Consider the following 271,042-nt stretch of genomic DNA (forward strand, 5'->3'; position numbering starts at 1 on the left):
ATGACGGACAGACGGACGGACGGACGGACGGACGGACGGACGGACAGGTTACTCTGTTACTTGTAGGAGATGACAAGTGAGGCGAGAATGTTTCGTTGGGTTCACTCACCGCCTCTTCTTGCTCGTCGAATCTAGAATAATCTGGCTTCCGACGTCTTCATATAATCCTCTACACGTTTGGTCTTCTTGCGGAGACCTCTCACTTACATCGGAAAATCACGCAACGGAGCCATGCAGCAAGACTCTATGCCGGAGAGTGCGGTTGGACTACGACAAACCCGCGCAAGGCTGGCGATGGCGTCGGCCCGCCTTCGTCTATTGGTAAGATGTAAAATACAGATTTCCTGGATGACAACCACTAACTCCGACAAAACGTGTGACCGACAGGCTAGCGAGTATTTTTCAATGAAACATGGCGAACTCTACGCCGTAATGGGTTGTCGTCTAAACCACCACCAAGACAGAGTTTGGATACCCGCTATCGTGTGGGGAATCCTACAGCCACACACACTTGCATCGCTCTGCGTATACATGATCAACATTCGGCGACGATGCAGCAATCGCCACCGACACTCAGAGGCGCACCTGATGCAGCAATCACGGGCGCTCACCAACACTCAGTGGCGACGCTGGTGGTGGTGAGCCTTCTTGCATTCAAGAGCCGCACTACATATAGAAGACGAGAATAAGAGGATTGTAGCAGCAACAGGCAATGATAAGGACAGAATTCAATTTGCCAGCAACGCCGCATTTGCCATATACCGATATGTCTGTCCCGGTGGAAATCCTGATGGAGAGGGGGGGGGGGGGGGGGGGGGGGGCTTCGTGACTTCTCAGTGAATCGAACTGTGGTGGTAGTGCTGAAGATGTTTCGTATGAACCAAGTATTTCTCCGCTTGGTACTACTACGCAATGTGTTGTTTGTAAGGTGGGGTGCTCTACCGAACGTACATGTATCGCTGCAGTGCGCATCTTCATCATTTATGTCGTGGGACCAAGCTTCGCTCGTTACGTGAACACGTGAAAGAAAACGCTACGTGGACAAGATCGCGGAGCGCTGTGCGGTCACTGGTGAGGTTCCAGAGCGCATCTGTGCCAGTGCGAAGTCCTGCTTCGACGTCGATGTTCTGGTCATTATAGCTCGCTACGTCCTGTGCAAGCCGGTGGCTGACGTGACAGACGCCGAGTTGGTGAATGAGGTGGCGGACAGGTGCAGCCACTTGAAGAACGCACATGTGCCCGACTTGGATCGTTTCTTTCGCGAAAAATTAAAGATGAACCTGCGCATTGACGATTGTGATGCCCGCATCTTGCATTACTTCGCAGCGTTTGACCGCATAATCGAGGACAACGGCCTGACAGCACAATTCGGAGCATGCCCCGAGTCAGACCCCTTCTTCAAACCCCGCATGAAGCAGCGGTGCAAGCCTCTGACTAACAGTTTGCAACTTGAGGAGCTGCGCGTGGAGATCCAGCGCATGGTGAAGCTGAAACACCGCGAAGCTACTATGAGCTGTGTCAAGCTCTACCCTGATCCTGCAACACGCCCGGCTGCAACAACAATACCACTTCCTCAGCAATAAGTTTGGTAAGGGAAGGGACGCGATGAACTCAGCTCCGGTGGCACCGAAGACAGCGCCTTATACGGGGAAGCCGACCCAACAGGGAGTCAGCAAACCAAGAGCTGAACACGCAAAGCAAGGAGCAGCAGCGACCACCACCTCGTACGGGATGTTGGGCGTGCAAAGACCCGCATTGGCTTGACGACTACCCGACCGCTAGCGATGAAGAAAAGGAAAGTGCCTGGCAGAAGATGGCGGAGATGCGCAGCAGTCGCCGGCAGGTGAAGCGCTGGCGTCTACGAGGCTACGCGGCAGCTGATGGTCATTCTGTCCGGTTGAACAACCTCATCGACGTTCGTTTCTGCCCGGATAGCGGAGCAGATGCCAATGCAATGCCGCGCCGTGTCTTAGATGCTTGGTGGAGCTACGTAGAGACGTGAGGCTGACACCGTTGGCTGTGGCGCAGGAGGTGGAAATGTATGACGGCCATGTGACTGTTTGTACTGAGGAAGCCCTCCTGGACCTGCGCATCAATACGGCGGCAGGGCCAGTGAACCTGTATCGGTGCCATGCATTGTGCTGGATGCTGACACAGATGCGTTCCTGCTAGGCAAGGTGACGCTACGCTCTCTTGGGATTGATATGAATCACATGATCGAGCGGTTGGCAGCGTCTCCAACACTTTCAACTCCATTGGGTTAACCCGCTTGAAGACGGAGTTGATTCAGACATAGAACCAGTTTCAGGCTGTTTGGAGCTGAATCTGACCTTCCAAATCTGGGGGGCCCATCTTAAAGCCTGACCGCATCCGCTCCGCGGAACACAGCCGAATTCCACATTTAACATGCGCAATGCACATAACCAGTACTCAAAACTTTCAGTAGCCAATCAAATATCAGCATATATCCCCGTCACTAGTCACCCATTGATTCCAATCGAGAAATCGCACTCAGTCTTGTAGTGAACTGCTGGAGACACTCCAAATTGGCTTCGAACACCACTCACATTGCCCGTCTGTGGTGTTGTGATTCACAAAAAACTTCGTTAGTGCGGCTTCCACGAAACAACACAAGAATTCGCCGAGTCAGGTCGGCGTTGTTGGGCTTGCGCAGGGTTCTGTTGGTTCCTTTGCGGTTCGGCCCAGCCGGGTCCAGTTGAGGCCCTGTTCTCGCTGAGTATCGATCCAAACTCCAGAAGCTCGCCTGAGCGGGGCAGCTTCCGTTCCTCAAACCCTGTGACCTCCACCAAAGGATGGACGTCGGCGCGCGAGCGCTTTTACAGGTCACCGAGCGCAGAGTACGCTCAGCTAGAAGATTGCGGTGTCCTGGGTTGTGCAGACCCACCGACTCGTCGATTCGACGAGGTTTGTCTTCGCTGGTAGCGAGAAGTGCCCACCCCGGGCCGACCTTGATCTCTTGGCGCTACCAGTCGATTCCCCTACAAGCTATGCCTCTCGGGGAACGACGGCAGACATAATCCAGCCCACGCAGGGACTTAACGGAAAGTATACGCTGTTCTTGGACTTAGAAGATTCTGCTCTGTTTTGTTATCTCTGTGTCTTCGGGGAGTCCCTTCGGCTCCCCCCTTTGGTCTCCTATCTTATCCTATACAAATACCTAATGAAATGAAGTCGTTATAGATCTCCCTGCGACTCTTCGCTCAGCTTCCTAGTTGATATTCGCCAAGTCGGGTCGCTATGGATATCGGCCGACCCTTCGCTCCGATTCCTGATTTATCCTCTCCCACTTGGAATAACTCCAATATGGAATACGCTCGCTGAGTCGCTGAGTCTTGGTGCTCGCCAAGTCCGACCGCTTCGCCGAGTCCGCCGCTTAGGTGCGAACTTTGATTAGGTACGACGTACTTAGCTGAGCCAGAATGGGTGGTCTACCCAAAATATGAGTTTCCCTACACCACACGTCCGTACCCAAGGGCTGTCCAGGTTGCAGAGAAGGAATCGGTGAAGCAGATTCAAGGCTGCATGCGCTTGCTAAAGCTCTCGTCGAAGATTTCAATTGACAGCTTGCTCTGCCCGGCTGATTAAAATGCAGTTCACTAAATATGACTACTGCGACGACACTGTTGTCGAGTTCTGGTGTGCTTCGACCACATGCCTAGATTCCGATTACTGCAGCAAACAAGATGAAGCGTCTCCGGTAGCAGCACCAACCGACCAGCAGTTTACTGAAGCTGCCACTTTGAGTCTGCGGTACTTTGCAGCGAATGAGAGCGACAATGATGACATGGTTCCCACTCGCTGCTTCCTGTCTCGTCGGCTTCTGGAGCTACGAGTGAAGTCGATCGCATCCAGGAAGCAACAAGCTATCACGCACCACTTTAAATCTGTCTAATATAGCCGATGTCTGCTTGCAGAATGCAACCACTTATCAGTACTGAGAGGGATTATCACGTGTCCTACTTTATTATCGAAAACTTCTACTACCGCAAACGGGAGATGCCAAAATTGAAAATCTGATCACTTATAATTTCATATCAATTGAGAAGGGTTCAATGTTGGGAGGGACGACTGTAGTCGTGATTGTGGCTGCACACCCGAAGGTCCACATTTCTCTTGCCACCGTGTGCAGATCTTCCCAATGGCCCAACTTCTGCGTCTCTCCCCATTGTGTTAATCATGGCGGGGTGTTCTGCAAGTAGCAGCTGAAATTGTCCGTGATGGTATTCGCATTCCGTCCGTCGTTGTCCCCCAGATTGGGGCATCTGGTACGAAGTTACATCTTCCATTCGGTGTACTCTTTTCCATGGCGGTTTCTGTAAAGCTCTTGCTACCCTCCCGTTGGCGTGATCCAGGGGGCCCTGTAGTTGTCGACTCACCATCTGTGCCACTGCCTCCTTCTTCTCCCTATTAGCCATTTGAATTGTTTGCCACCGTCTCCGCCCGACCCATAATGGCTGCATGTACGTTAGTTTTGGATGGGGAGCCACCCATACTGACCGTACAGGAACACCCAAAACCCTCGCCACAACCTGCTCTACTCCGTCATTCTCTTTGTCTCATGGAATGACCATCGTGTCCTTCCCCCATGTGTGGGTAATGTTGCTGCCCTCCAACCCGTGCACTTCGAAGATATGGTGTTTATCGTTTATGCCATGATGTGCGTGCATCATTTTTTCTTCTTTCCCTTTGCATATTAGTTCGTGGTAGTTGGCGATCAAATTGATGCAGAAGTCCCTAAACGTATGAGCCGTCCTCCTTGTGATCGGCATTTCAACATCCGTCAGCTTGCAGGTCAGGTGCTGCGTTCTATCTCGACTACAGTGGTGAACTCGAGGCAGAAGCTACTCCTTGATCAGCGTTTGCATGCAACCCTTTATAGAACACGCGGTGCTCAATGCGCAAAAGTGACTTCGTCTCCTCCAAAATACATTCGGTAGCTGTTTCCGAGGTATCCGGAATGCGTAGATAGTTTTTGGCAGCCGTCTTTGTCCGTGGGTCACGAAGCAAAGCCATGCCCATCGGCACAGACGGCAGTGGTTGCCGCTCGGCAATCTGATGTAGCGTGCGCTTAATATAGCGCTGGGCTAACTTTGATAAATCAGGCAACGTCACTGGAGCTCTCGGGAAGTTCATTTCATGGGTATCGGTGTCGCGAGCGCCGTTCAAACAGTAGGAAGAGAACTTGTATGAATTCATACGGGCAGAGCCACGCGCAGCAGCACGTACATAGTAGATTACAGCATGGTTGCCGATTGAGACTCCACCAGAGCTAGTTCCGCTATACGTTGCATCACTGCCTCCGTTTGGACCACTAACCCCCATTCAGCACAGGTAAAGACGTTCTTCTGGTCCTTGCTACGTTCGCGTTCTGGAGGAACGCCTGGAATGCAGGATAGTTAATAATTGAGCGCTGGAATTACTTGATTGTAGATGAAACTCGGACGTCGATGTCAATCAGAGCTGCTAACTGAGGCAGCTTGTGAATGTTTTGGACGTCACGGAGACTAGCAATACGCTCCGGTGATTTGCTCGACGCGAAGAAGTTGTTGAGATTGCGCAGCTTCTGAATAACTGCACCTCCCTCCGGGAATGCCCCACCCTGGGTCATGACTACGCGCTTCTTGACGAAGAGCTTTGTCCTTGTGTCTTTCATATACTCGTTGCGCACGTTTTCCTTCTGACCAATACCGTAGCCGATGCAGAGGTTGAGTGCGTTCATCGCACAATCGGTCAGCAAAGTTGAGTCGAACTGCCTTAAAACCTTTCGAGCTGTTGCCGCCATGTCCGAGATTGTGAAGCGGGCCATTTTGCGAACATTCAAACCATAGCGGGCCTTCAATTGCTCGTCTAACAAATCTGCTACCTCCTCAGAACTGTATCCGTCGGTTTTACCTCCGCGAGAAGGGCGAGTCGCCGAGGATGTCATCCATGGTCGATAAAGCTGCAGGAAGCGCCAACAATGCTATTCTTACAGCTATTTGTCCACAAGTCGTGCTCCACTGTCATGAATGGAGTTTCATCCAGCTCTTTGAATCCCTAGACAAACAACTCAGAGGTGTCGTTCGCGAACTTGTCGTAGTGATTGTCAAGTATCTCGTTGTACGTCTTGGCGGCTGGTACGGTGACGTTCGGGTCCCCAGTTACCCCGACGAGGAAATCGCGAAAGGCTGGAGTCGTCACGATGTTGTGCGGCAATCCTGGCAAAATAAAGACACAGAGTGAGATTTTGTAGGAAAGAAGCAATCGAAACACGCACCATCACGGATCAGCCGCTGCGCGATGTGACCTGAGATCTGCTCTTGGGTTACTGGAGCCTTCCGCCAGTTTTTTTACGCTTGATAGGCTGTTTTTCTTGTAAATTTGGTACGCTCGAGGCCTGGCGCTTCACATTCTTTCTAGTATTTACCTGCACCATGAGACGATCGGCGCGTTTTAGTCTACGTTGCTGCTCTTGGATAGCCATCTCATGATCTTTGTGACTGACCACCAGGTGCGTCTTCGCGTTTGTCGAATTGCTGGTTCGACAAAGAGAGTTTTTCCAGGTCTTCGGCTCCGTGCATAACAGACAAATGTGTGTGAACTTCTTGCCCTTGTACGTGAATGCCTCGTCGAGTTGATGCATCAAGTCCCAAATCGGGTCGGTCGAATTCATGGGGGGGGGGGGCTATGAGATTCGGGATTATGTCAGTGGTTTCTTGCTCCTGTTCCTGCTCCTGTTCCTGCTCCTGCTCCTCCTCGCGTTGTGCGAAATCTATTACAGTGGCCGTACTCGACTGTGATATGCCGGAGGTGCTGCTTGGTGTCAGCTCCTGGGAGTCGCTGTCACTACTGAAGAACCTGGCGACACAGGCACGACTGCAGAATCTGCAGGTAGAGCTTATTAGTACAAACAACAGAGACAAGATGAGGCCACGAACAGCATTACCATCTTTTAGATAGCTCTGCTTTTGTGCAGAGTTCGTTGCTGCACAAGTGGTGCACCATACGCCCGCACACGCTGCAAGGAGATGTCTCCGGCAAGTCTTCCCAACAGCAGTCAAGCTTCACGCACATCATTGTGTGTGTTACAGGGTGGAGAATCGAGAAATAAGCGACACCAAAAGAAGCGCGAAGGAGGGAGAGGGCGGAGAGCCACTCATTCGCGTGTCCTTTCAAGATCTTGGGCAACTTGAAGTTTGAAAATACTAGTAGTGCTATTAGCAATACTAGTGGCATTTTTTTCCTCTACTAGTCAACTATTAATAGCACTGCTAGGACCCAAACACGACTACTATAGTAGTAGTACTATTAGTAGTGAAAATAGTACTACTCTGCGGTCTACTACCAAACCCTAGCCTACAGAGTCCGAAAGGGCTAATGCCTGAGCCGGCTATCACCATGCAACCCCAGATAGGCACACGGCGACACTAGGAAACTTTTCTGCTACGTCTTGTCTTGAAGCAAACTTGGACGGTGCTCAGTCTCGTCATGCAGGTCGCGTGCCGTGACATCCGTTGAGCAGCTCTCGAGTCGACGCAGCATTCTCCTCGAGCCTTACGTCCGCGCTGGGAGGTCCGCCAAGAATAGCATTTTTTTTAGATGTGGCGGGTAGCTCTTCACCAGCGAACAACGGGCTGTCGGGACTCCTTTAGCAATCTTCTTCCTCTTCCTCCTCCGCATCCTCGCCTCCGCGGAGGACGGCGCTGGAGCTTCGAGACTGGACGAGTGCGCTTGACGGAGCGAAAGAAAAGTGAGAGCTTGCTGCAGCAGTGAAGCCTCGGGGTGTAGTCAACAACAACACCTTCGAGAACACCGTCGAATTGGATGCGGATGCTGCGTTCATGAGAGCAATGTTGAAGTGCGTGCATGCTGCAGGACATTGCGTGAGGCCAGCAATGGTCAGACTAGAGAGAGCTGCACCATGTCTGGACTGGGCAGCAGCTCTCACTTTTGATTTTGATCAGTACATTACGGCAAGAAATCCTCCGGAGCAACGACAGCTCCCCTCGCTAGTGTTTTACACTGTCTTACACTTTGTGAAAAACGAAAGTTCATCACATGCCGACGTATCGCCTCTGGCTTTGACTTGTCGTACCCTCTGCCATCGGTGAATAGGGGGGGGGGTAAATTAAAAATGGTACCAACCGTAGGACCAACTATTAATAATCGGTTTTCACAATATGAGCACAAGACAGGCAAAACGTTAAAACATGTTGAAGTTGCACTACTTGTACTTGCTTGGACACTCTCTTCATCGCTCGATACTACTTGATGGTTCATAGGAATTCGCTATCGCTATCTTCGTGGATGGTGCTCTGCGTCATCTTCTCGCTCGCTAGGAAGCTCAGGTGTTGCAACATGCCAATGTGCTCCTGGTCCGCCTCCCGCCGCGGCTTGGTGTCGAGCACGGCCACCGTGCCGAGCGCGTGCCCGTCGCGCGAGAAGATGGTCGCACCGGCGTAGTAGCGGATCTTCACCGCGCCCTTGTCGCCCTTGACCATCGGGTTCTCGCGGAAGCGCTCGTCGTTCTTGGTGTCCAGCACCACCAGCACGCTGGGCTGGCAGATCGTGTGCGCGCAGAACGACAGTTCGCGGGGCAGCGTCGTGTGCGCCATGCCGATGTTGGCCACCAAAATCTGCTCCTCGTCCTCGATGATACTCACGTACGCGATCGGGCACTTCATCGTCTTGGCCGCCACCTCGCAATACATGTTGAACTTGCCCGACAGCCCCAGCTCGCGGATGTTGAGCTCGCGCAGTACGCCCAAGCGCTCGTCCTCATCCACCGGGTAGGGCGGTTCAGGCCAGGGGTTTAGCCACACGCCGCTACTGAGCGTGCTGCTGCGATTCCGGTCCGCAGCCGAGCCATTCGACGTTTTGCGGCTCGAGTTGGACGAGTGCGCGCTGCCGCCGCCAGGACGCAGGAAACCCGTTGAGCCGGCGGATGTCGGGCTATCCAACGAATGGAACGCTACGCACGACACACAGACACGCATGGACCGGGACTGGATCCGATGGTACAGGGAGCAGCTGTTGCAGATAACCTCACCACAGGCTCTGCAGTGGTGCTTGCGCTTGAACACGCTGAAGCGCTTGTTACAGATATGGCAGCTGAAGCGGTCTTCGTCGTTGACCCACGACGTATGCTGAATGACATCGAGTCTCGGAAGCGCCACAGCGCGAGACGAGCGAGTGTTGCGGAAGGACGACTTGCGCGACGGCATCCGCGACCGCGATGAGCCTGGCGTGTGGGCCATGTGGCCATTGTGTCCTTGCATTCCGCCATGCCCATTGTGCAAATCGCCAACCACGTGCGAGGCTCGGAAGCCACCCAAGGGAGTGATCGAGTCGATAGATTGGGACTTGCGAATGGAGACACGGTGAGAGGCACGAGGCATCAGCTGGCTGCTCTGCTCGTCCACGGTGTTGAGGTTGTGTTTCGGGAAGTTGTCGTTGTAGGTAAATACATCATCGGAAGAGTAGTCCGACGACACGTCTGAAATGCCAGAGCCTTCGATGTCGTTCGAGTTGGACGTCATCGAGCGCGGCGACGATGAGTCCGACGAAGCCGTCGAGCTTTCTGTGTACTGAATCGCCGCTTGCATCTGCTGTGCACGCTGCATGTCCGCGAGCTTCCGTGCTCGATCGGCTTCCATGCGCTGCGAGCGCTGCCTTCGGCGGTACCTGAATCGGCACTGCAGCATCCGCACAACGCAGATAAAGAGCACGAACTTCTTGCGCTGCACCACCGTCCGAATAAAACTTTGCACTTTGCCGGCATTTTTCTTCCGAATCGCGATGATCTGGCGGCGGCGACGCAACTTCTGCTGCTTTTTGTGGCGGAATCGAAGCTGCAATGTTTGGACGGCGCGACGGTATCGAAGGTAGCGAACACGGGCGGTCACACACAGCACAGCATTGAAAATCTTGATCATGTGACGATGTAGTCGCTGCGAGCGCATTTCCTCGAGGAACTCGTACGTCGGCTTCTTCATAAACATTTTCGTGTATCCCATCTGAACGCCCACCGCGATGCATTTCGTGGCAAACTGGCCTTGATCCGGGCGTTCGCACGCGCCCTGAGGGTTCGCATCATTTTCCTTCGGAATCACGTCCAGAAGGCCCTTCAGCAGCTCCTTGGCCTCACTGCTGATGAGTGCCATACCTTCATCCGAGTCCGTGTCGGGCAGCCCGAACGAAGTCGTCTGCTTTTTAACCAGCAACGGGTTATTCGACCTCCTCAAACTGAAGTAGCGTGCAACGAATTCATCATGTGGTAGCCGGATCGGGTATCCAGCTCTTGCTACTCGAACAGCTTCCATCACACCGTTGCAACGCAATTGGTTCAGCACACGCTCGCGCTCGTAAATCCCTGCCTTGCACAGTTCGTTTGGCTTGAGGCATCGCACGTAGTGCGGGTTAGTCTGATGGAGCGTTTCCAGCAACGTCGTCAGCTGCTCCTTAAACTGAAGACCGACACTTGCACCTCGGTGCTTACTGGTTTGCGCCCGCTGACGCGGAGAGGATTTGGCGCGGTCACGGGAACCTCCAATGCCCTCGCATAGTGTCCGCGCAAAACTGCCTTCTCGAGTGGAATACACGAGCATATCCACAGCCTCCTGGTGGAGAACATCCTTATTCTTCTCTAGGAACCCGTCCGAAGAGTATTCTACGTGACCCGCATAGTGTACAATCGTAAATAGTCCACGCGCTCGCTGGATTCGGGATGCCTCGAAGCGCGCGTGGCTACCGCAAGCTCGGTAGAGCTTCGATGCCAGCGTCGTGTCACTTCCTTTCGGCATAACACACTCCTCATCGATTAGCGAAAGGATACCTGTCGGCCGCTGCGAAATTAGGTTCACGCAGTCCTGGTTATCGCAGAACTCGATGTACTTCCAGTCCACGCCCTGCGACTCATACTCGCGCTGCTCGGCCTTGAACACGTAGTCATTAAACTGCTGCTGCAACGTCTCGTTTGCAAAGTTGATGCACAGCTGCTCAAAAGAGTTCTTCGGGAACACTTCGAAGCCGAAGATATCCAAGATGCCGATAAAGTGCAGGCCGCCCTTCGCCTTCTGGCTGTCGTCCATCTTGAGAAAGTGGTTGATCTTCGTCACCATCCAGTCGAATAATCGGCCGTACAGCGCCTTCGCAAGAGCATCGCGAGCGTTGTTGGCCTGAGCTGCGGAGAGCTTCATGCTAACAAAGTCGGTACCAGCACGAATTCGGCGTACACTCAGCGCTCGCTCCAGCTTGGTCGCATCCACAGCCATGAGCGTGGCTGCCGCATCGCGTGACCAGATGCAGCTCGAAGCCAAGTCCGACTTGCCAGCACCGGGGCCCATCGACTGACCCAACCTGTCGCTGTTTTCATCGTGCTCAAAGGACAAATTGCCAATGTGCATGAGCGCCGCCAGGATGTCGAAAATACCTGCGCGCTCAGCCGGCGTAAAGCCCACGATGTCCATGGCGTCCATAACTCGTCGGAACATGTCCGAGTCTTTGACGCCGTCCCGGCGCTGGTAGCACTCGCTCTGGTTCAGGTAGCGGTAGTGCAGGAACTGCTGCGTGGCATCCGTGACTTCGCCGTGATCACCAGGAGGCATCGAGTGGCCACTGGGCGGGTCTAGGAACCAGCGCTTACGAGCCGCTGGGGCAGCTCCGATGGCCATTTCGTAGAAAATGTGGTAGTTCCGCTCGCCCTTGGACTGCGACACGAGACGCACCTTCTCGAGCAAATACGTCTGGATGCTGGCGCCGGTGAGTCTCCCGCCGCTGGTAAAATGCAGCTTGATAAACTTGCCGAAGCGACTGGAGTTGTCGTTGCGTAGTGTGCGCGCGTTGCCGAACGACTCGAGGAGGATGTTGGTCTGCAGCACTTTGGCCGCGATGCCCTCGGGGCTCTTGCCCGCCACGGACGCCGCCAGGTTGTTGGCGCCTACTTGGGCGAGATACTCCATGAGGAACTTGGTGCTCTCGGTCTTGCCGCTGCCGCTCTCTCCACTCACGAGGATGCTCTGGTCGCTCATGACTCCGTTGAGGCCGAGCATCATGGCCTTGTAGGCTTCTCCCGCGACTTGGTAGATGTGCGGGGGCATGGGCTCGCTGCCTTTGTTCCTGAGGGACGAGCTGCGCGCCTCGAAGGACAGCAGGTACTTGGCCATCGTGTCTTTACTGTAGATGTTGGGGATCTTCTGGAACGGGTTCACAGCCAGCAGGATGGCGCCCGTGTTGGTGTAGATCTTCTGCTGGGCGAAACGCGTGTCCAAGGCGCTGAGGATCGACGTCTCGTCCAGCTCGATGAGCGTTGTGAGGTCGTCCACGTCCACATCCTGACCCTGAGAGAGCAACCGCACGTCGGGCGCGTCCTGCGTCACGTCCCCGGAGACGCCGCGCTCGACCACACTGCCGTCCTCGAACTGGACGACGACTACGGCGCCCGTGAGGCTCGCGTAGCGTTCCACGACGCGGCCGCGCCGCCATTTCTGCGGCGCTAGCTGCACTTCCACGTCAGCGCCCACGTCCATCGCTGCGTCGATTGGCCTCTGCCTGCAGCTTCCGTCACCGCCGCCGTCGATGGGAAGGTGGGGGCGCTTTCTGCGAACGCTGGGCCGTTACCGCTCGGTCGCAGATGTGAACACCAAACTCCTCTCGGCGTTGCCCTGAGCACACACAACCCTGCGACCAGCTTTTGAGGCAGGGTATAGTGAAACCAAGTGAAAGATGACCCGGCCATATGCATGACCAGACGGATGTAGTCAGTACAAACCCCTCCTTTGTGATATGTGCAGGGAGCCAACATTTTATTCCTGGTCAAAGGTATTCCTATCGCAGGGTGTATTAAATACATGGCAAATACCTATGAAAGACCCGTATGATACACGTTTTGCATTGTATGTAAATGAGAACGTCTCAATAGTAATGTACGTCAGTTTCAGCGCTCTGATATCCCTGTTGAGAGAGTATTGTTATCCTGGGAATTACTATGGAGAGGGGTGCCTGTACATGTACTGTACGGTACCTGTCTGACTCTCATGCCACTCGCTTTTGCAGCGAAACCTGCCGCTTGGCCTGGATGAAGCCCCAGGCTCGTGTCAAACGCAGCGGAAACCACTCGCAAACCGCACCGCGCCCCTCGTTTGAGGCTGCCAGTGCACTGCACTCTGAAACGGCAGCAGCGAGTGGCGTCAATTGCCTGTCACCAGAAGGACGGACCGACAGGCTGTAGACGATAAGCAGTAAGGTGAAATTTTGCTACTACTGTACCTGGACCTGCGTTCGGTCGCCCAGAATCCAGGACTGCATTGCAATAGGCGACCGACAACGACGCCGTGACGTCTGTATGCGCGGTTGTGCACCGTAGTCGCGCCCCCATCGGATAGAAAGGTCAGACGACATGGCTACACGAACGAATTTGCGTCTCGAAGCCGATCGATCGGGCTCCGATCTCTAATCTGAGGAGACTGTGCTTCTTGGATCGGGACGTCGGGTGTCTGCTGCTGCTACTCAACACTGCTGGCAGGCTGCTGCAGCTTGAAGCCTGACGTCCTTACATCATGGTCTTTACATGGGCAGAGAGAGAGGATCGGTGCTCAACGACTTCCAAGTACATAATTGCTCGGGCGCTGCATTCCTATCCACAGTGCCTCTAATCCTATTGACGCGTCTCGGACGCAGCCTTCTTCCTGTCCTCCGCCCTAGTCTTCCCGCGGTTCAGAAGCTCTTTCTCGCGCGGTACCAGTCGCAGCTCGCGGACTGTCGTCAAGAAGCCAAAGAGCAGCGAGCCCAGTGCCTCGTGCGTGAGGACCCGAACGTCGCCGTCGCGTCGGTGGGGCTTCGATGGCGACCGCTCGACGCCGTTCGACCCGCTTGCTAGACATGATGAAGACGAGGTGTTCACTACCACTTGGCCGTCTGCGTGTACTACCTTAATCACCACGAGGACCATCGCGTGGTAGTTTACTCGGTACTGTGCTTTGCTGTGGCGCGTAACGGAACAAGCCATAGACGAATGAGATCCATAGTTCACATCGCAAACCAGAATATCGCTGCAGTATTGCACGTACACAATTTGGAGGAGCACTTGAACACTGTGTAGCTCCTGGGCCGTCATCGGGGCAGGCTGGAGTAACACGCTGGATAAATAAAGGGAGAACTGCGCGATGGAGTCTACGGGCGGCTCATCCGACTCAGTGGACCATGCTGTGCTCTTATTGCGCCTCTCGCGATGGTACTTTTGGATGAGCACGAAAAGGAACGTCGGGAACGGTCGATGTGTTTTCGCTTCAAACTCTGCTTCTACTGCGCAAGAAAATGGCCCAAACCAAGACATGGATGGCAAGACAGACACGACACAAGTGCACACACACAAATGAGCTCACCGCACAAAGTGTCGCGATGCACGAGAGCAGCAACAAACCTGCATCGTTAATGTCCGCTAGCGTCGGGGCTGATAACGCCCCGGATGCGGCCATGTCCTTCTGAACACGGTCGCAGATCTCGAGCATAGAAGACTTTAGCTGGGCAAAAGTAGCCACATACTGCCGAGCCAACCACTGGAAGTGGAAAGCTTGCCGCCTCACTTGGTCCTCGACGTTCAGCGACTCCATCCCCACCAGACTGTTCCGACGTCGATTGGAGAGGAACTCAAAGTGCGACGGATCGTCCTCCAGCTTTGTCACTCCAGGGAAGCGATATCTCATCACGTCGGTGGGCAACGTGCGGAACGTTTCGTCCACCGCTTGGTATCTAGCTTCCAGTCCTTCTGCAATTATCCGGAGGCGATTCACATCCAGCGAGCTGAAGCGCGCTCCTTTGCGGGCGCCACACATCATAAGAATCTGCACATTAGCAGCAAAAAGTCAGCTATTTATCCCCCACCAATACAACCGAAGCACACCGCGTACATCATTCAGCACGTGCAGATAAATTCTCTCCGTTGCGCTGCTGAGATTGAGCGCCTCGCTCTCTTCGGGCGTGGGCTTGTGGTACCGCAGTCCGTCGATGAAGCGCAGCATCTGCGTCGGGGGCTTCACGTTGTACGCCGCCTCGTCGAAGTTCTGCAGTGTAAACCCTGTCAATACCGATTACCACCGCCCAGTAGCAGCTCCACCCCAGTCGACGCACCTCGAAGATTGGTTTTTTTACAACTTTGCGCAGCGCCACGTCAGGCAGCACGAAGCGGCCGCCGGTCGTGGCTGCGCCTGCCAGCTGGAACACGGAGGCCGGCCGCGGTACTGGGAAGCTCACGTTGATGTCGACGGCCCCCACCGCCTCCGAGAGCTCAGCGTTCGGGCCGCTCATGGGCTTCATGGGAAGCAAGTCAAGTTCTCGCAGTCCAGTTTTGTATCAGGACGAGCAGTCCCTAGCCCCGTCGGCTATAAATAGAGACAGGTGTGCGTTGATTGGTCAGGTGCATTTGGTTTTGACCAATAAACAGCTAGATATTATGCAGCTTCAAGTGCGGCAGTCATTTCGGTACTATTAGTTGACTAGCAAAGTAGATGGTGGGCAGGACGCTCATCGTCGGCGGCGGCTTGACGGGCGCGGCGCTCGCGCGACTGCTGAAGGAGGCCAGGCAGGCCGCATCAGAGGTCGTGGTCTGGGACCGCAACAGCATCCTCGGCGGACGGGTCATGGCCAGGTGCGAAGCTCCGTCAATTGAGATTTTGTATGAGGGCTGACGGGGTTTGCACGAAGGTCGTTCCCGAAGCAGCGTGCGGTGCACGTGGACATGGGGGCGCAGTACTGGACCCCGCGGTCGGACTGGAACGACGATTTCCGCCAAAAGCTGATGGAAAGTGGGCACTTGGTGCCGTTCGCAGAGAACGAAATCGCTCAGGACCCGTACCGCGGATCCTACAAGACGCACTTGGTCAGTCCCGACGTGAAAGGGTTCAGAGCGATGGTGGAGCACCTGTTGGAAGGTGCGTGGGGCAGTGGAGATTGGTAGAGGTGGGGACGCTGAGCTTTTGTGCTAAGGAACGGGGAAGAAACTCTCGACCTCCTTGGAGAGTTTCAAAGTTCTGGATGATAAGCGCATCCAAGTGACGACGGACGAGGGCAAAGAGGAGATTGTGAACGAGCTGGTGCTCACGTGCCCCATTCCGAACGTAAGGCTATTCGTCATAGGTTGCAATGGTGGACTGATGCGATGGTGTGCGTTCGATTCCTAGGTGCTGTCGGTGCTCAGGGCGAGCAAGACGTTTGACGTTGCGCCTGAAATCGTGCACGCATTAGAGCGCGTGACGTACTCGCAGCGTTTTGCTGCAGCCTACGTCTTTGATGAAATGACAGCTGCGGCGGTGCGAGAGTTGGGGTGGACGGCCAGGTACGTCCCTCATGACGAGAGTGACATCATCCGCTTCGTGTGTTGGGACCACCTCAAGAAGCAGTCAGGTGGCGAGGCCCCGCCGGCGCTGATCGTACACACGTCGGTGGGGTTTGGATCCACGTTCATGGACGACACTCGCCACAACGACGAGATCTTGGCCATCATCACCAAGTCGCTGCGGCAGATTTTGCCCACGCTGCCTGTCCAACAGGACGCGCGTCTGCACCATTGGCGGTACGTCTGCTGTCTTTGCTACCAGTGCCCCCATCTGGTGCCGTCTAGCTAAATTGTGCTGTTTGTGCTCAGCATCTCGCAAGTGGCTGTGCCGTACCACGACCCGAGCATCGCCGAGGGAGAGGACGCGCTCGCTGCTCTCGTGCTGAGCGCCAACCCTCGCATCGTCGTGGCCGGCGACAGCTTCCTGGGCTCCAACTTTGACAACTGCCTGCTGTCCGCCAAAGCCGCCGCCGATATGCTGCACGGCAGCAGCGCACTCTGACAAGCGATCCACCGGATGGGAAAATGAAGCCATGTCCAAAGTCTCCACCGAATATTGGAGTTTCTCAAACAAGAACAAGAATGCATTTCCCCTTCCACCCGGTCGATTGCTGTCGCAGAGAGAATCCGCCGGGTTCACTCATCAATCACTCGGCTAAGGTCATCGGAGTCGACCCACACACATCGGTGGAAGAAGCACTGCCCACAGAGTTGTGTACCACTTGTGTACGCGTCGTCCAATAGTGAAACCCCGTTGAAAAATATCAGGCCACACTTATCCTCACACTCGAAGCTTGGCACTAGGCTTCCTCGCGGCGATGGACCTCCCGGAGCTCAAAGGTTGACCGCTGCTGTTGCTGCACCATATCCACCTACTGTAGACGCTGACGCTCCGTTCGCTGCAGGTTATTTGCGCAAGAAATCGCGCCACGATCGCTGGCAGCGCCGCTACTTCGAGGCCACCACGCATTACCTCACATACTACAAGGTAGGGCGCCGCACGTAGAGAGCGGTGCAGTATCCGCCACATCTCACTGTAATTGTGCATCACTCTGTCGTAGAACCGGGAGAGCGAGAAGCTGCTGGCGTGCATCGACCTGTGGCGCACGCAGACCATCGACTTTAACTCTGCAGACAGCGACAAGCTCGAGTTCTCCATCGCCATCGGCGAGCAGTCATATCTGCTCAAGGCCGACAGTCAGGACGAAGCCACGCGGTGGGTGCAGGGGCTGCAGGCGCGGCAGCACCGGCCCGAGGGCACACCCTCCGAGGTCTTCAGTCTGCGCAGCGAGCACATGGACGCCGAGAGCGACGCGTCCTCCAGCGAGTACGGCGGCCGGCGGCCTAGAAACGCGTCGTCGGACAACGGATCGATTTCGGGCAGTCGACGCTCGTCCTTGTCGCACGTCGAGCGCTCCTCTCTCTCCTACGTCGAGGAGCAGAACCCCGTGGTCCCCAATGCTGCTGCCATTGCGCGGCTGTCGCTGTCGCACGCAGACGCCCCGAATCCGGTGGTCCCGAACGCCAATTTGATCGCTCGCGCGTCGTTTTCACACGCAGAAGCTGCGAACCCGGCGGTCCCGAGTGCGAGCACAACTACCAAGTATCCGATGGTGAATACCAATCAGCAGGTGACGCGATCTGTGGTGGCGACCACGACTGGTGGGAAAAGCCTGGACGATGAAAAGCCTGCCGACGCGCCGTGCTGTGCGCCGTGCGTGGTCATGTAAACTGCGACGACGACGAGAGGCGATTGTAGTCCTCCTATCCTTTCGACGGCGATGCAGGCGTGGAAGATCAATTGAGACCTGCCGATCCTGCCTGCCAAGCTGTCCTTGTAGACCGTACGAACGCCACCACGCCGATGCCTCCTGACTGTGGGGACAATGCGGCTGATTATTAATATAATAGGACAACTTGACGCATGCACTGCAGTCACCGTCGTAGGTTAGGTAGGCATAGCGTCAATGTGGTTGCCTGCACTTCGATGTTGAATTTACGACATAAAGGTTATGTATCCTACACCACTCACGTTTTGTATCGCAGTCCAGCATCACAGCCCAGCCAGGAAGCCAGCCGCCATGGGGAGCTCCGACGGTAGGTTTCTGCGTCTCTAGTCGCTGCGTATTCGCCCCCACCGTCTCCCCACTGACCTCCTCCATGCTATCCCGCCCTTCTGCCCCTCTCTTTCCCATATTTGACAGAGGATGAGCGCAAGAAGCGCAGCATCAACGAGATGTTCGGCGACGAAGACTCGGACGACTCTGGCGACGAGCAGATCCCTATCAGTGCGTGTTTTCCCTCTCATAGGATACTACTCGCTTCTGTCTCCCAATACCCGCCGAGAGCTGACCAAAAGACCCATTCCTCCGTGTTTTACGCCATTTTCGACAGCCACGTCGACTACCACGGCTGATGCCTCTGGGTATGTTTATTTTTGACAGTCCATTTTTTACAATTTGTCAAAATAGGCGATTATAATGCTGTGCCATGTCATTATTACCGCAGCTTGTTCGGATCGGACTCGGAGAGTGACGAGGAAGAGGAGAAGCCGGCGAAACGTCCCGATTCGCCGCCCGTCAAGCGCGTCAAAAAGTCCCGCGACGACGACGCCGACTCTCACAAGCGCCGAGAAGATGAGTACGACTCTGGGGACGAGGCCGTGGCTACCAAGGACGACGACGACTTTATTGACGGAGAAGACGACCTGGCCGACGTGCTGGGCGAGTACGCCCAAGACCGCCAGCAGTTCGAGGACGAGCGTCCGCTGGACGAACCGGAGCCGACGCAGGAGCAGAAAGACGACTTTTTTGACAGAACGCTCAATTCGCTCAAGACGGGACGCGCCCGCACCAAGCTGAATCTGTCGCCGCAGGAGATGGAGCAGATCACGCAGGAGGTGCTCTACCGCATGGACAAGGCCTACGCGGACGACTTGGCGAGCATCGCCGAGCGCCGACCCGCGCTGGAGAAAATCAAGTTCGTCGACGGTGCGCTGCACGTGCTGCGCAAGATTCAGTTCCAGCCCATGCTGTTGGACTTCGACCTGCTCACGGTATGCTGAGAGTACTGACAGGTTGTCAAAATGGAGATATTGATCGGGTTAGTTGTGTGGAACAGATTGTCAAAAAGTGGATCCAACCTCTGGAAGATGGCACGCTGCCGAACGTCGGTCTGCGTACCAAGATGCTTGATATGGTCAGCAAAATGCCAGGTATGTCGAGGCAATTCGGGAAGTCTGGATAGGAGTGACTGCTGATGCAAACGCTTGTCTTGTGCAGTGTTCAAGGAGCACCTGAAGCGCAGTGGCCTCGGAAAAGTGGTGATGGTGCTCATGAAGCACCCCAGTGAGGTCCGCGAAGAGCAAAAGCGAATGGTTTATGGGTCTGTTCGGGGTTCTAATACGTGTTGTGTCTGTGCGATAGACGCCTGAGAACAAGGAGCTCTGCCGCTGTTTAGTGGAACGCTGGAGTCGTGCGGTCTTCAACAAGACCCTGGACTTCTCCAAGTTGGCCGAGCTGGAAGCCGAAAAGGCCGAGAACGAGGTTTATCGTCGTCGCGAGCGCATGTAAGATCTCGATGTGTTACTATCGTGATCAACGAAGCTGACGCGTTGGATGCGATACAGGCGTAGGCAAAAGAAGGCGAAAATCAAAGCTCGCTCCACCGACCGTGGAGGCAACGTGTTCAACGGTCGCAATGCCGACAATGATGTCAAGCAAGACGTATCAGAGCGCGCCGAGCTGCCGGAGCAGCTTCACATCGACTTCTTGCTCCGCCCTCAATCCAAGGTGGACATAAACTCGGTTCAGTCCAAGAAGGTGGACCCGGATTCGCGTAAGGCGCGTTTGGTCAAGCGCATGCAGGAGATTGCTAGGCCGGGCAAGAAGACCAAGCGAGCCTCAGGTGTCAGCATCGAAGGCAGATAAGCCAGCAAGCGCTGTGACGGGTGCGGACAGGAGCCGATCCTGTAACGTGTGTGCCTCCTGGTAGCCATCAATTCCTTTTGCATTTTGCATACACGCTCCCGTTTCTTGCTGTCTCCGTCATTTCATCGCGACTTCTTCAAGTACTAACGTGTTATTGCCACCAGTGCGCTTTGCGATGCTGCTGCAAGCGAAACACCCGGGGAGCTTCGAGCTGGACTGCAGAGATGCTTGAAACGACGTACGCGAGCAACGTCGTTGAAAATAGTTGCGTGGAACTCACAGAGTCGGCGAGCCGACATGGTGAGCAAGCAGACGCGCTGCCACCAGTCTGCGGGTGGCCAATCTACTGGAACAGAGAGCAATGCCAATGGTGGTCACGGAGCAGTACGAGACGAAGACTTTTCAGTACAGAAGACCAGGAAGGACCGTACAAGAAGGCGTGCAAGAACACCGAACGCAGTCGTTCTCAGCGAGAGCTCTGGGGAAGAGCAAGAGGACGGAGAAAACGAAAGCTCGCCACAGGTTTCCAATCGATTTGGCAATCAACTAGGAGAACTTGCAGATTCTGAGCGAGTTTTTCCTGCGCCGTCAAGTCAAGTCGCTTCGCTTAACCGCGAGTTAAAGGCCCTGGAGACTCGTTACTTCCGGACACGGCTGAGTCTGGAGAAAGCAACGGAGAAGGTGAGCAAGGCTCCTGTTTGCTTTTAGCAAGCAGTTTGTTCTAAGGAACTTAAATGTTGTGCAGAATGGCCAACTCCGCCGAGATATGAAGAAGGTGGCAGGACACAGCACGAAGCAGGAGCGTGAGATTTCCAAGCTCCGACACCTAGTACGTTTTACCATTCTTGGTTGCGCTTGCTTTCCATCGTGCTGACACCTTACCGTGCTTTTACGAACTATAGATCGACCGTATCCAGTCCGAGCGTAAACAGCTCGAGCAGCAAGCCATCAGCAACCGCGACTACGCCAAGAAAATCGAGCATCGCTTCTTTATGGGCACCAAGGGCCAGTCGCTGGCTCAGTGTAACCTAGAGCTTGGTTCTCGAGTGCGTCTGCTGGAGGAGACTTTGAAGAAAAAAGATAAAGCTCTGGATCAAAGCCAGCGAGATCGCGACGAAGCTCGTGATAAGCTTGCCATCGTGCAACGTGCCCTTGAAACGAGGCTCGAGTCGTACGCGCTGAATGGAAGTCTGCATACTGGTCTTCTGTTCGAAATTTCAAAGCTGCAGGACCACAGCGAGGCGTTAGCGTTGCAGCTCGCACAAGAGCGAAAGCAGTTTTCAGCGCTGGCGACTCAGCTCAAGGGTGCTCAAAAGCGAGAGGAAGCACTGGAGGACGCGCGAACGGAGCGTGAAACGTGGGTGGCGACACTAGAGAAGGAGCGTGCTGCACTTGACGAGCAGTTGGCGCAGCTTTCGGGTGAGGTGCAGACCGCAGCGTGCGAGAAAGCCGCGCTTCTTCGTTTTATTCATGAGCAAGCCGAAGCCAAGTTTCAGCTTGAGGCGAGATTGAAGGACGAACAAGCACAGCGGCGGCAGGAATTCGAGAGAGCGCAGCATGCATTGCAACTATGGGAGGAGGAGAGGCAACAGCTCAAGACTAGTCTGCAGACTGCGCGGCAGGAGATTGAGCGACAGCGAGACGAGAGCGAGCGAGCACTGGGGACAGTACGCGAGCAGCAGGAGGTCAATTCAGCGCAGCGAGCACGGGAGGCGGAAATGAAGCTGGAGCTGGAGCGACTCGAGCGAGCTCGCAAGAAGAGTGAAGAGGAGTTCTTGGCAGCTAAGGACGTATGTCGTGAGCTTCAAACCACGGTTGAGCAGCACGAGGAAGGAGGACGTCTTCTGCGCTCGGAGATCGACGCGCTGGAAACAACTCGACGTGAGCTGCTTGGACAACTTGAGACAAAGCAGTCTGACGAGCGAGCACTTCGTGAGGCTATGGAGGGTGCCCTGCAGGATTTGGCTGCTTTGTCAAAGCAACGCAACGACGCGGCGAAGGCGATGAGTGAGGCCGTGACCATTAGCGCTTCCTCGCTGGAAGAGCAGCAGGCTCTTGAGCAGCAGGTCGAAGTGCAGCGCACACAGATCGAGAAGCTGAAGAACGCTAAGAACCTGCTGCAAAACGCCATGCTGGAGCAGCTAGCCGCGCTACGCAAACAGCTCCACGTGGAACGTCGACTGCGGATCGAAGCTGAGGCTCGGCTCAAGCACTTGAAGCCCGTGGCAGCAGGAAATACACGCTGCGTTCCATCCGTACATCCAGCAGTTGGAGAGCGGCGTGAAAGCGTTGATGCACGAAGACCTCCAGAGGCAGCGGACTGGGAGGCTCCTCAGCCATTGCCCCCTCCATCGGCTCCTTCGCCTGCTCCTCTTCCTCCATACCTGTCGACAGGACCGATGAGCCACCAGTCTGAATCGGACTTGCCGTCAGCGTTGCCTTCCCCAACTTCATCTTCGACTTCGTCATCGTCTGACGAAGAATTCACTTGCGAAGCTTTGGATGAATTCAGCCCTGTCAAACCCGTGCCAACGTCCCGGAGGACGCAAGTTCCGATCAACGCAGTGCTAATGGACGACCACGAGGCTGAAATATCCTTACTGGAGCTAGCTGGAGATATCGAAGAGTAGCAGACAGCAAGACTGGTGTAACAACAGCATCAGCAGTGAAAATAAATAGCTTTTGATCACGGAGGGAGCGTGGAGTGCCGCCAGTCCTTCCTACATAGAGCACAAAACATCGCCGTGGAGATAGCCGACGTGCTTGCCTCCCCACGTGAGGGTTACATCGAATGGGATCGGCTCAGCCTCACTGAGCACGGGCGCTGCGTGCATCATCAAGTCCGATTCCTTGAGGCACAGCACGCCTTGGCCACCGTGGCCCTTCTCGGCTTCGATGCTGATTGCAATGTGTACACCGCCGTTTACCGCCTTGGTGATGGCTGTGTGCGTCACGCCGTTTGCCATCGCCTCCCTCCATGCTGCCGTGCGGAAGTTTGTGTACGCCAACTGCGATTCTTCATCGTCATCCACGCGAGCGCTAGACTGGAAACCGTTCTGCACCAAGTGCGCGACCTCGTACACCTTGCGTTGAAGAGCGTAAACGTCCTCTGACGGTAGAGGGAAGATGGTCGAGATGCTCACAGGCTCCACCGGTATCAACTCAAGCCGAGACGCTGCAAGAGCGGAGAGACGGTCGCTGGTCATGGTCAGAGGTTGCGTTCCCCCTGGTCCAACCGTGAAATCCGAATACTGATTGGGCGTCGTTGTTCTCGAGCTCGTATTGCTGCCGGAGCGTAGTCGGCTCTTTCGCAGCACTCGTCCAACCACCTGGGCTATCGAAGACTTTCTGCGACTCATGGATATCCGAACACTGTGTCGAGACGATTCACCGCTGCTGGTAGTGCTGTTAGAGTTGATAGCACCGCGGCTGCTTTGCCTACCAGTTGCTTGACTGCTAGAGTGATTCGATCCATGACCCCGCCAACGATATCCATTTGTCTGCAATGTAGAGCCACCCTCACGCTCTTCGTAGGTCCAAATATTCGCGTCAAGCTTCACCAATTTGATCTTGAACTCATGCACGTCCCTTTTGTCGCGGAGGGCATGATTGCCCTGTCGTAAGTCCGCGACTGCAGCTTCATCCATGTTGTAAGAAAAGAATCGATCAATCTCCAGCTCATAGATACTGCAGACCGGCTTGTGAGTGGACGTCACGATACTCTCGCACGACCAATAGTCCACATTCCTGATACGCTGCTTAGTGTCACTAAGGGAGTGCGACAAAATTCGGTCCTTATAGGCCGGCGGTGAGTCACCAACAAGCATCTCCTCATCCGCCTCACAGAAGAGCTCTCGGCAGGAGCGCTCACCAACCACAGAGAACGGCGCAGCAACGCCAATTTTGCGCGGGAAGGATGGCAGGAACCGGATGGGAGGCTCTTCAAACCCAGTGAAAATTTCCTTGGCTTCGATCGAGGCGCGCAGTTCATCATAGCGAAGAACTTCCTGCCATTTGCGAGCCGAGTTTCCTGTGACCAGGTCGGACTTTGCCAAGAGATCCCGGATTTTCTTGTGGTTTCCACGAGCAATCGGTACGAAATGGCCACTGGATGTCATTCGATCCAGTGCACGGTGCTTGCTAGCCGAAGAAGATAGCCCCTGACGACCATCTGGGGCGTGTATCGGGAGTTGGTCATCCAAGAAAGACACCCAGTTGTTGGGTTTGCTCAATTTTGCAGGCTCTTGTGCTTCTTCAACACCCTCATGGATAATAATCGCAAAACTGTCAGGATCCCGTTCATCCAAGAACGGTGTCGGAAGACTTGGTCGTCGCAGTGAGGGAGAAGGCGACTTCAACACCGTGAAAGGTAAGTCGTCATCGCAGGAAGTATATACCTCTTCATAAATACTGTCACCACTTGCTGCTGACGAGGCTTCAGCACTGCTTCGCTGGATATCCCAGTCTTGACCTTCCTCTAAAATAAGGTCTTCGTGCGGGGAATCGGAGTGCTTCCTGTTGGCTGCGGTGCCTCTTCTGCGTATTGCCTTGATCTGTGCCTCGATCGCGGTATCTGTTGCTCTCTTGAGGGACTCAGCTTTATAGGCCTGGTCGATCGATGCAGCCAGCGTAGACGTCGACATGTCGACATCATAATTCAAATTTCCAGAGATAATCGTGTGATGATATAGATTTGGGAAGTCGACAGCTGCGCGATCCGCATCCATGCCGAACGAGTGAATGAGGCTGGAAGCAACCGCGTGCTTCGCAACCATGTTGTTTTCCACTGGTCGATAGAGTCGCTGCGAGCTGTTGCTAAGTGAAGTGCTGAGGTTGCACGAGACAAAAGCGATGGACGCATCAAAGTAGCGGATAGGGATGCCCACGACCTCATTAAACGTTTTTCGCTGCGCCCAGATTCGGCCATCGGCTGCATGGAACTTCACATTGCCACTGGCGTCGTCGGCGTTATTTACAAAGACGATCTGACATACCGACGCCTGTCGAAAAATACAACACAAAGCACTCCCATCAGCGATCAACAAAAGGTTCCATCTCAAATTTTCCCAAGCAACTTACATCTTGGACGTGGCCCCGCACAGCCGTTCCAGCGATCGATGTGATGGATCGGTAGGCGGTGGGGTAATTCACCTGTAGAAGGTATCCTCGGATCACCTGCTCGATTGTCTGCACCTCGACACAGTGCTGGAGTGAAAAGACATACAAGTCCTTTCCAGCCGGGATCCAATCTTCCAGGTTGGTCGGACACGGAGTCCAGTTCATATCAAACGTGGTAACGAAGATGGTCGCCGTGCCCATGTGATGCCGCTCCTGTTCCCGCAATCGCACTGATTGCTGCAGCAAGTCCTCCGATAGCTTACTGTTCTTGGTGGACGACCCGCCATTGCTGACCCACGGCTCGCGGACGTGGCGCACCACCCAGATGTGGAACTTGCCGTAGATGACGGCGTTGATGAATCCCTGTAGCGGCACAATGGTTGCGTGCAGCAAGTCCAGCGTGAACGACGTGTTACCTGAGAAAGTCGCGTACCCACGGTCTACCACCGCCGGCAGCCAGCACAAGATGAAGCCTGAAATGTAGACCGTGAGGTTGTGCACCACGGCGTAGTAGGCGTCGTTGGCGTCTTCGTTCTCGTACGTCTTGAGACGCTTCTTCATGTTGATCTTGACCAGCACGAGGAAAACGGCCATGGCGGTGCCGCCGGCGATGACCCAGAAGTACAGCACGCCGAACATCCACCAGAGCTCCTCGGTGGAGTCGTCCTCGACCACGACCCAGCACCAGAGCCCTGCGTCCCCGAACTTGTTGAAAATGAGGCAGATGGACGGGATGCCTAGCGTGAAGAGCATGGTGCTGACGATGTACCACTTGATCTTCTTCATGAGCATCTGCTGGTCCTCACCCATGCACACCCAGCGGTACAAATTCAGCGCCATGATGAAGTTCCACGCGATCGGCGCGCCGTCTCCGAACGTGATAACTGCAAAAATCACAATAAGACAAAATGTCAATAAGAAAACCCATAAAAATAATATAAAGTGTGCCGTACTGAACGCTTGAAGCTTGCATATGGCCGTCACGGGTTCTCCTGCGTCCTGGTCAAACGTCTCGGTGGGGAGCACTCCGAACGCACGTCCAGTGGCGCCGAACAGGTCCTGCCGTATACACGTGTCAGAAACAGCTGTCGATAATGCGGAAGTGCTAGAATATTCATTTACCAGGTACGCGATAATGTGGATGAGCTCCTTAGTGACGTCCAAGTGATGGGCAGACGCCGCGTAGACCGAGAGCGACTTGGCCTTGAGGCGGCGCGCGTACCAGTAGCGGCCGATGATGTAGAAGGCGCCGATAATGGAGAGCACGGAGGACGTGGCCGACGCCACCGTCTGGTAGTGCTGGTGGCGCGCCTGCACCTCCGAGGACGGCGTGCCCATGGTGGGCCCAATAGAGTCGAATTGGCGAAGTGAATCGACTTCAGCCGGTTCCTTTTCATCGAGGGCACTGTGGATAGTCTACTAGGTACGAAATTACTGCGTTGCGATTGGGTTAAAAGGGCGTGACAAGCACTGTCTCGGCTCTGTCTGTCCCTAATGCAATCTGCTGTTTCGAGACCTTCACATGGTCTCCGCTACTGCACCAGAGTGCCTTGGGGCCTGCTGAGAGCTGCTGTGATACCAAGAGCTGTTGCTCGCGATCGCGGTTTGCTGGTGGCGAAATTTCGCGGCTTAACACGCGTCGGAGCTGACCATGTGCGCGCTGGAGCTTGAAGCTGGGGGTTGCAGACCCGTCTTCGTGCAGCGCTTTGCACCAAATCAAAGCAGCCTCAAGCCGGTGGTGCAGTCGATCGATCGGCTTTTCGGCTTGGCGTCGAGTACGTCGAAGAGTGCTGCTCGATGCAAGAGAGCTCGAGGACAGTTGGATCCAACGGTCCCGCATTACCACGCGCACTTTTGCAGCGGATGCTCCAAGTGTTGTTGCAAGGCACTGCCGGTCCGTCTCTCGATTCCCCATCTCAGCGAAGCAGTGAAGCCATGTACCGATGTAATGGTACACGCGACGAGAAGACGCGAAATGGATACCATTCCATCATCGGCGTATCAATCGGCAGCAGCTCCGCTCTTCTCTTTGCCTCCTCTCAGCCATGGACACGACGGACGCCCCGCAGCTCATCGAGCACGTGAACCAAAGCGTGATCTTCACGCCCAACGACACCAAGTGGATCCCCGGCTCTGCGCGCTTCGTGGCCATGGGCATCCACCCGAAGGCCACGGGCGCTCTCACCGTTTACGGCCTCAACCAGGGACAACTCAAGACGCTCGCGGTGCACGAGAAACCGCACGGTATCAAGTGCGGCACGTTTGGAGCCTCGGCACTGGAGGACCGACACCTGGCCACGGGCGACTATGGAGGCGTCATGAGCGTCTGGTAGGCAGACGTCCGAGCTTGACAGAAGGAGCGAAAAAGCTCTGGGATTGCGCTCACAATGGCTGAAAATGTGCTGCTGGTGTGTTTGACAGGGATCTGGAGAGAGCAGACGTGCCGGTGTACTCGGCTCAAGCGCACAAGTCCATTGTGAACGCTATCGACGGCTGTGGGGGGCAGAACATTGGCAGCGGAGCACCGGAGATCGTCACAGGCGGACGCGATGGTTGCATCCGAGTGTGGGATGTGCGAGTGCCCGAGCCTGTGGTCACCTTGGCCCCTAAGGAGCAGGACACGGCTCGAGATTGCTGGACAGTGTCCTTTGGCAACTCGTACAACGACGTCGAGCGCTGCGTCGTCGGGGGCTACGACAACGGCGACATCAAGATGTTTGATCTGCGCACGAACTCGCTGAGGTGGGAGACCAACTGCCAGAACGGCGTCGTCAACGTGCAGTTCGACCGCAAGGACATTGAGATGAACAAGCTGCTGGTGACTACGCTCGAGTCCAAGTTCCGCGTCTACGACCTGCGCACGTTCCACCCGGAGCAAGGCTTCGCCTGCATGACGGAGAAGGCGCACAAGTCCACCATTTGGCAAGGTCGCTTCCTACCGCAGAACCGCGACTTGTTCATGACTGGCGGAGGCAATGGCGGCTTCAACCTGTACAAATAGTACGTGGTGATATGCTGCGGCGGTCGGGTTTGATAGATCTAACGCTTGTTTTTCTTTGCATCTCCAGCCATTACCCGCTCTCAAGGACGGCCAAGGACGCTGACGGACGTCTCTACGGCGTTTGTGGCACGGTGGAGCTGCTTAACTCGCGAGTGCTTTCTACGCAGCCCATTGTCAGCATGGACTGGAGGTACGTAACATTTGCACAAACGATATGGACAAGCTGGCACTGACAATGCTGTTGTGTGATTCTGCTCGAAACAGCACGGATCGCGAGGGCCTTTGCGCGCTGGCGTGCTTGGACCAGACTGTTCGCGTCTACATCGTCACGAAGATGAACAAGTATTAGGAGAAATGCCTTGAGAGCTCGAGGAACGACGTGTACCAGTAGCCCAATCGCTCGTTCTGCGTGTATTTTCCTAAAGGGATGCTGCTTTACTCCACTGCTACAAGACCTGCTGGGTTTACGTTCGTGTTGGAGGTCAGCGGTTTGAAGCCGAGCACGCGGATCTCCTCCTCTGGGATGCCATACTGCGCCAGCTTCTCGGTGAAGGTGCGCAAGGTGTCGTTGTAGGCCTTGCTCTCCTTGGCCACGCCGTACTGCAGCTTGCGGATCTTGGTGTTCTTGGAGTCCAAGAGGGTGCCGAGCGTCTCCGTCACACGGCGCGCCTGCACAGGGTCCAAGTTCGCAGCCAGCAGGATTTCCTGCAGCTGTGCGCCTTTGCGCGCGTGTTGGTCGTCCATTGTGGAGAGACGCTGCTCCAGGATCAGGTTCTTGCACTCGCCCTTCTTGTGGATGGTCTGGACCGTGTGCTCGAAGGTGTCGTAGAGCGCGTTACGATCCGATTCCATCGTGCGGTACTTCATCGTGAGCTCGGCTTGATGCTGCTTGAGCTCATGGACCTGCTGTGCGAGGTAAAGCAGGCGAGCCTTGGCGTTTCTTAGAGAAAGTTTGTCCTTCTGCTCGTCCTTGAGTTCGTGTCGTAGGTGCTCCACCTCCTGAATAGCAGCCGCCAGTGGCTCTGACAGCCGCTTGTTCTCCTGTGAGACGTCGTGCATGAGCTTTGTGTTGGCTGCAGCCTTCTTCTTCATGGCAGCGATCTCGTTCTTGAGCGAGTCGATGAGCCGGAGGTTGTCTTTGGTGATATCGTTGTAGTAGTTCTTGATCTGCGTGAAGGCCTTCTCGTGGTTCTTCATCAGGTCGTTGATGTGCAAGTTTTTGCGCTCCTCGATCTCGTGGATGTCGACTTTGCGTCGAAGCTCCAGCGACTCTTGCAGGTCTCGCAGACGCTGCTGGCAGCGACCTTCCAGTGCCGCGTTGTTTTTCTCGAACTGCTCGCGCAGCTTCGTCAGGTTCTTCTCGTGCGCCTGCTTCATCTGCTCGATCTCGTCTTCGTTGGACAAGTCGCGCTCCTTGAGCTCGAGCTTGAGCGACTGCTTGGTGCTGCGTAGCACCGTCTCCCTGTGCTCGTGTAGATCTTGCTCCTCGTCCAGATGCCCCGTGCCGTCCGCCTGTACGCGCTTGACGTTGTTCTTGTGCTCGTAGTCCAAGTGCTTGACCTTCTGCACGTACACGCGCACTTCGACGCGGTGGTTGTCCTCCATGATCTCCATCTCGCGGTCCTTGGACATGATCTGGTTCTCGTGGTCCTGGATTTCCTGCTTGGTGATCTCGTAGAACGACTCGATCATGTCCTAGAGACGGCGAACTGTCAGTTGAGACCTCCAAGTTAAAGCTGTTGATGCATGTTACCCGTTCGTGCTGCACGTAGTTGCGATCCACTTGGGCCTTCTCCAACTGCTGCCTCAGCATCTGCATCACCTCCTTGAGCATCGGCACGTCCATCGTGTCGTACTCTGCAACAGCACAAAGCACCACAATTCAGGGCCGAGATATCGTCCTTTTTGGTCTTTGGCACCTACCCGAGGGCTCCTCCGGCGGAGGTTCCTCATCTTTCTTGCCCTTCTTGCCCTTCTTCCCTTTCTTCTTGGGCCCCATGGTTCCCGTAGCTTTAACGCAGCCAACTGCAGGAAGTTACGTGACCTTTGGTCCGGTCTCCGATTGGCAAGATCCCGTACGTCCCTTCATCTCGTGCATCATTCGGTCTTCACGTCGCCTACTGATGGGGAATGCAAGATCGGACACGAGGAGCTTGGCGAGCGTGCACTACTTGAGCGTCTCGGGCGACGAGAGCAAGTGCGTATCCACTCATTAGCGTGTGGATCCTAGTCAACTATTTGACACTGGTGGCTATTTGATGTGCTTTGGCAGCTCGACGATGTACGAGGAGCCGCTGCTGGGCAAGAGCAGAGATGCTACACGAGGCAAGGAGCGGCAATTGCAGCAAGAAGCACAAGAAGAGGAGATCGACCTTGGAGTGGTGATTCACCAACTCAACAGCTTCTTCGCAGTGCTGTGGCCAGTCTCCATTGCGATCATCAGCTCGAGGTATTCGTTCCTGCATTGTATTGACACTTGCAACACGGTTTCTCATCTGTTGGTGCACTTACTCCTGCAGTCTTGCTGCTACGTATATCTCGGACCCAGCCATGAAGCAAGCCATGACGTACGCGGGTCTCGCTCAGATTGTTCATTTTGGCATTTACTAACCCGTTCGTCGTGTAGGACGTACATGTACTACCAAGACATCGACTCGTCGGCCATGTCGACGGCTGAGAAGACGGAGGAGGCACTTTTCAACGCGCTGTTGGTGATCGTCTTCATCGCGTTCCTCACTTTCGGCATCGTGCTGCTCTACAAATGCAACGGCATGCATCTCTTCGCCGGCTATTGCATGTTGTACTCAGCCGCGCTGCTTGGACTCATGGGCTCCAAGCTCGTCGTGATCGTGCTGTGTCACAATCTGCACTGGGTCGTGGACGGAGTTTCGCTCACGGTCGTCATGTACAACTTCGCCATGGTCGGCGTGCTCAGCATTTTCTACCAAAAGGGGATTCCGGGCATCGTTGAACGCGGCTACCTCATTGTTTCGAGTGTAATTGTGGCTTGGCAGCTCGCGCAACTGCCAGAGGTAAGGCTGGGCGGGTGGTAGGCAAACTTCCTACTGTTAATTTTTGTTGACACTGCGTTGTAGTGGAGCGTATGGATGCTTTTGCTACTTCTAGGCTTCTGGGACCTGTTCGCTGTATTGTCACCCGTAGGCCCCCTGCGCTGCCTGGTTGACTTGGTGCAGGAGAAAGGCACGCCCATCCAAGGTCTCCTCTTCGAAGCAGACGTGGTAGACGCTCACGTCAGCAAGAATGCCGACGTCCAGCAAATTTCTAACGTCAAACGGAGAAGATTTGCGACTCGCGAAACCATACCAGAGGAAGCTTTCATGTACCGCCTGCTACGAGCAGCGCAAACTGAAAATGCAGTGCACGATCGCGCTGCAGTCGACTCTTCGCAGTTCCAGCACCAAGTTCAAGCTTTTCTCTACGACCAGAACTCCAAGTGCCAGGACCGCAGCGATGAACTCGCTCACAGCTTCGAGTACAACCAGCTCCGCCTATGGCGAAATCTCTACTCGTACTACGGCATCGACTACGTGTCAAAGCAGCAGCCATATCCGGGTGTGCAGGCCGTGTTCGCTGCTTCTCCCGACAAGAACCAAGATCAAACCCAACAGCACAGCGGTGACGACGACCGCGAGGACAAATCTATCAAGCTCGGGCTAGGCGACTTCATTTTCTACAGTGTGTTGGTTGCCCGCGCGTCGCTGCACGGTTTCGCAGTGTTCGCAGCCTGCTTCCTCAGTATCCTCGTCGTAAGTATCCACTGCGTTGACTTTGCGATGGATCCATACCTAACGGTTTTGTGCTAGGGCCTGGGCGTGACGCTCTACCTGCTTGCACGCTTCGACGCGTTGCCGGCGCTGCCGATCTCGCTGTTCCTGGGGATCACCGTCTACCTGCTCACGATCACCATTATCTCGCCGCTGGTGGACGAGCTCCAGGCGAGCAACATCTTCACCATCTAGAACGTAGTTCCCGTTTGCACACCGTGTCTCTGTTAGCGGATAGAAACATTCCCATCGCGATAGCACAGTGCCACTAGGGTAACGCGAACAAGTCTGTAGTGCCTCTTGGGAACGTTCTGGTGCGCAAATCGAGCTCTTCAGGATACGCCGCGACGAGTACCACGTTAGTCATCAGGTCGTCAACTTCAGTTCTTGATGCTCAAGCTAAGCACACGTGAATTTTTGCCCAGAACACGGCCTCCCAGCCAGATTTAGCCTGCTGGCAGAGCCGTTGGAGAGCGTCCTTCATCAGTTGTCTGAAAACAGACTGCCAAAAATGCCTCAAAATGACTCGGTGGGGGGCATTGCAGTGGGCCAATGATCACAAAGCACTGCTGCTTGGTGGGTGAAGCCAATAGATGTCCTTGCCCGAGTCACCGCCAGCATCTTACAAGAAATGCTGTGGGTCCTTTTGCCAGGACAATGCAGCGTACTGGGCCTTTGCCGCTTGTGCATTTTGTTCTGGTGGCATTGCATTTTGGTGAAACTTGAAACTTGAAACGGACAGGATACCTGTACCGGCTCTACAACCAACTTCAACATGAGCTCGGCATGATCAACCGCCCAAAAGGTGCTCGGCCTTCTTTCTCCCTGGGATCGATGCGTGCGATTTGGCTCTAAACGCAGCATGATGGCGCCGCCATGAAGAAGAGGCGGGGCTGAAGGTGGTGCGTGCTTGCTTGTCGAGCGAAAACAGATTATTCGGGGCACGCATATGCAAAGCGTTACAGCGTCTCATGTGTGCAGCCCTCTCCTGCCTAATGGCATCCTCAGCGACCTCCGATGGCCAGGCCAATGTCTGCTTCTGGAGCTGCAATTTCTCGAGTCGAAAGGTTTCGTGAAAAAATGCACAAGTCAAACGCTCGCCGCTGCAGCTCTGACCACACTTGCCGGCCTTTGTCTTGGGCTTGAGACAATTAGCACGCAGCAGCAGAGAAGCTCACCGCCGCCGGTTCTCGGTGCTTTTTCGGGGCGGCCTCTGGTAATGCTCTTATTTTCAGTGGCCTCGATCCAAACGCGTTAGGGGAGTTACTCCTGCCGTTGCTTAGGTTCACACCCGGCAAGACCCGCGTAGGCTTTCCCAGCATTCCAACACTCACAGCCACCCTCGGACGCACTCCACCCTTCGATCGCAGAAGGGAGACGAGCATGGACTCACCAGGCGCAACGGCAGAGTGGCCTTCACCCCTTGTGGCGCCCACAACCAATCTTGAGCCGGTCAAACCGTTTCTCGACAGCTCGGTCCCGCAGGCCACAACAGGCAAGCACCCAGGCTGCACGTGGCCGCCGGAGAAGGCTAGTCACCAACGAGCGCAGATGGTGGCGGCATGGCAGGGCGATGGTGATCTCGCCAGGATCCGGCAGATGCACGAGCCGCACGTCGGCGGCGTGCCACGCTCCGTGCTCTCGCGGCTTTTAGCCACGCCCTCTGAAACTGCACCGGGCACACCAATCCACAGCCCTCGTCGCCGTTGCTCCGCCGCATCGGCTGCTGTGGTTGCCATGGTGCACAGTCCGAGAGCCTTCGCCAACAGCGACCGAAGCCCAGTCGAAAAGCGGGACCCCATCGCCCAAACAGTGCCTTATCACTGTTGCTCTCCCATGTCCCCGACCCCGGAGTTCGGAAGTTACGAGAGTAGTAGCAACTGCAGCAGCCAATGCAGCAGTCCGATCCCCATCAGCCACTTCCCCGACCACCCGATTCCATCAGATGAAGAAGAAGACGAGAGGGAGGATGAGGTCGCCATGCTGCGTCAACAGGTAGCGCTGCTTATCAGGTGCCTCGAGGACGAGAAGAAGCGGCGCGCGTCCGAGCAGCATCTCATGCAGACGGTAAGCCACCACTCTCTGTGATTGTCCACCGCGAGGGACGTAGAGACTGACATCCGTGTGCTCCTTGCAGAAAATTATCGAGCTTCAGGGGCTGATCCGTGGCAATGAGCGCGAGGATGACGAGATGCATTCGAGCGCCGTTGGTGCAGCTTCGCCGTCAATTGACTCGGCGCGGGAGAGCGAGCGGTTGGAGCACAGCAAAGTCCGGCGTTGGTCGGTACTAGGAGATGGGGACGAGTCGTCGCCCTGTGGTTGCTCGCGGCAGCAGGCGGATACGAGTGTTGAAGCAGCTGCTAAGCTGCAGCTCACTCGACTTCGCGCACGGATGCACGCTATTGTCATCGACACCCAACGCGAGACTCAGTACGTCAACAACGCAGCTAGTTGCAGGTGTCACGCAGTGCACTTACCGTTGATTGTACCTTTGCCTGTAGAACACTTCGAGCCCAACTGGAAGGTGCGAAGCGAATCCACAACAAGCGGGAGAAGCAGCTCACGCTCGAGACCACAATCAAAGTCGCAGCACTTGAGCAGAAGCACGCGGTGGCCACGACTCGGCTCGCACGGCAGGCTATAAACAGTGGAGCACAAGTGGAGAAGCTGGAGGCCGAGAAGCAGGAACTCTTAGCGTCTATGCAGGCGCAGCGTGAGCGCCTGGAACATTTGGAACTCGCGCTCAGCGGCAAACGGATCGTGGAGGCCTCTCGATGAACGCAAGTCGAGAAGCGAAGCCCACACGAGCGCCCGTGACTTAGAATTTTTATAAATGGTGTATGTGCAGCCTCCGCATACTGCGAAGAAGCAGGAAATGCACAAGCTGGGGGCCAGGAAGGAGAATCTGCATGAACAGACAGGCATCAAAATGACACAATAGAACAGAGAGAGGAGAAGCATCAGTGAGCTACACGCAGACGAACGAAGGTCTACCTGTGTCCGCTGATCTGCTCTCCGCTCTCTCCTGGCATCCCTAACGCGCTTCACGGCAAACAGATTAGCCGAAGTGATTGGTAAGGGTCCACAAACTATAGAATAACGATATTAACAACAGAGACTTGCCACCTGGATACACGCCCCAGTCAGACCGCTCACTCCTTGCCCTGCACCGCGTGGACAAGCACACCCACCGTGGCACAAACGCATCCAGATGAACCAGAATCATCGCCCCCAGAGCCGCTGAACTGGTGGTCGAGGTGCGTGGTATATTACGAAGACGCGTTAAACTTCACCCGGATCTCCTCCTCGCCCAAAAGACCAGCACTGATCGAGTTGATGTTTCCCGTGAAAACGCGTCGTTCCCAGGTTGTAGTGTCAAAGTACAGGAACTGGGGCGCAAGCGAGCTGTTTGCTAATGAAGGCCCCATGCCTGAACCCATGGCACTACCAATGGAACCAATGCTGCCGTTACCAGATGCAGCAGCAGGTGCTCCATTATTTGAGCCCCCCACCGATGAGCTAGAGCTGCTGCTCAGAAGAGCGGAATCGGCCGGAGAAGCGCGCTTCAGCCAGGTCTTCAATTCGGCGTGGTAGCGCCACTCGCGGCTGTACAGTTCCTGGGCGGCGTAGGCCTGCAACACGTCCTTGGGCATCGAGTAGAAGATGAAGAACAGCGTCTCCAGGTGAAACTTGGACAGATGCGTTGTCTTGAGCACCGGCGGCTGGTTGTAGTAACACGTGGGCAATGAGAACTGCGGCTCCTTCGTCAACTGCTCTTCTGACCATGGGGAAGCGAACGTCGGGTACAGCGGTCTAAAGTGAGCATAGCACAATGTAAGAGCGCGAACACATAGTATGAGCAGCACGGGCTAAACACAGTAACCCCCAGCCTGTGCAGTAAACTTACTCTGCCGAGTTCAGGTTCAATCCGAGCGACGTAAGATCGCATCCCATCGCCAAGTTCTTCTTCGAGTCATTGCCTGGCCGGATGATCGTGTGCAGCATTCCCAGAAGTCCGTACTGGTTGCTAGGGTCCAATTCGCCATTGCTCGTCTCCTCAGCGGTCGATTGTTCGTCTGGCCGAGGTGCCCGAAAGTGGTCAAAAGCTTCGGTGCCTAGATTTACGCTGCCACTGATGCTTGCTCCCACTCCTGCAAGTGCGGCGCTGCCAGCACGACTGCCTATGGAGGTGCCTCCCTTCAGCTGTTCTGCCCGTGAGGACAACAAGCCGTCCGTTGCAGACGAAGTGAAGCTCGGGTGTCTCTTCAGCTCCGTGGGCCGCAGGGGGCTCTTCTCACTAACCCCGGGTCCGAACGTGGAGAGTGCAGGGAAGTCTTCCTTCTGAATCACAAACTCGGAAGGCTGCGCGCGCATCCTGTCGGCCGTCGTGCCGTCGAAGCTCGCGTCCAGCGACAAGGAGCCCAACCTGTTCACCACCGAGGCACTTAATCCCTTTTTTCTCACCACTCAGCCCAAAAGCCGCTTGCTTACCTGGAGCCCAGCGCAGGGAACTCGGACATGTCGGGGGCCTTGTTCTCCGTCGGCATCTGGAAACTCCGTCCTGCAGCACCAACACCCAGTTAAACTCCTCGTCTCTCCCTCGTTTCTGCTCTGCAACGCACCCGAATTGACGCGGTGCAGCTCGTGCGTGGGGGGCATCGCCGTGCCCACTTGCAGACGTCCGACGCCCGCTCCGCCCAGGAACTACCAGCAAAAATACAATAAAAACACGTCAATAAACCATAAAACAACGGCTTAACGTCGTGACGCACCGAACTGGCGCCTGCCTGCAGGAGGCCGCTGCTGTAGCTGGAGAACGAGCCGTGCATCGGCCCCAGCGTGGCGTCGGCCTCCGGGTCTATGGCCGCCCCAAGGCCGCTACCCATGGCGTGGAAGGACGAGAGACTCAAGTGCGGGAGGCCGCTACTGACGGCTGCTGGGCCCTTGGCGCTCGCGAACTCGTCTCGGTGGTAATAATACTGGCTGGCGTCGAACTCCTCCTGGAAGTAAGTGTTAGCGGGGGGGAGAGGGGGAGTAAAGGCTGGGAATTAAGGGAATGCACACCTTGTCCTCGGCCGTCTGGATGTTGTCCTTGAAGTAGGCGAACTTGTCCTTGGAGGGGTCGATCATCGGGCTGAGAGAGCTGCGCTAAGAGAGCTGCGGGGACGCGGGCGGAGGTGGCGGTGCTCCCGCTTATTTTGTGTAAGGGGTTCACACCAGATCACATCTCGAATTTCCCAAGTCAAATTTAACAGTTGAAAGGTGCAGTGATTGGATAAAACTTTCCTGTGATTTTTGATGAGGTCGACAAATTCAGAGCGATAGTTTGTCAAACCTGTGAAAATATATATTCAGTAGCATATTTTTTCACAGGTTTGGCAAACTTTTGCTCTCAAATTGTCGATTTTATCATATTTTATGCAAGTGATTCTGAAAACGAATTTTCAGTCCGCTCTGAATTTGTCCATGCCAGCTTGCACAGCCTCTGGCGCAGATCGTATTCAAAGTCGCGGGGGCGGAAACGCTTGCGGATTTCCGCTTTGAAAAGCTCCCAAGTGCGTGGAAGTCCATGCACTTGGCAGTGGTTGCAGAACGCGCGACACCAACGCATGGCCGAAGGCCCCAACCGTAGAAACGTAGCTTATATCTTGAGGGTCCGTAGGGTTCCCATAGTACTCCTCAGTTGCGAAAAGCCACAAGTCAAGGTCTTCATTCGCCTTGCCTTGGTAGATAGGTGGGTCGCGACGTTTAGGTCCTTGGCGCGTGTTTATCTCGTTCACACGCCCCATGACCGCAGTCATTTGCGCGGCAAAGCTCTCTTGCTGAGCCTGCATAGCTTGTTGCTCAATGGTCACCATGTTCGATGACATGGTCTTGATGCTTGATGGCTTGGTGATGCACGACGGTGGTGCACAACGGTGGTGTTATTGCGCGATGGCTTGGCCGGTGTTCGATGGCGGGAAGAGCTCGATGGCTTGGACGAAGCTCGGTTGAAATGTGACGCAAGTGTTACTAACGAATCTCGTAGATTCGTTACAGTGGTAAAGACCTACGAGTACGTCCAAGCCAAGAAAGCCGTCCCTTTGGAAGGGAGAAGTACGCAACCATGTACACGAGTACCTAGGCTTCGCAACGGGTACCTTTTCGGCAGTCTGGGGCCACTGGGTGAAGCACCATGACCCAAAGTTTGCCTCGGTGCGTCCTGTGTGCTGTTGTTATTGTTAAATATCAAACTTAACATTTCATTGGTCGCATTATGATTTATGCTAGATGACAGGAAACAAGCCATCTGGTTGACCACCAAAACATGGTGAGTCTTTACATCCCTTCGTGCGTGGGCTGGTATCCGAGATGAACAAGAGTGGAAAGCCTGTTGCCGCACCCAAGTTAGCCACACGATTAAAGGAAGAGTACTACATTTCGATTTCCGTGCGGTCGCTACGCCGCGCGCTTCGACATATGGGCATGCGCTTTATAAAAGGTAAATAGCGAAATATTTTGGCAGAATCTACGGCAAATGTTGCATTTCGGTCGCAACATTTGAAGAAAAAACTGGCCAACCTCAACAGAAGAGTTTTTCCGATGCGGCCTGAGTTGTTTCTTGACGAAACATGTTGCAACTTGCACCACGTTGCTAAACTGTCTTGGGTGGACCTGGACAAAATACGGTTCACCAAGAGTGGGCGAGGCCCAAGGTATTGTTTTTCTTCTGCTTATTTATTTTAATCTTAACGTTGCTGCAAAAGGTTTTGTATTATAGCCACTGGTGTAATTCGCAGAGAGAAAAACGAAATTGTAGGGGAGCTGATCAAGGACGCGAAGTTTGGCAATCCAACTTAAATGAAAGCATGACGATTACCACGGAAACTTCAACACTGAACAGTTTGAAAAGTGGTTCAAAAAGCTGAGTGCTATATTGGCGTCTAAGTATGGTCCTTGCAATATTCACATGGACGGTGCCAGTTGTCACAAGAACCAGACAAATGCCGCCCCACATTCCAAGACCATGAAAGCAGACATTCAGACTTGGCTCGAAGAAAAAGGCATTTACAATTTTATTATTTTGATATTATTGATGTGTTGATAATAACTGCAAATGCTAGAATCTGGTACGACACAAACTACACAAAAGCGGAGTTGTTGGTGCTGGTACGCGCTAACAAGCTCACAACTATCTATAGAGCAACAGAAATCGCTACATTCTGTCGGCATTTAGTGTACTACACTCCACCATACCACCCGGAGCTCCAACCCATCGAGCTTATTTGGGCCCGCATCAAGGGCCGGATTGCCGACGATCCGGTGTCTGCCATGCGAGTTTCGACGCAAAATCGACGCTGACTTCGCTTCATTAATCTCAGAAACCTGGACTAACGCGTATGAGTATGCACAAAAGTACGAAGCGGCTTATATGGAGGCGGCGGAGCTGTGTGAGCTCACGTCAGACGAAGATGAGAGCGAAAACAACTCTGGAGATGATAGCGACTGAGGGTAAGCAAGTGACTCTAAGGCTTTTCTTTACGCATAATATATTCTCTTTGAAAATAGATATCCCATCTTTTTAACGATCGCGATCTGCGGTAATCTACTGCGTATTATATGATCTGATTGTTCATCTTCAGCTGTTTTCTCGTTCTAGCCACAACAATGAACAACACCTACGTGGCAGGCTGCAATATTGCAAGATAAAGTTGCTCCCGTCAGTAGCCTAAATGAAGGGGAAGGACTCAAAACCCGTAAAAATAGATATCAAATTCGGAATCTGCATCCGATTTTACCCCTGATATCTAACTATCGTTGTGGACTTCACCCAGTGGGGTGACAAGGTTCCAAAACCACCACAACTGCCTGAAAAACACCATGCACGCTGACAAGCACAATACCACGTGTTTTCACCACATCAGAACATTCGCGGCCACCACAAAATCACAGGAGACCACAAGAATTTATAAGCAATCATCCCTTAGTGCGCACCAGCACAACTGATAGTATTCATCCAATTATATACCTCTATTATGAAGAGTTTACCCAATCACATCACGCGCTCCGTAGCCTAAAGTACAACTTGACTGGTCGCGCTCGTCCGAGACCTTGCTGCTTCAAAATCTCTCTACTTCCAAACAAGTTCCTTCTCGCCTAGATCCCCACTCGCTTCTCGACAATGCCCCGCCCGCACGCCTGGAACCTGCTCTGCAGCGGTGTTTCGTCCGAAGACACCGCTCTCCTTCTCCAAGGAATGAAACGTGGAAGACTGTCAAGAGCCAGCTGATGTCGTGCGCGGCTTGCAGCAGCGGCACTCCGCACTCTATGCGCTACAAGGTGTTGCGTTGCGCCTGTAAGCACTGCACGGACGCAGTTCCCTACCAGGTCTGCCCATGGCGGCTGAAGGTGCTGGTCTGCCAGGAGACCGACGCCGTCGACATGCACGAGCTGGGCGAGCACCATTCGCGCGCGCGAACGCCGTCCAAGTTGTGCATCACGCCGCAGCAGCGCGACATAATCAAGGAGCTGGCCCGCGAAAACCTGATGCCGCTACGCATCCGGCACGCATTGGGACGCAAGTTTGGTCTCCATCCTGCCGCGCTACCCAGCCTACGCTCGGTGCAAAACATTGTGCATCACTTTCGTCGAACGCGGCTGGGCGGCAACGACAAGCGCAAGGTGGTTGTGGAGGCGGTGCGGGCATCCGCATTTAGTGGACGTGAAGGCGACCACGACGCATTTACGTTCACTAGTGCGTACGATACCTCTGGCCTCCCAGAGATTGGAAACGGCTCAGCTCCTCGGCCGTTCTTGATCGGCATGACCACCAAGGCACTTCTGCGCAACGCCGCGCGGGACGCGAGCACCTTTGTGTTGCACCTCGACGCTACGTTCAAACTGAACAGCGTTGGTTACCTGCGGCATCACCGACGCCACCAGAGCCTTCTACCTGGTGGCGCTCTTCATCACGTCGCAGCTCCAGTACGAGCACTTTGAAGCCGCGCTCGTTGCGTTGCGCCGTGTGTATGCTCGGGTCAACGGCGCGGAGTGGCAGGTGAAATTCGTTCTTGGAGACGCAGACAAGGCACAACACAAAGCCTTCCGCAGTGTCTTCGCCGACTGCTCATTTACGTACCTCATGTGCTTCTACCACGTAGTGGCAAAGCTGCGCGAGAGGACTCGCGGATTGAGCTCGGAGCTCTCTACATTAGTGTACAAGGGCGTCTACGACTTGCACTTCGCTCAGAGCAAGAGCGAGTACGTGGACCAGAAGGCGGCCATGCTGAAGGAGTGGGCTGGGCACGCGGACCTCGCCGCCTTCGCCACGTACGTGAAGTCCCAGTGGCTCGAGGGCAACTTCGCGAACTGGCAGTGCTTTCTTACCCCGCCCGGGTACGCCACCAACAACAACCCGGTTGAGCAGTTCAACCGGGCGCTGAAGCGCGACTACACGCATCACCGCCAGCTGAAAATGGGGCTGCTGCTTACGCAGCTACTCGCATGTTGCGGCCACCGCTCCATGGCGTTGCCTAGATTCGCGCTCGCGCCTGCCTGCGCAACGACGCTCCAGACCCGCACACGTGGGCTTCGTCGCCGTGGCCTGCTAAGCGAAAACGTAGTCACAAGATCCAGCATCGACTTTCTCCTTGATGACGCCGACCCAGAACTGGTACACGTGCGTGCGCTGCCTCCCGTGAGGACGTTCGTCCCGGAGCTCAACCGTGCGAGAGAGGACATGGCGATTTCCGTCCAGTTCGGTGTCCACTACGCGCGCATGGAGGTCGAGGGCCAGCCTCGCATTGGCTGGCCGGTCGACCTTCGGGCTGCATACTGTCCCTGTAAATACCACTCCAAAATGGGGTACTGCTGTCACTTGCTGTTTGCCCAGCAGTCCCGCAGCGTAGTGGACGAGTCTGGCGAGGAAATCCTTGTAAACAGGAAGCGAGTTCGAAACGCTGGGTGCCCGCAAAGTATTGGCCACGCGCTTCAGCGTCTGTAGGTAGCAATGATAATAACACACGTTTGCAGCGCTCACATATCCATTATGCTTGCCACTATCTACACAGTAACAGACTAAGCCACACATACAGAACGCATCATGTTAACGACGAAGAGATAACACCCCGGAGTAAAGCGACCATAACACTTATTACCTTATTGCACTTACGAGATGGTGTCTCGATCCTGCAGCGACCAACATGACGCTCATCGCGTGGTGCACGCAATCCAGGCAGGCAGCAGAGTCGTCTGCGAGCAGCAGACAGCTGACGACCCACTCCAGTCCAGCACCAGGCGCTGGCCGCGCGCTGCCGACCACCGACGACACGCTCCAGATCAGCTCTATGCGCTGGTCGCGCCAGCCGAGCGCAACAGGCCACCGACGCCTGCTGTCCACGCGCTGCAGTCCACCGACGACGCGCTCCACCCACGCTGCTGGCCACCGACGATACTCCTGCACCCGCCCGCAGCGGGCCACAGACGACGCGCTCCACGCTCTGCTGAAGGCCGCGCTCAGTCCACTCAGTCTAGTTCTTGAATGGGGAGGGAGGGAGCTTTTGGGAGGTGAGACGTTTTAACCTAGACCTAACGACAAGTTGCAACTGACTGACAGGATGCGCCGACTGGCAGATGAGCCGTCTCTGTCATGGTGCTGGACTGGATCCCATTGTGTTTGTCAGGGATTGTATGGTGTTTATGATATTTTGTGAGTGGGGTGGAGGTCTTGATGTGACGCAGGAAGCGCCTGATAAACTCGTCCGCGAGCTCAGCAGTGAACGAGTCAAAGTGCGACTCTTGATTAGCTAGACCAGTACTCGAGATAGCGGCAATATTATGAATATTTTTACCCTTACTGGCAACACCAGTCTGTACTGCGCGCTGCCCCCCATTTGCTCCAGCCACGCCCACGAGAGCACCACAAGTTGAAGTTCGTTTCACCCAAATAAAACACCTTTTTGTCGTTAGCGAGCGCTGCGTAAAACTTGATCACGTACTCGTAGTGTTTCTGCTTGTTGTTTGAGCTGCAGCGGTTCACAACGTCGCAATGCAACTTCTTGAGGGTGAAACTGCGGGCGTCTAGAGCTCGTCGCACGATCTCCCGATTGATAGCCACGTCGAACTTCTGCTCAACGAGCTCCGCCATATGGACTAGCGTCAACTCTCGCGTCGTTTTGATCTCATTGAGCAGATAATCGACGTGAACAGCAAGTAGCTTGTTGTTATGACCCACCACGCTAGTGTTGATCACCACTTCGGCTTAAGCGTGTGAAGACTGCCTCAGAGCAAAGCGTCTCTCTGTTCAAAGATCCGCACGATCCCTTTACGTGTCCGGACCTTGCCCGCTGACATCTGAGTAAGAGAAATGTCCCAACCCGCTTTTTTATTGAGCGCTTATCGCATTTAAGCTTCTTGTTTACATAACGCTTCATGACCTTGGCAGCTGAGGGATTACCGTCTCTTGGTGTTTCAGGGTGTTGTCGCCGCCGCTGCTCCCGAGAAATTCATTCTCCTCAAGCACACACAGCGCGGTTTCACTGCAGCGAGAAAGCTGTTCACCTTTCAGGACTTGAATGCAGGCCATTTCACAGAGCGGGCAGCTGTCTGAGGTGCGAAGTACCCTCCCATCTCGGGATGCAGCTGTGCTAGGGAGTAAAAAAGGATGTGAACATCCCACAAAGTTAACCGTTCTCCGATTGGAGTTTCTTGGAGACATGCTCACACTGTTTCAGCTCCTTCATGGCCGAGGTCGGACGCACTTCCTCCAGTGGTGTCGGCATCAACACAGCCAGCTCAGCGTTGGTGGTGTCGATGAACGCCTTGATCTTGAAAAATCGCTTGGCCATCTCGTACGTGGACAACCATCTTGTTGCTTGGCGCAGGACGGGTCGTAGAATAGTACGACGCCTAAATTACAGATTGGGTTCATAATTAGCATAAACATTAATTTACACACAGAATTAACCCAAAGGTACAAAATTGCACACCCCAGCTTCGCGGCATTGTTGAGCTTCATCAGTGCCTTCACCAAACTCATGATGTGGCTCATCAGGTTGGAGGTTCCACACTTGACTTCTTGCTTGAGGTGAACCCCGCAACGACACTGGTAGAAGCCAGTGGGATCATTGATGTCGAGAATGGGCTTGAAGAAGACAGTGCATACCTGTTAGTTGGTGAAGCCGGTGGCCTTAGGCTTCTGAGGAGATAGAAGGCGGTCCATCCTGGCTGTGCCAAAGTGAAATGAAAGCAATGATGTATCTGTAGTCCGTCGGCAAGATGTATGGTAGCGCACTCGCGCGGGTGGCTGATTGTGCGAAGTTAAATGTGGTGGATGATTTCATTGATCAAAAATCACTTTTGGGTACTCATGATTGGATAAAAATCGTTACATACCATCTTTAATAAATTATGCAATGCGGTTGGTCTTGTACAGTTCAATATGGTAGGTATCACCTTGCTCAGGAAAATACATTATGCGCCGCAAAATGTGACTTATATTGTGAACACAATATATGTTTAGGAAGCACTGGTCATGGATACACCACGGTCGCTGGGTTTTTAAGCACTGAAGAAGCGATCATGCTGCGCGATGAGGTCACGCGAATGCACCCACGGAAGTTTCTAAGTGGAATAAGGGATCCAATGCGCCGCCAAGCGGTTTTTGACCTGGCTTCTGATTCTGAACCTTCAGTATTTCTTCAACGTCTAATCGAATTTGCGTCGAAAATGCACCCCTCGTAGAGTGGTATCGAGCGTCTTACTGTATTAGACACTCAACCAAGCGCCAAGGGTGAGCAATTACGCTGGAATTTTCAAGCGGCTGAGACAGCGATGGTCATGATTGGCACCGAGTCATCTGGAAGACGAGCCCAAAGTGCGCTTTAGCCACCAGAATGGGGGCGGGTCTCTGATTGTGTAAGGCGGCTTCTGGGCCAACTTGACTACGGCACTAGCCTTTTTAAATGGAACGCAAGACTCCCACGCGTATATTTATACGGTATCCGAGTACCTGCTCTCAGCGGCTCATCGACGCTTTGGTTCCGAGTACACGTTTCAGCATGGCATTGCAAGCATTCACTCTTCAAAAGCGACGAAGGCATTTCTGAAAGAGCATGTAGGCAACGTAATGGATTGGCCAGCGCTATCACCGGATCTGAATCCAATCAAAAACATTTGGGGCTACTTGGCTTGCAAGGTGTACGAAGGTGGCATGCATTATTTGACAAAGGCAAGTGATCAAGTTCCAATGGGAACACTTGCTGGTAGAGTATCTCGAGAAACTCGTTTTGTCGATGAAGAAGAGATGTGTTGAGGTAATTAAGGCTGAGGGTAAGACTTTTAACCGTTAAAGTTACCCTGTACATGTTCAACCTAGTCTTTAGTGAAACCAAGTCATTTCTCTGTCTTATCCTTTGACTAATGTCCAAATCAGACAGTTGTATTAAAAGTATCTCAATATTGCCCCAATCGCGACCAAAATCGGTTAGCTATATCAACGTAAAACCCACTCTAACTGGTCAGAGTTTAACTACACAACTCACACAAATAACCAAATTAGTCTCGGATTGATGGGATGCCTTATCCTTTTGGTCAGCACTGTAATGGGTGATTCCTGAAATCACAATTTTTAGTCGTAACAAAAGTGAAAGAAACGAGCATCGTAGCAAACATTTTTGACGTTCAATTTTTGACACATTGTGGTTGCCACAAGGGCGATGACTATTCCACCATATGTAATAAGGTCAAAAGACAAGAAGATATAAACTTCAAGAACTATGTAGAACTCGAATTCTGAGCCACGTGCATGATACTGTATAAGTAAAGCACCATCTTCCACTGGGAGCCTCCCACTCATCACGTCCTAGCGGCAAGTGCTCTTTTAACGTCTCGAGGAAGCTCTGCAGCTCGCCCATGTTAAAGTCTGCCTGCACCTCAGCCCCCAGTGGCTGGACCCTCTCAAGGGGGAGTACGGGCTTTTGTTGGCGAGGCTTGAGTGCTCCATTAGAGGGCGATTGTTTGTGTGGGCACACACGACATAAGAACGCGGAGTGTTTGAATGGATTTGCACTGAAATAATAATCCTAAATTATCAACTGAATGTGCTTTGGTCGGTACTATTTTTCTCCGTAGGGCCTGCAACGTCGAGTATAATTGTGGCACAAATGCACCATAAAATGGACAAATACGAGTCACAAGCCAAAATGTGATTTCAGGAATCACCTAATTCCCCATTCAGAAACGCTGTGGATACATCCCTTTGGTGGATGTGGAAATCCTGTATGGCCGCAATTGCGAGCACTATTCATATTGGGCTACCGGTGAGAATATCTCTCCGTAGTCAACACCAAATCACTGGGTATTCCCCAAAATCACTAGTCGCACTTTAAATCGCTCAACAGAGCCATCTGCACGATATTTTACATCCAAACCCCAGTGAGAGCCTAACTTGCGTCCTTTGGGTAGATCAATCGTTTTCCAAGTTTTATTTTCTAATAACGCCTGATACTCGACATCTAATGCATCGAGTCATGATTGTCGGTAAGGTCCTGCTGATGCCGCCTTTAGTGACTTTGGTATTGGGATACGAGCTCTGCTAACTTTGACCTCTAGTATTGGGTTGATCGTGACATCATACCCACTTTGTCTTGGGCTTCGTCGCCTCCTACGCAATGAGTGTGGCTTATTGTGGTGTTCCGCTCTCCGTTTACCATTCTGTGTGGCTGTAACCGTCTCGGTTGAAGTTGGCGGTCTTTCCACAACCTGAGAAGACGACTCATCATTATGACTAACCTTGGGATTTTGACTCTCGTCATGCTGAGTGACATCAGCTTCCACATCCCCCACAGCTTCCACACTTGGAGTTGGCGGACCTTTATGCTGGATATCTTTGTCACTTGTGTAGACCATTTATCGTCCTTCTGTTTAGCTGTTAGCATGGTTACGGGTTGAAACGGCCTGGTTATAACAGCCTACGGATCTACAGTATCAAACCTCCCTTTCAATTTATTTGTTAAATGGAATGTCCCGGATCTCTCAATTGGCCTCACAATACAAATAACGACGGAAAGAGACGTACGACACAAAAAGACAACTTCATTTAGTAATGTTTTTGTCGTCCATACATTAATTTTAGCCAATCAAAGAGATTGTGGATTTAAGAGGCGGGTCGCAGTCAAAAGATAAAGAGCATTCTCCAATCAAATCGAAGTCTTCACACTGCGATCTCTTTTTTTGCTGTACACTCCCAGCAAGACCTTGATGAGGTCTTTCTATCTCTTTTTGGTGCAGACACGTTGCGAAGTGAGGGGATTTTGCAAGCCCAACAAGACGGAGAAAGAATCTGAGCTGGTGAGCACTGCTGTGGTTTTGAACGTGCTCGCTGTGGTCGTCGCTGACAAACGGAACTGGCCCGAGGAGGAGCACAACCTTCTGACTGTGCGGACCAGCGCGTGGAGCATTATCCGGGCGCACGAAGCTTTCTCTGTCGGCTGGTTCGGCCGACATCTGCGATGTACTCGTACTGCTTTTGAAGAAATCTGCCGCCACGTGTCGAGAAGATGGACCACACTGTTGCCTCCACTTGGCACAAACGCTGAGGTAGATTTGACCACCCGCGTTGCGATTACTTTGAACTACTTAGCTCATGGTGGGGCGATGTATAACGCTGGCACTGTTTTCGGTGCGGGGAAGACTGTTTCGCAGACTTCCGTGCATCAGGTCGCTGCTATCCTCAATTCATTCGTGGATGAGAAAATTTCCCCTCCAGCAACTCAAGACGGGTGGGGGAAGGTTTGCGGCGAGTTCGAGAGAGTGGCAGGCATGCCTGGAGTGGTGGGGGCGATCGACGGATGCCTCATTCGTATTAAGCGCTTTGATGACTTTGATGGTTGGTACTGTAGACGCGGCTATCCAATATTTAATCTGATGGTTGTTGTTGACCACCGGCAGCGCTTCATGGCGTTCTCGCTGCGCAATGGGGCACAAAACGACAAGTCAGTCTTCGACCGCTCAATATTTGCCAGGGAAAATCTTCCAACGATACCTCCAGGGATGCATCTCGTCGGAGATGCGGGCTATCAATTGCTGAAAAATGTGTTAACTCCATATCCAATCCTCCCCGTCATGGAAGCATGTGATCGCTGGTATAATCTTGTGCACAGTCGCACTAGAATTGTTATTGAGAAATCATTTGGTAGACTCAAGGGTAAATTTCGTGTGTTCAAGTCTGACTTATCACAAGAAACGCCAACAGCTATGGCTGCTGTGATTAAGGCTTGCCTCGTTTTACACAACTGGATAATCGAGTTCGATACTACATCAGTACTAGATGATGTAGCGATCGAGGACTGGATGGAGATAGATCGCGTGTGGTGGGCGGCTGATGAAGCGACACATGAATCGTCAGCAAAGGAGAAGCGAGGCCGCATTAGGGCGTGTCTGTTTGCTGCTCGTGCTCAGCATTTTGTTCCGGCGTTACAATAGCATTTAGAAAAGCTAGAATGGCGGTGTTGACCTGGCGTGATCCTCCAATAGATGTCTGCAGCATATGCATGCTTTGTTCCTGGTTTGATAGGATGGCGGTCATGCGTTCCTCAACTCGGGCAAATTTTCTCTCAATTGAATGTTCAGCGCGGTCATCAGCAGCGGTCGGTTGACCCAGCCTCTTGCTGAGTGCTTCTGCCATCGAGGCAACAGCCTCTGCTAGGTCAAGTTTGCGCTTACGGGCAGCTCGCTTATTGGCAGCTCCTTCCGTGGCGGCAGCTGCACCGCCCGCAGCTTCAGTGTTCACCGTCGTCTGACCGAAGTCGCGATTACCCATCCCAGATAAGTCACCACAATACTGAATGAGCGTAGGCCAATTGCTGGGGTACACGATCGGATTCTCCGTCGAGTTTCCTGTTTGCGGCTCACTCGCTTTGATATTGTTGTAGGTAGTTTTGAGCGCCTGGAACTTGTTTTTCAGTTGATCGACCTTGCTACATCGATGATTCTCCGAATTAAACTCCCTCAAAATGCGATGCCAAGCTGCAGCGATTTGGGCTTTGCTCTTTGATCCCTTGAAGCAAGACCCGTACTTATGCATGCGCAAATACAGCAACGACTCCACCAATGCACCACTCCATGCACCCCGTTAGAGAGTCCACATCACTAGGTTGAGCTCCAGTTAAACCCAGGTCTAGCTGGGACGGCTGAGTCGAAGGCAGCGATACGGGCGGTGTTGCGACCTGCGTGGGCTGTGTCAGTGATGGCATCGGGGCCTGCGAGGGCTGGGAGGGCTGCGCCAACGGCAGTGACACTTGCATGGATGGCATCAGGTCCTGCGAGGGCTGCGTCAACGGCAGCGGCGTTAGCATGAACGGCATCGAGTGCTGGGTAGACTGCTGTGTGGACGACATCGTTGACTGCTGTAACACGAAAGTGTCGTGGACGACTGTAGAGCGAGTAGCCGAGTCGCGGATTCCTGAGGTGAGAGAGGTGTAAATGAGCGGTAGCAGCCGACGGCAATGGGCTGCGACCAACCACATCTTTTTGACGAAAAAAGGGGCAAATTTTTACCGTAGAAAGAGATACCGCAAAAAGAGCTGCGACCCGCCTCTAAATAAAATGACTGGGAGAAATGAACGCGTACCTAAAAGGGTCATAACCCTAACGGTTTGTCCTAACAAAATGCATATGAAAGATGTATGATACACTGTTTTAGGAGCCAGTTAGGACAAGATGGCTTAACTCTTTTAGGATTAGGACAAACGTTCCACTGGTACAACCATGAAAGTACAGTATGCAGATCTTTATTTATCATCTTTTCGTAAACACATCTCGTCTTCGATCACGCTCACAGAGGTGAGTTACCCTAATTCTCAAGAGGGTAATCGTTCGGAATCGTAGGATCTGCTACGACTTGGTGCGAAGGGGGCTCCCGGAGATTCTTGCGCACTTGGTCCAGCATTGTGCACACTCGGTGGGCCTCTACCTTTGTTACTTGCAACCAGACATACGGATTTGGAGATCCATTATCGAAGCAGCGCTGGTACTGATAGTTGTAGAATCCTACGGGGTTGCTCGTGCGATTGCGGATATCCTCACGTGTCAGCATCATCTCGCTAACATTCCACCATTCTGGTTGGTAGTTTTTCATCCATGTCTGCCCAAAAAATATTCCACGCTTTCTTGTGGCCCTTCTCGTCGATTTTAGAGCGAACGTACGGGATTCCATTGCTGACAAATTCATCAATCGGAATGACCGTCAACACATCAATGACACCATCTTGCATTGCCTTGTTCACCTCTGTCCGAGGGATGCGAAGGTCAATCAGTTTTCTGCGCAGAGCCTGCTTCCAATGAAATAGGCACCGGACCACAGTGGCCATGGGAAAAGCGTTGGTTACTGCAGAAATTAGTGTCCGTTCGAAATAACAGGTCACTTTAGCTGAAAGTCGATAGCGGACTGAAGCCAGTACAAGATGTTCTTGTATGTTTTCTCGCACTTCGCCGTTGCCAAAACGTAAATGATTGGGGTGTAAACATCAACAGATGCATCGTACGTCATGATTATGACCATGGAGCCGGACAAGTCTTGAATATCCCGTCAATGTAGAGAGCCAGCCCAGTTGCCGTAGGAGTTCGATTAGCTAAGGATGAGCAAAACCGCTTATGCGTTCCAACGTGTTCTTGGAGACGAATGTCAAGTTGAAGAGCAGAAAGAAGCGTTCGTCTTCCTCGGATAAAAAGCAGTGCGGCTCGGTCTCCATCGTGCAAAAGAAATCGCCACCGTTAACGACCTGACGGACGTATTGTATGTGTTGAATACCCTGCTGTCTACTCAGAACCTTGAAAGGGTGACCTTCGTATTTTTTCTGCAGCTCTTCGTACACGTCATCCCACACGCGACCGGGAACGGGAGCAAGGTTGACTTGATTATGACTCTCCAGTAACTTCTTCATCTCCTCAACGGCGTTGACTGCGGGTTTGAGTGGGGGGGCTGCATGAATGCTCGCCTTTGAAGACAACTTGGTTGCCCGGGGAGACAAATAGTCTCGCCTTGCATACGGAGCGGTGCTTGGAGCATGACAGGTACTGGGTCTTGTTTCCGTCGTTTCGAACAACGATCTGCTTGACGTGGAGCAGGTAGTCGTCGTAGATCATTTTGTAGAATGAGCTTTATGACCAAGTATACGATCAACTGAAGTGTTGTGCATTCTTCACCATGCATTTAATGGCTTACGCGGATTGTGGCTGTCATTGCAGAGCCAAGTAGTAGCTTTAACTGTATGAATAAATACCTGATCAAAGCAGGTACTTCTCTGTCCGGCCAATTTATACGAGTTTTTTTTTTTTGCTTGCCACACAAAATATTACATGAATTTTATTGGTCAAAATTTGACTCAGCTAAATGACTGGCAGCGACCAGTATTTTGGCGCCGCCTTCAGCTCATTTGAGCTTTCTGCATCCAGACTTCTCCCCTCCCGATCATCATGCCCAGGACCCCAACGAAGAAGGACCTCCCTCCGCACAAGCGCGTTGCTGTCGCTCTTTTCCTGTCTAACCTCTGTGTAAACGGCTGCCTCCCTTACGGCAGCAAAAAGCTAGCCATGCACACCATCACCATGAGCCGCAGCACCATCGACAACATCTGGAAACTCAGGAGTTGCCCCAAGGCGCTGACAGCACCACGGCAGCCTTAACCGAAACGTTCTCGCCGTTTTACTGTCGCTGAACTCGGTCAGATTGTCGCCGCAGTGCCCCTCTGCAAGCGGCAAACCATCCGAGCGTTGGCTGAAGCTACAAACATTTCGCGCTCGACTCTACACGACTACCTTAAGGTCAAGTCTTTCCGGCGGGCCATCTCACGTGTGAAGCCCACGCTGACAAGTGATCACAAGAACCAGAGGTTGTCGTTCGCTCTTAACCACGTGCGTCGACCCATCGGTACGTATTTCACTATGATTATAAGCTGTACTATCTTATAATTTAATTTTTTAATAACTTGTATTTGTATATGCTTCTGGTTGTAGGAGCACGTTCGTACCGGTTTGACTCTATGTATGCTGTTGTCCACATTGATGAAAAATGGTTCAACATGTACAAGGCGTCAAACCGCTACTACCTTGCGTCTGATGAGGATCTACCGTATCGCTCGTGCCCAAATAAGCGGTATATCGGTAAAGTAATGTTTTTGGCTGCGGTTGCTCGCCCACGCTACGATTTCGGTCGAAATCGTTATTTTGACGGTAAAATTGGCATCTGGCCAATTGTAGAGCACACAGTGGCACTCCGAAGCTCCGTCAACAGACCTGCTGGCACATCGATCACGAAGAGTATTTCAATGACGCGGCGCGTATATGTGGACTTGCTGAAGAACAAAGTGTTTCCTGCTATTCGCAGTCAATGGCCCGGTAAGATGAAACTGAAGTTTATTAATTAATTTTTAATCACTGCTGACTCACATACTTTGTTAATTGTATATAGGGAGGAAAACAAAGGTCATTCGTGTTCAGCAAGGCAATGCCGGACCGCACGTGAGTGAAGACCATGGAGAAGTCGTGGCGGCGGGAAGAGAACGGGGTTGGAACATTCAGATGGAGTGCCAGCCACCACGCTCTCCTGACTGTAACATCCTGGATCTGGGGTTCTTCAACGCTATACAGTCGCTGTAATACAAGAACCCGACCAACGACGTAGATAAGCTGATAGAAGCTGTGGAAACAGCGTTTTGCGAGATAAAGCATACTACATTAGACAAGTGCTTCCTGACACTACAAAGGTCATGGAATGCATTATCACCCACGAGGGAGGGAATGACTTCAAGCTTCCGCGTGTAGGTAAAAGTGCATACTGCAATGGTGCGTCGGTAACTTCACTGCCACTTGAAGTGGAGTCATACCATGCTGGAATTAGCGCGTTGACACAGCGAATTCTCAACCAATAATAAAATGCTTCATATAACCCAGGATAACTTGTACCTGATTATGATTGGATGAAAAAGCGCTTAGGTTAGGGCAGAATAGCTATCATGATCATAACATCGAATAAAACCTCGTTTGTAATACTGCAATTCTTCAGTCAGGCGGGAGGTTTCGTAGATTGAGCTATTACGAGGATAATCGCAAAACGTTGACGATGCTGTAGCATTTTTTTGGGCTAATATCGCTAATTTATAGCCGGATTACGAAAAAAAAGGTTATTATGTCCTTAAACCCAGCTCACATTTGCAACGTTATTTAGCATATCGATTGCGTTAACTAACAAACAAAAATATCAAAACAAAACTCGTGATCTGCTCGTTCGTTTAAGCTACTTCCTCGCGTTTAACTCCAAAAATTAACTGACTGAGGGGCGGAGAGTCCAAATTCGTATAAATTGGCTGGACAGAGAAGTATATCATTTTTGATAATTTAGTACTGTGCAATCTTTACAAATCGATAACCCTTTCAATAATCTCATGCTCGGTATCGGGATGGGCGAGCGTTTTAAATTTTTAGGCCGCGACATATTGTGTGCAATCTGGTTAAACCGACATGCCTTTTATTCCCTTCAATCACGTGTTTAGGACTTTAGGACAGTTGCCAGCTCATAACCAGACCCCCTTTTAGAAATTGGGTGTTAGGACAATTCGTTAGGCTTAGGACGCTTTTAGGTATGTACAAAACGAGTTCAAAATGACTGGTGCTAGACGAAAGCCTGGGTGTAGGAAGCTCGGCATGCTCTCATTTTCAAATGGGAAAGCAAGCTTCCTACACCCTCAAGCAGAAGAGAGACGCACTTGCATTAGTTCAGCGAGTGGGGGTCTACGCCACCGCCCGCCAACTCGGCTATCCCCGCTGTACCGTCAAAGACTGGTCGAAGCAGCGCGATAGCATCGCTGCCTTCAAAGGATCGGCGAAGACGAAGACATTGAAGGAACAGGGGAGAAAAGAGATGGTCCTTTTCTCCTCTGTCCTTGTCACATACATGAAGGATCAGCGCCGCCAAGAAAATGTACGTCAAAATGGTCTTATTTTTTATTTTGAGCACAACACTAATTTGTTTTAAAGTTTGTAACGACGTCGCTCGTCATGGTGTTGTTTTGAGACAATTTTGGAGCATAGCTAGACGACTACTACGCAACCAAGGAAAGCGAATTGAACGGCAACAGAGCTCTGGAAAGGCTGTGTCAAAGCTTTATGCATCGGTACCTACATTTATTTCAAAACTTTGTGTTTTATTGTGATTTAACAATCATTGTAATTAGGTTTAGTCCCAGGTTTTCGAGCCAGACCCCTCAGGAAGTTAAACTCCAAAAGTGAAGCGCTTGCTGCAACTCAAGTTGAGTTTTCACTGGACTTTTGGTCAAAATTCGGTTCCTACGGTGCTGATGCGTTCTATTACATGAACGAATCGGCGATTTACTACAAAATGTTCCTGCGGAAGACTTGGGCCAAAGTCGGACGCCACGGAAGTCCTCGAGTCATTGGCTTTACTAAAAATCCTGGGCGTATGACTGCTGTGCTGACGGTTCGTGCTGATGGTAAGTTTATTTTATATATATATATACCTGGTTTTATTATGCTCTTATTTACTAAAGAAAAAATATTGCAGGAAAAAAACTTCCCTTTTTTTCGTCATGCGGGGCAAGCCTGGTGGACGAATTGAGCAGAACCAGCTCAAGAAGTTCCCAAAAGGCCATTTCCACATTGTTCAAGAGCAAACCTAGATGGGTCGCCGCCTATGGAACTTCTACGCTACGGAACTTCTTAGGTACGAAATCGAAGGGCTCTCTGTCTTTGTTTTAGATAACTTTGATAGTCACGTTTCGGTAGAAGGGCAGAGAGTGATAGTAGAAGAGACCTGTGCTGCCGTGTGTCCATTGCCGCCCAACAGCACCTCGGTTTGTCAACCGTTAGATGTGGGGGTGATGGGCCCACTAAAAAACTCCCTGCGTGGCAAGTGGCGCTCCTACGCTTTGAAAAGGGTGCCGCTACACTCTGTTGCAAATTGCAGTATGGGAAGGCCTCAACACAGCAACGGTGGTGAAAAGATTTGAACAATTCATCCCCGCTTTCCTACCGTCATGGTTTAGTCAGAATTAACACAATAAGCATGCGTCTTTTTTATTACTCAGTCGTTTTTTTATGTGATATTTAAACTTAATAATAACCAATCCAAATGCATTAAATCTGACGTCGTCTTTTTCAGTCGCCCACGTTATCTTCACTCTACTATCAATGTTAACACCTGTCAAGGTCGTCTTTTTCCGTCGTTATTTGTATTGTGCTTTTCAACCTTTTTGCCGTCTGTTTTAGCTCCTCATCTCGGAGGGGCCCATTTTACAATTCGGGCCTTCAATAGGGATAGGTCACTATATCTTGGAGCAGTACAGCTCTGGCGTGTTGGTGGTGGGCTGAAGCAGGTACCCCACTCATTTATACCGTTCAAAAGCGGCAAAACAGAAGATTGTCTCTATTACACGGATGCAGTAGCAGAACAAACCTACCCCCTTGCTGCATTTCGGAATTGGTCGTTTGCTATCTCGGAGCTTATCTCTATCTCGGATCCCCTGTCTCGGGATAAGAGACCTCAAGTTTGCCAATATGGATGAAAATCTCAATACCTGTACCGCAAAAGTCATATACATGCAGCACCCGGATAAATGCAGCACTCGCAACGCTTCTCTATTGAAATTATTTGCCAATCACGGGGATCAAATACGTACCTTGTCCCAACACGCCCATCAACTATCTAGCTTAGTTACAAAAGTGGATGAGTTAAAATGACTAGAAATTTGTATTGCCAAATTTACTGTAATTTCCATACAAAGTGCGATTCTTCATCCTCGAAGAGCTGGACCGTACGGCACGAACGGCCCCGCCTTGTGGAACGCATTGCGCACGGTCATCTCCGAGACCAGGTTCATCGTCTCCATCACGCGCTCGTACATATGTCGTCGGCGCTCAGTGGGAGTATGTTTCTGGGGTCGCCCTGCTTAGCGATTAGCATTTCTATTGCGCATGTGCTGTTTGAGCGGAGACATGACTCCCACATCAAGTGGTTGAGCGACGCCCGTACAGCCCCTCAGGGACAAACAAACCCGCCGTCCCCGTGCACGCCAACGCGTCAAACACTTCCGGCATCTTGTGGACCCCTAGACTGTCTAGAATAAGCAGCGACGGCTCTGTCACAATGCCCTTCCGGACATTCTCGATCCAGTCTAGCATGACCTCCCGGTCGAACCATGCTTTTGCCTGGACTGAGAATGTAGCCACCGAGGAATCACAGTAGCCCCGGAACTCCTTCTCCACCTCATCACCCGGCTGCTCTTGAAAAACGAAGTGAGGAGGAAACTTGCGACCGTCTGCACCCACGGTAAGCGCCATCGTGCACCGGTAACCTTCGATGCCTTCAGTCGCCGCAGGAATGCATCTTGCACCAACAAAATCTACCGTAGAGCGACACCCCATATTGTAGTAAACGGACGTCTGGTCCATATTGAAAATGGCCTGCTTGGCGAGTCGGTGGTCGAATCAATCTTTCATAACGACTTTGAGGACGTCAGAAACTATCCCAAGGTGGGCTTCTTCCAGGTCGCTGCGTGTCTTTCTCCCCGAGTGGCTGATTCTTCGCATTGTTAGACCATTTCTACGCATAAAGCGCACGCACCATGACATCTGAGTGTCGTAGCTCATGTCCTCCATGAACTCCGGGAGCAAGTTCGCCGCCTTGCGAACAATCATGTCGCGCGTAACAACCTGCTCCTCGCGTCCAGCACCTTTAATGAAAGTCACTAAAGCGTCTTCAATAGGAACTGACGGCGAAGTCCGCCCACTACCTCCCATGGTGAGTCTAGACGCGCGGTAGGGACCCTGTGTTCCTTGGCGTGACGACGAGCTTCTTGATCTTGCGCACCCAAGTCTGCACTGTAGGGCGCTTAATGCCGCGCAGCTTACAGAACGCCATGCGGGTCATGCCCACTTTTGCAGCTTCTAAATAGTCGTGCGCCATTCGTAACTTGAACACGTTCGTGTAGACCAGGGGGATCCTTTCCTTGGGCATTGTTTGAGAGGAAGGAGGGGGGTCTCTTGGCAAAGGCGAGATTAAAAATGACGATCATCGATCAGCCACTGAATTTGCACCTGTTTGTGCCTTGTTGTTTTGCTGTTTCGTAATACTACCGTCTTTTGAAGTTCTTACCATCCTAAAGGAAAGTATCGCATCACTCGGAAAGATGCAGCACCCATACATTTCCATACAGAAAAACGTGCTGCATCTATCCGACTTTTGCGGTAATGTCCTTCTAGAGCATTACAGGCACCCTATTCGCACCAGAATAAAACCTACGCGTGCGTACAGAAACGATCTTTTGTTTGTTTTTTGGGAGGGGGGGGGGTGGGGGGGCACAAGTTGCACGTTCTGTATAGAATGAAATATATTTTATGGCAAATCAGAATTGATATTATCATATGACCTTGTGGCGCAATGGATAGCGCATCTGACTTCTAATCAGGGGGTTGTGGGTTCGAGTCCCATCAAGGTCGAGCATAGCATTTTATTTTATTTTATTTAGCTCTGGTGTTTATAGCTCCAACGTCCCGAATGCTAATGTGCCCTCACACATCCCCACCAGTAGGTGGTATTCTCTGTGTTTTTTTACTTTGTAGGGCTCTTGAGTCTGGTGCTTCGATCCTAAACTAAAACTGATGTAGTCGTCTGTACTATCGTTTCACTGGCAATCACGGGTAAAGGTCAAACATTAAGCGAGGCTAAGGGAACAATCTAGCTGTACCGATCACGGACCGGGTGCCCGAGAACACCATTCTACGTGCTGGACAGAAGAAGAAGAAGTTCATCAAGTGATTGTATGAACGCGTGAGTCACTCACTCACTTTCTCACTCACTCACTCACTTACGCACTCACTCATTCACTTACGCACTCACACACTAACTTTCGAACTCACTCACTCACTCACTCACACTTATACTGACTTCCGTGGCTTCTACATGTATCAGGCCTCCTTAATAGTCTACTTTACAGAGTGCACATCTTCGAAAGAGGGCAGGAGCTGAACGATCACAAATTGGGTTACGTAGCACTAATCAATATATCGTCTTCACTACTCGTGAGATATGAGAACGCATAGAGTTCCACACTAACGCCTTCAGTTTACAGGACTTTCGACGACGTCTATTCAGTTACAAGGTAGCTCGGAATCCACACAGACCTTCGCTTGGTACATTAGGTACATGTCTCCTACCTTCTCGATCATTCGGGATCCTTCTTGTTTGTGAGAGAGGGGAATTTTGCTCACGAGCATCCTCGAACTACACTTCTGTCTCCTCATGGATACAATATGACGAAAGTTGAAGTCACGGTTCTTCTCACCGATATAATACATGAGCGCAACAACACGTCCGACGAGCTGATCATGGCTTAATGTCGTCAAATTAGCACGTCAGCGAAGTGGCATATCGTTTCTTTTGGAAACCTAAACGGGCGACGCATAAAATTGACGGGTGGTGCCGTCATGAATTTCACTGCAGAACTGTAGCCTTTGGCTGGAGAACAATGTCCGAGTCACTTTCTCTTTCTTCAGACGGCGCAGTACGAGAGGAGGCCTTCCAATCTTCCCAGCGCTCATTCCCTCTGCCTCCAGAGACCCTCATCTATGTTATCCCCGTCTCGAAGATCTCTTCGCGTTGTCGTCGCCAGCGCCGAGTTACCACTGCGTTCAGATTCCACTTCTTTCACATCCTGACCAAGTTACGCATGCTTGCTGTGATTGGCATTTAAAACTGAGCATTGTATAGGTGGAGAAAACAGCTCTGTGATCAAAACAGAGGTCGTGGATGAATGAGGACGCGGGATTCCTTAATTCCTTCAAAACTACAAATATTCGACCGGTCTTTAATTTTGCGTAAAACATCATGCGCAACATGCATCGTGCACTCGACACCATATCGAAGAGTGTGTGATGACTACTTCAAGTGCGAATGCGCGCTCGAATACCACCGTGTATATTAACGAGTATACATACCGATCCAAATAAACAATAAACCAAGGCATTCCCTCCGGCGGCTGCGCTAGCAACCATAACGTTCGACGAAGGGTTGCTGCTATTTGTGCAGCACACCCCCGATACTTAATAAATGATTACGCTGTGGCGATGTATGCTGGGTGCTACACGCACTCAATACTAACGAACGTGGTGCGTGCATGTGGCGCATTGGTAGACATTACCCTAAGATTTGGGGTAAGGATGCAAGCCGCGTTGGTGCTCTTTTTCGTGTGAGTGCTGCACGCAAACGAGGTACTTGCATATAGCACCTTCGTAGGTATCACATTGCCCATAGATCACGACCCCAACCTCGTTATTCAATATACAGAAACGTCTCCTTCTATTGCAACTGATTTGGTCATTGAAACACGTGCATTTTAACGAAGCTTCTCACCACGAGGTATGACAAAAAGACCAATTCCTCTGAGATAAGTCACCGAATTTAATGGCACCTCGCCTAATAAACTTCACATACATAAAGATTAATCGTCAACAGAATAGGTGCCCACGTTAGGTTAAACCTCGTTTTGACCGCCTGCTTAATAAAACCCAAATTTCAAAATTTAAGGAAGACAATGATAAATGTCCAAATTATCACAGCCATTCCTTTGAGCTTCAAGACATTCCCTTGGGCTCTCGGTTTGTTCGTACTTCGATTGTCACTCCACATTTGAACAGTGGAAAAGTTACAGTATCACCGAGAAGCTTGTCGGTTACCAAAACCAAGAAAAAGACCCACAACCAGCGCAATTTGTTCGATGTATAGCACAAGGGCGTTATAAACGAATATAACACACGTGTAGCGTTGTATTCGTTTATGTCTAATAGAGAGTTTTCGCAACATTTCCATTCCCACATATGTGTATTAGGTTTTACATGATCACGCCAGGTATTGGCTTCAAATCTGTGGGAACAACACTTGATTCCCGTATAGTCCAAAGATATGTGGGCAACTTTTCCATTCCAACACACCGCAACCTCTAAAGGGCATTCGACGACCTCAGAAGCTTACGTGGGAATGGGACAGACTGCGAAAAATCTATATTACCGTATGCGGGGTAAGACGTTACTGGTAGTCAAATGACAAACTAGATACAGTCGTGCACCTTGATTTCAGCAGGGTGGGCCCATATCTTAGAAAACCACTATTGAAACATAATTTGTTAAGATTATCTAAAATCACGAAACCACAACTACTACACCTTTGCCATTCCAAAGTGGTGCCAGTCCAGATCAAAACGATTTTTTTGAAAATATGAAAATTGAAAATTGACATTACTAAATCACAAAGCAAACCGGTGATTCGTTGGCGGCGACATTGACACGTCGGGTTCAAGTGCTGTGCTGCATATCTTCCAAGCACTCAGCGGCCACCACGGCGGGTTGGCAATGCAGCACCATCATATTCTCTAGGCGGAGGTCCATGCGGCAGATGGTGCGCCTGGCAGTGCACTCCAAGATCTCCATTCGGCCTTCCGTGAGGCTGCGAGGCCACCAGCTTCTCCTGCGACAACGCGAGGTCGGCCTTGATTCTAGCCTTGAGGCGCAAGAAGGTTGCGCAGTCGCACCAAGATGATTAGCTTCGCAATCAAGAAGTGCGGATGCGCGTGCAACTCCTTGCAAACTCCGACGCCCTCGCCCGCCAACCTGTTCAACACAGAACGCATTTTTCCTTGATTCGTATCGACAATGATGAGGCTGATCAGGAACGGGAAGGAGCCACCCTTTACACCGTATGTAGTCATCAACTCCTGGTACAGGCGGTTGATTGAGGCTAACGATCCAGGAGGGACACCGCTTGCCATCAGCCGGTCGGCGTAGGCGTCGCGCTGCTCATTGATGACATCGAACTGACGCAGCTCCGACAACGGATCCTCGAGCTTCAGAACAGACTTGGCGCTCTCCAGATCTCGCTTAATGACCTCCGCCAAGTTTGGCTTGTTGCGGTCGGCAGACAACTTCTTGTTCCACTGTTGCGCTTGATGGAAGGCGATTGGATGCTCTTCAGAGCAGCAAGGCCAGCGGAGGTAACGGTGGCGAACATGTTTTTGTTTTGGCGCAGTGATCAATGTATATCTGGAGGAGCGGATCTGTGATTTTAAGCTAAATCAAATACTCAATGAGAAGCTCGTCTCGCTTTGTCGTTTTGCGCTGCTGACCGTGGCCAATACCTTTTGCGATTCTGCAGAGAACTCCTCAATGTCATTACGAAATCCAACGACCTCGAACGGACTTTCTTATCTTCTAACCGCATTCCCAGTCTTTCCATTGCCGCGACAGTAACATCGTGGCGCTTTCTCAGCTCGGCAACCTCGGCGTCCTTTGCATCGAGCTGCTTTCTCAGCTCTTCAATCTTTTTCGCATTGTGGCAATCTCTCAGCTCAGCAATCTCGGCGTCCTTCGTATCGAGCTGCTTTCTCAGCTCTTCAATATCTTCCTCATCAGAACTCTCCGACCCCTCCTCATTCGACTGCTCTACATAAGCGCTAAGGGTTGAATTTGCCTCGTCAACAGCGTTTGCCTTGATATTCCTGGTTTGAGCAATCGCGCGACTCTTTGTTTGCTGCTCGTTAGTGAGATCGCTGAGCGGGCAATCGCGTACGGTTGCTCTCTGATCAACAGTGCATTATCGTAAGCCGCTTGGGAAGGTAACAGAAATAAGGTTTTTCATAAAACCCTAACAAAATAATGCTACTTCACAAGGTTGTTCCGTCAAAACCTTATGCATACAGCTACTTCTGGGGTTTTATAAAAAAAAAACTTATTTTTTTCTGCCGCCCATTCAAGAATTCGCCTGGGATGGCGGAAGCGGCTCAAGATCAAGATGAAGACTTTGTCCAAGTCGAGTACACCTCTCAAGAGACAGTTGCCCTTCCGTCGTCCCAAGGCAGCACTCAGCCGCCTGAACTCCCAAACGATATTCCACTCGCTCAAGCTACACAAGATTATACACGCTGGCACGCGTACAATCTTCCTGAGTATCCACCTTCGCCGATGCGGAATCCTCCGTTCGCGGGGACTGTGACACAGCGCTCCATGTTCCAGACTTTGATACAATTGGCAGTCTATTTTTATCTGCACTGGATCAAGGCATGCGACGGAGATACGAATTCGACAGAGAGCTGTTCTTCATTGACCTGTTCTGTCGGTGGCGCTTCTTCAAGAAGCGTGTTGTTGTGAAGACTAGCATTCACCCAGATGATCTGGCCATGGCATGGAAGTCTTTTGTTGACCAGTTTAAGAGAGCGCCGGAGCTGTGGATCGATAAGTACTTTATCGAGGAACGCGATTTTATAACGAAGTCGCAGACGGGAGTCGTTATGAACGTACATCAAGAATCCGTCATGAATGGGTATCGCTGTATGGCGCCGAAAGATCTGAATTGCCCCTTTTGCTACAACGGCGTTGCCAGTCTTAGGCGCGAAGCCCTGGGAACAACTATTCCAAACTCACTAATTCTTGCTTTGTCTAATCTTGAGCGAGTGCAAGCATGAATAGCGAATCGGGATCGTAACGTAAACTAATAATAAAATTTTGTTTATTTCTGGCATCTTTCTAGCGCCTTGTCTACTTCCTCGGTGCGCAACAGCTTATCCACAAATGCTTTGGCTACATCTGGATTCAAGTTCTTATTGTATGACAGCTTTTTCCAGTCAATCCATTCTTTGTGTTTTTCCACGAATGGCAGCGACATCGACTGCGCTTAAGACTTTCCAATACAGATCATCACAATGCTGCTCCATGAAGCCCTCGCTTAGCTGGCACCACCGAGCGACCGATTCGACAATAAACATATACTGAGACGATCCGCGCTTGCTACTTTGCAAGGCAATCTCCGGGTCGATGCGATAGTAGCGTAGTACTCTGTCTCTGTAGTGGAGGAGAGACGAGTTTGCTAAAATCTTATTTACCACAAAGTCCATCGAGTGCAGGCGCCGCTCAAGGATTTTATCGTGGAACGGAAAATCGTCAAAGAATGCTTCGGCAACGTCAGCAGTCAGACGTGGATTATATCCGAGAGTCTGGAAGTTTATACGATAGCGAGTGACGAAGCTCTTGGATAAACACTGACTGTGACTCAGAGCATCCCAATCGAGCTCGTCCCGGTAGCGCTCAAGCTCCCACTCCAGATATTGATGTGCGCTCAAGATCCAATCCCAATTTACGCAGCCTTGTACTCGCTTACTCCGCTCAATGGATACGGCTAGCTTTGATTGAATCACTGGCTTATCTTCTTCCGTAGTGCTTTGACTTGATGCGCACGAACCCATAGTTCTATATACAAAAACTATTTAACTCGGGATTTAGGCGCCGTCGTCGGAGTTACGCGAAGGTGACGAGCACGGAGGCGTATTGCAAAACGACGGAGGTGTGTCAAGCTGACGTTCCAAGAACTCCACCTACTTGCGCTTGTCGGCAAGTGCTTCACGTAAAATGTCCAACTGCTCACGCCACTGGCGCTCCCTCTCGGTGAATCGCTCGCGCCACTTACGATCATTATCAGCGAGCCGATCCTCTGCCTTGAACTCTGTTTCGGCGAGATGCAGACGTGACTGTATTCGCAGCTCCTCCAGCTGGCGCTCCTTCTCGGCGAGCCTTTTGTCCTTCGCATCAAGCGAGACGATAAATCCTAAGCACGCGCAAGAGATCGCGATCATCTTCGCCGAGACGGCGGCGCTTCCGATCTTGGTCGTTTGACGCCATCGTGGCAAATTGAAGAATGAGGCTACCAGAAAGCGCACAAAACTCCCGTCATTAAATGATTGCAACAATATACCAAGTTATATTCACCGCATGTCTTGGAGAACGATGCTGCCGCTCTCGCAGCTCAACCTCGATACGCAGAGCTCATGAAACTTAGGATGACGCGTGCGTCGCAGAGTCTACACGACCGCTCAAGGATGATCGCTTCAACCGCGATTCTCCCGCGTTGTCCATAGTGACCTTGACCACGCAGGCGGAGATCGAGCAATATTTATATCCGCGCGTCGAAGAGTTCCACCGCAAGCGCTCCGACAAGTGCCAGCACAAACTGTCGCGCCACCATGGATGCTCTTCTGAAGTCGTACCAAGAGAACGTTAATCGCTGAAGCAACCATTAATAGGGTTGCGCATGGGCGAATACAGCGCTAGGCGGAGCAGAACGGGGTTATTGAGCTCGATATCGCGATTTTCAGTCTGGCTGTGGGCTGATGTGTTATTGAGCACAACAACGACCTTCTTGCCTTTGAAGTGCTCACAGTACGTTGGCGAGGTCTTGGCTTTGCCGTTAATCTTGTCAACAAATGCATCGTTGACATCGATTTTGATGTTGCCACGCTCCAGTCGATGGTGCACGGGTCTACCTCTGCCACGACAGCGCATTGGATTTGAAGATTGGCGCCCTTAGAAGGAGGCAGCACAACCGCTATCCTCTCACCCCTTTCACACGTCGTTGAGTGCGCTTGCAGTAACATGCATTTATTTAGCGAATCGGAGCTCGTACAAAATCAAGTGGATGGCGTTAAAGCCGCCGCCTGACCAACAAAAACTAAGGAGCACTTCCTCAATGGTGCCAAAGCAACGGCGCTATACAACCAAGGAGAAGTGTGAAGGCGCGTTACTTGCCACCCAAGTCGGCGTTGATGAGGCAGCGTGCCAGCTTCAGAGACCTCGTGACACGGTTTTCGGGTGGTGGCAGTAGACTGACCAGCTGCTCGCTTTTCGCGGCAATGCGAGGTCGCCAACGCTCAAAGGGCAGAGACGCAAGGAAATGCTTCCTAGCGTCCCAGCCCTTGTTACCTATATGAAGGACACACGCAGAGACGAAAAAGTAAATTTACAGCGACAACACGTCAGGAGGTGCTTATATTGAGTTTATACTGCTTTTTTGCGGGGCTCTGTGCTGTTTAGACTCCTTCAACGTGTTCAATGCTCGAATTCATGTGCCTACAGGAGCCGCAGTGGTGTGCACACTACATGGAAGGGCATAAGTGCCCTGAGCAGCCACTTGAGTGAATGTGTCAGCGCAAGTCCTTTTGTTTCTACAATATTAATTCTAATGTATTAATAGTTGTTTTTAATCACATGCCGCTTTATGTAGCTATCTCAACCCCCCCCCCCCCTCTCAGGAAGCCAATACACCAACTGAGGAGCTGTTACAAAAGAGTGCTCAGTTCTGTATTGAATTTTGGGACAAGTACTGCTCATGGTGTCCGACACAGATTTACAATATGGACGAAACGGGTATTAATTTCGACATGCCGCCGGCGCGCAAAACCCCTGCACGAACTGTCAAGATAACGAAGCACAACGGCAAGATGACCGTGTCGAAGCTGATATTTATTATTTTAACTGTAGTTTCATGGGAAAAACTTCCGATTCTCTTCATCATCAGAGAGAGGAGCTCGGTGGCGACATCGAGCGCGACGGTCTGCCACATTACCCGTCTGACCACTACTACACCGTGCAGGATAATGGGTGGATGGATGCAGTTGGCTGGAGATTTATGTAGGAAAATTGTTAAAATACGAAGTCGATGGACCTGCTGCCCCCCTCCTCGATAACTTTGACTCCCATGTTTCTGAGGAGGGTCAACGTGTAGTTGCCGAGGAGACAAATGCTACAGTGGTCCCTTTTCCGCCTAATTCGACGGCAGTTTGCCAACCGCTGGACGTCGGCGTGGTAGTGCCATTAAAAGCAAACAAAATGGTCAAAGTTTCGCGACATTACTGGGGGGGGGGGGGGGGGGGAACTGCCAAAGAGAAACGCCTCCGTGCAATTCAGTCTACCATTGCAGCTTGGGAAGGATTATCGGAAACAACTGTAATTCGTAGCTTTGAGATTGCTGGTTGCAGAGACATCGGCTAGCCTGGGCTAGATAAGATGGCGAGGAAGGCGTAGTTTCCCGATGTAGTGTGTATAAAGATAGAATCCACGGGAATCGGTGAGCGCACCAACCCGGTGCTCACTTTCGATCTCTCCTCCCGCAGCTAACCCGCCGCGCCACGCCCCTGGTGTGCGGGAAAATGAATAAGCATTTTACCCCAACTCAACATCGCTGGAAAAAGCAATTCCTAGGTATCCATTAGTAATGGTCTGGTCATAGTACTTTTTTTTACAAAACAAATGGATATTTTCTGGGTTTTTGCACAAACAGTCCAATCAAACGCTGCCGTGTTTTATTGTCGGTTTCGACAGTGAGGCGGTTTCTGTGGAAGATACCATTCAGTCATGCCGGCTTTATATATATGTCGATGTCTGTACTGTAATTGAGATCTCATACAGCAGAGCTTACTCTTATATCACACCTGTTCGTATCCAATCACAACCGGCACCGACGCCAGCCCAGTGGTTGAGATCTCTTAGATCATAGTGCCTGATGCGCCATAACCGAGACAATAAAGCCAACCATTTCGCAAAACACAAGCGGCATGCCGAGGACTCCTGGCCAGCGCCAAGGCCGGTTACGGACGACGGGCGCAGGGAAGCCTCTCAGGAAGTCCCAGCGCAATGCTGGTTTCTATCACTTTAAGCTCAAAGTCATCACCTTCTACAAGAAGCTAAATACGATGGATGTTACCGTAAAAGTTTTCCCCCTTGTTATCTGACGAAAAGCTTCGCATGAAAAAGTGCCAGGTGTACATGTGGATCAAGCAAGTGGAGTTGATTAGGAAGAAGTGTGAAGCCGGAGCAGGCAAACATTGCAATGATCGAAAGCTGGGAAAGTCGACGACGCTGCCGTGGGAAGTCGAGGAGCGTGTTGTTCTTTTGATAAACTTCCTTAGAAGCGAAGGTGCGCCGGTCACCGGGTGCATGGTGCGCGTGAAGTTCAGGAGAGCTATCGCGCGACTGATCTTCCTTCCGGCTGCTTTCAGGCCTCACAGACTTGGCTGTTGTCGTTTCTGCGGCGGCATCGACTCGCCGTTCGCTAGAAAACAGCGATGATAATGATGCGTAACTCCATCTAAATACATTCACTTTGATTTGGCATGTTGTTCGTGTACGGTAGCTTGGCTTTTAGAAAAGGACCAGATCATGTACATCTCGTGAACTAGCGCAATAGGACGACTTCAATGAACCTTGGGTATCCTGTATGAGATCTCAATTACGGTAAAGCAGTTCATTAGTTGTAATAAAGCAGTACATCAAATGGGGGCCACCATTTGACGTAGGTCAGCTTAGACGGGAGTTCAGTATGCAGATAGTTAACAGTATTGTACCCTTCAGAATTTGTGACACCGGTGATTTTAACCGGTCATGTTTTGCACTTTAGCGGCACGAATATTGCACGTATACAGACATGTAGAGCCACAATGGATGGCGGAGAGCCTCCTTAGTACAGCTCAACCTCTCTTCTCTTGCTATCCGCAGTTCATTACGCAAAAATGGAGAACACGCAGCACGAATTCAGCAGCGCAGAGAAGCAGATGATGGTGAAGAGCTATCATTTTTTCGCACTACAAAAAGAACAAGGCCTATTCGACGGAAAGCGCACGAGAGAACTTGTTGCCGAGTGTCTTGGCTGCTCTCCTAAGACGGTTGCACGCGTAATGGCGCACTACAACGCTGGCCAGGTCGCCAAGTTTGAGGTAAATGTTGCACCACTGGATATATATATCAATACCTGTGAGTTCTAATATTTCGGTGTTCGAACAGGCGGCTCCTAGCAACCGACGAAGACCGCGCCCGTACGATCTTGATGCAATTGCACCCGCTGTTCGAGGGTTTATGGTGGCAGAACATCTCGCTGGCCAGCCGATTACAGTGTGAAACGTCTGTGACGAGGTGACGGACGTTTGTGGTGTTTGCCTCAGCGTGCCCACCATGACACGGGCGCTTCATGAGCTCGGCCCCCATCATCTCAAGGGTGATAAGCGCCACATCTATGCAGGCAACGTCGCATTCCGGCGCTCCTACCTGGAGAAGAAGATGGCCAACCACCTCGCGGTTCGCGGGCCTATGCGGGAGTCCAAGCGGCTCGTCCAGCTTGGTGTGGACCACCCGGAGGTCTACCTTGACGAATCCTACTACAACATCAACCACGTCACGGGCAAAACGTGGCTGACGGTAGACAATATTCGTTACGGTAAGACTGCGCGGTAAGAAGCTTTTGTATTGATATTCTGTTAATTTTCAAACTGTGCTTTGATTTATGTGTTCGTATTGCATGTATTATAGCCCCCGGGATAATTAAAAGCAACGGTGCAGTCATGACGGTGGTTTCGTTGAAAATTCCACTAAAGCTTGGAATTCGACCCCTCAAGCGAAAGCAAGGGGACGACGATTACCATGGCAACTTCGATGCCGCCCAATTTGAGCGCTGGTTTGAGCAACTTTGCAGTACGCTGTGTAAGTTTGGTGGATGCACCATCCATTTAGATGGTGCATCTTACCACAAGCGTCAGATCAATTCAAGTCCACGAAAAGCAGGGTGGCGAAAGGCCGATATTCAAGAATGGCTCCACAAGAACGGTAAGATTTTTTAGTTTGATACGAGTTTGCTTTTTACTGACGAAAACAAAATATGTTCTTCTAGCTGGCATGGTGTTTAGTGCTACAGCTACAATTGCCACTTTGATTAAGCTGGTAGAGCTCTGCCCCCCCCCCCCCCCCCAGACGTTATCAAGTGACGAATATTACGATGAACTACGGCCATCTGGTGCTCTTCACACCGCTGTACCACCCCACCTTGCAGCCGATGGAGCTCATCTGGGGCATCGAGAAGTGCCGAATCGCGGGACCCACCCGAGAACGGCAAGGATGTCGTCGAGAAAGTGCTTAGGGGGCTAGAAGCTTTTGAAGACTAGTGGCTCAAGGTGTATCGTCATGTACAGGAGAACGAAAACGCCTTTGTTGAAGCTGACATGCTTTGTTGAGCCCTACATTAACTAATATAAACTTGCGATATGTCAACCGACTGTTATAATCCTAAGCTGCTATGCAAGATGACGATTGACAATTCCATATCGCCTGTCCCATATAAATCAGATGATTTGCTCTCTTGGCAAATAATATCTCTCGGTTCGGTAAAACAGGTCTATTCTTCCCGACGAGCATTATGACATGGTGGCATACTCTTTTTGACGGGCTTGTAGCTCAAAAACGGTTGCAAATCAGCAAAATCTGACCTCGTTTTCGGGCTCAGCGGCCGCAAAACCCCTGTATATCTAACTATCGATATAGGTTTTCGCAGTACAAGGCCCTTCTTTGAGAAACCAAAACTTAATGCCACGACTCCTGAAGAGTACAATAATGAGGACCACAACAATGTTCATAATATAAGTCAGTTTAACTTTACCCGGAAGTTCGCAAGTTGTTTGGTACTCGGTACCTGCGAAACAACATGAAGGCCAACTTACAGCAGAAACGCCAGGCATCTGTTGCGGTTAGCACGTTAACGCTTCCTCTAAGGCTAAGGTGCGTGTGACCCCCGTCACAATTGTCGTTTAAGTACTCGTCGAGAGCTGCCACAATCTCCGGGGTGCACTTGACGCAGGTGCTGCGCAAGCCCCGCGTGGCAATGGATCCTCGCGACCACTAGCCACGATTCACCGGGCTACCGATGGAGAGATGCCGTTGTGCTCGGCGACGAGCATCCAGTCCTCGCCCGCACGATACGCCTTGAGCACACGCCCTTGAAAAACTGCAGCATGGGGCGTATTCGGCATGGCGGGATGGGAGTGCGACGACGGGACATAGGGGGGGGGGGGGGTAATCTGCAAGTACGTCTTGCACACTCGTGCACAACCCCGCACGCGATTCAAGAACAACTGAGTGCACAAACTAGAATTGCGCTTCTTCGTCTTCACATTTCCACTTGGAACGTCCGTTCCGATGGAACACGTGTTACTACGGTTTCCAGTCGCTTTCTCGCAAGCTCGCTTAAATCCGGGTACACGTTCTTGTGAATCCACCACCACTCGAACGGGTTTATTTTGCTCACAACAGACTTTCTAACATCAGCCAAGTGCAAATTGAGCTCCTCATTGCAGTTCTGATCCAAATCTGAATGCTGTAGCTCAACTTCGTGTGGTCCGTATATATAGTCACTCAAGTTGAAGCCCTAATAGATATTTGGAGCAGGGACATGAGCTTGCTGGTCCTCTAAGCCCGCCAGCGGAACGAAATACGGCGCTCTTTATCAGCAAGCTCAAATGAGGGGCTCATCTAGCTACGCGGGAATCCAAAACAGATATCCAGGTGAGTTCACTCTTCTCCAGTTTTGTAAAGTGGTTGTTGAATAATTCTAACAGAATCTTGCGGTACGCATTCATCATGAAACGCGATTCTTCAACGTAGTTTTCGTCGCCAGCAGAAGCAATGTGTGCAACAAACAAGTCATCTCGGCTTAACTTCTTACGTATGCCAGAGATAGCCGGAAGGGCCAGCGGAATTTTAGGATCGTTTTGCCCCCCCCCCCCCCCCCCCCCTAGTTCATTTGTGGCCTTAACAAACGGGTTCAATAATGTACATAGGCACTGTATTGCCAGCCACTCAGCTGCTTTAGGCCTTTGTAGCTTGGCCTCCTTGTTGTTGAATTTCTTGCGACCCTCAGGAGACTTGATATGAGTAAAGAAACCAACAAGAAGAGACTCCAGATAGATCAAGCGTTGTAACATGAACCAACAGCTACTCCAACGCGTAGGGCAATCGATCTGCATGTTAGCAGCCCCGTTTGATTTAATGCGATAGTCCTTAACTTGTATGGCACCAAGTCGATGGTGACCTTTTGGAGATTTTCTGAAGTACACCGCGAGCGTTCGAAAATGCTGCACAATTACACGCACCGCATCAATTTCATTTCGCATTTTTATTTTCCGTCCATGTACGAGGTCTTCAGCAGCTGTATCCGTGTGTGTGTGTGTGAAGGAACGCTGCTGATGGTTTCGCCGCTTAGACCGAGGTGCAGAGGGAGGTTGATCGTGGCGGGTCCTGGGTCACTCAGAGGTCATGGGTCGCTCAGGTGGCAAGTGGCGGCTAAGCATCGCGTCGATAAATGGAGGGTCAGTACAATTACTTCATTTGTATTGTCCCTACTTTAAGATAGTTCTGGAGTATAGTGGGTGAGGAGGGAGCATGGAGAGAGTTCAAGACAAACTCAGGGAGCAGGCTACTGTTGGAATGCGTATCGGAGACCTGATCAACGTCAAGTTGAGAAAAGAGCTGAGAAACAGGAAGATCAGGTCGTTGTATGGGAACGGGTAGGATCCCGTGAGTGTTGGTAAGCTCTTTGCTAACGTTCAGATCAATTCAGTCTTCATCTTTTCTTTCTCGTGAGGCATCGAGTGTTTGTGTGGCCCGAAGTGCTTGGTACGTTCTAATATGTAGTTTAGGAACGTTCGAGGGACAAACGTTGACAGCCCTGTCTTGACATGGGCTAGTAGTCGGTATTGAGAGGATTCTTTTAAGTCCGAATTCGTACTTAGTACACATTCATAGCAGCCCAAAATCCAGTCTGAAAAGCTATCTCCCATTGGTTAAAATCCCTGCGTTGCAGTTTCCGCTCAATATCAGACTGGAAAGAGGCAAGTAGCGTCGTCGAGGACCATGGGCAACGCGTTGGGCACCAAGAAGACGCTGAAGGAGCAGCTGCGCGAGAACAAGCGCGAGATTAACCGCGCCGTGCGGCAGCTGGACCGCGAGCGCACGAACCTGCAGCTACAGGAGAAGAAGCTCATCATCGAGATCAAGAAGATGGCCAAGCAGGGCCAGATCGCCAGCGTCAAGATCATGGCCAAGGACCTCGTGCGCACACGCCAACACATCACCAAGTTCTACACCATGCGCTCGCAGCTGCAGGCGGTGTCGCTGCGCCTCGAGACGGCCAAGTCGGCCGAGGCCATGACGTCGGCGCTGCAGGGCACCACGACGGCCATGAAGGCCATGGCGTCCACCATGAACTTGCCACGACTCAACCAGATCATGATGGAGTACACCAAGGAGAGCGAGAAGATGGAGATGACGCAGGAGATGCTGGGCGACACCATTGACGATGTCATGGACGCCGACCAGGACGAGGAAGAGGAGGACAAGATCGTCGGACAGGTGCTGGACGAGATAGGTATCGACATGACGGGGGCCGTTCCCGAGGCCCCCACGACCCATGCGGCACCTGCTGCTGCAGCAGCAGCAAAAGCCGCTCCGGTTTTGCCGCCTGCTGCACCTGTGGCTGCCGGAGGTGGCGACGCGACGGATTCGGCCATGAGCGACCTCGAAGCGCGGCTGAACAACCTGCGGCGGTCGTGATTGCAGAGCTGTTGCTAATTCAAAGAGGCAGAGTTACATACACAGTCTGACTGAGAGTATATTGCGGTGCGTGCTGGAACCACGAGAGGAAGTTACAAGAACGTGCTCTCTTCAAAGGAGGATTGCGCTGGCTAGACATAAAGGACGATTAGTTGATGATGACCGAGAGAGAGCGCCATCTACGCTTCAACGCGCACTAACTAATTAACGACCTTGTATGCATGAAGTGGGGGGAGAAGAAATAGTCAACGTTCTCTTGGTGTGCCGCTGAGTCAGTCTCCCGGCTGCTTCAGCCAATGTCGGGGATGATCAGCAGACTCTTGGGGATGAGACAGAAGTGCAGCGCGAAGTAGACGAAGCGATGGCATAAATACGACTTGTCCTCGGCCTCTTTGAACACGTCCGGGTGGTGGAAGTACGTGTGCGAGAAGATGCGGTAGAGTCTGCGCGAGACCGACTGGAAGTACTGCGTGGCGTTGGAGCTGATGCTCACGCGCGACGGGAAGACGCGGCTGCTGGTGAGCAGCGTGTTGACGTTGTCCATCGTGTGCACGATGTACTCGAAGGCGCAGCACTCCTTGGGCGCCTTGTGCGCCGCGCACAGGAAAACCCAGTCGTCCGTGGCCTTCATGACGGGGCACGACTCGCGCGTGCAGCTGCCGTCCAGCCGCGCTACCAGTACGTTCAACTCCTTCATCACCTGGCGCAGGTGCTCGTACTGCCACAGATACGTGTCCTGGTCCTCCGGCACGTCGTAGATCTGTGCAAGCGCCGTCGGGTCGGCGCGGATCTGGCGCTGGATCAGCTGCTCCACCTCGAAGGCGCCGCCGGCGTCCGCACCCCGTCCGCCAGCAGCTTCTTCCCAGCCAAAGAACTCCTCGTTGCGGCTGCCCGGCAGGTTCTTCCCCACCACGAGCGTCGTCATCGTCACAGCAGCGGTCGCGTCCGTTTGTATTGAAACTTTCAATTTGAAAGCTGGGACATTCCCAGCATATATGGAACGTACCTAACCGGAGTCGGTGTGCTTCATGCTTTGGTCCCGAAAGATTGGTATTTTGTGTGCCACACTAACGCTAATTTCCACCCCCTTTTAGACGGGGAGAAGCTCGAATACCCGCCCCCGACTCCAGCGCTGGACGATGGAGCGGCGGCGCGCGGGCGACTCGGACGGCAGGCGCCGGCGCAGTCGCAGCTTCAGCCCCGTGTCCTCGCGCCTGCGCTACCAGCTGCGGCGGCGCCACCCGCGGCCGCCTCCGGTGCCGAGCTCTTCGCACCGGCGACGCCGACGCTTGACCAAAGACGCACCAGTGGACGGGAAACGCAGTCGCAGCCGCTCGCGCTCGCACCGCGGCAGTCGTTCCTCGCGGCGAAGAACAGGTGCGTCGAAATCGACGTTTCAACGCTTTTTCGCACTTTTACTTAACTTTATTATTTTTAACAGACTCGCGCGCGCCCAGGTCTAGATCTAGGTCCAGGTCGGGGTCCCGCAAGAGGAGACACTCGGGATCCAGCGGCAGCCACCGCCACCACCGACGGTACGCGCAATTGGGCTACAGCGGTCATGAATCATTACAGTGTTTAACGACTCGTTGATTTTATTATACTGCAGATACAGCGGACGCAAGACGCGGACGTCGAGGACCGACAGCCAGACGCGCGGACGCCGAAACAGCCCCGAGAACGACCGGGGCGGCCGTAGACGCGTATCGCGTGGCAAGAACAAGCAGCGGCACTCGCGGCGCCGCGACTCGCACCACGACCGCGAACCTCTGCCGCCCCCGCCGGCTGCTGCTCAGAAGGACGGAAGTGACGACAGCGCGTCGCACGACGACACGGTGGGCAGCTACGCCGGCAAGCCGGGAGAGTACATTGCGAACCGCTACAAGATCATCCGAGAGGCCGGTCTGGGCACGTTCGGCCGAGTGCTCGAGTGTCTGGACAAGCAACGCAACATTGTGGTGGCCATCAAGGTGGTGCGCAAGGTGGACAAGTACACGGAGTCGGCCAAGATCGAGGCCGCGATCCTCCAGGATGTGAACGACAAGGACAAGAACAACGAGTCGCTCTGCGTGCGCATGTTCAAGTGGTTTGAGTATAAGGGCCACGTGTGCATGGTGTTTGAGCGGCTCGGATGCTCCCTGTACGACTACCTGAAGAATCACGACTACAAGCCGTTCCCGCTGCACTGTATCCGCGCCTATGCGTGGCAGCTTTTGACGTCATTGGAGTTTATTCACAGCATCCGACTCATTCACACAGATCTCAAGCCCGAGAACATCCTACTGGTGGAGGACGAAGAGGAGAGGCCTGCGTGTGACTCCTCGTCGCCCTCATCAACGTCGTCGTACGGATCACCCGACGGATCTTCCGGACGCGAGCAGTGGTCCAACGGGCGGCAGTGGAAGAAGCGCGAGCGTGGCATGTCTGACGCCGATAGCGGAAGACTGTCGCTGCGCCCACCGGCAAACAACGCGGTAAAGCTCATTGATTTTGGCGGCGCCACGTACGAAGACGAGTCCAAGAGCTCCATTATCAATACGCGCCAGTACCGTTCGCCTGAAGTCATTCTGGGGCTCGGGTGGAGCTACCCGTCCGACATTTGGTCAGCCGGATGTATCATTGCAGAGCTGTACTTGGGCGAGTTGCTATTCGCGACTCACGAAAACCTGGAGCACCTCGCTCTAATAGAGCGCTGCATCGGGCCTCTCCCAGTGAAAATGGCGGCCCAGGCGTCCAAGCACTCAGCCTCGTCGAAGTTTTTTCACCGTGGGCGGCTGAACTGGCCTGATGGTTCATCGGGCGAAGAAAGTGTAGACCACGTTCGGAGGATGCGCTCGCTGGCAGACCTACTCTCCCCCGAGGACGCCCAAAGCGGTCTGCTTGAGCTGTTGCAGCTCATGCTGGTGCTGGACCCCGAGAATCGCGTGACAGCGAAGGAGGCGCTGAACACCCCCTTCTTCGACGGGTTCTCGTACCGCAACATCGTGCGAACAGGCCACAGCGATGGCTCATGCGGTGGTCGCTGAATCAACTAGTAGCAGGTAGAATCGAATCGAAGGAGAGAAAGGTTAGGCAAGAGAGCAGATCAGGAGAGACCGGGTGGGCCGAGCTGATAGAAATCAGCACGGTGCTGTTTCGCGATTTTCATTGTGAATTCAATCCAGCATTCACTTTCGTGTGAGAACGAGAATCATAGGAAAGTGTAGCCATCAGAAAGTAGGATAGTTTCAAGCGTGGACTAGGAGTGCTCCACGGTTTGGTGTATTGTGCTAAGGTTGCTACATTCTGTACGACAAAAAGAGTGTGGCGATCCGGCAAGCAACCAGAGGCAACAGCGACAACGCGTTATTTACATCTGAACTTGGGGCCCAGTATGAGAGGAATCGGTGCGGAGCTCTTCGATGGTCAACACCACGTTGCTGCCTCTGTTGTGGCGGGGAGCTGTATCCTGGAACTCCATATTGGTCTCGCTACTCGAGTGACCGTTCTGAACGGGAGAGCTGATGCGCACTTTGCAGTGCGCACTGCCGAATGGGGATGAAGAGGAAACAGACGAGTTGGTCCCCGTGAAATCGGCGATTGCTGCAGATGCTGACAAATCAGTACTGGAGTGGGTACTCAGCACCGGAACCCTGACTGCTACGGGTGGAGTGTCCTCCTGCACAGGGCTGAGCGCTCGGTTGTCCGGGGTGAAATCTGCACCGCTAGCGTATTCGCAGTCGGAGCTGAGACGGTTGTCTTCGTCCGCATAGTTCGCGTCACGCTTTTTCTTGTACGTCACAGCCATGACAATGGCACCGACGCAAGCGAGCGCTCCAAAGACGACCGGGAGAATCGTGCCCATGCTAGACGTGCCGTTGCCCGCACTTATCGTCCCGTTGCTGTCATTGAGCGTGTCGACGTTAGCGGTAGACGACTTAGAAGTCGACGACGAGTTCGCCGAGGTCTCGGATTGAGATTCCGGGCTGCTTCGGTCCGACTCGGAGCCTGGGCTAACTGTTGCGGAGGCACTTGACGGGGATTCGGTCGTCTCCTGCTCACCACTGCCAGACGTCGAAGTCGTGCCTGAATCACTGGACGGGGGCGCAGTTGTAACTGGAGCCTCAGTTGCTGGAGTCTCGGTCGCAGGTGATTTCGTGACCTTGTTGGTGTCCGACGCCGCGCTCCCAATGACCCCTTTGGAAGTGTCGGTCGATGTCGTTGTCGACGTGCCGGTTGAGTCATCACGCGTGGTGATGAGGGACCCGGCGTCAGGAGAGAGCGTCAGGGTTGACAGCTTCGCACTCGTGCGAGTATCTGCAACAATTGATCACAAATGTTGGAAACGTTCCCGAATTTTGAGCCGAAAAATACTGGGGCTTACCTGCCGCGATGGCGAACGCCAGAGCTGCGACTAGCAGCAACCTGCGAGCTGAGCCCATGCTCGGGATGATCCTGCTCCTGTCCCCAAGCAGGTTGCTTCCAGCCGTACTGTACTCGTCTGAGCCAAGTTGGAAAGTGATCGCCCGACGCTTCACCGACTACCCAATTGACGAAGGGCGATCGCCTCTGCCAGCCTGGGAAGCTGCCCACCTTAGTTTCACGCCGCAGAACCAGCTGCACCCATATACTAACCTGATGTTTCCACTTATCCACGTCGAGAACCATAACTCTTCCATGCCTGCAAGATAAGTCCGGACCAGCCTGCCCTCGCTTATGCCGACAAGATAGGGTACCGTTGTGGGGCGCGTGACTCGGCAATCCAGACTGCAGTCACGCAGCTGTAACTGTTTGTCGCTGTGCGTGTCCGCACCGCAAGGACTTACTGATATTATTTGCGTGAAAAGCGGCGGCCTCACGATACATGTAGCGTACTAGTAGTGCCGGAGACACGGCGTCAAGTTTATTGGAGCTCTTGCCCAACAATTGAGCCCAAGAGCTCGGATCGTGACCTTGCGGCCGAGCTCGCACAAGGCCACAGTGCGTGCGTGCTTTCCAGCTGCCGATATCGTAAGGTTATGAAGGACAGCGCTCGCAGATGCTTTGACGAGTCGATTGCAAGGGCGGACAGTGAGAGGCGCGATTTCTTTCGAGCGAATCCACCGCTGACGCATTGGCATACTGCGAGCACGCACTCTGGAAAGGCGGCGGTGGCGTGCTCCCAGCTGCAGGCGTCGCCATCACGAGTATGATTGGGGCTCAGGCCGCCTCCGCAGGTATACTAGCACGGCGCCAGCGTCGTCGTCGTTCATCGAGTCTCGATTCGAGAAGGACGTACGACGAGCACAAACCAACTCCGTTCCGTTTGACGGCTACGAATCGGACCCACTTTCCAAGGGGCTCGTCAACGCGGTGCCAAATGCCACGTTGGCTTCTGCACGGACAGCCGCGACTTTAAGTCGATGTTCGAGTCACGCTAGTCTGTATATCCAAGAGCCTATCCCACGAGCATGCTACGCTGGTCGGTCTCATCGAGGAAATCATCGCTACACGTGCATGTACCTGTATTATCTACATCGCTGGATTGACGCGCAGGTCTCATGAACCGTGAGCCAAAACGCTCGGAGCAGTCTACTTGAGCTGGCTCTGGCACTTGATCGATCCATGTGCCGGTTGCGACTGCATAAATCAAATGGCCGGCAAGTTGCCGGCAACACGAGTCAAAGTTGGTCATTTTACTTCAGCATGGATAAATTGGTGTGGCGTACACTGCGCGCGATTACCGAAAATCAGTAACCGCTGCGACCGAGACCCAAGCAGCAGGAGCAGATCATTGCCATGGCGGAGCTTTTGGAGGCGAGCGATGACGGCGGCCGCGTGCTGAGCATCCAGTCGCACGTGGTGCAGGGCTACGTGGGCAACAAGAGCGCTGTGTTCCCCCTCCAGCTACTGGGCATGGACGTGGACCCCATCAACAGCGTGCAGTTCTCCAACCACACAGGATACGAGACGTTCACAGGCCGCCGCCTCACGGGCGACGAGCTGCACGAGCTGCTGGACGGCATGGAGACCAACGACCTGCTACGGGACGCACATACGCACCTGCTCACGGGCTACATCGGGTCCATCTCGTTGCTGGATGCCATCGTGCGCGTGTACGAGCGACTGCGAGCCGCGCAGAGCAACCCGGAGCGCCTCCTGTACGTGTGCGACCCGGTGATGGGCGACCTGGGCAAGCTCTACGTGCCTCTCGAGCTAGGTATGTGACAGTATACAATAGGGGGGGGGGGGGGGGTGGAAAGGTGTTTACTAACGACGTCTTTCCTGCAGTGGACTTGTACCGCTCCAAGGTGCTGCCGATTTGCGACGTCTTGACACCCAACCAGTACGAATGCGAGCTGCTGGCCGAGATGGAGCTGCGGACGGTGAAGGATGCGATGCGTGCGTGCAAGAAGCTGCACACGCTGGGGCCGAAGGTGGTTGTGATCAGTAGCTTCCAGGAAGCTGCCGAGGGCGAGACGCCAAAGGAGCTCGTGGTCATCGGGAGCAAGGTCATCGCTGGTGGCATCAATGGAGGTGAACCGCAATGCGAGCAGTATCAAGTGCGCTTCCCGTTCATTGACAGCTACTACACAGGCACGGGAGACCTGTTCGCAGCGCTTCTGCTGGCTTGGCTGTACCGTTTCCCGAACGACTTCAAGCGTGCGCTGGAAAACGTCATTTCAACGATTCAGGACGTGCTTCGTATTACCCTCAAGCTTGGAGGCAAGGACTGCGACTTGAAGCTCATTCAGAGCCGACACGTCATTGCCAACCCCACTGTGCGATTCTTTGCGAACCCACTCTCGGTCCCTGTGCTATCTGTGCTGGTGGACTTGGACGTCTTGTTGGAGACAGTGAGCAACGGAGAGATGGTTGACATTCCAGCGGGTGCTGCCATCAAGCGAAGTGAGCTGCTCAATTCTTTGGTGCCTTTTGTGGGCGCTGAAAACATTAAGATCGTCACCAACTACTCGGTACCGTCGACGCAGACGTTGCTCGACCAGTTTGCGGCTACGTTTGAAGTGATCTCACTGGAGGACATTCGCGCGAAAGCGCTGCCTGCAGACAACCGGATTGACACGCGCAACTGCGAGACGCTAGTGGTGTCTAACTCGGCTCCTCTCGTTGGCCTGGCGTCTCGCGCTCTTTACCAAGTGGTATCATCGACTGCATCCGACGAGGCCGTGACGAGCTATATCACGGAGCACAACGCGCAATGCCTGCTTGCCTAGTGACTGCACGACGCGATGTTAGTTTGTCTCTACTGTAGACGAGCGATAGATAGAGCTTCTTTATTCCAGCTTTCATTTGCTTGTGGAAACTAACCGCACATCCAGTCACACACTTGCGACCGACGTGCTAACATGATAAGGCGCACCAGGTTCGCATCGCCACACACTGAAATCACGGGTGTGCAGTCACTCGAGCTGCAATCGTTGCATGCGTCGAAGCAAGTGCTCGAGTCCAGCGATCCAAAGCAGCGTACATCTTGCTTGCATCGCGAGCCCTGCAAATACAAGAGCAAAGACCAGCAAGGTGAGCAACAAAACCGGACCATGAATTCCAGTGGCCGTCGTACTTCTGTCGAGTCTGTAGCACGAGAAGCCCCCGACTCTGGTCGATCTTGGCGTCCAGCTCAAGATTCTGGATGAGTGCCACGGCAATATCTTCGACGTCCTCCGTCGCAATGTTCATGCTCTTGGAGAGGCTGTCGATGCGAATGGCTTGGTACGGACGGACCAGCTTCTTCATCACCTGGCAGCGAATGTTGCGCAGTAGCGGGTCCAGGTACCGTTTCATGATGGGGTCGCTCAGAAGCTTGTATTTCGGGTTCTTCAGGATCTTCTCGAACTGCACAATGTCGTTGGTCTCGTAGGCGCCACGGAGCAGCAGCATCGCGCCAATTTCCTCCACGTCCTGGTACACCTTCGCCTCTCGTGAATCGAACGGATTAATGTCGGAGCCTGCCAACATATTCGCCAAGACTACATATTTGAGACTCTGCGTCGCGCGCGAGTTGCCTGCCTCCTGGTAGTTGCGGAAGCTCTCGAAAAACTCGTTGTAGGCCAGCATCCACTCTTTTTCCTCCAGATACATCTTCCCACCTTCCTCACGGATGACTCTGCAACAAATAACAAGTTAGTGCTCGTATCTACGTGAAGATAAATGAGCAGACGCACCCCATGATTCGTGGGTCAGCGACGGCAGCATCCAGATCCAGCGTCTTTGGGTAGATGACGCGCATCTTGGCGCTGTTCTTGGTCGCGACACACAGCTGCACCATCAACATAATAAACCTTTTAAGCTCCCGTCTGTAGCCACTTGAACACAGTATCCCGTTACCTGGATCTCCAGCGCGTAGACGTCCAGCAGCGACGTGGCCTTGGAGTGGTCCTGCACTCCGTCAGGCGTCTGGCAGTAGTCATAAAGCTGCTGCAGAAGCCTCTGCAGTTGGTCGAACTCGTGCATGTCCAGATACAATTTGCCCAGCTTGACGTTCATGCTGAACCAGAGTCGGTCGTTGTTGACGTCTTTGAGCTTGTCCAGCGTCAACTCGTACATCTTGGACGTGTACTTGGCGCTGTCCTTTTCCTGCTCTTGTTCCAGGCCCGTGGCGGCCGAAACAACGTCCAGAATGGACGAGATCGAGTCTGTGCTCTCGTTCCGCGTGACGAACGCCAAGTGCTCGAGCATCTGCTCGTAGTGGCGCAGCATCTCTTCCCACTGGCGGCGGCTCACGCAGATCTTCACCACGTGCTCCAGCGCCTGGAAGCTCCACTTGCGCTGCTCCAGGGGCGTCTCCTCTCGCTCCAGTGCTACGACGCGCTGGAAGAACGCGAGCGCCTGCGTCAAGTCGCCGCGCTGGCGGAAGTCCTCAGCCTCATAGAATGTGTTCTCCAGCGCGATCTGTGCCTCGCGCGCGGCGCTACGCTGCTGGACGGCCTCGTCATCCTCTCCGTCGGCCGCCGGGCCCTGCTCGTCGCTATCAATCTGCTCGTCGCTGTCGTACTCGTACTCATACTCGTCCGAGTCCGACATGCTTGGCGATGGATACGGAGAAAATGCAACTGAAAGTGAGCTTTTCGGCTAGGATGTGTAATATTGAATAGTTCATGGTCGCTGACTGGTGAATAGTTTGAATATCGTATCTGATTGGTGGATATGTTTAGTGCGGTGTCAGTTGCAGTCAGGTCGCTAAACGTCAAAAATGCTCGAGCAGCTCAGGACCAAGTCGACCCAGGCGGCGCAGGCGGCGCTGGACACGGCGGGATCGCTCAAAGACGCGGCGCAGAAGGGGTCGGCGACACTGCAGGCGAAGGCGGGCGCGCTCAACATCAAGGTGCCGACGGTGGTGACGTCGGGCTCGAGCTCGTCACTCGCGGACACGGCCAATGAGAGCGACTTGGAGGCAGGCAAGTCGCCCTCGAACGGCAATCAGGAGAAGGAGGGACTGTTAAATGAGCTAGGCCAGGAGTGCGGACTCACCAAGCGCCAGCGACTGTACGGAGCCGTGGGCTGCTACGTGTTCGGTGCGCTGTGCGGCTTCCTGTCCACGATGATGATGTGGGGAGGGCCCAAGCACCTCAAGCAGTTCGCCTTCTTCTACACGCTGGGCAGTCTGTGCAGCATCGGCAGCTCGCTGTTCCTCATTGGGCCCATGAGACAGCTCAAGGTAATGTGCATGCCAGTACGACGAGTGGCCTGCATCATCTGGATGAGCGCCATGACGACGACGCTCATCATCGCCTTTGGCTTCCCGAAGGCCGGACCTCTCGTGCTGCTGCTGGTGATTGTGCAGTACGCAGCGATGCTCTGGTACGGTGCCTCATTCATCCCGTACGGACGCGCTATTCTGAGGAAGGGCTGCACCAAAGCGGCCAGCTACGTCAGTAGCTAAGAGGATCAGCGCGCAGAAGCTTATTTTATATAATGGCATCATTGCATGCATTTATTGACGCGTTTGTTGTGTGACGTGGAAGACCTCCCGATGACAGGCTTGTGTCGCTGACAAACGTTTTCTTTACACACAACACGCCGCTATCAAACAACACACGCACTAAGCGGATGCTTGGCTTTCTGCGTGCTTGGTGGCGAAGTTCGATGCCAAAAGGCTCGAGTGCTAAAGCGCATATTGCTTGCTTCTCAATGCCATTTTCTAACTACTGCTGTCTCTGCAACAGGTGATCTGAAGGCTATAAACAACTTCAGCGGCATGTACCTCAAATACACGGGCAAGGATACAACCATCTGAAATATCTCGGTGCGCCACCAAGTTTGGCGTGCTGATGGCCTTGAAATCAACCCCAGCCCGACCACACAGGCACGTGTTTCTCAATGCCATGAGCTCGTGCATTGCCATGTGCTGTATTCAAGCTTTTTTTGTCCTACCAGCCTGCTGGCGTTCAAATGGCTTCTCGACTTGTTTGAAAAAGGCGCGCAACCACTGAGGAATTCACCTGACCAACCAGCCGCAATGCGTAGCGGTGGAGACATGGTCACTCCGTTCGATCGACACCTCCTCGACGTGTACGAAGGCCGGACGCCGGACGGACTCGAGTTCTTTGAGGCGCACGGCTACTTCGACGTGAGCGATACTGCCAACACCGTGCAAATGTTCCGCGAGAACGTCGGCTTGGACGAGTTTTGGGATGACCGCGAGAGCCTCGACACGTTTGACCCGATTCTTCGATCAACCGTCTACCCTTTCGGCTCCAAGAGCAAAGTACCCAGCAGCCGAATGCGATGCGATATGCATCGCACCGACTCGGGACGCTTCACGCTATTAGACGACGACGGAAACCCCGTGACCGAGGACGACTTGCTGGAAATGGAACGCGAAGACCGTTTAAAAGTGAAAAGCCTGGAGCTGGACGACGAGGACGTCGCGGAACTGGAGAACGAGCTGGTCTGCATGAATGAGGCGATCGAGGTGATCCGTGTCGAGAAGTATCACTTCCAGCGAGTGCTCTTCCGAGCGCTCTACCAAGAGAACCCGGACGCAGCTCCTGATAGTCCAGGCGGTCGATGTGAGGTGCTCAAGTTCATCGACCTCCCACCTATTCCACCCCCAGTGGCGCTTTTGGACCTGCCGCCGTATAGTGGCAACCTGTTTGTGCTTCGAGAGTCCATTGCTCTACTTCGACGCAGCTGGAGCAAGCGTTGGTGCACTCTCGACTTCCAGGCCTTCGTCGTCAGAATGTACAAGCGCAGCTATTGGCGCAGGCCGCGTGGAGAGCTGGACCTGCGCTCCGCAACGAAAATCGAGATGATGGGCCACGGAGGCTTCCGTTTGGAGTTCAAGAGCGGCAACATGCTGCTCATGCGCTCGAGAAACGATCGAGAAGCAGCGAGTTGGGTGCAGCTGCTGCGCCTCGCAGTGCAAATGATGCGGGACAACGCGATTCGATGTCCAGAGGTTTCTCGCCTCACGAACAGCTACAACAAGTAGAGGAAGCTGCTAGGTATCCGTTCCGTAAGTCTGTCGCCTTGTTAGAACGCACAATTATACCTCATTTGAGACTCGTCTCCGTCGCCTTCCACAAGTGCCAATGACAGGTGTCGAGCCATCCGACTGCATAGAGAAACCCAGACCGAGTAGTTTCTGGGATAAGGCGCCTGCTGCTTCAGCCCATGCCGCACTTCAGCTCAACCAGTTCAACGTGTTGCACAGCCAGAATGATGGTCACATGATACGCGTACTTAGCACGAACTTGGAGCCATCGAAATAAATCAGCAAAGCTCACTTCGAGATTTGGCCCCAAGCAGCTCAAGCGGCCGAGAAGACAAGATCGCGGATATGATGGACCAACTGAAGGAGCAGAGTAAGAAGGCCAGCGACAAGCTGGAGGGCCTGGCCAAGAAGACGCAGCAGGAGCTGGAGAGGACGAGCAAAAAGGCGCAAGAGAGCATCGAGCGGGCTACCCAACAGACCAAGGAAAGCTTCGGTAAGGGCGGCAAGGACGCCACCGACAGCACGAGCAGCGGCAGCGGCCTGCTGAACTCGGCCAAGGAGGCCTTCCACATCGACATCAAGGAGGACAAGAAGAAGGCCAAATCGCGCCGCAAAGACTCGAGCGACTCGGACAGCGACGAGGAGGACGGACTGCTGGACGACATCGGCGACGAGCTCGACGAGCTCACGCTCAATCAGCGCGCGCTGGGTGCCGTGGGCTGCTACGTGCTCAGCGGCCTCTTCGCCTTCGCGGCCACCGTGATCCTGTTCACGGGGGTGCACCACGTGCGCTTTTACGCGCTCTTCTACTCGCTGAGCAACATCGCCACTTTCTGCAGCCTCATTTTCATCATGGGGCAGAACCGTCTCCAGAAGCGCATGCTCTCGCGCAAGCGCAGCCTCACTGGCCGCGCCTGGATGGGATCGCTGGCGCTCACGGTCATCGTGGCCTTCTTCTGGCCTTCACACTGGTTCATCGTCATCCTGCTGCTGCTCGTGCAGTTCGGCAGCATGATCTGGTACAGCGTGTCGTACATCCCGTTCGGACGCAAGTTCCTCCACAAGTACATGGCCAAGCGAGTTATCCTGGTGGACGCCATGGACGGCAAGATCGACGGCAAGTAAGCACGCAATCATGATCACGCGTTGCTCCTGCAGTTGCCTTTTTATTGTGAGTGATACCACCGCGTAGTGGCAGGAACTACTTTGCATCAGCCAATTCCAAACATTTACAAACAGAGTTTGTTCATTTCGTGTGCATGCATGTAAGCGCTCACGATGGAGTATTCATTCTAACCATACAAACGGATTACGGCTTGGAATGTTCTTCTAGCCAAGCCACAAAGTCGCGTACAACAGCATCTCGGATACGAGGCGGCTCGCTGGCCAGGTCGTGATGGCCCCCTTCGTACGTCTTGAAGGTTTTATCGCCGCTACGCGTCTTGAGGTGGACCTTCGCCGAGCCAGTGACACTGCACACTCTGTCTGCCGTGCCGTGCTGCAGCAAATACGGCGTCTCAATCAGCTCCAGCTTGTCCTGGATGCTCGTGATGCCTTCCAGCAGCGCCAAGCCAGTGCCAACGCGCATCTTGCCAGGATAGTACAGTGGATCGGCATGCTTCTCAGCATCGATGATCGCTGCCACTTCTGGCGAACTGTTCTTGCCGCTGTTCGCCTTCACCAACGGTAGCTTGGGCATGTACTCTTGCAGCAACCTGCCAATGACTTCCATCAGATGCGAAGGCCGCGACGCCTTGTGGATCTCCGTCGCTGGACACAAAATAACGGCGCCATCAACGAGCTTCGGCCCGCCCTTAACGAGCGCATGCAAGATCATCAACCCACCCAGCGACCTGCAACAATCACAACCTCTCTCAGCACTCAACAACCCACAACAACAAATAAGTCCACGTACGCGCCGAGCAGGAAGACCTTCTTGTCCGGATACTTGGTCTTCACCAAGGCCACGAACGCAATGGCGTCGTCCACCAGCATGTCCACACTCGAGAAGTATCCGTGTCGGCCGTCACTGCGCCCCATGCCCTCGTGGTCCAGCCCCGCCACCAGGAACCCCCGCTGCAGCACCTCCACCATGAACATGTTGTTGCGTGCACTGTGCGAGTTGACGCCGTGCAGCACGATAACGACGGCGCTCACGTCCTGGGCGCTGGCCACGTGACGGGGCAGCCACAAGCGGTAGAACAGCCGCACAACGTCCCCGTTCGGCCGGGGCCGTTCCATCAGGCCGCTTTCCTCGTTGCCGGCGTGCACATACGCAAGCAGGAATTCCTGGTGCGACGCCGCGTGCGGAGCCCCTCGCCGCGTATTCTGGCGGTCGATCCCAGGCCCGAAAAGTGCCAGGAGAGTGGCGATGCACGCCGACAAGAAGCCGATGAGCGCCAAGACGACCAACAGCGCAGCACTAGCGCTCCACATAACGAAACGATAGAGAAGGCCAAAGTTGACTGGAAGTTTGCATGAGGAAGACTGAAGTTGCGTATCTGCGTGCTGCGTGTGGACTACACCAAATAGTGTGTGGAACACATATTATAACGCGGGTTGTGGCGTACAAGTTGCCAGTGGAAATTAGAGGCAACGCTGTAGTTTGTCCGGTGACTCGCGCGCTGCAAACGGTCACTCGCCATTCAGCCTACTCGCAACGGGCGCGTGCTACCCATTACGTGCTCGCGCCAGTAACTCTGCAGCCTCGCATGCGGCGGACTTATTCCTGGTTGGGGGCGTTGCTGTGCCTTGTGCAAAAGTGTCCAGAGAATGAAGGCAACTCGTGTTTGAGACCACATCACTCTTGAATTTGCAGGCTGCTACCCCGATCGCTTCTCCTACAGCACCGCTAACGATGGGGAACAAGCAGTCGAGGACCATTCGTTACAGCACGCCAGACACTCGGACACGGCAGTCTCTTTGGCGACAGGGAGGGAGACTATCAGCTCCCTGCGAGCGGTCATTCAAGACCCCTGATGTTGTACGAGCACCGGAGCCGACTACCTCTACTCGACGACGACCGCTACGTGCTGTGAACACTGCGGCAAGTTCCCTACGAATCCGAGTGACGAATCTACAGCAGAACGAGAAGCTCGCGTTTCCATTGATCTTGATTGAGGGCAACGTTGAAAATCTCGGAGCGGCCAACCTTCCGGATAATGCGCTGTACATCCAAGCTGTTGCCCACGCTATTGAGCAGAGCAATAGCGAGCACAACTCATGGGTCGGCAGTGTGTGCTGGCCAGTGGTCCGAGAGTCAGGCCATTTCAAGGCGTACGTACATTTATCTCACCCTGCCGCATTCAACATTCGGCTGCGAATTGCCACTGCCACGCAGCAGTTGGCTGTTCGGTTTGCCCCAAGGAAAACGAAATGGGTCGTACGCTTCCACTACCAGAAGCCTCGCGATAGCTACCAAGGCTTCGATGCACCCAGTGGCGTTGACAATTCAGACTGTGATGCCTGTCAGCGACTGAAGTTTAATGCTATGATCCTTCAGACTACAGTGGCAGAACTTTTCCACCGCGCAGGGTTCTCCAGAAAAACATTTGCGGTGGAGCTTGATGTCGACGGCTTCCCTGCTGTAGATATGCTGCGGTCAAGACACTCTGTCAGCCAAGCCCGGCGAATGACTGATGTCCAGCTCCTAAAGCACCTGAATCAAGATGTTCAAGTTGCGGAAGAGCTAGCGCTAAAGGATTGCGGTGCACCAATTAAGCATCAACGCGTCAAACACGTTGTACTTCTCGGAGGCTCCCATTTTGACCCGCGGACGCAGAAGCTAGCCGACTATAGAGCGCTGGTGGGTGGAAACGTGGTTGCGAGTAGTGTGTGTGGAATTTTCACGTGGCCTCGCAACCTGAACGAGCTAACTGCCTGCTGCTTTAATAATGACTGTATCGCGCCCGAGTTGACGATGGCCCAGTGCTCAGTTCGTCGGAGTTACTGGACCAACTACAGTGGGGGGATCAGTATTTTGCTACACCTGTTGGGCCTATCGTTCGGACTCAATTATCGTGCAGATGGAGTTATGCAAAAGAGTTTTCGACAAGTCTCTCGCTTACTTGCCGTCATGGAGCCTCGATCAGGCAAGCAGCAGCTCGTCGCTTTGGGTCGACCGATCGGAGATGGCAGATTTGACAAGCTTCAGCACCAAGGTCTAAATCCTGTTGGCCTTGCTCGCGAGAAGGTGTATCTGGATGACGTATCAATTGGCGAGTTGGCCATCCATTGTCGGTGGATCAATCCCCGGTCGATGGAGTGCGCAAAGGCAACAGCGGCCACGGCGGCATGATACATTGGCCTACAGGGTTCAATCGTCCACGCTCACGGAAACGAGCGTCAGCCATGGGAAAAAGACGAAGAATTCATTATTTAGTTGGCCTGCATCACGCTGCGCGTATGATGATTAACAACCGAGGGCGATATAACTGCACTGCTTTTCACTGAACCCGTCAAGAAGTATCTGCGCCTTATTTGGCGGCGCTGTCTCCAATCATGTCGACGGCCAGGAGTTTCAGATTGAAGCGAGTATCTGCAGCTATCGGAGCTTATCGCTCGGGCGCGATTATCGCCGGGTAGAGATATGGCATCGTACTCAGTAATTTGGCTCGTTCTGGGTGCGTGTGATAGGACTGCATGGTGTACACCCTGGACTGGAGGAACTACTGAAATGGCTGGCGAGAGATTCAACAACAAAGGCCCGCCCGCCGTCAACTACGAAGTACGAGTTACGGAGCCGACGTCACGAGAGAATTGACTTTACACCTCTTGTGATCACATCAAGCTCTGAAAGTTTGGGCTAGCTCACGCGTTGCTTCAGCGCCTCCATTGACGGTGGTGCTTACAGCAATTTGTCGTGCCGGACGAGCCACCGCTCTTCACTATCACTGGCGGCCTGAAGCTTCGTGAGATTGAGTACGGCAAGCACATCGAAGTTGTGCTATAATAGTGGGCGACATGAAGGATCCGCACCGGCTTCACCTGCATACTACTTCCTCCGGGCGTAAATGATTGCCTCGATGGCCTTTCCGCAGGCTTCAGCAGGACGCCTGCCTCTCAGGCTGAGCGGCTCAGCCTAAGGGGCTCAATGAGCGGGGTCGTTTAGTCGGCGCCGGTGGTGGCACTAATTACATAAATAATTTGTTACCGAGTGGGCGAGTGACTGTGTAGTGTCATTAGCACCAGAACTTGGAGCGAACGCATTTTTGAACAGTATGGAGCTCGCCAACTCGCCAACTCGACAGCGAACTCTACGATTTCATACGATGACGATTCAAACGACGGCCTCTTCGCATTCTCAAATCGTATTAATATTTTGCTTCAGTCAAGGACTGGGGCAGAAACTGTGATCTTGTTTATAACTACCAGTATCGCTGAACAGCCTAACCTATTTTCAGCGACTGGGAGACCCAGGTTTATGTCGCTCGCTTGAGTCCATAGTCCATGATCGATTGAGCCTATGTGTACTAAACTTTAAATGTATTAAAATACATCCTGTGATATATGTCGCGCCAGTGTGCGCAGTGATCGATAGGCCAGGAGTACTTTGTGTTGAAGCAGGGCTGCGAACAGGGATTCCGCCAACACAATACCAATAATATTTAAGATACAAATTGGTTATTGTAATAGAACTTGTTCCTAGAAAGTATTCTGAAATCTCCGCAACGCACTTTGGGCCGGAGGAAACTTCGGGAGGTTCGACGGGGACCAACCAGCACCTGGACTCAATTATGGGCTCACTGGTTGGACGCGAGGTCAATTTGAAGCTGCAGTTAAGTCTGTTCCCGAGAACGAGTAGAGATCTTTTAAAATAGGACGCATATTACGTGATGCATTTATTTTAACGATGGATTAGCACTAAGACAATCGCTTGTAGTGATTTGCTACTATTAGTACGTCCTTCGAGGTTTTCGGGACGCTGTGGCTGTCAACCACTGGTGGAGGTGCGCTGAGACGCACCTCCAAGTAGAAGATGCGTCATTTCCCGCAATCAACTGTCCTCCTCTGTACACTTGTAGTTGTCTATCCGAGGCGTACCGGTACTGTACACACCATGGTAAACTCGTGCGAACGATGACGAGCACAACCGAATACTGTTGCTTGCATACAGTTGGAGCCAAAAATATCTACTGGAAAAGTTGGTAAAGCTCATTTCTTGAGGCTTCCGAATCCCCCATCACAGGTACGGACATGCATTGAGTAGGCCCGCTCAAGCTTGCTACTTTAATGATGCTTGAAATCCCGTCGTGGCTTTCAGTATCGAGAGGCCGGTCTGTTCATGACCCCGAGAGAGCCGCAACAGAACGACGTGGAAGCAACCTCCAACGGCAGTCTACCGTTGGTAGAGCGTGTGGAGCATCAGCCGTAGATGGACTCCGTGGTGCCTTCCAATCCGCGGAGTATAACCGTATCTTGCCAAATACATGTAAGCCATCGCTTCAACTTCCGGCAAGGAGTGGTGCCAGAGAGCTCTTCATGTTTGAGCTTCATTTTTCCTGATCCTCCCTCGTACGCATCAATGATCAATTTCTTGCTGCTTCTTACGATTCCTGTGTACATTGATTGTGCAGCTGTTGACGCCAAGCAGTTTGTCCGGCTCGTGGATCTTTGGAGCTGTTGTTTACGGTGAAAGTGAGCCAAACCTAGTCGTAATACCCACGATACTACGAAGTGTCTTCCTATAATACATCTACCGGTACATGTATTATAATGGATGTCCGTGCCTCTATTGGCTCCCTTCATGGCTGGGGCTGCACTGCAATTATTGCCGACGATACATGTAATATCTAGCAATCCAAACCAAGGCGAGAACTTACAGCCTGCAACCCCGGTGACAGTAAACCGTTGAACCAAGCGCATCTCACAGCACATCACAAGGATTAAAGCGTAGGGAGCATGTGGCACCTGGAAGGGCATTGCTGCTACCAGATGATCTCAGTTCCGGCTCAAATTCTGGTGGTATTGTACCGACGTTTCCCTCATGAATCATCGCAATGTGAGATTGCGTGCCACACAGCGCGAACGCGCTACGCTACTGTAAACTGAAGTGCACAGCGTTAACAAAAGTGCCTTTGGTAGTCTTCACCACTCAATCCACATTCTGCAATTTGCACTCCACCGACAACAACGGATACTCGACTCCACCCACACTAGGATTCAACGCAAGCCGTTCACACCATGAGAAGCGCTAGTTTCCCCGTCCTCATGGCGGGCCTTCTGGCACTCAGCCTCGGTCCCAGCGCAGCTGACCTCGTTACCTACGATTGGCGAGTCACGCACCTTACGTCCGAGTACGATGGCGTCTTCATCGACTCTCTCGGAATCAACAACAAGCACGCGGACCAAGCCGTCATCGACGTCGAGCTCGGTCAAGAGGTAGAAGTACGCGTCACCAACGAGATAAACGAACCCACGTGTCTCCACTGGCACGGGCTCAAGCAACTCGGAACTCAAGAGATGGATGGCACATCCGAAATTACTCAGTGCCACATCGACCCGAACAGCACGGCAGTGTATCGCTTCACGCCTGACAAGGCTGGCACGTTCTGGTGGCACAGCCATCACATGGCGCAGTACGCGTTCGGGCTTCGTGGCCCTCTGGTTGTTCACGCCCCTGCGAATGAACTACAAACGTGGGAAAACGACATTGATGGTGAGTATATCGTTCAAATGGCGGATCTCTACCACCGGCACCCGCTGCCCACTCGCATGTGGGATAACATTCTCATCAACAACCGCGGACGCTACAACTGCACGGCTGCAGCTCACCACAACTTCACCGCTTGTACCGAGGACCAGTCGTTCTCGAAATTCCACTTCGAGGCCGGCAAGAAGTATCTGCTGCGTCTGATCAACATGGCCGCGCTATCCCCGATCGTTTTCAGTATCGATGACCACGAGTTCCAGGTCATTGCTGCAGACGGTGACTACCTCCAGCCTTCGGAGATGATTACTTCGGTCACTCTCAACGCCGGGCAGCGCTACGATATCGTGGTGCAAGCAAAATCTTCGATCGACGACCAAGGCAGTTCATTTTGGATGCGGGCAAATGGCCAGCACGGCCTCCCGTGGACGAGAGGAACGGCTGCCATCGCTGGTGAAGGCTATACCTACGAAGGTCTCGCCGTTATCTCCTACAACCGGGACAACCAAACCGACCCAACTTCAGAAAAGCAGTCAAACCTCACGACTGTGCACGAGTTCGACTTCACGCCTTTGGTGCCCATCGCGCTTCCCGAGACCGCGTCGGATCGTGCCGTTCTCGAGTTCAAGATGCAGGACGGACTTGGCCACTTTGCCATTGATGGCAGTGACTACCACCACTTCACCGTCCCGGAGGAGCCCCCGCTTTTCACGATCGCCGGCGGTTTGAAGACCGAGGAGCTCCCCATCACCGCCAACGCCCGCAAGGTCGAGTTCGGCAAGCACATTGAGGTGGTGCTGGTCAACGTCAAGGACGAGCAGCACCCGTTTCACATGCACACGCACTCCCCGTGGGTGGTGGGCAGCGGCGTGGCGTCGATCGACCAGATCCGTAGCAACCAGCTGCCTCCGCTCAAGCTGCTCAACCCGATGACGCGCGATGTCTACACAGTGCCTCCGTGCACTTCGGATGGCAACGGAGGTTGCAAGGACGCCGGGTACCTGGTGCTCCGCTTCAACGCTGACAACCCGGGCGTGTGGATCTTCCATTGCCACATCGACTGGCACCTGGAGGCAGGTCTGTCCATGGTGTTGGTGGAAGGCGAGGAAGAGCTGCACAAGAAGGGCATTGGCGCTTTCTCCAACAGTATGCTAAGTGTCTGCGGCAGCAACAGCCGATTCTCCAACTCTACGATGAACTCCACCGCGATGGTGTAGATAGTAGTTAAGAGCCGCCACTCAGTAGTAAGGCAAGCAATAGATATTTTCCCCAACAAATGAGCTCCATAGAGTGGTCAGCGTGAGAGCTAAACCTTAGTCTGCATCGCGCTGTGAATACCGTAAGGCGTAGGATGCTATGAGCTCCTTCATCGCCTGGTGGCTTATACATGGAACCAGCGGAAGGCCGCACCGTCAAGGTCATCGGCGTCGAGCGTTCTCAACGCCCCCCGACGGCATCAGCTGCACATTTGCCAGGTTACCGTTATTGAAGCGGGAGGAGAAGCGCAACCCGCGGTCAGGAAATGCTCGCTCTTGCCCTGGCCTGTGGCCGCCACGCGATGCAGAACCGAAGCCTCGCCATGCTCGCGAGTGGGCATGTTGCTGGGGTTTCAATGTCTACTGTGATAGTTCGACTTGCTTTGCACTGGCGACAGGGTATTCCTCGAAAACAAACAGCAACGTCGTCAATTCGGTCATCTGGACAACGTAGTAGTGAAGATTCCCGCCCAAAAGTACTCCTTGAATTCACCGACGAGTTGGTAGAAACACTCTTGCACCAAGCCAAAATGGTTCGGATGCAACAGCACCAGCTCTTGGTAGAGCTTGACACTTTTCCGAAATGGAAACGAGAGCGCCTCGCGAGAAAGGTAAAACAGCAACCTATCCCCCGCGGGCTCGAGGGTGTGCTTAGGAGTAGAATCCTTGAACGGCATGTGGAATCTGTAAGCCACTTTGCCAAATTTCCCCAAGCCCCTGGATCTCAATTGAGTGTAGATATATCCGACGTAGAAGAAATAACGCTGTGGATTGCATCGCTGCACAGTTTGTTAGATAGCCTCAAATGGTGACGGCACTAAGCGCCCTCCGTGGCCTGCAACGAGGCGATCGACGAGCTACGAAGTCGACGCTCGGTGTCAGGATTAGACTTTATCAGCGCCAACGTGCGGTTGCTCGGCGAAATCCTCAATGCCAAAGGTGTCTGGCTTGAAGCGGCCGCATGCAGCGGAGTGGTCAACGAGGGCGATGGCAACGCCAACGCTGACGAAGGGATCTGCACGCCCAATAGAGATGGCCCTGGAGCACTCTTCTTCAGCGTAGCATTTTCAGGTGCGCCAGATACCGAGTCCACCGCGACAACGAGAGCGGACAAGTTCGCAGTGTTGCAATCGGTCGCGGTCAAGTTGTTCGTCGCGGACCGCAAACTACCATCGCTGTCCATAGGTATTGACATTGAGTCAGTAGTTTCGACCGTAACAGCCTTCGGAGCTGTGTACGTTTTCAGCCGTGTCAACTTGCCATTGGCATCCGGGTCTTCCATCACCGCGCGCTGTTGGTCCTTGAGCTCTTCGATCTGTGTCGCGTACTTGGCCCTCTCCTGCGGATTCGCCGCCGCCGACTTCACTTGCTCCAGCATCAGGATCGTGCGGCTCAGCGACCGGATCTGGCGGTGCGGCCATCGCTTGATGCCGCACCGGCGACAGATTTTTTTGAGGAACGTAGTGCAGATGCCGAACTCGCGCGCCACCTCGGCGATCGGCCGGCCGAAGTGTGGGCGCAGCTCCTCCAGCGTGAGCTCGCGCGAGAGCGCAGTGAGGCGCGTCCCACGCTTCTGGACCTTCTTGACGGCGGCGATGCGGGGCAGAGACAACTCGTCCGACGCCTGTTTGGCCACCACTTTCATGAGCGACTCGTGCAGCGCGTCTCTGTTCTCCGAAGCGGCGGCGGCGTCGCTCTCCGACGACTGCATCATGTGCAGCAGCGAGATGCTGGCCTCTATCTCCTTGTCCGACATGTCGGGCGTCACGATCGCGGGCAGGAACGTGCTGAGACGGCGAGGTGGCGCTTCGTGCGGCTCATTGATTTGACAAAACGTTTCTCGAAATTACGGAAGTATCCAAATAATTTGGAATCGGCAAATATTTGGAAGACGATGGCGGAGATGGCGACGGCGTTCAGCGCGGCGGAGGCAGCCGTGTACGACAGGCAGATGCGACTGTGGGGCGTGGAGGCGCAGAAGCGGCTGCAGAGCTCGCGCGTGTTGGTGAGCGGCCTCTCAGCGCTGGGCTCGGAGCTCGTGAAGAACCTCGTGTTGGCCGGCATGGGCGTCACGCTGCATGATACGCAGCCGGCGACGTCGACAGCGGTGGCCACGCAATTTTTCCTTTCCGAAGACGATATCGGCAAAAACGTCCGTAAAACGCTATTCCAACTGTTAATTCCCCCTTCTTCACATTAAATTGTTAAGTGCTAACGTTATTTTGTGTCTGGAATAGCGCGCCGAAGCATGTCTGGCACGAGTGCAGGAGCTCAACCCGCTGGTGCAGGTTTCAAGCGAGACGAAGCCGCTTGCCGATCTGCCCGACGAGTTCTTCAAGCAGTTCACGGTCGTGTGCCTTGTAGGGGCCGAACTGGACGCGGAGCTGAGACTGGACGCACTGTGCCGCTCTTTTGGCACGGCCTTCTTCGCTGCCAGGAGCTTCGGCTTCGATGGAGTCGTGTTCGCCGACCTGGGAGACCACACGTTCCGCCGCAATGCGGTGGGGGCCGACGCGGCGCCCAGTGACCCCGTGACAGTCCAGTTCCCGACGCTGGAAGAGGCCCAGAAGGTGCAGTGGAGCTCGCTGCAGAGCACTCGCAAACGCGCACCTCAACTGCCCCAAGTATTCGTCAAGAACCAACGTACGTTGGTTGGGTGAGGAGTGGTGTGGTGCCTTGGAGGACTGATGAGAGCATCTTTTGGCTGTGTGTAGTGTTGCAGGGGTTTAAGAGCAAGGAGGGAATTAAGGAGATCACGGACAACCACGTGGTGGACTTCATTCAGTATGCGAGGGAGCAGTTCCGTGCCAACGGGCTGGACGAAGACTACCTGTCGCCTGACGACCTGCAGTACGTCGCGACTGACTTGTCGTCATCGCTGTACTGGATGTACCTAATTGTTCATGCTGTTTTGCCATTTGCAGGACCCTGGTGCGTGTTGCGGATGCAGATTTGGTGCCGATCTGTGCTATTGTGGCAGGAATCATGGGCCAGGAGGCCATCAAGGCCATCTCGCAGAAGGACGAGCCGATCTGCAACTACTTTTGCTTCGACGGAACCACGGGCACTGTGCGACGAATTGGGTAGACGAGTGAGAGGGTGCTGAAAAATATATCGACACCCAGGAAGCAATGAGCTTCGCGTTGATGAGGTTGGTAAGTGTTTTGTTCTGGAGTCGTAACGGTATTCGGGCGTGCCCAGCAGACGCGAGGCGGCGCTTCATGCAGCGACTTCTATTCCTCGACAAGATGGACGGGCGGTAGGAGCTCAAACGGGGACGGTGAAGATTTGTTGTAGTTTGTGTGTGCCGTGTAGTGCACGGGTCCCACCTATTTGAACAAGAATGTCGACTGCTTTGGCTGCCGCGCGCGCGAAGACGAAAGGGAAGCGTATGCTCCGCAATGCACTCGACGCGTATGGCGATGAAGATACGTCTCTGTCCAAGTGGAATGCGAGGAAAAAGAGGGCGGCGGAGGAAGGAAAATGGGTGTGGAAAGAGAACGTGGCGAACGCAAATGCTGCAATCAAGTCCAGGTTTGACAAGGAGGGCGTGCAAACTACGTTGAAGGCGCGTTTTGTGGACGTTCAAGCGGCGATGGAGGAAGAAATGAGCAGCACTATCCATTTAGATCAGCACGGAGGACAAGTACGTGGACCAAACGATCATCTCGAGGACCAATGTTGCTGGAGGTACGCTGTTGTGCTTCTCATGTGTAGCTCGAATGTTTGAACTGATTAAAGTTGATCGATGACAGAGAACACATTGGAGGTAAAATGTACCATTGTATGAACTTGCTACCTGTAGGAAAGAAAAGGAGATTGGACCCGACGGTAGATCCGCCACCAGGCGCTGCAGTTGCGAGCAAGCGCTTTTGCCTGTGGCACGTCAAGGAATGCGCTCATGGTGACCATCCGATGGAGAAGTCATGCGTCATCGAGATTCCTAACGAGTACGGCATGTGCTTGCATTGTTATGAGATGACCGCTGAAACCCTGCGCGCTACACTCCAGAAGTTGCCTCCCAGGGTGGGAGCTATGAAGACTCCCGGTGTTTGTGAGACAAACGCTCGTAAGGAAGTGAAGCGTGACGTTATGCTAAAACTACGGGGTGCGAAGGCCCTGATTGGGGCGGAAACAGGCAGGAAACTGGACCCCACGAGTATGTGTTCCTGGCAGAAAGAGCACTCGGAGGTCAGCTACGTTTGGCGTTGCAGCAACCGGGTTTTAATGCATCCGGTGTTGCGCGGGTCGTACCTCCCATTTTGCGGCTTCCATGCTCCACGATGCATACAAGAGTACGGCAACAAAGGGAAGAAAGAGCAAGCGTGTCCACCGATGGACCGCAAAAGTCGATTTGGAATGTGTCGCAATCACCTGGAGGCACATTTGAGCAGTTTGTCGTTTGAAGAACGTGGCAGTGTCGTGCTGGTCGACTCGGACTTCGATGTGCCCGGCATCAAAGAGTGCAAGAAAGAAGAAGTGGTGACCCCCGTTGTGGGGCACCCACTTGCTCCAAAGGATCCCCCTCCCGCCTTGAAATTGAGCAATGGTCCCATCACTTCGATGGAGACTACCAACTCGGTGGTGGTATTACCGTCCCGTTCGGCGCGCACCCCGCTCGAGAAACTCATCAGGAGGGCACGAACGATTGCTCACGAGACCATTCGCGAGGTTCTCGACCACCCCAACCCAGTGTCTGTGGTCGTGAAGGAAGTCATTTGGCGAGTGCAGTTTTTGCGAAGAGCAGAGGTTGTGGTGACCCGCATCCAGCGCATTTTCAGAGGAAACCGCGCCCGTCGAAGAGTTCGGCTGCTACTTTATGAGCAGGCAGCGATGGATCGGATGAAGGCGTGCCGGGTGCTCCAGCGGTTTGTGCGTGGCTTCCTTGGACGTCGTCGATTTGAGCACGAGCACGAGAATGTGCACCAAGCTGTTCCACACATCCAGCGCCTCCTGCGTGGCGCATTGGCACGGAAACACTTCCGCGAACTTTGCGCAGCTATACGCCTGCAGCGCAATTACCGGCTGTATCGTCAACGCTTGCTTGCTCGGGCCTTCCGGGAAGAAATCGCGTACATGCAAACTCTCCAGCGGCAAGCAGACATCAATTTCTCCGAGATGGAGAAACAAATGAATACGTTTCGGTGGCTTCGCGCTCGCAGAGTGCTTCGCACGCACCTTGTGCGGTGGAAGCGGCGTCAAGAAATGCACGAGCAGGAAGTTGCAGAACGGCTTCGCAGTTTACTGGGAACAGTCAAGATCCAGCGCCAGTGGAGACGATATCACCGATACATGTTGATCAAAAAGCGCTACGGAAGTGCTCAAGCAATCCAGAAGCGTGTCCGGGGGTGGCTGACGCGGTGCATGTGGTGTGGAGACCCGGGCGTGCACTTTGTCAAAAGCTTTGTAAATGCACACAGCGGCTTTCAGTATGGTAAAGCCGTCATTGAATCGCTGCCATCGAAATCCTACTCGTACCCAAGTTGGAAAATACGGACCCGCTTTGGTGCCTTGACAATTCAACGCGTTTTCAGAGGACATCTCGGAAGATTGACGGCAAATACGCGCTGGGCTGAAATGCTGAAGCGATGGGAATGGCTAGGAATCACACCAACAGACTCAAGCGGGCAACTAAGCGACGCCATGACGGTGGGCCATCAGCGGTATGGGGTCGTCTTGCCCTTGTTCGCATATCACAAGGATAGAAGCCAGCACATGCGTCCGATTGCGAACGAGCCCGTGCCGAACCGAGGACACGCGTACAAGTATCAATATATTCTCGACCTGATTAAAGACCGAGATGGGAAGCGTGGATGGAGTCTTGCAAAGGAAGAAATGTATGCGAGGCAGCTGATAGAGGAGCAAGAGTGGTTGAGAGCCGAAGCAGCTCGTCGTGAAGCAAAAGAAGCTGAAATTGCTACGAGAGCTCTACGGAAGCATGTAGCGACAGTACGGAACCCGCTTGTGCAGGCGATGCCGATATCCAAAGCAGTTTTCCCGGTTGGTTCAATTGTGGACGTCGTTGGGAAAACGGAAGGCAGTAAACTTAAACGCAGAGCGAAAATCGTAGCGATTCACAAGGCGAAAGGGGAGAACGGGAAGCTACTTGCTAGCTTCGACATCGAGTACACAAAGGTATGTCATATCCTATTTGAAAATGTTGGTGTGCTCTAACAAAAATTGTGGCATTGCTGTAGGCTCTCCGGAATTCTTTTGGTCGGCTCGAAGCAAACAGTGAGCAGCACGTCGATGTCGCGCGCCTTCGTCACATTCCACTAGTTTACTCTGAGCTCAGCTCGAAGAGAAACGTAGGCGTTCTCATTCAGTCGGCGATCGATAATCTTCGACGTGAGATTGAATCGAGCCAGGCCCCAGAGGAGGTGTGCTCGTCAAACCCAGCCAAGGAGAGTAGTGGAAACGCGACCGAGGAAGCTCTGCCTACTGTGGATGCTATCGCAGATCGTTTGCGTGATTGCAGAGAGGGGCACAACCTCTTGCACGACCGCCGTGACTTCGTCAATTTTGTTTTCAGAAACTCTAGTCTCCTGAGGCTAAAGTGGCTCCAAGTCGTGAGTCATATTCGATATGGTACGCTCTCTAAACAGCCAAAGCCAGCGACGATAGACAAACCGCAGCCAAGCACGCCAATGATGGAGATGTTTTATCGTGAATTCGGCGTCAGTCGCGGTGAAAATACCCCAGCAGAAGCGATGATCCATCCGATGCCAGAGCGAGCACAAGCCATCGAAGAACAAATGACCCGCCTTGGATTTCAGTACGACACTAACGCTGGTGTACACGAAGATAGTGATACTTCCGAGCAAGCGGAGGCTGCAGAGGACTCAGCACGGCCGGAGACGACGCCAATACGCAGGGAGATAGCGATTCGGCCTGGTACAACTACAGCAGTGGACGATATGATGCTGTTTAGGGACGACCCGACACCACAGAACGCGCAGGATATGAATCGCCTGATCTACGAACTAAAGGTGCATGTGAAAAGGACGGTCCACGCTTTGTCATGGTTGCTAACATGCTACTGTACTGCACCAGACGCTTCCGAAAGAGGCAAGACGCGACCAAATTATCCACATCGCTTCTCGACGTGCTCACGCCTACGTGTGCGGTCATCCAGCTTGCGGTAAATGCTTTTCGTACGTCAATGAACTTGCTTGTTAATATTGTACCAGCGCGTTCGATTTAACGCGTTGGATGCACCAGGTCAAGGAAAGTGGCACGACTACACCAATCAACATCCCATGAGGGGCGAGAACGGCTCGCAAGTGCCAATCCGATGGCGGACCAGTATTTGCACTCATACTGGCCGCAAGGTTCTCCTTGGACTGAGGCGGATCATAAGCGAATGGTTGGATACTATGGGTGTGGTAGGCCAGGGTGCGAAAAGCTTCAGTTCCAAACACGGCGAGAGCTTCAGAGGTACGTACGCACGAACAAGTTATCTCTTCTCTCAGTTGATATGCGGTCCCTAACCTGCCTCTTTCGGATGCAGGCACCGCGAGTACGAACATGGTGCTAAGGACGATGACTATGGAAGTCCCTGTCCAAGCCGATCGCCGTCACCTGCCGTAATTGAAGAAGTGCCAAGCAAGCGATCTACCTTGACCCGACGAGCAATCTGGCTCGGACCTTACGTTGTTTGCCGCAATCTAGAAGCCAAACTGGGCATTGCTGCAGCTGTCTTCACCAGTCCAACGCAATGCTCCATTCACGACAAACCCGTTCAGCTCTGCACCGCGTGTTTTCTACAGCAGCGCCGACCAAGTTTCCCGTATCGGCTGTACTCAGCCATCGCGGTTCGAAAGACAGAACCAAGTACCGCACAGCATCGAATCGAAGCTGAAACATCGACAGAGGCGTCCCAAGAGGAGGAGTACTTGATCTTTCGCGACGACGACAACGAGTTTTGTCCTGCAGTGAATATTTGGGGCGTGTACTCGCTCACCGCACCGCCAAAGCGCACGGGGAAAGAACAGGTTTTCCTTCCTGATCCGCTTTCGTCCCTTCTGTACATCAAGGTCGCAACTATTTGCCGTGATGCTGTGGGAGAAGCATGGATTTTCGGTTATGCGCTGGCCCATCGCAGACAATTGGGGACCAGGGAAGCCACACTCGATGGAGCCGAGCACGAGCTGGTGCCCGACAAGACTCGAGGTCTAGTATTCGCGTTACTGAACCAAGTTGTGGGCGGTGCATCGATCCACTACTGCTCCAAGAGCCAATTCCTTCGAAAATACTACTCGAAAGTTGATGGAGAACAAGATGCTGCATCGGCTTCTCACAGCAAAAGAGGCAGCGTACTTGCGCGGAACCTGTTCTGCAGACCGAGCCAACCAGCGGAAGGAGATCCAGTGTAGCCCACAACAACATTTCGTTGAGAAGGTGTCCGCCGTATTGTCTTCTAGCTTGGTGATCAACCAGTCAAGCTGAGTGTCCGGAAACTCAACGTCACAATCTGATAACGAGACCGACAAAAGCCAAGGTACCAGTCCCTTAGAAACAACGCAGGTTGGCATACTAGCATTGTTGTCCACCAGACCTCCACGATACACCACTCGGCTCGCTTTCTTCTCGAATGGATTCGTCGCTCGGGACACGCCCTATCGACGCACTCCTGATGGGAGGCAAGTCTCGGTCCGAACTGCAGCCCACTTGCAAATTTGCGCACTTCCAGCAACACGCCTTCCTGCTTCCACCGCGCTACGATGAACATCGCTCTCCTGCTCGCGCTCGCTGCTCTTGCCGCCGCCACGCACGCTGCTGTTCCTACCGTCCCAACGGATCGCATGGCGCAGTTCCTCCAAGAGAAGGCGAGCCTCGAGTCCGATCTGAGCTCGTGGAAGCAAAGTGGCGCCGGTCAGTTCGCCAAGGAACATGGCTTCGTTCCCGCTTCGTCCGCGAAGGTCGCGGGGGGAGAAGAAGACGAGCAACTGCGCCGTTTTTTTCTGGCCAAGCTGCTGATTGAAGATGCACAAGCGACGAACCCCGAGGCTGTCTTCTCGACCGACACGCCATTCACCCTCATGACGGAGGATGAGTTCACCAAGTTCGTCGGTGCCTCATATCAGCGTGGCTCTGGTCTTCTCTCGGATACTTCGTCCTCTGTCGAAGCGTTCACTGGCACCACGGAGTCTGTGAGCGCTGAGAAGGACTGGACCGACTCGGGGTGTGTTGTCGCTGTCAAGAACCAAGGCCAATGTGGTTCTTGCTGGGCGTTTGCGGCCGTGGCTTCTCTCGAGAGCGCCGTCTGTCTGGCTGGTCGTCCTCTCACGCCTCTCTCAGAGCAGCAGCTGCTGGACTGCGACGAGGCTTCGTACGCCTGCCAGGGCGGCTTCCCTGGCGACGCCCTGAACTTCATCCAGCATACTGGTGGTGTTTGCACCGAGGAAGGGTACCCGTACGTGTCCGGAGACACTGGCGACCGTGCCACCTGCCAGACCTCGTCTTGTACCCCTGAAGCCGTGGCCATCCGCAAGGTAGTCTCTGTTCCTGAAAGCGAGACCGGCTTGCTTCAAGCCATCAGCGGCCGCCCCGTGACAGTGGGCGTCGCGGCTGGCAACCCCACCTGGAAGCAGTACAAGGGCGGCGTGGTGTCGTCCTGCACGTCGACGGACCTCGACCACGCCGTGCTGGCGGTGGGGTACGGGGGCGGCAACGGCACGTCGCCTTTCTTTAAAATCAAGAACTCGTGGGGCACCCAGTGGGGCGAGAGCGGCTACATCCGCCTCAAGCGCGGCGCTGGCACTGGCAGTAGCGGGACGTGCGGCATCATCGGCCCCAAGTCCGTCTACCCGCAACTGTAGCCATCGCCACAGGTTGAAGTGCTCGTGACCACACGTTTCGTAACGGCTAAAACCATCACTCTTGCTTTTGGATCTTTTGTCTTGCGTTTTGTATGCTCGATCTTGAAGAGGCGCGATCCTTGTCAACGGTCTCTCAAACGTCGCGCTTTGGATCTTGTGACTCATTCGACATTCGCCCACGATGACGAGCAGCTCGCGTCGATCCTGGCGGGTGGCGCTGCGGCTTTTGTGCTTCCTCGCGCTGTTGTCGGCTCTGGTGGTCGCCCAAGTAATTGAAAAATCGACTCCTGCGACGTCAGAACAGGGTCAGGAAGCTGCGGGGGCTAAAGACCATGAAGGGGGCGAAGAAGGGGGTGAAGGGGAACTACAGGGCGGACGGGTGACTGTCGTGGCGGCGGTGACCATTACGACGTTGGTGGCCATCTCCATTTTGTTCGAGATCTCGACGGAGCAGCTGAGAGAGCACACGGACGAGCTCAACATGCCGTTCGTCAACACTGTGTTTGGGGAGCTCACGACGCTGGGCTTCATCGGTTTGCTGCTCTTTGTGGTCACGAAGATCGAAGTCTTGCCGTGGCTATCCCGCTCTGTATTGGGGGGAAGCGCTGAACTGCAGGAGATCATTGAGAAGCTGCACATGGCGCTGTTCCTCTTCATCGTCATCTTCTTGGTGCTGTGTCTGGGTCTACTACGGCTCGGAATGCACGTGCAGAACGAGTGGAGAGAGTTTGAACGGAGCAGTGCTGACATCCCGTCTGTCCTCTCCGAGTACGCACTCGCTACAGAGCCCCCGAAGTCGTGGCTGGAGCGGCTCTCGTGGCATCGAGCTACAGCGGCAGGCAAAGCCGAGCGTGAAGTGGTGTATCTGGCCTTGCGTCGGCGTTTCATGGACTACCGCTCCAATCACCCGGATGAGGAAACCGCGCGCCAGTTGGCCAAGGAGTTCCAGCTTCAAGGCGACGACTCGCGGTTCCCGTTCAACGAATACCTCTCGATCATCTCGGGTGAAGTCATGGGTCGACTTATCCAGATTGATATGGCCACCTGGATGGCTCTGGATGTCGCTTTGGTGGTCTTACTTGGGTTGTGCTGGCATGCAGGACCGCGCGGCGAAGTGGCGATCCTTCTCGTTGCTGGGTTTTTGCTGATCGCGATGAATGATTTCGTGTATCGCCGGGTGAATTCCATGCGGTGCTTACTCACACCTCCACGACTACAGCGCGACGCTGAGCGATTGCGCCGCAAAAGCGCCTGGCGTGTTCAGCATGGGCTAGAGCCCCTAACTGAGAGCTACCCAGGTTCTAACGAGAAGACGTGGCTGTTGACTGAATCTGAGGAAGCGGGAAGAGATTATGACGATGCCCACGGCTGGACTCCACCGTACGTCGAGCTTCTTCCAAATGGCGGACGCGATCTTCCTGAAAAGGAGCTCAAAAGACGCCAGCGAAGTCTTATCGGTGGTGGATGGGGTAACGGAGTGATCCTCGCTCTGTTCTCCACTCGAATGGTGTTTCTGCTGACGGCGCTGCACTTGTCAACCTTTTTACTACGAGAGTCATACAAGATCTCTGAGCTTTTCGGTGACCACCCAGCTTTCACCGGCTTTCTGTGTGTTCTCTTCCTAATTCCAAGCATTGTGGTACCGAGCATGTCTACAAGAATCGCTCGCGACGGTCTGTTGGCTTTCAATGTAGAGCACATGAAGGTTTCGATGGTTATCGTGCAAGTGACCCGCCTCCTCCGCGCTCGACAGACACTACGAACTCTCCGCTTCGTCGCCGAAATGAAGATCCATCTTCGGGAAAATGTGGCTCGAACAAACCAGCAGCTCAAGCTCAACATTGAGCTGATGCCGGAAGTACCGATGCCACAACCAAGTCGACGACGTTCTAGTATCATGCCTATTGATGCCAGTGCCAGCTTCAAGGCTGCGCGTCGTCGGTCGTCAACACACCTCGATCCGACCGTCACGGCTGGAGTGTTGCGCTCCATTCAAACGACACCTCCACCACTGAAGCTGTCGCCTAAAGTGGCAACGGTTGTGAATCCGCCACCTCTATCGCCGTTAGCTGCGTACCTCAGTCCACGCGAGAAGCGCGGCGACGCCTACCGACGTGAGATGGAGCGACGTGAAATTCACACTATCTTCTGCCTGTTTGACGTTGACGGCTCGGGTTCTGTCTCGCGCGACGAGATGGCCAGCCTTCTGCTCGCGATCACTCATGATCTCGACGACATGCAGCTCAACCGCCTCATGACAGACTTGGTGGCCGAGGAACTGGACAGCGACGACGAAAACTTGGGGAAAAGCAACGCCATGGTTGAAGGCCCACAAGAAATCACCTTTGAGGCCTTTTACAAGTGGTGCAGCACAAAGATCCAAGAGAGTCGCCACTCTAAAGAGGACCTCGTTGAGGAGATTTTCCGCATGGTGGATGCCGATGGTAGCGGCACGATCTCAGTGGACGAGTTTGTATCGATTTTCAAGACGTTGGGTCAAGCGCTGGACCACGACGACGTACGCGAACTCGTGTACCAGATGGACCGCAACGGAGACGGCCAGATCGACCTCGAGGAGTTCAGCAAAATGCTACAGAAGCACGAGATTTAACATGGAGGCACGCGATTAATGCAATCAAACTTGGTCTGTTGCGAAACAATGCAACGAGTGAATTGTACATGGAGAAGTTGGAGTCAGGAGACGTGAAGAGGGGGTATATGATGGTAGGTGGCAGTCATGCGCAGAAATGTCTTATCGCAAGTAGTAGCGTACGCGATAGTGTTTTAGGGATTCTTGACGTACGTAAACTCATTCACAAATCAATCTCGACGTATTTCGTTGAATGCTGCAGAAGCATCAGAACTCGTAACGTGGGCTACATCTATCGCTCTATTACGCAGCTCGATCACATCATTCATGTGAACACACGACGACCTTCTCCCTCACTCACGTCTCCGGCTTCAATGTGTGCATTAGAAACGAGAAAAGCGTCACGACACTTTGCAATTTGCCTGCTTCCAAGGCTACTGCACCATGCAATGGCAATTCTCGCTACTGATAACGGCACTTTGCATCGTCAGTGCCGTGGCTCAAAGTTCGGGTCAGGAGGTGGCCATCCTTGTCGGCGCGGGCTGTAAGTTCTCAAACTACTCGGCATTGGCGAAGGGAGTCCCCACTAAGCCGTCGTATCGCCTGGAGCTGGATCCTGGACTCGGGAAGGGCATCTATGTGCTTCACTTCACGCAGTTCAATCTGCCGGATGCTGATGTGCTGGTGGTGCGGGCCTCGGATGCCCCGAAGACGGCATCTCCAACGACTGTACTGTCGGGCAAGAACGCCACCGGGAAGTTCTACTCCACTGCAATAACTGGAAGTGGCGTCGTCCTTGAACTCTACAAAGCAGAGGCTGGCAAGGACAAATCGACGTCGTGCCGGGGCTTCACAGTCAGTGGGTTGCTGTTCTCACCGAAGGAGCTGGCTGAGGAGGCTCAACACCTAAAACTCGCCGTCAAGGTGCCTTTGACTAAGGGCGTCGACTTGACCGACACGGATGACGACTACAACAATGAAAGCATCTGCGGCACGGACGAGTCTGTCGAGGCTGCTTGTGCCCCCAGTTCCACGAACAGTGAGGAGGGCACGGTCATGCTGGCGACGTCCCAGCCTGTGGCTCGGCTTTCCATTATCAAAGAGAACGGCATGGAAATCGCTTACTGTACGGGCTGGTTACTGGGCTGCGAAGGCCATTTGATCACAAACCAGCACTGCATTGGCGACAACCAAGACGCGCTCAACACCAAAGTGGAGTTTCTTGCCGAGTCTACAAGCTGCGGTGGCGGCGAGGCCTGTGACAAGCGAGGTGGATGTCCGGGTCCGGTTGGAACGACGACTACGACGCTGGTGGCTGTGTCGGAGGATTTGGACTATGCTCTCGTCCGTCTCGGAGCCAACAGCAGCAGCTCGAATTACTCTGCGTTGTACGAGAAGACGGGAGGGTATCTGCAATTCCGTGGCTCGGGACCAGTGTTGGAAGAAGGTATCTACATCCCGCAGCATCCGATGGGCTACGGCAAGCGTATCGCGTGGCTCTACAATGGCCAGCCTGGTCGTATCGAGTCACTGACCGTCACCGAATGCCGCAAAGATGACGTGGGCTACTACGTCGACACGCAGGAAGGCTCGTCCGGCTCGCCGATCATCGGCACGAGAGACAACAACGTTATTGCACTGCACCATTGTGGCGGATGTCTGAATGGAGGGATTCCGGCCCAGGCGATCATCGCTGATCTCACCAAGAAGGGCGTTCTGCCGAACTGCACCGTTGCGGGCAAGTGAGCAGTGCTTTCGGCAACTTGTAAGCAGAGGAAGCAGTAACGATAGCTGTCTGGAAGATGAACATACGTCGGAGAGCTTGTATCCTGGACACCGTGAGCAAAGCAGTTACCACCATTGCAAACACGAAATCATTTCGCTTTATTCACTTGTTTAGACTTGTCTTGAAAACATTTCGTCACTCCTTACAGCTTGGCTTGGAGCACAACGTCGTCGTGGTCCGTGGACGAGGCCAACGCAGCCCACTGGTCGAACTCAAGGCGGTTCTCCGTCAGCACCCCATCGCCAATCTTGACGGCGTCTTTGCCCAGCAGCATGCGACTGGGGATTGTCTTACCAGCGCATCGGCCGCTCTTCGTGAGAACCTCAACAATGACTTGAGCTCCCTTGGCCGGGTCCCCAGGCTGCTTCGCCTCGGTGGCCTCGGTGTTGACGCGAGTGATGCGGTTGTGCAGAGACTTCGTGATCGGGAGGTAGTCCGGGATGGAGTTCTTCATAGCGGAGAACCCCTTGCCTAGGATGGCAGTACGGAACGAACCCGGTTCGATGATCGTGACGTCGATACCGAACGGCTCGAGCTCAGCACGCAGCGCCAAGGTGAGACCCGCGAGAGCGAATTTCGTCGAGCCGTAGACACCCATCGTCTTGATACCGACCCAGCCGCTGGCCGACCCGATGTTGGCCACCACACCCGACCGCTTCGCTCGCATGTGCGGCAGCACCGCACGCAGCATTCTTAGCGTCCCGAACACGTTCGTGTTGAACTGCTTGTACGCTTCTTCGTCCGTGCACTCCTCGATAGCCCCTCCAAGCAGGAAGGCCGCGTTGTTGACCAGGACGTCGATGGAGCCGTAGAAACTCAGAGCCTCGGCGATCACCTTCTTGAGCTCAGCATCACTCGCCGTCACGTCCAGCGCCAGCGCTTTGGCTCCTTGTTCCACGAGGTCTTGGAGCTTGCTGGCATCGCGAGCCGTAGCGATCACGCGGTCTCCACGAGCGAGTGCTGCGAGGACGATCTCCTTCCCGAAACCGGAGGAGCACGCGGTCACAAGCCAGACCTTGGGGCCGTCGCCTTGCGAAACCTTGACCATGTTGAGACAGCGAGTAGTTCGTTTCCACTGAGAGGATCAAGACTGCGAGGCAGCGGAGACTTTGCCCTCATTGGTACCTTCTTTATCAGGCCACCACCAGCTCAGTCCAGCCAGGTCACCCGAGGCTTAGTGAGCTCGGGTGAAAATGTGACGATTCCACTGGAGGATCTGCCATTCGGTCCATACAGACAATCCTCTCGGTCGTGATATCCTGAGTAGTGATACCCTCCACGGAGAGATATGGGGAGGGCTCCCGATGACCGTCACCATACAAGCACGAGTCAAATATACCTCTACCCTCTAGTTACTGGTTTGTGATACAAAACACGTCATTATCACTATTCAAAGGTGCTTAACTATTGCTAAGGTCCATTTGGTGCAGGACGTCCGAAGAAGTCGAGCATCGACTTTTGCTGCTTGTGGCCTTGTCTACACGCAAGCTCCTCTCTAAATACTCGCTGCATCGTTCGAAGCCCGATAACGTCCCTTGAACGGACCCCCATCGCACCGGCGGTAACGAAAAGTTGTGCTATCCATTGAAGACGCTCCTTCAGCTCCTCTGTGGACAGGTTTTCGGGCGTTGGATAGGTTGAAGAAGTGCTTTCTTCTTCTTCGTCCTCGATACCGCCATCACCGACATCTTGACCGCACCCATTCTCGCGCTCTGAAGACTCGACCCGGCAGAAATCTTCGTCCGTTGGTTCATCCGCGAGGATGTTCTCGTCCGGTGGGTTCAGCAGCTCTTCAACCGACATCGGATTCGAGGGGTGGAGACGCGTCAGCATCTCTGCCAGCTCGTTCACGATGTCATCCTCCACGCCCGGCTCGGCGTACTCGCACGTGTAGTAGTCAAGCAAGCCAGTCTTCTTCCAGCAGTTACTGAAGACGCTGGGAAGCAGGGCGTTCCAGCTCTCGATGCTCCACAGTACTGCCTGCTGTACGTCGACGCTGTAGAGCTGTTAAGTTCAAATGTACCAATTTTACGGCACATTTCTGCCTTGTAATAACTCCAGCGAGTGATAATGTGGTGGTTCCCGACGCTATCACAAAGGAGAGGATTGTCTGTACTTACAGACGGAGGCAAGAACCACCAGTTGGGTAAAATTCACAAACATGTCTGCGGAGTACACAAATCTCGAGCGATTTGGCCGAGTGAGGACACATCACGCTGTCTTCAACGACGCCAAAGAGGACACATCCACGGCATTGTACTCTATTGAAAAATTCTACGGCTTGCCAGCGTTCTGGAAGTCTGTGGACCCCGAGAGCTCGGCCCACTCGCTTAGCTCACGATTGGTCTGCTCTAGTACGCCCTGTCCAAGTTTCACTGCGTCTGTGCCCAGAAGGAGTCGACTGGGCAGTGCCTTCCCGACGCAGCGACCGCTCTTGGTCAAGGCCTCCACCATGAGCTGCGCCGCCTTGGCCGGATCCCCTGGCTGCTTGCCACTGAAGTTCGCAACGTGCGACGTCAGAGGCTTCGTGAGCGACGCGAAATCTTCGATCGGATCCTTCGCAGGCACGAAGCCCTTGCCCAGGATCGACGTACGGAAGGCGCCGGGCTCCACCACAGTCACTTCAATGCCCAGTGGCGCCACCTCGTCCCGCAACGCCAGCGAGATGCCCGCGATGGCAAATTTAGTCGAACCGTAGAGCCCAATGCCCGGGATCCCCTTCCAGCCTCCAGCCGAGCCCACATTGGCCACAACTCCCGCTCGCTTGGCGCGCATGTGCGGCAGAACGGCACGCAGCACTCGCAGCATGCCAAACACGTTGGTGTTGTACTGGTCCAGCACCTCTTGCTCGCTACAGCATACAAAAGCCAAGAGATCGTGAGTCAGCCAATCGAGTCAGAAGCCATCACGAAAGTAGCCAAAGTCCCACCTGCACTCCTCAATGGCGCCTTGAAGCAGGTACGCCGCGTTGTTCACCAGCACGTCGACGGTGCCGTAGATCTCGAGCGCGCGGGCCGCCACCGCGTGCAGTTCTTCCTGGCTGGCCGTCACGTCCAGTGCCAATGTCCTGGCGCCTTTCTGCTCCAAGTCTGCGAGGCGCTCGGGGTTGCGAGCGGTGGCGATGACACAGTCGCCATGCGCCAGCGCAGCCAGCACCACCTCGTGGCCCAAGCCGGACGCGCAGCCCGTCACAAGCCACACCTTGGCACCGGGAGGAACAGACGTCACCATGCAGCTTCTAGCGCGACGGAGTCAATTGGGGAATGACCTCGCCTTGCGATTGGCTTCCCCTCGGCGACGCGGTCTGCTTGGTCTCCTTGGACGCGGACATCAAGTGCTGAGTCTCCGTGGTAATCTACGCGTTCGGCCAATCGTATGGCGCACAATCGCCTCCGCGCAATCCGACGTACGCGCACAAGTGTCGTGACAAGGCTGCTGATGGTCTTGCGCCGCGTCAATGAAAGCCAGGAAGGTCTGCATTAAGGCTCGTTACGTCGCCCTACGCTCCTAAATCTCTGGCGGGCTACGGCACAGTAACGGTGATGCTAGTATCGAACGACGCTCCCGTGAAGTTGCTGCCGCAGACGCTCAAGATGCTGTCGGCGAAGGCGTCGACGCCCGCGTCTTGCAGCTGCTGCTCTCCTTCCACGAAGAGCATGGCCAAGCCGCCGTCCAAGTGCCAGTCGATGTGGCAGTGCAGCATCCACACGCCCGGGTTATCGGCCTCGAGGCGCAGCACCACGTAGCCCACGCCCGTGCACACGTTGGCGTCGTCCGTGGGGCACGGCGGCACCGTGTACACGTCTCGGAACATGGCGCCGGACAGCTTGAGCGGCGACAAGCTGCTGCTCTGCACTTCCGCCAGCGTCGCCTGGCCGCTGCCGACGACCCAGGGCGAGTGGCCGTGCAGGTGGAACGGATGCTGCTCGTTCTGCTCGTTAACCAGCACGATCTCCACGTGGTCGCCATAGACGATCTCGCGGGCGTTGGCCGAGACCGGCAGCTCCTCCGTGGTCATGCCATCGGCGATCGTGAGCAGAGGCGCGAAGTCCGGCACGAAGAACTGGTTGAAGCTGCTGCCGTCGATGGCGATCTGGCCGATGCCAGGGAAGAAGAACTCGACGACCACGCGGTCGTCGGGCGTCTCCTGCAGAGTCGTGGCGTTCACAGGCGTGAAGTCGAACTCCCCGACCGTCGACGTCTCGTTCCAGCGCTGTGTGGTCGGCTCCGACTCGTCGTCGTCCTCGTAGTAGATGATGGCCAGTCCGTCGGCGTTGAACCCCTCTCCGGCATTGGCTCCACTCGCTGCAGTCCACGGGAGGCCATTGAGCCCCGTGGTTCGCATCCAGAAGGACCCAATTGGTGCATCTGAGGCGTTCTTGGCCTCCACTAGCAGGTCGTAGCGCTGTCCGACGTTGATCGTGATGTTGGTGATGAGCTCCGTCGGCTCGAGCGAGTCCCCGTCAGCTGCAATGACTCGAAACTCGTGCTCGTCGATGCTGAACTCGAAGGGGGCGAGTGCACTCATGCACATGACCCGAAGCAGGTACTTGTTGCCAGCTTGGAACCGGAAGCGACTGAGTGGCTGGTCCTCCGAGCAGTCGGTGAAGCCGTGCGCTGCTGCGGCGGTGCAGTTGTAGCGTCCAAGGTTGTTGATGAGGACCGAGTCCCAGATAGGGGGTGCTCCAGGCGCTCCGTGGTAGATATCGGCCAGTTGGACGTTGTACTCTGCGTCAATGTCCTTCTGCCAAGATTCCAGTTGGTCGGTACGAGGGTGGACCACCAGAGGTCCACGGAGACCGTACGAGTACTGGGTACGGTGGTGACTGTGCCACCAGAAGCTGCCAGCTTTGTCCGGCGTGAAATGGTACACCGCCGTGGCGTTGGGAGGGATGTAGCACTGGGTGATGCCGGACACGCCGTCCATCTCTTGGGTGCCCAGTTGCTTGAGTCCGTGCCAGTGGAGACACGTGGGCTCGACCAGCTCGTTGGTCACCGTCACTTGCACCTCCTGGCCGAGGGTCACTTCAATGAGAGCTTCGTGAGCCGGGCGGTCATTGATACCGAAGGAGGTGAGGGCGACGCCGTCGAAAGCTGACGCGATGTACGTCACGCGGAAGTCGTAGGAGACGACGGCGTCGTAGCATGCTGCGGCGTCCACTTGAGGAGCGAGAGCGTTGAGACTCAGAAGAGTGGAGAGGTAGATGAGAAGACCCATGCTGCTGGAGTACTGGCAAGGCGAGTTGAGACCGCGAGAAGGCGAATTGAAGAATGAAAGTGGTGACGCGTGGAGAGATGGCGGATCTTTAGGACAGAGGAAAGGAGGGGCGGTGGCTGCACCCAGACTGACGCCATCTCTGGCGCATTGACCCCGATGGAGCCATACCTGTCCAAGTCTCTTCAATTGAAGTGTCCTTGGGATCCTCTTGGCACGAATTTTTGCTGGTAATTTACCAGTGGTAAACAAGCCAGACCGTAATCAAGACTCGTTGTCTTTTTATCCGGAAGGCCACGTTTCAGAGCCTCTGAATCAGAGGAGGCTTCGAAAATGCTGCGCTAAGACAAGAAGAGCAACACTCGAGACGCTTCCAACCCAAAACTGGGGTTCTTTGACGACGCAATTGATGGTGGACGGATTCTATCTCGATCGCCACTGGCGATCGAGGTAACATCAGTGGCAAATTTCGCCATTAGTGCTGGCCCAGAAAGTCAGGTCAGGTTCGATTTTTGATGATGAGTTTGATTCCTGTCTCTTCGATCTTCAAGCTGATACGAACACCAAAATGCTAGTCGAGGGTGAGGCTCACCTCACATCAACGTTCTCTCTCGAGGTGCAAGTCTCTTTGATGTGGCTACCGCATCCAAACAAGGTGCGCGCCTCTGTCTCCTCTTGGGTTTCCGAAGCTTGGGGTTCACGCGCTTCCGCCGATTCCGCGCCGACATCTTCTGCTCATTTTGGAATTCGCTTCCTCCAGCTCAAGCCGCGCCTCCCTCCACTCCTCCGACTGCAGTATCAACGCTCCGATGCGTCTCCTCTCGTTCCTGGGTCTGCTGCTGCTCGGCGCCAACCAAGTCTCGGCCGCCGTCGTCCGCTTCGACTGGAACATCACGACGCTCAACACCACCATCTTCGACGGCGTCAGGGGCGCTCTCGGATACGGCATCAACAACGAGCCCTGCGACCAGCACCCCATCGAGGTCACGCTCGGCGACGAAGTTGAGGTGCACGTGACCAACAAGCTCACGGAGCAGACGTGCATCCACTGGCACGGGCTGCGGCAGTTCGGCACCCAAGAGATGGACGGTGTCTCCGGTATTACGCAGTGCCAGATCCAGCCCAACGTGACGGCCATCTACCGCTTCCAGCCGGACAAGTGCGGCAGCTTCTGGTTCCACGGCCACGAGGAGGTGCAGTACGCCTTCGGTCTCCGAGGCCCGCTCATCGTCCACTGCCCGGCCGACCAGAAGCAGAGCTGGGAGAAGGACGTGTACAAGGAGTACACGGTGCTGCTCGCCGACTGGTACCACGACCTGCCTGTGGGCGCTCCGATCTGGGACACTGTGCTCATCAACAACATCGGCCGCTACAACTGCACTGTGGCGGAGGCTGCAGGCTTGGAGTGTGGCGCTGGGCGGCCGCTGCCTCGCTTCCAGTTCGTGCCTGGCAAGAAGTACCTGCTCCGACTGATCAACACGTCGGCCATGGCGGCGTTCAAGGTCTCCCTCGACGGACACACGTTTCAAGTGGTCGCCAGTGATGGCGACTACCTCGAGCCTTCGACGCTCGTCAACTCGGTGACTATCAATGTGGCGCAGCGCTACGACATCCTGGTGCAGGCCAAGTCCTCGGCGTCTCAAAGCCAGGGCCAAATCAGCCAGAAGAAGACGTCGCTCGGCTCGTACTGGCTGCGTGTGGACTCGCAGTTCGGTCTCCCATGGACGGCCCGCGCCGCCGACCAAGTCCCGGCCGGATTCAACCCCAACGCGCTCGCTATCATCGACTACCAGAGCGGGGCGACTGCCAACCCCACCACGTCCAACTGGACGACGGAGGTGTCGATCGGCGAGTTCGAACACAACCCCGTGGCCCCAGTGGTGCTCCCGGCGACTCCGGACCAGCGCGTCGTGGTCGAGTTTACGCTGGCCGTGCTCGACCCGAACCCGACGGCTTTCCTCGGCTACATCTCTCTCGACGGAGGTAACTTCAGCTCGCTAGTGATTCCACCGAGCCCGCCACTCTTCACGATCGCTCAAGGTGCTGCAACCGAAGACCTGCCGACTACTGCCAACGCGTTCAAGTTGAAGCACAATGACCATGTCGAAGTGGTGGTGGTGAACGAGACGCCCGACCAGCATCCGTTCCACCTGCACGCCCACTCGCCCTGGATCTGCGGCAGCGGCCGCGCCTCTCGCGACGATATTCTCGCCGGTAACTTGCCGGCGTTGCGGCTGAACGGACCCATGCAGCACGACGTCTTCACGGTGCCCGAATGCACGACCGACGCCACTGGCGCCTGCACCGACTTGGGCTACGTCGTCTTCCGCATGAACGCCGACAACCCGGGCGTGTGGATCATGCACTGCCACATTGACTGGCACTTTGTGCTGGGCTTGGCCATGCTCTTTGTCGAGGCGGAGGAGGTTCTTCACGACCAAGGCCTGGCTGCATTCACGCCCAACATGCTGCTGAGTGTGTGCAACGGAAACTTTACCCTGTAAGGACACAGTGAGAGCACGCTGTGTGAGGACTGAGTACCTTTACTTGTATGAGGAAGACGCCAAGCGAGGTAGTGGGTCTCCTGTCTACCGTAGACAATAACGACGGATTTGCTTTCACAATTTGGTTTCCTTTTCCTCGTCCTGTATCGACTATCATATCTAACGTTTATCATGATTTTCTGCATTCCTTTCGCCAATGGTGAAACAGCTTAGCTACGTACGTGGTGCGGACACTTACTCGGCTTCGCACCTACTTACTCGTTGTGGAGCCCTGCTTGCACACGCTGAGTAAACTTTTCGAGAACGCGTTTGGTCCCTTTTCCCGAAGTTCCGGCTCCCCTTCGACGAAGATCATGCCCATGCCAATGCCCATGTGCCACTCGATGTGGCAGTGCATCATCCAGACTCCTGGGTTGTCCGCCTTGATCCGGAGTACGACGTACCCGACATTCACGCACACACCATTTTCATCGATTTCACAGGGTGGAACCGTGTACACATCGCGGACCATAGCTCCCTTCAGCTTGGGGGCAGGGAGGTTGTTCTGGTACACGTCCTCCGCTGATGCAAAGCCACTTCCAACCACCCACGCCACGTGCGAGTGGAGATGGAACGGGTGCTGCTCGATCACGTCGTTCATGAGAACGATTTCAATGTGCTTGCCAAGCTCAATGGCTCGGGCGTTGGCAGTGGCCGGTAGATCCGCGGTAGTCAGTCCACTGGCAATGCTCAGGAGTGGGGGGACGTCGGGGACCTTTTGGGTGTAAAACTCGCCCCCATCTATCGAGACAATACCCGTCCCGATCGTTGTATTGATGTTGGACCGCATCGTGGAGCGGTCGTCTGGAATTTCAGGGAGCAGTTCTGGTACGGCTGGCTTGAAGTCAAACTCACCGATCGTAACCGTGTGTCGACACTTTTGCGTCGTAGGTTCTGATCGACAGACGTTACCATAGTGCACAATGGCGAGGCCTTCGTCGTTGAAACCAGCAGTACCGGTGTCGGCCGTGCGAGCCGTCCACGGATAACCCGTCAAACTCTTCGCGCGCATCCAAAACGACGACACGCCACGTTTGGCCTTCTTCGCCTCCACGATGATGTCGTAGCGCTGGCCAACGTTGACGATGATCGAGTTGATCCGCTTCGTCCGCACTACCGGCTCCGCGTCCGCTGCAACGACCTGGAACTGGTGGCCGTCGATACTGAACTCGAAGGTCCCCATGGCCGCCATGTTGATCAGACGCAACAAGTACTTCTTGCCCGCCTTGAACTCGAAGCTTGACAGCGGTTGGTTGCGGTTACAGTTGCTGAAGCCGTGAGTGGCTGCGGCGGCACAGTCGTAGCGTCCACGGTTGTTGATGACGATGGTGTCCCAGAGAACGGGTCCCGGGGGAGGTGGCGCGTGATAGATGTCGGCGAGCTGGATCGTGTACTCCTTGTCCCACGACTTCGCTTTGCTCTTGGGAGCATGCACGATGAGCGGCCCGCGGAGACCGTATGCGTACTGCGTGCCGTGGTGACTGTGCCACCAGAACGTGCCGGCCTTGTCGGGCGTGTAGCGGTAGACGGCCGAGCTGTTGGGCTCGATGGCGCACTGCGTAAAGCCCGACATGCCGTCCATCTCCTGGGTACCGAGTTGCTTCATGCCGTGCCAGTGGAGGCACGTGGCTTCGCTGAGCTCGTTAGTCACGTGGACCTCGACTTCTTGACCGAGTTCAACCTCGATGACTGCTTCGTGGCTGGGTTTGTTGTTGACGCCCAGTGTCTGGAGGAGCACGCCGTCGAAAGCAGTCGTGATCGGGGTCAAACGCCAATTGTAAGAAACTACGCTCGCCGTGGTTTCACCGAAAGGTAGCGCGAGCAGCATGGCCAATGTTGTTGCGAGTCGAAGCATGATTCGGTGTGAAAGTTGGTTCCGTGCTTTGTTGCTCTCTGGGGTTGAGTACTTCAAAGGAAGTTGGCGAATGACCAATCCGATGAACTAAAGTGGCGGTGATTCAGAGGCGATACCGTGGTACCTCTGGGTTCTCCGTGCTGATGATGCTGTGCGTGATAACAGAAGTTGTGTAAGCTAGCGTGCGTCTTTCTTACGCGTCCGAGGACTAGTGGCTACGTGGCCAATCCAGCGAGGATGGTAAACAGCTAATACTGAATTAGTCTCCAGTGCTGTCCAGCGCTGGTGGTTATGAACCACCCAGCCGAACCCAGTGCTCACGAGGTGTACAGCAAGCGGATTAACTGAACCGGTGAAAGCCGCACAAGGCCAAGTTTCCTTTGCTAACACGAATCAGGGCATGTAACGCTGGTTAGCTTGGGCTCTTGTCGCTTTGCTCCACCTCTCCACAATCAATGCATACAAGTCGACCAAAAATTCAACGGGGGAGATTCAAACGCACAACAAATTTGGTTATTATTATGCAGAAATGGAAACATACTTTGCGGTTGTACCCGTTAGCAACCTTCAGCATTTCTGTGTGTTATTCTGAGTGACCCTTGCACACACTCAGCAAACTGCTGGAAAACACATCGGGGCCCTTCTCCTGCAGCTCCTTCTCGCCCTCGACGAAAATCATCGCCAGTCCAATGTCCATGTGCCAATCGATGTGGCAGTGCATCATCCAGACGCCGGGGTTGTCGGTCGTGAAGCGAAGCACTAGATACCCGACATTTACGCAGAACCCATTGTCATCGGTTGTGCACGGAGGTACCGAGTACACGTCCCTCTTCATGGCACCTTCGAGTTTCAAAGGCGGCAAATTGTTGTTGTAGATGTCCTCAGCTGATGCCTGTCCACTGCCGACCACCCACGGCGCGTGAGAGTGCAAGTGAAATGGGTGCTGCTCGTTCATGTCGTTCACGACCACCAGCTCAATGTGCTTTCCGTATTCAAGTGCTCGCGCGTTGGCGGTGGCTGGCAGGTCAGCAGTAGTCGATCCGTTGGAAATCGTCAGGAGCGGTGGTTCGTCAGGGATAACGAGGCTGTGGTACTCTCCGCCGTCGAGAGAGATAACGCCACCCGCAGCTGTGATGTTGAACTGAACGATGGAGCGATCAGACGGCGTCGGTGGGAGTACTGCCGGTGCAGCCGGTGTGAAGCCGAACTCGTTCACAGTCACTGTGTCCCCCCACTGCTGTGTTGTCGGCTCAGAGGTACCGGCAGAATTGTAGCGTACGATAGCTAGGCCTTCGTCGTTAAATCCAGGCAGACCCGAGGCAGCAGTGCGAGCCATCCACGGAAGACCCGTCAACCCCTTCGCTCGCATCCAGAACGAATCCACTCCTTGAGTGTCCTTCTTTGCCTCCACGAGGATGTCAACACGCTGTCCAGCGTTGATAAAGATCGAGTTGATGAGCTTGCTCGGAGCTACAGGTTCGCCATCAGTTGCAATAACCTGGAACTCGTGGTTGTCGATACTGAAATCGAAAGGAGCCATGGCTGCCACGTTGATTAGACGAAGCAAGTACGTCTTGCCTCCTTGAAAGTAAAAGCTTGATAATGGTTGATCAGAGTAGCACTCCGTGAGATTGTTGATCGCCGCTGCAGTGCAGTTGAATCGCCCACGGTTGTTGATCACGACGGTATCCCAAAGCGCCGGTCCAAACGTTGGCGCTGTGTGGTAGATGTCCGCGAGCTGGACAATGTACTCTTCATCAACGTCCTTCTCACACTCTCGTAGTTCACTTTCAGGAGCATGCACGATGAGAGGGCCCCGAAGACCGAAGGCGTACTGCGTCTTGTGGTGGCTGTGCCACCAGAACGTGCCAGCCTTGTCCGGCGTGAAGCGGTACACCGCAGTGGTGCTGGGCTCGATGAAGCACTGCGTAAAACCGGAGACGCCATCCATCTCTTGGGTGCCGAGCTGCTTCATGCCGTGCCAGTGGAGACAGGTGGGGTCATCCAGCTCGTTGGTGACGCGCACTTCAACTTCTTGTCCGAGCTCCACCTCGATGACAGCTTCGTTGGACGGTTTGCCATTCACGCCCAGCGTTTCGAGTAGCACGCCGTCAAAAGCCGTCTTGATTGGCGTTAAACGCCAGTCGTACGTGACGACATCCGCTCTGCTGAGCGAAAGCTGAAGCGTGATGAAGGTAGTAAGAATAGTGGCGAGGTAGCTGCGGCTCATGGTTTGGAAGACGCTGCGCGTAGTTGATAGTTGGTTGCCCGTTGGGGTGGGGTCCTGAGTACTTCAGGGGAAAATGAGAAATGAGTAGATTGTGGTCGCGTGCAATGGGAGACTTTGATCTCTCTGTCAGCAAAGCCGTGGAAGTGTTTAGCTGTTAGAACGCCAAATTCCAGTCGAACCTCAAATTCCAGTGAGCAGGCTCATCATTTGTCTAGGTTATGATTCCACAGTGTATATTGCTGTAGCCAACGCGCTACATGTAGCGACTTCCGACACAGAAGTGAACACCCTCGAGTGGCTCCACAGCTCCACGAAAGCCCATAGTGGGATGTGATACCAGGGCTCACAAAATTCAATCCAAGATCTTACGTACAGTACGGACAGCAAAATGAGAAGTGCTCTGGGCACTAACATTAATTTCAAAGATCGTCGAACAACATGCGTTCTAGGCCATTTAATTTGCAAACAATGTACAAACTGTTTGCAAATCCTCGAGTCCTTCTGCTGAAGTCTACGAACAAGTTGTCAGCCAGACGCGTGAACAAACTGATTTCGACATGAGTTTGTAGTAAACATCGAGGAGTGCACAAAGATCTTTAGACGCTGTGATTTCACCTCTCCCCCGACCTCCAGGATCGTTGGATAGTCGAAAGAGGTCTTCCTAAAGTGAGGATCAATTGAGCAGCTTATTTTGCCGAGGCTGCGTAGCAGTGCTGCGAGAGAGCGACCCTGACGGATGAGGCGAGCGGGTGCCGAGCTAACGTTGATCTACGTGTTGGTCGCTGTGCCGTTAACGCTGCCTGCACACAATTGTCCATCTCACTAAGAATGGTTGGGGCGGAGTGACAACAAGTATCAATCACCAATGCGTAAACGACGCTGCCGCTCGACCTATAACTTCTAACCCAGGACCCAGGTAAGCCATAAATCCAGGCTTATATCATGCGACGCATTGGAAATAAACAAATTTAGTGGTACAGCCCGGGTGTCTCAAAGCGTTTTGGCGGCCTTATGAGTGCCTGTCTAACGAACAGCGAGAAATACCAGGGAAGGTGGCAACCGCCGCGCAAAGTCTATGACAGGGAAGGCGAATGACTTCATCGCTGGTTCGAACGAACGTGTAAGGCGATGTGCTCCCACATTGCCTTCGTTGGAGCTCTGTTATTCCGGTTGTTTATGTACAGCAGCGAGGCAAAAGGATCTCTGATCCTGGAGTCTACAGCCTTGAGTACCACGTCGGGTTACAGCGTGCTCAGCCCCATGACACAGAACCGATTCACTTATTTTGGAGCATCGGTGGCGTGATCACTGCTTTTTCTATCCAATATCCGTACAAATCACTCTTATATAACCAATTCTCAGTACCTCAGGTCAGAAGTAGTCCTGAATTCAACGAAATACATCCGCTACAGTGAGTAGCAATCATAAGAGCCACGTCGCAATGCGACTCGCATCACCCGTGTGATACACGCCGTGTCACCGGGTGTCACCACCATCGACGCTCAGGGTCACAAGGAAGACCTTGCTTTGCATTGTGCTCTACAGCTTGCACAACGGAAAGTTGCTTTGCTAACAAACCCGGAGGGCGACCGGTCGTTGCCTCATCTCGCGTGTCGCTTCCACCTTTCAAAAGTCCAGCCATCGCCGTCGGTGGCAACTGCGGCAGGACTTCTGCCAGAAGATAATGCATGCACATGAAAATGATATTGTACCTATCGATTGCTTTGCCAACTCCTTCCGGCTTTGGCGTACATGTATTGACTCTTACACACATTCAGCTTGTTTGAAAACATATCGGGGCCCTTCGCCTGCTGCTCCTTATCGCCCTCGACGAAGATCATCACCAGACCAACGCCCACGGTTGCCGATCATGAAGCAAAGCTCCATTCCCGACATGTATGCAGGACCCATTGTCGTCGGTAGTGCAATTGTTGGTAGCTGCTGCAGTGCAGTTGAATCATCCGATGCGATGGCTCCCAACGCGCTGGTCCAAATGTTGGCGCTGTGTGGTACATGCCCGCGAGCTGGACAATGACTCTTCAGTAACCTCCTTCTGATACTTTCATGGGTCATTTTCCCGAGCATGCACGACGAGAGGACCCCGTAGACCGAAATTGAGTCTTGTGGTGGCTGTGGTTCCAATGACTCAAAGTCGTGGTCGTCGATGCGGTCCTTCTTGCCGTCGTGGAAGCGATAGTATTCCAGCGGCTGCAATCGGTGATGCTATTGATGTGCAAGTGTAGCGTGCAAAGTTGTTGATGACAACGGTATCCCAGATTGTTAGCATGACGTGGTAAACGCCATCCAGCTCGAGCATGTACTCCTCATCGATGCACTGCAAACGCTCACGCGGGCTTCGACCTCGTGGCCGAGCCCCACATCGATGATGGCTTTGTGAGAAAGTCGGTCGTTGATTCCTACGACGTGGTAGGGACGCCCTCAAAGGCAGGCCACCCGCCCGTCGTACGACACGACGTCGGTTGAGCACGGGGCGGTTTGGAATGCGGCACTGATTAATGCGATGAAGGCGGCGTTGAAAATAATTTGGGGGGCGGCATGGTGCTCTTGTGTATCTTGGTAAGCACCGTTGAAACTTGTATGATAGTAGTGGTGTTGGTAGTGCTGTGCGTCAAGGGTGTAGTAGGTTTTGGTCGGCTGGGAGAAGTGAATTTGAAAATGCAGACGGGTTGAAGTCGGGTATCTCTGTCGACTTCATATGACAATTTTCAGCACTGCTGGTGGCGAAGGCGCTAAGGTAACGTGCCCGAAGCGGCTCTGGAATGGCTCAGTGCTAAACAATATCCAGTTGATACATTTGCTGGGTACTGTGCGCAATCACTGCCAATGAAGATAGATCAAGCCGATGATACGGACACCATTGAAATTGTAGCTATTTCGCTTTGGTGAGGTCTTAGTCAAGTACAGTACTGTACCTGAGCATTTCAGGTGATGCCCCGTTCATGCTAGATGAATCCGGTCGCCTCGAACGGGAAAACCCAATTGCAAGATGAAGCACTCACGTAACACAAAGGAACGGGATGTATTCCTGCCTCAACTCAACTGAACGGTGCAGTTATACATGATCCTGCGGATCGTTGGCGCCATGGATTCATGGGTTTGCTGGTTGGTCTGGACTAGTTGATTGATACACAGCTCGCGCGGAGGAATCTGATCGAGAGTGAGGCGAGATTGTGCCCGCCTGTTGAAGTGCCAGTAGCCAGCAAGCAACAGGCACGACGCACAAGAGAAGCCTGTTCCAACGAGCTAAGTTTACTTGGAGCGCGCGAAAATCATCGACAATAATGTGGTGCCCGATACCTACGGGCCGGGAGCGGCCCGTGGGTGATGGACAGCATGGTGACTGGCGGCAGGTAGGACCCTAGCTAGAAATTTGTCGCGATGCAGGCAACTGTCCATAGCTGTGGCCTCCTGGACCGCATTCATTCAGCGACGAAGATGTTGCAACTCGTGTGCGAAGACGCACACACAGGAAAGTCGCCCTTTTTACGGGCTGCCCGGGGCGCCCGAGTGGTCGACTCTCGATGCAGTGCACTTGCATGCTGCTGTGATTAAGGGAAGACTGTTCAAAGCGCAGAAAGGATTCGTCAAAAGTCAACAGTCGACCTCAGTCGAGTCGACTGTCGACAGTCGACGCGTGGATGATCCCGGGTTGGCCACGGCGAGTGCAGCTGACCGTGCCAAAGCGCTGCTCGAAGTGCAGAACGTAGTGGCGACAGGATGAGGCGCCCCGAGCTCGTTATTCCAGCAGCGAACATGGCGGTAGCGCCTGTGAAAGCCTGCGCTGGGATACCTATACATTTAATGTGTCAAACCCAGCGTACACGAGCTCCAGTTCACGGCAATGGTGACTCGCCTCCTGTTGCAAACCTTATGTGTGGTGGCGAGGGTCACATCAAGGGTGGGTGATCATTGAAACGCCATTTGTATTGCCGACTTGCAGGCGCAGAGAGCGTGCGCTACCTCTCCAAAACCAGTACATTAACTCGTAATATAGCAAAATCTCAATATCTCAGGACAGAAGTGGGACGCACGTCATTCGGCCAGCTCACTTCAACCTGAAAGCCATCCGGCGGTGCGGGGATATCACAACTTGTGATTCACAAGCGGGCTATCCAATGTTTGTAATACAAGGCCTGTACAATATACGCTGTGGTCCATCAGCAACACTCAGCATTAGCGAATGAGGTCTGCCCAGCATCAGCTTTCACAACGGAGACTTGCCTCGCCAAGCTGAAGCTCCCATGAAAGGCCTCCGGATCGCACAGCAAAATTCGGAGGCCGTCATTGCAGTTGCAGCCTTGTTTACACCTCGTCGCTCAAAACATTGACGGTCTATCAGACCGCTCTCGACCGATCGTTGCCTCAGTGATATGCTCGCTTCAACCTTCGTTGTGCAGCCATCGCCATCGTCGTCAGCTGCAACTGAGACAGGAAATCTAGACGCCGGCGGCGCTAGCTTTACACCAAGGCAAGGGGTGTTGCTACCTTGCCTTATCTTCCTTGGACTTTGATGTCCGGCTGGAGGGCAATCTGTTCAGAGAATATACTCGTCTTCACCAGAAGGACCACACGGGACTTGCAAACTGCAACCAACCCAAAGGTAATGAATGCGACTGCAAAAAAAGCGACGTACAACACTCTTGAAGAATCATGGAATCGTTTAGATTGGAAACTACTTTTCGCTAATCCACACCCTGCGACCGGATTTCGATCGGTGAGAATGACTTGACTGTTGCTCGGTCTCCGAAATGTACCCGTCGCGGTTGTTGCCGACAGACAGTCTAGCTGATGCCTGAAGAGGTGGAAATTTTACTTGTATCATGAGGGGTGTAGCTTCAAAAACGTAGCCACTAGGCTAGCTTGCCGGCGGTCTGCGATCTTGTTGATAGCGGTCACATCGTGGAAGCCAGGGTCTCGCTAGTCATTCTGCAATTTGCACTCTTTCATCAACACTGCCATTCCCAGTACACACCCACCTTCGCCATGGGTATCGCCCACTTCTTCGTCTCTGCGTTGCTGAGTCTCTTGTTGCTCTCGAGTTGCGCTTCGGCCGACAACTCCACAGTCACGTACGACTGGCGTGTGACGCACATCTCCACGGCATGCGACGGCGTCTCCTTGACTTCCTACGGCATCAACGATGCTTCCGCCACACTCGCGCTCATTGAGGTCGAGCTGGGCCAAACCGTTCAAGTCACGGTTACCAACGAATTGGACGAGCCTACGTGTCTGCACTGGCACGGTCTGCAGCAACTCGGTACGCAAGAAATGGACGGCACCTCGGACATCACTCAGTGTGGCATCGCCGCGGGAGGCTCCGCTGTCTACACCTTCACCCCCGAAAGGGCTGGCACCTTTTGGTGGCACAGCCACCATGGTACTCAATACGCCTTCGATCTGCGAGGACCGTTGATTGTCCACGCTCCGGCGGATCAACAACAGTCTTGGGAGCAAGACGTAGCTGAGGAATATACCCTCCAGATTGCGGATCTGTACCACGCATCGCCCGGAGTGGTGCCCATGTGGGACAGCGTGGTGATTAATAGTCTTGGGCGCTACAACTGCACGGCCGCGGCCTCCCACGGCTACACGGAGTGCAACACGGACCAGCCTCTTTCTCGGTTCAAGTTCGAAGCCGGCAACAAGTATCGCCTGCGCCTTATCAACATGGGCGCGCTTGCCCCACTCGACTTCAGCATCGACGGCCACGAGTTCTCGGTCGTTGCAGCGGATGGCGAATACCTCGAGCCTTCGGACGAAATCACTACGATCCGAATCAACGCTGGACAGCGTTACGATATCATCGTGGAGGCCAAAGCCGCGTCGAGTAGCGCAATCGGGTCCTTCTGGATTCGCGCCACGGCCCTGTATGGACTCCCGTGGACTGCTGGTACTGCCGCCGTCGCCGGGGACGGCTTCAACTACGAGGGGTTGGCCGTCATCTACTACGAAGACGATGATGAAGCCGACCCGACCTCTGCCGACTGGACAGAGACGACCACTATCAACGAGTTTGAGTTCACCCCCCTCGAGCCTTCTGTGCTGCCCACGGTGCCTTCGGACAGACCCATTCTCGAGTTCGACTTCCGCTTCGGACTTGGATACTTTTCGATTGACGGGGCCGACTATCTTCACTTTGCTGCGCCTGAGGAGCCACCGCTTTTCACGATCGCTTCCGGCTTGAAAACGGAGGAGCTGCCAGCCACGGCCCTCGCACGCAAAATCGAGTACGGAAAGCACATTGAGGTGGTGCTGGTCAACGACATGAACGAGCAACACCCGTTCCACTTGCACACGCATTCACCTTGGGTCGTCGGAAGCGGCGCGGCGTCACTCTCCGATATCCAAGCCGGCAATTTGAACTTGAAGCTCTCCGGGGCCATGAAGCGTGACGTGTACACAGTTCCTCCGTGCGATACCGACGACAGCGGCGCGTGCACCAACCACGGATATGTTGTGCTGCGCTTCACCGCTGACAACCCTGGTGTCTGGATCTTCCACTGCCACATTGATTGGCATCTGGATGCTGGACTGGCGATGGTTTTAGTCGAGGGTGAGGAGGAACTTCAGGCTGCAGGGGTCGGCGCATTCTCCAACAGCATCTTAAGTGTCTGTGGCACTGAGTTCACCAACTCCACTTCTTCAAATTCCACTGCGTAGGTGCGGCGATGCAACAAAAAATTGCAAGTGGCTACCTTCGTAGTCGGGTTTGTAAACACTGTAACTAAGCGGTACTATTTTCTTTGATTTTTAACTTGCGGGTCTTCCAATGCAGTAGTTTTCTTCTTCACAGCTTTCATTGCGGTACCTGGCGTCGGCGAGGAAATCGATCAGGCAGCTCAAAAACGAGATCTACGCGCACTTTTGGGAACACAGTTGGCTGAACAGGAATGCGAAACGATTCGGCAAAGCGAGGGCACGGAAGACACACCACCGGGATGATACTTTCTGCTGTCTGGCTGATTGGCGCTGCAAGATTAGCTGGCGAGAACGTCACTCGATTCAGGATTTCGGTGTAAAAGTGTCGAGAAGGTGGTGGAGAGTTGAATTGCATCGGCTTGGAGCGAGTTTTCGACTTCAGTTTCTTGTCGCGTACATGCCACTCGCACGTGTTCGTGTGGGGGTCGAATATGATGTTTGGCATGGTGTGCAGCAACGTGCTGCAACAGTCGATTAAGTGTGGCGTCGCGAAGTAGCACCTTGTCTTGTTGTTGGGGCTGTTTTGAGGAGAGTCGCAGGATGGCACACGTCTGTAGAGCTGCAACGTGCATTCGCCTGACGATAAGGTCCGGATCACACGAGCAACTTGAGCTTGATCTTCGGGGTCGCCAAACAAAAACGCTGCTGGGAGAGCCTCGGATGACTGAAAATACACGAAAGAGCCTTCTTGAAATTCGTTCGTGTCGGACGGCAGATGCTTTTTACCAGTTTTCGGGCTCTCTTCAGGCTTTACTGGAGGGCTTGCTTTCGACACTTGGTCAGTTTTCAGATCGAACACAAACGGAGATGCTTGGGGCACCCGTGATTTTGCACCCACACTCCCTGGGCGAGACATCGCCACGTTCGATAGCGTTGGTTTCGCGTAATTTGGGGTGAGTGGGCGTGTGGTAAGTGCTTGTGTCTGCGATTTCAGCTGAAAGCTTGGCGCAGTGTGAGCTCGGCTTCTTGCTTTCGTGTGAAAAGGTTTCGCAGCCTCATCAAATTCGTCGGTTGTATCTGACATCAACTCAAGAAGCTTGGAAAATGACGTTGCCATAGAGTCTTGCTGGAGAGAGTCCACGCGTAGCGACGCGGTGCTCAAATGTAGGGATCTTGGCGATTCTTTCTGCTTCCTTGGAGAGGGGGTAGATTGTGGTGAGCTCGTAGAAGATGAAGAGCGAGACCGTGGTGATGTACTTTCACCAGTTTTCATGGACGCGGAAGCGTGCTTGGCCTGCAAGAAAGGACTATTTGCAGTCTGTAGACAGCAGAAAAATGTTATACATCAGCTGCTAACTCGACAAGATAAAGTATCAGTTCCTCTCAACGTACAGCTTTCTTGACTTGGATTAGAAGCAGTTCAATGGCTCCAGGCACAGCATTGGCCAGGTCCTCTTGGTGTTTGTCAGAAATCCCACACTTTAGTCTTGTAAGCACTTTGCCTGTTCACAAAATAGTCGCAAAATCTGGTTGAGTTTCATCTACAACTTCACCACTTCGAAGCAGTGAATGCTCACGGTTTAGTGTTTCCCAGTTGCTCCTCTTTTGCTGGAATCGATGAGTGGAAGGATAATTGTGAAGTTGCACCCACGCAGGCACCAACTGCGCCAGAATTTCAGCGAGCAATACTATATGTCGATAAAAACAAATGCCCAAGTTTTGAATAATGGTTAGCAAATACGCAGAGACAGCTATTCAACCATCTTCGAATGCACCTGCATCACAGAAATCCCTTGCTGTATTTTTCATCGGTCTCGAGAATCTGAACTGATCCACCCAGTCGTAGACGGTGTCCATTCCTCGCGGCATTTCGTCGCTCCTTTCGAACCCCATAGCAATCACCTGTCAAGTTCACAACGCAGCAGACCACCGTCGCGTCCAAGATAATTAAGGAATCAGCTCTGGAAAGCATCATCAGTCTCGCTATTTCGGGTCTCAGCTATCAGACCAGACTTTGCCGTTGGACCAGCTTATTATCACAGCTCGTTCTTTGCTGTTTGTTGGCGATATTACGAAGTTAAGTAAGTGGAGAGAGCGTTCAGCCCAAATGAAATCAAAAGCAAGACAAGGTTCCCTAGTTCCCTGCTAAGAACTCGTTGACTAGAAATCGGCGGCTTTCATCGTCCATTCCAGAGAACATGGTTGCCGTAGTCTGGTCCGTGGCGAGCTGTCTAATAAACTGAACGCGATCAGCCACACACGTGGTGTCCTTGAACCCATCTACGAAAAACCGGATTGCCAAATCCGATCGGCTTTCGTTCAGGCGGACGATACTGGAGTCGACGAGAATTTTGTAAGCGCCCGCCAGTTGTTGAAGCGCATCGGCAATTTTCCAATCCGTCGTTGTCTGTTGATCCAGTGGAGTTTGCGCAGTCGCACTGTTGCTCGCTGTAGCGTTTCGAAGCGGATCTTCGCTTGCTGTTTCACTTGACGAAGCATCGGCAGCCGAAGCCGTCATAGTTGAGATTTCTGTACCTGAAGTTGCTTCATACTCGTCCTCCGTATCCGTGTCCGACGTTGCCTTGGTCTCAGCAGTCTCAGAGACGTCGCTCTTCATCTGCCCAGGTCCGGTGATATGAAGGGCATAATAGACTGTTCGAATCGAAACTGTCCTGCCTAGTTTCCTACTCATAATTCCACTAATCTGTTTGACAGAGTTTCCCTTCACCTTGAGATCCCTCACGAGTTGCCGCAGCTCAGAAGTCCACTGGGTCTTCACTCTGATGTTGCCCCCAAACTCGGAGCGCCAACGCTGGATCCTCGACAAGCAAGCCTCAAACCCTCTCGGTGACTTGCCCAAAGCATTCATCTTCTGGGTATACTCGGCTATGATGCTGTTCGCGTCGATGCCGCCCGCATTCTGACACGCCTCAAGCATGATTTCTCGTTCTTCCCCCTCCCAGCGCGCATAGCGCTTCTTCTTGCAGGCTGGCGCTCGAGTTTCCCCGTCTGGACTCTCGCGCTTCGTCATTGGAGCTGCAGACGGCGAAAACGAAAGTGAAAGAGGCACACTTTCCTTTTGACGGAAACTTCAACTTCAACATTTCCTTTGCATTCCGCACTGGGATAAGTTGGTCCCAGTGCGGAATCTGCCACGTGGAGAAAAAATCGGCAACACAAGCATTAATTGATGACTGGGAGTCACTCTCCTCTGGGACAAAGTCGTACCAAACGCACCAAGATGAGGAAATTAGTCGCCTCGAATGCTATAACCCACGTAGATAGTTCAAGGAATCCGGTAGGAATTAGTGCTGAGCACCTTGAAGATTTCTGTAGCCGAGCTGATTGTGTGCTGTGTTATTCCAGCTTTCCGTTGAGCAGCTCGAGCTAAAGGCAACTTCGAGTGCGAGTTTTCCGGCTAAATGTGCCAAAAGAACTTCCAAGTGCCGTTCGACAGCAGCTACCAGAGCTGTGCACAAGTCCTGGTCGGTGCAGAAGACGTGTTTCCTCCCTTCTTCAAGCGATGAGTCGGACGGCGGCGGGGCGACCAAGGACAACAAATTGCAGCGTAAAACAAGTCCCATAGTTGCTAAAGGTGAACTGTGAGTTTCCTGGCATTGGAGGTACCTGTCAATAATGAGGTTGCACTTTGTAGGGTCAAAGGACTCACGCAGCTATCCAAGATACCAGCCTCAGCCAGGAGGGCCTCCGTTATGCGCTCTCCAACGGATGTTTTGCTAGCTGACGTCCCTGACAAGCTTCATTCCTTACTCTCACGTATTATATTAGCCTCCTGCCACTCGGAGGCATTTCTACCTACTAACCGATGAAAATCAAGCAAGGATCAGCTGATGACGCAGCTTCCTTTGTGTGCCTTGGACTTCTTTCGTCCAAACACCGGCGATAAGTGCGGGTGCACCTTGTTCTTCGCCGCAGCAATGGGGTCGTCTTCCTGCTCAGCAATGATCGTCGTCTCACGAATGGATCTGCCGTTCGTGCGCCCAGTGGCAACCGAGAAGTTCGACATGACACTCGCACGCTCGACCGTCGACATGCCTCCTTCCGTCGCTTGGCTGCTGCGCTCATCAATGTCATCGCCCACAGGACTCTGGCCACGTAGTCCAAGCATGATGTCCATCATGCTGGGACCAATTTGGTCGGAGCGGAGCGTCACGCGGCCATGAGTCTCGAGCTCCAGCGTCCGTAGCTGCATTCAAAGACAATGCCGGTTAGAAACACAGCTACTGTTGGACTGTACCAAGCCCAGCTCACCTTCTCGACGTAGGTTTTGCGCGGGGCACTGGCTGGCCGCTTCTGCAGCACGTGTCGGTACGCGTGGTCGAGACTCCACTGCTCCACGACCATGAGGTAGGCGATGCACACCACTGCGCTCTCGTTGTTACCGTGGGTGCAGAAGACAAACACCGTCTTGTTGTCGGAGCGAGCGATCTGCATGAGTTTGTTAGCGCTCGTGATGTTGACCTTGAACGCGTCGTAGGAGAAGTCGTCGTCCAGCTCGATGCGACCCATTTCGACCGTCGGGTCCACCGCCACGTCCGGGTGCGCCGAGCGCTTCCGCGGGTTCTCGGCGTCCACGAGACACGCGACCTGCAGGTTCTTGAGGAGCTGCTCGTCCATCGCGTGCTTCACGGAGCCCATGAGCAGGAAGTCCGTCACCACACCAGGCACGTCGAGTCTACAGCAGCAACATCAGCAACCACCAAAGCCATCAATTTGCACTGTGCAATTGCGACGCACCTGTCATCTTCGCACGCCGAAGTCTCGGGCGCGACACGATCGGCGTCGACGGTTGTCATGCTGTCTAATACTCTCTGGCCACTTTGCACTGTGGTGGACGACGGTGATTCCCAACTGAGCCGCTGGACTGGTCTTTAGCGCTGGCCAAGGGTACGTGCGCGTCCCGATTTGCACCATCATCACGAAGGACGACACAGGACGTCCACCCTCGAGAGCGGAGTCAACTCCGCTTGACTTGATCGTCGACGATTCCCACACATCACTAAGCCCAGCTGTCGATTTGCACCATGCCCGTCAAAGTGGGTGCTAGACACTTGTTCCAATTTGCAGCAACCGCTGGAGAGATCAAGTGCAGCCTCAAGTGCGAGGCGGCAAAGGATGCCACTTGATGGTGCATTTCCGACCTGCAGTGCAAGACGCGGGCGACTTGATCCGCTTGGTGCGACTGCCACAACCATCGACTCACGGTCGTGGGGTCGTGTGGTCCGTATACCTCGTCAAACGTGATAAAGCTCGGTCCAATCGGTTTTCAAGTACGACGTTTGGAGCTCACACAGTATCTTCCTTACCATGCGGCGTGTGCGCTTTCGAGAGGATGCGGACGACGACGGGGAAGTCGTGGAGCTGCATCCGTTACTGCAATGCGATATGGCGGCGATTACCTGGTTCGTGCAGCAGAAAGAGGTGCGCTTTTGGTCCGATTTGGGTGTGTGGATGCTTTTTGAGACACAAATGTTGATCGGGTAGGAACGTCCGTGGCTGAGGACGTTCGTGCACTCCACGACATCTCGGCGGCGGACGCAAGACATTTCGCTGCTCATATGGTGCGTGGAGCCTGTCAAACAGTTGGAATGGGCCGAGAGTTGTGACAACTTTCGTCTGTTTTGCTTCAGGTTCGTGTTCATCACCATGACTCCCGAGTTCGGGTTCCCGTACTTCTGGATCTGTGTTGGCAACCTGCTGGCGGTGGTGGTTCTACAGTACTTGGCGCAGAGTCCACGGCCAATTGATTTGTGTCATCCGCTGTGGCAGTTGCAAGACCGACGCTGCATCGAAGAAGACGCGGGAGGATTCCCCTGCGTCGACTGTCACATGGCTGTGGTCGTCCTGCTGCCTGCTATTCTGCACACGCAGTCAGTGGTGGTGCAGCTGATCTTCGTCACGATTGTGATCTACATCGCGCTATGTAAGTTACTATTGGCGACGCGATTCATCTCGCAGATTCTGGGGAGTTGGCTGATGGGCTTCGCGGGCATCCTCATCGGAAATCACGGGCACGTTGTGGTCAAGAGCTACAAGCTGACTCGGGGATACCAGTGAGTTCCTGCTTCTATCTGTTGGAACGCACAGTACTATACTAACATCAATGGTTGGTTCCAGCATCGGAGCCATTGTGGCTCTGCTCGTTTTCGCCATGCTCGTGCTGGGCATGTGGATCGAGAATAACGACAGCAGCTTAATGGGCATCCCGAAGCGAGACTTCATGGAAGTCTTCACGAATATCCTCAATTCGGACGCACCGAACGCTGCGTCAACGGTTGAAGCCTCTCGAACTACTCCAGCACGAGTCCACCAACTCCCTGGCCGGCAGACTGCAACGCCTGCCCGCCAACGTCGGCAGCATAGCGGCAATGAAGACAATGAGGAAGAAGTCGCAGGTAAAAAAGACTCGTTCTATTTCCTTGTGCGGGGAATGCGAGCAAGGGCACTCGCCGCCAGGCAGGCATCCTGAGTTTAGCAGTCTATCAATCTAGAGTTGTGTGCACAGCTTGAGCGCGTCTTCGACCTCCCCGCGCATGGCCTTTGACACACGCGGTAGAATTGATCCCTTGCCGACCCAGATATTGATACGAACGTGCTCGTGTGCCTGGACCCGGACAACAGCAGGGCCTAGCGACATGCCCTCCAATGACTTCTGCAGGTCTGACGACAATGTCTCGAACGCCACGTGCTGCTCTGCGTTCTGAAGCAGACTGGACAAGTCAGCGATGGGGATGTCCAGCCGTCGCTTGGTAAAGAAGTCATCGAAAAAGCCAAGGCTCTCCTCTGAGGGGCGGTAGAACACCTCTCCACGCTCAGTAACCTTAGTGAACACCTTGAGTCCCGTGTTCACGATCTGTTCATGCGCATCGACATTTACCAAAGGGTCAGAAGCGTGCAAACTGCTAGCACCAACGCACGCATTGCACAATGGTACTTACATCGAGAGCGGCTCCACCCAGGCAGGCATCAGAAATCTCCCTGTCCACGTAGTTTACAGTTGCTGCTGTGTCGGACCGGCACCAGAAGCGCTCCTGTTGTACACGAACACAAATCGCCATTGTTAGTCGATGCTCGTTCAAATACTCTGATGTCCAATGCACGTTACAATGTGTACCTTCAAGGTCTCGTCCTGCAGGCCGTAGAAATCACGCAGTTGCTGCCACACATCGTCCCCCACTGGACGATAGAGCGTCTCACGCTTCTTTTCCGTCTTCTTTGCCGTTGCTGTCGAATCCTCTGTACGCTGCTTTTTCTTCTTGGGCTTCAGCGATGAGTTAGAAGCAGTGAATTCCGTGTCCGGTAAATACTTCTCGCAGGTCTTCAGGAAGTGGCCTCCATTCCCACAGAGCTTGCAAACGTAGTCAGCGGGTGGGGTCGCCAGCACTTCTTCCAGCGGAGCGAGTCCTTCTTGACAGCCTTCTTCACCAGGCAAATCAGCCACCTTGCGCAGCACAGCGATGAAGAAGCCTCCTGAGTTCTGGTCCGTCGGAATGAGCCGTAGGGTCTTGTGCAGCTCTTGGGCAATAGCTCCTTCAGTCGGGAACATGGAGCGCTTAACACGGCCACGCAGGTCCTGGGAGAGGGCATCGTAGTTGTCGAACCATTGGTGCAGGCCCTGGGATTCACTGCTGTTGTCTTCCTTGAAGAGATGGCCCTTGTGCGTAGACTTGGACTTTGAACGCCAGCCAACACGCCATTTGGATCTGCCAGGACGCGCAATGAGCTGCGGCATCTTCTTCGAGACGTCTAGCAGCTCCAGTGATCCTCCAGCACGACGCAGCAGCTCCGCGACCACAGCCTCATTCTCAACAGGGTTGAACGAGCACGTTGAGTACACCATGATGCCTCCAATTTTGAGCAGTGCAGCTCCACGTAGGGCCAATGCCAGCTGAATCGGGTGCAAGGTGAGGCCTTGGCCAATATGCCATTCCTTCCACAACGCCTGGTTCTTACGCAGAGTACCATCACCACTGCAAGGCACATCACACAGCACACGGTCGAAGACGTTGGTAGGCTGCAAGGTCTTCGTTTCGGCATCGTAGAGACCAGGGAACGTATCACCCGCGCCGCAAGTCACCACAGCACGGCGCAAAGTGTTCCGCGAAAGACGATGCACCAGCATATACGCTCTCTTCTTGTCCAAGTCATTGGCAATCACCAAGCCGCTCTGCCCTCCCTTGTCGCTGCTTTCAGACGAGAGCAAAAAGTCGAGAACCTGCGTTGTCTTTGAGCCAGGCGAGGCGCACATATCTAGCACATGGTGTCCGCGCTGCACGTCTAGAAACAGCACTGGCAGCATGCTCACCGCCTCCTGGCGGTCGATGTTTCCACGATCCGTCTGCTCCAACAAACACGAGTGAAATGCTCGCACATCTTCATGCTTGGGTGCTGAGCAACAAAAACAACAGCAACATCATTAATTTCACACTTTACCACCCAAAAACTGCAGCATTTACAGCCACTCACCACTCTTTGAAAGAGCGACACGTCCGCAGTCCAGCTGCCACGCAACATTCTCCAGCGGGTACCACGCGATCGGCCTGCAAAGAAATATAAAATCATTAGAAATTCACTCGAAACAACAGCAAAAATATCAATTTGCACTCACTTGGGCGGATTCACAGGAATTTCTCCGTGGGAGTACTTGCCACTGGGGAACTGCAGCGTCGTGGCCAGCAGCGCTTTGAGTCTGTGCAAAATCAAGTTTTGCATTAGCGTCTTACAATTCTGCACTAACAACTCAATTGGCAGTACCTGGTGGCGTCCGGACGGTGCAAATTGAGGCGGAACGACACGGGCAGCGGCTCGTGCAGCAGCGTCATGAGCTGCTCCAGCTCCGATTCGTCCTTCACGGCATCTGTCTCGCGCTGAGGGACGCAACTATGTCAGTGCAGTTATGGCAAAGGTGGTGAAAAGGTTACTCGTACCAGGTACTCGCGGAAGCTCTGCTTGTACACGTCCAGGGACGGCTTGGGTTTGCTCGACTTGGGCTCAGTCTCCGCCATTGGAATGACCAGCCAGCCCAAAGTGTAACCCTTGAGTATAGCGTACCCTAGTTACGCTTCAGTCGAGATGGCTACATAATGCTTGAAGACGGTCGATTCGTCATGAGAATTTGCAGCATGTGCGAGTGAAGCAAGCTACTAAGCTTATAATAGGTAGTGGCCAAAGCCATTTCCAGACAAATCACTCGAACCTAAGCTCGTTTGACATCTCTCTTCGCATTTTACCTCTTACTACACAAGCGGGCTTGGCACTTTGAAATATTTCAAATCAGCATCATCGACCTGGAACACCCGTCAGCCGCCAACCCTCAACAATGAGCCGCCCCGCGCTCAAGGATGACAAGGAACGCTACCTCACGTATTCGATCACCGTACGTGCAGCGAACAAGGAACAAGGGATCGAAGAAGAAGTGGTGACGAAGAAAATGCCAAAGTTCATCGACGGAGGACCAAAGGACTTCTTGGAATGGGTGTATCATTTCAACCAACTCGCCACGCTTAAGTCCTGGAATGTCGAGGACAAGTTTCTGAACACCACCATCTTGCTGGAAGGCGACCTGCATGAGGCCTTCGTTGACGCCTCTCTCACAGATGATGACACTCGCATGGACGAAGAATTCACACGCTCGCTCCGCAAGGCGTCGATCGTGGTCCTGCCCGCGGACTACAGCGAGAAATTACAAGAAGAACTCTGGGAGATCAGGAAGGCTCGCAGTGAGTCGCTCACCGAATACAGCAAGCGGTTCCGGGCGTTAGTGCGCATGGAGAACACACTGGCCCGTCTCAACGAGAACTCACCGATGTGCGAGGACGCGCTGTGTCGACTTTACAAGCGCGGACTACCCTACGAGTGGCAGAACAAGTATGACGCCAGCGGCCAAGTCTACTCCACCGTGGCTGCCCTTGTGCCCTTTTTCGAGCGGATTGAACAGGGAGAGCAGCGCCTTCATCGTCAAGACAAGAAGAACAACAACCACGAAAGCTCGCGAGGCCAGGGACATCGCAGCAGCAACAATTATCGTAATCGTGGTGGCAACAATAACAGCAGCCGTAGTCGTCAGCCGCCCAACAGAGGTGCTCATGCTGGCCGAGGCAGCAACAATGCCAATAGCAAGCACACTACCAGCAACAAGTACTGCACCTTTCACCGAACGACCACTCACAACACAGCAGACTGTCGCGCCCTTCGCCACGACAACCATCAAGAAGAACACCAGCAAGCTGATCAGAGACGTGGGTCTCGCACAGGCCAACCGCGCCAACAACGACAGCAAACGCGAGTAGAGCACCGACAGCAGGGAGCTGGGAGCTCTAGCGACGAAGAGTACATGTTCGTCGGGCTCAACGCGCCACCGACTGCTACAACACCACCAATGAGAGTCATGATCAAGTTGGAATCGGGCAAAGAGCGCTACCAAGTCCTCCTGGACAGTGGCTGTTCGCGCAGCGTGATCAGCAGTGCGTTCATGCAGCAATTGCAGCAGCAGGGAGCCCAGCTCAAAGGCTCCGCAGTTTCCTTCAAGTTGGTCAAGGGAAACACAAAAAGTGAAGGCTCAATGATGGTGCGCTTTCGGATTCCCAAGCTGAAGCGAGACTCGATTATCATTCATGAATTTGAAGTATTGGCTTCGCTTCCGGATCATATGACCATCGGCCGTGATTTAATGAGTGCTCTCGGACTTGCCATTGATTTCAAGAACGGTCGTGTCACTTGGGATGGAAGCGAGTTGACTGTTCGCACCACAGAGAGCGGTTCCGCAGCGCAGGAAACAGCAGAAGACGAGGTCACACTCAATGCCAGTGACGAAATGTATGCCGGAGAGGATTGTGCTGCAACCCCTGAGGAATTATTGCCGGAACACCTGGAAGCTGCTCTGCAGCATTGTTACTTGAAGCTCCTACAAGAGTACGTGGATCTGTATAATGGACGTCTCGGCAGAATCCGCCTGAATGACTACATACTTCCTCTGCGTGTCGACTACACGCCATCGCATGCAAAGCCTTACAGTGTCCCTCGCAGTCAAGAAGATGCAGCGCGCCGAGAAATACAAAGACTCCTGGAACTAGACGTCGTTGAGCAGATTTACGGCTCGGAAGCGGCAGCGCCAGCTTTTTTCCTGGTCAAACCTAATGGATCGCTTCGACTCCTAGTCGATTTTCGTCAGCTCAACCGGTACTTGCGCCGCTCGCCTTACTACGTGCCGAAAATCCGTGAAATCCTGCTCCGACTCGGCAAAGCCAAGTGTATGACAACTCTCGATGCTAACATGGGCTACTTTGCGCGACGTGTCGCCCTCCAAAGCCGTGCTGCAACAGCGTTTTGCCTTCCGTTCGGCAAATTCCAGTTTAAACGCCTGCCCATGGGGATTTCGACAGCCCCGGATGAGTACCAGTCCTGTATGGAAAGGATTCTTGGTGACCTCGACTTCGTCATTGTGTACTTGGATGACATCCTAGTGTTTTCGCAGAATCCTGTGGAGCAATTGGAGCACCTTCGGATCGTATTTGACCGACTGCGTCAGTATGATGTGACTCTTAACGGCAAAAAGTGCCACATTCTGCGCGATCAAGTAGACTATCTCGGTTTCACGCTTACTCCGGAAGGAATCCAGCCGCAGAAGAAGAAGGTTGAAGCGATACAGCAGATCGCGGAACCTCGCAACAAGCGAGAGCTGCGCAGATTCTTGGGGATGATCTCTTATTATCGCGACATGGTGCCGAACAAGTCGACTTTGACAGCTCGACTTAATCGTCTGACATCGAAGAATTGTCCGTTTACATGGACTTCTGAAGATTCAGCAGCCTTCAACAGCATCAAGACTGCCCTGGCTCAAAGCGTGTGGCTCGCCTTCCCAGACTACAGTCGCCGCTTTCACGTGTTTGCAGATGCCAGCGGACACCAAATCGGAGGCGTCATTGTACAAGGCAAGAGGATCATTGCATGTTTCTCGCGTTCCATGACGGAGACGCAGCGGAAGTACTCTACAATGGAGTGGGAGTTGCTTTCTGTGATCGAGATCCTCAAAGAATATCGCACAATGCTGTTGGGATTTCCAGTGGTCATTCACACCGACCACAAGAATTTACTGTATCCACGTGAAACTTCACTACGCGTCAAGCGTTGGAAGCTGCTTCTCGAGGAATACCGCCTGGAATTGCAATACATTGCTGGATCCCAGAATGTAGGCGCCGATGCTTTTTCGAGGCTGCGCTACGATTTCGTGAAGCAAGCCAGTGAAGAAGAACTCTGTGCAGTCGAAGAAGAAGAAGTCGCCATCGATGGTCCAGTCGTCAAGAAGCACCAACTGGAAGATGATACCTGCAAAACTATCATTCAGCATCTTGAGAGCAAGCAGGCTGACCCAGACTACGCGCTTCGTCCTTCACTTGGAGTCGTCTTGTTGCATCATCACAAGAGAATCGTGGTGCCAGAATCGCTACGACAAGACTTGGTGGAAATGTATCACTCCTATTTGCTTCACCCCGGTGCTGACAAGCAATTCCACACAATGTCCACCTTTTGGTGGCCCGGCATGGAGAAGGACGTGACAGACTTTGTCAAGGCGTGCCGTGACTGCAAACGTGCAAAGTTACATGGTGGTAAGCAGAAGTACGGCCATCTTCCACCGATACCCGTCTCAAATACTGATCGACCTTTTGACGTAGTTCACGTTGATCTGCTCGGGCCGATAGTCGGCGATTTTTACTGCCTGACAGCGATTGAGCAACAATTTCGCTGGTTAGAGGTGATTGTGCAGCGGGGCAAGGGATCCGTAGCCACCGCAATCAGCTTCGAGCGGGTCTGGCTGTGTCGTTATCCTCGACCTAAGCAAGTCGTTCATGATCGTGGTCCGGAGTTCACGGGCGACGAGTTCCAAGCGCTTCTGAAGTCAATGGCGACCAAAGACAAACCAATCACAGCAAAAAATCCGCAGTCTAACGCTATCTGCGAGCGCGTGCACCTGGAATTGATGAATATTCTCCGTGTTCGCCCAGATCTGCAAGATCAGCTCGAAACCGCACTCGACTACGCCGCCTATGCTATACGAGCAAGTTACCACACTGTCTTGCGAGCGTCTCCAGCTCAATTGCTGTTCGGCGAGGACATGCTGACCCGCCAATTGCACTTCGCGAATTGGAACTATTTGTCGAAGCAAAGATTCATGGCGATTCTACAGGACAACGAACGAGAAAATCTAAAACGCGTGCAGCATTTCTACCGTGTCGGCGACAACGTGATGCTGCGAGTTCCTGCTCGAGAACGCAAAAAGACCGATCCAGTCTCAAAGGGACCCTTTGTCGTCAAGGCCGTTCATGATAACGGTACAGTCATGCTTGACACCGGAGCCGCAGAGTACCTGACGAATATCCGCAGGATCTTCCCCTGCTGAAGTCGGTTCCATCATTATCCTGGCATACGGGGAGAATGACATCTCTCTTCGCACCCATCGTCACCTGCGCCTGCCTTCAATGGCGCAAGGATGACTTAGGTGCAAATCAGAAGTCTAGTGAAGCTCGGAGGGTACATAGGTACACAGACTCCCAAGGGCGGCCTCCTTCAGAGCACTACGTGTTAGGTTGCTAAGCCAGGATCAATCTCAGTTCGCATTTTACCTCTTACTACACAAGCGGGCTTGGCACGTTAGCTCGGCCTTCTGTACCACTACAATTTGCAGTCCACATTCAGAAATACATTCCGGGGAACGAAACCTAGCGCTTCCTTCTTACCTGAATGTGTTGACTACTACTGGTAGAAGATTCACCCAAAATAAGCGCCAAGGAACTACCTCATCCACACGACAGTGGCAGGATAACTCCGAGATATCGAGCATTCAGATAATGTTATGTTGTTCACCCATTCCGTTCTGCGCCCCAGATTTCAAAGCTCACTCTGCCACGCAGACATCAAAAAGGAAACAGGATTTATGCTCAACAACAAAAGGAAATAAGTTTGACCGCCAAAAAGCTCACCTGGTGCTGCCTCCTCCGTTCGTCTTGGCCGAGTACACCAAATTTGGGAATTGCGTCGTCCACTTTGGAAAGAATGTATCCCCATCCACAATTTGCTTGTGTACTCTCGAGACGTAGCACGATTCAGCCACTTTAACAACCATCGCTTCCTTATACAACCTCTCACCTCCACCAATGAACACTCGACTGCAATTCTCGTACTGCGGATGCGAATCGGCGAGTTGCAGCGCCTGCTCCAGCGTCCGAGCCACCTGAACCCCCGTCCAACGGCCGTCAACAGCTTGAACTTCAGCTTGTGATGGACGTTTCAGCGAGGAGGACACGACAATCGTATGCCGATTTGGGATGGGCTCGTCGAACTCTTCGAAGGACTTTCGACCGACCACCAAAACTTGTTTCTTTGTGGCAGAGCTGAAGAAGGCCCAGTCAGCTGGCAGATTCCATGGCAGCTTGCCTTGTTGGCCGATCACGCGATTCACGGAGCAGGCCACGATGAGAGACACGGGAAGTCTCCGCTGCGCTGCCATCGCCGCCCCACTTTGACATCATGTGGACCACTTTTGGTTGAATGGGCGACACATGGCTACATAGTGTAGCCAAGTGCATGAACTCGTGTGAATGATTTCGTATTCGGAGGTGGCGTGGAGTGGCTACAGCTAAATACAAGTGCCGTGCTCGCTGCCCTCTTATACTACAATGTGCTACAGGCTTACTTACTTACTATCTGACATGCCTGTTACCTTGAATTCAATATTCGCTGCGGTTGTTGTTGCGGCTGGGGCTGCTGCTGTGGTTGGCTTGTTACAGGGCGGTGCGTCGGCGCTAGCTGCTCCATGAGCAGCATCTCGGGCCGCTTCCGAGCCGCGACAGGTGCGGGAACGGGGCCAGCACCTGCTCTCGGAGGCTGTGGCTGAGACATGCTGCCGCTTCCAGACGCATGTCGTGAGGGCTCATCTGGCCGCGGAGGCTCTGGTCTCAGCAACGTCGAGCCTGGTGGCGGAGGTAGCAGACTCATGCGCGCAGCTCCCGCAGGAGACGATGTACGACTCAGACCACCAGAAAACATCCCCATTGAGATCGGGATCCCCGCAATATTCTTCGCACCAAGCGGAGACCGAATTACAGCGGGGGGAGCGTGAGGCACCGTGGTAGCAATTGGCTTTGCCACCCCCGGCGGGTACGGCACTGCTTCCAGCAACCGTTTTGTGAGCTGTACCGATGGCAGGTCTTTGTTCACCAAGTAGACAAACTTGAGGTCTTGGAATCGCTCAGACGTCGGGTAGATCAGCGAGCGCAGCAAATGTGCCGAGTCGCGCGTCAGCATGCCCTCTTCTTCCAGCCGGCAGAAACGCAGATACATTTCCTTGCGGATACTGAAGTGCAAATCCACAAATGAGTTCATCTGGATGCGCTCGCGGGTCTGTGGCGATTGATTTGCGTCCAAACCAGCATTACCAGCGACAGCAGATGGAGCTGTCCGCCCAGATGACGCGGTAGTGTTTGCTGTGCTCGAAGCGTCCATTTTCGCACGCTTGTTCGCACTAGCGCTGCTTCCGCGGCTTGCAGGTGGGCGCTTCTCACGCTTCGGTTTTACCGGTGCACTCTCATCAATTTCCTGTGATGCCACTTCCCGTAGGATATCAAACGCGCTGAGTGAGCTACGACCTCCAGTGCCAGGCTTCGATTTTCGAGTTGCCGTTCCCTTTGTTGGTTTTGAAGGGGCAGCTCCTGATATCTCCTTCCGAACTGCTTGAGTAGACTTCACATTCGGCATCGGTCGGGGACACAGCGGGAAACGGCCGTTCTTCTGCTCCATTTTCACGTAAACTTGGAAATTCGTCGACATCGCCACCGACGGCTTCGTAGACGCAGCAGTTGAGGAGTTGCGGTTGGCTGCCGAATTCAGCATAGGCAGCGACGTGACGCTCGGTTTAAATGCCTTTGTTGGTGCCTCATTTGTTGGTGGGCTGTTCAAAATCGACAGAACGGTGTTACAAGAGGAATGCGCTGCTGACGCTGTCTCGTCCTTATTCCCTGGCTTACCAGTCTTGGACTCCCCCGCGGACGGTTTGCTGCTTGCACCAATCTTGGCGGAAGCCGCTTTCGACGGGGAGCTGTGAGCTTCACTAGCTGCCTTCACCGTGTGCTCGGGAGATGCGTGCATTATCGCAGCACCGCCCGTAGAAACAGAGTCAGCCTCATTCGCATTCACAGACTTCGACATTTTCGCCATGGATCCAGCATTCGCTTCCTTTGTAGTAGCATTCGCAGAGGCATTCGCGGCTCCTAGTTTTGACGTTTTCAGTTCCGACGCGCTTGAAGAGGATTTCGACGGGGAACTAGCTGGCGCCGAATCCTTCGCAGCCGGTGGAGACAGCGGACACTCCTGGATCGAACCATTCGCTTCGCATTGCACAGTCTTCCCATTCGAGTCTTCATTCGCTAGCCCCTTTACGGGAGAATCGCTCAATTCGGACAGTTTTCGCTTCTTTCTCTGCGCTTTCGCAAGCTTCACCTCTTGGTCATTCATCTTCTCGTCCCCGTTCTCCTCCTCCATGCCTTCGTCGTCGTCATCCATCACCACAACCGCTTTACTGGGCTTCTTAGTCTTCGCAACCGTCACAATAGCCGTTTCCGTCTCCTTGGGCGACGTCACCTTCTTCGTCGCCTTCGCAATCGCGTTGCTCGTGGAGATATACGCCGCCTTCGCCTTCAGAACCGACCGGTTGCCATTGTGGAATGCGCGGGCGTCGTCAATACAGCGCGGACAGACGTACGTCGAGTCTTTCCACCGTCCGGAGCTCTTAATCGGCGGCAAACAGCCGATGTGGAACCACTGGTTGCAGCAGTCGCATGCCAGACTCTCGTTAATGTGTTCGTCGTCCATCGCGTACCAGTCGTCAAACGATTTGCTCCATCGCGTGAAGTGGATCTTGATGCGCTCGCCCTTGCCGTCCACATCGGTGATCAGCGCGTTGTACAGCACCTCATCGTTGTCCACCAGCACCGCCTGGTTCACTTTGAAGCCCGTAGCGGCCTTGGCGTCCTCGTGGTCCCTTCCCGTGGTAGAAAAAGGCAGTCGGCAGCTACCGCAGCGCGAGCCCACGTCTTCCTCCTCCTCGCCCTTGGTCTCCTCGTCCGTGTCGTGACCTTCACTCTGCTCTGCCTCGCACTTGTGACAGCAGAAGCCATTCGGGTTGCCCACGTCCTCGTCGCACTGCTTGGCGCACTTAGCGTGGAAGCCCTTGCCGCACCACTCGCAGAAGTGGTCGCAGCCCGTGCGCGTGCACTGAACACAGGTCCGTTGCGAGCGCCGGAAGGCCACGAAGTCGCAGATCTGGCAGCCCGTGGACGCCACGCTCTTCTTGCCCACGGGCCAGGCCTTGGTCACGCCCTCCAGCAGTAGGTTGTTGCCGCACTGCTCGCACTCGCGGTGGCCCGGCGTGGACGCGCCGCCTGAGGATGACGTGGCCGACAGCGCCGGGCTGCTGCCGCCCGCGCCAAGCCCGGACTTCTTGCGGCGCTTCTGCGTCGCGGGCTTGGCCCCCTTCGCCTTGAGATTCCGCCCCATACAGAGTGATGGTCCCTCGCGTCGCTCTCGTGGTTTTTCGGAGTGGCTTGCGCGAGATCCTCCCCCGAACCCCGCCATGTCCCTCGCGCGACCTTCGGAAGACCACCTTGAGTGTTTGAACTTTTTGACCTGCGACATCTTCGCACTTAAGAAGGCACAGAGTGGCACCACCACGCACTGCGATTGGCTGAGGCCGCAACCGACTGATTCCATGCGTGTTGCCCCAAGGAGGCGGATGGGCCCACGCAGCCATCTTTCTCGGAGTACGTATTGGCGGCCGCAAGATCCGAGCGCTCGTGGCTGTCCACTTTGCTACTGCTGCACTTGCCTGGCAAGTTTGTCATGTGGCGCCCGCACTCTCTCCACTCGTCAGCAACGGCCGAAACAGCCTGTGCACGCCGGCAGGGATTTGGCCCTTCGAGCGCGTTTCGAGGTGTGATGACTTCGACATGGCCCTCCCCCCCTACCTTGCTTGCCAGATCTATTTGCGTTTTGTGCGGGAAGGTCGGCGGCCACGTACTTTTGCGGCCCGCGGTACCTCTCCGCACGTCGACGCCAGATCTTGAAGGGCGAGGATGCGCGGAAATTTCTCTAGGAACAAGATCTGAAAATGCGTTTTCATTGGCTCATCCAATCTATAAAACCAAACCCTCCTAAATATGCCAGAATTTATGCCAGTTGGCATTTTCGATTTATGCCAATATGCCAGTTGGCATACTCGATTTATCCCATCGGCGGTTCGAGTACCGGTATGCCCTAAAACAGAACCGCCACTCGTCAGTTTTTTTCAAAGTTGACGAAGCAGTTTTTGTTCCCCGAAGCGCTGCATACAAAGCATGCAGCGACTCCTGCGGCGCGACAAGGGTGCCCCCGTGGTGTGCGAGGGCGACGAAGAAGACGGCGAAGACGAAGTCTCGATCACCACCGACGACCTCCCGCTCGAACTGGACCTCGCGGCGGTGGAGCAGCAGCTGGCGCCGAGCCCCGCGCCCGTCGCGCTCGAGAGCGGCCCCGGCAAGTTCCGCGCGTCCGCCCGCTACGTGAATTTGCACTCGTTCGATCCGACGACGCAATGCGTGGGTGGCTACTCGGAGACGAAGATCGGCGGTCACGAGCTGGACCACAAGCGGCCGTTCAGTTTGGACTGGCACGGGCCTCTGAAGACCGCCGTTTGGGGCGCCGTGGACGCTCTAGGAACAGCTTTCACAGGTTCTCCAGCCACGCTAAGTACGCCGTCATCTCAGGCTAGAACGTCGCTGGCGTATGCGGCCCCCAAGCCGGAGGTGCTGGTCTACTCGGCCGTCAAGATCGGCGGCCATCCGCTGGACCACGTGCCGTTCGTGAGTCGCGGGCTGCCGTCGCGCCCGTTATTGGGTTATGTACCGAGACTTCCGGCGTTCCAGGCGCCGGGGCTTTCGTCCGCCGCGGTGACGTACGAGATTGCACCCAATGTGTCGAATCTGTACGACTGCAGTCGCTGTTTTCGACTGCGACAGTCGCCCAGGGTGCATCTCTGCTGTGGACACCCGGTGTGTGCCAAGTGCGTGGCGTCACGCACGATTAAGCACGTGGAGCACAACCGCACGTGCTTCTTGGAGTGTGCACGCTGCAATGATATGGTGGCGGTGGAGGCTGTCGTGTTTACCAACTATATTCTACGGATGGAACCGTTCTCCGCTCGGACAGTGTCGGAGCTGGAGATGCAGGAGGAGAAGGCAGGGGAATCGACGTCGCTCTCAGGAGCTTGGAAACAGGGAGGCGTGCTGGCAGCGCTGTCTTTCATCGCTGGCAGATTTGTTCCTACTAGTAAGAAGTCGAGCACCTCTCGACGGAAGAAGCAGGATGCCAATGAGGAGGCGAAGAAGCTCGTCGCGGACGTTCTTCCCGATGAGGCTGATGAGCTTCTGGTGGATGGAGTCACAGGTCTATCGAAGGAGACAGCAAAGGCTGAGGTGACAATCGCTAAGGGCCCGGAGAGGTGGGTGAAGCGGGTGAAGGGCCTGCAACCGCCGTCCAAGCTGTTGAAATTCACCTTTGTGCGCACACTGGGCGTCGGAAATTTCGCTGAGGTGATGCTTGTGGAGAATCGCAAGGAACAACTCACTGTACTCAAGGAAAGTGATAAGTTGCCGGAGGCTGCAAACGAGATCAGCATTTTAAGTCGGGTGCACAGCCCGCACGTGGTCCAGATTCAGCAGTACTTCATTGAGGAGATTGGACATCGACACTTCGCATACATTGAAATGGAGTACTGTGACGGTGGCGATCTGCGGCGAATGCTCGAAACCAAGGTGGGTTGTGATCTTATAGGAAAGAGAGGATACTTCTGTACTGACAAGTGTTTTATTAGGGCCGACTGGAAGGAGATGACTTCGACTCGATGTTCCACCAGTTATGCCTAGGTTTGAAGGAAATTCACCGACACGGAATTGTTCACCGGGACTTAAAGCCAGGAAATGTTCTTTTGACGGTAAGTTTCACTTTCAGTCTGCGGCCCAATCAGTTGAACTCTCTAACGAGCCACCGGCTTGTGGTTACGACTTCAGAGTGACGGTACAACAAAGATTGCAGATTTCGGTGTGTCGACATATCTGGAGAGCGACCTGCTCACGCACCATGCAGCTGGAACACTAGCGTTCATGGCCCCAGAGGTACGGCGGTACTTCCTGGGCGAAGTCGTTAGCTATGACGCCAAGGCAGATATTTGGTCCCTCGGTGCTCTAGCTGTTGCTATGCTGACAGGCAATCCAGAGCCGCGAGTAGCAACTCGTCCAGGTACGAGTCTGCGTTTTCATTGAGTTGTGGTGAGTTGCAGAACTGACTTCATGTCATTAATAGTGGAAGAGCTCGTGGAAGAACTGAAAGGAGAGAATATGGACAAGAAGTACACTCGACTGGTGGAAGGCACACTCGCCGCGCATCCAACAGATCGGCTATCTCTGGAAGACTTGCTTGAAGCATTCCCTCAAATGCACTCTCGGCTGTAGGATTGGCTTACGTTGGAGTCTTGCCAAACTTCGTGAATATATTTATGGAAAATTCAGCAAAATGTCTTCAGCTGCTACGTGAACGTTTGAACGCGATGCGGATTTTGTCGTAATTGCATATGGACACAACTGACAGCTGACGCACATTGTGTTCATCCATCAAGTCGCTCGCTGTCTCCGATCGTGACTCATCGCGACTTGAAGTCATTCGAAGCAAAGTTCGCGGACTTTCGCGCTTTGGGAGAGTCACAATGACTGCGGGTATCGGCACGATGCTGTAGATGGCACCGACAGTCACCGTGCGGCCGAGTTGGATTCCTGATTTGGGACTGGTAGTGATGATCCAGAAAGCGGCGTCGCTGTCCAATGCCGTCCTGCATTGGGGGTCAGTAACTGTAGGCAAGAGTATAAACTCCTAAGTGATCTTCTGGAGGAATGTTTCGAGAGGTAGGACTCGTATCCTAGAAAAGGTGACCTGTGGAGCATTGTGTTCATCATTCGTAGGGGGTTTCGGTGCTCCATACGTACAGCATGCACAAAGCTCATTTATTCTATTACTGCTGCGCACTCTTGCAACAAGTCACTGCCTCGCTCTCACTTGGCTTCAAGGAAGGCATTGATCCACTCCAGCACCTTGTCGACATCTTCATCCTTCACAAACTCCTCCAGTGCCTTGTTCAGCAGCTTGACCTGCCTCTCCGTGGCTGTGAACAGCTTCTTCTTGAGCTGCACCCTCGTCTCCTTATTCAGCACCTTCTTGTCACTCAGAATCTCCAGAATCCCCACCGCTACATCAAACTCGCCATCCTGTTCCGCATTCTTCTCCACGTGCTGTTTCTTGGCGATGGGCAGGTCAACACCCGTGCTGCCGAAGCCGCCGGCGCCGCGCGCCGTGTCCTCGATCTCATCCACCTCCTGCACCTCTGGGTACTCGATCTTCTCGAGAATAAGCTGCGCCACGCGGTCCCCGCGCTTAACCGAGAAGTCTTCGGCCGCATGGTTGAACAAGATCACGCCCACGTTGCCGCGGTAGTCGGCGTCGATCACACCGGCGCCAGTGTCGATGAATTTCTTAAGTGCGAGCCCAGAACGCGGCGCCACACGCGCGTAACATCCAGCGGGAACGGCCACCACCAGGTCCGTCTTGACGAGGCCCTTGCCGCCCGCGGGAATCACAGCGTCGTAGGCGGCTGACAGGTCCAGTCCTGCGGCCAAGCTGGAGCCGCGAGAGGGCAGGATGGCCTCAGGCGAGAGCTTCTTCACCCGCAGCACGGGGGCGGAGCGGGTGCGTTTGGTTGCCATGGTGCGGAATGTGCGGAACAGGGTGCTTGAGGCGAAATGCGGAATGAGTGGAAGCGAGTTTTGAGTCGTATTGGCGGGAAAAGATGTGATTGGAAGAAATGAGGACGTAGCCGTTTCATTGGCCAGAATCAGATTCGACGACAGGCTGAATACAGAGTGATTGTCATTCATATTGAAGTTGCCTATTTACGCAGAAGGCGAGATATGAAGCCGCCGCTAGAGTTGCTGGGACTGTTCGTCGGCGTGGTGAGCACCGGCTCGTCCGCGTCCTGCTGGCTCGCGAACGCGTTGAAGATCTGTTCCAGCGTGGTCTGCGAGACGCTGTATTCGCGGATGGACAAGCGCGTCTTGGCGTTTTCCACCAGCTCGAACACGTTCGACAAGCGCAGCGTCGAGTTGGTCGCTGACTGGTCGCGGATCTTGAACCAGCACGAGTCGTTCTGGCGCTCCAGCAGCTCTATGGACCCGAAACTCTCCTGCAAGAAGGCCGACACGTCCTCGAACTGCGTTTCCGTCACCCACCACGCCGCGAAGCTGCTCACCGAGATATACCCGTCGCGTTTCGCTAGATTGGCGATGGTGTGTCCAGTCGGGTGCGTGTTGACGATCTTCTGCTCCCACGACGCGTTGCCGAATAGCTGACACGCTTCCGGGAGATCTTTTGCCTCGATGCGGGCGTCAAGCGAGTCAAAGTGACGCATGGCCAACCCTGTCACGGTCTCCGATGAAGGAGCTTGCAGCTTGGCGTCGAACATGAGCCCGTCGCCGAAGCGGTTCTTCAAGTGCTGCACGCTGCCAAGACACTTGAGCTCGCCGCCGACCATGATTCCGACGCGCGTGCACAGCGCCTCGCACTCCTCCATGCTGTGCGTCGTCAGCACCACGGTCGACTCCTTGTTGTACGTGGAGATCTCGGAGATGACGTCCCACATGAATCGTCTGGATACAGGGTCCATGCCCGTGGACGGCTCGTCGAGGAACAGGATCTTGGGTGACCCAATCATCGCGATGGCCACGGAGAGTTTGCGCTTGTTACCCCCGCTCAGACTGCCCGCGAGCTTGTCTTCGAACGCCGTCAGGTTCAGCTGCTCTATCTTCTCACGCACCACGAAGGCCAAGTCCGTGCTCGGGACGCCCTTGATTTTGGCAAACAGCTCTAAGTGCTCTTTCACAGTCAGAAGGTCGATGAGTGCATCAAACTGTGGACAGTAGCCGATCTGGCGGCGAACTTCCACTTGCTGCGTCAAGATGTCGAAGCCGCTCAGAGTTGCATTCCCAGATGTGGGCACGATGTCGCCCGTCAGCATCTTCATCGTCGTGGTCTTGCCGGCGCCATTGATTCCGAGGAAGCCAAAGCATTCGCCCTGCTTGAGCCCGAAAGACAAATCGTGTACAGCAACCTTCTCTCCCTTGTGGTAGACCTTGCGAAGGTTCTGCAGCTTGATCATGTCAGTGTCTGCTCCACCCATCAGGACACGGTCAACCTCTGCGGCTACATCTTCGTCAATTACTCGCTTCTCCATGGAGATATCGGGGTCTTTGGATAGTGCGGACTTGATCTTGGGGAACGTCATCGCGTAGTCGATGCCAACAGCGATGGCATAATACAACACCGCGTCCAATAGTAGGTAAATGATCTCGTAGCCCGTGTTTTCCAGCGCAAACGGGTCCTTGGAGAGCTCGTTGTCGGCCTCAGCCCCTCCAGTGTGCGTGATCTCAATGATGGTCAAGTTGAGCAAACCTCGACCAAGACAAAAGAGCGGAGAAAATCGCCAAATGAACTGTAGTGCCTTGTCCGCACTTTCGGTGCTGTCAATGACTTGCATCACGAAGGATACAACCATGAGAGCGAGTCCAAGCACAAAGTTGATCAGGATCATGTACGTCTGAGACGACGCAGGATCCTTGAACACGTAGGACCAGCAATACGCGTGAGGACAGATGGCCAGCCCAAACACCAGCACTAGAACGATCACCGCGATAAATGTCGAGTCCTGGCAGGTGACACAAGAACTTGACCCAGTGAGTGTCGAAAGATCGTACGCTTGGATCAAAGCGAGCGCTATTACGCCAGGGATCAGGAAGACTGCGAAATCCCAGATGTAGTTAGCGGTCCAGAATGCGTTGATGCCAACGCCCGACACAAGCTGCTGGTGCTTGGAATTGTGATCAGGAGACCTCTCTCGGACGAGCATCACCACAATCGATGCCGGGTAGTAGGCGAAGGCGATCACGATGAACAATACTGCCGTGAACGAAATATAGGCCGAAAACAGCGCGGTGTTTTCAGCAGTCAACGGAAGAGGATGGTTGTTCACCGTCAAGCTCAGATCAGACGCTCCGATTGATGAATCGTGTTGCGTGGCCATGAGGCGGTATAGCGATTGATCCATGAGCTCCTTGAACACGACCGAGCCGTGCGTCAGCGTCGTGTTGATCAGCACGTTGTATCCGAACACGTTGCTATCCACGTCCGCGTGAATGAGGTATCCGCCAAACTGGTCCGAGATGCGGTTGGTGAAGGCCCGATTGAAGATCTCCTGGCTAATTTTCAGCTGATAGCCCGTTGTATCAGTTGCGTTGATTGTCGGGTTGTCGTACACTACATCAAAGACGCTGGGTGAGTCGCTCGAGTATGGCGGATCGCCAATATCATCCGCGCTGAGCGTGACGATGGATGCGCCCGAAAAGTAGTCACTGCCCAACGCGGTTTCGCACCAACTACCAGAACTCTGTTCGCAAAAAGACGGTACCAGTACGTTTCCTGCTTCATCTTCCAGTCCAGAGAGCTCGAGCGCCAGGAACGGGTCGTTGTTGGTAAGCCCTGCTCCCTTCAATATGGACAGCCCAAAGATCAACCACAACACCGGGAGGATCAGCCCCACCGTGAAGAGCTTCTTGTCCCTCTTCGCCATGCGGAAGCGCTTCTGGAACATCGCCACCATCTGAGTAACGAACACAGATCGCGACCGTCCCAGTGGCAAGGAGCTACCTGTGTGACCCAGCCCGTGGTAGTGCCCATCTGCAGGTTTATCGCCGACAATGGGGATACTGTCTTGGCTGTTCACGGGATGCTGCTTGACCGTGTTCTGTAGTGTGTGCTGCTGGTCTTCATCTGCCACCTCTGCTACCTTGATGAACACTTCCTCCATCGTCGTCACTGAGATGCCGTACGACAGCACCGACAGATTCTGGAGGTTCTCATCCAACTTGCGGAACATGGCTGGGAACTTGGACGAGCTGTCAAGAGGCAGCTGGAACGCGATCTCAGTACCCACGTTGCTTAACACTTGGCTGGCCGGAACGTATCGGGAGACGAACTCAATCACCCTCGAGTCGTCGCAGTTTTCCTCTTTCACGACGGTCAGGTTGTACCCAACTCCGAACTGGTTCTTCAGGTACAGGGCGGACCCGCAGCAGCGGAGCTCGCCTTCACCCATAATCGCGATGCGGTCACCCAGGATGTCTGCTTCGTCCATGAAGTGCGTCGTGAGCACCATCACGCGGTTCTGCCGGTTGTCCATGAGGATCTCCCACGTGCTCCGTCGAGAGTACGGGTCCATGCCTGACGTGGGCTCATCCAGGAACACAAGCGAGCTGTCTCCCAGCAACGAAATAGCCACCGACAACTTACGTTTCATGCCTCCAGACAGCGCACTGGTGATCGTGTCACGCTTATCCACGAGACCGACCTCACGGATCTTCGCAGTGACTTCGTCTGCAAGGTCCCCGCCCGTGTACCCCTTGATGCGAGCGTAGAACTCAAGATGGTCGTGGACAGACAGCTCCGGGTACAGAACGTCGTGCTGGAAGCAGATACCGAGCGACTCGCGGATCTCGTCAATGTCTTCGCGGAAGGAGAGCCCGTGAAATGTAGCATCGCCTGCCGTGGGCGGTGTCACGCCGGTGAGCATCGATATCAAAGTCGTCTTGCCGGCACCGTTGTGACCGAGCAAGCATGTGATTTGACCCGAGTACATGTTCATGTGCAGTCCCTTCACAGCTTCCTTCTGACCACCGGGCACTGGAAACACCTTTCGAAGGCCTTGGACAGAGAGTGCTTCACCCGACCTCTCTTGGTCTAACAAGTCGGCACTCACCGGCTCAATGTTGGGGTTCACCTCGACTGCCACAGCAGGCTCGTTCTCGTTCAGCCGTGGAGTCGTGGATGTCAAGAACTTCCTTGGCCTCCTCCAGTACGACGGACGGAGCGGGAAATACCATTTCTCGGGCATGCCATACTCCTTGGGGATGACTTTCTCGAAGTACAACCCGAGCAACGTGTACAATATCGTGTCCAGAGCAAAGTACCAGAGCGCTGTGGCAAAGCGGAAGTTGTTGATGCGCTGCGAGGCGGTCGCAAACGAGATACCCACCTGCGAGGTTTCTGCAGACGATAGCGAGTTGACACCGAAGACGAGTCCGGCTGGGGCCAGCAGACACGCGATGTTCTTAGACGACTCCGAAGACGAATCACTGAAAGCTCCCGTCACGCCGTACATGATGAAAAATGTGATGAAGCCCACGTAGACACCTGTGCGTGAACGTGAGAACATGGAGCTGATCATGAAGGCGAAGGCCAATACGCTCATGCTAAAGAGGAAGAAGAACAGGAACAGCAGCACGACGCTTGTGTTCGGGAACAGCTCGGCGACTGCCACTAGCGCCTGCAGTACACAGCTGATGAACAGGATAACGATGTACGTGATGTACCAGGAGATGACGATGCTGGACTCCTTGACGCCAAGGATCTTCATGAGCTCGCGCGATCGTGTCTCTCGCTCGGACATCAAGCCGACGAGGATCTTGGACAGCGGATGCAGGTACGTGAGAATGAAGAAGATAGGGAAGGCGTCTGTGACGGCATCGTAGAAGGAGGACGACGCGAACGAGTTGATGGGGAACGGCGTGGTGAGCGATCCGAGATACGGCTGCGGTGCCTGGCGGAGCGGAGTCAACAAGGCTTCACGTGTGGCGTTATCCAGTTGTAGGTCAGTGACGGCAGAACTGAGCGGAGAGGTTTCTCCCAGCAACTCGCTGAACAAAACGCCCGTATACTTGGTAGCCGAGTCATTTACGATGGCCTCCAGCAACCGCACGTCCAAGTCGGAGGAGGATATCGCAGTCGACGAGTTGATTTGGCAGGATCCCGTGGTTGTTTTGGTGTCGGCGTCCCAGTCGGGCAGGCAGTTAACGAAACGCGTCACAAGCGTCTGCAGAGTCATGAACCCGTTCGTCGTGTACTGCTGGTAGTCTGTGGTTTCCAGCTTACGCTCGAAGGAGTCCCATAGTGATGCGCCATCGCCGCCAACAGTTCTTGGAATGTAGCGATTGTCGTCGCTGTTGCCAACGTAGGTCGAGTTGAGTCGCAGCGTGTACTCAATCGAAGAAGGCTGGCCGATCGCATTGGCGTCCGTTGGGTGCTCCGCGAAGACGATGGCGCCGAAGATGCGCGGCTGAGCTGACGTCTTGGCGTAGTCCGAAGACTCCACGTACTTCTCCAAAGCTTCCTCAGTGTCGAAGAAGACTGTGCTGTCCTCGAACGACGGGATCACGAGCGATGCGTTGGACGAGTCGTTGATGACGACGGTAGGGTACCACAACTTCATGGTCTCGTAGAAGTAGTTCCTCGTGAAGTCGTCATCCGGCGCGATCGCGAACTTGAACGGCGACACGCGGCCTTCGCACTCGGACGGCAGAGCGTAGGGTGACGACGTGTTGAGACTCACGCGACCTCCGAGAGCAAGGTCTCGCTCGCAGATGGAGCGGTTCTCCGACGTGAAGGTCTTCATGAGACGGCCGTAGTCGAACGACAGGTAGCCCAAGTGCAGCATGAGTCCCGAGAGCGTAGTCTCGGGCGTGGCGAACATGGGCGTCGTGGTAGGCCCCACAAGCGACCAGCCCGCCGGGCTGAATAGGTTGTAGGACGTGGTTCCAGTGGTGAAGCCCGAGGGCACGGTCTTGTCGGAGCTGGTGGTGCGTACGATGTCCATGACGATGATGAAGAGCACGGGCGTGAACACCTCGAAGAAGAGCGCGACGGGGTGTTTGCGCTTGAGCAGCCAGTTCTTGCGCAGTAGCACGGGCACGAAGCGCAGGTTGGAGCGCTTGGTGCTGGGCGAAGCCGGCGCGTTCACCGTCAGTGGCTGGTCCATAGCGGTAGGCAACGGCTCGATTCACTCTGCTTGATGGTTGGTTTGACGCTGGATTTGTTTGGTACAAGGCGAATTGAATAATGGAGACTCGTTTCAGCAGATCGGTCGCTGTACCCACTACGTCAGGATGTGTTCACTTCAACCAGCATTCTGTGAGACAGCATTCCTGGAGTTGCACGACGGTCGTTTTAAACGCTCAGGGTGCAGTGTCGTACACACACGGCGAAGTGAAGTGGATATTGTGCGGGACTTTGCGCTGTTCGGTGGTGCTTGGAGCCCGTGTTGATTGCACGGAGTAATCATGGCCACCTTCGGCTCGTGGTACGTTGCCGTGGTATTGTTGCACTCATGGGTCTGGCTCAAGGATGATTGTCGCGCTGACAGTAGCTCGGCTAGCGTGGACATCTACGCCCAGAGGAAAGCCCAGCTCGCTACATGTCAAGCGTCCAGATTCTGTCGCGCGCGCTGCAGTTGCATGACCTGGATGCAACCACGAAGCACATCCAGCGAGCGACTACTGAATCTTGTACACGAGCCCCGGGAAGACGGTGACTGCCGATGTAGTGCCGATGAAGTGAGACGGTGGATATTTTGCCGCTTGTCCAGTAGCGCGCAACTTTCCAGTGACCAACGTCCAGTGCCCAACGTCCGGAGGAGGCATCCTGTATCCGCTGTTGGCATTCGCTCCAGAACAACCCACATGCTGATGTCCTCAGTTGTCCTCCTATCCGTCGAAGCAAAAGGTAGATGTAGCCATTTCAATACCTACCATATATCATAATCATTCAAAATACCTTCCATACGTCATACTCGGTCGTGTGCTCGCGTCACGGTACCACATCGAGGATCTGACGCGTAGCCGCTCACAGTCTCAAGCCCCGCGCTCTTCGTCGCCATGTTCCCGAGCATGGGCGCCATGAACCCTTCGTACCCGTCGCAGGCCCCCCCAGGTGGCATGCCTCCGCCTCCCAGCAACGCCCCGGGCGTGCAACGACCTGCGGGTAGCAGCAACCCCAACTACTTCACGGACAAGAAGAAGGGCGAGGTGAACGAGCTCAAGAACGTACGTAGACTGCCATAATGTATATACAAGGCGACTGTCTAATCTAATATCAACCATGACTAGCTGCTACGCGAGGTGACCGTGGAGAAGGACGTGAAGCGCAAGCGCGAGATCATCAAGAAGGTCATCGCGTACATGACGCTGGGCATCGACGTGTCGCGCCTCTTCAGCGAGATGGTGCTGTGCGTGGACACCAAGGACCTCATCTCGAAGAAGATGGTGTACCTCTACCTCACCAACTACGCGCAGAAGAACTCGGAGCTCGCCATCATGTGCATCAACACGCTGCTCAACGACTGCCGCAACGAGGACCCCATGGTGCGCGGCCTGGCGCTGCGCTCGCTGTGCTCACTGCGGCTCGACTCGATCCTCGAGTACATCCACGACCCGCTGCAGGCCTCGCTCACGGACACGAGCGCCTACGTGCGCAAGACGGGCGTGATCGGCATCTTGAAGGTCTACTCGCTCAACCCGGAGATCATCAAGGAGAGCGACATGATCGATACCCTCTACAACATGATTCGAGACCGCGACCCGCAGGTGGTTTCCAACTGCCTCGTGGCGCTGAACGAGATCATGACGGACGAAGGAGGCATCGCCATCAACCAGCCCATTGTCATGCACCTGCTGAGCCGCATCTCCGACTTCAACGAGTGGGGCCAGTGCAACATCCTGGAGATTGTGGCCAGGTACAAGCCCGCGGGGCCCGACGAGGTCTTCACGATCATGAACACGCTGGAGCAGTGTCTGCGCGTGTCCAACAGCGCCGTGGTGATGGCGACGGCCAAGTGCTTCTTCAACCTCACGCAGGGCCGCGGGATGGAGCCGATCCAGGACCAAGTGTTCGAGCGCATGCGGCAGCCGCTGCTCACGCTCATGGCCGGCGGCAGCCACGAGATCAACTACTGCGTGCTGCACCACATCTTGCTGCTGGTTGGCAAGAAGCCGCACGTGTTCAGCCGCGATTACCGCCAGTTCTACAACCGATACAACGAGCCTACGCACGTCAAGTACGTCAAGATCGATGTGATGGCGCTCGTGGCGGATGGCGCCAATGTGGCCGATATTGTCACGGAGCTCAGTGAGTATGTCACGGATGTGGACCAGGAGCTGGCGCGTCGAGCGATCCGCGCTATTGCTGACATCGCAGTGAGCCCCAACCTTTCGGTGAACACGATCCCCCAGCAGTACCCGAGTGGCAGCAACGTGCCGGAAGCTTACGGCCAGCAGGCGGCGGAGCAACTTGTCGAGCAGATGCAGGACCACATCATGGACACGATGGTGGACTTCCTGGAGTTGGACCTCGACTACGTGCGTGATGAAAGCCTGGTGGTGATGAAGGACTTGTTGCGCAAGTACCCCGAGAAGCGTCACGATGTTCTTCCAGTGCTGGCTCGCATTATCGCCTCGGTGGAGCAACCTGCTGCGAAGGCTGCAGTGGTGTGGATGCTGGGCGAGTTCGGTCAGGATCTGCGTCGCGCGCCGTACGTGCTTGAGAAACTTATTGACGACTTCAGCGACGAGGCCGCTCCGTCCGTGCTGCTTGAGCTGTTGGCTGCCACGATGAAGCTCTTCTTCAAGCGTCCTCCTGAGATGCAGAGCATGCTGGGCCGGCTGCTGGGATCCGCTATCAACGAGTCGAACCACCAGGATGTGCGCGACCGTGCGCTGCTGTACTACCGTCTACTGGAGCAGCAGCCGACGGAGCAAGCGGCCGCTATTGTGGCGCAGTTCCGCACCGAGGAGACTGTCGGCGTGTTCGCGGAGTCCATCGAGACGGACTTGAAGGACAAGCTGTTCCAGGAGTTCAACTCGCTCGCTGTGGTGTACAACAAGCCCAGCGAGCTCTTCGTGTCGGCCTCGCATCTGGCTAGCAAGGTTGCGCCTCTGGATGACGAAGAGGAGGAGGAGGACGAAGATGATGACGAGGACAACTACGACAATGGACCTCCTCAACAGCAGCAACAGCACACTGCCCCGCCCCCGCAGCCGGCAGCACCCAGCATGGATCTGCTGGACATGGACTTCGGCTCGGCACCGAGCGGCCCCCCGCCTCAGGCTGCCGGCCCGGTCTTCGCTCTGGCCCCGACGCCAGTCATGGATGCCCCGACGTTCCAGGGCCAGTGGGGTAGCCGGCCTGTGGTGGCTGAGGTAGTGGTGCAGCTACCGAATCTGCCTCCGCAGAGCGAGCTGGAGCAGGCGTTTGCGTCGCGTGGCATCGTGACCATGGCCTCGGGCGACGTGGGGACGCAGTACAAGTTCTTCTTCTACGCGCAGGACACGCAGGGCAGATACTTCCTGTCCGAAACGCTGGTGGAGAAGGCGAACCGCACGCTGCACGCCACCATCAAGGGCGAGGACGAGGCCTCCGGTTCGCAGTTCGCGGACCTCATGCGCCGCATCCTCTTCGGCTGATTGAGCGCCAGAGGCAGGTAGACTGGGAAATAGTGAGTGTCCTGGATCTTGTAATGTGTGATACACTTCTAAAGCTACTCGTGCTTGTTGCTCTCCTTACTCACTGGAGTTCTCTCAAGACTGTACAGCCGTCAACTCCACCACTGCACAGCAAACCCAAACCTTTGAAAATCGGTCACTGTCTACACGTTTGAAAGCCAAGTCATACCGTTCGCATTAACCCGTTTAGCAGCTAGGCAACGCTGTTACCTCTTCAGTCCATATTGCTCATGCTCCAAAATTCTCTGATCTCTCCTTGCATCGTACTTGGGGTATGCCAACTGTCCGCCGCAATGTGCATTTGCCGGCTACACACTTGAAGGGCAGCACTGTACCCCGCCGCCTCGGCCGCCTCCAGGCGCGCTAGCTGCTGCAGCAAGGCCAGCAGTCTCTCACCAAGCGCCGACACAGATTTCGCGCTGTGTGCACACAGTGTCAGCCCAAAAGGTAGCAAATCTGTTGCGGTGTTGATGCCTGCGACTTCAGAGCGCGCCAGCTTCGCCATGAACTTTTCGTGGCTCAAGGACAAATTCCAAGACAACACACACGCCACTACATCGAACAGTGCCCGGCGCTTAATCTCATCCGAACGAACAGAAAAGTCAAGCGAAGCCATGCCCCGGCTGAAAGCGTCCAACACATCCAAGAGCGAGGAAACGTTGTCCCCAGGTCTCGTATGCTGGGCAACAAGTGCGCCAACTCGAGCGATGAGAGGCTGCAAGTACGTGTCGACCAGATTGCCATCCGTCCATTCATCGAACTCATGACGCAAAATCCACTGGAATAACAGGGAGGCTTCGCGCTTCCCGATCGCTTGCACGTTGAGGTGCGCTAGTTCGACGACGAACACGCCACTTCTCCACCAACTCCACGTGGAAGAGTTTGATCCTGACGGCATTAAAAATGCGCCGACAGGGCCAGGCTCGCCGTAGTTCACCTTCGACAAAACACGGATGGCGAACTGCTCCACAAAGTGCGAGGCTTCTAGTCCGAACGGAAGCTCCACGACAATTTTTTCAAGAACGAGCTGGTTGACCATATCCAGCGAAGTCTCAGAAATGCGACGACTTGGCGTGGCGTCCAAGATAGAAGACAGCATCGAGGTCCAGCTGTCAAAGAGAGGAGCGCTGCTGCTGCTTGGTACTTCACATCGCCAGATATCCTTGAGAACGTCGAATATCGTCACCAGAAGGGCTCGCAGAACATCCGTCGGGACGCGAGTAGCTAAGCGCGAAAGTCCGCCGATCAACTGAGTCTGAACAGCCGTGTCAACATTTCCAAACCACGTGCTAGACAGCAACTCGCCTGCCAAGAGTTCGTCACAACTCCCCTGCGTAGCAGCGAATCGAACGCATGCGACGCTCGTTTCGACAGAACAGAATCGCATCATCACGCGATGCGTTAATGAGGCGTAGTCTAGCAACGGAAGCACGGATCCTGCCGATGCTAGGCAGTTTAACAGTGACAACGCTACGCGAGTCTCTGGAATTGCTGTAGCAGCGGATGACTGTGGACGGACATTCTCTGATGGATTCGTTTGTCGGAGCCACTCGAGCGTTTTCGCCAACAAACTCCTTGCTGGAAGAGCGCGAAGCTCGACGTCGAACGATTTCTTCTTCTGAGAAACATAAAATCCGTCCGCCGTGCTTGCGATAGCACCAAGAACTGCTCCGGCGAAACCACAATCCCTTCCACTCTTTGCAGACTCGGCTCGAGCGAGCTTGACAAGCGGATCAATAGTGCTGGGATCGAGTGTAAGCTCTACACTATCAGCCAAGCTCAGCCTAGAGGATCCTGACATACCAAATGCCAGGTGGAAGAAATTTGCGATACCAGATAACATCAACGTACGTACGGCACCCCCCTCGCTGCGTTCGTTTTCAAGCACTCCTTTAATCCCCTCGACAACCAATCTGGTTTGGTTTTGAATAGTGCTGGGGAAGCCTCCAAAGAATTCCAAGCGACACAACACAAACGCTGCTGCTGTCACTACAAAACCACCACCGAGGCGTGTATCAGAGTCGGCAGCACGCTGAATGCAGCTCGCAACAAAATTTTCCAGACTTGACGCAGGAGTTAAATCGAACTGCACGCATTCGAGTAGCACAGGCCCAAGTGCAACCGCTACGACGCTAGCGCCGTCAACTGTTTCCCACACCGCTTCAAGCACTCGTCGCACATTCGTAAGCCAGTCCAAGCGTCTGATGCTCGAGAACCCACTAGCCAAGTGTGCTAGCCCCACCAATGACGCCCATCGCAGCAATACATCACTAGATGACCCAGATTGATCGAAAGCAGCGGGAACTTTGTCAATAGAAGCGCTCGCTTCCGTTGCCTTGTCAAGGGGGAACACCACGTCCCCGTTAGATGAGGACTTACTTTGCAGGAAAGACGAGAAAACGAGCTCAGCGATTGGCTTTACTCGCTGCTGCCTCCACTGAGTCGTTTCGAAGGTTTCCAGGTCTTCGCTGTTCGTGTAAAGAGCGCCGATGTGGCTCAGCCCAAACAGCGCACTCGCGCGCAACAGCTCGTCCGAGGCGTTAAGATATAACTCTTTAAACATCTGCTCAATCTTCTCCAGCTGGAGGCAGAAATTGCTGCAATCATCACCTGCATCAACCTTTCGTCGACCAAAAGAGAGCTGAAGTGCAATCGAAGCACCAATCGACGAAGAGCGAAAATCCCCGTCGTCGACAGAAAACACGCGAGCCTGTTCAATCGACAAAGCTAGTCGTCGCGAGAGCTCTTCCACAGTTTCTTCGTACTTCAGGCGCAGTTGCGGGTTTTGCCAATGCCTCGTTTCACACAATTGCCCCAGCAACGCACCAACAGCCATCGTGCCCCCAACTGTGTTCGGGCTATCACGAAGCAGCGAAACGATCAGGCTTGCAACACCTTCGGAAAACACACGGAAGGCAACGTCGGCGTCGTCAACACCAACAGGTGTCTTCAACTCCGCCAATTCATCCAGCGAAGCTATGTACGTTGCCATAAAAGTTCTCCATCCTTTCATTAGTGCTTGCATGAGCAAGAACACCTCACAACTCGAGTCAGCATCCGTTGATGCGCTTGTGGATGCCCATGGGAGTTCCATCGACTGAAGCACAGTACCAACTGTTTCCACCAGCTCGTCAACATTCTGCGTCGCAAGCCGAACAAGTTTATCTTTCCGCTTCACGTTTTTCGTATCGATCGCTGCTTTGGGTTGGTAGGCCAACAGAAAGCCACTCCAGTCGGCCATACTTGAAGCTGCCGAGAACAGAGCTAGCACCTCTGCTCTTGACGGAAGGAGTGCCTTCATCTCCTTAGTAGCTGCAGCTGACACAACCATAACTGATCCTGTCTGTTGGGAAGTTTGCTGTTGTTGCCACTTATCGCCCGATGCTGCAGATGCCATCCGCTGTCCGCGACCGACGCCCACAGTCAACTTCGCGCTCTCATGCTCGATAACACGTGTCATCAGCTTTTCAATCTCGGAGCGAACATCAGCGTCGTGCTCGCTCTGAAGACGCTGCATCAAATCATCGAGTTGCTCCTCAACTTCCTCCTCCGTCACTTGATCCTCCTCATCACTATCCTGCTCCATGACGCCATCAGCTGGCATGGACAACCCCAACAGACCCAGCGGAAACTTGGACATTGCTGCATATGCAGCCTTCCGTACGCTTGGGTGCTCGCTGTCAGCAAACTCCCAAGCCTGGCTAAGTAGTTTCGACGCGTGCTTTTCGTTTGCTGCGCTTTCAGCGCCACCAAGCGCGTAGAAGCAGCACAAACGCTCCTGGAATAGTGGCTCGTCAGCACAGCCCACCTTGTTCTTGCGCATTTTCTGAGCAATGATCTTGAACGCAACGTAAAAGTCGAGGCAATCTCCTCCACACAGTGCAGTGATAGCATCCATGGCCATCGAAACCACTGACTCCAACTCGTCTTCGAGAAATCCTTGGATGGACGAAATGAACTGCACTCCCAACTCTGGGTCTTCCTCGCACAACATTTTAACCGTAGCCATTTTCACGACGCGTCGCTCTGCATCCTCGTCACGAGCAGTGGCTTCAAGCAACATCGACTCCAGCCGCGGAAACACGCGAGACTCGTGTCGCCACACTTCATACATGAGTTTCAGTGCCATAGGCCGCATCTTGGTCGTGCCATTCATGCTATCGATCAGGCGAAGCACGATTCGCATCGTATCTGTAGTTGTAGCTGCTAGTGCTGCCAATGAATACAAGCACGAGGCCAACCACTCGCCAAAGTGACGTGCCACCATGGCGTTTCCAGGCGGGTGCTGGGAAACAAGAAATACCAAACTCGCCACCAACGACTTGGTAGAGTCGACGCCCCAAAACTTAGGGCTGCTGTTCACTTGTCGCTCGAAGCATTTAGCAGCGTGGCCACGGAGAGAAGACCGTCCGTCGGACAACAACGCCACCAGCAATAGTGCTAGCCATTTGTCTGTTGAGTTGTTGGCATCAGAGTGTGCTGCGTCCTCCGGTGGAAAGAGGGAGTCCAACCAGCGTCGACAGACGTCTTCATCGCTGATCAGTCGCACAGCCGAGCGCGCATGAGTTGCTGTCTTCGTCGGAGGCGCTCTCGCCCCAGAATCAGCTTGAGGATGAAACGTGGTCGCCGACTTGATCTCCATCACCAGCTTTAGCAGCTCCGACACAGCGCTTCCGTGCAACGCTATCATAGACGATAACGGCAGCAATAAAATCTCCACGTACACGCCACGTCCGTCTGGCCTACTAGAAACAACTTCACGTCCAAATGTTAGTGCGTGCGCTAACATACGCAGCACTAGCTGTTGCTCCAGTGGCGTCTCGCACTTGTCCACCAAGAAATACGCAGTGGAAGCAAGGAAGACCGAGCACCAGAAAGCCTCAGGCACCGCTTGGGCCAGCTGCTCCAGCGACTGCAGCAGAGCAATAACGCCCACATCCTGTCCGATCAAAATCTGCGTCGACTCGAGCACAAAGCGCGCCGTTCGCTTCGCCAGCGCCACTTGTTCCTTGCTGCGAGCAGTTAAAGTGCTCAGCAGATCCACAATCAGCGCCACGTGAGTCACGTAGGCGGTTTGGGCCAGCCGCGAGTGCGGCACGAGCTCCAGGGCCTGCACCAACATGTTGACCACCGACGTCCTCACAGCCTCGTGGTCCTCCGAGTCGTCGCCAAAGTGCCAGGCGATGCGGCACAGAGCATCCAACACGGCAGCCTTGTGTCCTTCTGTCTGAGAATTGTCCATGAGGACTGTCTTGAGGACCGGAGCGACCATGTGCAGTGTCCTCTTGGCGGTTTCACATGTCACAGACGGACCCCAAAAGGGTCCATCTGCAGCTGTCAGAGCCGCCACGTAGCCAGATAACAGGCTCTTGTTGGCATTGAAGCACTGGAGCAGCACTTGACGCTGGGTGGACACTTCTAGCGTCTCCAAGAGATGGACACTTCCTTCAAGCAGCACGAAGCCAAGGTACTGCGCCTTGCTGGACGGTTCGGTGCAAATAGCCGCCGCTTGTTGCAGTTTCCCATGCAAACTCTCAGTGAATGCAGCAGAGTGATGGCCCTTGGCGCATTGCAGCAGTCCTGGGAAATATACAGTATACACTGTCAGGCGAATGGGAGTGTATACCTTGTATTCGCCGTTAAATTACACGCACCGAAGACGAGATTCTGCGCCTCCGAGAGCGACGACGTGGAGATAAGACGGTCGACCGACTGGTCCATGGCATCGGAGGCCGCAGGGGCGGTCGAGGCCTGCCGTAGCGCGCGAAGCAGCGCCGCCAGCGTCGCTGTCGTGCTCGCCATGGCAAAATGTATCCAAGTGAGAGACGAGGTGGTGTACATAATGTTGGTGTACTCATACACCACAAGAAGATAATTTCAAGGTAACCCCCAGGGTGGGCGGCATCCTTGATGATATTTGCGACTTCAAGGTAGCCCCCGGGGTGGGCGACATCCCTTCAAAACGTCCGCCAGACGAACCTGATTGGCCAGCCTACTAACAAAAAGAATATTCTCGATTCTCTTGGAGAGAAGCAAAATCTCTGTGAAAAGCGAAACTCTCAGTCTCGAATTTACCGTTGACTACCCCCCCCCCCCCCCATTTATTAAGAGGCGGGCTCGGTTTAAGTGCAATGGCGTGGATATTTGCGGTGATTATCGTGGCTTTCATTATACTATTGGCATGGTGTTTTTGGGAATACCACAAAAGAAGTGAGATGTACGCGGTCCGGACTGGATGAAGGTGCAGCTTGCATATCCATTTTATCAAGTAGTCGTTCGCGAACTCATCGGTAGTGGTGGACAAGGCCGGGTCAACAGGGGCACGTACAACCACAAAGCAGTGGCCGTCAAGAAGATTTCTAAATGTGATCCGCAGAATGTTGCAGAGGGCAAGCTGATGGCACGTTTTGATCATCCAAACATCGTGCGATTTGTTGGCATGGCTGGGAATCTCTGCACTGATCTGTTGGTGATATCGGAGCTGATGGAGCGCGGGGATTTACAGACCTGGCTGAAACAATTGAATTCGCGCGGCCACCCTCAAGGCTTCAATTACGCTAAAATCCGCATCGCGTACGAAATCGCTCGAGGGTTGAAGTATCTGCACTCGATGTCGCCGGTCGTAATTCACCGCGACTTGAAGTCCAATATTGTGCTTCTGACAGAGGAATTGGAACCCAAACTCTCGGACTTTGGACTTTCACGAGAGTGCCCAAAAGGCCCAGTGTCTACCGATGACTACACAATGACTGCCAGAGTTGGGACGTTTCGATGGATGGCCCCGGAAAGTACAAAAGGTGCATGCAACGAGAAGGTGGATAAGTTACGGTTTGACGAGAAGGTGGATATTTTCTCGTTCGGAGTGGTTTTGTCTGAACTAGATACAAACATGATCCCATTCCACGGTGTCATGGTCGACGAGGTTAAGATAGCGCAGGCAGTTGCTTTTGGTATCCTGCAAGTGTCGTTTTCATCCTGTTCATCCAGTTGCCCAATGACGCTATTGGGCCAAATATGCCTCGCGTTGCATCCGTCAGCTTGCCCATCGGTTTCAGTGGTAGTCGCTCGACTAGAAAGGATCATGAAGGAATCATTTCGGCCTTCGTGGCCGTTTGTATCGGATGGATGCAAGGGACAAGCAGCATGAACCAGGAGACTGAGCATGACTTAAAGGAATTACTGAGAGTGGCTATGTACAGACGCTGAGCAGCAAGCAAAAACGACAGGTAGCCGATCTGAATACCGCAACCCACCCACAGCCGATTAAACCCCAATACTAAGGGAGTGCTCGCGTAAGCGACGCACCGTCGCGAGGACGTTAGTTGAGTCCTCGGCGGCCATCTTGTGTTGATTGTTATTATACTACGTTGTTCATGACGATCTAGGGTCAAGTTTGAAGCTTGAGTCCTGAGTCATGACGCAGCTCCACAATGACTGCATTGACTTTTGTCAACACCTACTTGACTGCTGGAGACGATCACCGTCGTGCACTGCGAAAATGTTGCAAATCAGCGTGTCCATGCATTCAATCAACGACTTTATGAGGTTGTTGAACTACAATTCGACACGAGCTCAACAATCAACGCAAGTCAAGTTAGCTACAGTGCTCATTGGAATTAGAGTCAGTGACACTAATTTTCGACCGAGACCTAAATCGAAAAATATGGAAATTAGTGTCCGTACCGCAAAAATCTTATCGAAAGGCACCCCTTGCAGGCGACGGTTAAAAAATATCAACCTATCAGATTACTCCATTTTGATCATCTATCATGACACATCGAAAGGCACCCCGGAGATAAATTACCACCAGTCGATAGGTTACGCAGCGAGCTAGCCATTCATCAGCACTGCACTTCGCCATTACTCAGTCTGCAAGAATGCCCCGAGGAAGCCGCCCACGCGTGAAAGGCTTCGAGGCTTCGCCAAGCCAGTGCCTTCGCACTGCTATCAGCTACCAGCGCAAGTATATTATTAATAGCTTCGTCGAGCAGAACGGCATGGCAGCAGCAGTAACACGCTTCTATCCCTCTCTCCAAGCGGAAGTCCGAAAGCGGAAGAAGCGGCAACTGCACAAGTGGTTTGAAGCTCGTGATGACATCGCCAAACAAGTTGCCCAAGGCAACGGGCACCTCTGCAAAGAACCACGATCTGGCGTCGGCTGCATTCTTCCTCGGGCGGAGGAGGACTACCTAGCCTTTTGGATAAGGGACCTGAGGCGCAAGGGCGTACCAGTGTCTCCGCTCATGCTCCAGATGAAGGCACGTGCAGTAGCAGGTGAGCTGGATCTTCGCTTCGACCAGTTTTCGGCAAGCTCGTCGTGGCGCCTCCGATTTCTCAAGTCGTACAGGCTCTCACTGCGGCGCCGGACCAGGATCGGCCAGAAGGCCCCCAGCGACTCGCGTGAGGTGGCGGAGAAGTTTCGCGAGGAGGTGCAGAGGATGATGCTCTTGAACGGCATCACGGAGGCGTACAACGCAGACCACACGGCGCTCAACTTTGAGCATCTCCCCACGCACACCATCGACGAGACAGGCACACGAACGGTGTGGGTCCGCAACAGCGGGAAGGAAAAGAGCCGCCTCACAGCCATGGTTCTGGCTGACTCGAGAGGCATCAAGTGCGCCCCCTTCCTCGTTTTCAAGCAGCCACCGTCCCGAGTGCCGGCCACCGAACAGCATAACCACAAGGAGCAGCAGGGTTTCGGTCGAGACCTCTGGAAGAAGGTAAAAGCGATGCAGGCATCGACTGGGATGCCGATCTACTGCAACAGTCGTGGGTGGTGGAACGCTGAGCTTTCCGTGTAGTTCTTGCGGCTCCACTTCGCAGCGCGCACTGACATCGATGAGCCCGTCCTCCTCATCTGGGACGAGTTTAGTGGGCACTGGACTTCCGAGCTGGAGGCGTGCGCTAAGGAGCTGAATGTGCTTCTGCTCAAAGTCCCTGGTGGATATACTTCCGTCTACCAGCCTGCTGACATCGCGTGGATGCGACCCCTCAAGGTTTAGCTGCGCGCCGAGTGGCTGTCGGACATCGAGAAGCAGTTCGAACGTCATCAAGGTAAACAGAGTAGGTTCGTACTAACAGCTCCCACACGAGAGATCGTCGTGGGTTGGCTACATGCAAGTTGGGCCAGGTTGTCTACGAGCACCATTGTGGCTGGATTCAGGAAGCTTGGCGTGCCGTCGGATCAGCGCAAAGTCCCGCTAGATGATGCAGGGGCGTACGATGCAAAGCTACAGGTAGTAATTCAACTTCTCGAAAGCTGCAGGATCGGTGAAGACGTCTCAAAAGATGCAGAGCGAGATAACAGCAATAAAATGCGAAACTACAATTGTTGAGAATGAAACGGAGGGGACGTAAGTAGGTGCACCTACTTCTCTTGGAACCCTGGCACCAAGATTTCATCATAAGATGACTTAACTTTCCGAGTAGCCACAAGGGGATTTGAACCCTGAGTCTGTCGCATCAACGACAGCCGCTTTCACCAACTGAACCAGCGAGGTGGCCGTAATCTATTCAGGAAAATATCCTTGATAAATAAATTCCGAGTGATGCAGTTGTTATTTATTTGCAGATGCCTCTTCCCATGCATTTGGCATCCCTGGTGCTGCAAGGGGTGCCTTTCGATAAGAGTTTTGCGGTACTCTAATAACCCTGATAAGGAAATAGTGTCGAGGACAGTATTTTCCGACAAAAAGAAATTAGTGTCCAATCAGCGACAGGGACGTGACGTTGGTGCAGCTTAGTGGTTGAACGCTCGTTTACCAAACGAGAGGTCGATGGTTCGATTCCATCCACCAACATTTGATTCGGATCATGATGCGGATCATACTGGGGTTTCTTGTTCACATCGAGAGCCGGCGCACAGAACTGCTAACGCGACCGCCGTCCGGCATTTCGTGTGAACAGGTTGACCGCCAGTATGCTAAGCACCATGAGTCGAGCGCCCCTTCTGACGAAGATTCGATGCTCGTTCTGATATCTCAGAACACTGCGTCTACAATCGGAAGTCACAGCGGCCCCAGGCATACAGAGGGATATCGTATCACAACTCCAAGCGTAGGATGTAAGCAAGAATAAAATTTTATGTTGAGTGTTGTCGTTTCTTGCGAACTCATCGGAGTACTCCTTGATGGTTTCTTGAAAGCTGTGTCACAGTCCAACTCCCATCAACGGGCATACCACAGCGAATCATAGCCTTCCGAGCATACGTCAGCCCGTTCTTGTCTCTGAGGGTGTTGAGCTCTTGCACACACTCAGCGGCCAGCTTCAAGAAGAAAGGCTTCCCTGGGTTCTTCAACTTACCTGACCACGCACTATCGTTGCACACGTTGTCCTGCCAATCCCCGTCCATGATCAGCTCGAGCTTCTTGGCATTCCACTTTCGCGCCCAGATCGATTCAACTTGGCGATGACGAACGAATCCGCTGGCTGACAGAGGTCAGTGGAGTTGGGTGGCAAAAAGTGCAGATCCGCATTGAGGATTCGCAGCTCTTCAGCGCATTCGTCTGCTGACAGGTGCACTCCACAGTTGTCGAGAAAGATCGCCTTTTTCTTTCCGTGAGGATCGGCACGGATGGCTCGACGTTCGAGCAAAACCTGACGAAACACACGCTTGTCCATCCGCCCTTTCGGTCCGGTGCGGTAGCACACGCCTTGAACATCATCTGGGACGCCTCATATTGGATAGTTGGCACTGGCGTTCTGTAGAATCATCATCGGTAGGATGACACGACCGCTGGCGCCACCGGTGAGTCTGACGACCATCGTCATTCCTTCGCCCCCTGAAACGACTTCTGTGTACTTGATGGAAGTCTCGCCCACGAAGCCAAGCGTTTTTCCGGTGTCGAGAAGGCTACACTCACTTGGTCGAGAGGACACTAAGATACTCCTCCAACTCCTCAAAATCATAGATCTGCATTCACCCGCTCGCTGATGTATTCATTGTTCCGATCGGAGTCTCGACTCTTCTCATTCTTGAAAACCTCTGGAAAATGGTCAACCGCAGCTTTGGCGAGCGCCGTCTCACCGAGTTCATGCTGTTCTTGCATCCACATCACAACTGCACGACGCTTGGACACAGTTGAGACAACTTGGCGCTTGCGCTTCGTGTCGAAAATGACGACAGTACGACCGTGTTCCGCTGTTATGACAGCACTGGCACCATCTTCACCAGAGTTGGTGGTTCCAATGTTGTTTCCAGTGACCGTGGATTTGACTGCGGCACCATTGCTTGTCGTGGCTTGACGAGCCATCGTGTCGAAGGCTGCGATAATCGGCGAAGCTGACGTAATACTCACGGGCCGCTCGTGCGCGAGACACTTTAGGCACATTATCTTCTGGCCAAACCCTTCAGGGCCTTCTGGCGTACCGCACCACGTGTGCATACTGATCTGGCATACGGGACAGACGTGCACATTCCCGACGAGCTCGCCGCATCCACCGCATGGAGAAAGCGCGGCCATTTTCGTGGAGTGCCGTCCTGCCGATCGCTCTTTTGAGATAGATGTTTTGCACGACACTACTTTTAGATGGACAGTATTTTTGGAAATGGTTTCCTAATGCCCAAAAAATAGAATTAGTGTCCTATACACTACTTTTAAGTGGACGCTATTTTTCATCGGACACTAACTCCCATGAGCACTGTACAGTGCCTACGGTAATTAGTCTGTGTGCCAAAATAGTATATATTCATAAATAGTCTAAGCTCTCAAATGTTAGACTATTTATTGTTTATACACAATTGTGGTATTCACAAATAGTTTAACCACTTCAAGTTTAAAAGTAGTCTCACTTGGGTCGTGCGGGTATGGATGCATGTCGCTACTCAGCACGACTGGGGTCGATTCACCGTTTTGTTTTTATATAGTGTTTGATACGTTGCAATACCAATATCAGTCGTTTGTGTGGCACCGTTCCAAGTGAGGTGGCGCGGGTTCAATTTCGCCTGTGAAAAGTGTTTTTTGCCATTCTTCAAAATTAGTCTTTGCCAATAAATAGTCTAGGTTAGACTATTTAGTGTGAGCAAACTGAAAAACAGTCCACATAAAATAGTCTCAGACACTGCACTTAACTTGTCATGTATCAGTGTAAGGCATACACTTGTACATGACTGTAGCCCCGACCAACGAAATCCACAGGCCAGGCGAAACACCTGCTCTCGGGGGGTAATCACAGCCGCAGCCTTGCTAATGGCGGACCAGACTCTTGAGATGAAAACTGCATCGCCACACTTGTTGGGCCCGGCGTCAAGAGCTCCAAACTCGAGCTCGAGCCCGTTAGGTTGCTCTCAAAAATTTCCATGCAGCCTTTTTAGCTGCAGGCAAGTTGGCAATGCTCTGAGTCGGTGCACGATCCTACCTAAGACATCCAGCCCGTTGCTTGCACAGCCACTAGTGCCCCAGCTGTAGCTTCAACCGCCCCGACTGCAAGCAATAGACCCCTTGTCTGGCAATACCAGACCCATCGATTACCATACATGCCGCAGCCTGTTGTCCGCGCTGGCATCGCCACAGCTGATCACCTCAGAGCCGGCAACGGGTGAATGTGGTCCACACGATAGATGCGGTGGTGCGCTCTGATTCGTCACAATTATATACTGCTGCCACACAACCGCGGCAGCTGGCATGAATCCGGCCAGGAGTTCTGCACTGGCGTGGTGAGCTGGTCCCGCCCGCTGTCTCGAAAACGATCGCTGGTCACGGCAACGGAATCATCTTGTATCATCATAGAGAGTTGATGATACGTGCGTCCGATGTGAAGTGTCGTTGTCGTCGCCCTGTCGTCCAGACTTGGTGCTCGCGCCGTCCCCAGCAAAAACAACCCATCGCTTCCGTCCACGCCCGACCTGCAAGCATGCATGATGCAGTCTGCATCCACACGCCCAAACTTTAGCCACGGACGGTTGAACCTCGCGCCTGGATTTCTATGCCACGCAACTGATGCCTGGGTAAAGCCAGCCGTTTGCTTCACTCAGTTTCAATATCGCCAGATTTTCCGCCCCCCCTGGTCGGTGCCATCAAGTGTGCTTATCGTCCCGTCGAGCCAGCGCCGGTTCCAACTCCTCATCTAGTCGAGAACAAGCGCCGTGTAAGGCAAGACCCGGAGCTTACCCCCCCCCTAGCACCATGAAGAGCGACCTCATCGGCGGGGCCATCGCCATCGTGTCGTCCTTCCTGTCCATCTTCGGCGTGAACCTGCAAAAGTACTCGCACGACAAGGAGGAGCTGCGCGCCGTGCAGCGCCCGTACACCGCGCGCCCGATCTGGTGGGTGGGCATGGTGTGCGTCGTGGCTGCGAGTCTCGGGGACTTTTTGGCGCTGGGCTTCGCGCCGCAGACGCTCGTGGCGTCGCTGGGTGGCGGCTCCACGATCCTGGGCAACTGCCTCATGTCACACTTCTGGCTCAAGCAGAGCCTGTACCTGACGGACATTGTGGGCGTCGCCTTCGTGTCGTTGGGCGTCGTCGTGCTCGCGGCCGCCAGCGAGGAGGACGAGGGACACTACCAGATGGAGCAGATCTACGAGCTCATGGAGGCCGCTCCATTTATCCTGTACGCACTCGTCACCACGGCCTTTGTCATGACGCTGTACATGCGCGCGCGTCGCTCCAAGGCGCCGGCGCTGCGTGTGGCGAGCAACGACAAAGACGACGCGCGCGTGGACGACGTGCAGGAGAAGAAGCGCGAAATTGCAGCCAAGAAGCAGAAGAACTCGGAAGAGTCGCCAGCTCTGGACGAAATCAAGCACAGGGGAGCCATGATGTCTCCCTTCCCGTCGCCCATCTTTGGCGACCACTTGTCGCTCTCTCCAACAGGAAAACGGCTGCCTGGAGAGGAGGACGACCACCTGGAGGAAATTGAGCTGTCGAGCCTCAAGATCGGCAAGTACGACGAGAGCGAGATCGAGAAGCACACGCTCATCATCGACCCCAAGCTGCCGCTCTACTGGGCCGCCATCTCGGGCACCATTGGCGGCCAGTCGGTGCTGCTCGCCAAGTGCGTCGTGGAGCTCATCTCGTCCACGGTGTCTGGAGATAACCAGTTTCAGTACTTTGGCACGTATGTACTGTGTGCCGGCATGGCGGCCACGCTGCTGACGCAGACCCACACCTTGAACCTGGCGACCATGAGCGGCGACACCATGTCGTCGTACCCCGTGTTCCAGGGCTTCTGGATCACCATGAGCAACATCAGCGGCGTCGTCTTCTTCCAGCAGGCGCACGGCTTCACTAAGACGCAGTGGGTCACGTTCCCCACGGCCATTGTCCTCGTGGCGCTGGGCATCTTCCTGGTGTCCAAGCACGAGAAGTTCGGCAACTTTGTCAAGTACTCGATCGCCATGCCCATCAGCCTCAGCAGTCCGCGCCAGCACGATATCGTGGCGCAGTCGTTCGTCTTCCGCGTGTCCACGCCGCAGAAGCTGCACGAGGACGACTACGCCAGTAGTACCGAGAGCAGCGACAGCCCCGACGAGCACTCGCGACGAGCGCTGGAAGTAGTATAGGCTAGCGGTCTCTCGCCTGGCATTTAATGAAACCCGGAAGAAGGGACTGAAGTTACGAGTTTGAGCTGGCCCGGATGCATGTAAATATACTGTTCGTCGCGTGAAAGGAATAAACAGCTTGTGTATTCTTGACAAAACTTTTTTTTAGGTTTCTAATTAGCACATTTGCTGTGGTGTTGGGGATCGTAGGCTGCCCGGAAGATGCGATATGGCGACGAGAGCTTTCTCGTGGCTCGGCTCCAGCTCGAGAATGCGGCGTAACTGAGACAACATGAACAATAACGTCAACACCCTGCAAGACAGAGTTTTCAAGGCCAAGACGTACCAGTCGCTGCGCTTCCTGGAGTCGGTCCAAATGCAGCAACGCCAACGAGTTGTTGTACATGGCTTTGATGTTGTCGGGCTGGATGCGCTTTGCCAGCTCGAATTGCTCTAACGCCTCCGAAAACTTGTTTTGTGCCATCAGCGCTGATCCAAGATTCACGTGCAGCGACGCGAAATCCTGTCCACCTGGAACGACCAAAGCTTTTTCGTAGCACTCGATTGCAAGTCCGAGGTGGTTCTCCTTGTGGTGCTGCAGTCCTTCGGCATACAACGTTTGGATCTGTTTCAATGCTTCGGGGTCGAGAGGCTCCTTCAACGTTTGTGTATCCTCAGCCGTGTACTCGGGTCCGACCTCGCTCGTGTTGGTTGTCGACTCTTGCTTCAGTGGTGAAGACTTTCGTCCCAGTGGCGACATTGCTTGGTTTGAGAGCCGATTGCTCGCTGCTTGGTTTCGCTGTTGAAAGACAGTACCACCGTTTGCTGCACTTTGAACATGAGTATTGCTACTTTTCTTGTACAGGGATACTGGCCTCGATCGGTTCACTCCTCGACGAGTTGGTTCGCTTTGTACGGTGTTGTAACCTTGGGTTTGAAGTTGTCGGTGAGCGCGGGCCGATAATGGTATACGCTTCGTCTTGGTTCCATTACCTTTCGACCCTCGTCTCTCACTTTTGCCACTTTTGCCACCTTTGGGGGTTTTCTTCTCTCGTGGTTGCACCGTATTCTTGCTGCAGGCAGTTCTAGCCGGTCGGGAATACTCTCGTCGAACTAATACCCTCCGAACATGACGCTGGATGGTATTGGCAGCATTGATTTCCTCCGACATCGAAGTTGGCAGAGCAGTGCTCCTTAGATCTTGGACCGCGATCTCATGCAGGATATCGATCAACTCTCCGTCAGACGCAATTTGATCACTGCCTTGACGATTTGGCATCTTCTTGTCTCCATCCGTGTCGTCACCGGTGGTGTCAAAGTCATCTTCGTACGATTCTTCATCGTCATCTTCAGCTGTAGCTTCAGCCTCTTCTTCACCTGTTGAAGACTCTTGCAGCGCGATCGGGGTACCATTGATCACTGGAGATTCTGGCTCGACAGTCTCTCCAGGACAGTGATTTGATCGTTCGGGCATCGCTGGACGCTGTGTTGGGCTCAGACTCGTTGGTAGGTGGGTAGGTGGCAATCTCTCTGTCAGCGCGCGTTGTATCCTCCTGGGGACACTTAGCTTCCTGCGAACACCTGCAGCACTGAAGCTTCCTCGAAATGGCATCCGCTTTGCGAGCGGCGATGGCTCTATGAAAATTGATCCACCAGAGTATATTGCCGCTGCAAGGGACCTAGACGTCAAATCCAGGGACAACGACCTTTTTGACGGGCTTGACGCGGGCCGGTCCCGTTTTTCATGGTGGTTGTCTGCAAGGACCGCATCGGCACTGTCGCCTTCAGCTACTTGCAAGGGTTGAACCTCGGGGTTCTTCAATTTCTGGGAGAAAAGCAGACGGTAGCTTGCACTCAGCGTAGGGGGAGCCGCATCGAGAGCGAAAGCCTGCCGCTGTCGCCCCGCTGAATTATCTTTTCCACGCTCAGGCCCACAAGGAGACACACTTTTGATGAAAGCGCGACTTCGAGCAATCTCCGTGGCTACGATTCCTGGCTGACATGAACGTCGACTTGCAGCGGATTTCGCGCTTGGTGATGGATCGGCTACTGGTGACTCTTTTGGCTTTGTGCTGATTGCCGCGCCAGTATATGTAGCCGATTGCCGACGAGACTTTTCCGCTTTTTCCGCTTGATAAGCTGGAATGTTCACACTGCGTTTTGAGTCCTCGATCGCGCGAACTAGGGTCGAGGCCAGCAGAACAAGTCGGTCTTCAGTAGCGTGGATTGCTGCTGTTTTCTGAATCAATTTCTCGAGATTAAACTAAACGGCAAGAACTTGCGTTAGTCGTTAGATGCACATGGACCGATAGAGGTAAGCATAAAAACTCACCTCACTCATCATATACGCATACACTGGGGACTCCTCGGCCAAAGCTGACAAAATGTTCACTATGCACACCTGGTAAAACAACATTTGGGCTTGAACATTATTTTGCTTGATGTGTGGTGACAGTTTTTTTAACGTACCTGCAAACCCGTATTGAAGCGAAACTCGCGCATGATACTTGCCAACTCAGATATCATGCCTTCGTTGACCATCTCCTTGAGCACAGGCCTCTTCCCATTGTCATCTCTTTCGTCCGCGTTAATGAAGCGCAAAACACTATCCAGAATGTCAAATTGCTGGTGCAATTGCTGTTTGCTAGCTTGGAGGGCCCGAACAATCGCTGCCATGTGCTCCTGACTGGCACTGACGCGGCGTTTCCTAGCCTCCGTAGACGTTCCTCCACCCAATAAATCCGACGATGGCCCAACTGAAAGCTGTCGCCCAAAGTGACGGCTAACGCTAGCTCGGCCTGCCATCCGCAGCGGCACTCCACGTTGTACACCCGGCGGAGGAACATAATGGAGATGGTTGGTCACGCCAGGAGCATAGTGAAGCGGTTCCAGCGACCCGCATCTGCTTTCTGCTCCGGAAAGCTCTTTCGACTTGGCCAGAACATCCACCAAAAAGGCACTAGCCTTCGACCGGGGAACCCGTGAAGGATGAACCACTGCAGGCGTAATGTGCTCAATCGTGGCCGAGCGCTCCTGCAGGAATCTTGGTCGCAGTGACTTGTCCCCTCCATCCTTTTTCTCCTCCTGAGCTGCCGGTACGGTAACACGCTCTACCGCGCTCGAGGAGCGCCGAACCAAGCGCTCACGTGGTCGCGCGGGGTTCATTACCACTACTGTGACGCTGTCGGTTGTTTGCACTGAAGGCGCGTCTATCATCTCCAACGGTTGTACTGGTCCAGCCTCCTTCTCTTCTTCTTCGTCCCCAGCGTCCTCGCTTTCTTCCAAGAGAGGGCGGATCATGGGGCCTCTGTTGTCCCTGCTCGTCATCCTCCGGGTCATCATCGCGCGCTTATTGCTGCCTCGCAACGGCAGCAGCTCTATGAATGGGTACACACTTCAACTATCGGACCATCACTCGCGGACCGGAACAAGTTTTCAAAGTATAAACGAACTCGTGAAAATAGACAGGAGTTACGGGGCATCCACTAGCTGGAGCGCTGCTTTTTGGCAGCAGACGACGACGTCTTCGAGGAACTACTGCGCTTCTTGCTGGAGCTCGACGTCTTGCTGCGACTGCTGCTGCTCTTGCTCTTGGACTTGGAGCTCGACGAGCCGGAGCTCTTCTTTGCCTTCTTGGCGAGGTCATCGGCATCCTTGCTGCTGCGGCTCTTCAGCTCGTCGTTCTCGCGCTCGATCATCCGGGTGAGCAGCTCGCCACGCTTCTGCAGCTCGCCGATAGTGCGCGACTTAAAGAACCAGTCGAAACGGAACTGCCAGGCCTTGCGGATCTCGTCACGGATCTCGCCCCAGTGCTCCAACGGACCGTACTTGTTCATCATGACCACCAGGAACACGTCTTCCTCGAGGATGTACCCCTTGCTCTTGTAGCCGGCTGGGTAGTGCAACCGCATGTCACGCAGAGGGTGGCTGTATCGACTGCACTTGCGCGCGAGCGCCTGCTTGACCACTTCGTTGCGCTCCAAGCGCTTCTCGCCTCGCTCGATCTTCTCTATGTATTTGGCGTGGTCCTTCAGCTCCGTGTAGCGAGACCAGAAGGTGTCGTAGTACCTCTCCACCTGCACAGGATCCTTTCCAAGGACCACCGAAACTTCCTCACACACGCGTGCCTTGTCTGCACGGCCGTAGCGCTCGCAACTGGTGATGAACTGTTTCAGATCCCTGCGAGTCCAGTCGCCAAAGCCCTCCTTCTCTAACTCCTCCATATCCTTCACATCCGCAGCGTCCATCTCCGTCTCTTCTAGCTCCTTCTCAAGGGCAATCGAGCGCGAATCGTCACCTTCACCTTCCTCCGCTGAGTTTTCAGCCGACTCTTCTCCCTCAGAATTCTTAGACTTGCGCGCTTTAGCGCGTTGCTCGTCGGCCTTAGCTTCCTTAATGAGTCGGGTCAGTTCCTTCCGCCGGTTCTCAACCTGAGTCTTCTTAGTGAGCAGCGCCACCATACGCTCCTGTTGGAAGAACTGGTAGTCGTGCACAACAGGAACTTTAGCTGCATCAGAACCAGATTTCTTAGGCTTCTTGGGCTTGGACAAGCCTGCCTGCTGGCGGTAGTACTCGTCTTCGTTGTAGTTCGACTTACGCTCACGTTGGGGCAGAGCAATGAACGTCGAGGGCAGGATGTCGCCGTTGTTCGTGTCCTTTGAAAACACTTCGCCCTCAAACTCGTACAGGCTCGAGACGTTAGCGCTGCCATTGTCTCCGGACAGGGAGAAGTTCGCCAGGTTGTGTTGCATATCAGCTGCAATCTTACCCTTCATGTCCTCCGTTCGCTCTTCGCCGCGAGCCAGGATGGCGTCAATATCGTCATCCGTGATCATGGATCCACGCGCGTTGAAAATCTCGTCAGCACCAAACCGCACCATGGTCATAAGCTCATCCTTCGAGAGCTTCCGGTTCTGTTGCGCAAGGCGGCCCTGCTGGATGATAGCGGCATCGAGGTAGAGCTTACGCTCTGCACGCTCCACGATCTTCTCTTCCACCGTGCCATCCGTAATGAATCGGAACACACGCACGATCTTCGTCTGACCGATACGGTGAGCGCGATCCATGGCCTGCAGATCCACCTGCGGGTTCCAGTCCGAATCGAAAAGAATGACGATGTCTGCGGTGGCCAAGTTAATACCCAGACCGCCGGCGCGCGTACTCAGCAGGAAACAAAACTTCGAGCTTCCCGGCTCGTTAAACTCTTCCATCATATTGTCACGGTCTTCTCCTTTGGTAGATCCATCCAGTCGGCAGTAGTCGTGGCTGAAGTACCGCATGTAGTCCTCTAGAATGTCCATCATGGACGTCATCTGACAGAAAATCAGCACACGAGAGCCCTGGGCCTGGAGCTTCGGCAGGAGCTTGTGCAGCAGCGTCATTTTACCACAGTTTTCCCACAGGTGCGCGCCCTCCTGGTACGGCGGACCAGGCTCAGCGCCCTCGAACAGGTACGGATGGTTGCACACCTTGCGCAACTGCATCAGAATGTTGAGCAAGCGGACGCGGTCGCTACCGCCAATAGCGTTCAAGTGCGTGGCGTCGCGGTGGAGCACACGCATGTACCACTCGCGCTGCATCTCGGACAGTCCCACGTACAGCTTGGTCTCGATCTTCGGCGGCAACGAGTGCTCGACGTCCGCCTTGAGCCGACGCAACAGGAACGGGCGCAGGATCGTGTGCAGTTTCTTGATGACATTCTCCTGTCCTTCCTCTTCATCCACATTGAACCACGAGTCGAAGTCCTCGGAGTCCGAGAACACATCCGGCAGCAAGAAGTTGAGCAGCGCCCAGAGTTCGTGCAGGTTGTTCTGCAGCGGCGTGCCGGTGATGAGCAGTCGGTGCTCCACCTTGAACTCGCGCACGACCTTCGAGAGCTTGGAGTTCTCGTTCTTGACACGGTGGGCCTCGTCAATGAGCAAGTACCTCCACTTGATCTTCTGCAGGAGAGCCTTCTCGATAATAGCCACCTCGTACGACAGCACAAGCGCGTCAAAGTCGCGCTTGACCACCGTTTCTCTCTGCACGGCACGTTCTTCCTTGCTGCCCATGAACTTGAAAGCTTTAATGGACGGACACCACCTCTTGAGCTCCTTCATCCAATTGCCCACTGTACTCTTTGGTACAATGATGATATGAGGTCCTTCAATGCCTCGGGCCTCTCTCAAATAGGCCAGCAGAGAAATGGATTGCAGGGTCTTGCCCAGACCCATTTCATCGGCCAGAATGCCGTTCACGCCCGAGTCGTGGAGGCGGATCATCCAGTTGAGGCCTTCCAGCTGGTAGGGCTTCATGGTGCCAAACTTGATGATCGACGGCTGCTGCGTCACGCGCGTGAAGCGCGCGTCGTCCATGTCCTGCAGAGCCTGTGCGTCGGCCTGTTTGCTGCCTTTGCCACGTCTGGAGCCGGCCTCCTTGGCCGCCGCCTTGGTCCTGGACATTTCCTTGCCTACGGCGCTACTGCCGCCCATGAGAAAGGACGTGAAGACGTCGGATTGGGCCATGAGGAAGTCCATTTTCTTTTCTCTGGCGCTTTTGGCCCCATACTCGACGTCCTGTGCGAGGCTCTGGCGCACGAGGTCCAAGGACTTGCTCTGGCGGTCGCGCTGCTCCTGTAGAACAGCCTCTTCCTCTTTGCGGAGAGCCTCTCGCTCCTCGGTGGACAGCAGCGTCTTCTTGGCGTCCTCGGGGACGCTGGCCTCGTTCATGTCGTCGTCGTCCTCGTTGTCCTCCACAGACTCACCGCCGTCCATACTGGCATCATCCTGGACGTCTTGGAGGACGGAAGGGGACGCAGGGGGAGATGCGCTGACGCTGCTGCTCGGACTGGCGCTGGGACTGCCACTGCTGGGGCTCGCGCTGGACTCCGCCATGACTGGGACTGACTGACTGCGCGGTTGTATGGATCGGAACGTAACCACCGTTTGGCGCGAAGTTCGCATAGGTACGATGGGAGTGGCCCACGTAAGAATAAACGTGGTGTGGCCTCCCGTAATGAGCAGTTCGTTACACAATTCGTACATGAACTGCACACAACGTTATTCCGTTTGGTGGAGGAGACGTCACTAGTGTATCAACAGACGTAGAGCTCGATAGGATGGCTGAGCACGACGAATATGAGCCGCAGGACGCGCGCCCGCAGCGACCAGAGTGCGTGTATCTACCTGCTCCCCACTGAACCAATGCATCGTCTCTAATATGTGACTATGACGACCTGCAGACGTGTGCGCCCTCGTCGCCTCGAGCCGGACACACTCTCGTACCTGAAGGAGGTGACGGAGATGCTGACGCAGCCTGGAGAGGACTCGAGCGCCGACGACGTGGAGCTTCTGCTTTGGAATGTGCTGGAGGAGCTGGCTCCTCGTGCGGCCAGCGCCGCGTCGGACCGCCACGCGGGTGAGCTGCTGGAGGTTTTCCTGCCCAAGATGAGCGACTCGCAGCTACGCTTCCTGCTGCATAAGATGGCGGGCTACATGAGCCATTTGTGGACCAACCGCTACTCGTCCCACGTGCTGCAGCACCTGCTGTCTCGAGCCAGTGCCGTGGTGGCCAAGGAGCAGGACGGAGAGGACCATGACGACGACAAGGACGACGACGACGACGACGATCGCATGAAGGAGATTCCGTCCATGAGCGACGTGATTGTCAACACAGTAAAGGAGGTGGAGAACGAGTGGATCACGCTCATGAACGACGTCAGTGCCAGTCACGTGCTGCGCTCGGTGCTGGCTGTGCTGGCTGGCAAGCCGCTGGTGCCGGAGAAGCGCGGCAAGAAGGCTAAGCACCGTGTTGTCACGTTCACGGAAGCGCGTCCTGGTAAGGACGGATCGGAGGTCACGTATGACGTGCCCGATACGTTCGAGAAGCTGTTTAAGGAGCTGCTGGCTGTGCTTATCCACAGCCCCACGCACGAGCTGCAGAACCTGCTGTACGACCAGAACTCGGGCCCGCTGATCGCCTCCGCGCTCAAGTTGGCACCGTCGAAAAGCCGGCGTAAGCTTGCGGAGCAGATTCTTCAGTGGGATGACGAGGATGCGTGTGAACGCGGCTTCTTCGACTTGGCGGCCGACGCGGTGACCAGCCACTTGCTGGAGGCTCTGTTCGAGAGCGCCAGCGACAAGTTTTTTACGAAGGTGTTCGAGCGTTGTGTGCGTAGCAAGATGTTGCAGCTCGCGCAGCACAACATCGCGAATTATGTGGTTCAGCATGCCGTCAAGCTCGTGCGTACTGAGGCACTGGCACTGGAAGTGCTTGAAGAGCTTGAGGCTTCGCTATGGACGTTGCTGACTATGGGCCGACCTGGTGTCATTTGGCGCGTGGTGGAGATGTGCGTCAAGTTTAAGATCCACCAGCGAGAAGTCTTCGAGGCGCTTGTGAACGCAGTTGCAAAGCAGGAGAACAAGAAGCCCGAGGCTGTTCGTAAGAACTTCGTGGCATCGCTTCTTAGCGTGCAGCTGTCAACTTCTGCTACGTCGGCCAAGATCCAACTGAACGTCATGGGTGCTAAGATTATTGAACAGATGCAGCAGTTCGAGGTCGGCGAGTACCTGACCCCCCTGTACAAGGCCATCCTCTCGTTCAACTCTGTCCAGCTCATGGCTCTTGCCAAGGACTCAACAGGCAGTCGCTGCGTGGTGGAGCCCATTTGGGAATCCAAGGAGCCTAGCACGGCATGGGTGCGCCAAGAGCTGTACGAGCGCTTTGTGGGCAAGTTTGGTACACTGGCCATGGATCGTCTTGGCGCTTTCTCGGTCATGAAGTGCTACGAGGACCTGCCATTGGATAAGAAGGAGGCGGTTGTCCATGAACTGCTTGCTGTTGAGACGCAGCTGAGTGGAAGTCACTTCTCACAGCTCGTGATGAACACTTGTCACCTGTTTGAGTACAAACAGAGTCGCGAGAAGTGGGAGGCACTCTACACGAAGCAGCAGAAGATCGCCGACATGTTCAAGGATGTCGTGGAAGGCGACGAGGCGGACGAGAGTACAAAGACCCACAAGAAGCACAAGAAGGACAAAAAGGAAAAGAAGTCCAAGAAGCGCAAAGCAGCCCAACTTACTGAGGAGGAAGCTGAACAGCGCAAGGAGGAGGTTGCTAAAAGTGCTGATGTTGCTATGATTATGGATGCGCTGCGTAGTGGTGCCGCGGGCAAAGACAAAACGAAAAGCAAGAAGAGCAAGAAGAGCAAGAAGCATCGACACGACGAGGAGAACTAGGTTAGTTATTGCTGATACACATTTGTGAATCGGATACACTTTCAAAACAATAGAGATGGCTACATACACGAAAACATTCCTTTTAAAAAATGCATTAGCTTCCTAACCTAAACTCAGCACCACAAGCGTACCGGTATTCACATGTCAAGACCTTGTGCGTGCTGAAGTTCTTGGCCCAGGTCGCTTTACACCTTGCGATATCCTAGACGGAACCTACCATATTCACGCCACGGAGCAGCAGGCATCTCCCTCGGTACACTGGCGGCATGGTAGCGCCGTGCGTTGGCCTTTTCGACCGATTTCCGCTTTGCACGCAGAGTCATTTCGCCAACGTACGGGATCTCCTCCGTGGTGAACGAGGTCGGGCCAGTTGTTGCCAAAATGTCGCCGTCGACAGACAGTCGACCATTGTGGTGGCATTCAATGCATGTGCGCACATGGTACGAAGGTGTGCCCTCCTCTAAAGACCAGTTGAAGAACTCAAGGAATATAACGAGATGTCCTGGCTCCTCGACGCGCATTTCACCGACATAGTCTCCATAAGCACCACTCCCCCCGCACGAAGTGACCCCATTAGGGGACGTACGAAAGACGCGGTCCTTTCCGTCCAGCACCACACACATGCAATCCAGGCGTCCAGCCAAACCTTGTGACGACCGGACCCGAAGCGAGTTTTCCCGTACGTCAATTGCAATCTCGAATCGCTCAATCTGGGAAATGAGCTCAACCAGGGAAAACAGCGATACATCCGGCAGACTGGGGTCTGCTTTACTTTTGCGGCCTGCAGTAGGGACCACCTCGTTAATATCCCATTGGGTATCTTGCATGTCCAAGACCCATTCACCATTCCAGTTGCCCTCGACAGCATTATGGGGAGAATAAGTTGTCGAGAAAGTAGCGTTTCTCTCTGGAGTCGGAGGTGTCTGCGGCAAGCAGGTGGCGCCGATGTATGTGTCACGCATCTGCGCAACGAACAAATTCCACCCAGCGAAGCTTTGCCCACTCAAGATTTCCCGTACAAGAGGTCGACGGTCATGGAAACATTCGTGGGAGTACACCGCTGCAATGGCTTCTTCGGCTACATTGGACAAGTTGCCCAGCGACGTGGCCGCAAGCACTTCAGCATTTAGATGCTCCTCTAGCTCACGCAAGAACCGAAGGAAACAGGCACGCATGGCCGTTTTGTCCAAGACGAAAGCAGCGTTCTGACGTAAAAACGAGCGAACCCAACGACAGGTTTCACTGGAGAACAACCATACCACAGCCTGCGAAGCCACCCGCAACAACGCCTCCAGCTCGAACGGAATCATCGCCCCTCCGCCGGTAGCAGCTCGAAATTGGTCTTCAGCTCGAGCATGTTGGAGCAGCAGCCGTGAGAAACAATTCATTCTGTTTGTTTGCTTTGAGTCCGTTGACAGCGGATCGACCAGCTTCTGCTCAAACAAGTGCGCAAGCTCATCAACGAACGGTGCGCAAATACCCAATGGCGCCCAGCGGACGAACGCGTGGAGCAATGCCAAATTCTTAGACATGGCCACAGCTGACGCATTCGAGTGTTCCCAGAAGAGCTTGTCATTGAGGGGGTGGACTATTTCTTCCTCGCTGGAGCGTGCAGAAGATCGACGTCTTCGTTTCACGTCTGCTTCATACACCTCCATTCTTCGCGACGAAGACTTTGCATGCCTCCCCACCCCACCACGTGCACGAGCAATTGGCATGACGCTAGCACTGTGCGACGGCAGGTGCACCCCGCGACGGTGCATCTGATTAGACCCATTGGCAGACCTATGGGGCCCACCTCCAGGTGTCTGCATTCTGGTATGTTGTGCAGCTCGAACCTGCTGCGGAATCTGCACGTTAGCCATTTGATGGGCATGTGCTGCTTGTGCTGCTTGCAGCTGATCCAGCGGTGCTCGACGGTACGAAATGACTGTAAACTCGGGAGACGCCACCACGTGCAGCACCCGATACAAGTGGGTAAAAGCCTCACGACTGGAAATCGTGGTGAAGTTGTCGTCCATGTCCACCGCCACCTGCTCCACCACATAGGCCTTGAGCGTGTGCTTCATGAGTCTCTGCGCCTTGTTGGCGCCGCTCTCCCAGTCGTAGTACCACCTCGCGAACGCTTTGCTGTTCAAGTGAAAGACCAGCGGTCGCTCCTCGTTCGGTGCAGTGTCTGGTATCCGAATGGCAGCCACCATCCCAGAAGGACGATCCAGAACCCCGGCGATCCATTGTCCATCCAAGTTGGACTCTGTCTGCACCGCGCGTTGGATTTTGTCCACCTCGACGCACTCTCCTTCCCGGAGACTCACGTCGCTCACAGCTTCGAAGCGAGCGAATACCGACAAAACTTCGCTGGGTGGCGGTTCACTTCCCGCTGGACGTTCCACTAGTCGAATGCTCACGCTCAATGAGGATCCGCAATAGCTTCGCTCGATGTGCTCGGGGCAGCAGTGCGGGAAACAGCGCAGGATCTTCAGACCCTTGGTCCTATTGCTCCTGCTCAGTGAAAAAGTCGTTATATGGTTAGGGCCTGCGTACAATTTTTTCTTATTTGAAAAAAAAAGCGAGCTGGACACCCCCTCGCGATTACAGGACGCACCGCTTGTACTCGGACGCGAAGAGCTGCTCGTGGTCGCACTCGAGGCGGAAGAAGCGGCCGGCGGTCACCTGCAGCGGCGGCGACGGCGACAACATGTCGTCTTGGTGTCCGGCTCCTGCGGGTCCTCTCGGCGTCTCTCTGGCACTGAAGTGCGGAGGGTCCCTTGAGGTTGTCACTTTCGTGACAAGTTGCGCAAAGAGGGGCGACCTATTTTGACGTGGACGTCCATAGACCGTAAAGGAGACAGTTCAGAAAAGAGACGCCACGATGCGCGCAGTACGTAAATGTAGTCACCTAGGCAGATAGCGGAAGCAAGGTAGGGCTAAGGCAGTGTGGATAGTATTATATCCGCTCCCTCGGTTGTCTTCTTCTTCGCGTCATAGGCGTCTCACTGAGTGAGTGAGCGCTTCTATTTTTGTCCACGACCTTTTGTGGACAAATTCGTAATTATACGGGAGATCAGGACCCTCTGGAACGGCACTTCCAAGTAACAATGACACATCGCCTGCGTCAGTGGATATGTTTTCGCTATTTTTCGGTGCTCGTGCGAGGTTATCCAAGCTTGACAAGAAAAATTGGACATTATCTATTTGAGCAGAATCTAGCTGCAAAGGATCGAGTGAGACCCGAGCAATGGTCTGGAGTGAATACCAGGACGCAAGGACGAACACACAAACTTAAGATGTTCTCACGTCGATTTAGCTGCGAGAGCATTATGGTTGTGGCTACATTTCTCTGTGTCCCCATGTAACAGTGTAGAGATTCTCTTGCCTCGGGTGTCGTTGTCATCGAGACATGTGAGCTTTATAGGAAACACGCTCTGCACACCATCATTCCACGGCGACATGCTATTGTTTTGAAGTCGTACGCATAATTTGAAGTCAAGCGAACAAGAGTTTTTTTGTTATCTAGCGCGTGTCTGACAAAAAGACACGTATATGCAGTTTGTCGGGAGTTATTTACAATGCTTAAGCTTGGTGGCGGAACACGTAGCTCGCGAGACAGTCAAGACTCAGTGTCCTGGACACAGGGTTGGCCGCGATAACGCCAATGTGCTTGACCAGAACCACCCTTGGGTTCACGACCAAATGGCGATGGATGACAATGCGCTGGCAGCGATAAAGAGAGCGACTGAGACTTTGTCTGCAGCAATTGTGCTGAAAGCTATGTTACCTTTGACCTCACTTTTGGTACGGACATCGATAGGTGACCTCACTGCGAAACGAAACCTATGTTACCTCTCTCTCGTGCACAACCGTATTGAAGGATCTAGCCGAGTTGCTAACCCGATCCAACGAAGTTGAAATGGTTGTGAACTAGGACGTCGCTTATGGACTTGTGCAATCGAACTTTCGAACGTTTTGCCCCAATAACTGTAGTGGCGCTGTTAGTTAAAGACCTTTTCGACATCAGCTTTAAAAAGCAACAAATCTGCACCCATGCAAATCAGAAGAGATGTGACGTCAAGTACTCAAGTACTATCATAATTATAATACTTTGACGTATAAGATTGCATCGTATTTTACATGTAATACGATACAATTTTTGTTTTTGTAGTTATGACTCACCAATTAATCCATTCCATCGCTTGACTTGTGCTTGTACTAGTTTATATGTATAAGCGCACAGCATGCAGATATGCGCGATCTTTTTGAGAATACTTGTGTACCCTGAAAGGCAGTGTATTCAGTCCTGAACTATTCAATGGCTGGCTTAACGAACGGAAATTGATATTTCTCGGGCCTCCAGCATCAAGGGAAAGAATACAACAACGACTGCAAGACAGTGGATCTGTTGGAACTTTTAGGGAAGTGTATTGTTTGATGGTGTGCCAATTGCACCGGCAGTTGCGAATGAGGTCACTGAGAATGGCGTAAGTAGGCCATGTAGGTCATGCTTATAGCGACTGCGTTGGAATACAACAGGCGAAGCACATTTGCAAAATGAAATCGGTACTTGACCTAATTGTGCTGGGAACAGTCCTCAATCCACGCTAGAGAGTACAGCTCTGATGATGAACGTGCAGTGGGCCAGAACTAGTGGAGAACACTCAGCACGAGATGCGATCCGTGATACCGGACTCAATGTGCGATGACTAGCAAGCTGGGTCAACAGTTGCAACCGAGTGCCAGACACTACGGCAACAACAGACTTTGATAGGCTTTCTACCCTTTGTTGTTTGTGTTTGACGACGCCAAAATACGACGTGTTCCCTAATCGAGCTAGCTCCTTGCTCCCCGCTGTATATTTCGTTGCATGGCATTTGATTTCGACAAGCGAATACATCTCACTGAAGATCACTCGTCTTTGGTAGACGACAGGCACGTACAGGGGGTGGGAGTACTCGTTATAAATTCACAGTAACGCTAGCTTGTGTGAACACCACGAAACTGGAGACACACCTTCTTCCTGTCTGGGCCTTTTGGCCAAATTTGGGCGAGTCCCATAAAATGGAAATTTGTCACCAGGAGCTTCGAAGTCCAGACCATAAAAGGACCGAGAACGAGCGGGATTAATGTTCGCCGCGGCGCCCACGCCGCCGTCTCTGGAGGTGGCGACCGCCTCCTTCTTTCACCGCCACTGCAACCAGCAGCAGCAGCTCTTTCGCTCGCAGTACAAGAGGTAGGCCCACCACCATCGCTACAGCAGCGTGGGCATATTACCACACTCTGAAACTCATGCACTTCCTGCAGGAGCAACCGCACTAAAGGCCTCAAGATCCTCCGGTACGTCGAGATCCATGCGCTAATCACTTTGTAGTATATGCCGAAGCTGACACTTCCTCGCCCCCTGGTAGCTGCTTCCCACACTGCTGCCCTGAGCACATCGACCGCGGCTACTGTGGCACGTCGCTGAGTGTGAGTGTGGAGCTGGAGTCTCGGCAACCAGGCGCCAGACCGACAGATGAGCCGCCCAGCGAGGCCTTAGCCGTTTACGCTCGTTTTGAGGCCGTGGACGACGACAGCATTGGACCCGGGGAGTACATGGAGGCTGCCAAAGTCGATCTTGGCACACAGTCCGAGGCAAATTTGGGCGGGCAGTGGCTGGCTGGCACACTTGAGACGCAGTCGGAGCTTTCCCCCACCACACACAGCAGACAACATCCAGACAAGGAAAAGCGACTCATTTTCCATTTGAACAACAAGCCAGCCTCGCTCTGGTACTACAGCTGGGAAAGTGGTACCAACAAAGCCCAGAGGTCCATGAAGCACGTTCTCAAGGCCTACATCCTTGGGCGCTGTGCTGTCGATCGAGAAGATAACTTAGTACCTTCCACGAGCCATTGCGCGAACACGCAGCTCTATCACGTGCTGCACGTCGTAACTTCGCCGAGGTTCACTATGATATCCTACCGCCGCGCGCTACCTAAGCCAGATACAAGAACATCTTCTCATTGGGCAGTTCCAAAAGATGACGTTGCAGAGTTTGCGGGGTCTACTGAGTACGGACTCGATTCTATCAACGACTTTCACTCACACTCGCGTACTACCGGACGTGCACATTTGAACTCTTGGATGGCTACAGCCTCGGAGACTACGGACCGGGAGAGATCTTCCTCGCAGACGTCAGAACGCCCAGCACACTGCGAATACTCTACAGAGACCAGTGAACTGTTTGAGGAACACATTGGGTGGGAAAGCATGGACTCTGCCACTTTGTCGATGTCGAGGAATTTAGCGTTGGTACACTCGTTCCTGTGCTGGGTGCCCCTGAGAGCGTATGCTCCTTTTGTTGAGGAGCTTGCGCTGATACTTGATCTGAAGCTGCAAGAATCGGTTGGAGACGGATGTGGTAATGCTGGGGGCCGCAATTGCTTTACCAGGCTCCTGTTTGATCAAGCCAAAGTTGAAAAGGATAGAGGCCGGATCCCAACCGAGTTAGAGGCCTTACTACGCGTACTTACACAAGCAACGCTATGCCTTTTCTCGGCAGAAACCCTGGCATGGCTGCGTGCCTTCTTTCGCCAGTATGCCGGGTCAGCCCTAGACAAGCACGCGCTCCATGATTGCTTTGTGCTTTTCGTGCGGGAGCTACATGAACAAGTGAACGCGCAAGTTTTCGCGCGCACAGAGCTGCAGAGTTTGGATAACGTCGCTGAGGAAATCATTGCTGCCGTCTATTCCAACGAGTCTTTCCACGCGCATCGCCCACAAGTGCGCGCGATCCTGAATGGCCAGCGCTTTGCAGGTTGGACAGCATTTGTGGCGCAGATGCGAGAAGTGTACATCAACGTGTCGGTATGTCAGAAAGCGCAGGTAACTACGACTCACGGTCCTGGAATGCGTTTTGCTTTGGCGCATCCGGCAGGAAACTCCATCGAGAAAGTCTGGAACGGGGAATGGCTTCTGGACGTGAATGAAGCCTCGTGGAAGTCCAGCGAGCAAGCCATAACGAGCCAAGGTAGTGGATACAGTAATAGTGAAACGAACGGTGTTACTGGTGGCGGGATCTCCTTGCTCACCATATTTCAGGTCACATCGCAAATCGTGCGACTTGAAATCGCGCTGGACGTGCAAACGCGCACGCTGTACATACGTTCGACTCAGGGGGTGGCGGGTCCGTTAGATTGCATGTGCGTGGTGCTGGACGGCAAAGATCGCGTGTTCTCGCAGTTTCCGAACGGAATGGCGTCATGCATTGATGCTGGTGCACACGGGGATTACGTGGGCGAGATAACGGCGGGGCAATCGGACAAACTGGTGGTTCACCTGCAAGTCTTCGAGTGGTCTGTGAGAGGAGACGGGCTTTCGTACAGCATGCATATGAGCATCGAGTGTGAGGGTAGTCGTCTTCTGTGCGTCAGTGGTGACGTGCTGGCGACCACAGCAACAGCTTCGCTCACAGCACAAGATACCTCAGTCTTCAGGGAGATGTCACTGCGAGAAAAGCGCGAGGCTGTGACGAATGCGCACGCGAGGAAGGTGGAAGAGAGCCACACTATCGGTTGGGATACTCTTGGCGGAACTGGGCCGTGGGAAGAGCGTGGCAAGTTTCAATTGAGCTATTCGAAACTCTGAGCGGCTCTGTTCGGGTCCGACGCTTATTGAATCTGTAATTGAATCGACTGTCCACCATCGTAGGACGTCATTCCGGATCTGCGACTCAATGCAGAGAAGTTGTCTCCGCTCTCGGTCGAGGTGTCCTTCTCAACTACATATGGCTGAAGCCAAACAAAACAATGACACACACGTTTTGAAAACGAATAAAGAGAGCTAGCACACCTAACTGGCAGAGCCATTGCTCACAACGCATGAGCCTCGCTGGAGTCGCTGAGTCAGAAAAGTTCACGGTAGAGACCCAAGTTGTCGTTTGCTTGGACTTGGTTTTGCTTCACTCGCATTGCTGCTCCTCGAAATATTCACGCACTAGATGTACCGCTATGGCCGTTTGCGAAACAATACCTTCCAGAGTCATGATCTTACTTGAATGGTGCTCGCAGATATACATACTTGCCCGCCTTGTCCAAGATAATACCTCCGACGATGGACGAGGTCAAGTTCACCACACATAACCGCGCCAACCGACGAGACAGACACACCTCACATTTTATCATTCTCTTGCAGTTCCTGCGCTCTATCGCGCTGCGGGCGGGTGTCAACTCCGACGGGATAAAAGCAAACTCCGCATTTGCATCTGCGCTGTCGCGTCGCGATGAAACAATATCTCTGTAATATATAATAATCGTCCACTTTGTTGTACATCAGCTCGGATTTGTCTTCGTGATAAAGTTGTCCCTTTGATCGCTCGTTCACTTTTCCTCCTCTGACGGAGACATGGCGATCAATACAACTCAATGTGACCAACAGAATGCCTTATCGGTGGACGCACATGATCTTCTCCGTCCTCCCGTGCACTGGGGCATACCAGCCTGTAGTTGACACGGCTGTCTGTGCTTCCAAACGCGAAACGTAACCCCCACGGTGTTCCTTCGACTAGTTCGATCATAGCTTGCTGTATCGTCTCTTGGCTACCTTTCGTAGGCGTGCTGTGTTTACACGTGCGGAAGCCGGCCCTGCAAGAGTGAAAACGTCCATAACCGTTCGATGCCACACTCATTACTACGCCAAATCTCACACGGTACTCTTCTCACGGTGCTTGAAAGTCAATCCAAAATCACTCATAGCCTAGCTTGGCCCAGCCACTCCTGCCACCATTTCAAAGTCGGTCCGTGTCCACCAACGTCTTCGTACAACCCACAACCAGAAACGCGATCGATAGTATCCGACACTGCCACACCAGGACTACATACTCTCAGCCGACAACCCATTCCAAACGAAGGCTGATTTTGTCGTGTCAGATACCGCTCACGAACGTGATCCATAGCGATGAAATCAGATTGCCGAGGCGCAAGATAGTTGTCGTTGTCGTGCTGACGAAAACCTTCAGCTTTCTTCACTACGAATCGTAGTACTTCGCAGTAGAAGAAGTAACTCTTCAGACACACTGCAGCACTGAGCTGACTCGGCACAGCAATCCAAACCCAACGGTAGATGAACGCGTCTTCCTGGGTTTGCGCTGCCACTTCTGCCAGATGCAGGAGCTCCATCTCACGAGAACGGGGTCGTGGCAAAGCAGTCCACGAGTCAGCTACATCAAAGGGGCCCCACTTCCACCGTAAGACGCGACAACACGCCTTTTACCCGAGAAGAATCGTCACAAAAGCAAAGGCACCGCATGCACATACGCCGCCGTCTTCATCCGCCCGATTATTCTGCCTCAGTCCGTAGCTGGATGGACTCGCTCGCGGCGATCAAATGTCTACACAGGTGCAAAGGTAAGAGAGTCCGAGAACAGCTCGCAGCACCACATTTTCCCGGGAAAACAAAGCCCCGGACCCCCTAGCTTAGGCTCATTCCTTATCCAGCTCGACCCCGTGCCATCGGGACAAATGTCTGCTATTTAACTCTGTCAAAGCCGAAGATGCAGCAATAACCACGAACTTGGACGTAGCCGTCATAGCCATAATGTCCTCGGACCAGTTAAGACCCCCCCCCCCTCTAGCAGATGGAATTTGCCGTTCATTCTTAATGCCTCCAGTCCGTGAAAGACTCTTCACTCGAGATCATACGAGTTCAATGCCAATTGGCACCTGCCACCGTCAAGCAACAGACGTAATCCACGCAGCGCTCGTCGTATTGGATGGCATTTCGGTCATGATCTGGCGCCTGGGACTCCAATTGACGACCACGTCTGCTGGTAGCTGCGAGATGCAGCCCTTCTATTGAGCTAGAGAGAGGTCCTGCCACCGAGACGCAGAGGGCGGATGCTTGGCACAGGGCTGTGAATGGGGATCACCTGTCGACGTGCAAGGCTGCAGTCGGATCGGGTCCAATAGGGGCCGTCGGTGGACAAACAGAGACCTTTTGGGACAAAACAGGACGTGAGGTCCCATTTTGTGGGACTATCATTCGAGTATGGAAGTATAGTGGAACCAAGCGAGTACTGGAATGGGTACCTCTGCCTTCTTGCTTCCTTGGACTCTGATCGCAGCGTCCACGAGCAGCAGTGGTGATGGCGGCAAGGCGCTAGAATAGACAGACACTGCAGGTTGTATGCAGTGAGATGCGGCAGAGAAGAGAGAAAGTGCGGTCTGTCGAAGACCCTACAAATGTAGCGCAGCGGATCAGTTCTTTAAGTCCTGTCCAGACCCACAAATGTAGCGCAGAGGATCAGTTCTTTTAGTCCTGTCCAGGAGAAGAGCAAGTTTTCGGGTCTCGTAGGTGCTCAGGTTGGGTCGAGATCGGATTGTAGTCTTACATTTCCGGGAACGGGATTGTTACCAGGGCGCCAATAATGCCCAGAAGGTGCCGGTACTCGAGCGCACGTATACAAAATCAATGTCGACACTGCGAACTGTACAGCTTGTACAGTACAACACAGAGGGCTGTTCGATTATACAAGATCTCGAGCAATACAATGTCGACACCGTACCAACATCGCTTACGCGGAAATCACATATTTTTTGCTTGGCAGGTCTTCAGCAATTGTAAAACGCCTTTTCTTGCCTAGCAGGACTTCCACCATTGTAGGATCTTCGACAGACCGCACTTTCTCTCTTCTCTGCCGCATCTCACTGCATACAACCTGCAGTGTCTGTCTATTCTAGCGCCTTGCCGCCATCACCACTGCTGCTCGTGGACGCTGCGATCAGAGTCCAAGGAAGCAAGAAGGCAGAGGTACCCATTCCAGTACTCGCTTGGTTCCACTATACTTCCATACTCGAATGATAGTCCCACAAAATGGGACCTCACGTCCTGTTTTGTCCCAAAAGGTCTCTGTTTGTCCACCGACGGCCCCTATTGGACCCGATCCGACTGCAGCCTTGCACGTCGACAGGTGATCCCCCCATGCACAGCCCTGTGCCAAGCATCCGCCCTCTGCGTCTCGGTGGCAGGACCTCTCTCTAGCTCAATAGAAGGGCTGCATCTCGCAGCTACCAGCAGACGTGGTCGTCAATTGGAGTCCCAGGCGCCAGATCATGACCGAAATGCCATCCAATACGACGAGCGCTGCGTGGATTACGTCTGTTGCTTGACGGTGGCAGGTGCCAATTGGCATTGAACTCGTATGATCTCGAGTGAAGAGTCTTTCACGGACTGGAGGCATTAAGAATGAACGGCAAATTCCATCTGCTAGAGGGGGGGGGGGGTCTTAACTGGTCCGAGGACATTATGGCTATGACGGCTACGTCCAAGTTCGTGGTTATTGCTGCATCTTCGGCTTTGACAGAGTTAAATAGCAGACATTTGTCCCGATGGCACGGGGTCGAGCTGGATAAGGAATGAGCCTAAGCTAGGGGGTCCGGGGCTTTGTTTTCCCGGGAAAATGTGGTGCTGCGAGCTGTTCTCGGACTCTCTTACCTTTGCACCTGTGTAGACATTTGATCGCCGCGAGCGAGTCCATCCAGCTACGGACTGAGACAGAATAATCGGGCGGGTGAAGACGGCGGCGTATGTGCATGCGGTGCCTTTGCTTTTGTGACGATTCTTCTCGGGCAACAGGCGTGTTGTCGCGTCTTACGGTGGAAGTGGGGCCCCTTTGATGTAGCTGACTCGTGGACTGCTTTGCCACGACCCCGTTCTCGTGAGATGGAGCTCCTGCATCTTGCAGAAGTGGCAGCGCAAACCCAGGAAGACGCGTTCATCTACCGTTGGGTTGGATTGCTGTGCCGAGTCAGCTCAGTGCTGCAGTGTGTCTGAGGAGTTACTTCTTCTACTGCGAAGTACTACGATTCGTAGTGAAGAAAGCTGAAGGTTTTCGTCAGCACGACAACGACAACTATCTTGCGCCTCGGCAATCTGATTTCATCGCTATGGATCACGTTCGTGAGCGGTATCTGACACGACAAAATCAGCCTTCGTTTGGAATGGGCTGTCGGCTGAGAGTATGTAGTCCTGGTGTGGCAGTGTCGGATACTATCGATCGCGTTTCTGGTTGTGGGTTGTACGAAGACGTTGGTGGACACGGACCGACTTTGAAATGGTGGCAGGAGTGGCTGGGCCAAGCTAGGCTATGAGTGATTTTGGATTGACTTTCAAGCACCGTGAGAAGAGTACCGTGTGAGATTTGGCGTAGTAATGAGTGTGGCATCGAACGGTTATGGACGTTTTCACTCTTGCAGGGCCGGCTTCCGCACGTGTAAACACAGCACGCCTACAAAAGGTAGCCAAGAGAAGATACAGCAAGCTATGATCGAACTAGTCGAAGGAACACCGTGGGGGTTACGTTTCGCGTTTGGAAGCACAGACAGCCGTGTCAACTACAGGCTGGTATGCCCCAGTGCACGGGAGGACGGAGAAGATCATGTGCGTCCACCGATAAGGCATTCTGTTGGTCACATTGAGTTGTATTGATCGCCATGTCTCCGTCAGAGGAGGAAGTGAACGAGCGATCAAAGGGACAACTTATCACGAAGACAAATCCGAGCTGATGTACAACAAAGTGGACGATTATTATATATTACAGAGATATTGTTTCATCGCGACGCGACAGCGCAGATGCAAATGCGGAGTTTGCTTTTATCCCGTCGGAGTTGACACCCGCCCGCAGCGCGATAGAGCGCAGGAACTGCAAGAGAATGATAACATGTGAGGTGTGTCTGTCTCGTCGGTTGGCGCGGTTATGTGTGGTGAACTTGACCTCGTCCATCGTCGGAGGTATTATCTTGGACAAGGCGGGCAAGTATGTATATCTGCGAGCACCATTCAAGTAAGATCATGACTCTGGAAGGTATTGTTTCGCAAACGGCCATAGCGGTACATCTAGTGCGTGAATATTTCGAGGAGCAGCAATGCGAGTGAAGCAAAACCAAGTCCAAGCAAACGACAACTTGGGTCTCTACTGTGAACTTTTCTGACTCAGCGACTCCAGCGAGGCTCATGCGTTGTGAGCAATGGCTCTGCCAGTTAGGTGTGCTAGCTCTCTTTATTCGTTTTCAAAACGTGTGTGTCATTGTTTTGTTTTCCTTCAGCCATATGTAGTTGAGAAGGACACCTCGACCGAGAGCGGAGACAACTTCTCTGCATTGAGTCGCAGATCCGGAATGACGTCCTACGATGGTGGACAGTCGATTCAATTACAGATTCAATAAGCGTCGGACCCGAACAGAGCCGCTCAGAGTTTCGAATAGCTCAATTGAAACTTGCCACGCTCTTCCCACGGCCCAGTTCCGCCAAGAGTATCCCAACCGATAGTGTGGCTCTCTTCCACCTTCCTCGCGTGCGCATTCGTCACAGCCTCGCGCTTTTCTCGCAGTGACATCTCCCTGAAGACTGAGGTATCTTGTGCTGTGAGCGAAGCTGTTGCTGTGGTCGCCAGCACGTCACCACTGACGCACAGAAGACGACTACCCTCACACTCGATGCTCATATGCATGCTGTACGAAAGCCCGTCTCCTCTCACAGACCACTCGAAGACTTGCAGGTGAACCACCAGTTTGTCCGATTGCCCCGCCGTTATCTCGCCCACGTAATCCCCGTGTGCACCAGCATCAATGCATGACGCCATTCCGTTCGGAAACTGCGAGAACACGCGATCTTTGCCGTCCAGCACCACGCACATGCAATCTAACGGACCTGCCACCCCCTGAGTCGAACGTATGTACAGCGTGCGCGTTTGCACGTCCAGCGCGATTTCAAGTCGCACGATTTGCGATGTGACCTGAAATATGGTGAGCAAGGAGATCCCGCCACCAGTAACACCATTCGTTTCACTATTACTGTACCCACTACCTTGACTCGTTATGGCTTGCTCGCTGGACTTCCACGAGGCTTCATTCACGTCCAGGAGCCATTCCCCGTTCCAGACTTTCTCGATGGAGTTTCCTGCCGGATGCGCCAAAGCAAAACGCATTCCAGGACCGTGAGTCGTAGTTACCTGCGCTTTCTGACATACCGACACGTTGATGTACACTTCTCGCATCTGCGCCACAAATGCTGTCCAACCTGCAAAGCGCTGGCCATTCAGGATCGCGCGCACTTGTGGGCGATGCGCGTGGAAAGACTCGTTGGAATAGACGGCAGCAATGATTTCCTCAGCGACGTTATCCAAACTCTGCAGCTCTGTGCGCGCGTTCACTTGCGCGTTCACTTGTTCATGTAGCTCCCGCACGAAAAGCACAAAGCAATCATGGAGCGCGTGCTTGTCTAGGGCTGACCCGGCATACTGGCGAAAGAAGGCACGCAGCCATGCCAGGGTTTCTGCCGAGAAAAGGCATAGCGTTGCTTGTGTAAGCACGCGTAGTAAGGCCTCTAACTCGGTTGGGATCCGGCCTCTATCCTTTTCAACTTTGGCTTGATCAAACAGGAGCCTGGTAAAGCAATTGCGGCCCCCAGCATTACCACATCCGTCTCCAACCGATTCTTGCAGCTTCAGATCAAGTATCAGCGCAAGCTCCTCAACAAAAGGAGCATACGCTCTCAGGGGCACCCAGCACAGGAACGAGTGTACCAACGCTAAATTCCTCGACATCGACAAAGTGGCAGAGTCCATGCTTTCCCACCCAATGTGTTCCTCAAACAGTTCACTGGTCTCTGTAGAGTATTCGCAGTGTGCTGGGCGTTCTGACGTCTGCGAGGAAGATCTCTCCCGGTCCGTAGTCTCCGAGGCTGTAGCCATCCAAGAGTTCAAATGTGCACGTCCGGTAGTACGCGAGTGTGAGTGAAAGTCGTTGATAGAATCGAGTCCGTACTCAGTAGACCCCGCAAGCTCTGCAACGTCATCTTTTGGAACTGCCCAATGCGAAGATGTTCTTGTATCTGGCTTAGGTAACGCGCGGCGGTAGGATATCAGAGTGAACCTCGGCGAAGTTACGACGTGCAGCACGTGATAGAGCTGCGTGTTCGCGCAATGGCTCGTGGAAGGTACTAAGTTATCTTCTCGATCGACAGCACAGCGCCCAAGGATGTAGGCCTTGAGAACGTGCTTCATGGACCTCTGGGCTTTGTTAGTACCACTTTCCCAGCTGTAGTACCAGAGCGAGGCTGGCTTGTTGTTCAAATGGAAAATGAGTCGCTTTTCCTTGTCTGGATGTTGTCTGCTGTGTGTGGTGGGGGAAAGCTCCGACTGCGTCTCAAGTGTGCCAGCCAGCCACTGCCCGCCCAAATTTGCCTCGGATTGTGTGCCAAGATCGACTTTGGCAGCCTCCATGTACTCCCCGGGTCCAATGCTGTCGTCGTCCACGGCCTCAAAACGAGCGTAAACGGCTAACGCCTCGCTGGGCGGCTCATCTGTCGGTCTGGCGCCTGGTTGCCGAGACTCCAGCTCCACACTCACACTCAGCGACGTGCCACAGTAGCCGCGGTCGATGTGCTCAGGGCAGCAGTGTGGGAAGCAGCTACCAGGGGGCGAGGAAGTGTCAGCTTCGGCATATACTACAAAGTGATTAGCGCATGGATCTCGACGTACCGGAGGATCTTGAGGCCTTTAGTGCGGTTGCTCCTGCAGGAAGTGCATGAGTTTCAGAGTGTGGTAATATGCCCACGCTGCTGTAGCGATGGTGGTGGGCCTACCTCTTGTACTGCGAGCGAAAGAGCTGCTGCTGCTGGTTGCAATGGCGGTGAAAGAAAGAGGCGGTCGCCACCTCCAGTGGTGACATTAATCTTAAGTTTCCCAGTAGGATTTTGGGTTTGTAGGTCCCAAATTACGAAATTTGGTCATTTGGACTTGTTGAACATACAAAAAGCAACTAGCACAGATTCAACTGTAGAAAAACAATTGGCCAATATGAAGGAGGATGTCACGGGTTCAATCGCGATGACCTTGGGCCACTTGACGACGAATGTCTAGTATCGGACGACTGGCTTGCCATCCTTGTTCATACTTTGACACACGCCAGCCAAGGTGACGTTGATCTCGACACCGCCAAATACCCCACACTCTGACAGCAACGCCAGACGGGTCGCTGTGGGGCTCCTCCGGTGCCAGCATGCTTTTGTCAGTGGACACGTTCAATCGCTTATAAACATTGGATGATGATAACTAATGTCGGTAGACTGGCTGGCCGATCCTTCATTTTGCTTGGCTGGTAAAACAAAATGTGGGCAACTGACCGTCCAGTGGAGGATCGGCTGCCCCACTTTAAAAAAAGCGAGCCAAATAAACGGGACAACAAAGTAACTTTGAAAGTACCGCATAACACTTTTCATAGAGCTCACCTTGTCTTAGCCAATCAAGTTGCATTAAAAGTGGACCACCTAGTGCCACTTCTCATAAAGCACACAACCGAAAAATACAATACCAAGCACAAATTTAAGATAACAGCACCGGTAGCAGCCATTCATTCCGAAGCTCCTTACAGCATTTCAGCACTCATTGTGTGTTTTTGCTGAGCGTGATGGCACGAACTGGTCGAACACGTCTGAGGGACAATGATGGATCTCAGCCAAAGCAATACAAACGTGTAGCGGTTCAAATTGCGAGTCCTGAAGCATTTAGAGAAGTCAACATTGGTCTCGACGGTCTCCAAATTCTTCCCTGGCGGCAAATATCACTCCAAGCGACGCCAAGTGTACGCCTGGAGGAAGGCCAGGGTGGTTATCGAGCGCCATTGCGCACAAGGGAAGCGTTTTCATCGACGGTCTCGCAGCTTTGGTACCAGCTCCACGATGTCCAAGCTCGAAGAAGAGCAGCTTGTGCGTTGGGTGAATGAACTCCGAGCTGACGGGGTGCCCGGGACGTGGTAATCTTTGCCCGCTTGATCAAGGTCGATCTCATGAAAGTCCCTCCGGGCTACACGTACGTCTGCCAACCCGCCGACGTCGCTTGGAATCGCCCACTGAAAGAGGCGATACGAAAGCAGTGGGTGGAGTTTCTACTGCAGCAAGTTCAAGACGCAGGACCTGGGGTGCCCTTCAAGATGACGCCGCCCTCGCGCCGTGACGAGGTGAGCTGGATTAGGGCTGCGTGGGAATCGCTGTCGCATGACATCATCGTCAACGGCTTCATGAAAGCCAAGCCCACGCATCCCCGTACCAACTCTATGGCCATCGCGCGTCTGCTGTCCCCAAGCATGCCACCATCCGAACCTGACTGGGGCTCTCTCATCCGACGTCTGCAGGATAGTAGCATCCCATCCGTCTCCATCAACCCTGCCTTCGACATCGAGCACAGCGAGCTCGACAACAGCGCCAGCGACGCGATTCACGACGCCGGTTTCGAGGCAGACGATGAAGGCGAAGCTTGAGACTTGACCGTCGATCGAATGAGACTACCGGGAGGAATCGAACCTCCATCCGCCCGTAGGCACTTTTCCGTTAAGCTACGGTAGTAGGTCTTCACAGGACCTGCGCAGACAAACATCAAAGCTTTCGTTAGGCCTTGAATAGACGTTGGAGAAAAAAAACGCTCTCGCTCACCTTCTCGTGTTGGACGGGGAATTAACCACAGTAATGGCGACAACCCTCTTAGGACACACAGTACTCCCTCAATTCGCTTCGCGGTCAATCCAACACTGAGCAGGCGACTGGCAGGCGACGAAGTTGCTGCGATGCTCAGGCGCAGCCTGCATGTCTTTGACTCTAACTGGATATTTACCGGATGGTAGCCGAAACATTTTGCTTGCCATTTGCTCTTGCCCTTTCTTATGAACATCACGGGCACCGCAAATTGTGTGCACTTGTGGTGAGCTCTATGAGAAGTGTTATGCGGTACCACCATCCACTCACCGTCTAGCCTTTCATGTTAAATCCAGGGTCGCAATTTCACTCAAAGAGGACACCGGGACATAAAAAAAACTAACTCTCGCTGCGATTTCTCGTAACACGGGAAGATCCTCATTGAGGCTCTACAAATCCTCAAACACGCATCCTCGAGCCAAAAATGGAGCAGTTGTACCATTTCCGCGTTTGAGGTATCAAAGGAAAAATTGCCTTAAGAATGCACATAAAACGCATAAAACCATAAAAAAAGCCACAAACGCGGAAATGCTACAAGAACCGAGCCGACATGATTTAGTATATCTTTTCCAGACAAGCCTCGTCGAATTGACGGGTCGGCGGGTCTGTACAACCCAGGACACCGCAATCCTTTAGCTGAGTGTACCCTGCTCTCGGTAATATGTAAACGAGCACGCGCACCGACGTCCATCCTTTGGTGGAGGTCACAGGATTTGAGTAACTGTAGCTACCCCGCTCAGACAAGTTTCTGAAGCTGTTTGGATTTTGGTACCCAGCGAAAGCGGAGACGCAACTGGAACCAGCTGGGCAGAAACGCAAAGGGAACCAACGAACCCTGCGCAAGCCCAACAATGCCGACCTGATTCGGCGAATTGTTGTGCTGTTGCGTCGAAGCCACACTAACGACGTTTTCTGTGAATTACAAAACTACATAGTGGTGTGGCTGAGCCGATGTACCGCACCATCATGGAGAAAGCTAAAATTATGTTGCACTACAAGGACGTAACTGTTCTATGGTGGGCGGAAGCTGTCAACACAACAGTGTACGTCATCAACAGGACCACAAATACCGCGCACGCCGACAGAACTCCGTACGAGTTGGTCTCAAGCAAAAGCCAGTACTCGAATCACATAGGTATGCTCATTTGAAAGATCCCAGATGCACAAAAATAGAAGAAACGAGGTCCAAGGGTATGTTCCACGGCTACGTGGAGAACACAAAAGGGTATAGTGCATATGACCAAGGGAATCCCAAGGTTAATGTATCGCGTTCAACTCAGCTAGACGAACACGAAAGGAATCATAGCTACGCTGCGGTGGTGGAGGAGAGGCCCACGGTTGTACAGATGAACAAGACCGTCGACACGGATGAATCAAGAAATAACCTAGTGAGGATAAACAATGGCGATGATGACGACATTAAGATGTTTCAAGCCGAACCAGAAACAAGTAGAAGAGGGCTGGCAACATACTTTGACGTTTATCTTCAGCTAACCTTCGGCCGTAGCAACCTATTAAAACTTGACAGAAGATAGCGATTACTCTAGGCCGGCCGTGTAAACTTGTCAAAACGATCTGATAATAATTGTACCCCTGTAACTTCGTCAGAAGACTTGGGTTGGTTGAAAATCAAGAGGACAACCGATCACTTGTTAACCCCCTGGTTCCCAACGTCGTATCTTACGACATCTTTCTTTTTGCTATGTCGTAAGTTACGACATTGGAACAACAGGGACAGGGAATGGCTCGGGCCATACTTTAACCAAGTCATTTTGAGAAAATAAGATCGGAGAGGTCAGAATCGCTCGTTTAGAAACAGCACATGACGGAGGAGGGGAAGGGGAACAGTGAGCACGTCCGAAGGTTGAGTGGACCGGACCTCCTCATTTCCGGATCTGCCTGATGGTGCGCATCCGTGCCAGCCGCCGAACGGCCCCCGCCGCCGCCGCCACCCACGACGTCGACTTCCCCCACCTGTTGCGGCAGCTGTGCACGGCTGGCTGGACGGCAAAGCGGCCCAGCGGACTGGCGAACGACTGGACGTACACCACTCCTGATGGCAGCAGCCATTTCATCGGCGAGGCGGCGATCGTGGCACATGCGCTGATCTCGGGTCTGCTCAACGAGAACGCGCAGGACGACAACGCACAGGACAAGAACGACCAGGACGAGACCGCGCAGCACAAGCAGGTTGATACCACGCAGCACGAGACCGAAGAGAACGAGAACACGCAGGATGAGATCGAGGAGAATGAGAGCGCGCTGCACCTGAGTGCATCGGACGACGACGAGCGCGACGCCAACACTTCGGACGACGACGCGTGGCCGTCCCAGGTCGACACGAGCGTCACGCTCACCCAGGGCACACTGGACACACTTTTCGGACAGGCGATCGACAACGAGGACGCCGCCGTGCCGACGCCGGTCGAGCTCTCGCAGGGAGAGGTGATCAGGGCATTCGGACTGTCGCAGAGCGTGCTCCAGCCGGCCGAGCCAGAGCGTGCGGTGACCGCCAGCCTGCGGCAACTCTCCGACCCGGACAGCGAGGAGGAGCAGAAGATGGACGAGCCGCGGGTAGTTCTGCGTCGCCGCGTCAAGGTTGACGTGAACTACTTGGCCGCCGATGAACACTCCAGCGACTACGAGAGCTTCAGCTCGGGGGACAGTGACGACGGACAAATCGAGGATGACGACCAAGAGCCGGATCGTGAATACAATGACCTTGATGATGATTTTGTCTCTGATAGTGACGGTGTCGAAATCGACGAGGCATTCATTGGGTCCCTGATGGTAGGGGCCAGCGACCAGGACAAGCGACCTATCAAGGCGCGGCAGGAGACGCTTCGAGCCATGCAGTGGACTGTGCCGTCGTCCGAGTTCGAGGACGGGGGGGGATGACCGCGTACGACGGCATGCACGGCGAGGACGCGCATCCAGTGGCGGAGCTGCGGGAGGTATGCCACTCGCCGGTGCTCACGGTTTTGTACTTCATGCCCAAGTCGCTGTGGGTCGCCATCACCGAGCAGACTAACAGATACGCAGTCCAGCTAGTCGACCGACGAGCTGAAGAGCAGCACGCGAGGCAGCGGGAGGGCCGGCGCGAGACCGTCCAGCCGATCCGCAGGCGCCTCTAGTCCAAGAAGGGGTACGACACGCATGAGATCCTACACGTAGTAGGTCTGTTGGTCGCTCGCATGCTGTGTCCTCAGCAGCGGCGCTTCGCGGCGCACTGGTCGATGGTGGAGGACGGCGCCGTGCCCGCGGGCAACTTCGGGCGGTACATGTCCCGTAACCGCTGCATAGATATCCTCCGCGACCTGCACTTCGTGGACAACGAAGCCCCACGGACGCGCGACAAGCTATGGAAGCTCCGTCCGGTCGTGGACAGCCTGTAGCAGCGGTTCCTGGCGGGGTGGTCATCACCGGCAGTTTTCAGCTTCGACGAGGGTGTTCTTCCCTCCACATCTTGCCGGAACACCGCCCGCATGTTCATGCCCGACAAGCCGCATCGCTACGGCTCGAAGATGTTCATGACGTGCGACTCGCGAACCGCATACTGCAATCGGTACGTGGTTCATGGATGCTTGCTTTTTCGCTTTGTCGTAACTTACGACTTTGACCACGGGATCTGAGCTATCGATGTCGTAACTTACTAGGTTCGAGATATACGCAGGCAAGCACCGTCATGACGCGAAAGGTGGCGCTAGCCCTTACGACCACAAGACGGGTGCTGCAGCACAGGTGCGCAACTTCAAGGTCGTCCTCGCCAGCAACCGCCACCAGTGGCACGTCGTCGTGGTCGACCGGTTCTACTCGTCCGTGCTGCTCTGCGTCGAGCTCCTCGCTATGAACGTCTACGTGGTAGGCACGGTGATGTCCAACCGGCTCTGCCTCGACCCGGCTCTCAAGGAGGGCCGCGCGACTCGCCCGGCCTCCATCCCGCGGGGCACATTCAAGTTTGCCAGGTCCGTGGCCATCCCGAGCACGGTCATGTTTCACTGGTGGGACCGTAAGCCCGTGCACTACCTGCGATCATGGCCGAGTCGACCATCGGCCGCAAGGTGAAGCAGCTGGGCGCCATCACGGTGCCGTGCTCCCAAGCCGTCACGGACTACCAGCGGTGGATGGGCGGAGTGGACGTCCATGACCAGCTCCGCCTCCAGAAGTACTCGCTCCAGACGTCGACCAAGTTCCTCAAATACTATAAGAGCCTGTTCTTTGGCTTTGTGGACATAGCGCTCGTGAACGCGTTCCTGTCGCACAAGGAAGCGGCTGTGATGGGCGGCAAGCCGGCGATGAAGCGTGGCGCGTGGTTCGGCGTGCTTCAGAACCAGTTGCTGCAGCTCAAGGCCGAGGACTTCGCGGGTGTCGTGGCGACCCCACTGTCAGGCAGCCAGAAGCGCCAGCGCACCCCCATCCGCGTGACGCACCAGCTCGAGCAGCGGAACGACTGGGTCACGGTCGGCGGGATGCAGAAGAGGCGCCATGGTCGTGTAAGGTGTGCGAGCTACTCCGGGTGGACGCGAAAAAGTCGTTCTCGATCACCTTCTTCTGCGAGCGCTGTTCGCTGGACGATGCGAAGCTGTGGTTCTGCAACAACATCCGTCGTCAGTACAACGGCGTGAACAAGACGTGCTTCGACATCTGGCACGACGACTTCGACGCGGGGGAGAGCATTCCAGCAACCTTGGGTAAGCGCGTGGTGCTTCGTCATCCCGGGCAGCGCGCTGGCAAGCGAAAATGGACGAGACGGGAGCTGCGGCTAGCTGGCGACCGTGAGGGCTCAGGCGACATGGACTCGGACGACAGCGACTTCGAAGACTGAGCGCGCAGGTGAGTAGCTCGGCAGTTTCACTGTGCAGTCAGCAAGCGATGAGTGTGCGCTTTCGTAAGATCGCTATGTATGTTTCCTTGAATCATGTACCTTCTTCGCTTCACTTTTTGAACTGATTGTGTTCATCGGCCAACTGCTTGTCCCCAGTGATTTGACGGCTTTGTCGGCACTTACGACATTGACGCTTTCACTGTGTGCCCGAAGCTGTCATTTATACGACATCCACTGAAAAACCTCTTAACAATTTATACACCTACCCGCAAGTAGTCACTTGCACCAATACAGACTTCAAGAGAGCCGCTACGTCGTAAGATATGACATTCAATTCGCCGTTATGGGTACATTTTCCTGGGAACCAGGGGGTTGAATCTAAATTTCGGCAGCGGGTCAAATGTGGTGGGCGTGAGCGCACAGCCAGTCATGGCTCGGCAGCAATCTCGGCTGGGGGCACCGACTTGACGGGGGATCGAGCTGTGAAGTTGTCGGCGGATTTCGCGGCGGGCGCTTAGATCTGACTTCGGAACTCTTCCTTGGCGCTCTAAGACATGCTAAGGGGTTGGAGGTGGACAGGCGCTCGGGGTTGTTGGTGGGATTCGTGTCGGCTGCATTATTAGAGTTGGTAACGCACTCAAACTTGGTGATGGGCTTCATGACGGTGGTGATCTCGGAGTTGATGATGGGACCAGGCTTGGAGGTGGGCCCGGTTTGAAAAGCGGGTTCGGATTTGGTTGCGGACGATCTGACAAGGTGATGGACGTCTTCATATTCGTCCATAGCTTTTCAAGTGTGCACGGTGGTGTATTGAATAAAATGAATATGCATCCAGTACTTTCGGGGAACAGACTCGACTTGTTGAGCAGGGACTAATTTCAATCTTGCGCAAACTAGGGTTTTAAGATTGGATATGCGGTAGTGAGCGGAAGGCCGACCACTATGGATCGCCCAGCTCACCCCACGCCTTGACTATAGCGGTCACTTTGCCGGACTGACGGCGCGTGCATTGTACACCGGCTGCCTATGCGGCATTAGCGAAACCATTTACTAACACTGTCTCAGTTCGACTTGCCACGATTTCATTGCAGGTATCCATCGCATTATTTCCATCTGCAGCTATAAAGAAGGAACGGGTGGAATACTACTCAAGTCAGTAGCATGCATTACAATCTCGACAGCGTAGAGGCACTTCTCCTAACCGCGGTTTCCTGGTATCTTCTGAAGCGAGCCGAGCCCCCCCCCCCCCCCCCCACGAAGAGCTGAAAGAGAAGTTCGGAGAGCTGCTTACCCTTCAAGGGCGCTAGGATCACGGACCAAGGCATGGGGGCTGCACAACGAGCAACGAGGTTGACAGTTTCGCCGAGCTACTGGGGCGGTCTGGTTTCGTCGTGGTGCTTAGCGATTGTCGATCAAGAAGCTCGAGCCCGCGGTGCAGGATGCTTTTCGGCTCTTCGTTTGCAAGTACCTGATGCTGATATGCAACCAGCAGTCAATCCAGCGTCCATATAGAGGTATGGATACCAATGAACCGTTCTGCTTACTACTCCGCTGTGCGGCTGTATAATTTTTTCTGGACTGAAAGGGACAGGATGTTGTCTGCGACGAAGTGTTAGCGGACCTTGCTGTCCCATTCGAGCAGCTCCTCGTGGGTCGGACGGAGCTTGGGTACGGTGGGGTGCACGCGTTGAAGTGCAACGTGTATCTCTACGTGGATGACACGACCATCGTTAAATGAAATCGAGGAAGTCCAGACGGCACTGAAGGATTTATTCGAGATGATGGATTTCGTGTGGCAAACCTCATCCTTGGGATGGAGATCAGCCATGGTCAGTTGGCTAGGACGCACTTGGCTAGGACGCTCACGATCGCGCAGACGTGTTAGATCAATGACGTGGTCAGCAGGGCCAACCGAGCAAGATAACACAGTGGTGGTGGAACCGTATGAGTCGCGGTTGAAATTGTCCAAGCAACATTACCAATCATGTACATCGGGCAGAGGGGGTTGCAGAACAAGCCATAAAGATCTCTCTTCGGAGGCCTGCTCAACATTATGACGTGCGCCAGTATGGGTCGTGACCCAACTGTCATGATTCCTGGAGACCACCGGAAAGCAGCACTGAAATCCTGTAAATCATGCACTGCGCCACTTGAAGACAACGCGCGACGTCGCGATCACCTACGACGGAAGATCTAACATTATGCAGGTAAAGGCGTTCACAGATGAGTACAGGTACAGCAAAATCGACGACTGTAGATCCGTGTTGTGCGCTATTGGTTTTCAACTCAAAGTATCAACGGATCATGGCATTGAGACCGTCAGAAGCAGCGTACATAGCGTTAAGCTTTATCACTCAGGAGGAGCTGTGAGTGCGTCCTACCCTAGATCTTCAGCGACAATAAAGTGTGAGCTACACATATGTGGGAAGCCAACCAACGATCCATCGCGTTGGCAGGTATGATTGGGATCGACACCCACATCAAGCATATCGACATTTGCCACATTTATTCGCAAAAAAATGGATCAGGTCATCATTGCGGTGAACTATGTGCTTATGGATGGCCAGCTCGCAAACCTGCTGATACAACCTCTGGGAACCAAACGTCACCAGTGCTTGGTTTCTGCTATCGCGGGTCGTGCCAGTATTACCGAGCACTTACAGTGAGTTGGAGTGTTGATTAGGCACAATGTGTACTAATGCAAATGAAGAAACACGCGACCTGATCGGTGATTGGTTCTGGGGAACACTTTCTGAGATGTTATTGGCGGATGGGATTATGTCCTTTGATCGGATTGGATAGTTGGTTTCAAGTTCAGCTACCAGAATTTGCTTCTGGCCCAAGCCAGATTGACCGGCTGTACTTTCGAGGTTATACTGTTTGATCTAGGAGGAGGTAGCTAGAGAGCCAAAGAGGATTAACAAGAGGTGATACAGGACAACAATGATTGTGGACCAGAGTTCCGGTAAATGAATCACTTCAGCATTTGCCTTCGACTACTAAAATCCAGATCTACAAGTTTAGAGACGGTGTTTAGGAAACATAACCCATAAGCCAACACCCTCCAGTATCACGACCCCCTCCATATCCGAAACCACCCTTCTTTTCGAGAGACCTCTAATAAGGTTCACGCGGAACACGTGTATGAAATGATTTACTTCTTGGTGGTACAGACGACTAGGCCATAAATCATTGTTATCCCACGTTTGTGAATGTGATCACCAATTAGATCAGCAATGATATCGTCAAGCACAAGCAGCTATGCGCCGGACCACTCATGAAAACCACTGCCTCCGAGGCTTCGTCTGCTACCATCTATGTGCCCACGAACACCTAGAAGACTGCTGGTTTGCCCGTCTCGATTGTGCTCGTCTCCAGTATCACTCCCGAAATTGTCGACGAAACGGCAACTGAGGCCGAGACCTCATGGGCAGTCTCGCCGGCGCGCGCAACATCCGATCCTCCCCCCCCCCCCCCCCCCCCCCTGCGCACGTTTACTCGCCCTATCAACCACAAGGCGACACCTCCGTATATTATGGGGGTCCGAAGGGGCAAGAAGACATTGACCCGCAAGTCACGCGGGACGGTAGCGACGACGGCCAAGACGCCTGATTCTGTCGGAAATGCCACTTGTGATACTGCGGTCGACCAAGGGGGCGTCCAGAGCATATGTTTGGCTGCCCCGCTTGCGGATTCCAGCACATGGGCTCCAACTTAATACGGAGGGATATCGCACTGGAGGTAAAGACACCGTCGTGGAGAAGATGTTCACGATGAGATGTTCGCGATGGGTGTGGTGGATACTGCGGTAAATAAGTACATCACACGGAAGAAGCTGAAGCAGTCATCGAGATGGACCTGATAACGTTGGCAGTGCCAAGGCACATCGATACTTGGAGACAGACTGGGATAGTTTTCGAGACAACCCAGCCTATGATCTCCTCAAGGAATACAAGGACACAGTATTCCGACCGGAGCTAACTGAAGGCTTACCGGAAAAGAGACCGATCGAGCATCGGATCGATGAGAAAGATCCCAATATCGTCATGTATCGTCAACAGTGGCGACAGTCGCCGGAGCAGCAACGAGAAATCGTGAAATGGGTCGAGGAGATGGTTTCGAAGAGACTCATTAAGTCCACATGCCGCTCCGACATTTTATGTCCGAAAACCCGTTGGATGGCGTATCGTCCATGATTAAATCGATACCTGAACACCAACACTATTCGACAAAGTATTCCCATGACCCGAAAGGAAGATATCCTGGATGTCCTGGCTGGGGCTTACTACTTCTCCACTATGGACCTGATGTCGGCGTATTATCAAGTTCGTCTGCGGGAAGATGATATCAAGTACACGGCTTTTCAAGCTCCGAATGGACTCTGGGAATATCTCGTGTTGCAGATGGGTGTATGCAATGCTCCTGCGACGATGCACCGCTTGACGTCAAAACTGTTTCGAGGCTTGGAGCAGACGAGATCTTTTTACGACGGCATTTACATCTTTACCAAGTCTCGTGACGTCCAAGAGCACCTGAGAACTTTACGGAAAACGCTGGATATCTTGAGAGACAATAAGTTGTACGTGAAACTGGCCAAATGTGTCTTCTGTGCGGACGAGATACCATGTCTGGGTGACTTTGTGGGTCGCAACGGTGTTCGTATGGATCCGGACAAGGTTTAGACCATCAAGAACTGGCCAGTGCCTCGGACACAAGAGGAGCTTCACAGCTTTCTGGGTCTAGCAGGCTACGTTCAACGCTTCTGTCCAGAATACGCATCATTGATCAGCAACAATGTTTGCTCTGCTGAAGAAGAAGAACAAGCGTAACGCCAAAATCCATTTCAGTGATGAACAACTGAAGAACTTCAAGGAGTTGAAGCGACGCTTGTGTAATCCGCCAGTACTGAGCTTGCCGGACGTCAGTAAGCCAATGCACTTGCGTACTGACGCAAGTAAGTTCGCGGTTGGTGGTGTGCTATTTCAAGTCATCGATGATGTTGAGCGACCCATTGCCTACAGATGAAACCAGCTGAGTTAAACTATCCAACGCAGCAACAAGAACTTCTAGCGATTGTGCATGCGCTGGCAGCTTTCAGAATTTACTGCTTGTATCAACCACCGGTCATCGAAACTGATCACAAGAGTCTGGAAGGAATCTTCACTCAAAAGATGGCAAATCGTCGGTTGGCACGGTGGTACGACATTCTCGCGGAATACCAACTACAATTTTCGTGTCTGTCTGGAGCGCAATACGGAATTGCTGACGCCTTGAGTCGACGTCCAAATTTACAGCCGTAGACTAAGTACTTCCATGACTTAAGTATTACCAGCTTCGATGATACTTCATTCCGACTTGAGATAAGTGCAATCACGACGACAGCAAGCTAATCCAGTCGATTAATGCCGCGTATACCAAAGATCGAGAAGCTCAAGCGATATTCGCTACTATCCGAAGGCGACGTGAACGTACGAGCAAGCGTGTCGACCGTCAGCACCGGAAGAAGTATCGATGTTACCATGAAGATCGTGGACTACTGTGGTATCAGGCAACCAGCGATGATACCCCTCGTGTAGTTGTACCAAACTCGGTAAACGTTCGGCAACAGATTATTCGTGAGTGTCATGACTCCAATTACGGAGGACACCCAGGTGCTGAGCGAACATACCTCACACTGCCACGTCACTGGTATTGGACCAAGATGATCAAATCCATCCAGAAGTTCATCGCTGACTGTGAACCGTGTCGAAGAAATAAACCTCGACTGACCAAGTATGGAGAACATCTGGAAACTTCACGGAATGCCTACAAGGATCATCTCTGATAGAGATCGTAAGTTTGTGTCTTCTTTCTGGCAATACGTCTTCAAGTCAATCGGAACGAGCCTTAAGATGACAGTTGCTCACCGAGCACAGGGTGATGGACAAACCGAACGGATGAACCGGACCTTGGAGGAGTATCTGCGTTGCTTCGTGGGGCCACTGCAAGACGATTGGGGCGTGCATCTCGCGAATGCTGAGTTTGCGGTAAACTCGACCGTGAACTCCAGCACAAAGATGGCACCTTTTGAAGCAGACCTCGGTTACATTCCCCTAAACTCATTGCAGCTGGCCGCGGAATAACTGCGAAATACACCAGCAAGTCGACGTGGTGTCAACTTCCATGAACGCCAAGCCGCAATCTTGCAGCATTACCGTGAAACACTAGCTCAAGCGCAAGAGCGGATGCGTGACGTGTATGATTACAACCGAGAGGAACAAGTTTTCAAAGTTGGTGATCTGGTTATCTTGACCCGAAGCATACTGGTTTGCCAAACTCGTCCAAGTTAGGGCCAAAGTGGATTGGACTCTACGAGGTGGTACGCAGAATTCACAACCACCCTTACGAATTGAATATTCAATCCGGTAACAAGCTTCACCCAGTCTTCAATACAAGCTCGCTGAAACCATACCAAGAACCAGCTCGATTGTCGAGACCGCATGAGGAAGTTCTCGCAGATGGTACCATTGGTCAACTTGTAGACGATTGCTGGGAAAGAGAACTCGTAAACGACGGACTCAACTTCTTGTGGACTGGGTGGGGGAAGAGGAACCCACCTGAGAACCTGTCGAGAATCTCCAGCAAATTCCTGATTTGATTGCAGAGTATGAAATAAGTCGGAGGACGTCGAAGCGAAGGAAAACCAAGAAGTTATAAGGGGGGTACATGTATTCCCGCATTACATCCCCTTAGCTTGCTCCAGTAGCAGCTGCAAGCGCTTCTATCGCTTACGCTCCGTCCTCGACTTGCGCTTTCCGTGACGACATTGGTATCCAGGCTGGAGCTCCACACGGCTGACCCACTTGATGTACTTAATCCATTCCTGGTGACCGAGAGGAATAACAACCATCGGAGGATCCTTAGCTTCATCGTATCCATCCATCTCAAGAGGGCGCTCACTCGGACCAAACGAGAGCACGACAAAACAGCGTCCAAGATCATCCCCACCAGCGCTCGCAAGGTATACACCCGCAGCAAGACCTTGGCAGAAAATTTGGAAAGTGGCAATGTTGGCGGCTGAACTTGAAAGAATGTTCTTCTGCAGTTTGTCATGATTGAGTGGAATACTTTGACGCTGAAGAAGCTTGAAAACCTCGACAGCATCCTCGCGAGATACTCCATACTGGATGGAACTTGGTCTCGTGGCTTCAAACGCATTCCACATCTCCATCGTAACCATATTTGGCTCTCCAAGATAGTAAAGCATCATACGAAGACCATCCATGAAGCAAGTACCAGCAGCGGAAGCCAGGTCGCGTCTCTTGCTCTTCTTAGCAGAGGAGCTTTTTTTTCCACCTGAAGATTTCCTTTCGTCAATCTGCTTCATCATGTCACGAATCCAAGGCTTGTCTAGCTTCTCCATCCACTCCCACGTGAGCTGAAGCGGTGTGCACTTCCACAACGAGATAGCAGCGGTGGGGAACTTCTCCTTGAGCATCGAGCAGCCGAACCACGCCGCACGGCTTGCTGTAATCCCATTCCACGTTATGATCGTAGCAGTACTTCTGGTTAGTTATCGGGTGCAACTTCGGCGGTGGAGTAAGCGGAGGATGCCAAGCAGCCGTCTCATCGCCCCGGCAAAGTCGTAACAGTCTGGGCTTTTTGCGATCATCATCGCTGTCGAAAAGCCAGGCGTCAGGAATCATTTTCATGACCAGCCACGGACTCGTCAGCTTTATTGTTCTCGTAGTCCGAGCCCTCGACGAGTAGCTCGAAGATACATTCCTGGAGGCTGGTTGGCGGTGCCGGGACGGCTGCAGAGTCAGGGGACTCAGAGATGTTTACAGAGTCGGGCGAAGACATCATGGCCTGCAGGGCAGGGCGACCTGCGAGGACGAGGGCTGCCCATTGAGCTTTCTCGTGCGAATAAAGTTCTGCGGGAGCCCCGGCGTGCGTTGCGAGCGAGGGCGAACTGCTGGCGGCGGGAGAGCCGGCGGACGAGACAGAGGGCGGAGAGTCTCGAGGCGGCGCCTCCAGCGATGCGGTAGGCACGGCGGGCACGGCAGGCTGAGCAGCCACCGGAGCAGCAGCAGAAGCGGAGACAGAGCAAGACGTCATCGCCGACGAAGACCTATCCAAGCCAGACCAAGAGAGGCGGAGAGGGAAAGGGTCGGACGAATCTTCGACGGCAGCGGCGAGGCACACCTGTCGGTACAGCTCCGCGCGCTTCTTTTTCGGGAATGATCAAGCTGGAGGGACGCGCAGCTAATGGGAGGGTGGGTATATCAGATTAGACAGCCAATAGGAATAGGAATCAGGTAGTACCTTTAATTAGTAGGCAGGAAATTCAGTGCAGACGTAGGAGAGGCTGTGAGATCCAGCGACCTCATCCTCTCCGAACAGCGGGAGGGATCACTTCACTTTTCGCGCCCGACCCCACAAGCCCCTCGAGAGTTCCAATTGATATACTCCAGCTAGGATTGTTGATCTAAATCAATACCGGCATACCAGGAGCAACAACCCAATATCCTGGTGTGAAACATTGCCCGACGACAAATCCACCACCGATAGACGAGATCACGCTACGAAGGCAACGTAAGCATGATGACATTTCATGGTATTCACTTCAGCGATCAACAATTGGCCATGAAGTTCGATTATACGACCGACCACCCAACGTACGCAGCGCAGGCTCCTTTCACATCTACACGTAGATATATTCTATTGCAACTAGCCACATCTTCAGTATGTTGGTGACGCAAATGAATGCAGCAACACATCCGAGCTGTTTATAAAGTCACATCTGCACTCTTGAATGGGGTTTAACCACCCATGGTCGACTTCAATTCCTCCCGATTTGCCTTGTGTCTCAACGGAGTATGATGTGCGGGAAAGGTGTCCTCCTTTCACGATCACTATAGTTTGGTTGAATCGTCCCGCTTTCTTCAACAAATTATTGCTTCGGGCATCGAAAAAACGACGGCAGCGACGACATCAACGACGCGTTTCTGTACGACGAAACAAACATCGCGGAAGTCTGCATGCATTAACCAATGCAAGCTGCCGAGTATGCAACGCGGCCCGGTCCGGATTGACCGTCACCACAGTTTCCATTCCCAATCGGCAGCTTGCTCCCCGTTATTGCCGCCAGTACGAATCTCATACGTAGGGCGGAAGATGATTAACCGGTACATATCGTATCCCAAGTAAAGCGGAGCCATCATCAATACTGTACTTCAAAGAAAGGCGTTGAAGAAAAAGAACCCACACTCTCATCTCCACGCAACGGTCATCCTGACACAAACTGGTGGTGGTTGACTTGCCGCTTTCAAGGCGAGTCGTGATCTCCAGAAAACACCCCTGTTTTCCAAACTAGATGAACAAAAAATAATCACGTGCAGCACCATAAAAGGCAGTGTACCGCCCTCGCCTCAGGCTTCTGGTGGGCAAGCCACATCGATGGCTCCGTTCGTTCTGCACTATGAGCCCAAAGACTTCAGTAACCGAAAGCTCTCCAGAGTTGGAGAAAAAGCAGTTATCTACCAGTGTCATACGTAGCACTGCACCCACCCGCACGCGGCTGTGTAAGCAGACCACAACAGATGCAAATACCATAGCACACCTCGGCTACCATGGACGATCGAACTCGTCTCCGTAGACGAAAGTACGAAGCAGCATAATTTGGAGATAGTGAGTCAACCCGCAGCAAAATCAAGCCGAACTACGTCAATTTCACAGATTCCGATCACATTGGCGAGACCAGATTTCCACTCCCGTGAAGATATCGGCACTTCACTCGATCTCTTGTTGACTAGACGAGGGCTTGGATGCTAGGGGAGACACAAGCTCGGGCATGGTACCGGTCGCCACACCAATCTCGGGGAATGTTTGAGAAACATAGAGGCCAGCACAAAGAACGAGGTCAACTAGCTCAGCTAATGTAGCGCGCACCATCGATGCTGTCTCCGTAGACGAAATACGAAACACCACGACTTGGAGATAGTGGCGACAGCCCGAAAGCAAATCAATCCAGACTACATGTCGTCCATTCCATCGGTTTCGTTCACCACGGAGTTGCCACATTTTTCCAGCTACGTGACAATATCGACACTCGTTCCATATCTAAATGAGCACCTCAGCAGAGAGGCAACGCTTGATCATGGTAGCCGCCATTCGTTGAGAGATATAGACACACAAAAGAGACCCGCTAGCAGTACCAAAACAAACTAGTCAGCACCTTCTTGTGCATTCCAGGAGGTCGACCCCTCAGCAGGAGACCGTGTAGTGGCTGCAAGCCATGGGATCAGCAAAACTCCTCTCTCGAGCTGCAGCTGCAACGGACACGGCGTCCGTTGCACGATGCATAGGAAAACCAACAAGTAGGAAACCAACCGTAACCACTACAGAGTAGTTAGCGGGCAGTGCATGTAAGGGAACAGAATTCAACAAGCCTTCGATTTCTCAAGCAAGCGTCGGAAGACACTACAAAGTTAACTTTAGCTGTGTCTGACAACACACAGCAGCAAGCAACGGCCATGAGCCAACCCCAGCAAAAGCGCAGCCGCGCGAACACTGCCGGTGAGATCGCTGACTCAACCACAGTGCAAGCCGCGATGAAGCTTTGGACGGCACAGGAACCGCCACCAATTACATGCTTCTCGCACGAAGCTCTCGTCAAATGGAAACGAGAGCGTGAGCTCTACGAGGCCGCCGCGACCTCCCGCTGCCAGGAGTCCGGTGAATCACCATCAGCGGTAATAATCCCTGCTATAGACACGATCAACAAACGCTTGCTGAAGACGTTCTGCGAGCTTGAGTTGAAAGTGAATGTGGCTGAGATGACGAACCATAAGCTGATTGAAGCAATCTCGCAAATCATCGCGAGCACGATTAATGATCAAGTCCCGAACGTGCACGCCATTATGAGCCAACACCTAAGAATCGATCTAAAGCAGAAAGATGTGAAAGCTCGCATTCTGAACTACTTTGATCGGTTTGAGGAACACATTGAAGAAAATGGCCTAGGCAATACGCTAGAGAACAACGACAAGCTGAAATGCAAGTTGTTGATTGAAAATCTGCGTCCAGCCTGCCTGAAGGAACAAGTGCAACTGCGCCTAGACATTGATCAAACAGCAAAAAGCAGTGTGCCACGTCTCTTTGACGTGATCAAGGCTGAAGCGCTGAAGAATCAGCAATCGTATGACCTGTATCAGAACCAGACAAACAGGGACAAAACCCAAACCAAGCCGCCAAAACCCACAGTTGGAGGCAAACAGCAAAGCGGCGTTCGACCTCAGCAGAGCAGCGAACGACCAGCGGCACAAGCAGCTAGGAAGCGAGATGACGCACCAGCTCGCGGCTGCCTTCACTGCAAAGGAACACACTGGGTGAGTGACTGCCCCACAGCTACAGCGGAACAGAAGAAAGCTGCTGTACAAGCGTTCATGGATCAGAAGAAGAATTCTGAAGCCTCTAAAATGAAGCGCTTTCTGCAAGCAGATGATGAGTTAGAGCCCAAGCATGTTGTGTTCAACGGAGTGGTGGTCATGCCTTACCACCCCGACAACGGCACGAAGTACACTGTGATCCCGCGATACATTGTCGAAGAAATTATTCAGGCATGCCCAGCGGCGCAAACTCGGCGTCTAGAAAAACCTGTGGATGGCAAGGCGGTCGGCGGAGCGATTATAACATGCCAAGAAGCTATTGAGCTAGATTTGGAGCTGCTGACGCCTGCAGGCAAAGTTCGGATGAGGAATGTGACGTGCATTATCACGGAGACTGAAGAAGATGAATTTCTTTTGGGATGGTTGACTTTGAAGGCACTAGGTATTGATGTGGATGAACAAATTGCTGCTCTAGCGAACCAAGAAATTATTGATTTTGATCCTTTCGAGTCTGCCATACCTCTGAGCTTTGATCCCCCCGACAAGAAACCGATTGTCGCTCGTCTCTGTGAACTCGTCAACGAAGCAGTAGAAAATGGTTTCCCTCGTAAGCGAAAGAAGGAGCTGTTTGATGTGGTCACGCGCTATGATATATGGAGATTAACCATTGGCAATGACCCTCCATCGAAAATTGAGCCTTTTGTGATTCGTTTTAAGGATGGCACAGATCCAATTCGCTGCAAGCCCAGGACTTACGCTCCAGCTGAGCGTGACTGGATGAAGAGCTTCAATGAATCCCTGGTCAATCTGGGCTGGGTGTACCGCAACGAGACAAGCCGATGGGCGAGTCCGGCGCGTCCTGTTAAGAAACCTGGAAAATCTGGCGGACTTCGACAAGTGGTCGATTTTCGTAGGACCAATGCTCGAGTACTACCGCTGGCAGGAACAATGCCAAGCCTAAGTACCCGTTTGCAGCATGTGAAAAATAAGAAGCACAAGCAGACAGTGGACTTCATCAAGAGCTTTTGGCAGATGGCCCTGGCAAAGATCAGTCAAGAATCGCAGTCGTACATGACCGAGGATGGCATTTTCACTCCAACGCGTCTGCAACAAGGCTCTGTGGATTCGTCCATTCACTTCCAGCAGTCTGTCGAGAAAATAATGCGTGAAGCCAAATTGTTGTACGAACACGTACTCGCCTGGGTTGATGACCTGCTAATTTACGCGGACACGATTGACGAGTTTCTCGTGATACTGGACCGCGTGTACAGCACGCTAGCAAAGTATGGACTGTTCCTTGGCCTCAACAAGATCTGTCTGTACACTCAGCATGCCAAATGGTGTGGCCGTGTCATCACACCGGATGGAGTAGCTTATGATCCCGAGAAGATACAGACTCTGATCGATATTCCTGAACCAAAAACGGCGGGTGAATTACAACAATTTTTGTGTGCTGCCGGGTGGATGCGGAACTCTCTCGTGGATTTTGCCCGAGTTGCAGCTCCTCTCCACAATCGATTGCAAGAGGCGCTGGCTGGCACCAAGCGCACCAAACACGTTGCTGCAAGATTGGCGATCACTTTGACTGCGGAAGAGCAGCAAAGTTTTGGACAAGTGAAGAAATTACTTGCCAATTCGGCCACGTTGGTGACTCCTGATGATACAGATGAGCTAATCCTAATGACGGACGCTAGCGACGTTGGGTGGAGCATTATCCTGACTGTTGTGCACGACTGGAGCCCGACTACAAGCATCGTAGAACAACACCACCAACTTGTTCACTGCATGAGTGGCACGTTCAAAGGCGCATCGAAGCACTGGCGTGTCACGGAAAAGGAAGCCTTCGCGATTATAAAAGCCGCAACTGAGCTAGACTACTTACTCATTCGCTCAAAAGGCTTTCGCCTGTATTCGGACCATCGCAACCTCATTTTTATCTTTGCCCCCGGTGACGAGATCAAAAAGCATGTGCGTGGGAAGCTACAGCGATGGAGTCTAAAGCTGAACGAGCTTCGCTACACGATTGAGCATATTAGTGGCGACGACAATGTCTGGGCAGACATGATTTCTAGATGGGCGCAAGCACCCCCGCCTAGTGAATCAAGTAGCATGAAGCGCCTCCGTATTGATGAAGACAGCGAGCGCACGCCACAGCCCAAGCCAGCCCAATCCACGCAGCAACTTCGGCCTTTGCACACTGATGATGACTGGCCGACGTTTGATGAGATTGTCACCGCTCAAGCGAGCGCAAATGCAGAACGGCCCCCACATCTAACGAATAGTACCGATGGTGGTTGGCACGACCAGGCTGGGCGGTTGTGGATCCCGCCAAGTGCTGCAGTGCTCTTGGAGCGTTTAATGGTGATTGCTCATTGTGGAACAATGGGCCATCGAGGGGTGAAGGTGATGATAAACCACCTCCAAGAACACTTCTCGATCGCCAAGCTTGAGGCTCTAGCACGCAAATTTTGTGCTCGCTGCCTCTTGTGTTGCCATGTAAAAGGTGGTAATATTGTGCCAAGACCATGGGGAGAAACATATCGGTCGAAGGAGCGGAATGAAGCTCTTCACATGGATTATCTCTTCATCGGCGACTACAATGAAACTAAGAATTATTTGCTCGTCCTCAAGGATGATTTCTCACACTTTTGCGAGCTGATAGAATGCACCTCAGCAGATGCTGCAACGGCGGCGAACGCTATCCTTCAGTGGAGCAGCCGCTACGGCACGCCGCAATTACTGATCAGTGACACTGCAGCCCACTTCAAGAACCAGCTACTTGATGAGTTGTGCCACAAGACGCAGATGACGCAGAGCTTTACCGTGGCATACTGTCCGTGGATAAACGGCAGCGTTGAACGCCTAAATCGTGACATACTGCAAGTAGTTCGCGTTATGCTACTGGAGTGGAAAATCGAGCAGGAAAATTGGATGACATTGCTGCCATTAATCCAGGCCAACCTGAACCACAGCCCAGTTGCCTCGCTTGCCAACCACACGCCAGCAGAAGTTTTCATGGGATTACGAGCAGCAACACCGCTACAGAAAGTGCTGATTTGCATGGATGCTATCGCAAATAATCTCATGGATGCCAGCAACTTTACCCCTGATATTCAACTGGCAGTGGATGGAGTGAGAAGCAGCATTAACGACATGCACAACGCCATCACGACTGCAAAGGAGAAGCAAACGAAGCGTAACAAATCTAACCAGCGTGGTGCTCAGCCAGTGAACTTCCACGTCGGAGATTTTGTTTTATGGTCTCGTGTCGATGCGAAGACACACACCAACAAGCTTGCTGTCAAATGGATTGGTTTTTTCAGGGTGATCGGTACCAAGGTCAATTCGTTTGATATTGAACATCTTATCAGTGACGCCACGCGCAACGTGCATGCGTCACGTTTGAAACTTTATGCTGATAGCAGCTTGGATATTAACGAAGAGATAATCCAGCACATTGCAAACCAGGACATCTACCTTACTGTCGACAAGTTTAAGCGGCACAAGAAGCATCCCTCGCATGGGTATGAAGTACTCGTCGGTTGGGAAGGCCTTGAGGAAATTGAAGATTCCTGGGAGCCCATCAAGAACATGTATGAGGACGTCCCAGCCAAACTACAGGAGTACGTGGATTCCAGCGACGACAATGCCTTGGCTCGGTATGTGTCCAACCTCAGCCACAAGCATACGAAAACGACACCTTCACGTGCCGCGGCCAAGATCGACACGCAGAAGAACAAGAACAGGAAGCCCTGTCAGAAAACAAAGAGAACGAAGAAGACAGCCAAGAAGTAGCTCATAGCTACAAGTGCAGCATGCGGAGTTTAGCTTGGAGGGCGATGTAGTGGCTGCAAGCCATGGGATCAGCAAAACTCCTCTCTCGAGCTGCAGCTGCAACGGACACGGCGTCCGTTGCATGATGCATAGGAAAACCAACAAGTAGGAAACCAACCGTAACCACTACAGAGTAGTTAGCGGGCAGTGTATGTAAGGGAACAGAATTCAACAAGTCTTCGATTTCTCAAGCAAGCGTCGGAAGACACTACAGACCGTCAACACGAAGACATCTACATCACTCGCACCAGTTCATGTGCATTCCGAGAGGCCAGCTATTAGCAAGAGACTGTCAGTCCACAACATTTACTTACATCACTTGCACCTTCATCTACACCACCCTCCAAATGAAGATGGATCTATCCAGCAAAAAGAACTGGTAAAAAGAACTGGTTGAACAAGTAGTGCAAATCCAGACCCTGTCTCAAGTGCGCAATACCTCCAATAATGTCCGACTAACAACCCCCGATTCATATTCACTCACTGTCGTTTGCTGGACGCTCTGTGGTAGCCCGCCCAACCGCCCAGGAATCCTGCGTCAACGTGGACGCAGTCCAGTCCCAGATTGAGACCAGATTTGGTCCAATGTACGAACCAAACTCGTTCTGCATGAGTATCAAAGCCTACAAAGACTGGACGAAGGACTAAAAATTGGTCCTCTGCACTGCACTTGAGGCGTCTCCAGACGACAGCTCTCCACCCTCGCTACTGCGTGTACCACATTCCTCTGCGTACGACCTGCAGCGCCTAGCGACTCATCATCACCACCCTCACCAGCCTCCACCGCTGCAGCTCGTGGACGCAGCGACCAGAGCCCAGTCAACGGAGAAGGCGGAGGACCCGTTCCACACTTCGCTTGGTTTCACTATGCCACCGTACTCGAACGATGGTGCCACAAAATAGAACTCCGCGTCCTTTTCTTGTCGCAAAAGACCTCCGTTTGTCCACCGACACAAAAAAGGAGTCTATCCTACGCCGTCGACTGCAGTGCAGACCCACGTCTTGGAGCCTTACACCTCGTTCCAGTCTGGCCTATACGCAGCGATGTCAAGCTTCCATGCTCTGTGCCTCAGTGGCAGGGCGTCTCTCTCGCTGAATAGAAGGACTACAGCTCGCAGCTACCCGTTGACGTCTTTCCAATCGGAGTCCCAGACGCTAGATCATACCCAAAAGGTGTCGAAATCCTGCCACCAATGAGAGCGACAATTTCCATCTACCGGTGAGCGATCTGAACGGGTGAGAGATGGCATGAAAAGAAGGCTGACTAAGTTATGGAAATGACGGCCACGGCCAAGTTTCTGGGTGGTGCTGTATCTTCGCCCTGGATGGAGCCTGGTCTTAAACGGCAGCAATTCGTCTCGATGGTATCGAGCTGGATAGTGGATGGAGCTGGATGCTGAATGAGACGAAGCTCATAGCCTGGTAGCGTTTTCTTTTTGAACGGAGAGACTGGGTGCTTCGAGTTGTTCTTGGGCTCTATTACCAACCAATCCATTCGGCTACAGACTAAACGAGAAGTGTCGAGCGGGTAAAGACAGCTGCTCATGTGCACGAGGTGTTTGTCTTTGAGAAGATCATTGCAGAACAAATGGCTATGTTTTTGGTGTTGTCGCGTCTTGCGATGGAAGTCCGAGTCATTGGATTTGCTTCATTAATATCGGGTTCGTGGACTGCTTTGCCATGGTGGCGCTCTCGTAAGGTGGAGCCCATGCATCTTGCTTAACTGGCATCGCCAATCCAGGCCGATTGTACCGACGAAGATTCGTTCAATTGGAGTTGAGTGTGGGTTGCTGTACTCCTGCAGCTCAGAGTTGTAGTGTCTCTGAAGCTTCCATGCTTTATTTTCTCTCGCCACCGTCGCTTGCACATAGGATTGGAACTGTCATCGCGAGCGCGTTGGCCGCGACAACTGAAGGCTTTCGTCAGCATGATAACTATCTTGGCGTCGATATTCTGGTCTCATCGTGTCGATCTAGTATGGGAATTCTCATCAAGATTTAATCAAGATTGGGCGCGTTGTGCGGTGAACAGAACATCGCGCCATTATGAACATGTGGGTTGCTATTGGGAGTTGGCCTAGCAGAGGAACGGAAGCTTAGAGCGGACACGAATTCGCTCGGAAGGTGTTGTTGCCTGAGAGCGCGTAATCGAGTAAAAACAAAGTGAGCTTGGGCTCGTTGGCTGAGATAACGCAAAGTATTCAAGCGTGACAAATCATAATGGTCGCTCGATGCAATTTCATTATACTTCGTACTACATGTACAGTAGTCAGAATGTGAAGAAAACAATGACATATTTCCTTTTACCTTCATGACACCAACATGGTGGGGTACTTCCACCACCACCATGTTCCTGCGTGGATATGGCGTCAAGGCTAACTAACACAGCGACAAAGGGTTAACAATTCGCAAGCCATGCAGTATCCAATGCAATCCCAATTTGCATGGTTTGGCACGAGCACCATGCTCGGAGCACGCTCCATGAGCTACATAGCTCTCGCTTTTTACCTTGACAAGTTGCGCTCACAAAGCGATGTGGAGAAAGAACACGCAGCTTGGCGGAACACAGAGACTGCAGGAAATCATCGTAGCTACATTTATGGCATGATTGTACATGTACTACGTAGTATTTCGCACGAGCCCTCTTCGCCATTCCTAGCGGGTGGAATCCACAAAGCATATCTCTGCATTTCGTCTGACTCGGTAGACTATCGACGGCAACGTGTTTTGCATGATGGGTCGATGCTGGTGACGGTAGCATACTTCCATCCACACAAGCCGGAGACTTTCCTTTGATGACCAGCGCCTAGCTGTTTGATGCTCAACGTCTTTCACGCTTTCAGGTAGATCAACCGAAACCTACCCATCTCTTTCCATGGCGCAGACGTAGCCCACTCCACATTGGAATTCTCTTGGGTCTGCTCTGCGAAAGACCTGTCCACTGCCTTGCGCTTGTCTCGAAGCGACATCTCGCCCAGGCGCGAAGCTTCCCTCGGGTAAAAGGAGAACGGCGCTGTTGTTGCCAGCACGTCGCCGCTAATGCATAGTCGGCGACTGCGCCAGCATTCGATACGCGTGCGCAAATGGTATGACGGACTATCTTCACGAATGGACCAGTTAAAAACCTGTAGATACACTACGAGCCGTCCCGACTGATCCACCCGCATTTCACCGATGTAGTCGCCGCTTCTACCTGCGTCGATGCCGGATGCCATCCCGTTCGGAAACATCGAGAACACGCGCTCCTGGCCGTCCAGCACCAACCGCATGCAGTCCAAAATACCCGCTGTTCCCTGAGTCGAGCGAGCGTGGAGCGTGCGCGCCTGCACGTTGATGGCCACCTCCACACGCACCACGTGAGAGATGATGTCGAACAAGGTAAACAACGAGACCGCGCCACTGCCGTCTCTGATGTCACCACCACCAACAACAACTTCTCGTTTCATTGCTTTCTCACCACTCTTCCAGACGGCCTCGTCGACGTCTAGCACCCACTGGGCATTCCAAGCGCTCTCCACGGAGTTTCGTGGTGGGTGGGCTTGATCAAAGGTCAAGTGGGGGCGACGACGTGCCAGTGCGCGCGGCACACCCGGACACATCGACGCATTAATGTACGCCTTTCGCATTTGTGCCACAAACGCGTTCCAGCCCGCAAAGCTCTGGCCCCTGAGGATCTCCCGCACTCGGGGTCTCCGCGCGTGGAAGTACTCGTTCGAGTACACGGCGGCGATAACCTCCTCGGCCACGTTATCCAAGCTGCGCAGCTCTGAGCGTGCGAACACGTGCGTGTTCAAACGGTCTTGCAGTTCCCGGACGAACAGCACGAAGCACGCGCGCAACGCCTGCTTGTCCAACACAGAACCCACGTACTGCCGGAAGAACGCACGCATCCACTGGCGTGTCTCCGTCGAGAAGAGCCACAGCGTGGCCTCCGCCAGAACGCGTAGCAGTGTCTCCAGCTCGCGTGGAAGTGTCGATGGTGCTCCACCTGGAGCGTTCTCTCCATAAACAAACAACGAGGACACGGTTGCTCCAGCATTTTCACCCGTTTGGTCAAGCAGAAACTTTGAGAAGCAGTTCAGTCTACTGATCTCGTTCGGCGGGTGCGACTCCAGCAAGCTCCGATGGGCCAGGTGGACGACCTCGTCCACGATGGAGGCATAGACACTCAGAGGTGTCCAGCGAAGGAACGAGTACGCTAGAGCTAGGTTTCTGGAAACAGACACGGAGGCCAAGTTGTTGTGCTCCCACCGCATTTTGTCCTCTAGTGGGTCGTAGCTCTCTGTCTCGCTGGGATAATCTGATGAGCGAACTGCGGTCCGTTGGCGCTTCGACTGGTACTCCTGGTTGTACAATTGAGAAGATCTTGAGTCTGCGGGAGACTGGAAGTTGGGGCTCCTAGTCTCATACGACCGCGAGTTGGAGTGTCCAGGATCGAGTTTGACGGCAGGGTCGACTTCGTACGCTGGATCACCCCTATACGGCGACGCGCCACCTCCTGCCAACCCACACAGAGGGATCTCACGCGATGAGAGCAAGTCAACCTGGTATTGCTCGGATGGCGCGCGGCGGTAGGAAATGACTGTGAACTCGGGCGACGACACGACTTGCAGCACGCGGTACAGCTGCGTGTGCGCCTGGCGGCTCGTGTACGCGGTGAAGTTGTCGTCTTGGTCGATGGCGCAGCGCTCGACAACGTACGTCTTGAAGACGTGCTTCGTGAGTCGCTGCGCCTTGTTGGCGCCGCTTTCCCAGTCGTAGTACCAGCGCGAGAAAGGCTTGCCGTTGAGGTGGAACACGAGCGGTTTCCGGTCGTCTGACGGCGTGCCCGGCGTGCGGATGGTGGTCACGAGTCCGGACGGCCGATCGAGTGCGCCTGCCACCCACTGCCCCTCGAGGTTGTTGTCGGACTGCGTGCCGGCCGCCATCTTGTCCACCTGGACGCACTCACCCGGTCGGAGACTCACGTCGTTCACGGCCTCGAAGCGCGCAAAGACGGCCAGGACCTCGCTCGGCGGAGGGTCCGTCGGCGCGGCATCGGGAGACCGGATCCCCAGCTGCACGCGCACGCTCAGCGACGTGCCGCAGTAGCTGCGGTCGATGTGGTCAGGGCAACAGTGCGGGAAGCACCTGCAGCACGACCACAATGGGCAAAAGGACGCACCACCAGAGCCACGTGAGCGGAATGGACTTGCAGTCAGCGGACGGACTCATTGAGAAGAGTCCCAAATGGTCCGTTTCTTACCGAAGAATCTTGAGGCCTTTGGTGCGGTTGCTCCTGCAGAACAGCAGCAAAGAGGCAACACGGACGTATGGGAAGTGAGCGACGGCGGCTTTTTTTTCTTCTATGAGTGGCTTAGGTTTTAGGCTCTGTAGTAAAAAAAAAAAAAGAATACTATAATAGGTTGTGCTGTGGCCTGGCCTACCTCTTGTACTCGGAGTGGAAGAGCGGGTGGTTGCACTCGAGATGGAAGTAGTCGGCGGACGCCACCTTGAGCGCGGGCAGCGGGGGTGTCGTGGCCATCTTGGAAGGGGACGCGGCCATCTATTTTGAAAGGGGATTGCACCTTTTCTATGGGTTTGGTTACGGACCAACGGAGACAAAGGCCGCCTGCTCGTGTTTTAAACCTCGAGAGCCGGAGGTAGGTCAGAGGAGGACCATTCGCTCAGCAAGTTTTGCAGCTCTCTCTCTCCCCCCCCCCCTCTCCTCCTGCTCGGGAGCTCAATGGCGGTGCGGACCTTGGATCGCGAGGATTCCAGCAAACTAACCCAGTTTACACTGCGTCGGGTGGCGCCCACCTCACCTGTCATAATTGCCAATTTTTCTTGTGACGAAGTTTCACGTTGGGTGGTGGCTCCTGCGCGCGCTTGAGGTCTTGGCCGCTGGAAGACCGCACCAAGACGTTATGGTTCGTCTAGAAACTACTACAGTATTAACGTGTAAAATTGCGACTTTGAGGTGTCTAATCTTGAAGGGAAGCTTGACGATGCGAATAGGAAAAAGCGATGTGGCGGAGACTCTCCACCTGGAGACACCCACCCGGCTGACCTGACAGACAACGTTACGTGGTCCAGATTTCCTCAACTCGTCTTGCATCGTTTGGAAGATAAACCTTCGCTCAGGCAGAGCCGTGTGCTGGTCAAATATGCCAGCTCCTGCGTTGGGAGATTTACTTGGCAGCGGTAGATATTATACCTCTTTCATCCATTCCACAGTCTTCTCATTAATTTAAACCTTGTCCGATTAAAATCCGCAGCGCTCCGAGGTTCTGCCAGACAAGACAGCAGAATCATTTTACTGTGAGCGTCTGTGGCGAGTTCCCAACATCCTGGCAGATGCACCAGTGCGCCCTTGTGCGAAAGAATACCTCGCAATCTAACTCGTGACGACATCACGTCGGTAATTAGAGTTTCGCGTTGTTGGTGAGGCAGAAACATGCAGCAACAAACCCGGGGCTGTTTGTCGTAAGGATAAAGTCACCTCTGCAATCCTTTTACCCGGGCAGTCTTCCCGATTGCCGTGTCCCTCAATGGAGGATGATGAGCGGGAATGTCGTCCTCCTTAAATGAGATTTCACGACCAAGGGATACCATCATGAATACTATATACTATACTTCAACGAAGGTTGTAGATGTACAAGAGCATCCTCCTTTCCACGCAGTTCATGCATATGTTATCCTGACACAAACTGGTGCGTTTGACTTGGCGCTTTCAAGGCGAGTCGTGATCGTGTGCTGAGCCCAGCGATACCTTTCCAGTTCGAGCAAATTGTCCAGCTTCACCCCACCCCCATCAATCTCAGAGGTACCACAACAACCATGTACGATAGAACTCGTCTCGGTAAAGCAGTGGCTAAGTTCGCAGCAAAACCAATCCGAACCTCACATCGTCCGTTCCACCGCCTTGGTGGAGTTACAGTATCAGGTTTTCAGCTGTGTGATCTCATCGACATTTCGCTCCATATCTTGGTGACTACTTCAAGTAAATGAGTGCTTCAGTAGTAGTGACGAGGCAACACCCGGATAGCGTAGCACTGGGACCCAAAACAATTATTCATCCACTGTCCATGAAGAAGGAACAGAGTTAATCTACTTGAATCATTGCGACAAAGCCAGATGTTCCATGCGCAAGATGGTTATCATTATCCTGCTGATGAAAACCTTCAGCTTCCGCAACCAGTGCGCTTGATAATAAGTTCTAATCCAGTGTGTAAGAAAACATAATAATAAACTATAACACCGAGCTGCGAAAGCACAGCAACCCATATTCAACAGTAAGTATAGCATCTTCGTCGTTGCAAGCAATCTGGGTTTGCGATGTCATCTATACAAGATGAATCACACAAGAAAGCCACCATGGCAAAGCAGTCCACGAAGCAAACGATCCAGACTTCCATCGACAACAAGAGAATCGTATCCTTCTGTTCGGCAAAGATCTTCGTCAAACGAACCCGCGTGCGCATACGCAGTCGCCTTCATCCGCCCGATACTTCTGATTCAGCCAGAGCCGCATGGATTCGTTGGTACAGTACTCGCTTGCTGCGACCAACGTCACCACATGTGCAGATGAGAGAACGTTTGCTCCGTTTCAAATGGAAAAGCTCCCAGACCCCGGGCTTATCCAGCTCAATCCGCCATCCAGCTCGACCGTTGCGACCGAGACGAATTACCGCCAAAACGTTTGAGACCAGCTCCGTCAGAGGCGAAGATGCAGCAACCGCCAGAAACTTCCTCGAGGCCATCGTTTTCATAACCTAGCCAGCCTTTTCTTCGTCTCCTCAGAGATGTCGTTCGTTCTTGATGTCTGCACTCGAGATGGAAATTGTCGCTCTCATTGGTGGCAGCATTTCGACACCTTTTGGGTATGATCTAGCGTCTGGGACTCCGATTGGAAAGACGTCAACGGGTAGCTGCGAGCTGTAGTCCTTCTATTCAGCGAGAGAGACGCCCTGCCACTGAGGCACAGAGCATGGAAGCTTGACATCGCTGCGTATAGGCCAGACTGGAACGAGGTGTAAGGCTCCAAGACGTGGGTCTGCACTGCAGTCGACGGCGTAGGATAGACTCCTTTTTTGTGTCGGTGGACAAACGGAGGTCTTTTGCGACAAGAAAAGGACGCGGAGTTCTATTTTGTGGCACCATCGTTCGAGTACGGTGGCATAGTGAAACCAAGCGAAGTGTGGAACGGGTCCTCCGCCTTCTCCGTTGACTGGGCTCTGGTCGCTGCGTCCACGAGCTGCAGCGGTGAAGGCTGGTGAGGGTGGTGATGATGAGTCGCTAGGCGCTGCAGGTCGTACGCAGAGGAATGTGGTACACGCAGTAGCGAGGGTGGAGAGCTGTCGTCTGGAGACGCCTCAAGTGCAGTGCAGAGGACCAATTTTTAGTCCTTCGTCCAGTCTTTGTAGGCTTTGATACTCATGCAGAACGAGTTTGGTTCGTACATTGGACCAAATCTGGTCTCAATCTGGGACTGGACTGCGTCCACGTTGACGCAGGATTCCTGGGCGGTTGGGCGGGCTACCACAGAGCGTCCAGCAAACGACAGTGAGTGAATATGAATCGGGGGTTGTTAGTCGGACATTATTGGAGGTATTGCGCACTTGAGACAGGGTCTGGATTTGCACTACTTGTTCAACCAGTTCTTTTTCAGTTCTTTTTGCTGGATAGATCCATCTTCATTTGGAGGGTGGTGTAGATGAAGGTGCAAGTGATGTAAGTAAATGTTGTGGACTGACGGCCTCTTGCTAATAGCTGGCCTCTCGGAATGCACATGAACTGGTGCGAGTGATGTAGATGTCTTGTGTTGACGGTCTCCTGCTGAGGGGCCGGCCACCTGGAATGCACAAGAAGGTGCTGACTAGTTTGTTTTGGTACTGCTAGCGGGTCTCTTTTGTGTGTCTATATCTCTCAACGAATGGCGGCTACCATGATCAAGCGTTGCCTCTCTGCTGAGGTGCTCATTTAGATATGGAACGAGTGTCGATATTGTCACGTAGCTGGAAAAATGTGGCAACTCCGTGGTGAACGAAACCGCTGGAATGGACGACATGTAGTCTGGATTGATTTGCTTTCGGGCTGTCGCCACTATCTCCAAGTCGTGGTGTTTCGTATTTCGTCTACGGAGACAGCATCGATGGTGCGCGCTACATTAGCTGAGCTAGTTGACCTCGTTCTTTGTGCTGGCCTCTATGTTTCTCAAACATTCCCCGAGATTGGTGTGGCGACCGGTACCATGCCCGAGCTTGTGTCTCCCCTAGCATCCAAGCCCTCGTCTAGTCAACAAGAGATCGAGTGAAGTGCCGATATCTTCACGGGAGTGGAAATCTGGTCTCGCCAATGTGATCGGAATCTGTGAAATTGACGTAGTTCGGCTTGATTTTGCTGCGGGTTGACTCACTATCTCCAAATTATGCTGCTTCGTACTTTCGTCTACGGAGACGAGTTCGATCGTCCATGGTAGCCGAGGTGTGCTATGGTATTTGCATCTGTTGTGGTCTGCTTACACAGCCGCGTGCGGGTGGGTGCAGTGCTACGTATGACACTGGTAGATAACTGCTTTTTCTCCAACTCTGGAGAGCTTTCGGTTACTGAAGTCTTTGGGCTCATAGTGCAGAACGAACGGAGCCATCGATGTGGCTTGCCCACCAGAAGCCTGAGGCGAGGGCGGTACACTGCCTTTTATGGTGCTGCACGTGATTATTTTTTGTTCATCTAGTTTGGAAAACAGGGGTGTTTTCTGGAGATCACGACTCGCCTTGAAAGCGGCAAGTCAACCACCACCAGTTTGTGTCAGGATGACCGTTGCGTGGAGATGAGAGTGTGGGTTCTTTTTCTTCAACGCCTTTCTTTGAAGTACAGTATTGATGATGGCTCCGCTTTACTTGGGATACGATATGTACCGGTTAATCATCTTCCGCCCTACGTATGAGATTCGTACTGGCGGCAATAACAGGGAGCAAGCTGCCGATTGGGAATGGAAACTGTGGTGACGGTCAATCCGGACCGGGCCGCGTTGCATACTCGGCAGCTTGCATTGGTTAATGCATGCAGACTTCCGCGATGTTTGTTTCGTCGTACAGAAACGCGTCGTTGATGTCGTCGCTGCCATCGTTTTTCCGATGCCCGAAGCAATAATTTGTTGAAGAAAGCGGGACGATTCAACCAAACTATAGTGATCATGAAAGGAGGACACCTTTCCCGCACATCATACTCCGTTGAGACACAAGGCAAATCGGGAGGAATTGAAGTCGACCATGGGTGGTTAAACCCCATTCAAGAGTGCAGATGTGACTTTATAAACAGCTCGGATGTGTTGCTGCATTCATTTGCGTCACCAACACTGAGATGTGGCTAGTTGCAATAGAGTACATGTAAATGTGACAGGGGACCTGCGCTGTGTACGTTGGGTGGAGAGCATCGTTCAGACCCGTAGTCGTTTGGTTTGGAGTTCAAACAAATTGGAGTACGCTGAAGTAGCTACAACGAAATTTCAGCATGCTTACATTGCCTTCGTGGAAACTCCAATCACCAACGTGACATCGTCTGTCCTTGGTGGTTATTTATTCAAGAGATATCATTGCGAAGTATTGGTTCGCAAACCAGGGACAAAATGATTTTGCTACTAGTCTATTTGGATTGGGTACGATATGGCGGGGAGTATCACATCAGACATCTACTTGAATCTTTTTCTTTTGAGGAACGGCAACGCGAGTGAAAGGAATCGATGAAACGCCACAATTTGAGCTTCTACTACTTTAGGAAGGTGTAATGCAAAATTACGTTACCGTAACCTACGTGACAAGTGTTACCCCCCGCGTGCAGGCAAATCCCAACAATGGGATACATTCAACGTGCACAATCAACATCGTACAGCTCATCCATGAACAGCTAGACGGTCGCGTCCCGTACGCTCTCACGTCGATGTGCTGCTGCTGCTGCTTCCAACGCTGAATCACGAGAAAATCCGTTACCAGTAGACATCTTCCAATCGGAGTCCCAGACGCTAGATCATACCCAAAAGGTGTCGAAATGCTGGCAACAATGAGAGCGACAATTTCCATCTCGAGTGCAGACATCAAGAACGAACGACATCTCTGAGGAGACGAAGAAAAGGCTGGCTAGGTTATGAAAACGATGGCCTCGAGGAAGTTTCTGGAGGTTGCTGCATCTTCGCCTCTGACGGAGCTGGTCTCAAACGTTTTGGCGGTAATTCGTCTCGGTCGCAACGGTCGAGCTGGATGGCGGATTGAGCTGGATAAGCCCGGGGTCTGGGAGCTTTTCCATTTGAAACGGAGCAAACGTTCTCTCATCTGCACATCTGTTGACGTTGGTCGCAGCAAGCGAGTACTGTACCAACGAATCCATGCGGCTCTGGCTGAATCAGAAGTATCGGGCGGATGAAGGCGACTGCGTATGCGCACGCGGGTTCGTTTGACGAAGATCTTTGCCGAACAGAAGGATACGATTCTCTTGTTGTCGATGGAAGTCTGGATCGTTTGCTTCGTGGACTGCTTTGCCATGGTGGCTTTCTTGTGTGATTCATCTTGCATAGATGACATCGCAAACCCAGATTGCTTGCAACGACGAAGATGCTATACTTACTGTTGAATATGGGTTGCTGTGCTTTCGCAGCTCGGTGTTATAGTTTATTATTATGTTTTCTTACACACTGGATTAGAACTTATTATCAAGCGCACTGGTTGCGGAAGCTGAAGGTTTTCATCAGCAGGATAATGATAACCATCTTGCGCATGGAACATCTGGCTTTGTCGCAATGATTCAAGTAGATTAACTCTGTTCCTTCTTCATGGACAGTGGATGAATAATTGTTTTGGGTCCCAGTGCTACGCTATCCGGGTGTTGCCTCGTCACTACTACTGAAGCACTCATTTACTTGAAGTAGTCACCAAGATATGGAGCGAAATGTCGATGAGATCACACAGCTGAAAACCTGATACTGTAACTCCACCAAGGCGGTGGAACGGACGATGTGAGGTTCGGATTGGTTTTGCTGCGAACTTAGCCACTGCTTTACCGAGACGAGTTCTATCGTACATGGTTGTTGTGGTACCTCTGAGATTGATGGGGGTGGGGTGAAGCTGGACAATTTGCTCGAACTGGAAAGGTATCGCTGGGCTCAGCACACGATCACGACTCGCCTTGAAAGCGCCAAGTCAAACGCGCCAGTTTGTGTCAGGATAACATATGCATGAACTGCGTGGAAAGGAGGATGCTCTTGTTGTAGTGGGTGCCGGATATTTCAGCCTGGCTCACCACCTCCAGCTGCCCTGGGGTTTCACTAGTCTAAACAAATTGCATCACAGAGACCCAGCTGTGTCGTACGGCAACCAGTGCTGGCGACACTGGGTCTGCATGTTCTTCCAGTCTGGCTGTCCGTGCCTGACCTGGAGCTGCATAAGGGACTTTGCATGTTAGCCTACATATTAGCCGTTACTGGTTGTCGTTGCCCCAGACAACCGTCTCTCTTGATCAACCCAGGGAGGACGCTCCTGGACACGGTTGTTCGAGAAGACTCTGAGCGACGGGCTGGTTAGCATCAGACCCAGAGCTCACTCTTCATCTTTCCATCTATCCATCAGTACACTAGGCTAGAGTTCCGTGCGGGTTAGCCCCCGCATCGCCGTGTGTTCACCTTTGGATCTTCCGACCCGGGATACACTACAAATAATTCTTTAGTAGAATTACCGCTGAACGTCGCAGTCGCAGTCCACCTCCTGCACCTTCTAGCGGCCTATGAAGATCAAGACATTCGCTCCGACCACATGGAGCAAGACGACTACGGTACGCGTGCGGGTACAGTCCCACTGTTTGCTCCGCCGCTACCTCCCAAGATCTCCAGCATCTCCCACGAGTTCCTCGCAAAGTGGAAAATCAAGCGTCGTGAGTATGAGGCCGAGATGCGCGCCCGCTGCCGCGTCTCCGGTGAGAACTACGACGTCGTGGTGACCCCCATCATGGAGTCTTTCGACGCTGAGCTGCTCGACACCTTCTGCGAGCTGCGCCTGAACCAGGCGTCGGTGGACGTGACGGAGGGCATGCTGATTGCCGAGATCGAACACATCGCCGGCAGTGTCAAGAACAAGACCCTGCCCGACATCAAGACCCTCTTCATGAGCTCGCTTCGGTTGAACATGACCGAGAGCAACGTGTACGCCGGGGTGCTTGACTACTTCAACGAGTGCGGCAAGATCGTGCGCGCCAATGGCTTGACGGAGTGTTTCACTGGCAATGACGGAGTACGAGAGAAGTGCAAACGTCTGGTAGCCTCGCTACATCCTGCTACGCTAAAAGCTGAAGTCAAGCAGTGCGTTCGATTCACGCACAAACCTGCCGCTACTGATCCAAGGCTTCTGTTCGAGCTCATCGTGGAGAAAGCGACTGAGCATGAGCGTCAGTACCACCGCCTCAAAACCAAGAGGCGCAACGAACCCGAAAGCAACAAGGACAAGGTCAAGGTCAAGTCCAAGCCAGAGCGCTTCACGGACAACATGAAGAAGCCGTGGAGAACGAATCCGTCGCGAGTGCCTACTCCGGATAATCCACGCGCATCGATGACCACGAAAACAAAGCCTTCAAGTCCTGCTAACCTACCTCCAAGTCCGTGTCCTAAGTGTCATGAGATGCACTGGATTCGCGACTGTCCCAAGGCGACCGACGCTGAGAAGGACCAACTACGTAAGAAGCTGCGTGAGGCCAACATGGCCAAGCGTGCCCGACTCAAACGACTTGGTGAATATCTGCCGACACCAGGCCGACGGGTGACACTGAATGGAGTACTGCAGCTGCCGTACTGCCCTGACAGTGGATCTGACTACACTGTCATCTGCCGCTCTCACTGGAACCAACTGGTTGAGAAGGACCCAAGCGTCAAGGCAGAAGACCTAGCGATCCCTGTGTTGAACCAGGCTTTTGGTTCCACTTGGGTCAAGGCTGACAAGAAGGCCAAATTGCATCTGCTGATCCATACTGCTGCAGGACCGGTCCAACCGATGGGCGCAGTGGATGTACTGATCGTGGATGTCGATGACGACGAGTTCATAGTGGGTAATGACCTGCTAAACTTACTTGGGATTGATGTTGCCCGGCAGCTGGAAATGCTGGCTGACCGAGGTGACGACGAGACAAGTGGAGACTCAATTGAGCTTGAAGCTGACGACTTGCCAACGACTGCAAGTGCTTACGAGCCAAGTGACGATGACATTTTCGCTGCTGTTGAACGGCTTATTGATCGAGCCGTAGACAATGGATTTCCGCTTGACAAGGTTGAACAGTTACGCACCATCGCTCACGCCTATGATGTGTGGCGCCTCGAGCTGCGTGCTGATCCCCCAGCAAATGTCCCTCCACTCGAAGTGCGTCTGCAGGATGGGGCTCGTCCTACGAAATGTAAGCCCCGCAAATATCCGCCGCACGTTCGACAATTTCTTCGCGATTTTAATTCTCGTTTGGTGGAACTAGGACTGGTTTATGAAAACGCCGACAGTCGATGGGCGAGTCCTGTTCTACCGGTCAAGAAATCTGCGGACCTCATGGACCTACGACAAACTACGGACTATCGAGGACCCAACGCTGTGACGGACACAATGGCGGCAGTGATGCCAATTTTAGCGTTAGTGGTGGAGAATGCTTCTGGAATGAAACACTTCGGACTCTTTGATTTTTTGAAGGGGTTCTGGCAATTGCCCTTAGCTGAAATTTGTCAAGAATTTCTCTCCTACATGACTGACGAGAGGATCTTTACTCCTCGCCGTGTTCCTCAAGGTTGCAGTGACGCTGCTATCTACTTCCAGAAAACTATGGAGACGTGCTTTGCTAGTCTACTCTACAAGCACCTTCTCATCTGGATTGACGACTTACTCCTGTACGCCGCCGACATCGACACCTACCTCACCAAGCTGGCAGAGCTATTCTTGCTTCTCAACCAGTTTGGGTTGAAGCTGAACGCGAAGAAAACAAGCCTGTACCAGACTCAAGTCAAGTGGTGTGGCAAGGTGATCGACGGTCTAAGAATCCGCCATGACCCAGCGCGGATAGATTCTCTGCGTGCGCTACCATACCCTCGAACTGCTGGTGAACTTCAACAGTTCGTATGCGCCATCAACTGGATGAGGGAGAGCATCATCAACTTCGCCAGGCAAGTCGAACCTCTCCAACGCAGACTCGACGCAGCACTCGCCAGCACGAAATGTACTCGGCGTGCCGCTGCAAGCATTGAAATAGAACTCAGCTCTGACGAAAGACGTGCCTTCGACCAAGTCAAGGATGCGTTGGCCAACGCGGCCACACTGGAGTTCCCCGATGACCAGACGACGGCGTGTATGTTCACTGATGCATCCGACGTCGGGTACGCCATCATCGTCACGCAAGTGTCCGACTTCGACTCAAAGAAGCCGGCCACCGAACAGCAGCACCACCTGATACACTGTATGAGCGGGACCTTTACTGGCAGCCAACTGAATTGGACTGTCATCGAGAAGGAAGCTTTCCCCATTGCAGTTGCGTGCGACAAGCTGGACTACTTACTTCTACGGCCTAAGCCTTTCCGCATGTATTGTGACCATCGTAACCTCATCCATGTCTTCGCACCGGACGAGTCGGTGAAAAAGCACGTGAGAGGGAAGCTGTTACGTTGGGCGATGAAATTAATGAACTATCGCTACGTGGTGGAGCATGTACCTGGACCCGACAACGTGTGGGCCGACATGATCTCCCGGTGGGCCGGCAATCATACGCCATCCGTCTCGGTGAAGCGGTTGAAGGCGGTTCGAAGCCTCTCACCGTCCGAACCCCGGCCCGTCTCAGCATTGAGACCGCTGGACGACGACAATTTCATCTGGCCTACGCTTCAAGAACTCCGAGACGTTCAATCAACGCACCCACCCCCTGCTGGGGCAGACACGGACGAGAACGGTCTAGTGGTGCTCAACAATCGCTTGTGGATTCCAACCGAGGCCGCTCCTTTTCTACAGCGCCTTTGTATCGTGGCCCATTGTGGTGCTCAAGGTCACCGTGGCCAGCACGCAATGATTGCACATTTACGCCGACTTTTCGCCATCGATCACGTCGCGGATGTTGTGGGCAGCTTCGTCCAAGGCTGCCTGCTCTGTCTGCATTCGCGAGGGGGGAAGATTGTCCCCCGCCCGTGGAGCGAGGTGATTGAGTGCAGCACGCGTAATGGTGTCCTACACTTCGACTACTTGTACATGGGCGAGAGCTACGGCAACAGCAAGTACCTGCTCGTGTTGAAGGACCACGCCACTCATTACTGCGAACTGGTAGTGGCCGACACAGCAGACAGCCTCGTGGTGATCGATGCCCTACTGGCATGGCATTCAAGATTCGGGATACCACCCGTATGGGTCTCGGACAACGGAAGCCACTTCAAGAACGAAGTCGTCTCCGAGCTCAGCCGACGTCTGCGATCACAGCAGACGTTCACGCCTGCGTACAGCCCATGGGTAAATGGATCCATCGAGCGTGTCAACCGTGACATCCTCCAAGTGATGAGGACGATGATCCTAACTTACAAGATCAGTTACAAGGACTGGGTCTATCTGGTACCCATGGTGCAGTCAAGCCTAAACCACACACCCGTGCCCTCGCTGGGAAATCGGGCCCCTGTGGAGCTATTCACCGGGCTACAATGCCCTACACCGCTGATGGAGTTTTACTTGCCAGACGACGGAAGTTTGCAAGAAGTTCCAGCCAGCGATCAAGTCAACAGCTATCTGGCCAACCTGCGGAGCAGCCTGCAAGCGATGCACTGCGACGTTGAGGATCGAAGGCTGAAGCAACGACTACTGAACAAGAAACGCGAACGAGGAGAGAATCTCGTGAACTTCGCCGAAGGTGACTACGTCCTGCGTTCTCGAGTCGACGAGAGACAAGGCAACAAGCTGCAAGTGATCTGGGTGGGTCCCTACCGAGTCGTACGTGCTGATGTACACTCATTCAAGGTGGAGCACCTAGTGACCGGCGAGCAGTTGGACGTGCACGCTTCAAGACTCAAGATGTATGCAGACGACAGCCTAGATGTCACGGACGAGCTCCTTGAGCACGTGGCATCGCAAGGGATCGTGCTCGCAGTCAACGAGTTGAAACAACATCAGTGGAACGCTACCACTAATGACTACGACATACTGGTGAGCTGGAAGGGTCTTCAACCCGTCGAAGACTCTTACGAGCCCGTGAAGAACCTCGTCAAGGAGATTCGGGTCCTCGTGGACAAATACGTCGCGAAGGTCGCCGACCCCATGCTCACGGAGTACTGGCAGAACCTGCTCGGAGTGACTGCTGGGACGAAAGCCACGACGGCGCCACAGCACCCACAGGAGCCAGTTACTCCACGACCACGCGCGTCACAGGATGCTGTGGGTCCAGCGCCAGGGCGCAGGACAAACAACAAACGTCGACGCAAACGCGTGATAGATGCTGCCAGCAGCGATTCACAGCGAGCCGACAACAACACTGCCCCGAGCACGGTCCTACCCTCTGCTCGGTCGCAACGAGTACGACGCGCCCCGGATGAGGACAGCCAGAAACGCACAGGCGTCGTGGATCACGATCCACAGCTTCCTCTAGGCCGCCGTACCAGATCGACGACTACGGCCGCCGCGGCTTCGGCAACAGGGGCTTCACTGCCTGAGCCGATGTCTCCGCCCGCCCGCCGTCAGCGCCGAACGACACGGTCCAGGAAGCCACGCAAGAACGCAAAGGCGACCTGAGACCTTCATGCCGACTACTGCTACGATTATCCACCATGGTGACCAGGACCGAGTGCCTGTGTTTGTAATGCTGAGTGGAGAGTAGCAGAGCGGTGGTGAACCAAGCTTCGGGGGCTGTGTAGTGGGTGCCGGATATTTCAGCCTGGCTCACCACCTCCAGCTGCCCTGGGGTTTCACTAGTCTAAACAAATTGCATCACAGAGACCCAGCTGTGTCGTACGGCAACCAGTGCTGGCGACACTGGGTCTGCATGTTCTTCCAGTCTGGCTGTCCGTGCCTGACCTGGAGCTGCATAAGGGACTTTGCATGTTAGCCTACATATTAGCCGTTACTGGTTGTTGTTGCCCCAGACAACCGTCTCTCTTGATCAACCCAGGGAGGACGCTCCTGGACACGGTTGTTCGAGAAGACTCTGAGCGACGGGCTGGTTAGCATCAGACCCAAAGCTCACTCTTCATCTTTCCATCTATCCATCAATACACTAGGCTAGAGTTCCGTGCGGGTTAGCCCCCGCATCGCCGTGTGTTCACCTTTGGATCTTCCGACCCGGGATACACTACACTTGTACATCTACAACCTTCGTTGAAGTATAGTATATAGTATTCATGATGGTATCCCTTGGTCGTGAAATCTCATTTAAGGAGGACGACATTCCCGCTCATCATCCTCCATTGAGGGACACGGCAATCGGGAGGACTACCCGGGTAAAGGGATTGCAGAGGCGACTTTATCCTTACGACAAACAGCCCCGGGTTGTTGCTGCATGGTTCTGCCTCACCAACAACGCGAAACTCTAATTACCGACGTGATGTCGTCACAAGTTAGATTGCGAGGTATTCTTTCGCACAAGGGCGCACTGGTGCATCTGCCAGGATGTTGGGAACTCGCCACAGACGCTCACAGTAAAATGATTCTGCTGTCTTGTCTGGCAGAACCTCGGAGCGCTGCGGATTTTAATCGGACAAGGTTTAAATTAATGAGAAGACTGTGGAATGGATGAAAGAGGTATAATATCTACCGCTGCCAAGTAAATCTCCCAACGCAGGAGCTGGCATATTTGACCAGCACACGGCTCTGCCTGAGCGAAGGTTTATCTTCCAAACGATGCAAGACGAGTTGAGGAAATCTGGACCACGTAACGTTGTCTGTCAGGTCAGCCGGGTGGGTGTCTCCAGGTGGAGAGTCTCCGCCACATCGCTTTTTCCTATTCGCATCGTCAAGCTTCCCTTCAAGATTAGACACCTCAAAGTCGCAATTTTACACGTTAATACTGTAGTAGTTTCTAGACGAACCATAACGTCTTGGTGCGGTCTTCCAGCGGCCAAGACCTCAAGCGCGCGCAGGAGCCACCACCCAACGTGAAACTTCGTCACAAGAAAAATTGGCAATTATGACAGGTGAGGTGGGCGCCACCCGACGCAGTGTAAACTGGGTTAGTTTGCTGGAATCCTCGCGATCCAAGGTCCGCACCGCCATTGAGCTCCCGAGCAGGAGGAGAGGGGGGGGGGGGAGAGAGAGAGCTGCAAAACTTGCTGAGCGAATGGTCCTCCTCTGACCTACCTCCGGCTCTCGAGGTTTAAAACACGAGCAGGCGGCCTTTGTCTCCGTTGGTCCGTAACCAAACCCATAGAAAAGGTGCAATCCCCTTTCAAAATAGATGGCCGCGTCCCCTTCCAAGATGGCCACGACACCCCCGCTGCCCGCGCTCAAGGTGGCGTCCGCCGACTACTTCCATCTCGAGTGCAACCACCCGCAGCTCTTCCACTCCGAGTACAAGAGGTAGGCCAGGCCACAGCACAACCTATTATAGTATTCTTTTTTTTTTTTTTACTACAGAGCCTAAAACCTAAGCCACTCATAGAAGGAAAAAAAGCCGCCGTCGCTCACTTTCCATACGTCCGTGTTGCCTCTTTGCTGCTGTTCTGCAGGAGCAACCGCACCAAAGGCCTCAAGATTCTTCGGTAAGAAACGGACCATTTGGGACTCTTCTCAATGAGTCCGTCCGCTGACTGCAAGTCCATTCCGCTCACGTGGCTCTGGTGGTGCGTCCTTTTGCCCATTGTGGTCGTGCTGCAGGTGCTTCCCGCACTGTTGCCCTGACCACATCGACCGCAGCTACTGCGGCACGTCGCTGAGTGTGCGCGTGCAGCTGGGGATCCGGTCTCCCGATGCCGCGCCGACGGACCCTCCGCCGAGCGAGATCCTGGCCGTCTTTGCGCGCTTCGAGGCCGTGAACGACGTGAGTCTCCGACCGGGTGAGTGCGTCCAGGTGGACAAGATGGCGGCCGGCACGCAGTCCGACAACAACCTCGAGGGGCAGTGGGTGGCAAGCGCACTCGATCGGCCGTCCGGACTCGTGACCACCATCCGCACGCCGGGCATGCCGTCAGACGACCGGAAACCGCTCGTGTTCCACCTCAACGGCAAGCCTTTCTCGCGCTGGTACTACGACTGGGAAAGCGGCGCCAACAAGGCGCAGCGACTCACGAAGCACGTCTTCAAGACGTACGTTGTCGAGCGCTGCGCCATCGACCAAGACGACAACTTCACCGCGTACACGAGCCGCCAGGCGCACACGCAGCTGTACCGCGTGCTGCAAGTCGTGTCGTCGCCCGAGTTCACAGTCATTTCCTACCGCCGCGCGCCATCCGAGCAATACCAGGTTGACTTGCTCTCATCGCATGAGATCCCTCTGTGTGGGTTGGCAGGAGGTGGCGCGTCGCCGTATAGGGGTGATCCAGCGTACGAAGTCGACCCTGCCGTCAAACTCGATCCTGGACACTCCAACTCGCGGTCGTATGAGACTAGGAGCCCCAACTTCCAGTCTCCCGCAGACTCAAGATCTTCTCAATTGTACAACCAGGAGTACCAGTCGAAGCGCCAACGGACCGCAGTTCGCTCATCAGATTATCCCAGCGAGACAGAGAGCTACGACCCGCTAGAGGACAAAATGCGGTTGGAGCACAACAACTTGGCCTCCGTGTCTGTTTCCAGAAACCTAGCTCTAGCGTACTCGTTCCTTCGCTGGACACCTCTGAGTGTCTATGCCTCCATCGTGGACGAGGTCGTCCACCTGGTCCATCGGAGCTTGCTGGAGTCGCACCCGCCGAACGAGATCAGTAGACTGAACTGCTTCTCAAAGTTTCTGCTTGACCAAACGGGTGAAAATGCTGGAGCAGCCGTGTCCTCGTTGTTTGTTTATGGAGAGAACGCTCCAGGTGGAGCACCATCGACACTTCCACGCGAGCTGGAGACACTGCTACGCGTTCTGGCGGAGGCCACGCTGTGGCTCTTCTCGACGGAGACACGCCAGTGGATGCGTGCGTTCTTCCGGCAGTACGTGGGTTCTGTGTTGGACAAGCAGGCGTTGCGCGCGTGCTTCGTGCTGTTCGTCCGGGAACTGCAAGACCGTTTGAACACGCACGTGTTCGCACGCTCAGAGCTGCGCAGCTTGGATAACGTGGCCGAGGAGGTTATCGCCGCCGTGTACTCGAACGAGTACTTCCACGCGCGGAGACCCCGAGTGCGGGAGATCCTCAGGGGCCAGAGCTTTGCGGGCTGGAACGCGTTTGTGGCACAAATGCGAGAGGCGTACATTAATGCGTCAATGTGTCCGGGTGTGCCGCGCGCACTGGCACGTCGTCGCCCCCACTTGACCTTTGATCAAGCCCACCCACCACGAAACTCCGTGGAGAGCGCTTGGAATGCCCAGTGGGTGCTAGACGTCGACGAGGCCGTCTGGAAGAGTGGTGAGAAAGCAATGAAACGAGAAGTTGTTGTTGTTGGTGGTGACATCAGAGACGGCAGTGGCGCGGTCTCGTTGTTTACCTTGTTCGACATCATCTCTCACGTGGTGCGTGTGGAGGTGGCCATCAACGTACAGGCGCGCACGCTCCACGCTCGCTCGACTCAGGGAACAGCGGGTATTTTGGACTGCATGCGGTTGGTGCTGAACGGCCAGGAGCGCGTGTTCTCGATGTTTCCGAACGGGATGGCATCCGGCATCGACGCAGGTAGAAGCGGCGACTACATCGGTGAAATGCGGGTGGATCAGTCGGGACGGCTCGTAGTGTATCTACAGGTTTTTAACTGGTCCATTCGTGAAGATAGTCCGTCATACCATTTGCGCACGCGTATCGAATGCTGGCGCAGTCGCCGACTATGCATTAGCGGCGACGTGCTGGCAACAACAGCGCCGTTCTCCTTTTACCCGAGGGAAGCTTCGCGCCTGGGCGAGATGTCGCTTCGAGACAAGCGCAAGGCAGTGGACAGATCTTTCGCAGAGCAGACCCAAGAGAATTCCAATGTGGAGTGGGCTACGTCTGCGCCATGGAAAGAGATGGGTAGGTTTCGGTTGACCTACCGGAAAGCGTGAAAGACGTAGAGCATCAAACAGCTAGGCGCTGGTCATCAAAGGAAAGTCTCCGGCTTGTGTGGATGGAAGTATGCTACCGTCACCAGCATCGACCCATCATGCAAAACACGTTGCCGTCGATAGTCTACCGAGTCGGACGAAATGCAGAGATATGCTTTGTGGATTCCACCCGCTAGGAATGGCGAAGAGGGCTCGTGCGAAATACTACGTAGTACATGTACAATCATGCCATAAATGTAGCTACGATGATTTCCTGCAGTCTCTGTGTTCCGCCAAGCTGCGTGTTCTTTCTCCACATCATTTTGTGAGCGCAACTTGTCAAGGTAAAAAGCGAGAGCTATGTAGCTCATGGAGCGTGCTCCGAGCATGGTGCTCCGAGCATGGTGCTCGTGCCAAACCATGCAAATTGGGATTGCATTGGATACTGCATGGCTTGCGAATTGTTAACCCTTTGTCGCTGTGTTAGTTAGCCTTGACGCCGTATTCACGCAGGAACATGGTGGTGGTGGAAGTACCCACCATGTTGGTGTCATGAAGGTAAAAGGAAATATGTCATTGTTTTCTTCACATTCTGACTACTGTACATGTAGTACGAAGTATAATGAAATTGCATCGAGCGACCATTATGATTTGTCACGCTTGAATACTTTGCGTTATCTCAGCCAACGAGCCCAAGCTCACTTTGTTTTTACTCGATTACGCGCTCTCAGGCAACAACACCTTCCGAGCGAATTCGTGTCCGCTCTAAGCTTCCGTTCCTCTGCTAGGCCAACTCCCAATAGCAACCCACATGTTCATAATGGCGCGATGTTCTGTTCACCGCACAACGCGCCCAATCTTGATTAAATCTTGATGAGAATTCCCATACTAGATCGACACCTTGACGTGCGATGAGACCGGAATGTCGATGCCAAGATAGTTATCATGCTGATGAAAGCCTTCAGTTTTCGCGGCCAACGCGCCCGCGATGACAGTTCCAATCCTATGTGCAAGCGATGGTGGCGAGAGAAAATAAAGCATAGAAGCTTCAGAGACACTACAACTCTGAGCTGCAGGAGTACAGCAACCCACACTCAACTCCAATTGAACGAATCTTCGTCGGTACAATCGGCCTGGATTGGCGATGCCAGTTAAGCAAGATGCATGGGCTCCACCTTACGAGAGCGCCACCATGGCAAAGCAGTCCACGAACCCGATATTAATGAAGCAAATCCAATGACTCGGACTTCCATCACAAAACGCGACAACACCAAAAACATAGCCATTTGTTCTGCAATGACCTTCACAAAGACAAACACCTCGTGCACATGAGCAGCTGTCTTTACCCGCTCGACACTTCTCGTTTAGTCTGTAGCCGAACGTTGGTAATAGAGCCCAAGAACAACTCGAAGCACCCAGTCTCTCCGTTCAAAAAGAAAACGCTACCAGGCCATGAGCTTCGTCTCATTCAGCATCCAGCTCCATCCACTATCCAGCTCGATACCATCGAGACGAATTGCTGCCGTTTAAGACCAGGCTCCATCCAGGGCGAAGATACAGCACCACCCAGAAACTTGGCCGTGGCCGTCATTTCCATAACTTAGTCAGCCTTCTTTTCATGCCATCTCTCACCCGTTCAGATCGCTCACCGGTAGATGGAAATTGTCGCTCTCATTGGTGGCAGGATTTCGACACCTTTTGGGTATGATCTAGCGTCTGGGACTCCGATTGGAAAGACGTCAACGGGTAGCTGCGAGCTGTAGTCCTTCTATTCAGCGAGAGAGACGCCCTGCCACTGAGGCACAGAGCATGGAAGCTTGACATCGCTGCGTATAGGCCAGACTGGAACGAGGTGTAAGGCTCCAAGACGTGGGTCTGCACTGCAGTCGACGGCGTAGGATAGACTCCTTTTTTGTGTCGGTGGACAAACGGAGGTCTTTTGCGACAAGAAAAGGACGCGGAGTTCTATTTTGTGGCACCATCGTTCGAGTACGGTGGCATAGTGAAACCAAGCGAAGTGTGGAACGGGTCCTCCGCCTTCTCCGTTGACTGGGCTCTGGTCGCTGCGTCCACGAGCTGCAGCGGTGGAGGCTGGTGAGGGTGGTGATGATGAGTCGCTAGGCGCTGCAGGTCGTACGCAGAGGAATGTGGTACACGCAGTAGCGAGGGTGGAGAGCTGTCGTCTGGAGACGCCTCAAGTGCAGTGCAGAGGACCAATTTTTAGTCCTTCGTCCAGTCTTTGTAGGCTTTGATACTCATGCAGAACGAGTTTGGTTCGTACATTGGACCAAATCTGGTCTCAATCTGGGACTGGACTGCGTCCACGTTGACGCAGGATTCCTGGGCGGTTGGGCGGGCTACCACAGAGCGTCCAGCAAACGACAGTGAGTGAATATGAATCGGGGGTTGTTAGTCGGACATTATTGGAGGTATTGCGCACTTGAGACAGGGTCTGGATTTGCACTACTTGTTCAACCAGTTCTTTTTACCAGTTCTTTTTGCTGGATAGATCCATCTTCATTTGGAGGGTGGTGTAGATGAAGGTGCAAGTGATGTAAGTAAATGTTGTGGACTGACGGCCTCTTGCTAATAGCTGGCCTCTCGGAATGCACATGAACTGGTGCGAGTGATGTAGATGTCTTCGTGTTGACGGTCTCCTGCTGAGGGGTCGACCTCCTGGAATGCACAAGAAGGTGCTGACTAGTTTGTTTTGGTACTGCTAGCGGGTCTCTTTTGTGTGTCTATATCTCTCAACGAATGGCGGCTACCATGATCAAGCGTTGCCTCTCTGCTGAGGTGCTCATTTAGATATGGAACGAGTGTCGATATTGTCACGTAGCTGGAAAAATGTGGCAACTCCGTGGTGAACGAAACCGCTGGAATGGACGACATGTAGTCTGGATTGATTTGCTTTCGGGCTGTCGCCACTATCTCCAAGTCGTGGTGTTTCGTATTTCGTCTACGGAGACAGCATCGATGGTGCGCGCTACATTAGCTGAGCTAGTTGACCTCGTTCTTTGTGCTGGCCTCTATGTTTCTCAAACATTCCCCGAGATTGGTGTGGCGACCGGTACCATGCCCGAGCTTGTGTCTCCCCTAGCATCCAAGCCCTCGTCTAGTCAACAAGAGATCGAGTGAAGTGCCGATATCTTCACGGGAGTGGAAATCTGGTCTCGCCAATGTGATCGGAATCTGTGAAATTGACGTAGTTCGGCTTGATTTTGCTGCGGGTTGACTCACTATCTCCAAATTATGCTGCTTCGTACTTTCGTCTACGGAGACGAGTTCGATCGTCCATGGTAGCCGAGGTGTGCTATGGTATTTGCATCTGTTGTGGTCTGCTTACACAGCCGCGTGCGGGTGGGTGCAGTGCTACGTATGACACTGGTAGATAACTGCTTTTTCTCCAACTCTGGAGAGCTTTCGGTTACTGAAGTCTTTGGGCTCATAGTGCAGAACGAATGGAGCCATCGATGTGGCTTGCCCACCAGAAGCCTGAGGCGAGGGCGGTACACTGCCTTTTATGGTGCTGCACGTGATTATTTTTTGTTCATCTAGTTTGGAAAGCAGAGGTGTTTTCTGGAGATCACGACTCGCCTTGAAAGCGGCAAGTCAACCACTACCAGTTTGTGCCAGGATGGCATTCGCGTATGTGGAAAGAGGTTTGTCATTTTATTTGTTGAAGCATGATGAAATCGCTGCACTTGTTGGGTCTACTCGGTGATTATCGAACCGAGTCGCATACTTGGTCCAAGGTGGTATCACCAGCGTTAGCCTCTTAAGGCTTTCATCGACCCGGTCACTATCACGCGCAAGTATTCAATCAAAGAATCCGGTCAAAAGGATTGTAAGATGAGGACATCTTTCCCGCAAGGCATCGTCCGTTGAGAGACACGGCAAATCTGAAGGAATTTATGCCGACAATGCCCGGTTAAAAGGATTGCAGCTGTTACTGTATCCTTACGAAAAACAGCTCGGGTCAGCCTTCGTTCATGGAAGTTGCCTAGTTTGCAGTTCAAAACAAGTTGAAGTGGCGACATCGCAATTTCAACATGCTTGCGTTCGAGGAAGGCAACAACGCTCCTTCGTCGAAGCTCTAAATCAAACAAGTACGCTATAAATGTTGGATCTCGTCCATCGTTAAAGGTGTGTTGGACAAAACGGGCAACTATACCACCGCGACAACATCTATTAATGTAAACGGAGTAAAACGATTCTGCTTTGTCGCTCATCAAATGGATTGGCTGAGGAGTATGAATTATTCCGACTCGGGGACTTCCTCGAGGCTAACGTGTTATTCATCCGCTAGGAATAAGAGCCCAGGAGGCTTTTATAAATCTTAAATGAATGACTGTGGTCTTTTGGAGATGTTGACCGGCAATCACTGAACTTCCCCAAATTCTGAAGCCGTGTTCTATTAAGCACACGGTCGAAACGAGGTATGAACATCAACCTGGGCGAAAAGCGTAGTCTATAGTAAACACATGCAGTCTCTTTCTCTTCACTTAATTGTTTTCAAACATTTGTTTAGCTTTATGGTCTTTCTCTTCATTTTATTTTTTCAAACATCCGTGTCTTGCATACGCTTTTTGAAATGGGCATTGTGGCAGCAAATCCGTCTTACAACGGTGGACGGTCGATTCAATTACAGATTTGATAAACGAGTACTTCAGTATAGCCTTAGGGAGAACAAAAACGTCTTGACACACACTTGATTAAGCGGCCGTCTGTTTGATTCTTATGTTTTTCTATAGACGCCTCTTAGGCAGCTCTAAAAGATCTGTTTTTCACTTCGATCTTTTCCTTCAGTCTTGTACGTGGTGGGTGTACCATATCCGCAACAGTGGATCCTCTCTGAGGTCTTGTTCAGTCGACCTGGGTCTTCACGCCAAGGCGAGTATTTCTGGCTCTTGGACGATAAACATTCGTATCCGCTAAGAAGGGTTAACCCTCTCGGGCGCAGCTTTTGCTGAGGTCCTTCTGCTGTCAATAAGCGGGCCGTCATGTCAAGAAGTTCGTATATGGGCTGCTGTGTTGCACTCTGGGGAGGGGAACTCATGAGCATAGAGGAGTCCCATCTCCTATGTGATTGGTGCTTGAACGAGAACGTGAGGGGCTCACCAGGCCCAAGGCGTCTTGGTGTGTGAGATCTTGAACACGTGGGGGGTTAAGGACTAAAAATTGGTCCTCTGCACTGCACTTGAGGCGTCTCCAGACGACAGCTCTCCACCCTCGCTACTGCGTGTACCACATTCCTCTGCGTACGACCTGCAGTGCCTAGCGACTCATCATCACCACCCTCACCAGCCTTCACCGCTGCAGCTCGTGGACGCAGCGACCAGAGCCCAGTCAACGGAGAAGGCGGAGGACCCGTTCCACACTTCGCTTGGTTTCACTATGCCACCGTACTCGAACGATGGTGCCACAAAATAGAACTCCGCGTCCTTTTCTTGTCGCAAAAGACCTCCGTTTGTCCACCGACACAAAAAAGGAGTCTATCCTACGCCGTCGACTGCAGTGCAGACCCACGTCTTGGAGCCTTACACCTCGTTCCAGTCTGGCCTATACGCAGCGATGTCAAGCTTCCATGCTCTGTGCCTCAGTGGCAGGGCGTCTCTCTCGCTGAATAGAAGGACTACAGCTCGCAGCTACCCGTTGACGTCTTTCCAATCGGAGTCCCAGACGCTAGATCATACCCAAAAGGTGTCGAAATCCTGTCAATAATGAGAGCGACAATTTCCATCTACCGGTGAGCGATCTGAACGGGTGAGAGATGGCATGAAAAGAAGGCTGACTAAGTTATGGAAATGACGGCCACGGCCAAGTTTCTGGGTGGTGCTGTATCTTCGCCCTGGATGGAGCCTGGTCTTAAACGGCAGCAATTCGTCTCGATGGTATCGAGCTGGATAGTGGATGGAGCTGGATGCTGAATGAGACGAAGCTCATAGCCTGGTAGCGTTTTCTTTTTGAACGGAGAGACTGGGTGCTTCGAGTTGTTCTTGGGCTCTATTACCAACCAATCCGTTCGGCTACAGACTAAACGAGAAGTGTCGAGCGGATAAAGACAGCTGCTCATGTGCACGAGGTGTTTGTCTTTGTGAAGGTCATTGCAGAACAAATGGCTATGTTTTTGGTGTTGTCGCGTTTTGTGATGAAGTCCGAGTCATTGGATTTGCTTCATTAATATCGGGTTCGTGGACTGCTTTGCCATGGTGGCGCTCTCGTACGGTGGAGTCCATGCATCTTGCTTAACCGGCATCGCCAATCCAGGCCGATTGTACCGACGAAGATTCGTTCAATTGGAGTTGAGTGTGGGTTGCTGTACTCCTGCAGCTCAGAGTTGTAGTGTCTCTGAAGCTTCCATGCTTTATTTTCTCTCGCCACCGTCGCTTGCACATAGGATTGGAACTGTCATCGCGAGCGCGTTGGCCGCGACAACTGAAGGCTTTCGTCAGCATGATAACTATCTTGGCGTCGATATTCTGGTCTCATCGTGTCGATCTAGTATGGGAATTCTCATCAAGATTTAATCAAGATTGGGCGCGTTGTGCGGTGAACAGAACATCGCGCCATTATGAACATGTGGGTTGCTATTGGGAGTTGGCCTAGCAGAGGAACGGAAGCTTAGAGCGGACACGAATTCGCTCGGAAGGTGTTGTTGCCTGAGAGCGCGTAATCGAGTAAAAACAAAGTGAGCTTGGGCTCGTTGGCTGAGATAACGCAAAGTATTCAAGCGTGACAAATCATAATGGTCGCTCGATGCAATTTCATTATACTTCGTACTACATGTACAGTAGTCAGAATGTGAAGAAAACAATGACATATTTCCTTTTACCTTCATGACACCAACATGGTGGGTACTTCCACCACCACCATGTTCCTGCGTGAATACGGCGTCAAGGCTAACTAACACAGCGACAAAGGGTTAACAATTCGCAAGCCATGCAGTATCCAATGCAATCCCAATTTGCATGGTTTGGCACGAGCACCATGCTCGGAGCACCATGCTCGGAGCACGCTCCATGAGCTACATAGCTCTCGCTTTTTACCTTGACAAGTTGCGCTCACAAAATGATGTGGAGAAAGAACACGCAGCTTGGCGGAACACAGAGACTGCAGGAAATCATCGTAGCTACATTTATGGCATGATTGTACATGTACTACGTAGTATTTCGCACGAGCCCTCTTCGCCATTCCTAGCGGGTGGAATCCACAAAGCATATCTCTGCATTTCGTCCGACTCGGTAGACTATCGACGGCAACGTGTTTTGCATGATGGGTCGATGCTGGTGACGGTAGCATACTTCCATCCACACAAGCCGGAGACTTTCCTTTGATGACCAGCGCCTAGCTGTTTGATGCTCTACGTCTTTCACGCTTTCCGGTAGGTCAACCGAAACCTACCCATCTCTTTCCATGGCGCAGACGTAGCCCACTCCACATTGGAATTCTCTTGGGTCTGCTCTGCGAAAGATCTGTCCACTGCCTTGCGCTTGTCTCGAAGCGACATCTCGCCCAGGCGCGAAGCTTCCCTCGGGTAAAAGGAGAACGGCGCTGTTGTTGCCAGCACGTCGCCGCTAATGCATAGTCGGCGACTGCGCCAGCATTCGATACGCGTGCGCAAATGGTATGACGGACTATCTTCACGAATGGACCAGTTAAAAACCTGTAGATACACTACGAGCCGTCCCGACTGATCCACCCGCATTTCACCGATGTAGTCGCCGCTTCTACCTGCGTCGATGCCGGATGCCATCCCGTTCGGAAACATCGAGAACACGCGCTCCTGGCCGTCCAGCACCAACCGCATGCAGTCCAAAATACCCGCTGTTCCCTGAGTCGAGCGAGCGTGGAGCGTGCGCGCCTGTACGTTGATGGCCACCTCCACACGCACCACGTGAGAGATGATGTCGAACAAGGTAAACAACGAGACCGCGCCACTGCCGTCTCTGATGTCACCACCAACAACAACAACTTCTCGTTTCATTGCTTTCTCACCACTCTTCCAGACGGCCTCGTCGACGTCTAGCACCCACTGGGCATTCCAAGCGCTCTCCACGGAGTTTCGTGGTGGGTGGGCTTGATCAAAGGTCAAGTGGGGGCGACGACGTGCCAGTGCGCGCGGCACACCCGGACACATTGACGCATTAATGTACGTCTCTCGCATTTGTGCCACAAACGCGTTCCAGCCCGCAAAGCTCTGGCCCCTGAGGATCTCCCGCACTCGGGGTCTCCGCGCGTGGAAGTACTCGTTCGAGTACACGGCGGCGATAACCTCCTCGGCCACGTTATCCAAGCTGCGCAGCTCTGAGCGTGCGAACACGTGCGTGTTCAAACGGTCTTGCAGTTCCCGGACGAACAGCACGAAGCACGCGCGCAACGCCTGCTTGTCCAACACAGAACCCACGTACTGCCGGAAGAACGCACGCATCCACTGGCGTGTCTCCGTCGAGAAGAGCCACAGCGTGGCCTCCGCCAGAACGCGTAGCAGTGTCTCCAGCTCGCGTGGAAGTGTCGATGGTGCTCCACCTGGAGCGTTCTCTCCATAAACAAACAACGAGGACACGGCTGCTCCAGCATTTTCACCCGTTTGGTCAAGCAGAAACTTTGAGAAGCAGTTCAGTCTACTGATCTCGTTCGGCGGGTGCGACTCCAGCAAGCTCCGATGGACCAGGTGGACGACCTCGTCCACGATGGAGGCATAGACACTCAGAGGTGTCCAGCGAAGGAACGAGTACGCTAGAGCTAGGTTTCTGGAAACAGACACGGAGGCCAAGTTGTTGTGCTCCCACCGCATTTTGTCCTCTAGCAGGTCGTAGCTCTCTGTCTCGCTGGGATAATCTGATGAGCGAACTGCGGTCCGTTGGCGCTTCGACTGGTACTCCTGGTTGTACAATTGAGAAGATCTTGAGTCTGCGGGAGACTGGAAGTTGGGGCTCCTAGTCTCATACGACCGCGAGTTGGAGTGTCCAGGATCGAGTTTGACGGCAGGGTCGACTTCGTACGCTGGATCACCCCTATACGGCGACGCGCCACCTCCTGCCAACCCACACAGAGGGATCTCACGCGATGAGAGCAAGTCAACCTGGTATTGCTCGGATGGCGCGCGGCGGTAGGAAATGACTGTGAACTCGGGCGACGACACGACTTGCAGCACGCGGTACAGCTGCGTGTGCGCCTGGCGGCTCGTGTACGCGGTGAAGTTGTCGTCTTGGTCGATGGCGCAGCGCTCGACAACGTACGTCTTGAAGACGTGCTTCGTGAGTCGCTGCGCCTTGTTGGCGCCGCTTTCCCAGTCGTAGTACCAGCGCGAGAAAGGCTTGCCGTTGAGGTGGAACACGAGCGGTTTCCGGTCGTCTGACGGCGTGCCCGGCGTGCGGATGGTGGTCACGAGTCCGGACGGCCGATCGAGTGCGCCTGCCACCCACTGCCCCTCGAGGTTGTTGTCGGACTGCGTGCCGGCCGCCATCTTGTCCACCCGGACGCACTCACCCGGTCGGAGACTCACGTCGTTCACGGCCTCGAAGCGCGCAAAGACGGCCAGGATCTCGCTCGGCGGAGGGTCCGTCGGCGCGGCATCGGGAGACCGGATCCCCAGCTGCACGCGCACACTCAGCGACGTGCCGCAGTAGCTGCGGTCGATGTGGTCAGGGCAACAGTGCGGGAAGCACCTGCAGCACGACCACAATGGGCAAAAGGACGCACCACCAGAGCCACGTGAGCGGAATGGACTTGCAGTCAGCGGACGGACTCATTGAGAAGAGTCCCAAATGGTCCGTTTCTTACCGAAGAATCTTGAGGCCTTTGGTGCGGTTGCTCCTGCAGAACAGCAGCAAAGAGGCAACACGGACGTATGGAAAGTGAGCGACGGCGGCTTTTTTTCCTTCTATGAGTGGCTTAGGTTTTAGGCTCTGTAGTAAAAAAAAAAAAAGAATACTATAATAGGTTGTGCTGTGGCCTGGCCTACCTCTTGTACTCGGAGTGGAAGAGCTGCGGGTGGTTGCACTCGAGATGGAAGTAGTCGGCGGACGCCACCTTGAGCGCGGGCAGCGGGGGTGTCGTGGCCATCTTGGAAGGGGACGCGGCCATCTATTTTGAAAGGGGATTGCACCTTTTCTATGGGTTTGGTTACGGACCAACGGAGACAAAGGCCGCCTGCTCGTGTTTTAAACCTCGAGAGCCGGAGGTAGGTCAGAGGAGGACCATTCGCTCAGCAAGTTTTGCAGCTCTCTCTCTCCCCCCCCCCCTCTCCTCCTGCTCGGGAGCTCAATGGCGGTGCGGACCTTGGATCGCGAGGATTCCAGCAAACTAACCCAGTTTACACTGCGTCGGGTGGCGCCCACCTCACCTGTCATAATTGCCAATTTTTCTTGTGACGAAGTTTCACGTTGGGTGGTGGCTCCTGCGCGCGCTTGAGGTCTTGGCCGCTGGGAGACCGCGCCAAGACGTTATGGTTCGTCTAGAAACTACTACAGCATTAACATGTAAAAATACGACTTTGACGTATCTAATCTTGAAGGGAAGCTTGACGATGCGAATAGGAAAAAGCGATGTGGTGGAGACTCTCCACCTGGAGACACCCACCCGGCTGACCTGGCAGACAACGTTACGTGGTCCAGATTTCCTCAACTCGTCTTGCATCGTTTGGAAGATAAACCTTCGCTCAGGCAGAGCCGTGTGCTGGTCAAATATGCCAGCTCCTGCGTTGGGAGATTTACTTGGCAGCGGTAGATATTATACCTCTTTCATCCATTCCACAGTCTTCTCATTAATTTAAACCTTGTCCGATTAAAATCCGCAGCGCTCCGCGATTCTGCCAGACAAGACAGCAGAATCATTTTACTGTGAGTGTCTGTGGCGAATTCCCAACATCCTGGCAGATGCACCAGTGCGCCCTTGTGCGAAAGAATACCTCGCAATCTAACTCGTGACGACATCACGTCGGTAATTAGAGTTTCGCGTTGTTGGTGAGGCAGAACCATGCAGCAGCAAACCCGGGGCTGTTTGTCGTAAGGATAAAGTCGCCTCTGCAATCCCTTTACCCGGGCAGTCCTCCCGATTGCCGTGTCCCTCAATGGAGGATGATGAGCGGGAATGTCGTCCTCCTTATATGAGATTTCACGACCAAGGGATACCATCATGAATACTATATACTATACTTCAACGAAGGTTGTAGATGTACAAGAGCATCCTCCTTTCCACGCAGTTCATGCATATGTTATCCTGACACAAACTGGCGCGTTTGACTTGGCGCTTTCAAGGCGAGTCGTGATCGTGTGCTGAGCCCAGCGATACCTTTCCAGTTCGAGCAAATTGTCCAGCTTCACCCCACCCCCATCAATCTCAGAGGTACCACAACAACCATGTACGATAGAACTCGTCTCGGTAAAGCAGTGGCTAAGTTCGCAGCAAAACCAATCCGAACCTCACATCGTCCGTTCCACCGCCTTGGTGGAGTTACAGTATCAGGTTTTCAGCTGTGTGATCTCATCGACATTTCGCTCCATATCTTGGTGACTACTTCAAGTAAATGAGTGCTTCAGTAGTAGTGACGAGGCAACACCCGGATAGCGTAGCACTGGGACCCAAAACAATTATTCATCCACTGTCCATGAAGAAGGAACAGAGTTAATCTACTTGAATCATTGCGACAAAGCCAGATGTTCCATGCGCAAGATAGTTATCATTGTCCTGCTGATGAAAACCTTCAGCTTCCGCAACCAGTGCGCTTGATAATAAGTTCTAATCCAGTGTGTAAGAAAACATAATAATAAACTATAACACCGAGCTGCGAAAGCACAGCAACCCATATTCAACAGTAAGTATAGCATCTTCGTCGTTGCAAGCAATCTGGGTTTGCGATGTCATCTATGCAAGATGAATCACACAAGAAAGCCACCATGGCAAAGCAGTCCACGAAGCAAACGATCCAGACTTCCATCGACAACAATAGAATCGTATCCTTCTGTTCGGCAAAGATCTTCGTCAAACGAACCCGCGTGCGCATAGGCAGTCGCCTTCATCCGTCCGATACTTCTGATTCAGCCAGAGCCGCATGGATTCGTTGGTACAGTACTCGCTTGCTGCGATCAACGTCAACAGATGTGCAGATGAGAGAACGTTTGCTCCGTTTCAAATGGAAAAGCTCCCGGGGTCTGGGCTTATCCAGTTCAATCCGCCATCCAGCTCGACCGTTGCGACCGAGACGAATTACCGCCAAAACGTTTGAGACCAGCTCCGTCAGAGGCGAAGATGCAGCAACCGCCAGAAACTTCCTCGAGGCCATCGTTTTCATAACCTAGCCAGCCTTTTCTTCGTCTCCTCAGAGATGTCGTTCGTTCTTGATGTCTGCACTCGAGATGGAAATTGTCGCTCTCATTGGTGGCAGCATTTCGACACCTTTTGGGTATGATCTAGCGTCTGGGACTCCGATTGGAAAGACGTCAACGGGTAGCTGCGAGCTGTAGTCCTTCTATTCAGCGAGAGAGCCGCCCTGCCACTGAGGCACAGAGCATGGAAGCTTGACATCGCTGCGTATAGGCCAGACTGGAACGAGGTGTAAGGCTCCAAGACGTGGGTCTGCACTGCAGTCGACGGCGTAGGATAGACTCCTTTTTTGTGTCGGTGGACAAACGGAGGTCTTTTGCGACAAGAAAAGGACGCGGAGTTCTATTTTGTGGCACCATCGTTCGAGTACGGTGGCATAGTGAAACCAAGCGAAGTGTGGAACGGGTCCTCCGCCTTCTCCGTTGACTGGGCTCTGGTCGCTGCGTCCACGAGCTGCAGCGGTGGAGGCTGGTGAGGGTGGTGATGATGAGTCGCTAGGCGCTGCAGGTCGTACGCAGAGGAATGTGGTACACGCAGTAGCGAGGGTGGAGAGCTGTCGTCTGGAGACGCCTCAAGTGCAGTGCAGAGGACCAATTTTTAGTCCTTCGTCCAGTCTTTGTAGGCTTTGATACTCATGCAGAACGAGTTTGGTTCGTACATTGGACCAAATCTGGTCTCAATCTGGGACTGGACTGCGTCCACGTTGACGCAGGATTCCTGGGCGGTTGGGCGGGCTACCACAGAGCGTCCAGCAAACGACAGTGAGTGAATATGAATCGGGGGTTGTTAGTCGGACATTATTGGAGGTATTGCGCACTTGAGACAGGGTCTGGATTTGCACTACTTGTTCAACCAGTTCTTTTTACCAGTTCTTTTTGCTGGATAGATCCATCTTCATTTGGAGGGTGGTGTAGATGAAGGTGCAAGTGATGTAAGTAAATGTTGTGGACTGACGGCCTCTTGCTAATAGCTGGCCTCTCGGAATGCACATGAACTGGTGCGAGTGATGTAGATGTCTTCGTGTTGACGGTCTCCTGCTGAGGGGTCGACCTCCTGGAATGCACAAGAAGGTGCTGACTAGTTTGTTTTGGTACTGCTAGCGGGTCTCTTTTGTGTGTCTATATCTCTCAACGAATGGCGGCTACCATGATCAAGCGTTGCCTCTCTGCTGAGGTGCTCATTTAGATATGGAACGAGTGTCGATATTGTCACGTAGCTGGAAGAATGTGGCAACTCCGTGGTGAACGAAACCGCTGGAATGGACGACATGTAGTCTGGATTGATTTGCTTTCGGGCTGTCGCCACTATCTCCAAGTCGTGGTGTTTCGTATTTCGTCTACGGAGACAGCATCGATGGTGCGCGCTACATTAGCTGAGCTAGTTGACCTCGTTCTTTGTGCTGGCCTCTATGTTTCTCAAACATTCCCCGAGATTGGTGTGGCGACCGGTACCATGCCCGAGCTTGTGTCTCCCCTAGCATCCAAGCCCTCGTCTAGTCAACAAGAGATCGAGTGAAGTGCCGATATCTTCACGGGAGTGGAAATCTGGTCTCGCCAATGTGATCGGAATCTGTGAAATTGACGTAGTTCGGCTTGATTTTGCTGCGGGTTGACTCACTATCTCCAAATTATGCTGCTTCGTACTTTCGTCTACGGAGACGAGTTCGATCGTCCATGGTAGCCGAGGTGTGCTATGGTATTTGCATCTGTTGTGGTCTGCTTACACAGCCGCGTGCGGGTGGGTGCAGTGCTACGTATGACACTGGTAGATAACTGCTTTTTCTCCAACTCTGGAGAGCTTTCGGTTACTGAAGTCTTTGGGCTCATAGTGCAGAACGAACGGAGCCATCGATGTGGCTTGCCCACCAGAAGCCTGAGGCGAGGGCGGTACACTGCCTTTTATGGTGCTGCACGTGATTATTTTTTGTTCATATAGTTTGGAAAGCAGAGGTGTTTTCTGGAGATCACGACTCGCCTTGAAAGCGGCAAGTCAACCACCACCAGTTTGTGTCAGGATGACCGTTGCGTGGAGATGAGAGTGTGGGTTCTTTTTCTTCAACGCCTTTCTTTGAAGTACAGTATTGATGATGGCTCCGCTTTACTTGGGATACGATATGTACCGGTTAATCATCTTCCGCCCTACGTATGAGATTCGTACTGGCGGCAATAACAGGGAGCAAGCTGCCGATTGGGAATGGAAACTGTGGTGACGGTCAATCCGGACCGGGCCGCGTTGCATACTCGGCAGCTTGCATTGGTTAATGCATGCAGACTTCCGCAATGTTTGTTTCGTCGTACAGAAACGCGTCGTTGATGTCGTCGCTGCCATCGTTTTTCCGATGCCCGAAGCAATAATTTGTTGAAGAAAGCGGGACGATTCAACCAAACTATAGTGATCATGAAAGGAGGACACCTTTCCCGCACATCATACTCCGTTGAGACACAAGGCAAATCGGGAGGAATTGAAGTCGACCATGGGTGGTTAAACCCCATTCAAGAGTGCAGATGTGACTTTATAAACAGCTCGGATGTGTTGCTGCATTCATTTGCGTCACCAACACTGAGATGTGGCTAGTTGCAATAGAGTACATGTAAATGTGACAGGGGACCTGCGCTGTGTACGTTGGGTGGAGAGCATCGTTCAGACCCGTAGTCGTTTGGTTTGGAGTTCAAACAAATTGGAGTACGCTGAAGTAGCTACAACGAAATTTCAGCATGCTTACATTGCCTTCGTGGAAACTCCAATCACCAACGTGACATCGTCTGTCCTTGGTGGTTATTTATTCAAGAGATGTCATTGCGAAGTATTGGTTCGCAAACCAGGGACAAAATGATTTTGCTACTAGTCTATTTGGATTGGGTACGATATGGCGGGGAGTATCACATCAGACATCTACTTGAATCTTTTTCTTTTGAGTAACGGCAACGCGAGTGAAAGGAATCGATGAAACGCCACAATTTGAGCTTCTACTACTTTAGGAAGGTGTAATGCAAAATTACGTTACCGTAACCTACGTGACAAGTGTTACCCCCCGCGTGCAGGCAAATCCCAACAATGGGATACATTCAACGTGCACAATCAACATCGTACAGCTCATCCATGAACAGCTAGACGGTCGCGCCTCGTACGCTCTCACGTCGATGTGCTGCTGCTGCTGCTTCCAACGCTGAATCACGAGAAAATCCGTTACCAGTAGACGTCTTCCAATCGGAGTCCCAGATGCTAGATCATACCCAAAAGGTGTCGAAATGCTGGCAACAATGAGAGCGACAATTTCCATCTCGAGTGCAGACATCAAGAACGAACGACATCTCTGAGGAGACGAAGAAAAGGCTGGCTAGGTTATGAAAACGATGGCCTCGAGGAAGTTTCTGGCGGTTGCTGCATCTTCGCCTCTGACGGAGCTGGTCTCAAACGTTTTGGCGGTAATTCGTCTCGGTCGCAACGGTCGAGCTGGATGGCGGATTGAACTGGATAAGCCCAGACCCCGGGAGCTTTTCCATTTGAAACGGAGCAAACGTTCTCTCATCTGCACATCTGTTGACGTTGATCGCAGCAAGCGAGTACTGTACCAACGAATCCATGCGGCTCTGGCTGAATCAGAAGTATCGGGCGGATGAAGGCGACTGCCTATGCGCACGCGGGTTCGTTTGACGAAGATCTTTGCCGAACAGAAGGATACGATTCTATTGTTGTCGATGGAAGTCTGGATCGTTTGCTTCGTGGACTGCTTTGCCATGGTGGCTTTCTTGTGTGATTCATCTTGCATAGATGACATCGCAAACCCAGATTGCTTGCAACGACGAAGATGCTATACTTACTGTTGAATATGGGTTGCTGTGCTTTCGCAGCTCGGTGTTATAGTTTATTATTATGTTTTCTTACACACTGGATTAGAACTTATTATCAAGCGCACTGGTTGCGGAAGCTGAAGGTTTTCATCAGCAGGATAATGATAACCATCTTGCGCATGGAACATCTAGCTTTGTCGCAATGATTCAAGTAGATTAACTCTGTTCCTTCTTCATGGACAGTGGATGAATAATTGTTTTGGGTCCCAGTGCTACGCTATCCGGGTGTTGCCTCGTCACTACTACTGAAGCACTCATTTACTTGAAGTAGTCACCAAGATATGGAGCGAAATGTCGATGAGATCACACAGCTGAAAACCTGATACTGTAACTCCACCAAGGCGGTGGAACGGACGATGTGAGGTTCGGATTGGTTTTGCTGCGAACTTAGCCACTGCTTTACCGAGACGAGTTCTATCGTACATGGTTGTTGTGGTACCTCTGAGATTGATGGGGGTGGGGTGAAGCTGGACAATTTGCTCGAACTGGAAAGGTATCGCTGGGCTCAGCACACGATCACGACTCGCCTTGAAAGCGCCAAGTCAAACGCGCCAGTTTGTGTCAGGATAACATATGCATGAACTGCGTGGAAAGGAGGATGCTCTTGTTGTAGTGGGTGCCGGATATTTCAGCCTGGCTCACCACCTCCAGCTGCCCTGGGGTTTCACTAGTCTACACAGATTGCATCACAGAGACCCAGCTGTGTCGTACGGCAACCAGTGCTGGCGACACTGGGTCTGCATGTTCTTCCAGTCTGGCTGTCCGTGCCTGACCTGGAGCTGCATAAGGGACTTTGCATGTTAGCCTACATATTAGCCGTTACTGGTTGTCGTTGCCCCAGACAACCGTCTCTCTTGATCAACCCAGGGAGGACGCTCCTGGACACGGTTGTTCGAGAAGACTCTGAGCGACGGGCTGGTTAGCATCAGACCCAGAGCTCACTCTTCATCTTTCCATCTATCCATCAATACACTAGGCTAGAGTTCCGTGCGGGTTAGCCCCCGCATCGCCGTGTGTTCACCTTTGGATCTTCCGACCCGGGATACACTACAAATAATTCTTTAGTAGAATTACCGCTGAACGTCGCAGTCGCAGTCCACCTCCTGCACCTTCTAGCGGCCTATGAAGATCAAGACATTCGCTCCGACCACATGGAGCAAGACGACTACGGTACGCGTGCGGGTACAGTCCCACTGTTTGCTCCGCCGCTACCTCCCAAGATCTCCAGCATCTCCCACGAGTTCCTCGCAAAGTGGAAAATCAAGCGTCGTGAGTATGAGGCCGAGATGCGCGCCCGCTGCCGCGTCTCCGGTGAGAACTACGACGTCGTGGTGACCCCCATCATGGAGTCTTTCGACGCTGAGCTGCTCGACACCTTCTGCGAGCTGCGCCTGAACCAGGCGTCGGTGGACGTGACGGAGGGCATGCTGATTGCCGAGATCGAACACATCGCCGGCAGTGTCAAGAACAAGACCCTGCCCGACATCAAGACCCTCTTCATGAGCTCGCTTCGGTTGAACATGACCGAGAGCGACGTGTACGCCAGGGCGCTTGACTACTTCAACGAGTGCGGCAAGATCGTGCGCGCCAATGGCTTGACGGAGTGTTTCACTGGCAATGACGGAGTACGAGAGAAGTGCAAACGTCTGGTAGCCTCGCTACATCCTGCTACGCTAAAAGCTGAAGTCAAGCAGTGCGTTCGATTCACGCACAAACCTGCCGCTACTGATCCAAGGCTTCTGTTCGAGCTCATCGTGGAGAAAGCGACTGAGCATGAGCGTCAGTACCACCGCCTCAAAACCAAGAGGCGCAACGAACCCGAAAGCAACAAGGACAAGGTCAAGGTCAAGTCCAAGCCAGAGCGCTTCACGGACAACATGAAGAAGCCGTGGAGAACGAATCCGTCGCGAGTGCCTACTCCGGATAATCCACGCGCATCGATGACCACGAAAACAAAGCCTTCAAGTCCTGCTAACCTACCTCCAAGTCCGTGTCCTAAGTGTCATGAGATGCACTGGATTCGCGACTGTCCCAAGGCGACCGACGCTGAGAAGGACCAACTACGTAAGAAGCTGCGTGAGGCCAACATGGCCAAGCGTGCCCGACTCAAACGACTTGGTGAATATCTGCCGACACCAGGCCGACGGGTGACACTGAATGGAGTACTGCAGCTGCCGTACTGCCCTGACAGTGGATCTGACTACACTGTCATCTGCCGCTCTCACTGGAACCAACTGGTTGAGAAGGACCCAAGCGTCAAGGCAGAAGACCTAGCGATCCCTGTGTTGAACCAGGCTTTTGGGTCCACTTGGGTCAAGGCTGACAAGAAGGCCAAATTGCATCTGCTGATCCATACTGCTGCAGGACCGGTCCAACCGATGGGCGCAGTGGATGTACTGATCGTGGATGTCGATGACGACGAGTTCATAGTGGGTAATGACCTGCTAAACTTACTTGGGATTGATGTTGCCCGGCAGCTGGAAATGCTGGCTGACCGAGGTGACGACGAGACAAGTGGAGACTCAATTGAGCTTGAAGCTGACGACTTGCCAACGACTGCAAGTGCTTACGAGCCAAGTGACGATGACATTTTCGCTGCTGTTGAACGGCTTATTGATCGAGCCGTAGACAATGGATTTCCGCTTGACAAGGTTGAACAGTTACGCACCATCGCTCACGCCTATGATGTGTGGCGCCTCGAGCTGCGTGCTGATCCCCCAGCAAATGTCCCTCCACTCGAAGTGCGTCTGCAGGATGGGGCTCGTCCTACGAAATGTAAGCCCCGCAAATATCCGCCGCACGTTCGACAATTTCTTCGCGATTTTAATTCTCGTTTGGTGGAACTAGGACTGGTTTATGAAAACGCCGACAGTCGATGGGCGAGTCCTGTTCTACCGGTCAAGAAATCTGCGGACCTCATGGACCTACGACAAACTACGGACTATCGAGGACCCAACGCTGTGACGGACACAATGGCGGCAGTGATGCCAATTTTAGCGTTAGTGGTGGAGAATGCTTCTGGAATGAAACACTTCGGACTCTTTGATTTTTTGAAGGGGTTCTGGCAATTGCCCTTAGCTGAAATTTGTCAAGAATTTCTCTCCTACATGACTGACGAGAGGATCTTTACTCCTCGCCGTGTTCCTCAAGGTTGCAGTGACGCTGCTATCTACTTCCAGAAAACTATGGAGACGTGCTTTGCTAGTCTACTCTACAAGCACCTTCTCATCTGGATTGACGACTTACTCCTGTACGCCGCCGACATCGACACCTACCTCACCAAGCTGGCAGAGCTATTCTTGCTTCTCAACCAGTTTGGGTTGAAGCTGAACGCGAAGAAAACAAGCCTGTACCAGACTCAAGTCAAGTGGTGTGGCAAGGTGATCGACGGTCTAAGAATCCGCCATGACCCAGCGCGGATAGATTCTCTGCGTGCGCTACCATACCCTCGAACTGCTGGTGAACTTCAACAGTTCGTATGCGCCATCAACTGGATGAGGGAGAGCATCATCAACTTCGCCAGGCAAGTCGAACCTCTCCAACGCAGACTCGACGCAGCACTCGCCAGCACGAAACGTACTCGGCGTGCCGCTGCAAGCATTGAAATAGAACTCAGCTCTGACGAAAGACGTGCCTTCGACCAAGTCAAGGATGCGTTGGCCAACGCGGCCACACTGGAGTTCCCCGATGACCAGGCGACGACGTGTATGTTCACTGATGCATCCGACGTCGGGTACGCCATCATCGTCACGCAAGTGTCCGACTTCGACTCAAAGAAGCCGGCCACCGAACAGCAGCACTGCCTGATACACTGTATGAGCGGGACCTTTACTGGCAGCCAACTGAATTGGACTGTCATCGAGAAGGAAGCTTTCCCCACTGCAGTTGCGTGCGACAAGCTGGACTACTTACTTCTACGGCCTAAGCCTTTCCGCATGTATTGTGACCATCGTAACCTCATCCATGTCTTCGCACCGGACGAGTCGGTGAAAAAGCACGTGAGAGGGAAGCTGTTACGTTGGGCGATGAAATTAATGAACTATCGCTACGTGGTGGAGCATGTACCTGGACCCGACAAAGTGTGGGCCGACATGATCTCCCGGTGGGCCGGCAATCATACGCCATCCGTCTCGGTGAAGCGGTTGAAGGCGGTTCGAAGCCTCTCACCGTCCGAACCCCGGCCCGTCTCAGCATTGAGACCGCTGGACGACGACAATTTCATCTGGCCTACGCTTCAAGAACTCCGAGACGTTCAATCAACGCACCCACCCCCTGCTGGGGCAGACACGGACGAGAACGGTCTAGTGGTGCTCAACAATCGCTTGTGGATTCCAACCGAGGCCGCTCCTTTTCTACAGCGCCTTTGTATCGTGGCCCATTGTGGTGCTCAAGGTCACCGTGGCCAGCACGCAATGATTGCACATTTACGCCGACTTTTCGCCATCGATCACGTCGCGGATGTTGTGGGCAGCTTCGTCCAAGGCTGCCTGCTCTGTCTGCATTCGCGAGGGGGGAAGATTGTCCCCCGCCCGTGGAGCGAGGTGATTGAGTGCAGCACGCGTAATGGTGTCCTACACTTCGACTACTTGTACATGGGCGAGAGCTACGGCAACAGCAAGTACCTGCTCGTGTTGAAGGACCACGCCACTCATTACTGCGAACTGGTAGTGGCCGACACAGCAGACAGCCTCGTGGTGATCGATGCCCTACTGGCATGGCATTCAAGATTCGGGATACCACCCGTATGGGTCTCGGACAACGGAAGCCACTTCAAGAACGAAGTCGTCTCCGAGCTCAGCCGACGTCTGCGATCACAGCAGACGTTCACGCCTGCGTACAGCCCATGGGTAAATGGATCCATCGAGCGTGTCAACCGTGACATCCTCCAAGTGATGAGGACGATGATCCTAACTTACAAGATCAGTTACAAGGACTGGGTCTATCTGGTACCCATGGTGCAGTCAAGCCTAAACCACACACCCGTGCCCTCGCTGGGAAATCGGGCCCCTGTGGAGCTATTCACCGGGCTACAATGCCCTACACCGCTGATGGAGTTTTACTTGCCAGACGACGGAAGTTTGCAAGAAGTTCCAGCCAGCGATCAAGTCAACAGCTATCTGGCCAACCTGCGGAGCAGCCTGCAAGCGATGCACTGCGACGTTGAGGATCGAAGGCTGAAGCAACGACTACTGAACAAGAAACGCGAACGAGGAGAGAATCTCGTGAACTTCGCCGAAGGTGACTACGTCCTGCGTTCTCGAGTCGACGAGAGACAAGGCAACAAGCTGCAAGTGATCTGGGTGGGTCCCTACCGAGTCGTACGTGCTGATGTACACTCATTCAAGGTGGAGCACCTAGTGACCGGCGAGCAGTTGGACGTGCACGCTTCAAGACTCAAGATGTATGCAGACGACAGCCTAGATGTCACGGACGAGCTCCTTGAGCACGTGGCATCGCAAGGGATCGTGCTCGCAGTCAACGAGTTGAAACAACATCAGTGGAACGCTACCACTAATGACTACGACATACTGGTGAGCTGGAAGGGTCTTCAACCCGTCGAAGACTCTTACGAGCCCGTGAAGAACCTCGTCAAGGAGATTCGGGTCCTCGTGGACAAATACGTCGCGAAGGTCGCCGACCCCATGCTCACGGAGTACTGGCAGAACCTGCTCGGAGTGACTGCTGGGACGAAAGCCACGACGGCGCCACAGCACCCACAGGAGCCAGTTACTCCACGACCACGCGCGTCACAGGATGCTGTGGGTCCAGCGCCAGGGCGCAGGACAAACAACAAACGTCGACGCAAACGCGTGATAGATGCTGCCAGCAGCGATTCACAGCGAGCCGACAACAACACTGCCCCGAGCACGGTCCTACCCTCTGCTCGGTCGCAACGAGTACGACGCGCCCCGGATGAGGACAGCCAGAAACGCACAGGCGTCGTGGATCACGATCCACAGCTTCCTCTAGGCCGCCGTACCAGATCGACGACTACGGCCGCCGCGGCTTCGGCAACAGGGGCTTCACTGCCTGAGCCGATATCTCCGCCCGCCCGCCGTCAGCGCCGAACGACACGATCGACGACTACGGCCGCCGCGGCTTCGGCAACAGGGGCTTCACTGCCTGAGCCGATGTCTCCGCCCGCCCGCCGTCAGCGCCGAACGACACGGTCCAGGAAGCCACGCAAGAACGCAAAGGCGACCTGAGACCTTCATGCCGACTACTGCTACGATTATCCACCATGGTGACCAGGACCGAGTGCCTGTGTTTGTAATGCTGAGTGGAGAGTAGCAGAGCGGTGGTGAACCAAGCTTCGGGGGCTGTGTAGTGGGTGCCGGATATTTCAGCCTGGCTCACCACCTCCAGCTGCCCTGGGGTTTCACTAGTCTACACAGATTGCATCACAGAGACCCAGCTGTGTCGTACGGCAACCAGTGCTGGCGACACTGGGTCTGCATGTTCTTCCAGTCTGGCTGTCCGTGCCTGACCTGGAGCTGCATAAGGGACTTTGCATGTTAGCCTACATATTAGCCGTTACTGGTTGTCGTTGCCCCAGACAACCGTCTCTCTTGATCAACCCAGGGAGGACGCTCCTGGACACGGTTGTTCGAGAAGACTCTGAGCGACGGGCTGGTTAGCATCAGACCCAGAGCTCACTCTTCATCTTTCCATCTATCCATCAATACACTAGGCTAGAGTTCCGTGCGGGTTAGCCCCCGCATCGCCGTGTGTTCACCTTTGGATCTTCCGACCCGGGATACACTACACTTGTACATCTACAACCTTCGTTGAAGTATAGTATATAGTATTCATGATGGTATCCCTTGGTCGTGAAATCTCATATAAGGAGGACGACATTCCCGCTCATCATCCTCCATTGAGGGACACGGCAATCGGGAGGACTACCCGGGTAAAGGGATTGCAGAGGCGACTTTATCCTTACGACAAACAGCCCCGGGTTGTTGCTGCATGGTTCTGCCTCACCAACAACGCGAAACTCTAATTACCGACGTGATGTCGTCACAAGTTAGATTGCGAGGTATTCTTTCGCACAAGGGCGCACTGGTGCATCTGCCAGGATGTTGGGAATTCGCCACAGACACTCACAGTAAAATGATTCTGCTGTCTTGTCTGGCAGAATCGCGGAGCGCTGCGGATTTTAATCGGACAAGGTTTAAATTAATGAGAAGACTGTGGAATGGATGAAAGAGGTATCTACCGCTGCCAAGTAAATCTCCCAACGCAGGAGCTGGCATATTTGACCAGCACACGACTCTGCTTGAGCGAAGGTTTATCTTCCAAATGATGCAAGACGAGTTGAGGAAATCTGGACCACGTAACGTTGTCTGTCAGGTCAGCCGGGTGGGTGTCTCCAGGTGGAGAGTCTCCACCACATCGCTTTTTCCTACTCGCATCGTCAAGCTTCCCTTCAAGATTAGATACGTCAAAGTCGTATTTTTACATGTTAATGCTGTAGTAGTTTCTAGACGAACCATAACGTCTTGGCGCGGTCTCCCAGCGGCCAAGACCTCAAGCGCGCGCAGGAGCCACCACCCAACGTGAAACTTCGTCACAAGAAAAATTGGCAATTATGACAGGTGAGGTGGGCGCCATCCGACGCAGTGTAAACTGGGTTAGTTTGCTGGAATCCTCGCGATCCAAGGTCCGCACCACCATGGAGCTCCGGAGCAGGAGGAGGGGGGGGGGGGGGGGAGAGAGAGAGAGTTGCAAAACTTGCTGAGCGAATGGTCCTCCTCTGACCTACCTCCGGCTCTCGAGGTTTAAAACACGAGCAGGCGGCCTTTGTCTCCGTTGGTCCGTAACCAAACCCATAGAAAAGGTGCAATCCCCTTTCAAAATAGATGGCCGCGTCCCCTTCCAAGATGGCCACGACACCCCCGCTGCCCGCGCTCAAGGTGGCGTCCGCCGACTACTTCCATCTCGAGTGCAACCACCCGCAGCTCTTCCACTCCGAGTACAAGAGGTAGGCCAGGCCACAGCACAACCTATTATAGTATTCTTTTTTTTTTTTTTACTACAGAGCCTAAAACCTAAGCCACTCATAGAAGGAAAAAAAGCCGCCGTCGCTCACTTTCCATACGTCCGTGTTGCCTCTTTGCTGCTGTTCTGCAGGAGCAACCGCACCAAAGGCCTCAAGATTCTTCGGTAAGAAACGGACCATTTGGGACTCTTCTCAATGAGTCCGTCCGCTGACTGCAAGTCCATTCCGCTCACGTGGCTCTGGTGGTGCGTCCTTTTGCCCATTGTGGTCGTGCTGCAGGTGCTTCCCGCACTGTTGCCCTGACCACATCGACCGCAGCTACTGCGGCACGTCGCTGAGTGTGCGCGTGCAGCTGGGGATCCGGTCTCCCGATGCCGCGCCGACGGACCCTCCGCCGAGCGAGATCCTGGCCGTCTTTGCGCGCTTCGAGGCCGTGAACGACGTGAGTCTCCGACCGGGTGAGTGCGTCCAGGTGGACAAGATGGCGGCCGGCACGCAGTCCGACAACAACCTCGAGGGGCAGTGGGTGGCAGGCGCACTCGATCGGCCGTCCGGACTCGTGACCACCATCCGCACGCCGGGCATGCCGGCAGACGACCGGAAACCGCTCGTGTTCCACCTCAACGGCAAGCCTTTCTCGCGCTGGTACTACGACTGGGAAAGCGGCGCCAACAAGGCGCAGCGACTCACGAAGCACGTCCTCCAGACGTACGTTGTCGAGCGCTGCGCCATCGACCAAGACGACAACTTCACCGCGTACACGAGCCGCCAGGCGCACACGCAGCTGTACCGCGTGCTGCAAGTCGTGTCGTCGCCCGAGTTCACAGTCATTTCCTACCGCCGCGCGCCATCCGAGCAATACCAGGTTGACTTGCTCTCATCGCGTGAGATCCCTCTGTGTGAGTTGGCAGGAGGTGGCGCGTCGCCGTATAGGGGTGATCCAGCGTACGAAGTCGACCCTGCCGTCAAACTCGATCCTGGACACTCCAACTCGCGGTCGTATGAGACTAGGAGCCCCAACTTCCAGTCTCCCGCAGACTCAAGATCTTCTCAATTGTACAACCAGGAGTACCAGTCGAAGCGCCAACGGACCGCAGTTCGCTCATCAGATTATCCCAGCGAGACAGAGAGCTACGACCTGCTAGAGGACAAAATGCGGTGGGAGCACAACAACTTGGCCTCCGTGTCTGTTTCCAGAAACCTAGCTCTAGCGTACTCGTTCCTTCGCTGGACACCTCTGAGTGTCTATGCCTCCATCGTGGACGAGGTCGTCCACCTGGTCCATCGGAGCTTGCTGGAGTCGCACCCGCCGAACGAGATCAGTAGACTGAACTGCTTCTCAAAGTTTCTGCTTGACCAAACGGGTGAAAATGCTGGAGCAGCCGTGTCCTCGTTGTTTGTTTATGGAGAGAACGCTCCAGGTGGAGCACCATCGACACTTCCACGCGAGCTGGAGACACTGCTACGCGTTCTGGCGGAGGCCACGCTGTGGCTCTTCTCGACGGAGACACGCCAGTGGATGCGTGCGTTCTTCCGGCAGTACGTGGGTTCTGTGTTGGACAAGCAGGCGTTGCGCGCGTGCTTCGTGCTGTTCGTCCGGGAACTGCAAGACCGTTTGAACACGCACGTGTTCGCACGCTCAGAGCTGCGCAGCTTGGATAACGTGGCCGAGGAGGTTATCGCCGCCGTGTACTCGAACGAGTACTTCCACGCGCGGAGACCCCGAGTGCGGGAGATCCTCAGGGGCCAGAGCTTTGCGGGCTGGAACGCGTTTGTGGCACAAATGCGAGAGACGTACATTAATGCGTCAATGTGTCCGGGTGTGCCGCGCGCACTGGCACGTCGTCGCCCCCACTTGACCTTTGATCAAGCCCACCCACCACGAAACTCCGTGGAGAGCGCTTGGAATGCCCAGTGGGTGCTAGACGTCGACGAGGCCGTCTGGAAGAGTGGTGAGAAAGCAATGAAACGAGAAGTTGTTGTTGTTGGTGGTGACATCAGAGACGGCAGTGGCGCGGTCTCGTTGTTTACCTTGTTCGACATCATCTCTCACGTGGTGCGTGTGGAGGTGGCCATCAACGTACAGGCGCGCACGCTCCACGCTCGCTCGACTCAGGGAACAGCGGGTATTTTGGACTGCATGCGGTTGGTGCTGGACGGCCAGGAGCGCGTGTTCTCGATGTTTCCGAACGGGATGGCATCCGGCATCGACGCAGGTAGAAGCGGCGACTACATCGGTGAAATGCGGGTGGATCAGTCGGGACGGCTCGTAGTGTATCTACAGGTTTTTAACTGGTCCATTCGTGAAGATAGTCCGTCATACCATTTGCGCACGCGTATCGAATGCTGGCGCAGTCGCCGACTATGCATTAGCGGCGACGTGCTGGCAACAACAGCGCCGTTCTCCTTTTACCCGAGGGAAGCTTCGCGCCTGGGCGAGATGTCGCTTCGAGACAAGCGCAAGGCAGTGGACAGGTCTTTCGCAGAGCAGACCCAAGAGAATTCCAATGTGGAGTGGGCTACGTCTGTGCCATGGAAAGAGATGGGTAGGTTTCGGTTGAGCTACCGGAAAGCGTGAAAGACGTAGAGCATCAAACAGCTAGGCGCTGGTCATCAAAGGAAAGTCTCCGGCTTGTGTGGATGGAAGTATGCTACCGTCACCAGCATCGACCCATCATGCAAAACACGTTGCCGTCGATAGTCTACCGAGTCGGACGAAATGCAGAGATATGCTTTGTGGATTCCACCCGCTAGGAATGGCGAAGAGGGCTCGTGCGAAATACTACGTAGTACATGTACAATCATGCCATAAATGTAGCTACGATGATTTCCTGCAGTCTCTGTGTTCCGCCAAGCTGCGTGTTCTTTCTCCACATCGCTTTGTGAGCGCAACTTGTCAAGGTAAAAAGCGAGAGCTATGTAGCTCATGGAGCGTGCTCCGAGCATGGTGCTCCGAGCATGGTGCTCGTGCCAAACCATGCAAATTGGGATTGCATTGGATACTGCATGGCTTGCGAATTGTTAACCCTTTGTCGCTGTGTTAGTTAGCCTTGACGCCGTATTCACGCAGGAACATGGTGGTGGTGGAAGTACCCACCATGTTGGTGTCATGAAGGTAAAAGGAAATATGTCATTGTTTTCTTCACATTCTGACTACTGTACATGTAGTACGAAGTATAATGAAGTTGCATCGAGCGACCATTATGATTTGTCACGCTTGAATACTTTGCGTTATCTCAGTCAGCTCATTTTGTTTTTACTCGATTACGCGCTCTCAGGCAACAACACCTTCCGAGCGAATTCGTGTCCGCTTTAAGCTTCCGTTCCTCTGCTAGGCCAATTTCCAATAGCAACCCACATGTTCATAATGGCGCGATGTTCTGTTCACCGCACAACGCGCCCAATCTTGATTAAATCTTGATGAGAATTCCCATACTAGATCGACACGATGAGACCAGAATATCGACGCCAAGATAGTTATCATGCTGACGAAAGCCTTCAGTTGTCGCGGCCAACGCGCTCGCGATGACAGTTCCAATCCTATGTGCAAGCGACGGTGGCGAGAGAAAATAAAGCATGGAAGCTTCAGAGACACTACAACTCTGAGCTGCAGGAGTACAGCAACCCACACTCAACTCCAATTGAACGAATCTTCGTCGGTACAATCGGCCTGGATTGGCGATGCCGGTTAAGCAAGATGCATGGACTCCACCGTACGAGAGCGCCACCATGGCAAAGCAGTCCACGAACCCGATATTAATGAAGCAAATCCAATGACTCGGACTTCATCACAAAACGCGACAACACCAAAAACATAGCCATTTGTTCTGCAATGACCTTCACAAAGACAAACACCTCGTGCACATGAGCAGCTGTCTTTATCCGCTCGACACTTCTCGTTTAGTCTGTAGCCGAACGGATTGGTTGGTAATAGAGCCCAAGAACAACTCGAAGCACCCAGTCTCTCCGTTCAAAAAGAAAACGCTACCAGGCTATGAGCTTCGTCTCATTCAGCATCCAGCTCCATCCACTATCCAGCTCGATACCATCGAGACGAATTGCTGCCGTTTAAGACCAGGCTCCATCCAGGGCGAAGATACAGCACCACCCAGAAACTTGGGCCGTGGCCGTCATTTCCATAACTTAGTCAGCCTTCTTTTCATGCCATCTCTCACCCGTTCAGATCGCTCACCGGTAGATGGAAATTGTCGCTCTCATTATTGACAGGATTTCGACACCTTTTGGGTATGATCTAGCGTCTGGGACTCCGATTGGAAAGACGTCAACGGGTAGCTGCGAGCTGTAGTCCTTCTATTCAGCGAGAGAGACGCCCTGCCACTGAGGCACAGAGCATGGAAGCTTGACATCGCTGCGTATAGGCCAGACTGGAACGAGGTGTAAGGCTCCAAGACGTGGGTCTGCACTGCAGTCGACGGCGTAGGATAGACTCCTTTTTTGTGTCGGTGGACAAACGGAGGTCTTTTGCGACAAGAAAAGGACGCGGAGTTCTATTTTGTGGCACCATCGTTCGAGTACGGTGGCATAGTGAAACCAAGCGAAGTGTGGAACGGGTCCTCCGCCTTCTCCGTTGACTGGGCTCTGGTCGCTGCGTCCACGAGCTGCAGCGGTGGAGGCTGGTGAGGGTGGTGATGATGAGTCGCTAGGCGCTGCAGGTCGTACGCAGAGGAATGTGGTACACGCAGTAGCGAGGGTGGAGAGCTGTCGTCTGGAGACGCCTCAAGTGCAGTGCAGAGGACCAATTTTTAGTCCTTCGTCCAGTCTTTGTAGGCTTTGATACTCATGCAGAACGAGTTTGGTTCGTACATTGGACCAAATCTGGTCTCAATCTGGGACTGGACTGCGTCCACGTTGACGCAGGATTCCTGGGCGGTTGGGCGGGCTACCACAGAGCGTCCAGCAAACGACAGTGAGTGAATATGAATCGGGGGTTGTTAGTCGGACATTATTGGAGGTATTGCGCACTTGAGACAGGGTCTGGATTTGCACTACTTGTTCAACCAGTTCTTTTTACCAGTTCTTTTTGCTGGATAGATCCATCTTCATTTGGAGGGTGGTGTAGATGAAGGTGCAAGTGATGTAAGTAAATGTTGTGGACTGACGGCCTCTTGCTAATAGCTGGCCTCTCGGAATGCACATGAACTGGTGCGAGTGATGTAGATGTCTTCGTGTTGACGGTCTCCTGCTGAGGGGCCGGCCACCTGGAATGCACAAGAAGGTGCTGACTAGTTTGTTTTGGTACTGCTAGCGGGTCTCTTTTGTGTGTCTATATCTCTCAACGAATGGCGGCTACCATGATCAAGCGTTGCCTCTCTGCTGAGGTGCTCATTTAGATATGGAACGAGTGTCGATATTGTCACGTAGCTGGAAGAATGTGGCAACTCCGTGGTGAACGAAACCGCTGGAATGGACGACATGTAGTCTGGATTGATTTGCTTTCGGGCTGTCGCCACTATCTCCAAGTCGTGGTGTTTCGTATTTCGTCTACGGAGACAACATCGATGGTGCGCGCTGCATTAGCTGAGCTAGTTGACCTCGTTCTTTGTGCTGGCCTCTATGTTTCTCAAACAATCCCCGAGATTGGTGTGGCGACCGGTACCATGCCCGAGTCTTGTGTCTCCCCTAGCATCCAAGCACTCGTCTAGTCAACAAGAGATCGAGTGAAGTGCCGATATCTTCACGGGAGTGGAAATTTGGTCTCGCCAATGTGATCGGAATCTGTGAAATTGACGTAGTTCGGCTTGATTTTGCTGCGGGTTGACTCACTATCTCCAAATTATGCTGCTTCGTACTTTCGTCTACGGAGACGAGTTCGATCGTCCATGGTAGCCGAGGTGTGCTATGGTATTTGGATCTGTTGTGGTCTGCTTACACAGCCGCGTGCGGGTGGGTGCAGTGCTACGTATGACACTGGTAGATAACTGCTTTTTCTCCAACTCTGGAGAGCTTTCGGTTACTGAAGTCTTTGGGCTCATAGTGCAGAACGAACGGAGCCATCGATGTGGCTTGCCCACCAGAAGCCTGAGGCGAGGGCGGTACACTGCCTTTTATGGTGCTGCACGTGATTATTTTTTGTTCATATAGTTTGGAAAGCAGAGGTGTTTTCTGGAGATCACGACTCGCCTTGAAAGCGGCAAGTCAACCACTACCAGTTTGTGCCAGGATGGCATTTGCGTATGTGGAAAGAGGTATGCTCTTTCACTTGTTGAAGCATGATCAAATCGCTGCACTTGTAGGGTCTACTCGGTGATTTATCGAACCGAGTCGCATACTCGGTCCAAGGTGGTATCACCAGCGTTAGCCTCTTAAGGCTTTCATCGACCCGGTCACTATCACGCGCAAGTATTCAATCAAAGAATCCGGTCAAAAGGATTGTAAGATGAGGACATCTTTCCCGGAAGGCATCGTCCGTTGAGAGACACGGCAAATCTGAAGGAATTTATGCCGACAATGCCCGGTTAAAAGGATTGCAGCTGTTACTGTATCCTTACGAAAAACAGCTCGGGTCAGCCTTCGTTCATGGAAGTTGCCTAGTTTGCAGTTCAAAACAAGTTGAAGTGGCGACATCGCAATTTCAACA

At 53.5% G+C, this 271,042-nt stretch overlaps 60 protein-coding genes across 60 annotated transcripts; 27 read left to right on the plus strand and 33 right to left on the minus strand.

Moving 5' to 3' along the window:
- Positions 1–8,276: 8,276 nt before the first annotated feature.
- KRP23_13488 (Myosin-1) lies at positions 8,277–12,527 on the minus strand (the record flags this gene model as incomplete). The annotated part of the gene is made up of 1 exon (XM_067884206.1): positions 8,277–12,527. The coding sequence occupies one exon, from the start codon at positions 12,525–12,527 to the stop codon at positions 8,277–8,279; it is 4,251 nt and encodes a 1,416-aa protein (XP_067738246.1).
- A 1,127-nt stretch (positions 12,528–13,654) lies between these two features.
- On the minus strand, positions 13,655–15,312 carry KRP23_13489 (uncharacterized protein; the record flags this gene model as incomplete). The annotated part of the gene is made up of 5 exons (XM_067884207.1): positions 13,655–13,979; positions 14,067–14,301; positions 14,420–14,840; positions 14,907–15,059; positions 15,127–15,312. The coding sequence occupies 5 exons, from the start codon at positions 15,310–15,312 to the stop codon at positions 13,655–13,657; spliced, it is 1,320 nt and encodes a 439-aa protein (XP_067738247.1).
- Positions 15,313–15,503: 191 nt separating this feature from the next.
- On the plus strand, positions 15,504–16,832 carry KRP23_13490 (Renalase; the record flags this gene model as incomplete). Its single annotated transcript, XM_067884208.1, has 5 exons — positions 15,504–15,643; positions 15,700–15,926; positions 15,982–16,112; positions 16,176–16,567; positions 16,640–16,832. The coding sequence occupies 5 exons, from the start codon at positions 15,504–15,506 to the stop codon at positions 16,830–16,832; spliced, it is 1,083 nt and encodes a 360-aa protein (XP_067738248.1).
- A 316-nt stretch (positions 16,833–17,148) lies between these two features.
- On the plus strand, positions 17,149–18,060 carry KRP23_13491 (Rho GTPase-activating protein 25; the record flags this gene model as incomplete). The annotated part of the gene is made up of 3 exons (XM_067884209.1): positions 17,149–17,170; positions 17,236–17,318; positions 17,392–18,060. The coding sequence occupies 3 exons, from the start codon at positions 17,149–17,151 to the stop codon at positions 18,058–18,060; spliced, it is 774 nt and encodes a 257-aa protein (XP_067738249.1).
- Positions 18,061–18,411: 351 nt separating this feature from the next.
- Positions 18,412–20,259, plus strand: KRP23_13492 (Protein IWS1-like protein 1; the record flags this gene model as incomplete). Its single annotated transcript, XM_067884210.1, has 8 exons — positions 18,412–18,427; positions 18,535–18,618; positions 18,725–18,755; positions 18,839–19,385; positions 19,451–19,544; positions 19,612–19,682; positions 19,756–19,898; positions 19,959–20,259. The coding sequence occupies 8 exons, from the start codon at positions 18,412–18,414 to the stop codon at positions 20,257–20,259; spliced, it is 1,287 nt and encodes a 428-aa protein (XP_067738250.1).
- Positions 20,260–20,556: 297 nt separating this feature from the next.
- Positions 20,557–22,889, plus strand: KRP23_13493 (uncharacterized protein; the record flags this gene model as incomplete). Its single annotated transcript, XM_067884211.1, has 3 exons — positions 20,557–20,940; positions 21,005–21,088; positions 21,162–22,889. 3 exons carry the CDS (start codon positions 20,557–20,559, stop codon positions 22,887–22,889), a joined length of 2,196 nt encoding a protein of 731 aa, XP_067738251.1.
- A 90-nt stretch (positions 22,890–22,979) lies between these two features.
- On the minus strand, positions 22,980–26,715 carry KRP23_13494 (uncharacterized protein; the record flags this gene model as incomplete). The annotated part of the gene is made up of 4 exons (XM_067884212.1): positions 22,980–25,259; positions 25,339–26,261; positions 26,331–26,436; positions 26,500–26,715. The coding sequence occupies 4 exons, from the start codon at positions 26,713–26,715 to the stop codon at positions 22,980–22,982; spliced, it is 3,525 nt and encodes a 1,174-aa protein (XP_067738252.1).
- Positions 26,716–27,422: 707 nt separating this feature from the next.
- KRP23_13495 (Dynein axonemal assembly factor 10) lies at positions 27,423–28,727 on the plus strand (the record flags this gene model as incomplete). The annotated part of the gene is made up of 4 exons (XM_067884213.1): positions 27,423–27,706; positions 27,799–28,377; positions 28,446–28,568; positions 28,643–28,727. The coding sequence occupies 4 exons, from the start codon at positions 27,423–27,425 to the stop codon at positions 28,725–28,727; spliced, it is 1,071 nt and encodes a 356-aa protein (XP_067738253.1).
- Positions 28,728–28,813: 86 nt separating this feature from the next.
- On the minus strand, positions 28,814–30,377 carry KRP23_13496 (Dynein regulatory complex subunit 4; the record flags this gene model as incomplete). Its single annotated transcript, XM_067884214.1, has 3 exons — positions 28,814–30,073; positions 30,132–30,235; positions 30,302–30,377. 3 exons carry the CDS (start codon positions 30,375–30,377, stop codon positions 28,814–28,816), a joined length of 1,440 nt encoding a protein of 479 aa, XP_067738254.1.
- A 124-nt stretch (positions 30,378–30,501) lies between these two features.
- On the plus strand, positions 30,502–32,358 carry KRP23_13497 (Presenilin-like protein; the record flags this gene model as incomplete). The annotated part of the gene is made up of 6 exons (XM_067884216.1): positions 30,502–30,575; positions 30,651–30,827; positions 30,898–30,945; positions 31,005–31,410; positions 31,474–32,145; positions 32,203–32,358. 6 exons carry the CDS (start codon positions 30,502–30,504, stop codon positions 32,356–32,358), a joined length of 1,533 nt encoding a protein of 510 aa, XP_067738255.1.
- Positions 32,359–33,546: 1,188 nt separating this feature from the next.
- On the plus strand, positions 33,547–34,941 carry KRP23_13498 (uncharacterized protein; the record flags this gene model as incomplete). Its single annotated transcript, XM_067884217.1, has 3 exons — positions 33,547–34,230; positions 34,301–34,593; positions 34,665–34,941. 3 exons carry the CDS (start codon positions 33,547–33,549, stop codon positions 34,939–34,941), a joined length of 1,254 nt encoding a protein of 417 aa, XP_067738256.1.
- Positions 34,942–35,432: 491 nt separating this feature from the next.
- KRP23_13499 (putative NOT transcription complex subunit VIP2) lies at positions 35,433–37,293 on the minus strand (the record flags this gene model as incomplete). Its single annotated transcript, XM_067884218.1, has 6 exons — positions 35,433–35,976; positions 36,071–36,589; positions 36,655–36,724; positions 36,786–36,867; positions 36,936–37,163; positions 37,228–37,293. 6 exons carry the CDS (start codon positions 37,291–37,293, stop codon positions 35,433–35,435), a joined length of 1,509 nt encoding a protein of 502 aa, XP_067738257.1.
- A 6,411-nt stretch (positions 37,294–43,704) lies between these two features.
- Positions 43,705–44,191, minus strand: KRP23_13500 (uncharacterized protein; the record flags this gene model as incomplete). The annotated part of the gene is made up of 3 exons (XM_067884219.1): positions 43,705–43,787; positions 43,865–44,049; positions 44,118–44,191. The coding sequence occupies 3 exons, from the start codon at positions 44,189–44,191 to the stop codon at positions 43,705–43,707; spliced, it is 342 nt and encodes a 113-aa protein (XP_067738258.1).
- Positions 44,192–48,568: 4,377 nt separating this feature from the next.
- On the minus strand, positions 48,569–49,538 carry KRP23_13501 (uncharacterized protein; the record flags this gene model as incomplete). The annotated part of the gene is made up of 2 exons (XM_067884220.1): positions 48,569–49,118; positions 49,258–49,538. The coding sequence occupies 2 exons, from the start codon at positions 49,536–49,538 to the stop codon at positions 48,569–48,571; spliced, it is 831 nt and encodes a 276-aa protein (XP_067738259.1).
- A 6,408-nt stretch (positions 49,539–55,946) lies between these two features.
- Positions 55,947–56,604, minus strand: KRP23_13502 (uncharacterized protein; the record flags this gene model as incomplete). Its single annotated transcript, XM_067884221.1, has 2 exons — positions 55,947–56,098; positions 56,208–56,604. 2 exons carry the CDS (start codon positions 56,602–56,604, stop codon positions 55,947–55,949), a joined length of 549 nt encoding a protein of 182 aa, XP_067738260.1.
- Positions 56,605–56,959: 355 nt separating this feature from the next.
- On the minus strand, positions 56,960–57,169 carry KRP23_13503 (uncharacterized protein; the record flags this gene model as incomplete). The annotated part of the gene is made up of 1 exon (XM_067884222.1): positions 56,960–57,169. The coding sequence occupies one exon, from the start codon at positions 57,167–57,169 to the stop codon at positions 56,960–56,962; it is 210 nt and encodes a 69-aa protein (XP_067738261.1).
- Positions 57,170–60,701: 3,532 nt separating this feature from the next.
- KRP23_13504 (uncharacterized protein) lies at positions 60,702–63,827 on the minus strand (the record flags this gene model as incomplete). Its single annotated transcript, XM_067884223.1, has 4 exons — positions 60,702–61,272; positions 61,341–61,655; positions 62,623–62,689; positions 63,662–63,827. The coding sequence occupies 4 exons, from the start codon at positions 63,825–63,827 to the stop codon at positions 60,702–60,704; spliced, it is 1,119 nt and encodes a 372-aa protein (XP_067738262.1).
- A 4,147-nt stretch (positions 63,828–67,974) lies between these two features.
- On the plus strand, positions 67,975–68,344 carry KRP23_13505 (uncharacterized protein; the record flags this gene model as incomplete). Its single annotated transcript, XM_067884224.1, has 2 exons — positions 67,975–68,249; positions 68,329–68,344. The coding sequence occupies 2 exons, from the start codon at positions 67,975–67,977 to the stop codon at positions 68,342–68,344; spliced, it is 291 nt and encodes a 96-aa protein (XP_067738263.1).
- Positions 68,345–71,697: 3,353 nt separating this feature from the next.
- On the plus strand, positions 71,698–72,396 carry KRP23_13506 (Charged multivesicular body protein 2a-like protein 2; the record flags this gene model as incomplete). Its single annotated transcript, XM_067884225.1, has 1 exon — positions 71,698–72,396. The coding sequence occupies one exon, from the start codon at positions 71,698–71,700 to the stop codon at positions 72,394–72,396; it is 699 nt and encodes a 232-aa protein (XP_067738264.1).
- Positions 72,397–72,685: 289 nt separating this feature from the next.
- Positions 72,686–73,321, minus strand: KRP23_13507 (MOB-like protein phocein; the record flags this gene model as incomplete). Its single annotated transcript, XM_067884227.1, has 1 exon — positions 72,686–73,321. The coding sequence occupies one exon, from the start codon at positions 73,319–73,321 to the stop codon at positions 72,686–72,688; it is 636 nt and encodes a 211-aa protein (XP_067738265.1).
- A 214-nt stretch (positions 73,322–73,535) lies between these two features.
- KRP23_13508 (Serine/threonine-protein kinase AFC2) lies at positions 73,536–75,422 on the plus strand (the record flags this gene model as incomplete). The annotated part of the gene is made up of 3 exons (XM_067884228.1): positions 73,536–73,773; positions 73,838–73,931; positions 74,006–75,422. 3 exons carry the CDS (start codon positions 73,536–73,538, stop codon positions 75,420–75,422), a joined length of 1,749 nt encoding a protein of 582 aa, XP_067738266.1.
- A 323-nt stretch (positions 75,423–75,745) lies between these two features.
- On the minus strand, positions 75,746–76,817 carry KRP23_13509 (uncharacterized protein; the record flags this gene model as incomplete). Its single annotated transcript, XM_067884229.1, has 2 exons — positions 75,746–76,692; positions 76,760–76,817. The coding sequence occupies 2 exons, from the start codon at positions 76,815–76,817 to the stop codon at positions 75,746–75,748; spliced, it is 1,005 nt and encodes a 334-aa protein (XP_067738267.1).
- A 1,336-nt stretch (positions 76,818–78,153) lies between these two features.
- KRP23_13510 (Pyridoxal kinase) lies at positions 78,154–79,589 on the plus strand (the record flags this gene model as incomplete). The annotated part of the gene is made up of 2 exons (XM_067884230.1): positions 78,154–78,574; positions 78,646–79,589. The coding sequence occupies 2 exons, from the start codon at positions 78,154–78,156 to the stop codon at positions 79,587–79,589; spliced, it is 1,365 nt and encodes a 454-aa protein (XP_067738268.1).
- Positions 79,590–79,761: 172 nt separating this feature from the next.
- On the minus strand, positions 79,762–81,396 carry KRP23_13511 (COP9 signalosome complex subunit 2; the record flags this gene model as incomplete). Its single annotated transcript, XM_067884231.1, has 4 exons — positions 79,762–79,864; positions 79,937–80,479; positions 80,538–80,632; positions 80,701–81,396. The coding sequence occupies 4 exons, from the start codon at positions 81,394–81,396 to the stop codon at positions 79,762–79,764; spliced, it is 1,437 nt and encodes a 478-aa protein (XP_067738269.1).
- Positions 81,397–81,565: 169 nt separating this feature from the next.
- On the plus strand, positions 81,566–82,255 carry KRP23_13512 (Vesicle transport protein SFT2B; the record flags this gene model as incomplete). Its single annotated transcript, XM_067884232.1, has 1 exon — positions 81,566–82,255. One exon carries the CDS (start codon positions 81,566–81,568, stop codon positions 82,253–82,255), a length of 690 nt encoding a protein of 229 aa, XP_067738270.1.
- A 576-nt stretch (positions 82,256–82,831) lies between these two features.
- On the plus strand, positions 82,832–83,806 carry KRP23_13513 (uncharacterized protein; the record flags this gene model as incomplete). Its single annotated transcript, XM_067884233.1, has 1 exon — positions 82,832–83,806. One exon carries the CDS (start codon positions 82,832–82,834, stop codon positions 83,804–83,806), a length of 975 nt encoding a protein of 324 aa, XP_067738271.1.
- A 348-nt stretch (positions 83,807–84,154) lies between these two features.
- Positions 84,155–84,934, plus strand: KRP23_13514 (Vesicle transport protein SFT2A; the record flags this gene model as incomplete). Its single annotated transcript, XM_067884234.1, has 1 exon — positions 84,155–84,934. One exon carries the CDS (start codon positions 84,155–84,157, stop codon positions 84,932–84,934), a length of 780 nt encoding a protein of 259 aa, XP_067738272.1.
- Positions 84,935–85,118: 184 nt separating this feature from the next.
- KRP23_13515 (Monoglyceride lipase) lies at positions 85,119–86,245 on the minus strand (the record flags this gene model as incomplete). Its single annotated transcript, XM_067884235.1, has 2 exons — positions 85,119–85,662; positions 85,725–86,245. 2 exons carry the CDS (start codon positions 86,243–86,245, stop codon positions 85,119–85,121), a joined length of 1,065 nt encoding a protein of 354 aa, XP_067738273.1.
- Positions 86,246–90,991: 4,746 nt separating this feature from the next.
- Positions 90,992–92,674, plus strand: KRP23_13516 (Iron transport multicopper oxidase fetC; the record flags this gene model as incomplete). Its single annotated transcript, XM_067884236.1, has 1 exon — positions 90,992–92,674. One exon carries the CDS (start codon positions 90,992–90,994, stop codon positions 92,672–92,674), a length of 1,683 nt encoding a protein of 560 aa, XP_067738274.1.
- An 856-nt stretch (positions 92,675–93,530) lies between these two features.
- Positions 93,531–94,469, minus strand: KRP23_13517 (Protein NLP1; the record flags this gene model as incomplete). The annotated part of the gene is made up of 1 exon (XM_067884238.1): positions 93,531–94,469. One exon carries the CDS (start codon positions 94,467–94,469, stop codon positions 93,531–93,533), a length of 939 nt encoding a protein of 312 aa, XP_067738275.1.
- Positions 94,470–94,607: 138 nt separating this feature from the next.
- KRP23_13518 (SUMO-activating enzyme subunit 1) lies at positions 94,608–95,800 on the plus strand (the record flags this gene model as incomplete). Its single annotated transcript, XM_067884239.1, has 4 exons — positions 94,608–94,865; positions 94,951–95,356; positions 95,428–95,563; positions 95,638–95,800. The coding sequence occupies 4 exons, from the start codon at positions 94,608–94,610 to the stop codon at positions 95,798–95,800; spliced, it is 963 nt and encodes a 320-aa protein (XP_067738276.1).
- A 256-nt stretch (positions 95,801–96,056) lies between these two features.
- Positions 96,057–101,088, plus strand: KRP23_13519 (uncharacterized protein; the record flags this gene model as incomplete). Its single annotated transcript, XM_067884240.1, has 6 exons — positions 96,057–96,403; positions 96,469–98,848; positions 98,911–99,702; positions 99,767–99,867; positions 99,935–100,150; positions 100,224–101,088. The coding sequence occupies 6 exons, from the start codon at positions 96,057–96,059 to the stop codon at positions 101,086–101,088; spliced, it is 4,701 nt and encodes a 1,566-aa protein (XP_067738277.1).
- A 429-nt stretch (positions 101,089–101,517) lies between these two features.
- Positions 101,518–102,534, plus strand: KRP23_13520 (Senescence-specific cysteine protease SAG12; the record flags this gene model as incomplete). Its single annotated transcript, XM_067884241.1, has 1 exon — positions 101,518–102,534. The coding sequence occupies one exon, from the start codon at positions 101,518–101,520 to the stop codon at positions 102,532–102,534; it is 1,017 nt and encodes a 338-aa protein (XP_067738278.1).
- A 181-nt stretch (positions 102,535–102,715) lies between these two features.
- KRP23_13521 (Secreted RxLR effector protein 160) lies at positions 102,716–105,145 on the plus strand (the record flags this gene model as incomplete). Its single annotated transcript, XM_067884242.1, has 1 exon — positions 102,716–105,145. The coding sequence occupies one exon, from the start codon at positions 102,716–102,718 to the stop codon at positions 105,143–105,145; it is 2,430 nt and encodes an 809-aa protein (XP_067738279.1).
- A 423-nt stretch (positions 105,146–105,568) lies between these two features.
- On the plus strand, positions 105,569–106,870 carry KRP23_13522 (Secreted RxLR effector protein 73; the record flags this gene model as incomplete). Its single annotated transcript, XM_067884243.1, has 1 exon — positions 105,569–106,870. One exon carries the CDS (start codon positions 105,569–105,571, stop codon positions 106,868–106,870), a length of 1,302 nt encoding a protein of 433 aa, XP_067738280.1.
- A 182-nt stretch (positions 106,871–107,052) lies between these two features.
- KRP23_13523 (putative oxidoreductase YusZ) lies at positions 107,053–107,958 on the minus strand (the record flags this gene model as incomplete). Its single annotated transcript, XM_067884244.1, has 1 exon — positions 107,053–107,958. The coding sequence occupies one exon, from the start codon at positions 107,956–107,958 to the stop codon at positions 107,053–107,055; it is 906 nt and encodes a 301-aa protein (XP_067738281.1).
- A 1,226-nt stretch (positions 107,959–109,184) lies between these two features.
- On the minus strand, positions 109,185–110,141 carry KRP23_13524 (Oxidoreductase BOA17; the record flags this gene model as incomplete). Its single annotated transcript, XM_067884245.1, has 2 exons — positions 109,185–109,761; positions 109,840–110,141. 2 exons carry the CDS (start codon positions 110,139–110,141, stop codon positions 109,185–109,187), a joined length of 879 nt encoding a protein of 292 aa, XP_067738282.1.
- Positions 110,142–110,433: 292 nt separating this feature from the next.
- KRP23_13525 (Iron transport multicopper oxidase fetC) lies at positions 110,434–112,128 on the minus strand (the record flags this gene model as incomplete). Its single annotated transcript, XM_067884246.1, has 1 exon — positions 110,434–112,128. One exon carries the CDS (start codon positions 112,126–112,128, stop codon positions 110,434–110,436), a length of 1,695 nt encoding a protein of 564 aa, XP_067738283.1.
- An 806-nt stretch (positions 112,129–112,934) lies between these two features.
- KRP23_13526 (Laccase-1) lies at positions 112,935–114,629 on the plus strand (the record flags this gene model as incomplete). The annotated part of the gene is made up of 1 exon (XM_067884247.1): positions 112,935–114,629. One exon carries the CDS (start codon positions 112,935–112,937, stop codon positions 114,627–114,629), a length of 1,695 nt encoding a protein of 564 aa, XP_067738284.1.
- Positions 114,630–114,879: 250 nt separating this feature from the next.
- KRP23_13527 (Oxidoreductase OpS5) lies at positions 114,880–116,523 on the minus strand (the record flags this gene model as incomplete). The annotated part of the gene is made up of 1 exon (XM_067884250.1): positions 114,880–116,523. The coding sequence occupies one exon, from the start codon at positions 116,521–116,523 to the stop codon at positions 114,880–114,882; it is 1,644 nt and encodes a 547-aa protein (XP_067738285.1).
- A 583-nt stretch (positions 116,524–117,106) lies between these two features.
- KRP23_13528 (Laccase) lies at positions 117,107–118,753 on the minus strand (the record flags this gene model as incomplete). The annotated part of the gene is made up of 1 exon (XM_067884251.1): positions 117,107–118,753. One exon carries the CDS (start codon positions 118,751–118,753, stop codon positions 117,107–117,109), a length of 1,647 nt encoding a protein of 548 aa, XP_067738286.1.
- A 5,004-nt stretch (positions 118,754–123,757) lies between these two features.
- On the plus strand, positions 123,758–125,434 carry KRP23_13529 (Laccase; the record flags this gene model as incomplete). The annotated part of the gene is made up of 1 exon (XM_067884252.1): positions 123,758–125,434. One exon carries the CDS (start codon positions 123,758–123,760, stop codon positions 125,432–125,434), a length of 1,677 nt encoding a protein of 558 aa, XP_067738287.1.
- Positions 125,435–127,547: 2,113 nt separating this feature from the next.
- On the minus strand, positions 127,548–128,444 carry KRP23_13530 (uncharacterized protein; the record flags this gene model as incomplete). The annotated part of the gene is made up of 1 exon (XM_067884253.1): positions 127,548–128,444. One exon carries the CDS (start codon positions 128,442–128,444, stop codon positions 127,548–127,550), a length of 897 nt encoding a protein of 298 aa, XP_067738288.1.
- Positions 128,445–129,257: 813 nt separating this feature from the next.
- Positions 129,258–130,230, minus strand: KRP23_13531 (Dual specificity protein phosphatase lip-1; the record flags this gene model as incomplete). Its single annotated transcript, XM_067884254.1, has 3 exons — positions 129,258–129,620; positions 129,686–130,109; positions 130,172–130,230. The coding sequence occupies 3 exons, from the start codon at positions 130,228–130,230 to the stop codon at positions 129,258–129,260; spliced, it is 846 nt and encodes a 281-aa protein (XP_067738289.1).
- A 511-nt stretch (positions 130,231–130,741) lies between these two features.
- Positions 130,742–131,903, plus strand: KRP23_13532 (uncharacterized protein; the record flags this gene model as incomplete). The annotated part of the gene is made up of 4 exons (XM_067884255.1): positions 130,742–130,855; positions 130,919–130,995; positions 131,065–131,487; positions 131,552–131,903. The coding sequence occupies 4 exons, from the start codon at positions 130,742–130,744 to the stop codon at positions 131,901–131,903; spliced, it is 966 nt and encodes a 321-aa protein (XP_067738290.1).
- An 18-nt stretch (positions 131,904–131,921) lies between these two features.
- KRP23_13533 (RNA cytosine C(5)-methyltransferase NSUN2) lies at positions 131,922–134,439 on the minus strand (the record flags this gene model as incomplete). The annotated part of the gene is made up of 7 exons (XM_067884256.1): positions 131,922–132,287; positions 132,373–132,465; positions 132,549–133,822; positions 133,901–133,974; positions 134,043–134,123; positions 134,189–134,301; positions 134,362–134,439. 7 exons carry the CDS (start codon positions 134,437–134,439, stop codon positions 131,922–131,924), a joined length of 2,079 nt encoding a protein of 692 aa, XP_067738291.1.
- A 4,851-nt stretch (positions 134,440–139,290) lies between these two features.
- Positions 139,291–139,937, minus strand: KRP23_13534 (Dihydrofolate reductase; the record flags this gene model as incomplete). The annotated part of the gene is made up of 2 exons (XM_067884257.1): positions 139,291–139,330; positions 139,411–139,937. 2 exons carry the CDS (start codon positions 139,935–139,937, stop codon positions 139,291–139,293), a joined length of 567 nt encoding a protein of 188 aa, XP_067738292.1.
- Positions 139,938–140,146: 209 nt separating this feature from the next.
- Positions 140,147–142,981, minus strand: KRP23_13535 (uncharacterized protein; the record flags this gene model as incomplete). The annotated part of the gene is made up of 1 exon (XM_067884258.1): positions 140,147–142,981. One exon carries the CDS (start codon positions 142,979–142,981, stop codon positions 140,147–140,149), a length of 2,835 nt encoding a protein of 944 aa, XP_067738293.1.
- Positions 142,982–143,817: 836 nt separating this feature from the next.
- Positions 143,818–145,968, plus strand: KRP23_13536 (Sporulation-specific protein 1; the record flags this gene model as incomplete). Its single annotated transcript, XM_067884259.1, has 4 exons — positions 143,818–145,272; positions 145,332–145,451; positions 145,528–145,756; positions 145,820–145,968. The coding sequence occupies 4 exons, from the start codon at positions 143,818–143,820 to the stop codon at positions 145,966–145,968; spliced, it is 1,953 nt and encodes a 650-aa protein (XP_067738294.1).
- Positions 145,969–146,562: 594 nt separating this feature from the next.
- KRP23_13537 (Deoxyuridine 5'-triphosphate nucleotidohydrolase) lies at positions 146,563–147,270 on the minus strand (the record flags this gene model as incomplete). Its single annotated transcript, XM_067884261.1, has 1 exon — positions 146,563–147,270. One exon carries the CDS (start codon positions 147,268–147,270, stop codon positions 146,563–146,565), a length of 708 nt encoding a protein of 235 aa, XP_067738295.1.
- A 182-nt stretch (positions 147,271–147,452) lies between these two features.
- On the minus strand, positions 147,453–153,425 carry KRP23_13538 (ABC transporter A family member 1; the record flags this gene model as incomplete). Its single annotated transcript, XM_067884262.1, has 1 exon — positions 147,453–153,425. One exon carries the CDS (start codon positions 153,423–153,425, stop codon positions 147,453–147,455), a length of 5,973 nt encoding a protein of 1,990 aa, XP_067738296.1.
- Positions 153,426–154,320: 895 nt separating this feature from the next.
- On the plus strand, positions 154,321–156,903 carry KRP23_13539 (Beta-adaptin-like protein A; the record flags this gene model as incomplete). The annotated part of the gene is made up of 2 exons (XM_067884263.1): positions 154,321–154,488; positions 154,552–156,903. The coding sequence occupies 2 exons, from the start codon at positions 154,321–154,323 to the stop codon at positions 156,901–156,903; spliced, it is 2,520 nt and encodes an 839-aa protein (XP_067738297.1).
- A 253-nt stretch (positions 156,904–157,156) lies between these two features.
- On the minus strand, positions 157,157–162,744 carry KRP23_13540 (Protein RST1; the record flags this gene model as incomplete). Its single annotated transcript, XM_067884264.1, has 3 exons — positions 157,157–158,358; positions 159,322–162,522; positions 162,597–162,744. The coding sequence occupies 3 exons, from the start codon at positions 162,742–162,744 to the stop codon at positions 157,157–157,159; spliced, it is 4,551 nt and encodes a 1,516-aa protein (XP_067738298.1).
- A 5,105-nt stretch (positions 162,745–167,849) lies between these two features.
- KRP23_13541 (uncharacterized protein) lies at positions 167,850–168,407 on the minus strand (the record flags this gene model as incomplete). The annotated part of the gene is made up of 1 exon (XM_067884265.1): positions 167,850–168,407. The coding sequence occupies one exon, from the start codon at positions 168,405–168,407 to the stop codon at positions 167,850–167,852; it is 558 nt and encodes a 185-aa protein (XP_067738299.1).
- Positions 168,408–170,069: 1,662 nt separating this feature from the next.
- KRP23_13542 (NIPA-like protein 2) lies at positions 170,070–171,446 on the plus strand (the record flags this gene model as incomplete). The annotated part of the gene is made up of 1 exon (XM_067884266.1): positions 170,070–171,446. One exon carries the CDS (start codon positions 170,070–170,072, stop codon positions 171,444–171,446), a length of 1,377 nt encoding a protein of 458 aa, XP_067738300.1.
- Positions 171,447–171,602: 156 nt separating this feature from the next.
- Positions 171,603–172,185, minus strand: KRP23_13543 (uncharacterized protein; the record flags this gene model as incomplete). Its single annotated transcript, XM_067884267.1, has 2 exons — positions 171,603–171,707; positions 171,772–172,185. 2 exons carry the CDS (start codon positions 172,183–172,185, stop codon positions 171,603–171,605), a joined length of 519 nt encoding a protein of 172 aa, XP_067738301.1.
- A 353-nt stretch (positions 172,186–172,538) lies between these two features.
- KRP23_13544 (uncharacterized protein) lies at positions 172,539–174,725 on the minus strand (the record flags this gene model as incomplete). Its single annotated transcript, XM_067884268.1, has 4 exons — positions 172,539–172,587; positions 173,540–173,688; positions 173,758–173,826; positions 173,895–174,725. 4 exons carry the CDS (start codon positions 174,723–174,725, stop codon positions 172,539–172,541), a joined length of 1,098 nt encoding a protein of 365 aa, XP_067738302.1.
- Positions 174,726–174,910: 185 nt separating this feature from the next.
- Positions 174,911–178,297, minus strand: KRP23_13545 (SWI/SNF-related matrix-associated actin-dependent regulator of chromatin subfamily A member 5; the record flags this gene model as incomplete). The annotated part of the gene is made up of 1 exon (XM_067884269.1): positions 174,911–178,297. The coding sequence occupies one exon, from the start codon at positions 178,295–178,297 to the stop codon at positions 174,911–174,913; it is 3,387 nt and encodes a 1,128-aa protein (XP_067738303.1).
- A 224-nt stretch (positions 178,298–178,521) lies between these two features.
- On the plus strand, positions 178,522–180,640 carry KRP23_13546 (Pumilio-like protein 23; the record flags this gene model as incomplete). The annotated part of the gene is made up of 2 exons (XM_067884270.1): positions 178,522–178,574; positions 178,645–180,640. 2 exons carry the CDS (start codon positions 178,522–178,524, stop codon positions 180,638–180,640), a joined length of 2,049 nt encoding a protein of 682 aa, XP_067738304.1.
- A 12,565-nt stretch (positions 180,641–193,205) lies between these two features.
- Positions 193,206–196,341, minus strand: KRP23_13547 (uncharacterized protein; the record flags this gene model as incomplete). The annotated part of the gene is made up of 4 exons (XM_067884272.1): positions 193,206–193,313; positions 196,020–196,080; positions 196,152–196,184; positions 196,256–196,341. The coding sequence occupies 4 exons, from the start codon at positions 196,339–196,341 to the stop codon at positions 193,206–193,208; spliced, it is 288 nt and encodes a 95-aa protein (XP_067738305.1).
- Between the last annotated feature and the right edge of the window lie 74,701 nt (positions 196,342–271,042).

This window comes from Phytophthora ramorum (assembly GCF_020800215.1).
Source record: "Phytophthora ramorum isolate Pr-102 chromosome Unknown Phyram_PR-102_s0018, whole genome shotgun sequence".
Classification (NCBI taxonomy): domain Eukaryota; phylum Oomycota; class Peronosporomycetes; order Peronosporales; family Peronosporaceae; genus Phytophthora; species Phytophthora ramorum.